This window comes from Chamaea fasciata, unplaced genomic scaffold (assembly GCF_029207755.1).
Source record: "Chamaea fasciata isolate MVZ Bird 193981 ecotype frontalis unplaced genomic scaffold, bChaFas1.0.hap1 SCAF_2, whole genome shotgun sequence".
Taxonomy (NCBI): domain Eukaryota; kingdom Metazoa; phylum Chordata; class Aves; order Passeriformes; family Sylviidae; genus Chamaea; species Chamaea fasciata.
The window spans coordinates 66,334,961-66,580,368 of NW_027094087.1; the positions used below are offsets into that span (position 1 = coordinate 66,334,961).

The 245,408-nt window shown below is 39.4% G+C and overlaps 3 protein-coding genes across 8 annotated transcripts; 1 reads left to right on the forward strand and 2 right to left on the reverse strand.

Moving 5' to 3' along the window:
- Positions 1-78,452: 78,452 nt before the first annotated feature.
- Positions 78,453-176,361, reverse strand: TBC1D4 (TBC1 domain family member 4). 5 transcript variants are annotated; one of them, XM_066176290.1, is made up of 20 exons: positions 175,882-176,361; positions 120,410-121,012; positions 118,976-119,065; positions 115,635-115,739; positions 113,002-113,134; positions 111,109-111,200; positions 110,217-110,327; positions 109,445-109,564; positions 105,851-105,925; positions 104,645-104,871; positions 102,627-102,776; positions 96,499-96,659; positions 95,368-95,577; positions 91,624-91,782; positions 90,110-90,268; positions 89,426-89,670; positions 86,522-86,681; positions 84,166-84,335; positions 82,307-82,483; positions 78,453-80,709 (listed from the first exon to the last, which is right to left on the reverse strand). In XM_066176290.1, the coding sequence occupies exons 1-20, from the start codon at positions 176,359-176,361 to the stop codon at positions 80,482-80,484; spliced, it is 3,855 nt and encodes a 1,284-aa protein (XP_066032387.1). In that variant the 3' UTR covers positions 78,453-80,481. The 5 variants fall into 5 exon arrangements, with proteins under 5 accessions (XP_066032387.1, XP_066032389.1, XP_066032388.1 ...); XM_066176292.1 differs by lacking the exon at positions 175,882-176,361 and adding an exon at positions 127,291-127,301; XM_066176291.1 differs by lacking the exon at positions 102,627-102,776 and having other exon boundaries at positions 175,882-176,280.
- A 9,174-nt stretch (positions 176,362-185,535) lies between these two features.
- On the reverse strand, positions 185,536-193,296 carry COMMD6 (COMM domain containing 6). Of its 2 annotated transcripts, XR_010719418.1 has the most exons (8): positions 193,227-193,296; positions 192,968-193,026; positions 192,417-192,482; positions 192,175-192,251; positions 190,787-190,955; positions 189,579-189,731; positions 188,421-188,556; positions 185,536-185,766 (listed from the first exon to the last, which is right to left on the reverse strand). XR_010719418.1 is itself a non-coding variant. In XM_066176296.1 (7 exons), exons 1-7 carry the CDS (start codon positions 193,273-193,275, stop codon positions 188,506-188,508), a joined length of 624 nt encoding a protein of 207 aa, XP_066032393.1. In that variant the 5' UTR covers positions 193,276-193,296; the 3' UTR covers positions 186,906-188,505. The 2 variants fall into 2 exon arrangements, 1 of the variants encoding a protein (XP_066032393.1); XM_066176296.1 differs by lacking the exon at positions 185,536-185,766 and having other exon boundaries at positions 186,906-188,556.
- Positions 193,297-199,142: 5,846 nt separating this feature from the next.
- UCHL3 (ubiquitin C-terminal hydrolase L3) lies at positions 199,143-240,945 on the forward strand. The gene is made up of 9 exons (XM_066176297.1): positions 199,143-199,427; positions 199,665-199,676; positions 209,243-209,371; positions 212,334-212,490; positions 212,852-212,937; positions 213,995-214,042; positions 236,250-236,325; positions 238,911-238,969; positions 240,214-240,945. The coding sequence occupies exons 1-9, from the start codon at positions 199,386-199,388 to the stop codon at positions 240,295-240,297; spliced, it is 693 nt and encodes a 230-aa protein (XP_066032394.1). The 5' UTR covers positions 199,143-199,385; the 3' UTR covers positions 240,298-240,945.
- The last annotated feature ends 4,463 nt before the right edge of the window (positions 240,946-245,408 follow it).

Here is a 245,408-nt window from a genome sequence, read left to right on the forward strand (position 1 = left end):
TTGTTCTAATTCCAATAACTTTTTTTTAAAATTATTTTTCCCTCTTCAAATTTTGTAATATTTGAAGATGGAAAAAGGAACCATATACTATGATTAGCATATATTATGACTGAATTTCACCTGGGGAAAATATGTCAAAGTAGTCTTCCTTTAAAAAAAAAAAAAATAGAAAACTCGCACACAATATTTTTTAAGCCATTATTTCTGTACCAAAAATGGTAGGAGCACAGGAATCACCTAATGACAGCTAACCACTGTGCACCACTACCAGCAACAATCAATCAGCTGGTATAAGTCATAGATAAAAATCAGATCCTCCTAATTAAATGTTCAACATACTTAAAGGGAGATCAGCAAATATAAGGAATAAATGGCAGCACTCCAGAAAAGGCAAGCTGCCAAATAACAATCATAACTACTTTAAAAAATATAAATGAAAAAGAGATCCTTGGAGCAAACCTAGAGGTGGGAAATCCAAAGAATCACAGAATTGTCAGGGTTGGAAAACATCTTTAAGATCATTGAATCCAACTGTTAGCCCAGCACCACCCTGTTCACAACTAAGCCTTGTCCCCAAGGGCCACATCCATAATTTCTTTTAACATTTCCAGGGATGGTGCCTCCACCACTTCCTTGAGTAGCCTGTTCCAATGCCTGACTCCCTTTCAGTAAAAAATTTTTCAAATATGCAACATAAACCTCCCCTGGTCCATCTTGAGGCCATTTTGTTTTGTCCTGCTGCTTGTTACGTGGGAGAAGAGATCAAGCTCCACCTCACTACAATCTCCTTCCAGGCAGTTGCAAAGAGCAATAAGGTCTCCCTGCTTGAGCCTCCTTTTCCCCAGGGTGAACATACCCAGCTTCCTCAGCAGCTTCTCATTGGTCTTGTGCTCCAGACCATTCCCCAGCTCCATTGCCTTTTTCTGGACCCTCTCCAGCACCTCAATGTCTCTCTTGCAGTGAGGGACACAGAACTGGACACAGGATTTGAGGTGTGACCTCACCAGTGCAAATACTGGGGGCTATTCATTGCCCTCATCCTGCTGGCCACGCTATTGCTGACACAGGCCAGAGGCCATTGACCCTCTCAGCCACCTCAGCACTTCTGGCTCATGTTCAGCTGCTGTTGACCAGCACTCCCAAGACCTTTGTTGCTGGGCAGCTTTCCTGTGACTTTTCTCCTACCCTGTAGCATTGCATGGAGTTTTTGTGACTCAAGAGCGGGACCAGAACTTTGCCTGGTAGAACCTCACACAAGTGACCTCAGCCCACCGATCCAGCCTGTCCTGACCCCTCTGCAGAGCCTTCCTGCCCTCCACAGATCAGCACTCCTACCCACCTTGGTTTTGTTTGCAAACTTGCTGAGGATGCACCTGATCCTCTTGTCCATGCCATCAGTAAAGGTCCAAATGCAAATATAGAGAGAGAAAATAAAAATTTCAAGCACCACTTCCTTTCAATGCCCTGCTTCTGAGCAGTAAATTGTCTTTGCTTTAATGCTACCATCCCAAGACATAGTATTTGGCCTCTAAAGGGTCTGAGGAATTTTGCCAACTGCCTTGGGAACTCAGACTGCTTCAAGGAAAGTGAAGGGATAGCAAGGCCTTTGAAGGAGAAATGGTCATTATAATTTTTTTTTTCCCATGATGGGTTTGTGTTTGTGGGAACCCAAAGGGATCTCCCTCCCACCCATGGCCCTACAGGCCCTGTGTGTAATCTCAGAGAAAAGCTCACAAAGCAGATCAGAAGAGGATTGTTATGGATAGAGGAATCCCTGGAGAGAGCACACTCCAGACCCCACAGAGAATTACTAGGCCAGCAGAGAGGCAATCCACAAAAGATTCTTTGAACAAACAGGTCATTTTTCAGCTGATGTGAGTGAAGACCTAGCAAGGTCCCTAATAAGTCCAATAAAGAGAAGACACAAACCTAAGTCCTGTTTCATGTCAGCCAAATGATGCATAGTTCCCAGAGGAGAGGTAACATGGTTTCTATCAATATTTCTGTGGTTTCGACTTAAACAAGAAGTTGTTTTTCTGAGCCAAGCTATTGTTCTTCTCCATTGTTCTTAGTGGCTTTTGAATAATTGTCCTCTTTGTAAAAAAAATTACTTGTCACAAGAGGTGCTATATTCTGTAATTGACAACACACACCCCAACAGGGAAAAGGAAGCAAGGCAACCCTTTTGTGTGAAAAAAAAAAAAAAATGTCTTGCTTCACAATGGTATAGAACACACTCATTCTCCCAACCCATACTCAATGAGGGAGTAACAATGGCAATTTTTTCTAAGATGTAGCGTCTGTTTTTTGCACATAATCCATAAAAGATTTCCAAATACCCTTTAAGGAGTCCTAAATCTTCTACAAATTTGAGTCCTCCATAAATCCTGTTTCTTAATCTATATGGCATCTTATAAAGGGCTGGTCTCAGTAAGCATTTCCATATGTCTTTGGCTTGGGCAGGAGGTGGTAAAAAAAGGCAAGAGGAAAGGGGAAGTTGCAAAACAGAAAGAGAAAAAAAATTTTGTATTTATATGTTTTGAGTTTTTGAATTAAACAAAAATGAAAATTGTAGATGCATTATGACTTTCATCGTATTTATATGGCTTTCCCAAGAGATTTAACCATTGTTTTAGTATTTTATGCAGAAGCTTCCCCCGTGCTAGAAGACATGAACCACAAAGACAATAAGGCTCGTGCCATCTGAAGTAACTGTCACTAGATCCAGCCTCACCCTGCCATTACACCTTGAGGAATGAATCTACTTCATGCAAGGTAAATGCAGACAACTACCTCATCTGAATTGTGGAATTTCCCACCAAACTTTCAAAAGGAAGCCACCATGGTATGAGAGAACATATTTCAAGATCAGAACCTGTTTAATTATTTATCTCAGAATTCTGCATGCCTTCAGGCACTTTTTTTTTTCTCTCTGAATAAGGCTAAACAAGATCCTATCATACAAATAAAGAAATGTTATTAAAGCTCCTGTTACCTGAATTCCTAATTATTAACTTAAATGAGCTTTCAGCTACTGAGTTGTATTTGTGATTTCATAAGTATCCTCCCAAATACAATGCTAATAACAGGTTTTTCTAATATGGAACACTGTTCAGATGAGGAGAGAAGTTCACTTAGGCACAGATCTACTTCTGACAGGTCTGTAATCAGTATTTGGGTAATAAACTGTATCTTTTGGGGGAGAAAGGCAGCTAGTAAAGAAAAATCAGAAACAGCAATACTCTTTCAAGTCATACATTTGCTTACTAATAATATTTTTTAAAAGCGCCCCCACCCCAGCCTTCATATTCCAGGTCTCCTCATCTGCCTACTAATGAAGTAAACTGCATGGTAGACAGGTCTTTGGAGACTAGGAGCTGGAATACATGCGCCAAAAGCTGAGCACTGCCTTGAATTTCAATTTCATCTTGTGGTATTTCCATGGGAGAAACTAATGGGTACACACTGGTGGATGCCTTTAGTCTGCCCCTTTCATTACCTAAGGCATGACCCAGGAGCACAGCCTTGTAGGTAGTGGCAGTACAGTGTGGAAATAGCTTTCCCTAAGGAAATCTCACTCAAAAAAGGCCTCTCTAGATGTGTTGCTAGAGAGATGACAACATATGCCATTATGGAAGAAGCCTAAAATGAGAGCCAATTAGCCTTACACAACAAAAAAAGTGAACCTCAAGTCTTTACCTCGTCTTTGCAGTTTCAGATATCCATTCAGTGATTATGAAATAATAACAGCTAAAAATGTTTCCATTACAATAACCAGATGAAATTTTAGAATATGTCTCTTACTCCTCTGCACTGCAGCTGTAAGGAATAGTTATACTATTGGCAGTGGAGGCATTTCTTGGGTTTTCCTTCAGTATGTTTGCACAAGCAGTATAAAATCATAGCACTTTGGAAAGCTTTTTCTTTCATTCATGAGAAGAGAACATGCTGGTCAGTTTTCTCTAAATGTGTAGCAATTAAAAAAAAAGCTGAATTTCTAGGACTGCATTAAAAAGCATTATTTCTTTACACAAACTTTGGACTGATGACTGGTTATGTCTATTCAGGGACTACATAGCAAGAATATTATGCACCTTGCTTTCACCTTAGTTTTTTTGCCAGTTGGTGAAAAATCCATGGGAAAGCCTTAGTGCCAGAATGAAACATCTCTCACATTGCAGTCTTGCATTTTGATGCAGGATATGTGAAGCTACCCCAATTTTCTATAAATTTTTTAGACTCTGGATGTGTTGAAACCTCCCAGTATTTATGAATTTCAAAGCCTTGAAAAATGAGTAATGCATACATTTTGGAATCACACCCTACTCATTCCTTTCAGACACATACATTTTTGTCTGGTTCGTTTCTGCTCTCCACCCAAAAAGTCTGCTGTTGCTAAGTTCATAGTAATTGCATGTCAGTGACACTATATTTCAACTTAACTGGTCAGAAAACAGGAAAAAATTCTGTGAGTCTGACAAAAAAACATCACTTTGAATCTTTAAAATGAAGCCTTATGGAAGCTTGCAACGAGGGTCATATTGAAGCATTTAAAACTTGCTATTTATATTGAGCTTTTGTTATTAAAGGGCAACTTTTTAATCATTAAAGTTTTCTGTATAAAATTATGCGAAATCAAAAGACTTCTTCATTTTTACCCTTTGAACAAAGAAAATTGAATAATCTAGCATTTTTAAAGGTACCTTGCTTCATTTAAAAGTTAACTTGTTCAAATTTATCTAATTGAAATAATCTGGAGAGTCTTTGTCTTGCAATTGTCAGTGGAAGAGTTCAAAGACTGAGACAGAACTTCCTCTCTGAAAAACTTTTTGATTCAGGCTCTGCTCTAGCCTAACTATACTCCCTAGCTTCAAGCTCAGAGGTGATTTATACTTCTGTCTTCCAGAATGGCCTGAATTTTGCCTTTGCCTAAAAAGCAGGATGCTAATCAGATTTCTTGTGTTTTCTTCAGAAATATTCTATGCTCTAAGAGGATGCACTAAGGTACTACAAAGCTCTCAGAAAACACTAGGTGGGGATGGGGCTGGGGGACCTCAAAGTACAAAATTAAATCAAGGAAGTGGACAAATTCCATTAGGCTCAATTCAGGCAGCATCTCCAATAATAATGTCACTTTGGCTATCCAGTTCTTCCATCCTTTAGCAGTGAGTGCATCAGGATGGCTGTTGTTTACTTCCCAGAACTTCAGCATAGGCTGTTTCCTGCCTCGTCCAGGACTTTTTAGTCTAGAAAAGCCCAAGTCCTGTGACGTGCTTTGCCCGCATCAGGGGCAGTGGAGCCTTTGTCTGTCCAGCAGTGCTTCACTCACACATCAGTAACTCAGGCTGCCATTCAACAAGCAGCTTGTGTGATGCTCCAAGGCTCTGGGGCTCCCACTTACTCCCTTACTTGCAGGAAGGAGTGCCAGAAATAACATTTCAGCTAGCAAAAAGGAATTTTTCAACTCAAAGATTTACAAAATCCAAGCTTTTCAGGACTGTTTGATTTCCTTTCTGTCTCTGTGAAGATATTTTTTTTCCCAAAAGACGTCCCAGTTCATGTCATGCCCATTGGTACAGAGATATTCTTTTCAGCCACTTCATTTTAAGTCAGTTCATCAACCTGCTCAGTTTGAATTAAAAAAAAAAATCTGCAAAGCAACCTGGAAAACAGAAGAAATTCAGTTCAAATTGAGATATTTTTGTGACTTATAATGCGAACCTCTTACTCCTGATCTAAGAAATTTTTCTGTTCCTCCCAGGCAGTCCCAGTGACAGCTGTGATCCTTGGGTCTTGGTAGCTGCAGAGTGCTGCAAAGAGAGATACGCGATTTCAACTTGCTTTTCACTCCACTGCCTTAGAGGAATGGGCAGGCTGCCAGAGAAGTGACTTCTTGTGTCAAAAAAAAAAAAAAGAGCTCCTTATATTAGTTGTATTCTGTGACTTTGTGCTGGACAAAGCAGATTTAGGGAAATATCAGTGGTCCTGATAGCTTTCCCACGAAAGGAAGAAATGAAAGAAGTGTCCTTTCCCTCACATCTATCTGTACACTAAAGCTAATTTTCCATAATTCTTGGAATATTGGTAAAGTTCCAGATGGTTGAAAGGAAAAATTATGCTGTGACAATATCTTAAAAGGATTAATGAAACCTGAGCCCACAATAAGGCTGTCAGCAGGACTGCAGTTCATGGTAAAATGAAACAGGAAAAGAGTGAACATAATTAATACTACATTAAAGGGTCATAATGCAATTAATGCCAATTGCCCTGGATTTATGGAAAATAGACTTTGTCAGAGAAAATTTCTTATCTTTTTTTGATGAGGTTACAAATCTGACTAATTAAAGTAATAGTGATAATGTAATATACTTAGATTTCTGTGAGGCATTTGACTGAGTACTACATAATATTTTGATCAGGGAACTCGAATGATGTAAAATCAATATAGCAGACACAACATTAAATGAATTAAGTGCTGGCTAACTGATAGGTTTCAAAATGTAATTGTAAACAGGCACCCACTGCCATACAGGAGTATAACTGATGGAGTCTTGCACAGATTGCATTTCGGACCTTTCAGGAACCTGGTAGGAGAAAAAAAAGAAAACAAATAGAAATCACTGCTGATCAAATTTGCAGATGACAAGAAGATTGGTTCTCTGAGAAATAATGAAGAGGAAAGGTCAGAGACACAGAGCCAGCTGACTCTTCTTGTAAAATAGATGGAAGCAAAGGATATATGCTCTGGTACTGCACACACATAAAGATTTAGAAACAAAGACAATAATTTTTATAGATTTATGAGATTTTTACTCTTTTGCAAGTGTTAAACTTCACATTTTATTTAGGCCATTAAAATGTGAAAATGGATGGTCTAAGCTGCATCCTAGTTTACACAAGTGATAGGCATGAGTTTTGGAGTTTTCAGGTAACAGTAACACTCTTTGCATGACTTAATGTTGTTTAAATATAATTTATTTTTACATAAACTTGTTTAACTTTTAACTTCCTTGGGAGTAGAGGGGAGAAAAATATCTTCCCATGCAGAGTCCTGTTTTGTCCAGAAGTAGGTATCAACCTTTCTATTAACTTCAAAATGGAGCTGTCAACTCTGAAACTACTTTATAGAAAAAAATTTAATGCTATCAGATGACACAATTCTCAGCCAGATGTGGGTTTTAATGGAAAAAGAAAAGCATTCAGTTAAAAAAGTTACCAAAAAGAAGCTCATTAGAGATGTGCATCAGGATAGAAATAAGGTGCTAAGTATTAAAACATTCAGAAGTTACTTACAAAAAATATTCAGGAAACTGATGGAAAAGGAATAAGCTTAATAAGCTTCAACTCTAAGGAAATTTAAGTAAGATGTGAAATAATAAGAAAGTTATGCTGCTTCCTAGTCCTGTTATACAGGTGACAAAACCAGATCATTAGAAACAGAAAATTACTTTGAGATGCTACAATTATTTTTTAAACTCTTTGCCGCCTAACATGATGCACTAATTAGTGGAAGTGATCAGAAATTCCCTGTAGGGCACCTCCAGGGAGACACTCCCTTTCTGTAGTCTCCAGCAGGGCTAGAGAGAGGCTGCCAGACCTGTCACCTCCTGGTTTGCACCCCATGCTTGCAACACCTTGCCTGGCCAGCTGAGGGACAGTCAAGGTGCTGAAAGTTTGAGCAGACCTGAAATTCATGAATTTGTTTAAACCCAGTTTCAGAATATAATTTAGAAATTATCTGGACAGTCTGGGTCTTTTTCTTTATTTAATTCCCCCTTTCACCCCAATCAAAAGCATTATGTGGTTTAGCTCCACAGAGAAACAGGAAATTGGAGTTTCCACAAAAAATTTAAACTCAAATTTTACAGCTCCAGTGCACTGCCTTCTACCAGAGGTAATTCAGGTACATTTTTCCACAATCATTGTCAGAATGCATAGGAAGACATTTTCAGCTCATACCTAGCATGCCATTCTGTGCCTGCATAATGTGCGACAGGGTGAGGAATGGTAAGATGAAGATCTTGGCAGCTGAGGATGTTCAAACTGAGATTTTCTGGAAGATCTTGAAGTATATATAAAAATATATTTAGGAGACATATATTAACAATGTCTTTTTTAGCAAGAGTCACTGTGTTGGTATTTCAGCAGTTTTCAGGGTTTCTCAGTCAAGCCCTTTATTAAAGAAATTGGCCAAGCCTTGTAATTTCAGGTTGCCAGCTAACTTGGGAAAACAACATGGTATGAGTTTACATTTGGCTTATACTTTTAAAAGCTGTCCACTAGTGTTAGAAACAGAAACCTTTTACTTTTTTTTTTTTTTTTTAAGAGCGAAAGAGGTTCTTCAATGCAGTTTATTCAGATTTAACTCAGTGAATGAAGAAAATGGAGGCTGAATTATAATACTAATACACCTTGGAAATACACCTTCCTAGTCTTGGTGACTTTTGCCTTCTTCTCTTCCAAAAGGGCACTTAGTTAAGAATGAGACAAAGTACCTGAAACACCTGAAACACCAAAATATAAATGTTCACGCAGATCTGCTGCTTTTGTTCTCAAGGCTTTCTTTGGCAAGCTTGGGAAAGTACTGTCCCTTTGAGATCATATGTTGCTGTTTTGATTAATAAATACTTCCATACATAACTTAATACTAACCTCTCCATCTGAAATGAGTATAATCCTTAGAAATACGCAATTGAAATTTTTATGTAATTTCCAGCAGTGTCATTACAAATATTTCATTTGACTGAGGAAATAGTTTAAACTAGCTTTGCTGGTGAAGAAAATATTCACGCAACTACAACTGAATGTTACAGAACAAGATTCTGAAGAACTTAGAAAAATAAGTATTTCAAATACAGATTCCAGAGACTCTCAGGCTCTCAAAGTCAAGTTAATAAGAACGACCTTATATTCCTCTTCTCTGTATAAAAGGAAAAAAATCAATCAAGCCTAAAAGATTATATATACTGAATATGCATGAAGAAAATGGAGACTGTCTTTATCCTAAGGGACAAAACCTAATCACACACCCTCTGTTGAAAGCTCAGATGGTCTACTGGGAATCCAGTCTTCTCATGTGTAACACTTGCAAGCCTCTGGAGCTAAGCTGTGTCTAGAAGCCCTTAAATCCCTATGGCATATTCCCAAAGAGTACATTCTCTGTCTTGCATATCTCCTGAGATCAAGGACTTAAAATGCAGTTGCATGTCCCACAGCAAAATCCCAACTTGTCAGATCTTTCTCACATGCCAGAAATAGGAGCCTTGGGTGTTAGCTGTTTTGTAGATATATACGCATAGTATACAGAAGTTTTGGTAGAAATTGAGACATTGCTCCTTTTAAAGACAAATCATAAGTTGTTACTGATGATTATAAATCCACCAAATCTACCAAGTTAGGATCCCATCCATCTAATGTGAAGTACTTCACACAGATGTGATCCATCTCTGGAAATCTTCACAAGCCGCAGCCTTCCCCAGTGACTGGACAGGGATTCAAACCATCCCAATCAGGGGCTTCAACAGACACCAGAAAGCTGTCTAGCACCAAGGTCAGGTGGGCTGAATGCACCCATAATGCCTGAAAACTGTCTGTCACTTTATCTCGTTCCTCCCTTCAGGGCATGTTTGTATTCAGTTTCCCTTCCACACTGCTGAGCTCCTGAAGCAGAGATTTCTTCCTCTGCCTAAGCTGCTAGAAATGGTTCATTATTCTTTTTTATAACCTTCTGGTTCCTCTGCCAGGTGACATCTTCTTCTGTGCTGATCTGGAAAAAACAGATCTAGGTAGGTGACTGTGGCTTCGGTGACGTGCTGCCTGTTGTACTGAACCTGAGTAACAGCAGCTGGCTCCTTGCTTGAAGCAATTATGCTTCAGTGATCCTGGAGTCACGTCCATTCCTCTTCTCAGGTCGACATGCTAGAAGACAACAGAAAGGATAAAAAACCAACTTCACCAAAACAGAGACGGCAGCTTTCCAGAGACACAGCCATGACACTCACAAGTCACCTCTCACTCTCTACATCCTCCTTCTAAAAAAATTATGAGTCCCATAGGCATTACTCATTTAGATTTATTTAGATATGGAAAATTTAGGTCGTGGTACTCCTTCTCTCTTCTCCAAGCTCTGTAGATATTTTATTGACTTAGTAAAGGCTAACTGGGCTTTCATCTTCGCAGTGACCGAGTGCTGGCACAGCTCTGTTTAAGCCCCATCGCTCCTGCCAACATTCCTCTGGCATAAGAAAGGAATGGCTAAAGGGCCTTTAGGACCTCACAACTTCTTCACGGCTTCTGCAGACTCTTATGAATGCAACTGGTAAGGTAGAGAAGAATTGAAAACACCTCCAGCTATCGACTAAAGACTAAGCTACCAGCTTTCATGGTCATGGGGGCATCACCCACCATTCACCTACTGCCACATCTGTAGCAACACACCCCTTTCAGATAAAGAGGGCTGGATGCACATCAAGGTATTTAAAACAAACAAACAAACAAATGACAAAAATAAAAACAAAAAAAAAAAACAGAAAATCTAGGAATACAACAGATAGGTAGAACAAATATGCATAGAGCTGGTAAAAGAGTTTAATAAATGTACAAGCAAAATCTTGTTGTGAGTATGCTTCACTAGGGAAGTCACAGTGCATGGAGGGTGACTAGAGTCCTGTTACATAAGTTAGTTGCATTTACTTTTTTCCGAATACAGTGTGCTATTTTAATTACATCTTTTAATACAATGCCTGTGCAGAAGTCTTCTAACCCAAACCCTGTCCAGAGTCTTATAGTCAAGATAGAAACTTCTAAAAATAGAGCATTTCTAATACAAATCCACAGGCTAAACTTCAATAACTGTTAAAGTATGCTGGTGTGGTCAGGGTAAATGATATACCATGATGACTTAAAAATGGAAAAAAAACAAAGAGAAGAAGCAGAGGCCCAATCGACTGAAGCATGACACAGCTAGGGGTCTCAGCTTGAAATTCTCCAGGATTGTTTGTGCACAGTTCCAAAATTCCATTTATCACATGCTCCAAAGTTCAATTTATCACATCTTTCTGCAACATCAGCTGTTTTTCTACAATACTAATCTGTGCTATTCAAGAAAAAGTTTGGCCTTAGCTACTTAAATCTTTATAAAAATCCCTTGCTTTTCTTCACTGCAGCCAGTCTTTCAGGAACATAACTAACAAATAAGAACATCTCTAACAGCTAATGGATCAAAGCTGAGATCGTACTGCTGCTCTTCAGAGAAACTGGAAGTTTGATAAACTGAATCAAGTACTATTTTCAAGGCTTCTCTTCAAGGTAAATACTTAAAAAAATAAGAAGCTGTTGTAATTTTTTTTCCTTTTACAGGACAGTAACTGAATGTTTTATGACTTACACAGATTCCATCAGCATTTCTGATGACAACAGAAATATTTCTGGAACAAAATAGGTTTCCCAAGAGGTTTGCACTGTGAGATGAGTAACCTTTCTGGATAAAAAACAAGTATGTAAATAAATATGTATTTAAAAAAAAAAAAAAGAACTGTTACAGAATAAATTTGAGGCCAACACTTGAAAAAAACTGAATACTAGGTGAACTTCCAAGACCATGTAATTCACATGAGCACAAAATGCTTACAAAACATGTGCACAGAATGAACAAGACAAGGACTGTGTGTGAATGAGTCGTTCATATTTCCTGTATCAATCCTAAGAAATGAATCAGCATAATATGTTGAAAAATAGAAACTAAAGCTTCACAGATTATTAGAAGGATAAATAATGCCCCATTTCTAGCAATCTGCTATGATTTTCTGCCTCAAACCATGGATCTGAATTATACAACTGAAAGCATCCCATGGGGCTATAGTAAAAAGCAAAATCCTCTCAGTTCTTTTTTAATCACTGTTAAATATCAGCTCTTTAGATGATACAGTGTGAAAACAAAACTCATATAAGTGATTATCCTATGAAGTCTCCAAGATGTTTCAAATCAGGTTTTTTAATACTTGGACTGCTGTAACACTGAAGAACATTGAGCCAAGCCAGAGAGAACAGTTATGTGACTTTTCAGCCCAAGGAGAAAGAAAATTACATCTGTAAATTATGTTGTGATCTGTGAAGCAACACAGAGAGAGTAAGAGTGAGAAGGGTTTATGAACTTAAGCAGATTTCTACTTACATCATGGAAAAGTTCAATACCTCAATATGGTTAAGGTACAAAGTGAAATTAGTAATTATTTCTACAAAAAAAAAATATAAAGTCTTTTTTCCTCGAATACAATAACTGTTGAGGGTTTTTAAATTATTTTAAGTGGCACAACACATATCACCACCTAATTAAGTGCTTCCAGTTCATGTCTTCATGAATAAGACTTCTACATATTCAGAAGTGATATCAAAAGGAGAGGAGAGCAAGGTGACAGAATTCACTACATTCTGCTCCTAACTTAGACCGATGCTGTTACATACAAACATATTGTCAGGTTTGTCCTCCAATATTTTCTAGGGTGCTTTCTTTTGGGAACAATACAATGAGAAATTTAGCCGTAGATATGAAGGCCAACAAAAATCTCTCTCCAACACTAGCACTCAGTATCTGTTCAGGCTAGAGTGGTAAGGGATCAGAAAATATCAAATATAACAAATCAGTAGGAGCTCCATAGGTGGTAAGGGAAAGTGTGGGCAAGTGAAAAGAGGATGAGAGGATAGGCTGCACACATAATACACCCAAATATTCATGGACATGACACATCATACACTCAGCAAAAAGGAGCTGGTGGAACCAACACTAGAACTAAAAGAGTAACTCACAGAAAAGGCAGACAAGGGACTGTGCCATGGTATCTCTTTTTGATCTGAGGTGCAGAGAGCATCTAATCTGCATCTGCAGTTTGCGCGCATCTTTCCTACCTTAAGCACGCTTCAACTCTCAAGCCGAAATAAATTTCATCTTTACATAAGGAGTTTTTGCTTCTGCCAAGAATGAAAAGATCAGTTTAAGCATAAAGCTGTAAGTTAAAGTTCCTCCACACTACCTACTGCAGCCTGGTCTCAATTCCAAGCTTGACAGCATGTCCGTAATTACACATACCATTTCAGAAAAGCTGTATTTCACAGGGAAACTAATGTAGGCAGCTAGGTAATCAAGCTTTTCAGCAGACCAGGCAATGCTCTCAACTGCTATAAATACTCTTTCAACAGCACAGGCATATAACATGTACATTTAGGTTTAAATCAAGTTTGAAACTGTAGATATCAAAGCTTTACGTTTACTATTTGCAAATATCTCAGTAGAGTTGGACTCAGTTTGAATCTCTTTCATCTGCTGATAGAAACTTAATGATACTAACCTATAACTAATATTTAATTTTGTGATTGTCTTTGAGCCTGTTCCAGCCAACAATGCTGAGGTTGTTCAGTGTTTCAGGAGTCAGTGATCAGATCCTTTACCATAATCGACCAAGGATGAATGAGTATTCTGACGATCTTATTCCTTCAGGGGTTTTCAGTAAGCCTTTTATTTTATTTCAGTAAGCCTCAGGGGTTTTCAAAGCCTTTTATTTATTGAATAGCAAAATTCTTCTAAGAACCAGCATGGCACACAATTTGAATTTTTCCCAGATCTACTCTGAGAAGAATACTAACTTGACTGTAGAATTATATCTAGATCAAATCATTTAGCTTTACAGATGTGCTTAGGAAGACAAGACTATATACATATAAAACAAATACCTGTAAGATTCATTTGCAGCTGCACTCTCAGCATGATAGACCAGAAGGAGGCAACATCCATTCATCTGTAAGTAGAATCATGTTAATGCTACTGATTTCCACTTATAGAACTGTATTTCCTATGCCCCTTTTGGTGCTTATTTTGATAGCGACAAATCTTCCCCAGATGCAATAACTTGAGTTGATTACACTGAGAAAACTAAAACTGTTTCCAAACATTTTCATGAGAAATAATTGTGTCTGAACAGCAGCAGCTGCTGAAACTTCTTATACATGTAAATGAGTAAACATTCTCTTCTCAGTCTTATCTTGAGATATTTTTCAGGTAAGCTTTATACCACTATGTGCTTCACACAATCACAGAATTACAAGGTTGGAAGAGACCTTCGAGTCCAACCCATGCCCTATCACCTCAACTAAACCATGGCACTGAGTGCCACATCCAGTCTTTAAACACATCCCGGGATGGTGACTCCATCACCTCCCCAGGCAGACTATTCCAGTACGTTATCACTCTTTCAGTAAAAACCTTTTTCCTGATATCCAACCTATATTTCCCTTGGTGCAGCTTAAGACTGTGTCCTCTCATTCTGTCAGTTGCTGCCTTGAGAAAGAGAACAGCCCCCACCTGACTACAGCCACCTTTCAGGAAGTTGTAGAGAGTTGTAGAGAGTGATAAGGTCACTATACTAATGAAGAACTGCCTTATGTGTATCCTACTCAGAAGAAAATCCTGTAACAGGCACATTTCAAAGGAAGAGGAGTAGCAGGGTTTTGAAACTTCGACAGCAAATGTTTAGTGCCTTGGGGAAAAAGTTTGCTATATACCCTTATATAATTTAAAATGTGCTGATCTCCGAGGACAAGAAAAAGAGAGCATATTATCTGGAAGATATTGCCCACAACTGCAAAAATTAAAGAGGAAGTTCTGCCTCTGTATGCTATATACAAAACTATAGAACTCTGTTTTCAAAAATCCCACTGTTCTACGAATTCTGATTTTTTTCACATTTATGCTGTAGGGATGAGCTGTAGTTCACTGCACTACAACAGCTGGGATATTCCTGTATATAAGGGGTTTGCCTATCTTGGGATGACAGAAGCCACATAAAGAGTGTATTTCAAGAATAGAATTTGTGATTGAAGATGTGTTTTGATTGACCTAATTGGACAATGGACCAGACCCACAAGCATGATTAATCCCAGAAAGAAAGTTAATCAGTTAATGACATTCAAGGCTTTTTCAGAATTGTTATTTCTTTTCCCACTGCCTTCAGACCTTCTCTGTTTCAAATTCGTTCACATTAAGGGAGTATGGTTACTTATTATCCCTAGAGAAGATTTCTAGCAAGCATGGATTTCCAGTGGAAAATTTTGAGGACACCTGTCTTCCTCACTTGCCTTTGATAGTTTTTGTAGGACCCTGTAGCTGTGAAGCTGTCCCAGAGAGACTGTTGCTGCATTCACCCTTATGTGAATTTGGTACGCTTTTTGATCTGAAACAAATCCTGGTCATTTATTTCATACCTTCTCTCATGTAAATACTGGAGATGTTTCAGATTACATCCAAATAACATGGTCCCAGGTGTTTTGCAACTCAACTTTCCTCTGTCGTCCAGAGATTTCTGGGTATCCTGTGTCCAAACAATACACCTCACAAAGTCTTGTTCCATCAGCCAAAGACATCCTTCCTCTAGGCAACGCTGCTCTCCCTTCACAGGGGTAAGCACATTAGAAACTCACTCACCCCTGCTTCCCACATCCTTCACTGCTAATATTGTATCTGGGAGCCTCCATATCAGGCTGTATAAACACATTTTGCACAAGACTTGAAAAACACAACAGTTGTTCAGAATTATACCTTCATATAGATCAGATGAAAAATTCTTTCCTGGACAGCTATTAAAAAGCTACAAGTAATCACTGCAAATAATCCTCGAAATTCAGTGTTATAAACTTCCAAGCAAGTTACTACAACCAAGAGGGACTTCAAAATATATTTAAAAGGCAAACCTTTACCCATGTCACTAGAATTTTAAAGCAAGAATAATGTGGGAGTTCTAGGCATTTAATAGGAATCCTGTAATATTGGCCAATAATACCATATAATGCAGCCTATAGCTATAACTGAGCAAGGGTTCTCCTCTCTCTGCTCATATGCACTATTTTTAGGACAGGATTTTTGTACACTAACTGTGATAATTGTGAGTTGCCAGAATCCCTGTTTGGCAGCTCAGAAATTCCCATACAATGTCCTGCCCATTCCCTCTGTATCATTTCCCTGTCATAATTTAAGTTGAAGCTTCTCAGTGTCTGATAATTTCTTTTGCACATGGCCAAAAGCTAAAAAACTCCAGATAATGCACAAGATTACCTGAAGAAGCAGTTCTAACAGTTTGTCTTTCAAAAATGGCATATAATTTCTTTTCCAATCTACAAAGAAGCGAAATAATTAAGTAATTCTTTTCAGAAGGGCACTTGGTACAAGCTCCAATGTCTATGTTATTAAGGTATATAGATTTAAGGAGCCACTCAAGAGTCAGGAGACTAGTCTACTGAGATTCAAAAAGTTGAAGAGATTTCCTATTGAAATATTGACCGAATGGATCTGGTATGAATTAGAACCATCCCACTTCATTTAATTCATTTTCTAGGAGAAAAACATGGTAAAATTTCAACCTCGACCATTAAAGAAAAGCACCCCAAATCCTTTGTTCATTATCTGAAAGTCTATCCACACACAGAAAATACTGTAGAACAGTTAAATTGCCTCAATAACATCAGTGATGGACAGAAATCTTTGTCTAAGTAAAAAGTAACTGATTCCTTCGTGGAGCAAGTCATTACAGCAGTATAAACTCCAAAATTCAGTCAGAAAACAGACAATGCTTTTTTTCCTATTCCATCCTTTTCTTACTTGTAATTTCTTTTCTAGAGGCATTCTGTTCTGATTCCAATAATAGTTTCTTACCCTGTTTTCACCATGGTTTTATCCATAGAATTAAAATATCCAGGAGTACCCAGAACATCAGTTATCTTATTTGTGAATAATAAAAGGAGTTGATGTGAAAGCCCATTGAAAAGAAAAAGACAAGGTGAAAAAACCCACAATCCTCTGAAAGCAGTGCTTATCCTGTGTGTGCACATTCACTATGAGATATAAATATTCATTTGATTTTTCTTATTAGACTGACAAGGACAAACCTTCTTCAGAGGTAGGTGGCTTTTTTTCATAAAATCATAGAATGGTTTGGGTTGGAAGGGACCTGAAAGATTATGCAATTCCAAACCCCCTGCCATGGGCTGGGACACCTCTCACTAGACCACATTAATCAAAGTCCCACCCAGGCTGGCCTTGAGCACTTCCACAGATGGTACATTCACAACATCTCTGGGCAACATCTTTCAGTGCCTCACTACCCTCACAGTAAAGAATTTCTTCTTAATATCTAATCTAAACCTACTCTCCTTCAGTTTAAAGCTACTTCTTGTTCCACCACTATATGCAAAAAATCTTCCTTTGAGGCTGAAGGGGAAGCAACAAATAGATGTGCCAGTTCCCTAAAAATGTAAAAGAAGTTAACATGTTTTTAGACACAACGATCACAAAAAATCATTAGGAAATTAACTGCAACTGCCCTAGGATAGTTGGACTTGATGGAGCTATTCTGGTGTTGAGAGATTGTTCATCACCTCCACACTGATCCTTCTCAATGATGCTCATATCTTGGTTTAGCAAGATGAAGCTTCTGTCGCACCAGGGAAAGTGGTAGTGATCACCTAGTGCTGAAAATAACTCAGGCATATGCACACCCACAATTAAGATGGACAAAGTAGGCAAAAGAAAGCCCTGCAATTATAAGTGGAAGTATCCAGATATTGTTCTCTTCTCAGTCAAAAATTAAAATATTGGGATAGACACAGATGTGCTTATCAGACTTCAGTGGCTGGAGAGACTGTACTTGCTTAAAACTAGCCTTAAAGATAGCATAAGAAATTAACTCTGGCTGTATTTTTAAAATGTTTTAGATGCATGTCAGCAACAAAACTCACAGTTTTAGGGTTCTACATTTCAACACTTTCTTGGTCTCCTGCTGGAGTCATATCAGTCAACAAATTCACTGTGATGCTAATTTGTTCTTTTCCAATTCACATAAGTGCTTCTTGTCACTTCCATTGGACACAAGCAGTATTTAAGTATACACAAAGAAAATGACATAAAAATGGTGAGACAAGAAACAGGGAAGGGTGAGTGTGCTTTTTATTGTAGCACACAGATGTACGTTTTATTCCAGGTTCTACTGCTTTCTGTCAGCTCTCCTGGGACTTCACGCTCCGCTGCACAGAATGCCAGCTTCCCATTGTTACTAGACAGCAGTTGTGGCATACTGTGAGTTTAGAAATTCATGAATCTGTGATGCAAGACAGGGACAGCTTTTCCTTACTGTATAACTCCAGCACTGCACAAAGGACCCAACACCAAAAACCTGCTGGAATTAAATAGTGTGGTTTTGTTTCGTTTTAAAGCACTGAAGGGATAATATGATATAAAATATTAAGGGATATTAAGGAACAATTAAAGCTGTTTGATTTTTTGTTTTTGTTTTTGTTTTTGTTTTTGTTTTTGTTTTTGTTTTTGTTTTTGTTTGGTTTTTTTCCACAAAGCCAGAAGTCCAAGACATCTAAGAGTGACTGGTGTAAAAGATGGGTCTATTTATAAGATGTTCAGCTCTGCCCAGGAGGAACTGCCCACACAGAGAAAATCAGAGTCATGTGTATCTGTGACTTTCTGCCCTTGCACCTAAGGCTTTCATCTCTCCTTTATTCTTAATTCCCAAAACTCCTTACTACACTGTTTTCCTTACCTGATGTAAACTGGACAGGATTTTGTTCATACTGTTTAAGAAGAGACTAGAATGAGTTTTCATACAGAGCAGTGCCTCTCTCACATCCTGCATTGCACAGAGCAACCTATCTGTATTTTGCTGTTTGGGGTTTGCCAAGCTTTCAGAAAACAACAATGAAAAGTACATGTTTAGGATAACATAACAATAGGATAATATAACAAATGGACTATCTATAAGAACAAATTAAAAATACACATATAGTCCTTTATCACAGAAACCAAGTGTAATGCTTCCATCTACATCACGCCATATAATCCTGACCATATTTACATAACACTTTGCTATGCTTGAGTGACTTTTTATCACTGGACATTTGAGTGGTCTAAAATGGACAATATTCTCAATTTAAGGACACTTTGCCACAGTACTAGGTATGTGAGACCACACATACCTAGAAGACTAATTCAAGCCTGGAAAGCCAGAATACAATTTCTTATGCAACTTTACCACAGAGACTGTCCCAACGGCTCTGGTGCCCCAGGCAACCAGAAGGAGACAGGATACTGTTTAAGTGTGTTATTTCCTTCACCTTGGCTAATCCTATGCTGGGTACACAAGGCCACATGAAGACTTGGCTGTGTCAGTGACCCCTTTTGCATCGGGGATCTCAGGGACTCATTTGCTGCTGCAGTTCAGCTTCACCACCTTCCGCTTCTGGCTGAACCTTGAGTTCCTACAGCCTTTTCTAAAATTCAAAGTGAGTGACTTTGCCAAGGTCACACGGGAAGCACATGGCAGAGAATAAAGCAGAGCTCTTTGCACATGTAACATCAGATGTCTTAGCACTCAGATGTTTTAAGACAAGTCCTGGACTCTAGCCTCAACACTGTGCTTATTAGCTAGAAAGCAGCAGAGTGGAAAGCCCAAGGAGCCTCACACGGACCTGGTGGGAGATATCAAGTAGGTCAGGTGGGCTATTTCACTGCTGTTCTTTGTGTTCTACAAAAGATAGTACATGTGGATGATTAAAAGAAAGACCATACTTATCATAAAAGTGCACTTGTGATTGTAAAAACCTTGGAATTATGGCATGAAACAAACAAAGAAAGTGATGACAGAGAAAAAGGATAGTTTAGAGTCATAAAACTCTAAACAAAAGCTTATTCTTTATTAACACATATTTAATTTCAATGTCTACTAAAACAGATGAAAAAAATCTATGTCAAAAATTCAGCACTTTTGCCCTTTGGGCAATCCCTCAAGATTCTTTTCACTTACTGAGAAGAAAAAAAAAAACCCGAAACCAAAACCAATAGAGAAATATGCATTGCAAGAAATAAAACTAGCTAAAAACTTATAGATCAAATAGGAGAAATTTTATAAAGCCCCTCCAGATCTGCAGCTGTCTGGGTAGCAGGACTCCCTTGAACATCTTAAAGCATAAGACACTAAAGTAACTGAATCCTTCTAATTAGGAGGAAAGTTGATAATAAATCCTTTTTCTGAGCAAAATTCTGTGAGGAATGTCTAGCTTCTGCTACACAATCAAGTAAAAGTTAGTATTCTTCTGCTGCCTATGAATTTTTTCACAGTTTTGGATTTTCTTTCATTTTATAAATTTTATCTAAGTTAGAAATGTCAGAAAAAATTAGAAAAGTGTAGTAGCAATTTTTGCACAACTTTGTGGAAGATACAGAAAAAAGAAAACATCACCATAGAAGGCAGAATAGCTTGTTCTCACGTCACATTTGGGGAATATCCAAAAGCTAAGTAATAGGATATGGAAAAATTATCCCCTTTTTGTAAAATACCCAACAAAGTGTGGAAAAAAGTATGTTCAGATTCACTGTGAGACAGCCAAAATCAAAGAGGAAAACAAAGCTAATGTCCCTCTTGGAGTCTGAAAAGGAATTTAGTTGTTTATATCACTAATTTGTACAGTGTCTATCACCATTGCCACTAGATGTTCTAATTACAGAAAAGTAATGATGCAGAAGTTGCTAAGCAAATGTTAAACACAGCTAGTGCATATTCTGTAAGCTCTAAGGGGCTGTTAGATTTAAGTACTGGAAGACAGAAAGAGGAATTAACTCTTCAGAAGGGAAGGAAATTCTGGGGAGAGAGAGCCTTGCTCCAGAACACAGTGTACAAATTAGGGATGCCATTATTAATATGAGGCCTACATAGCAGCTCCAGGAATCTATGCTATTATTTATATTATTAATAACACCATTTAAATCAAAATAGTTTTTCTGAAGACTCTAATTAGTAACTATTATTATCTCTGCCACATTTGGCCTTGAATAATCATGAGGGCTTAGGGCTTCTCTGACACAGAATGTGCCAAGTGTGGGAAAATATGTTGATAAGTGCATTAAATAGATTTTCTTTCTTCTTTCTTTCTAGCTCTTCCTCTTTCTTTCTTTCTTTCTTTCTTTCTTTCTTTCTTTCTTTCTTTCTTTCTTTCTTTCTTTCTTTCTTTCTTTCTTTCTTTCTTTCTTTCTTTCTTTTCCTTCCCTCCCTCCTTCCTTCCTTCCTTCCTTCCTTCCTTCCTTCCTTCCTTCCTTCCTTCCTTCCTTCCTTCCTTCCTTCCTTCCTTCCTTCCTTCCTTCCTTCCTTCCTTCCTTCCTTCCTTCCTTCCTTCCTTCCTTCCTTCCTTCCTTCCTTCCTTCCTTCCTTCCTTCCTTCTCTGTTGTTTTTTCTCTTGGCTAACAGCTACCAAGACCAAGCACTTCTCCGCCAAGCAATGGAGGAAAAGGAATGAAATGAAATTTCTCAAACAACCAAATGATCCATAGAGCACTCAAAGGCAGGCAGATGTGTTCTACATTAAGCTGAGCCTCTAAGAAAACAATAGGGCAACATATCAAAATTCTTATGTAAATTTCTCTGACTCAGCTCTTTCTCTGAGGCCTGGGGACAATTAAAAAAACCTGAAAGATAATTCACAGGCTTATCCCAATATGGTACTCATCAAGAAAAGCTCATCACCATCATCCATAAGGATTTTTCAAGGCTGATTTAGTCTTCAGTAAATCTTTTTAAGCCTGAAGAAGTTTAAAAAGGCATTTAATCTGATACTTCAAAATAGCGGAGGTATCTTAGCTATTTCTAGATGATGGCCACATTTGATGTTTGTGCCACACTTAAAGAGCTCAAATATTTCCTTTTCCCTCTGTTTACTTTGTGGCAGTCTTCACAAAGTCTTCACAGTACTCTCAGGCTGGGATCTGGCTGCTCTACACAGAGAATCCCTCTTTTGTTTTACCAGGTGAATCCAAGGAGTTTCAAGTGTCTTCGTTTCTTCATTCTGAGAATTTGCAGCCAGAGAAAATACAGGCCAATGGTATTTCAAGTCCCAGGTGTGGTTTACTTTGTGTTCACAAGAAAGCACTGAGATTTAAGTGGTGAAAGAGGCAAATTAAAGCAACAAACCAGCCTACTTTCATGGTTAGCTTGTTTAGACCAGTCTGGTACAGGTACAATAAAAGGCTTTCATTTGCGACATCAGAGATTTTTCAGTGTTACCTTTTCATTATTCTGAAAGACTCAGAGCCCTTGAATTATGCCTTATGTTATTCCTCAAGTCTCTTTAGTATCTTCAACAGGAAATGTTCCACCATTTGAAGTTTCTTTTCTTTTTCTTTCTCAAAAGTTGCCACAACTTGCATGTCTTAAATAATACTCCAGTTTACTAATCTCCAGTTTAATCTCTATAGAATTATTTCTTCTGTCTTTGAGATTTAATTTTTCTTGGGACTTGTTTCTGGGGTTTGTGTGTTTGTTTTGGGATGCTTTTTGAGGATTATTACCATTTCTGAAAAGTTAGACCTACGAGATGCATCAGCCCTGTTGCTAGAGAGAAACCACGTGCATGACTTTGACACACCACTTTGCCTGTACATGAGGCTTCAGGTATCTCTGAGCCAGCCCAGGTCCCTTGGCTTTCAGGGAGTAGAATTTGGCTTTGTTTAACCCATTAGAGCACACCTTGCAATGGCGCCGGGCACCTTCATCTGTCCCACCAGCAAAAGCTGGTGACATGACAGGCAGCCCTCCTTTGGGCTCTTTTGAGAAGGTCTGATGCTGTTGAAAGAAGTATGAGATGGAAGCCAAGGTTCCTGCAAAGGAAGCATCATGCTGTGGGAGGAATTTTCACATGTGCTTTTCCTAGGACACCATGCCTCAGTCAAATGCCCATTGCAGTGACTAGATATGAGAAATAATTTGCATCAAGTCACACTTACATGTGGCCAAGGGGATTCTCCTCAACAGTCTCACACTTCCTTTAAAAGAGACTGTTAGGGTTTCTCATGGAGTGACCTGTCACCATTCCACAGGAATCTGCTGTAGGAATCTCTAGTGGAAATACTGATGGATATAATGACAGGCCCACTCTACTTTTCCTCGACAGACAAACACAGAGTTCGTTCCATGCCTTCAGCCACATTTGGCAAAAACACAGAAAAAAGGCAAAAAGATAAGCTGTAAAAATTATAGAGGCACAGAATCCAGTTAGTTTTTCTACAAAATCAATTCCACATCCCCAGCTTAAGACACTGTCAGATCTGTATCTTTACAAGACACAAATTTCAATTAGTTCTTTTGTTTCTCTAATTACTGGGACTTAAAAATACTGTAAATCTAAGACCCATTCATGCCAAAGATAAATCCCAGAGTGAACTCTCATTTCCAAACCTCATATGCAAAAAATATGTCTTTGGAGGAAAGAAGGAAATGTTTTTGTGGTAGTTCTTTCTGTTCTACCAGGAGAAGAAGAAGCTGCTTGACATTTTGGCAGAGGTTTGGAATATTGGAAGTAATTCCAGTAGACATTAGTAGGCAAAGTGAAACTGAAGATTGTGTTCAAGGAGGCAAATGCACATAATTTATTTCATGGTTCCATGGTTTACAGAGAGAGAGAATGCAAAGATATAGTATACTGCTTTGCTTACAAAGTTCCACCATTAATGAGAAATAAAATACATGGCTTATTTTATAATAAGGAATCATTTTCCTCCCACTTTTTTTCTCCATTAAAAATCTTATTTTTATGTGAGTAATATTCATCAAATGGAAATTCTTACTCTCTTGCTGGCTTGGACTATTTTAATCCATTGATTTTTCTAAAGGTGTTCTTCCAGTGGGAAGTGTATGGAACTTGTTTAGGTTGGGGAATTTGAAGGGGGGAGAAAAGTAGCTTTCAAAAAGGTTGAGCTTTTCAGCAACCCCATTCAGACAGGAAAATTGATTTAGTTCTTGGAGAAATAAAGGTAGCAAGAAATTAGTTGCCAACTGGACTCTTTCCTCTTCCTGAATTACACAGCTCACTCCAGTCCACAGGTTTTTTTCAGCATTGAAATCAATGTTTCTGTGCATGCGTCATAGCAGAAACTGGCACATCTGTCCTACCTCGATTTTGCTAGCACAGATAAAAATCAGCAGCAAGACGCAGAATTATGTACTTTTACAGCTACAGCACAGTGCAAACTTGACAACATTGTCACTTGTATTGGTTGTTACTGAAGCTGTTGGAATTGCATTAGCACAGTGCTCCAGCTAAAACCAGGATCCTGTCTTAATTCTGCTGTGTAGATGCAGCCTTATCCAAACCATGACAGGGCTATGAGAGGTATTTGGGTGCTCAGACCCATGACAGATCTCTTATTATGCCTATCTGCTAATGGCTTTTGCTAACAGACAGCTTCAAAACATGCACTACACTTCAGGGCATAGACTGACTAATTTTCAGCAGGAAATAGCTGAGATATATATCCAAATTTCTTAATTAATGAATAGGGAGTTTAATACTGCATAGAACTTAATTGCACATCTGGTGCATCATCTAGGTAATGCCCAGTGATACAGCCTCTGTTTTCCAATCTGTCATGATGTTTTTCTTAGGCAAAATCTGACCACAAACAGGGATGGCAGATGTCTCCAGCCACTGCTATCTTAGAATGTGTCAAGTCCTGAATTTTAGGTAACAGTTAAAAGAGTAGCAGAATTTAGGCCCTACTATCTAGTGCATAAATGTGGAACCAGAGGTTAGGTTATGAGCTCAGATATGCAAAACAAAACATACCTGAGAGAATTATTTATTTGCCCTGTGTTGAACTGAACACACAGGACTGGTGTGTTGAACACTAGTTTTGAGAGGACCTTGATGCATTCCCATGTACTCTTCACTACCAGGAAGCAGCTGAGTTTAAGATCTCTGGTGGCAGAAGGAAAGGTGCCTGCAAAACTTCAGCTCCAGATGTGAGATCAGCCAGGAGAGACAGTGGTGTTCTGAGTGCATCAAGCAAAGCATCACTGGCCAGTTGAGGTGGGAGTTTGTTCTGCTCTGCTCTGTGTTGCTGTGGCCTCGCCTCAAGAGCTGTGTGCAGTTTTGGGCACCACACTATAAGAAAAATATAAAGCTATTAGACAGTGGCCAAGAGAGAGCTATGAAGGTCGTGAAGAGCCTTGAGGGGAAGCCTTATGAGGAGTGGATGGGGTTGCTTGGCTTGTTCAGCCTGGAGAAGAGGAGACTGAGGGGAGACCTCATTGTGCTCTACAACTTCCTTGTGAGGGGAAACAGAGGGGCAGGCATTCTGCAGGGCCAGGAATTGGACTTCAGTGTTCTTTGTGGGTCCCTTCCAACTCAGGATATTCTATGTTTCTGTGGGCATGCCAGGGAGAGTCTACACTGAGAATAACAGAGCACTGGAATGAGACTGTCAAGCCAACAGAGGTAGGGGGGGGAATCTCCATCACGGGAATGCTGTGATAACAAGTTATGCAAAATTCAGTCAAGATGTCAGCAAAGTGATAACTAATCCTGTAACTTTTCCAGCTTCAGGGCAGGAGGATGAGGAGAGATTTTACAGAGTCCGTCAGAGGTATTTCCTTTTCTGTGACTGTAGGAACCGATCTGTAGCTGACATCATCAAATCCTTCTTGTGTACACAGTCCAGTGTGCATACCCTGCTGATTAGAGGTCTTATTGTTACTGAGCTTTTGCTTTTCATCTGTTGATTATGAAAGACAGCTCAACTGTGGAGCATTAATAATTCTTATAGGTGGTAGAAGCCATGGCTATCGTTGCCATAGCTTCAAAAGGAAAGAAATCTAAAGGAAGTATTTTGTGGAAAAGAAGCAGCTCCCCAGAAATAAGAAATTAGTTCTTATTTTGAAATTTTAAAAGGAAATTTTGCATCCCTTGATGCAAAAATAAATGTATTATTCAGGATTAACATCACACAGAGCAGTGCCCTGACTTCCAGGAAGACAACAAGGTTCTATACTTCATATTCACCCTCTCTTTGACAAAAAGGGTGCCATTTTATTTTGTCTAGTATAGCCACAGATGATACCATAGTATTCTCTGCAACCTCACAGCTTTAGTATCTGCAAATGTGACTCCCAGGGAAAGTTTTTACTGGCAAAAAATCTATGGTCTGGAGGAAAGTACAATATTATATAAAGTATTATGTGATTAGTTGCAAGCAAACCTTTACTGAAAGCATTCATAGGAGCCCTGTGTACAGTGCAGACGAATCTCAAGAGATACCCTTAAACATCACTGGAGAAAACATGGAGGTTTTTGGTGGGTTTTTTTTTGCACACTGACTGATTTAGCTGAGTAGATGTCCTGCTAGAAGAGGAAAATACAACAATGATTCCTGGCGACTTGCTGCACTTCTGACTTTTCAAATCCCAGCTGTCCAACAGAAAGACTCTCTCTGCTATCACAAAAAAAATGCACACCAACAACACTATCTGATTTGCCTTCCCTCCAAGTAGACATCGTGGTTGGAAATTCTGAAGAAAAGGAGAAAGAAAATATCCTGCTTGGGGTGGAACAGAAGACAGAACTTGGAAGCACTAGTTTCTCTGCATAATTTTTTTCTCTGTGGTTTGTCCAACACTTCATCCAGGGAAATCTAATCCCACAGTGCCTTACACGAAGATTGACTAGCTGATAGCAGAATCTGTGGGTGTGTGAAAAGCCTGACAAAAACGGTAAAAATTTATTTATGGCTGCAAATCTTACATCCATATGGGAAAGTTCATTTGTCTTTAACTTTTTTCAGACACATTAGAGACTGTTATTGATTTAATAGTCTAGTGGAACATAGAAAGAAAAAAGCGTAACAGGAGAAAACTAATTATTATAATAAGAGCAATACATGTATAATTCCATTTTAAAAATTAGTTACTTCTCTTTCTCTATCATTATTTTTCCCTAGATGCAATTTTCTGTTCATTAGGAGATAATTACCGTCACTGCCAAGCAGTTTATAAATGCACTGTTTATACCAGGAGAGGATTTGAGAGTTACATTTCTTGTCCAAAATGTTATTGCTGTTGAGGCAGTCCTACTGTGTTATATCCATTAGGTCACTAGACATGCAAAGAGATCCATGTGCATTTGGTAATAGTTCAAAATTATTTTATTCTCAAAGGACATATTTTAAAAAGATGGGTTTGCTGATTAGTCTTTTCATTCCACACCACCAATACTATCAACACGCTGAAAGACATGCCAGTGGGACTGAAAGAGCTCTCTTACTTCACTCTCCTCTGCCTCTTCTTCTCAGATACAAGCAGCTTCTGAGTAATGTGTTGTTTCCTACACAACATTAAAAAGTGGCACTACAGAAATACAGCACTAAGCTATCTTGCATTTGAGGAGTGCATGCAATAATTAAATTTCACATAACCTTTGTAAGTTAATTATCATCATCCCTATTTCAACAGATGAGAAAGTGAGAAACATGGGAAAGTGAGACCATGCAGCAAGCCTGATCACAAGACCCCCTCTTGCTCATGTTCATCATTATTCCTCCCTTTTGAGTTGTGGCTCTGCATCACAATTGCTGGCTGGCAGGTAGCTGGAGAGAGTGTGCACAGCTGCATGGAAAACTCTACTTCAGTCACTGGACTCCTGCATCTTAGTCCACTGAGAAGGAACACCATGGCAAGAAGGAGGTCCCAAAAGGGCAGGAAGCCTTCTTCAGCCTTCTCCAACAAGCATGCAAATAACCAGCAACAGGCAATGTGGTCCAGATTTAGCCAACAAAGTACCCAAGTTGCTCTTTTGCCTCCCTTGATAGTCAGCAAAGAGTTTGGTACATCCAGAAGAAGATTCTACATTCTCGATATCTGAGTTGCCATAAATTAATAAAAAATATATATCTTTCAGGAAATAGCCTGTCTCCCCATTAAAAAATTTAGTGTCTCCAATTTTTCCTCTCTATTATGTCTCCCCTACTACTTGCTGAAAGTGCTGATCTGGCACTGGCATCTGAATTTGCACATTGTAATAGTCATTAAGCAACAGTAATGTGTAGTAATCCCTTTACCATAGACTTTCTAAATCCTTCATTCCCACAAGCTCCTAAAAGACCAATGCTGTAAAGCTAGGATATGCTTCTTAGTTAAAGATTTTGAGACATTAAAAAGATGCACAACACTATGCAAAACAGCCCAGAAATTATTGCAGAACTATTTTTTTTTTCTGTCTTGTACAATAAAGCATGACAGAAAGAAAAAGTTCCCAGAAAAATGGAATAATGGAGAGTAATATAATCTGTGGGGTTTGTGTCCTTCAGGAGCTATTTTAATGGGCCAGACAATGAGGTCATTATTTCTGATATTGAAATTATGATTTTACACAACCAGAAGAGTGCTATTAAACAAGCACCTAAATAAAGGGACTTGGTAATTCACTCTGTGGAGAAAAGAAAATTTAATATATTTGTTTGTCCCTTATAAATTTTCACTGGATTGGAAATTCAGTGGGAAGCCAAATGTATGCCACAGAAATGACTTTTTCTTTTGTTCAACAAACAAACTAAAAAGTTGAGGAAGTAAAATGAGAATTTGAGGGGAGAACACCATCACAAACTGAATAAAATGGGGTTTGGATGAAAAAAAAAACCCATGAAAATTTTCATTCGGTTGGAATTTATAGGTTTCTTTTTATTTCCAGATACAGAAGAATTAAAAATAAATATAACAAAATAAAGAAAAGGGAAAAAAAAGCATTAAAAACTCATTCTTAGAGCCATTAAAAACGCCACAAAAAGCATGTAGCAGCATTTGTCACCTCTCTCCAGAATAAGCTGATTAAAGGCTCATCTGGGGCCAATTTCCCCTTGTCATGAAACTTGGAAGAAAGACTTGAGATCAGGTTTCCCTCCTCTAGACTCTCAGCCTAAGGAGTCCCCTGCTTCACAGTGAATATTTTTGTCTAATAATAGTAAATAACTAAAGAGGCAGGATTTGATTGTTCAGTGGAAAAAGTCTCTTTAGAAGAAAGATATTCAAACTCCCTCTCAAAATCAGGTAGGGTTTTGGGGTCTTCAACATGTTGGGCCACTATCCTAATCACCAGGATTACAAGAGCTGGAATTACTTCAGCATATGCTCCTTTTGAATCCAACTCAAAAAAAATTGAAACATTGTGCTTGGAGAATCCTGAAACTAATCTTTTTGACATTGCCAACACTTTTTTTTTCTTCTTCTTCTTCTTTTTTTTCTTTTTTTTTTTTTTTTCTTTCTTTGCTTGCCTTTCTTCAGTCAGAGCTGTTCTTTCAATTTGACCTAAATTTGCCATTGGTTTCGAGTAGAATTGTGAATGTTTAATTCAGAAACAGAAAGCGGCTAAGAAAGCGTCAGGGTTGGTCTCAGAGTACCCTCTGCCTCTCAGCCCAAACATCCTTTGCTCCTTTACTCTCCATACCAATCTTCTGCTAGAGCTACAGATCTCTGTCAGCTTTCAGACATAAGCCTCTATCAGAAACTTGATTTTATCTCTCACTTAGGAGGTCGAGGAAAAACAGTCTAAAGCTAACCTTTAGGCAAATTTCCCATGAAATTCTGTAAAAGCTTGTACATGTATTCTTGAGTCCCTTGTGCATGAACTTCCTTAACTGTCTACCTGAAGCCACCCCATGAAGTGAGCAAATAAAGTTGCTTTGCTGGCTCTCTAATATCAGAAGAATCAGAATCAGAAGGACCCCTGAGTCTGAAACAACACAGAGAGTCAGGGTCTGCTGTGAGGGAAAGCGGCTGTACAGAATCCAGCCCACCTGAGAAGACCTGCATGAAACACCCAACCCTCTCAAATGAATGTAGCAAGAGTGATTTCAGCTTGCTTCATTTTGGTTCTTTGTTCTGATCTTTTTCAGCACTGTTCTTTCCCTGTGCTCTCTGGTTTGTTCCTGCTTTTTGAATATCCTGGGACATGAATATGTGTGTGCATTATGTGGTGAACATCAAAGGCATGGAAGAGGCCTCACTCTCTGTATCTACAGCTGACAATTGTAGTTGCACTAGCTGATTTCAAGTCTGTAAACTATCTGGGCAAAAACATTTAACACCTGCAACAGTTTAATGGTAAACACAGTTTAAAGGCTTTGACTTCCCCTGACTTTGCTTCAGCTCAGCTCTAACAAAGGAATAACAACACATGAGTTCTAGAAAGGGAATTATTCATTGTTATGGATAGGGCTGGACCTCCTGGAAACTGGTGGGTTTAACAATCACCCCTCATTGGAGGGAACTTTAAAAACTGTTATGGTATTCTATGGAATAGAGTAGAACTGTTTACTCAAACATCAGAGACCTTCTCATTAACTCTGCACTGACAAATTATTCAGCTATTTGTCCAGGGATCGAGGCTTTTAGACTTGTTTTAGTGGAGGTATCTATCTTTGAGAAACAGGAAAAGTACAGGAGAACACAAATGCATGGCATAAATTACATGAAAATGGTTACCCACAAATGGGAGCATGAGCATGATAACAAACCAGAAAAAGCAGTGTGATACACAGACAGACAGTGCTGGGGAGCAGGTTTACTATGCTGGAGAACACACACTATAAATTGGCCAAAAAGAATGAGTTGAAGTGACCTTGAGTATGAAAGAAACTAGCCTTGAGGTAAAGCAATGCGAGATAACAAAGATATCCGAGAGCCAGATAATAGAGAAGAATGTGAACTGATGTGCAGGCAATTCAGCACTGAAACAAAAGATAGGAGATGTGCATCCAAAAGGCAGAGAGGAAGAGAAAGGACAAGACATGCATATCAGTATCAGAACAAAAAGAAAAAAATTGGAGGCCAGTCATGGTTGTAGGCTCTTTGATAGGAAATCCATCAAGTGTGACAGTCAGGCCCATCCGGGGCACAGAGGGATGTGCAGTCTTCCCAGAAGACAGGTACACAATGTGGACCCCAAGTAATAAAGGAACTGGGAGGGAGCAGCAAAGATCTGCTGATCATTCTTCATGCTGGAAAAGGTAATACTGACAAAAATAAAACCAAATAAAAGTGATATTTTAGACCAGCCTTCCAAAAGAAGGAGCATGCTGCAGGAATGTGGAGATACAGAGCCTGGGTTTAAGAAAGTGTCTGCAGACATGTTTTTGTCATTGCTGTTTGTAACACAGGAGGTGGTCAGTGATGTTGGTAGTGTCACTGCTCTCAAAATCCTGGAGAAGATGCTGTGGAGGCAGGAGTAGCACTGGTGATCCTGGGGCCTTTTGAAACTGTTGGCAATGATTTTGCAAGGAGATCATGACAAATGAGACACTTGTCTGCAGTTTGGGCATGTAAATATCCCCTAGACTAAACCATGTTCTCCCAGTAGTCAGTAGCGAAAAGATGCACTTACAAAGGATTTATCTCATCTGTCTGGGGTGCCCATTTTAATATGGAATGACATGCCTTTTCAGAGAGACCTCTGTGTCAGATATAGAGGAAACTAAATAGTTTAAATTAATGGTTTAAATTTAGACAACAAATGCCTACACAAAATTTTATTTATATATGTATATATATGGATTTAGATTAGATTTAGATATAGATTTTACTTCTGTTTGAGACTGTAAATAATAGTGTCAGAGAAGCTACTTTCTAATAGACTTGATATTTCTAGAAGAAAACATCATCATCTGCATGCAGTGTTACTTGGCCTGCATAGATGTAGCACATAAACATTCTTGTTTCCATTGACTAAAGTCGGAGGGGAAAAGGAATGAGAAAAACACTTTGAAATATTGAGATTTCAATGGTATAGTTGTTATAAAATCAGACCTTTCAAGTTCTAAAAATCTGAAATTTTAGGTTATTTTTGCTGCTAATAATATGTTTGTTTACATGTCACATTTGAAGCTCTCAACACACTTAGAGAGAATGTTAAGTACTGCAAATAAATATTTTCAGTATTTTCAATATTTCATAACGAGCCAATTTAGGTTAGAGTCATCTGCTGTAATTCAAATGCCTACCATTTGGACATTTGAATCCAATGTACTTACACTATATTCCTTTTATGTTTGCTAATAGATCCCTTCTCCCAAGGGCAATTCATCTTTGCTAAGACAGGTATTTATAACAGGTCAGAAGAATGGCTTTTCTCCTGTTTTCCTTCATTCAGTGTCAATCCAGCCTTACGTAATTGTCTCAGACAATTATATGTATTAGGTGTATAACTTTTCAATACTCAAAATGAAGGAAGAAAGTACTACTCTAAATATCCCAGAAAGTGTCAGATCGCTCAAGAACATGGTCTCCCCATCCCCATGAGGTCAGAAAGTGATGTTGAAGCAGAACTGCAAATCGAGTCCAGCATAACATTTTCTGTGCTGTGCTGCCTCCTGTTTCCAACCATTCCTCTGTTTACAACCACAAGCAAGATCAAGTCCAATTTATGTAGCTATTTGTATGCAAATTAGAGGATATTTTCAGATACATTCAGCTCCATGTAGGAGGCAGGCAGCATTTAAAAATGTGGATTTTTTCCCAGGATGATAGTGGAGTTTTCAGTTTCTATTTTGTTCATCCTGTATTTGTTGGCAGGATGTTGTTCCTGACTCTGATTTATAAGCATTTTAAAGCCCAGTGTGTCATATACTTCCTTGCATCCAACAGAGACTCTGTAAGTTTCCTCTCTTTCTCTGAGCTCTGCATCTTAGCCTCTCCATTCTCCTTGCTGGGTCCAGATGTCTCCTGTGTTTCCCCAGTCACAAGTCTCAAGAGCCTGCTCCAAACTGGGCACACATCCAATTCCTTTGCACCCCTTCTCCTATCACTGCCTTATAGGCTCACTTACTTTATCTCCCTGTCTGTTATCATTTCTGTATTTCCAGATCTCCTATCTGCCACCTATGACAATGCCTATGCTATATCAATCTTAGCTTTATTTCTGCTCCATTTTGACTCTTTCTATGTGTATTTCTATTTCCAGTATCACTATTTCCTGCCCCACGCATCTTTGCTCTTTCCTATCCTTCCCCACATACCTCCCTCACAAGATAATTGTTCTCTTGGTTCTTCTGATGTTTCCTCTCTCATATTCATCCATGCATTGAATTTTAGAAGACGTAGTTATAAGCAGGAGAAAGAGGATGTTTCTTTTCCAAAATCCAAATGTAAGAAACCTTTTCATCTTGATCACACCAGAGTGAATCTGAAGTAACCTCAGTGGAGGTTACTGAAGTCAGTGGAGCTACACTAGCAGGAAATAAAAGTATGATGGTTGTACAGATCCCTGATGCTTGCCTCAGCCCTCTAAAGCCCTAAAACTCCATGCATAAAATAAATCAGTTTGTGTCAGGAAATGGTTCAGGGCAATGGAATTCATCATCTCCCAGTATTGTTGGAGCAGATCCTGGCATGATTCCAGTACAGAATAGCACTCTCCCAAAATAGTTCTCTCCTGAGCACAAGTCAGAAACCATGCTCAGCTTGAATGCTGACACCTGGTTTGGAAGCTAGAAGGTTTAATTGCATGGTCAAAGGCCATTACATGCCAGCTGGCCACTGTGTCAGAAAACTGTCACACGTCTGATATTCTTAAAGCTGTATCCTTACAGATACTTCACTGTTTCACACTAAGGTCCTATCTCTATTGGAGAGACCTTAGTAATCCATTCCACTCTGGAGCAAACAAGTAGTTGTCTTAGTAAGCACATCTCAATGCAGAATAATCTACCCTGAGGTCTAGATCTAGCCTGGACTATGGCTAGCCCACACCTCTTCAGCCAAAGAACATTTGAGGCACTCCATGATCAGTGACAAAGACAGGCTAGATATGAGTGAAGAGATGCTCTCCAGCTGGGAAGGGCAAAAATCAGGGACTGGCTCCTCCTGACCATGCAGAGGAAAGTACAGGACCCTTGGATGGCAACTACAAGGTCTCTGCCCCCTGCTCCCACAATCATGACCTCCTTTCACAGAGATTTCAAGTTCTTCTCACTTTTGACATAGCCATCCTCTACCCTCCTGCAACATGCCTCTAGTCGTACAATCAGAAGCAGGAGTCCCATGACAGGTTTCAACTGGCCAAAGGCAGTGTCTGTCAGGGTTTTGCCAGTCATACTGACTTCCTAATTACTGCAGGTAAAACAAAAATTATCTCCCAAAGGTGAAATTTTTATTCATCAGTTGCTATAGGCTATTATTGACTCATTGTATTTACTTTCACACATTTGCATGTTGTCTTTGATACCATAATGACTGAAAATAGACAAATTATTTGTGTTTTGTTTTGCACTACAGACTTTAATTTTCTGGTAAGCTGAAGGACCAATCTTACACCAGCCAATAACATACAGGCTCTTATTTAAGTATTTCCACAAGAAACAGTTTATTTCAGTAGTTAACAAGCACTCAGCAAACTGTCCTAAGACAAAGCTAAGGACAAGTTAATGGTGTAATAAATCAGTCATTACATTAAATGATCAGTTTCCACTGTACAGTATTATTGCTTTATTGACCCCTACTTAAAGATTTATCACAGTAGTATTTTATTGTGGTTATAGGACACATGGTTGCAATACTATAGGGTGTAGTTTAGCTTATGCTTCTGTTTCACTTTTAATTTCATTTAGCGCTTGCTGTGGACAAAGAGCCAAAAAGTGTTGGAAGTGCAACATATGAGGACAGAGAAGGTCACTTTTGCTAAATGGAAGCAGGACAGTAGGCACTGGGGGAGTGAAAGAACCAGAGGGATGCTTCTTGTTTGACTCTGGGCTGTAAAGCAAATACAGGACTAATGAGGTTGTAGACAAGCACTGCTTCTACAGTTTTCCCTGTGCAAGAAGTACTAGCCCCAGCTCTGCAACCAGGCTATTTCCTCTTCCTCTCTCCACCAATCAAGGGTTACAGTTTCCTCCTATCTGACTGCAGATCTACTTTGATTATTATTTCCTTAAGTGTTTCCATCAAACTGATGCCAGGTTCCAAGAAAAGTACTGTGCCAGTTCTTCTGGAAACAAATTGGCTTGCTTTGGCTGTCACTACAAAGATGTCACATGCATCTGTACTGTAAAATATGAGACAGATCATAAACTAAAGCAAGAGTGGCAAAGAAGAGAATAAAGCCAGGCACCATCTTGGCAAAAATGAGGATGTCCTCACCTGCAGTAGGAGAGAATTTATTTCTTTATTACCCTTTTTAGGGCCCTTTTCTATGTCAGATGGCCACCCCACCTTAGAATAGCAAAGGCCATATGTAATTTAATTTGCAGATGTGGACAAAGTACTTGAATCCTCCTCTACCTCGAAAAGAAGTTTTAAAAATATTAAAAAACTAAGTTAACCCATAGGAGAAATTAGGAACTCACAGATAACATCATAGTTGGGTACTCTGGGAAGTGGTCAGTATACTGGGAGGCAGGACTTCCTCTCAGGAATCTTAGCCAGCTGGGAAAGCAGTCAGGCAGGAACCTTATGAAAGTCAAATGCAAAGCTGTTTTGGGGAGGAATAAGCCCATGCAACAAAACACACTGGTGATACCCCAGCTGGAAAACAGTTTGCAACGAAGGACAAGGAGATCTTTTTGGACACCATGTTGACCACTAATGTTTCCTTGTGTAAAGGAAAGCCAACATCTTGGGCTACATTACTGGGAGGTTGGCCAGTACATCTCAGGAGGAGTTCTTTTTCCTCTGGTCAGCCCAGGCAAGACACATTTGGAGTTTCTGGGCCCCTCAGTGCAAGGGAGACATGGGCACACTAAAGTGAGCACAGCAGAGGTGACCAACCTGGTTGAGAGCTGGAGCACATGGCATACAGCGAGAAACTCTGAGACTGGGAATGTTTGCCTTCAGGAAAAAGAGGTTGCTGCTGCCTACAATTACCTCATGGGAGAGCACCGACATCTTTGAAGCTGGTCCTTGGAACTGGTCCTGCTTTGAGCAGGAGGTTGAGCTAGGGGCAGATGTCTCTTCAACCTGAGTTATACTTTTTTTCATGTGACCCTGCTGTATGAAGGCAAAGACAGAGAGAAGACTTGTGTGTGCAGAGACATCCCTATCCACATGATGGAAGGAGAAGTAATCTTCCCCTTAAGCTTATTTCTTCTCTACAATGCTGAACCTGTGGGCAGGAAGATGAGTTGATAAGAGCTGATGAACAAGTTCATAAACTCAGTTTCTGTGAAGAGCATTGAGAGGGCAGAGAGATGGAAGTTTCCCCTTTGTTTTCCCTCAAAAACAATGAGGAAAAGTTAGGAGCCCATTCTGAAACAACCAGTTTTAGAGGAAGTGCTGTAAGTGGCTAAAGAAACATGGCCTCAAAGCCTGTAGAAAGGCATGAAGCTTCCCTGACTTCTCAGCAAAAATTTTTGGTCAAAGATCATTCTAGAGACTAAAACAAAACCAGGCATAGAGGGAGAGTGAGGAAGAAGAGAAACAAAATGTTATTTTCCAACTGGTGAAAATACGTGGGGCAAATTTGTCAACAAAAGTTGCTCGGTTCCTTCACATTTATTTTGCTTTCTTGTGGCATTAGTTGGAAAAGACCATTTAGAAAATGATGACATCCTGGGCCATCCTCTGTAGCCACATGCCAGAAGTGCTGATGCCAGTTTCTTATCTGCTGCAAACGAAAATATATAATGAGCAACTCCACTAAGTGGTACAAAGGAATGAAGAATCAGTTCTTAAAGATATTGATGGGAGGCAGGCAGTAAAAGTGGCATATCAACATAGTTACATAGTATCTCTATAAGAACATATATAAAGACAATTTTCAATTTCTATTTACAGAGTCTTTTAATTAATTTTTGTGTGTTTCAGGATCATCAATTGCAGTGGTCAAAAACATAACTGAAATACATGCAGACATTATTTTAAACATGCAAAATTCTTTTAAACTGGCTCTGTCTGGTAGCAATATGTACCCAACCACTGAGAAAAACATTCTGGTGGTTCAGCCTGTGCTGAACACCAAATTTCTTGTGTTTTGCTGATAGCTCTACCCAGATGAGACGTTTAAAGTTAGCTTGAGGTATGTCTACATGATCAGCAATCACAGCAAGAGATGTCGTGAAATACAGCTCCATGCATAAGGCATTATCCTTTAAAAGACACATTGGTGGCAAACAGATGTTATCTCCACATGCACTCCACCTCTGGATTTTACTAATCTATGAGTTCAGAGCTTCAGATCACAGCCAGAGCCAAAATATAGAGAGACGTCAAATCAAGTTATCACAGCAAGACTTTTGGCATTATTAACATTTCATGGTACTCGGGAAGAGAGACATAAACATTCAGTAAATAAAATGGCAAAATGAAATTAATTTTCTTTCTTAATCAATACTTCATCCATTACTGTCATCTCTACAACTTTTTGTCTGCCATGCTTTAGCCCAGCCTAGAGGTATGGGAAACAGAGAGAAACAGAACAGCCAAAATATTAGATACTTTCTGCGAAATATCAAAGTCTTACAAAGAGGATGGAGTACTTTTAGTATGTAGATCCAATGTGCACAAAATCTATTAAATTGTTCCTTTTTCTAGCCATTCTATATTTCCAAGCACATTATCTTTAAAAATGGTCTCTGCCTTAATTAGTTTCAAGGATACATAAAGAAATGGCAGCTACTACAGGGAAAGAGTTCACACATTGTCAGACAAAATATTCCTAATCCTACATAGAAGCAAACAGGAGAAATATGTGGGGTGTTCTCAAAGGACCCTCCAGCACCCTCCAAATTCATGGAGTAGTATTGGTCAGAAAATTGGACCAGTTGTTGGATTGTTTCCAACTTCCTTTGAAAGACTCTTTTAAAATGACCTTTATCTTAAGTAAAACCTCCAGGAATTTCAAGCACAGAGAATTCTTTAAAAGAAAATACCATGTTTTCCATGCAGAAGCATATTTTCCATTAAAATAATTTAAAATTACTAAAATAAGCAATCACAATTGGAAGTGCTAATTATTTCCACAGAAAAAAAATAAGGCAGGATTTTTGAAAATTAGTCTGAATTGCTGTTACATTGCATCCAAATTTCAAATCCTGTATATTTTCCAACTGTCTAGATTTGTGGCTGGTGTCCTATCTCTGGATCTCAAAAGCAGACAACCCAGGTGCAGACCTGCTGCCTTTCCAAGCAGCAAGAGCCCAGAATCCAGCCATCTGAAACAGCTGGATTACATATAGTCAGCAAGACTTCTCCTTAATAATTGAGGGCACGGAAAAGGAAGTAAACACATATTTTGTGAATGTGATCTTTGTCGGTGCACAGGCACACACCTTATTATTCACAGGCACAAAGATTATGGTCCCTGGCACCTGGTCCCCACACCAGCCTGCAGGCAGCAGTGTCCTGTGACTTTGCTCCTGACAATGAACAATGAAAAGTAAAACCATGTTCTGCCGGACTGACAGACAGAGCAGAGCATGATGTCACTGGCAGTGGTTGCTGGCTCAGCTCTCGTGCTCACGGGCCCAGTCAGGGTCGATGGCTGTTGCATTAATATTTTGCATATTGGCTATAAATACTACACTACAAATTGTCCGTGACACTTGGAGCTGCGCCGTGCTGTATGGATGTACTCAGCTGGACAAAACATGTCACATTCATTCTGCCTATAAGACAGATACAAAAAGTAAAGGAAAATGTCTGGAAACTATACCTCACATATATAGTTTTATATTGTAGTGTGTAAGGGCCCATGTGAAAAAACACAGAACCTTGAACAAATGCAATTTATTATCCACATCTGACTGCTTTTCTTGAATTCTGGTCACTAATCCATCTTCTTTGGGAGCACCTCTTAATGTTTCAAACTCTACTCAGCTTTCAACAAACTGTTTAAGAACAAGTTTTCCATCTCCCCGTTCAAATGCGGGTTTTATTCCATATAATTATACTTTCCTGGGGTCTGGAATGAGTCATATTTAGTTCTGGAACAGTGGAAGATATTCAACACAGTACAACTCATTCAGGCTGCAGATTCAAGCTCCATCACATCAGAAAACTAAGAACCACAATTAGAACATACCTAAGCATTTTTATTTCTTTCCTTTCTCAGTGCTATGCTAAAGAACCAAAAAAAAAAAAAAAAAAAAATAAAAAATCAGTTTCTATTCTGTATGGAAAAGCTAGCATCATTTAAATAGTTACTAGAAAACTTAAGTCACTCTTCAGTGACTTATGTGACAAACAGAGGCTTCCTTTTTGGCTCAATGTCTGGTACTAGGCAAGTCTGCTCAGATTCATACTTTGCATTGTAACATTCCACAGTAGCCAAAAAAAAAAAAACCAAAAACAAAACCCACCGTCATTATGTCGCTGTGTAATTTTAAAGTGCAATCACTCCTGTCACCCCATTTCCAAGCAGTCCAACAGAGTCATGAAAGGTGGGGAGAGGGGCAATATGGACCATCAGAGAATGAAACAGCTCCCATATAAAGGTTAATCCCAGTAGACTATGTGAAGCATATGACAAAGGTTTGCAAAATCCTAAGTACTATGGAACAGATTAAATAAGCCATGGGACTTATTATTTCTCATAAAATAAGAACTAAAGAGTTCCCAGTGAATTTATCCAGAGCAATTTTAAAAGAAAGCAGAAGGAAGGAAACGCTTTCTTATAACAGCACAGAGTAGCATCCTGGCATTCAATGACAGCCTGTGGAAAGAGACACCACAGGAAAAAGGGTTTAGAAAGTGTTTGATTGAGTGTACATCAGATAGGTGGCACGTCTGTATAATCATCTGCATGCAACTCTCATCTCCAAAGCCCCAAAGCAGCTGATTTCTCTGAGCTGAGGAGTATAGAAAATTCAAGGTCACTCTGTTCACATCCTTATCCTGTCACCCTTTCCCCCAGCATCCGTCACAGGTCGTGATTAGAGGCAGGAGGAGAGACTTCTAGGCTGACCCAAACAGCAGCATTTAAGACTCAGAATGTATATTTGGTTGATCATTGATAAAATTATTTTGATGTCAAGTGTCTGAACGCAGAGGGAAGGATAACCCAGGAACTACTCTGGAAGGGAATGGAAAAGGGAAAGTGAGCTTTTAAGCTCCTTTCTGTCAATTCACCCGGGGACAGTTTGACTTCATAAGGCATTTAGGAAGGTACTGGAGGTTTATATTTGTGCACTTGCATCCCTTTCGGAGAACACAGGATACATATATGCACAGAGTATACATTTGAAGCATTCTTTCGGGATGAGCTGAACAGCAGATACTGGCTTAGACAACCTAAAAAATTATCATATATTTTCTCTCACCATCCTATAAAAGCATATAAAATGAAGCAGGTACAGGAGAGGTGGGAGAGGAAGGGTAGGGTTTTACTGCCAATTTACAATCCAGACAGCCACCAGCAGAAAATATAGCAAGTTGCAGATTTGAAAATGGCTAGCTCTGCTGGCTGAGCTTCCAGGAGGACTCCTGCCTCCTCCACTCAAATGACAAAGTTATTCCATGCTTTTCCCTGCTCCTACCTCCCAAAATAATTTTATGGGGTCCATGTGTGCTGTAAAGTCAATAAAGCAGGTGGACTGGTGAGGTCAGGTACCAGACAGAGGTATACACAAAATGAGTTGGTTGATGGCTACAATTGCTCCTCGTTTTCCCAAAAGTCAGTGGAGGCCAGTTAAAAAAAGGCTGACATGATGGTGAAAGAGTGATTACCCTGTTTTCTGCCAGCATCCCTGCAAATGCAGCTCATAGAACATACTGAATCATATGAAAGTCTTCAAGGATTCAACAAGAGATGGGAAAATTAATCCTTTCTCCATTGGCATCTTCTTTTTTCCTAAAATGATTAAACCATACTCCTTGAGTTCTTCTGAAAGTTAAAGACTTTTATTCAAAGAAGATCTGACTCTGCAGTCCAGTCAGGTTGAGTAACACTTCAAGGGGATTTTGCTGTGACAGCTTGAACAAAAATATATTGTTTTCCTATGAATCAGGCCAGCAGAATGGGTCTTTCAGCTTTTGTCGCTGCTGTTGCAATTCTCAAGCTGGCAATGAGGGGCAATATGAAGTGTCAAGTGAAATATTTTGTATCCCTTATTCAACAGTATTCTAGAAACTACATGCCATGCCAGCTTAGGGGACCCATTTCTTAGAGTAAGAAAAGGGTTACAATAATAAACTTTACTTCCACCCTAGAAAAAAAAGCAAATGCATGGCACTCCGCTGCTAGAATGTAGAAGCAAAAAGCTGTGAGGTTGCACAGCATAAAACTGCCAAAATTATTCCTTTCAAAATCTATCTATACTGTTATCACCTCCACAGTTCTGCACCTCCAAAACCCAGAAAAAATAAAAGCAGCTTCATAAAGGGTTTTTCCTTGCAGGTCAGGTAGAGACGTAATCTGATGTTCCCTTATAGACTGTTTAAGAAATGTTGTCTCAAGTAGGAAAGCTTTCCCCTTAGCTCTTTTTAAAGACTAAAAACCATTACACTCTAAAAGCAGAAATAACCTTAACATAGGTGATCTGAATGTAGGTCATTTCTTCTAAAAGCATCCCATAAACCCTTTTCCCGTAGCACTCCAAGGAGGCATCTCAGGGCCCACCTCACGTGGAAGGGAATCAGGAAGATTTGGGTTGGTTTTAACCAGAGCAGTGGTGGTGGCAGTAGGGGCATCATGCTTGGGTTGCCATGGGACAAATTGCAGGGATCAGAGAGAGAAAGGGTCACTCCTGCACTGTGGGGGAGAGAGCTGCTGCTCTGCTTAATCCTCCTGGGAAGGCCAAGTCTATGTCTGCTCACCTCAGCCCCACAGGGAGAAAATAGGAAGTCCAAAGCACAACACAGTAATAAGAACATTTTTTCAGACAACATATTTCTTTATAGGCTCTGCAGCCTCTGTCTATGTCTTCTTCAATATCCTTGGTGTTTGTGGCTATAAAATTCGTCATCATGAGGTTTTTAATGCAAGACAGACTTTCCTACAAAATGTAGAAAAGCCACTGTTCACCTCATAAATACTTGAAGCAACTGATATGTTGTGGGGCAATCCATGCCTCATCAAGCATTAATGTATTCCTTGTAAACACATATTCTTTATTTAGTTAGGACAGTAACAGTGCCACATGCCAGACTCACCATTAAATCCTGGTTCTTCTATTTGTAATGGGCTGTAGCAGATGTTTTATCCTCAAAGAATATACTTCATTCCACTTTCTGTGCTAAACATCCCCAAAATCCTACATTATTGATCTGAACCAGTTTTCCCTCACTGCCTTTCAAATTACCACACAGAAAGCACTTTGCTGAAGACACGTGAATAGCTGTTGGTAGGTGAGTGATTTATATCCTGACACAAGAACGACTGAGAATCACATCAATGATTTAAAATGTAGCCAGTGACGGAAGGTGGGAGGCTGGGAGAGGGGGAGAGAGGGAGAGGAAAAGAAAGGAAAAAACCTCATAAATTACAAACACATCATCATAAATCTCCCTAAGACTATAAACATCTCGCACTTCAGCAGACTGAACCAGGGTTGTTACAACAGCCAACTTTGCTCAGGGCAGCCATGTGCCCTCAAGTCAAGGGTGGGCTGCAGCCAAGGCGAGGCTTGAAGAAGTACAAGTGCAGGGATGGTTTTAAGGGCCACACCAACCTTCATGGAAATGCCACCTTAGCCACAGGAGTTCTTCATTAAGGCATCAGGAAACACAATTTCTACCCATTAGTGCCGTGAACATGTTAGGGTGGTTGCCAGAGCTGAGGGTGGGCCATGGGTGCTCTGCATCTGCCTCCTTTTTACCTTGTTTTGCACATTGTGAAGTGAGACCAGGAGAAACCAAATAAACTGCAGTTCAGTTAGTTTCATTTTATTTGGCTCTTTTAAAAATGATGGCATCATATCTTCCAGACTACTGTGTGTAGCTCAGCCACAGGGGGGTCTAATAAACATATGTCCTCTCATAAGAGCCTACCAAAAAGACAGATAAACAAACCTGCAACTTTAGATCTGGCACAGCCTTCTAACTTGTCTGCATGAAACGCTGTGCAGCTTGGCTTAGAGCACAGTGTGTCCAGCCTGCTTTCTAGAAAGCTGGTCTGCAGTTGAAAGCACAAGTTTGTAAAACCTTGTCTCCAATATCCATAAGCCACCAAATCCATCAGCACATGCCACCCTGTCTGTACGTGCCTGTGTTGTACATCACTCTGTGGGTGAGACAGAGCCAGAATGTGCCATCAGGCAGGGAAGAGGTCTTTTTCTGTGCTTTTAATAGGTTTCATTGAATAAAGCTTCATCTGCAATTGGGAAGCTGAAATGTGACTAAAAATAACTCCTCTCACAAATCAAGCAAATACATATTTCCCTGAATATTATAAGTGGGATTCAGCTCAGAAGAACAAACCTACAATAAATATAATCAGAGATACACAGAGAATGTCTGTTGATAAACTGCACTGTAATTTTATTTGATGTTTTCTTATAAAATTGTGGGTTTCTACCTGCTGTAGTTTGATTAAGGGGTGTATATATATTTAGTAGCAGCAGCATTGCATTTCATGTCTAGATAGCTTTGTGGACACCAGGTGAGATGTTTCTCCTTCATGTGCTTTTATGATTCAGAAAAAAAAAAAGTGTGTTTTCTATTAGTGCTTTCAGACAAGATGCTAATTGATTTTCAGTTTACTCCTTTCATTTTCTGATTCTTTCTTTGACTGTACAGAGTTAAACAACATTATTTGTTTTACTCTGGGTGATTTACAGGTAAAAAATTTATTGACCTTGTTTTTCAAACCTATTTTCTGCTGAATGTGCCATGCTGATTTTACTACTAATTCGTATAGGCTTAATCACATATCCTTGACACATATATAAATTATATACTACACAGGATAACTGCATCCTATGTAATATGTAGTATCACATATGGCAATGTGTAATGTTGCATGTTGTGATATATAATTATTCAGTAAAATGCTAAATATATTGCATTATGAGACCGCTAAAAAAAGGCAGTGTTACTGGATAACAAGTCCTCAGTTCTCAACTAAGGGGCAGGACCCATAGGGTCACAGCTGTAGTTTGGAAATTCATATAGGCACAGCTTAGTCTCAGTCACCTCATATATGTACCTCACACCACTGCCAAGCCAGTTTTGCCTCATGTTGCTTGTCAGCCTGTGCCATCCTTCCCACTTGCTTCATGCAAAAATGGCCCCATTTACTCTTATTCTAAAGAAGTTTTAATTTTCTCTGTCCTCCCTCTAACCATAAATCAGCTTCCTACCTTCCCACTAATCACAGCATCTCCAGCTTTGAGGTGCTGCTGACAAAATAACTTGAAATGAGATATCTATCTCATTTTCATGGAGTAAGACATACTACCAAAAGATTCTGAGTTCTGATTTGGGGGCAGTTGAACTTGTCCTGATTCCATTCCAGTTCAATGAAGCTTCAAAATAACAGCACGGTTTCAGGATTCGTCCTGATTTATGGAGCAGTTGGTAAGGATTTTTAGCTTTGTTTTGACTTAACTGCTTGAGTCTAAAACATATTTCTACTGAAAAAGACAGTTCTGTGTCCTGCTTTTGGGGCATGAGGGGATTTATGATTGTGAAATTACATCTGATAATGCATGGAGAATCCTATGGAACTCTACTAGTAGTGATTTTGAGCCATTGTGAGCTTAGAAAAATTATCGTATCTTTTATTAAGGTAAACCCTTAAATTAATTTGTTAAATTGCCACAATAAAATGCGTTGTTACAGAGGAAAGAGGAAAGAAAAAAGAAGCCAGAAGTCACTGTGGGTATTTTCTGAACACAAACCACTGAGAAACCTTAGACTAAACCATATATTCAGCAAATGAAATTCAGGAAATCAGTTTTACCGAAGTCTGCTTTATGGCGCTAGGTGCTGAAATTATGGCCCTATGAAGTCCATGATTGTTTTCCCATTAACTTCAAGTGAGCCAGGATTTCATCTTCTTGGCTTTCCTACTGGAGAAAGAGGCTTGCTGGAGGAATTAAGGCCAAAGAAATGCCACCAAAAAGCAGTACAGGAAAGCAATACGTAAGCAGAGCTGCTTCAGGTGATAACTCAAACTACCAGTCTACATTTGGGTGCTGACAAGCAAGTGCACAAATGTCAGGGAAAACAAAAGCTCAGTTTTGCTCTGAAATTTTCATCAGATCTCAACAGCACCTCAATATGGAAAATGAGGCTAATATTTTCTTAATAGAGGCTCTAATATTCCTTACTAGAGGCTCTCACTTTCTGCTAAAGTAGAAGAGAATGGGAATTTCCATCTTGTTGGCCTATTGAGTCTTACAGGGATATTTGTGCTTTGTGATGTGGACCAGCTGTTGGAGAAAAACCACTGGTGTAAGTGTGGCATGAGCTCTCTTTGGCCAACACAGACAAAAGGCTGTGTTTCATTTCTTTCAGTTGATCTAACTGGGGACCAGTCCAAAAAATGATGTGAGCACCAGTGTCTTCTACCCATCTGAATGCTGGAAGATATGATAATCATTAGCAGGATACTATAAACATTAGGAAGTTCTGTTAGGACAAAATATGCCTATAAATCATTACAGGCAGGGATGGGAAAAGTTTAGCAACTCATACTTCCAGTTCTGTGCTCAGTTCCCCTGTCCAGACTTCCTCTAGTCAACATAAATGGTCTCCGAGTGCTGGTGTTTACAGCCCAGATGTGTTCAGAAGCATTTCAAATCTGAAAAGAAAAAGTTCTGTGGTATAAAGTGCCACAGGCATATTTTATTGCAAGGAAACCTTTGTCATTTACAGTTTTTTTCTCCAGTTTGGAGAAAGGAGGGAGAGAGGAATAGTCATCATAAACTGGGAAATAAATTGAGAGAGCAACACCCAAGTTAAGTCACTAGGGCAAGTCAAGTGTGTCTGAGAGAGGAAAACCCTGGGCCAAAGGAAGACACAGTCTTGCAGAGCTCAACCTTGAAAAAAGTGTCTGGAGAGATCAGCATAGTAACAAAAACAAACACGCATGCTGTATAAGGAATGTTGGGTATGAGGGCATCTCAAATATGTGTCTAAAGAGCACAGAAAGTGCAAAAAATGAAGAAAAAAATGTTCTGTTAGCTGTGGTTTTCCTTTAAACATTAATGCATCTCAAACCCAACATTTCTTACAGTTTCTTCCAGTTGTTAGCAATGGATGCCAGGAATGCAAATGAGCAGCTGCCCTTCCCAGCCCCGATGTTGTATTTTACATAGTTGAGAGAATCTTTAGACCTTAAAGCATATTTATTCTTTGATTTCTTTTGCTAAAACAGACTGCAGCCTGGGTAAACACTGAGGAGGGCACAGAGCCAAATGGTTTAGTCTACATAGGCAGCTTTTTGTTTCTCCAGTCTTCATTCAGACTTACAGCTGAGCAGTTAGAAGAAGTGGATGCACCCTGGAGAATCGCTTTCAACCCACGCAAACAAAGCTGAAATCTGTGAAGTTCCCTTCCCACATCCACATTCAACTAGTTCAATTGTCAATATATATCTCAGATGATTTGGGCAACACATTAAATAATCTGTCAAAAGCACTTGCCAGCACTCCAGTCCCACAAGGTCCAGGTCTGATCTCAGTGCGCTTTATGCTAGCATGGGTTTTTTGGCACTAGCAAAGTTTCTTCTGATTTAAATCAATATAAAGTTGAACCAGAATGACCAAGAGCCACAGTACCAGCTTTGGCTGTCTCAAATAAATAACTTGCTATTCCGTTCCTCACCTGTAACATTAGCTTGAGCTCATACAACCCCAAATCACACTAATAATTCTTGTCTATTAATAACCCCCTGCCCAAAGTCTGGAGCAAGCTGAGAGAAACCATAAATACTGAAGTACACCTAAGTACATAGCCCACATTTTATGGATAGCCCCTACTTGTACTGCAGACAACATTGTAATGGAAAGGAATCAAATATAAACAAGATAACTAACATCCAGATTCTTAATTTCAGTAATTTAAATCATTTTAGTGACATTTTACTGTTTGATTTTCTGCAAAACAGTTCTGTATTTGCAGAGCTTTCTTTTAGGCAGCACTGCTGTAGCTTTCTACAGTCCATGGGAGGTCTGAATAATTACATTTTCCATTGGGATGAACCTCCTATTTTAGCTTTATTGAGAGTGTAAATAAAAATCAACCACTGATCACAAGCTGAATTTTGCCCAGCCTGAGACAATATCTGCCTATATTTAGATGGATGAATGAAACATACTTGCAGAGAATCCACTTGTTTTGTTTTAGTTGTATGGCACATTACAGACTGAAGCTACTCAGAAGTTTTGAGGAAGAGCCTGTGGTGAGGAATTCATGAATAAAGCTGAGACTGGCAAACTTGGAAGTGTATTCTAACTCTCCCTGAATGACACACAGCACTAGTCAGTCTTAAAATACTAAAGACAAATATATTGGCACTGTCTAAAGGGAGGTGAAGCAGTGAAGAGTCCTACAGCACAGATATCTTTAGGTTCTCAATTTGTATGTCAATATGTGTGCCTAAATATATAACTCTCCTATTTCAGTTCTGGAGGCCTCGGCTTTAATATTATTACACGCAAGTTTGGAGATAACAAAGAAAAAAGAGAATAGGCAATTTACATATTATTTAATTGATTCATATGTATCATATCTACATGCACACTTCATACATTAAAATATGGGTTTAGAACTTCTTTCAATCCAAGCTAGCTTGAAATAATAAAAAGGCCTGCATTTTAAATGCTTTATGCAGAAATTTTTTTTTGTATAATTCTATCCATTCACTTTATGCAGGTATATCAGGTTATCTTTTTATCTTACACAGTAGGTTGATAAAGTTTTAAACTTGGTGTAATATTATAACAGAAAGCCTAATATTGGAAACACTGTAGGAATAGGGAAGGAAAAGAAGGCCATATTTCAAAAGGCCTTTGAATATTGTGTAATAGATTTGCAGTTGAAGTAAACTAATCCTTATTATCACCACTATAATGACTGTGTTTTCCTAAAGCTTTGTTTCCAAAAGCCTCAAAACAAAAGTCTACATTGTCATTTTCCTCTGTTTGCCATGAATAATCTTAAAGCCACAAACAGATGATCACAGGATCTTATAGAGCAGAATGGCTGTGGCAGATGTGTCTAACCTGGAATATGTGTCCATATGAGGGACAGTCCTCCTATTCTAAGCTTGAATCTATATTAAGGCAAAAAATCAAAACCTTTTCATCAGATTCTTCCTAGTAGATTATGCCTTTTGATAGACCACTATTATCTCCTTTTACACCACAATGGATCTGCACTACATTAGGAGATACCTAATGTTTAGCATAGGTTGCAAGCTTGCACTTTTTAGCACAGGTTGTAAGCTTGCACTCTTTAGCACAACTTTCTAGTAACCATTTTTGCCAATTTTCCTCCAGGGCAACTAGGTTTAGGTCACAGTGACTGACTTTCATTATGTCTCAGTAGGTACATCTGCAGTGTATTTAAAGCAGGGGTCCAAGGCCACTGTAGATTTTCCATAATACCCTGTGCTCATGCGGGAAAATGAAGAATTGGGATTTACCTTTGTACCTGCTTGAACAGGACCAACAGGACCTACCAAGTGGCAAAGTGACACAGGGAATAAAAAAGGAAACAAAAAACCAAAACCAGGCCTTAGCTCTCTGCAAGGCCCTGACCTTTAGGAAAGCAGCATAGGTAGAGCCAGTCTCAGTATCTCCTTTTCTTCAGTGTATTAATAAACTGAATTGTACAGCTGTACTGTTGCAGTGCAGCATGGACACACAGGAAGCACTGGCTGGCATCCCAAAGCACTGCAGGTGGCTGGGAGCATTCAGCAGGGCGCTTTGCACCAGGGCACTCACAGCTCCTGGGCTGGAGCAGGGGCTCTGCTTAAGCCTGGACAGAACAAGCCAGTACCTGTCTGCTCTGACATAGACACAGCCCAGAGTGGCAGCTGCTCTGACTCCTTGCTCCGTCACTGACTGGGAGGCAGAGAAGCCTTTGAAATTGTAAGTTAATGCCAGAACTGCTAGCAACAGCTTTTAAAATTCTTGCCAAAAGGATGCTTTTTGATATGCTTGCACATTTAACAGAAGGAAGGGGAACAAAGAGGAAATGAAAGAAGATGGGTCATTTTTTACCTTCAAGAAACAGTGAAAGTGATTATTCTCAGGTTGTTCAGCAGCCCAGGATTGCATCACTTAAACAAAACTGTTTCAAAATCAATATAATTTGTGGAAAACTCTTATATGAACACTGTTAGTTTGGTTTTTTTATTAGATGAACAGGGCAGACAGATACCAACTAGAACATGAAGAGAGCAAGAACTACTGAATGCATCTTCTAGTGTTTAATTTTTTATTTTATTTTTGCTCTGATAAAGTTGGGCTCCATTTTGAAAAGGTGTTATAGTAAAAAAAAGTTGTTAGTAAATCTGTCAGCGTTATAGTAACAGTTTTTTTCCTTCTGTTGAAAACTTTTGTGGTTTTTTTTCTCTGTAGAATTTATCAACAGAAGAAAGATACAAGCCTGCATTCTATTTGCTATTTTTAAAAAAAATCCAAAGATAACATTTGATAATATTGTCTAGTTGAGACAGTACCAATTTAGGACACAAGTTAAGGCCTCTTCTGCTTATCTGCTGTTTTCCTGTGAAACAAGTTGTATCACCTCTTCATTCTTTAGCTTCATCTGTAGCCAAATTTACAAAGTGTTTGGAAAGGTATTGATGTAATACATGCATTTTGTCTTTGCCTAAGAGAATCAGGTTGGACAAATGTCACTGGTGCAAAAATTAGTCTGTCATACATTTGAAGGAAAAAGATCAGCACTGATATGCAAATAAGTGCAGTTATCTTTTGAACCTTAGCTGAGATCCTGACAGCTGGGAAAACCAAACAAACATTTGTTTTGAAATGAAACTTGAAAACTAATGCAAAAAAATCCTGGATCACTCCAATGCTATTTATACTATTGCTTCTCACAGTAAAAGCATATCTTGGGCCACAGGAAATGGTGAATTACACTTACCTCATGTTATAATAGGAAGAGAACCCCCAAATATTACATGAATGCACAGAGCAGTACAATATGCTCTCACATATCTTTGTTGAGGAAACCAAAAATGTACTGTTATTCTCCACTGTGTCCTTTATTTTGCCTATATTTAGCATCAGCTCTGATTTCTCACTACTGCAAAGGTGAGTAAAAACACATTTCTAGCTGGACCTTAGTTCTCGAAGACTTCAAAAAAAGCTTCTGCACCCTGATCCAGACTAAATTCACAGTGTGATTCTGGGATACAGCAGAGCTAGCCCAAGTGGCTGCTGCACAGCCATTCCTGACTCTCCCCATCCAAGGTGCCCAGTCCATCCTGCTTCCCTGGGCTGGCCCACCTCTACGCAAGTGGACTTAAACCAGCAGGAAAATATTCCTCTTGCTGTTTTAGTAGTTGCTCTGCAGCCAGGCGAACTCCCTGAACTGGCATGACACAAGATCATCAGTTTTCTGTGGTGGGATGGAAAGGTGAGAAAAAAATAAGCTCTCTCTCCATGGCAGCAGCTGCCAGTACAGTTCATCAGCACACCAGTAACTGCACCCTGTGTCCAGCCACCACACATACTCCTTAACCCTGCTCTGGGGCAGCCTCCTCCTCGGCTACAGCACACAGCCCCAGAGGGAAGGACGTGAGCAGCCCAGAGGGAGCAGGTGGGGATGGGGAAAAGGGAGGGAGGGAGGGAGGCAGGGAGGAATTTCGTCTCCCAGGGGCTCTCTTCATTGCACCAGCAGATGGGGTTTTGAAATGATGGGGTCAGAAACCTTTGTGCAGCACGGCTGAGTATTCATAATTGAGGTTTTTCCTTTGATTTTCCTTTTATTTTCCTTTGTTGTTTTGCTGAGTACTAGATTGTCCTCTATGACTTGAAATCATTAACATGTGCAGGTCTTTAAGATATATAACTGCTTTTTGCTGTTGAAAAGAACTGTTCTATGAATTAGTTTGTTTATACTCACAAAGCCTAAACATCAGTAACAAAAAATTTCCAAATCATTCAACCCATTTTTTAATTTTTTTTTTTCTTTCAAGCTGTTCCCCCTTCCCACAAATTTTCACCTGCTCATCCTGATTAAGGCTCAGAAAAGCCTCACAGATTCTCTTTCAGACATGCTTCCTTGTGCATCTTTGGCTCTGAATCAACATTAGCAGTAGGCAGTGTCTCCTTGTTCTCCTATCCCTCGAACCAGTTGCTGGAAGCAACTGCCCATGAAGGGTCAGGAGGAGCATGTGCTACAGTTTGGATGCACCAGAGCCCCTGCAGAGCTGTCTACAACCTTCCCCACATCTCAGAGAATACAAGTGTTCTGGGACCTGAATCCCCAGACAATTTTTTAGCAGGAGTCACTCCCCACTGGGAGAAATCTGCAAAGAAAAATCCAGGAGCAAGGACTTAAAGAAATGCATTCCTCCCTTGTTTAAAAAAGATGGAGTGCTGCAGGGAAACATTGGTCTCTAGTGGGCACTTCCAAGCTGTGGCAAGTTTTCTCTGTACTTAGGTAGTTGGCAATAGATCATCTACTGCTGTAATAATGTGATTCTGAAGTATGATCCCTGATGCTGACTTGGAGTTCCTGGAAGAAAACCCTTGCTTAGTTATTATTAACACTCTCCATAAGTCTTATAGACAGATGAAAGCTACCTTTACGGGTGCAGGTCTCCCTGATAAGACAGTGATACTTGCTCTTTGTTGTGCTGCTGCTGCTGCTGAGACTGTTTGTATTAAAGCTGGTCACCGTCAAATTCAGGGAGAGAATTATTTTCATACAGTTGGGGCTAGTTGTTCCAAAATCAGTGGCACATTTTAACCATATTTGAAGTCCCTACTGCTTACAATTAGACTGGAAATTCATTGGGCAAACACTTAGCTAGCATGACAGACCAGATGAGGTACGAAGCATTCTTTTATCTCTGATGTGAATTATTTTACATTTCCTTACATGGGTGTCATCTTCCTGGTGATGGAGTGAAGGAAAATGGTCCTCTTTGTAACAGCTGAAGAACAGGAAGTTGGGACAAATAGAAATTTTGCCCAAGTCCCAGTCAAGGACACAGATACATGCAGTGGAGGGAAGCTTAACACACCATTGTATAAAGGAGTGAAAGGCTATAAATACTAGGTAATCAGGTTTTCATTTTTATGGCTCTACACATATATCCATTCCTTGGACACAGGACTTCATTCTTTAATGAAAAATGCTGGACAAAACCATAAAGCTCCAAGTGCTTTTCAGTTGCCTCAAAATTCCCTGACTGATAGTAAAACCAAAACCATATAAAAACAAAATCTAAAACCAAACCAAAACAGAAATGAGACGCAGGAAAAAAAAGTGTTGCTAGAAATGAAGTGTAGCCTTAGATGAGCCCATGAGTGCTGAATTATGATGTTTGATAGGCTAGACTTGTGTTAGAGTGTTAATAAATACAAATAGTCTAAGTCACGAGAAAATGAGGGTGGACATCTCTCCTGACCAACCTCAGAACTGCTTTAACGTAACATTGAGAAGGAAACTGTGAAAAGGGAGGCACATCTGGCCAAAATACTTCTGGCCAGCTTTCAGGGCTCATCCTCTGAATATCAGCATTGATACAGCTCACTGTCAGCAGTTGGTGTGCTGCATTGGCAGGCAAAGAGAAGGGAATAAGGAATCCAGCAATATCTTGATCCACAATAAAGCTGATGCTAATCCACGAGAAATAAATTTTTAGATTCAGAAGGGTGAATGCCTGTGCTGTTGGTTATTATTCTCCTTGAAAGCTAAAGCACATCTTTGCCTACCTCTTCATACAAGTTTCTGAGCAAGTGAAAATTAGGATTCACGTGGGTAAAAGTTCCTCATTCCATTCATTTTTTCTCCTGAGCGCTGCTGGTTGGTTCAAACTGCACCATCTGTGTCTGGGCACACACAAGACATTTCCAGACAAATTTCCCTCAGCTTTCCATCCTTCAGGTTTTCTGAGATTATAGTGTGGCCTGAGCAGAGGGGAGCGAGGGGGTGTGGTTGCACCACCAGAGAGATGCCTTGGCTCAATCTACTGGTATTTCTTTCTCTCTTTATCCATCTCTTCTGTCATTTCAGTGACACAAGCAATATTCTATACCACTTGACATGTCATTCTTCACCAGTTTAAAGCCTATCATGGGCCATTCCTACTGTGGGTCAGATATTTAACAGTGCTCACTAGTGACAGTAAGTCCTGAAAACGTATCCCATCACAAATTGCAAGTTTGACTTGGTAAGTAGAGTCCTGGTTTATTGCTTATTACAAAGCTTGTCCTAAAGCTGGACAAGGAATGATTTTTGGTTTGGTGTATTTCACTGGAGAATGTCTCAGAGTACTGAGTACACTTGGATATAAGGGATTTTCTTAGGTTCTTTCTCCTCACATCAGCTTTCTCACTGTTTGTAATTTCTCTGGCAGATAAGCTGAAAATCAAAATCTTACTGCTGGAGATAATATACAGTATATCTGTTTTCAAGTTCAGAAATTATTGAAATCATATTGCTTGTGGATCTACAAAGACATTCCCTTGTCCTAATAAAGAGTAATGTCAGTCCTGTCCTATTCCTGCTATACATAGTTATATATTGCTGTTTACATTTCCCTTATTACTTTTGAAAATCATTGCACTTCATCTTGATCATCAAATTGGTGTGACACACAACACCATCTAGCTGCTTAATTATGCATGTGAGTGTTCATTTTATTAAAACTACAGCTTTCATGAGCAATTCTCTAATAAAGAAATGACTCCTGTGTAGTTCTTTTTGAGACACATCACTGCATGGCTTTGCAGACAGACACACCACAGAGTTAGAACTTTTACATCATAGCATGTTGCAACCTGTCACAACACACAAAGACAAAATAGAAAAATACTGCTGTTATGTCATGCTGACATTGTCTACTGTAAAATTTTTAGCAGCCATATTTCCCCAACAAAGCACAAGACTTTCTCAAAACCAGCCTCGTCATAGAGACTGGAACAGAGGAAAACCCTTGGAAGAACTTCCAGCCATTACGGAGCTACTGTTGATTGTCTGCAGCTTTCTTGCCTTCAATGTCACACCTATGCAAAGGCACCGGGAGAGAGGCAATAGCTTCCTCTTTACCAAGGTTAAGAGGAATTACTTCTCCAGTGCAGTGACCCAGTACCTAATGATCCAGACTGAAGTCAACTGACCTTCATACCAAAAATCACCCAGATGACACTACTGGTGGTTTCAGCATGCAACTAATGGTTGAGTACTCCCTTTGTTCCAGAAGTTGGCTCTATGATATGGCAGAACACTGCACTGCCAGAGTCTGTACTTTTGGCACTGTGAGAAGAGAGTGAGTCATTCTGTCCAAGTGCTCTCTACAGCTTTCAAGATTATCTGATCAAAATATAAAGAAAAACCTACGTGATTGTCCTATAACTTTCATAGACTGAAAGATTACTTGTCAGCTACCTCTGTCTCCCTTGATTTCTGCATTAGATAAGCCGATTCTCTTGGACAAGGAATGTTATGCTTCTTAAACTATGCTTCTGCAAAGAAGACCTAAATGATTTGCTTCTTTGGCTCATTAGCTTGTCCTTGCACTTGAGAAAGGACAGTGCTGCTTATGAGTTAAATGTTCACTTCAGCTGATGAAGAATGGCAAAGAGATTAACATGGCTTTATCTCCATTCTGTCCACACTTCATATTAAATTTCCTTGCAGATTAAGAATTATGTAAAATGCTTAAATCACTGCAGAACATTTTTTTGTGTTGTCCTGTGGGTAGTAAGAAATAATACTGCAAAAGGCAGATGGACAGAACAAAGAGATAGAATATGGTAAAGATAGGTAGGACACTGACACAGTGATGAGCAAAGCAGCAGGACAAGACCCTGTAGATCAGCTTGGGAAGTAAGTTACAGAGAAGTAAAAAGTCATGATGAATATGTCATTTTCCTACAGACAAGTGTCTGAGAACCAGATTAAGGACATTTTCCAAAGCAATGATAAACTTATTTTAGTAAATTATGACATAAATCTGTTTTCTCATATCTTTTATCTGTTTTTCCATGCACAATAACAGTACATGAAAAAATTGCTCATATGAAGTGAGTCCCAGTGTTCAGCATGTCCTAGCTGTGGACCTCCATTTTTTCTCAAAACCAGGCCCCCTCCCATGTGGGACTTTGCCTGCCAAGGACTCACATTTTACCTTTAAATCCCTGTAATTTTATGTGTTACCCCAAATGCCTTAATGCCTTTTTTTTCTTTCTTTCTTTCTTTTTTTTTTTTTTTTTTAGTAATTAGACTGGCTGTGCATTCATTCCCATTTGGATAGAATTTAATTACCTAAGTTCTGTACATCAATATATATGTCACTCTTTCAAAAAATGCATCTTCCCCCTCCTAACATTCAGTTAAATCTGGATTTAGTTAGTTCTGGGTTTGAATTTTTGATAGCTTTGGTGTCCATAGTTCTAGGAAATTAACACATCAGATGGATTATCTCCTTTTTTCTTGGCCTTTGTGTAGAATCCTTTCCTATTAAATACAGAAAATCAGGATTCAGTACTATCCTTATTACTTAGACTATGACAGATGATTAGAAACATGATTGCTGTTTCCTTTTTTTCCTCTAAACAAGAAAATCTGCCCAATTGCTAGAAAGGATTTAGAATGATTCATAATGGACTAATCATTCACAACGCATTCAACCCTACCAATTAACAATATTACACCAGGGATTAATTTGTCTTGTGACATTTAGGGCACTTGGTGTACTTACCAAAGGTGTATGCAGGTACACATTAACTCCATAATCATTCTGTTATTAGGTCAAAGTCTTTCTCAAAGTGAAAATACACCAGTAGCCATAATCACCTGTGTAGAAAGCCATCATAAAAAAATATTCTCTGGGAAGGTGCTGCCTTCAGTATTTTACATAATAGCTATGTGGTATTAGCTGCCATCATAAAATATCCTTAGCCATAAAATATTGCCATTTTCAAATACTTCTGTGCATCAAATCAGAATGTGTGGAGTGTTTCTACAAGACTGCACCCTTAAAGCTTTGATCCTGAAAATGCTTGACTTTGATGACACTTGAATGTGTCTATTACTCATGTTTCTAAGGCTGAGCGTATTCATGTCCACTGGATCACTCCTTAGCTCCCGAGCATCTTGAATCAGAAACATTGCCTAGAGAAGAGCATACCCCTAGGAATAAATTTTCATTGATGTGCTTCCATGCACAGTGTATAAAGAACAAATGATGTATGTATTTCTTTTCATTTAATGAAAATAAATCCATCCTGTGTCCTCAGCGAGACTAGTTTAACACCAGTACATCATAGCTAAATTAGTCACAAGTCAGCCAAGGCCAGTACTGCCTCCTCAGGCCTCACCTCTGTGTTCCATGCTGGTTTCTACCCACAGGAAGCACAGCCTTTAACAGCCCTTCAGGAGGACTGACTTGGAGGAGGACGTGATTACAAGTTCAGATCTATGTGTTTCATATATTTCAGGAAAATTCCGTCCTATTTTTATAGGTTCATGCTGGGTTGGAGCTCAAACAGGGAGGTTTGAATTAAACTACTGTGGCAGCAGCCAACCCAATGAGTACAAGGCTTGAAAGGACTGGGGCTGTAAAAAAATATTAGTCACATATCATTATTAAATAGTGTTTCAGAGGAGCATACCTTGAGTTCATTCTTGCTAATTCAGCAAAACAGAAGAATAACTGTAGTTTGTTATTCTTCACATGGGCATTTACCATTTCTGAGCAACAGTAGAAGAAGAGAGGATTGGGATTGCAGCATGTGAGCAGCAGAGCAAGAAATAAACAGGTTCAGACAATCACAGCATTTTCATTCACACAAGAAATATTTCTGTCTACCCAAAACCACCATTGAAATCAACAGCCAGGGTCACAAAAATAAAGTTGTGCAACTGAGTTCTTTGTTTAAGAGAGAAAAAAGCCACACACCATAACCTCCAGAATGGCACTGCACATACACACACACACACATGCAGACAGTCCTGCAATGCCAATTTTATGGACAACGCCAGCTCTGCACCTGCCTTGCAGCTAGAGAGCGGGACCGGGGGCTTCAAAGACAAATTTTGCATGCACTCACATACACACACAGAAATAACAAAAGGTATGGCTCAGAAATAACCCTCTGAGCTCTCGGGCCACAGCAAATTCATCCCAAGGCTCAGGAGCCAGAGAGTCCTGCCGTGCGGGGGCTGGGGGGAGGAGAGGGGGCGGCGTGCCATACTCTTACACTCTTGGGAAGGCCTCACCCCATTCCAAAATCACTTCGGCTTCCCTGCCACTGGAAACATCCCTGCGGCTGCCCCCCACACCCACGAGCATCCTGCACTTCATTCCTCACCCCAGACAGCTCCCCCAGCCGCGGCCCTCCCATCAGCAGATATCCATGGCAACCGCTCTCCGGCACCAGGAGGAGACAGCTGAGTTGGATTGAAAATCTCCCTTCTGCTCCTGCCTCCATCACGTGCGACGAATGGGCAGGCGAGCGGTTTCCCTGCTCCGCTGGAGTAGGAAATGCGTCCCTGCCTCCCTTTGTTTCCCTCTCCCAGGCCATCACACCCGCACCGCGCTCACCGTGGCACCCTCGCCTCGCCGCTGATGCTCACTTAACCAAGACGGTGTCGGCTGGCACTTCTCTCCCACCCTCCCAAAATTAGCACTCGGTGGGCGGGCCCCGCAAATCGCTGACAAATACAGAGCCTCTGGCCATGCCAAAGCTTTTGTTGCACTGCCCTCGGAAACCAGGCAGCCGCGTAATGAATATGTTCTTGTAACACAATTAAATTGGGGGAATCAAATAACTGTTATCGTTATAAAGCCTTTGTTGACGCCACAGATATTTAGGCAAGATAACAGACTGAACATGGCTTTGCCTCGCCTTGCCAGTGGATCCCAGGAATTGATTTGCATGCCGTGGCTCCGGAGCCGAGTCTTCTGAGGATTTGCAGCAAATCTGTGGGCTGTGGACTGCCCAGCAAGCACACGCAGACACAACCTTTCCCACTGATTTCTGTTGATCCGAGGTATCGACAGCCCTGGGCCAAGCCAGGCTGCCAAAAATTTTGAACTGTGTTTGGGGAGTGTTCCCATTCTCGTTTGTAAACTAATATTTTTGGATATCCAGCTAAATCTGACTTGCAGTTTGGCTTTGTGGTCCTTGAATGAAACTTTTTTTCACCCTGTTGCACTTGTGCCAGATCCTTGGAAAGAAAAAAGACAAATGAATGTGATGGGCACAGCACCAGCACAATCCTGTCCCACCTCCGCTGCAGCAGTTCAGAGGCTGATGCTAAACCTCTGTGCTGTGTCCAGGTTATCTCTGAGTGTTGTATTACCTGAAAAGGAGGCTGAGAGACAGATGTCTTACCTCATTTTTATCACAGAGAGACCAGTGCCAAATGTCTCTGGATCTACATTCACATGAATCTGCCTTCCTTTTGGTTGATGCTGACACATCCTGTACAGCTCTGCAGTCTTACAAAGGTCTTTCAGGATAAGTCACTGAATACACAGTCCATTAAAATACCTTAGAATATAACCAATATTAAAAATTCGGGTTTTCCCCCAAACACATGGAAAATTAAGAGAATCTGCAACATGAAGAATCTCTTTATATCCTCTTTTTGAAATCCAAATTCAAGTGATTGTAGACGGTGTGTTCCTGTTAGCTGGGATGCCTAAATGGTTTGGGGCACAGACATGTTTCAGGTGACTGATTGACCTAACTGGCTAAGACGGCACCAACACGTTCTTCAGCTGCACTGTGAAAATAGCAGCCTACAGCAACATCAGAAACCTGTGTTTTCCCTAGACAGATGCAGTGGATTTGCCACATATGTAGCATATTAATACATAGAGATGATATATACAGGCTCTTTGTGTCATCCTTCTAAAAAGGTTAGTAACTGTCTTTCTTACATCTAAGGGGAGCGATTGGCCAGAGCTGTCATATGTTCCTGTCAGATTTTTCATACCAGCACTGCAAATTAGGGCTTTGGGGAATTAGCAAAAAATAAAGATAGGTGGTACAGAGCCAGGTGGAGAGAAATGTTGGATGTTGTATTTGCATAGGTTTTAACACAAGCACGATCAGAGTGAATTCATTCCTGTTACAAAGGGCTGGCTTGAGACCCATGAAATACCCCATTAACCCCTGATGGCTCCAAAGCTAAGGTGGAGATATGTCCTTTGTATAGACAAAATACCCCCCTTAAAGAATAGCAGTCTGGCTTGGATGTCCACAGTGTTTCCAACTGACTCCAAAAAGATGCGATGCAGTGTTGGAAAATACCATCCCACAAAAGCCATAAGACACAGCTATCACTAGAACCTGGAAGGGGAGATAAATATATCATAGCAATTTTCTCCAAGGCAGGAACAGCTATTATTGGCCAGGAATACAAGGGCTATAGAAGTGATGAATTTCTGCAGTAGAAGTCCAGTTACAAGAATCCTCTGCTTTGGTGTGATTTGTTCACTGCGTATGTTTACAAAAACAATACTATCAGGTCTTGTCCTTGCCAGTTGGCTATTTATTTATGATATTGTACAGGCCATATCTTGTCATAAGCCTGGGTATCTCACAGGCTGCCCCAATGTACAATGCCTTCATGAAAGAGAGGGGGAGAAGGACCACACCTGTTCCAGCCTGTTCCCACACATGTGAGGCATGCTGTGCTGTGGTCAAAAGAAGGAGAAACTGGATAAAAAACCTGAGCAAATAGTAAATATCATCAACTGCCTGCATTTGAAGTCCAAGGCACAGAACTATCACAGGACAGTTTATTTTCAGCCTCATCCAAGCTTCATTTTCTTTGTTTAGATGGTTCAGGGCAGCCGGAGGTAAAACCTAATTATTTCATTGCTCCAAAAACTCCCATGGACACCTCTTGCCCCATACATACAATAGAACACTAATAGTTATAATAGCAGCAATGGAAAACACATGCAAAAGACTTCAAGACCCATCCCTGCCCAGTTTAAAAAAAAAAAAGTCCAAATACATAAGTGCAAGCTACAAATAAGCAGTATGAGAGTTTACAGGATTTGAATGCTTCTCCAAAATCTACTGTGCATTAGTAGAAGGCTTTGCTCACTAGGAAAGAGAGAACAAGGTTTGCTCATACAGCTAGCAAGTTGACTTAAACTATTTTACTTCTATTGTTTTGAAGACATTCCTGTTTTCTTAAAAAAGAACTTTCTCTACCCACAACTGGGCTGCTTCTGCTTGATTATGCAGCAAAGTCACCATAATTATTCTTTATGATGCCAGTCTGTCACCATCTAAATAATTGCCGTGTCACAAATTCAGCATCATACTTTACAGTGAGATGAAGCAAGAGGAACCCACCTGAAAGGTAAGCAGATGTAGGCAATGACACAAGTCAAAGTGGCCCCCAGTGTGAAAAATCTCCTACACAAGACAAATGAGAGCATTTAGGTCACAGAACAGTCAAGTCTGTGTGAAGGGTGGAACATATGGAAATTTTTGCTGTTAATTAGGGTGTGCCTATGGCAAGGCCACTGCAGTTGGACTTGCTTCAATTCAGAAATATTCAGCTCAGCCTAATGGTCTGGTTGGAATTCAGATGGGAAAACCCAGGGTTGTGGAGTTGTTCTCTTTTTTTTTTTTTTTTTTTTTTTTTTTTTTTTTTTTTTTTTTTTTTCCCCTCCTCTTTTTTTTCTTTTTCACAAATGCCAGAACACACTATATAGAAATCAGGACAGGAGGAATAACAGTACAAGGAATAGAAGAATTCCCAGAGTCTGAGCTGGGAAGGTGATGCCCCAGATGAGACATCCTGTTTTGGGATGTCAGCTAGGACAGAGGTCCCATGCCTTTCCATTCTGCTTATGGTCATTTTCTGCCCTTCGCAAAATGAGGATAGTGATGTTTAATGGCCTCTGTAAAGTTCACTGGGTTGGGATGAAGGGGATCTGGACTTTGTTCTTGTCACTTCCATCACTGGTTGAGTGATGCTGGGCCAGTTCCTTTGCTCTATCCTGGGTTCCTCAGCTTAATCAGGGCCAATAATACCGACCTCCTCTATAAAGAGCTTTCCAGTCCACAAAAATCTGGATGTTATTATGATGGTTGGCAATCACATTATGAGAGTGGGATTAATTTTTTCAAATTCAGATGTTTAAAATATTTTAACTCTCTCCTAACAACCCCAAGATAATTCTACAGTCACTTTAGAAATTAATATTGTCTATGGTGTTTGTACACAATATTTATGAGACTTGATCCAATCACAAAACATAAATGCAGTCCAGAATATGAACTACATTTAGACTCACCTTTTGAAGGAACTGTTGGATACTTAGGAATTGAAATCTTAACAAATGAACAGAAACATAAAGAAATGTGTAATGGATTGTCTTGGGTTTTGTAACCAAAAACCCCCATTTATTCTATTCCATCTGTTGAACCCCTGTTGGGAAGATTTTTCTTTATCTGTTGTAACTCCAGAAGGGGGGCGGGGGGGGGGGGGGGGGGGAGGTTAACTGCCTTCTCTGATAACAAGCCAGCTGTTTAAAACCGGATGGGGCATTTTTTCTTATCTCTGCTCACCCTCCCATTCCCTCCATGGGGATATCTTTTGTTAATGGGCCATTAAAGCTCACCAGTGACATGACACATTACATCGTCCCATTGTGAGATGCTCTACCCAGGGAGGAGGAGCCAAACTATTTCCATCTAGATAAAAGGAGCCACAAGTGTCACCAGACATCCAGTGTTCCAACGGGACTCCCAAAGGAAGACTGAACCCTTGGCTCCACAGCACCATCCCTTTTTCCAACAGGACCACATCTGCCACTCCAGGAGGGCTTATTTTTGGACTGTTTCCAACATCCTGACCAACAGGTTGTCAGGTTGTATTTCTGACTCTTTCAGGGTTTTCTAGGATTTCTTGTTTGTTTGTTTGCTTGCTTATTCTTCTGTACTACAGCTTTTGTATTTTTTATATCCCTAGTAAAGAACTGCTGTACCTATTCCCAAAATCGTTACAGACAGCCTTTTAATCACAAATTTTTAATAATTTGTAAAGGGGGGGGGGGGGAGGGGGGTTGGAGGGGCTTACATTCCAAGGAAGACTCCAGTCTTCCCTGGCAGATACCTGTTTATCTAAACCAAGACACGGATCCAGCTTTTCCAGGCTTATTTTCATTGCCAATGATTTAGTAATAAAGAGGAGTCTTACTTGTGATTCCTAAATAAAATCAAAGCCATCCATATATCTGTTAAGGTGATGGCTGTTTCTCCAGTGAAATGGGGTAGAGTTTTTTGTCATTTTGCTCTTCTTTGAGCTGAACTTCAACAAAAATTCAAATTCAGGACTAATGATGACATAGAGTTCTTTGGATATCCAAAAACATGGACTTTGGATGAGGTCAGTGGTGAACTATAGCCTTGTGTTCTCACTGGGCCTCATACAAGTATGAACCTGTGTTCCAGATGACCATCCTTGTCCCAGCACCCATGATGTATCTTATGAGCCTGACACAGCATGACACTGATGCTCAGGGGAAAACCTCATGTTTATTTAAAATAATCTCTCAATGCTAATAAAGAACTTAGGAGCTGATAGAGGATTTTAAATAAGCCTTTAAAATGATACTCTCTCACCTGGGCATGAATTGGTCCAAATTAGCATTTTGAATGAGATAAATTGCTGTAGATCCAAACAGGTAATCAATCACACTTTATCTAGGCCTTTCCAGGGGTAGATAGGGTGAATGAAACTGCAGTATTGAAAAGTAAAAGGATACAATACACCAGCCATGCTCCCTACCCACTCCAGAATAAAGACAAGGCGATTTTAGAGTCTCCACTACAAGGACATGCCCCTTTTTGTGAGTAAGCTTTATGAAAAAAAAGCTCACACCTTTCATTTCTTCTGCTCAATCTGAGAAATGGAGCAAGCAAGACCAGCCAGTTGTGCTCCACACACCATTCTTATGGTCTGTTTCCCTTTGACATTTTCTGCTACCCGTTTTCTGTTTCAACAGCATGTACTCACTAGTTCATTTGACAGCATCTGCTGCCTTATACATAGACCTGCTGATTACATCAGCTTCATTGAGGTTCAAGAGCAACTCAAATGTGAAAGAGAGCCCTCATTTAGTTCCACAGTAATCTTGTAAATGCTCCACAAAGGCCCCTCTAATTTCCCAAAGGACACATTGACCCACAGACACTGGGAGACATCATGATTCTCCATCACTATTTCAGAGGTTGAGAACTTGGGTTTTTTCTGGTTGTTTTTGTTGTGTTGTTTTTTGGTTTGTTTTTTTTTTTTTTTTTAGAATGATTAAACAGTGGAAATCTACATCACATGAGATCTTCCAAATATAGCCTGTACTGATGAGAAGAGATATATTTATCTCCCTTTGTACTTTTCTGAGACCACCAAATATACAAAGAGTAGAGGTTATTAAGTCTGATGTCCCAGCTGTACTAGCCTTTCTATACTGCAGCTGAATACACAAAGTTGAATTTATTGACTAGGCTTACATCGCTGAACACAGGTATCCAGAAAAAGATTCCTTCAGTGAACTGGGTAAGAGGCGAGGTTGAGGAAAAACATATTTTGATTTTTCTTCAATTAAGAAAATGAAAAAAATTGAAAATATACAGCAGCAATGAGATGTTCTCCACTGTATATGTATTTGCAGTCCAGTGTGTCAGGAGGTTGTGAAATTATTCATGGGCTTTTTCACTGAGATAAGTCAGTGGAGAAAGATAATATCTCCTCTCAGCTACTTTCTCCTACGCCTGAGATAACCTCTGATGTTGACTGGCTTACTTCATCTGGCTAGAAAGATCAAATAGAAGACAAAAGTTGGATGCTTTATTCAGATAACCATCCATTTCTTTGACTTATTTGAAATACACAGATAATAGCTGAAAATTTCCCAAAATATACAAAAAACGCCTCAATAATTTCAAGAGTCATTTTTGTCATATGTGGAAAGACTGCCTATAATGAGACAACATTATTCCTTATTTATGTTAATTGCTACTCTTGCAGAGGACTCTATTTATTTATTTATTTGTTTCCACAGAAATTTAATGATGGTCATCCACTCTTGGCTCTTTTCACCTCTGTTTTTCCATACAGTAGGTGAAGGACAGCAGTCTTTCCAGAGCTGCTTCTGTTGAAATCACAGTTGTTATGTTGCAAGCAACAAATTTAATATTTTCTGCTACTCTCCCTTCAGGGTAGGTCATATTTGAAGCAGTACTTAGGATTCTATTTCACTGATAGCCATATCCAAGAAGAATATAGCGTATCTGAAAACACTGTGTACACTTGTTCAGTCAAGGAGTACAAAACTCTGCATTTTTAGATTCAACTGAGCTGCACATTGGTTAAGGTGCAAAGTCTTTACCTTCTAGTATGGCTAATACTAGAATTTGGCTTTCCTTGGCCAGATTCTGGAGGGATTTCTTTAAAAATCTAGACATGACCACTTAATTGACTTAAGCCAGAAGGAAGATTACTTATTAAATAAAATAGAGTTTGGCTAACTCACATTTCAGAACTGACTTCGATGGTTTGGAAAATCTAGGAGGCAGTGTAAACACCTGCATCCTGAACCAGTGTGAGCAGTAGCTATACCACCCCTTAAACTGTGCTCCTTGAACAGTTTTGCAGCTAGAGTAAAACAAGGTAGCATTTATAAAACTTCAGCTGTTTTTCTACTTTGTGGCTTAAAGACAATTCTTGGAACTTCAGTGGCAAAGAATCCCCAACACAAGTTAATTCAGAGGATGGATGAAGAAATACAGATGAGTTATCTGAAAATGCAGTTCAGAATCTATTGTTGTCACTATCTGCACTTAATATGTGTGACAGACACTACAAGGAGTGCAAATACATTATTCAGACAGGCCATCCTACTGAGAAATAGGCAGCTGTGGTAAAGGGATGCTTGGACAAGCACACTACATTGGACAGAATTCAAAGCAAAAAGACCTCCCGCAGTCACACAGGAGTCACTCTACAGAGGCTTTGTTTTTAAGTGAGATGCAAACAGCTGCAAACAGTGGGCCTGGATAGCAGGTGTGATCCACAAATGACACCTCTGACCATCTCTTTTCCTTTCCCACACCAGACCAAACAACATACGAAGGCAGCCTTGCAGTAACTCATGGCAGACTTCTCCACCTCACTCTGCCATTTGGAGCATGTTGCCATTCTCTCTCCGCAGGCTGCCCACACAGTCTGGTCTCAGTCCCAGGCCCACAGATACTCATCTCTGGGCTGTGAAAGCAGCTGCAGACTGCTTGGATATATGGAGCAGGTGGCAAATCCTTGATCCATGCCAGGGCTGAAGGGATTCTGTTGTGAAGGTGTTTTAGACCTTACCTGCATTCGTAGACACAGAAATGGTTATACATCTTGCAGGATATAATCAAACCTGCTGTGCTAAATCCAGAGATGCAAAATGCAGACTTTGGAACCATGGCAGAGATCTCCTCAGTGACCAGAACAGGAAAATGTGAATGTGTATGTATGATGGAGGATGAAAATGGGTGCAGGCAGCTGCCCATCACATAGCACAGGAATACACAGTGTATTGGGCAATGGTCACAGCAGGGGGTTATTCTGCTCTCACCCTGTTTTCTAGACAATCCCTGCTAGGTGGCTATATTCCAATTACCGGGTTTCCCCAAAATAACTGGAAGAACCAAGGATCTTAGCGTATAAAGTAAAATCTACTACTTTTCTGAGAAGAAAAAAAAAAAATCTAATGAAAGACACCATTCCCCACATAAAAGAACAGTGACATCAAAAGTGCTACACATCTACCGATTTGAAAGGCAAAACTGAGAAGCCCTGCCAGGTTCCCTTGCCTATGGAAGAAAAATTCACCTCTGCCCCAAAACAGGAGCCAGTGCTGATAATTTCTAACTAATAGGTCAAAACAGAAAAACATGGTTGCAAACTGGTTGGTTTACCAGAATAATTTATGTTGTTCAGTTAATTCCTGAGCAACAGCAACAATATTCACTGCTCACTGAGAGACTAAGTCTATCAAGGGAGTAATTTTCCCCATGAAATATGTAAGCAGTTGAAGAAGCAGAGATGGGAAGGGTCGATTTTTACATATCAGATAGATTTTTGCTTTGCTATAGTGATGGAACTTCAAAGGAGAGTTAAAATGTCAGGTGTGACTCAGTTTACACATCCAAATGTGTCAAAGGCCCAGCTCAGTATCTGTTTGAAATGAGTTGCTTCCCGCCACAAAGGGCTGTGTTCTCTGTGCCAGGGGATGGAGTCAGTACTGTAGTCACCTTATTTCCCCCTCTTTCACTTTTATCAGCTCATAAATTCTAAGCATACGTGAACACATTGTCTTCTCAGACAACAGGCTTCAAAAACAAGGGGGACAGATGTGTTTTCCCAGGGCTAGGTGGCTCAAAAGGTTATCCAGCTATAAAGGTCTACTCACAAGAGGATTCGCATGAGAATATACACAGGATATGATGATGGGGATTAAAAAAAAAAAAAAAATCAAGGCTGTTCACAAGACTAAGAAAAAGAGAAAACATTCAAAAATGTAAAAATCCCCAAACCTGATGCATTTCAGGATCCTAACTAGTAACTGCTGAAGCTGTGAGAAGACAAAGATCATTGAGCTGAAATATTGGTAGTAGTTCTTTCACAAGGGAATGACAGGTCACAGTGACGTCTTCTCTCCAAGATGTAGTTTCCTAATTTTCTCCCCAGTATCAGGAACGAATTCACTGAGAAAGCTGTGCCCTTGTCGAAGGCATGAAATCTTCTGCTTAATATTTACATCTTTACTGAGTGGTAATATGGAAAACAGGTTCAGGGAGTGTAGAAGCAGGCAGCTTGGGGAATACTCTGGCTTGTTCTGAGGCTCTGCAGCGGCAGAGAGCCATCTACCGCCAACAAATGAAATAGAAAACAGCCCCACAGGCTTCCTGAGAGCCGCATTTACAGAAAACCATGGCTCACAGGAAACAGCTTTGCTTGGCACATCAGGCTATTCATGCTAGCCAGCATCAGGACAAACCTGTCTCAGGAAATGTAATATTTTCTTCTCCCACTGACATGTTCGTGCTGCATCTAGGGGAAAAAAATCAGGAGCAGATGATGGAATGGAAGCCTTTTTCATACAGATATGCTGCAGGTTTTTGGATTCCATTTGTGGAAAATCCCTTCTCCCCCTCTCTCCACCCAGCTCCACATGCACAGTCAGATTCACAATGAATCCTCACAGACTGAAACGCTCTGAGCTCTGACAAGGAAGGGCAGTGAATGGAGGCCAGCAGTGCAAATTGGAGCGCTGGGAGCGCACCGCAGGTAGCTGAGTATCAGATTATCCAGGCACCACAGACTACAGCTTCCACCTGGAAGGCAGAGAAACAAAAGCCTCCCTTTGTGTCCCAGGGTTTTGCAGGAATTAAACACAGCTCCTCTTTGTGGTAGACCCAGACTCTCACAGGGAGCAGCCAGTGAACTCCCAGGCTGTCCTCAGGGAACGGACTATTTTAAGCCTGCTTGCAAACATCTCCCTGCATATGTGCTGTATTTTCACGGAAGAATAATTTAATCTTCATTGCCATCATTAATTTTTGACAGAGAGCACCATATGACATCCTGTTTACAGCCCACTAAATCTCCATTATGAAGTCATGCTTACAGAAAGAAGAACAATCTGAAGAGCTGTGTTAACTTTTATGATTATATTCCAGCCCTGAAGTACAGAAACATGACTGAAGTTACACACACACATACAAAAAAAAAAAAAAAAAAAAAATTAAAAATCTTGTTTAAATAACGTGTGCTGATACCACAGATACCTTTAAAAGACCTACATAACACATTGGCATTCATCCTTATGCGATATTTACCCTGTTGTTTCCAGCTGTGTTGTACAGCGCAGGTAAGTTCTGCTATTCGGAGCAATTCTATGACAGCAGCAGAGATTTAACCCTGGTGAGCAGGATTTTGTTAATACTTCTTATACTTACATCCTTTCATTTGAAAATCTGGGGTTTGGTGAGATCTGCTACTTTTCCCTGGGGCAAAAAACCACTCAGAACTAAAAACCACCACCAGCAAGGAGAATTGAGGAGAGCCAAGAGTTCCAGAAGACTTCTGACACAGAGGCGTCACAACCACCAAGGTTCTGAGACAGACTTGTAAAACCAGGAACAGCTCAGCAGTCACAACACAGCATGGGCACAATTGCACCAGTTCAACAACAGGGGAAACTCATACCTTAGCCTCAGACTTACCCAACTAAATAAGGCACACCCAATTAATTTAACATTTTTCAGAAGTCAGTGAAACAAGAGAGGTCCCTCCAGGGAGTAATTCTAGCCTTAGACTAAACTATTTGAAAGATAAGATAGAGCCAGGATTATTCTCTGGAGTTCTCCCACTCTTCCCCTCCTGCAGAGAGTGCATAGAAATACTCAAATAAGTGTCCAAAGAGTGTGAGGTAAATTTGGACAATCATTGTCCTCTAACCCACCTCCTTTGAGATGAGACTTTCTCTTTGCAGCAGTTTGAAGGACATCCAAGACACAGCCAAGATTTCTAGTCCTACCTACCTACTTCAGGTGAAATTATTCTCTTCCACTATCTACTTTAATAAGTACATATTCTATTAAGCATTTTATGAGGCATTTAAGTATATATATTTAATACAGTACTTGCCTTTCAATCCTGCTCCTAGCAGCAATCATTCTTCACATACACCCAGCCTCCTTTGGATTTAAGAAAGTTGAGCCATGGCTTAATACTCTAAAATGATTTCCATTAACATTAGCTCCCAGTCATCAGTTTCTAAGAAAACCTCAGTGGCAGTACTGAAGCATCAGCTCATGACTACACAGGGCAAACCCTGGGTTGTGTGGGTAACTCCAGTCAGTGGGAGTCCCTGGAAAGTATTTATCTGGAAATCAAGGTGATAAAAATTAGACACTACAGCCAACAGCCCTGTGGTTAATTTAATCTTCATAACCAAAAATTAACCAAAAATTTCTACAAAATTTTATTATTGTGTGTATTGTACAAATTTACACAAAGCCTGGGTTTTGGATTCATTAGTCTTTTCAGTCTCCAAATACCTAGCAGCAGACACATGTAACTCTCTTTGTTAGAGGAATTAATAAAATTCTGGAGATTTGTTTTGGTTTTGCTTTTGTTTGTTTTGGATTTTTTCCATTTTTTATTATTATTTGTTTGCTTTTTTGGTTTTGGCATTATTTTTCTATTTGGGTGATAGAGACAAAACTAAGAGTAACAGTTTTAACTGTTTCCTACCAAGTTTTCTCACAGCCAAGGGTTTTACAAAAAGAGCAGGAAATGTTTTTATCACCATCATCAAGTACTCCATAGCATGAGATTACTGATGGCTATCAGATATGACCATATTTTTTCTTTCTTTTTTTTTCCTCCTATTTATTTATTTTTATTAGTAGTACAGCCTGTTGAACTTCACACTCCAGTGAGGGCATTGCACAGCCTTCATCTGGGAAACACTGATGTCCTGTTTGACACTCTTCCACAACACCCATGTATGCTCCCTCAATTCAATTTTTTGCCTCTCCCATCCATTTTCTTAAAGAAAAGTTGTTGTCCTCTCTCAAAGCTTAATGTTCCCAGCTGCTTCTGCCTATTTCCCATGTCAATGCTAAGTGCCCTCCCCAAGACTTCTCCCTAAGCCCTCAGTAACTATGCTCCTTTTCCTTAGAGACACATTCCTGCTTCACAGCCCTATCTCAGCCATCATCAGAGGGCTGCAAAGTGCTGGCGAAAGAGCAGAGGAAAGCTGAGGAGTGTTCCTCAACCCCTAAAGAGCCCACTTTGCCTTTGCTGCCCACACTCCTCTGTGGAGCTCTCTCTGCTGCTGCTCCACCACCATCTGCACCTGCCCCTTCACCTCAGGTTTCAGGGCTGCAGCATAAGAAGAACGGGATAGGAGGCAGACAGGGAGGGCATATCGACATGGTCTTGCTTTCTTTGAAGTTTACCCCACATCTCAATTGCCTGGGTCATCTCTGTTTCAGCCTGATGCCCTGCTCCTCTATCCCTCCCTGACGCAGCTGTGGTGAACCTTGCCCTCTGTGAGCTACCTGGGTTCCTTCTGTCTTTCCTTCCAGCATGCAGAACACAGAGAAAATAAAGCTTTGCGTGCAGACTGTGGTCAGGAAAGAATTGAGTGAAATCGTTACTTTTACTGACACTTCTTTATTTCCATGGCTATTAGGGGCAAAATTGAATAAAGGGATAGGATTGGTGATCACATCTGCTCTGCACTGTGGTTAAAGGGAACCCTGCTGAGAAACTGGTGATCTTCTTTTTCCTCCCATCTATATCTAATGCGTTTCTATCTAATTGCTCTGACATTTACCTAGTGGAGATCAGATGTAGGATTTGGAAGAGAGAATAGGTTTCAGTGAATGTAACAATTAGATTATGTAAATGAGAAGAGTGCTTAAATACTTAGGTAGCAGACTTTGCAGAAAGCTCAACATCCCAAACCTTTGCAAGCTCATTTAATCCTACATGGTATAATAGCCATGACTATGTGTGGCCTTTCATGGGAAGGCAAAGGAAGTAATAAAAGCTTCTGTAAAAGGATGACTAAAGGAAGCCACTCTCAGTACACAAGTTGATTGGCCCCACACAATCAAAAAAAATATGCTGCATATCCTTCATTCCTCTGTAATGAAATTATATTTATCATTTACATGCACAGACCAATGTATATTCTGACATTAAAGAAAAAATAAAAGTTCAACAATCAGACCATATGGGTGCTGTTACATTTGGAGGGTTAAAAAAGCTAATGCCAAGGAGGTTGTGTGCTCTAACTGCCTGACTTAGCATTTGGATTTTTCTGAAAACAAGAGTTCTTCTTCACCTGCAGGTCAGAGGCCAAGCCAAAGAGATGCAGGGATTTTGTGCACTGGATCTTTGTTTGGAAGCTCGCCTCTTCCTTTTCATGACTTCAGAAATTTTAAGTGAACTCGCTGAACTTGCTCTTTGGGAAGAGGAAAATGTTTTACCCAGTTCAGTGTTAAAGTGACTTTGTGTTTGTGGCAAAACTTAATGTGTGACTTGTTTCCTGTGGGAAAAGGAACCCTGTTTGTGATGAGCAGTGATTGAGGGTGCCATCAGTGTGCTTTAGGGCTAGAAAGGATTTTGTTGGTAGGTGCTTTCTCCTCCCTATATCGTTACTGTGAAAGGGCAGTAAGCATTATATCTTGAAATGTTTACAGCTTGGAGAGGGTTGCTGGCAGAGCTCTAGAGAGATATCCCAACCTGATTTGAGCTTCCAGGCCTTATGGGGACAAGCACCTCCAGCAGGCACAGAAAAGTGGCATGGGTTTCTCCTCACATGTCTAATGCAATCCTAGCCCTTGTCTTCTCCTGCAGTATATGTTCCCTTCTTCTCTTCTGTTTCTCCTTTTCCTTCCCTGCCTCTGGGCCATTAAACTTTTAGTTGTGTTTGAAGTGGTTTGCTGCCGTGCACACACTACAGATGGTGATAGAGCCCACATTTATTTTATGACAGATATTTGGAACCAGGCCCTAAACTCCAGCATGCTCTATCTACTTGAGGCAGCAGCAGGAGCAAATCCTTCTCCTTCACCTTTCCCTGCAGCCCCAGGCAGCAGCAAATCCTTCTTCACCTTTCACTCCAGCTCCAGGCAAAGTTTTATTGCTATTCATTTTCCTGTTTCACACAGGATGGACTACAGTTTATTTCTGTGTTCAGAGGTTTACACTGTGGTGCTCTTCAGACTCAGACTCCCATGAGATGGGGGGCAAGAAAAGTAAGAAAATAAAAATAATAATAAATGGCCCTGAAACCACCAGTTCGGATGACTCTGCAGTTGACGAACAGGAGTTTCGGCATGTGTGGAGAGACAGTGACAGCATCACGCTTCCCTCTTCTCCTCTTCCTGCCCTCCCCAGCATGGTGACTAGAGACCCCAACGTTGGAGTCTGGGAGCAAGACTGGGCTGGAGAGTCCTGTCAGGATTGAAGTTCACAGAAGGGAGGGAGCACACCCAAAGGAACAGAGGATCTGCCACAGCCTAGATAGCCTGAGGGTTTGTGTTTTGTTTAACAGCATATGTTCATTATAATTTCCCTCAAACATGCCATGGGGGGGGGGGGGGGGGGGGCGGGGGGGGGGAGGTTGGAGTGGGGGAGGGTCAGTAATTGAGATCCTTTGAGGGTTCAGTCCTGCTCATTATTTGAATCTCCTAAGTAAAAGAATAAACAAAGACACTGTGGAAGCTGTCCATGCTACGTTTCCACTGTTGGAATTTTTTCCAAGATGCATTTTTGACCAGAAATCATGCTTTTTGTTTCCTTAACAATTGTGTCAACCATTAGGCTATTATGTAGAGGGTGTGAGAGGAGGTGCTACACCTATACTTTTCTTGCTGGTATTTGGATGGGAGAGAAGGAAGAAGTAAATATTTTAGGACTCATCACAGCCAGAATAAGGTGGACATCAAAATTAGATGAATTAAATTTACTCTTTGGAGGTGTCTCTACAAAGTTAGTGTTGACCCCAAAAGCTTGATTAAGGTTAAATCAAAGCAGCCCACAATACAGTTGTACATCTGCCTAACCTGAATATAACTGCCTTGGGCTGATGCTGCTCTTCCCACCTCTTTGATTTAATGGTAAATTTTTGGGACAGCGCACATCTTTTGCCGTCTTACAAGATTTATGTTGTATCATATCTCTAGGCTCTGTTACATCACAAATAAATATAGTTTCCTAAATGAAGGGTTCTTCTTTTAGCAGCTTTGCACCATTTGAGTGCTTTGGCTCTCTAGGATGCTATGATCATTTCAGGTGGTGCTGGAAAAATATATACTTTTTGTAAGGGGTAAGTAGGACAAATGTCAAGAAGCCAGAATTTCTCAAAAACTGACATGGTATCATGAGCTTTGGAATAAATAAGCTGCTATAAAAGAAGAAGTGTTTGTCACATCTATTTTATTATTTCCTACCTTAATTCCATTTCTTTCTGCCCTCCCACACAGCCACTTCACACAACTCCAGCCCCCTCAGCTGAAGTTTCCTCCAGGGCTGTTTAACTGCATCAGGCTGCTTCCACTGAGAGACAGTTTAAAATAAAAACCCAACACCATCAGGTACTAGGGGTGTAACCAAGATCCAAACCCTGGACCTTTTAATGACTGGCCAGCTGTGACCAGGCATATGAAATATCCTCTGGCATTGCTTGTACACAATTTCTGTAGAAGCATGCAAACTAACCCCAAGGAACAGCCAGACAAGGCTCTCTGCCTTTCCACAAAAGATGGAAAGCAATATTGCTGTCCATTGAGCTGAAATAATCTTTTGTAGGAAAACACAAGAGCTTAGATGCTAAGTTTCTCCAGCAGGCTGAGGTTGGTAAGAACATCACCCACAACCCAAGGAAATGGTCAGAAATATCACCTTTTGTGAAGAATGCGAACAGGACTACAGTGGCTACACATGTGGGGGCCAGCTGGCCTAAAGGGAAGAAAAAGATCCTGTCCTCCTGCCAAGGATATAAAGTACTAAAAGCAGTCATGACACTGTGAGCAGTTTACTGGCTCAGCATTCCTCATTTCACTTCCCATTTAGAGTAGGAAGGATATAGCTTTTACTTGTATAGGGCATGATAAAAAAAATGATAAAATTATGTTCTTCCAAAAGAACTGCTGCCTTTCTTCCTTCCACAACATGCAATATCAAAAGTCATTTGGTATGAAGTTTTTAGGATCACTGCAATGGCAGAGGACACAAAGGTCACAAATTTTGGTCAGGGTGATGGCCTGACAATGCATCTAGCCTCAATAGCTGTGACTGCTCAGCAGGCGAAGGGCTGCAGGGAATCACTTCTCCCAGAACTGTGTAACCCCATCCCTGCTAGCAGGACCCCAGGCTATGCAGTATGGAGGCATATCGGTCACTGAATCTTTAAGATACTCTCTCCCTCTTCAAAGCCTCAAGCACTGCTGAAGTCAATGTTGTTCCTAATTATATCTTAAATAAACATGTGACATCAAAAAATTACTCTGTAGATTCTCCCTCATCTATATTTACTCAGGCATAATAGCAGCTGCCTACACGATTTTTGTCTTGCTAATGCACAGCAATAATCATAGAACCACCCACAGCCCATCTATTTTGGTAGAGTGCAGAAATAGACATTAAACCTATAAATGTCAGAACATGCCTTCGTTTCAGATGTTAGTATTATTTAAATTAGCACTTGAATGATGTTTCCACAACGTGATAGCTTTTCAAATGATGGTATATTGCACATGAAGTGCACTGGCCCTGCTTTAAGCACCTTCAACCCATTAGGCTCGTCTATAATTTGGTGCTTTTAGAAAAGCAAACGCATTGTAGAAGAGCTGTGGTCTTTTTTGCTTATGCCCAGAGATCCTCAGGGAATTGCAGATGCCATAATTACCTGAGTATGGCTTGAACATGGGATTCTGGTCAGGAGGTGCTTGTTGTCCACATGCATTTGGGAACAGCTGTGTCTGGGTGGTTGGAACATCACGCTATCTGAACATGTCCTCACATTTCACAGTGAGCACAGTGCTCACTATGAAAGCAATGCCGTTGGAGGGAAAATGTGTTAACTGGAAAATTGAAGCAGCAAATCATATTTTCTCTCTAAGTCTAGGAGACACAGGAGCAAATACTCCACCTTCCTTTTGACCACTAAAGCACAGTAAGATTAATTAAAAGAAAACCAGGAAAAAAGAACTGATTATATGAGATTTAGTGGACATTGGGAAGCTTATTGAAAGGAAGCCTTGCTTTAAAAAGACAAAAACAGGGTAAGTGTGAAATCAGACATCAGTTAGACCAGATCAACTTGATGCTGCTTTCAAGAAACACAATTTTTGCTCAAACAGAACAGTACAAAAGGAGACACCTGGGATCAGATTGCTGGGAACAATATATGCCTGTTTTAGGGTGAAGTGCTTCCACAATTCTCTTACACAAGAGCAAAAATGAAATACTATTAGACATCCATTTCTGAGAAGGCCCTATATGTCATTTAGTAAGTCTTCTCATTATAATAAAATCTTTGACTACAAACATCACATTTTACTACAGACATGCAAATAGAACATCCTGCTTCATCAGACAGGAGACTACGTTCATATTCTTCTCTAAAGAGCCACAGCAAACACCAAACCACCACACACACACACACACACACACACACACACACACACGAGCCGCATGAACAAAACCAACAGTGACACCTCGTGGCCAATATTTAAGCACAAATCTAATAACTATGATTTCTTCCAGAACATCAATTTTAGGAGATTGATCATTTAAAAAAATGAAGGCATATGTTCTTTTGTAGCACTGGGGGGGGGGAATCACCCTTTACAGAGTGCTGCAGAGGATAACACAGACAGCTCAGCAGCTCCACACAGAACTAGTCTTGTATCCTGCAGGAGCAGTACCAATGGAGTCCTGACTGGCACTAGGGGCCTGCCCACAGCAGTGGTTTGAATTAGAATCAGGTGTGCACTTCAAAGGACAATTCCCCCTCATCTCTACTTTCTCCAGTTTGGTTTGCATTCTAGTGCTGTCCCAGCACATAACACTAAACTGGAAGACAACATTCAGGAGCACAAACTGCACAGGACAAATGGGCACGCAGTGCATGGGCCAGGCTTGGTCTCACCTGCCGCAAGGAGCCTCAACATGCAGCATGGAGGTGATGGCCAGCCTGCCCAGAGCCTTCCACAGGCTGGTTCTGGGTGTTTAGCAAGCCAGGCTTTGCATGGTGTCACTGTGGCTGCTTCTGGGCTCCAGCTAACCTGGATCTGCACCTCACACTGTCCCTCAAGGTATCTCTAGTCCCCATGTGTGCTGCTGATATCAAACTAGGAGGAGCTGGGTGCTTTCTCAAGGGTAAACGGACATCTGGATAGACTACAGAGCTTGGCAATCACCAATTGCATGAAACTGAAGGAGAGCAAGCGCTGTATTCCCTACCTAGGATGGGGCAATTCTGGTCATATGTACAAACTGGGGGATGAGAGGCTGCAGAGCAGTCCTGCAGAAAGTGACCTAGGGGTTTGGGTTGATAGCAAGTTAAATTTGAACCAGCAGTAGCCATGACAGCAAAACAGTCAACCACACTCTAGGGTGAATCACGCACAGAATACTTTCTCCCATGTAAGTTCCAGCAAGAAATGATGTACGGCACCGCTGTCATCTCTCAGCACACGCTCTCATCAAAAATAAAACATGTATAATAAAACCTTCTTACCTGCCTTTATCAGAGTGAAAACTTGAGTAACCTGCAATTTGAGCACAGAAACAGTCTGGGTAAGCTGCAGGAGAGGTTTTTTTAATGATAAGACTACAAACAATAATTCCCAAATCTCTTGTTAAAAGTGGCTGCTGAGCAAGAGTTCTGAAGAGAACAGTTAAGGACTGGAAGACTTCTGAACTCAAAGGAAACACCAACAGAACATTTTGGTAAAGGACCACTGCCAGCTCCTTTCTTTGGTCCACAGTTAAGGTCAACATTAAAGTAAAACCAAACAGACCAAGTGCCAATCTGTCCAGATTCTACCACACTGCAAGCCAGCCAGCACACAAGCCGTCAGCTGCTCAAGGCACACTGTAATCTTTGCTTCACTGCCCAGCTTTTTACTGTCACTGCAGAGCTCAATACATTTTCAGACAGTGAACTAGCATGTTAAACTTCAGGCATATGAACTCTCTCCTGCACACTGAAGCAAGGATATACCTAAATATTGGATACGTCCTTTTTGAAAAGAGCATTAAATTTTGTTTTTTCTAGTCACTAGAAAGACTGATGAAGGAAAAGCATACATTAAATGCATTCAAGAGCTAACACTGACAGTAAAAGATGAAGCACAGAATCACAGAATCAATTACAATTCTTCTAAGGGATCGTGTAGCCTGGCATAAGTCTTGACATGTTACAGCCTGCACATGCTTGTCAACACCCATCTATGGCTACAAAGACTGACTGGATAATCACTATTAACACTGCCTGGGGTTATTCACCTCAGCACAGTAAAGGCTATTCACACTAATACCTATGTGGTTTCAGGTTTAGATTAAGTGTCCAGATGCAGACCCTCTGGATCACAGTAGTAATAAATTCTTGGATAAACTGCCTAAATTCTTTTGTATGTTACAAATTGTTCAGCTTTCTTGCACTGATACTGAGCTAAGAAGTGTCATGTTGAAGAGGGCTCAATCAAACCACTTAAGATTAACTAGATTTGTGACTTCAAGTAAGGCAAATTTTCTGTAAAATCTAATGCTCTTTTTAGACAGAAGTAAACAAATGCAACTTTCAGGCACCATAAATAAACACTCCTCTTTTAAGGAGAAAAATAAATACTCTACTTTGTAGGAGAAGAAAAAAACCTCAACGAACAACTTTCTATCCAGGTTTTTCATCCATAAAAGAAGCAAATACCACAGTCTCTTATACATTAGCCCTTCTTATCAGACTGACTTATTTCAGCTCTATTCTTGCCAAGAACTCTTGGAGTGGTACTCTTCACTTACCAGCCAGTTTGCAAGCTAGAAGGACATATGTCTTCCCAGACTTTGGAAAAAAACCTCTATCAGCAGAAAGCAGTCACCTGTTTCTGAAAACAGCAGATACTTTTCCCTCAAAAGATAGTTCTCCAGAAGCTGAGAGCAAAAACTGAGAGCTCTGTTGTGCTTAGCTCAGATAGAACATTAGCTTTGTTCTGAAAGCTTTTTTCGCATCAGAAAAACATAATACAGAAATAGAAGAGCAATTTCTCTGATCCCAGGAAATGCCCCTTCTCCCAAGCAATTACCCTTGCAGCTCTGCCTCTGGCCCACTGCTTCCTAAGACCTCCCTCCTCACAGCTGCACAAGTGCAACTGCACAGAACAAATGTAAAGCTGTCTGTATGTTCCAGGTGGACACAAACACACATCCAGTTCAGTCTTCTAGATAATCTTGGTAGTTATTAATCTGAAGATGGTCTGGAGGATACCTGCTTGAGTGCAGACTTCAAACTACACAGCCTAGAGATACCCAGTTATGAGGCACTCTTGGGTTCAGCATAAAAACATTATCAGAAGCGTCCTGACACCATGAGGCACTTACCCCACACTGTGGTTTCACTTCTGTAGTTATTCCCATGTGCTGTTGCACCCTCCTCCCCCTTCAAAGCTAGACACACAAAGTTCATCAAATTACTATTCTCAACATGCATATGTACTAACTGAACTGCTACAGAACAAAAATACCTTCAAAAATGTCATCTTCAGTTAAGAACAATGTAAGATTATTCTCCCTGAGAATAATATCTATCCTTGTACTCTGTGTACTTTTACAAATCCCGCAGGTTTTCTTCCCTACAATTAGAAACTAAAGCCAGATCCTTTTCATATTTCATGTGAATGGTACTATTGAGAACGAGATTGGTATTTGAGGTGTAGAAAAATAAAATTGGCCAGAGGCTATGGGAAATGCAGCAATGACATTTATTGGAATTTCTCCAGGCATTACATGAAAAAACTTTTAAGTTGAAACAGAGGATAAAGCTCATTCAGTGCATCTTTAAAAAAAAAAGATGTATCTGAATAATCTTGGTTCTTTGTAATAGATGCCGCTGCAGTTCCTGGGATTAGTTTATGTACACATCAGCTAAAACTCACACTAAACAAAACAGCAAAGAACTCCTTTTTCACTTGGCATTTCCCCATCTAGTACAATACGACATTCTTGAAATATCTAGACAGATTCCACGTAATTTTATACACAGTTAAGATCTTTCACCCCAAACGTAAAAAGAGAGACTGTTAAGTAAATCAGTATCTTTAATCAAATAAAACATCATGGAAGTAAAAAACAACAGCAAAAAACCCAGGAGAGCTGAAGCCCCTGTATTCCACAGCAGTGTGCAGCAAATAAGATTTGTTGTTCCTCACTTTTATGGTAACATAAAGCATAATAATTAGAAAGCAGTGATATTCAGTCCTTGCTTTCTAAATTGGACAATCTTATGTGAAAAGACACTGCTGAATTTGGCACTTTGCTTAATTGGTTTTCTTACTAAAAAGAATAAGTGCTTCCTGAAATACAGTATAAACGGAAAGAGATAACATGAGCCACTGTAACACGCAATTAAGGGTTCAGACATGCACTCCAAAATACTCATCTATTACACATTTGTCTAAGCCTTCTCAAAAATTCCACTCAAAAACATTTTCAAATCTATATGCAACTTTTTATACCTCTATAAACATAATTTCTCCCTTGAAATGATCAGTTTATCCCACCTTCTGTCCAAAACACACTAATTCATTACTTTGCTTTAAAAAGAAAGACCACAAAGCAGTATTAAAACAGGAATAGCCTGGAAAGTGTTATTAAACCTGTGCCTGTACTTCAGGATCCCCTTTGAAATGTATAGCCACTGTATATGAGAAAAGTGAAAGGTACATAGTATCTGAGACTTGCTTGGTCCTCTCTTGTGCACTGACACTTAACTTCCTGCAACCTACCTCAATTTTCTTTTCATATAAATTTTAAAACAGCTTTCTGCATCCCAGTACAATTAGACAAGGTTTCTTGCAGCATTTCTTTGGTTAAATGAGAACCCGTGACACACCCAACCCTTACAACAGGCAAGTCTCCTGTGGAAAATTAGCATCAGGATAAATACCATCCCACTGCTGCGCTTCCTTCCCCTCCTCATCACGATCAAGCCCAGGACAGGTGGAAGCAAACAGGCCAGGAAGGAAGTGGCAGTCACTGCCAGCTCTTGCCTTTGCAAGCTCTTCGAGTGCGTGCAGACACCTATTCCTTAGCTCTGGGTTATGGAGGCGGAGCTATGATGCGATGCGGTTTTGTTTCCAGTTCCAACATGCATGTGGAATTACACTGCTGACTGGTACAGCCCAGGCAGCAGATGGCACTACAGCTCTGTCTGTGCAAACCATGTCATGACACTTTTTCTGCTTATTGGTCTGTGCTCACAATGTCAGTAGAATTAAAAGAGAGGCACGCATGAGTTCACAAAGATTTTCCACAAAAGATGTGAAACATGCTGCTCTTTGGAGGGAAAATTACATTCTCCTTTTTCTTTTTCTTCAAGTATTATTCAACATATTCAATTTACATATATATATATAAAGACACACTATCCTCATTTCACTACAAGACAAGCACATCCAGAGTGAATTTGCAGATCACCATTATCTTTGTCTACTCCAATTTCTCCTTTCCTTTAGGTCAACTCTAAATATACATCTCCTCATCATAATTACATGTGAGAATCCTTTATTTCCCCCTTGTGATTTATTTACATAATCATAAAAAAATTAATAGCCTGAATTTGCATACTGACACTTGAAGGCCTGTCTGTAGCTGTGAGTGTCCCAGCACTATTTTTGGGTAATACCGTTGCCTATTGCTAAGTAGCTATTGAAAGCAGCATAATCATTTTTTCAATCCCTTTTTGTTTTTGAAGAAATGCTGCCTAGAAAACCCTGGTTTATGGCTTACTCCATATTTTATTATTTGGGTTGTAGTTTACTTCCTTCAGGAGCTGTTCACAGTCAGACAACACTTCTGCTGGCAAATACTTCACTATCTGCTCAAGAGTCTTTTGATATGTTGTCTTCTCCTGTTCCAGGGATTGAATTAGAGTCTTCATTTTGCTCTCTCGTGTCAAAACAGTCTCCAGGCTGGCTTCCAGACTCTGAATTTTAGCGTGAGCAACCTGTAAACAATAATATTATTTTAAATTGATAAAGTCTGAATAGTTTTATTTTAATATTATGATATAGTATCTGTTAAGCAAAAAATTACATAGCTACTTCTAAAAGACATCTGTGTAGGCACACAGTACAAGGAAGGCATACTGTATATCATACACAAAATCTCCTCATAGTGACCAGATCAATCTGAAGAATTTCTCAAAGCTTTACAGAGGGAAGGAGATACACAAGTGTCAGCAAGCAAGGGACAGCAGAGAGTAACAAAGAACTGGAGCCGGAAGGAGAAAAAGGAAATCAGCAGCTGGAGTAGCACTGGAAGACACAACCTGTCTGACAATGATGGAACACGGGGAACCCTCAGTGATAAAGTTAGAAGGATGGAGAGTTTGGAGGGATGGAGAACCTCAACATTTAAGTCTAGAAGCAGATGGCATTCTCTATTCTCCAGTTAAAAACCTACAGCTTCCTTTGACTAGTCAAAGAAACCCTGCACTACAGCAGCAGCAGTTCCCTCTGAGGGAACTGGAAGAATTCTGATTCTTCCTAGGAAAGGGTACAAGCAAAAGAATGAAGAAGTTTTGCAAATGAAAAGGTGAAGAGGTTAAGCACTGAGAAAGATGCATTATTGTAAGGCACTCTGAAAAAACAGAAAAGCTTTGATAGAGCCTTTTGAATCAGCCACTCAATTATTCTAGATCTTTTGTGCATTTTCAGAACAGAGGTAAAAGCCACAGTTGCAGTAAATAAAGAAAAATAGAAAAGAAAAATTAATAATAGTAAAAAGTTGAAGTGATTCCTGTTTTCAGTATCAAAAGAATACAGCACCCTTAGCCCATAAACTCAAAAATAATGAGGACTTGATCTTTCCTTTCTTCCTTCCATTTTCACATTTCAGAAGCTGAAAGTGCTTTCTGAGCTCTTTGCAATGCTTGCTCAAATTAACAAATATAACAAGAAATAGCCTGATGATGAAAAAACCAAGAACTTATCTTTCAAGAAAATGCAAGACAATATAACATACTTCAACTGATATAAGTCTTGGCCAAGCTATGAGACAAAGGGTAAATAGTGAAGGAGGAAAGGAGGAAGGGCTTCTTTGAAGCACAACTTCACCAGGCAAAGTCTGGGGGACTTTCAGATGTAATGAGGTTTGCTAGGAGAGACCACTTTTCAAAAGTAGGACTATGAGTTTCAGCAGAAGGAAACAAACAACACTGACTACAAAGGCTTGGACAAAACAAGTCTGCTGCACTACGGATTATTTCTTTAACATTTCCAACCAGGAAACAGAGAGAGAAGGGACAGAGAACTCACTTTTCAGTAAAATACACAAATTTTGCCAACAGATTTTATGGCAGGTAAGGGTAGAGGGATTTTGGGAAAAAAGAAATCTAAATCAAGATGGAAAAATCCAAGGAATGACAAAGGAGTTAGAAGTATGCCTACCAGAAGTGAATCACTGCAATTAAGAGAACTGTTCAATTGCACAAGGTCTTGCAGTAAGCAGACTTCTCACATACACTTAAAACAATACTTTCTCCTCTATTGGCTGAATCAGAGAAATTATTTCACCATGAATTTATTGCCTAAGTCACCTACCTGTAACTTCTCCAACAAATCCATGTTTTGCCTCTTCAGATGATTGTTTGCCCTCTCCAGCTTCTCCAGAGGTTCACCTTCATCACAGGGACTCACATTTTCCTGTAGTTCATCCTGAAGAACATGGTACTCTACTTCATAGGCATGGAGCTGTTTCGAAATATCCATCTCAAACACCTGCCATGAGAGAAAAGACCATTTTTACCTGCAATAGAGAGGACTTATTCCACGTGAATATTTGACTAAGAGTCAACTCTTCTTGATTAATGCTTTTCCTGTTCTCTTCAAAAAAGTATATTAAGGGGGTGTCTACAGTAAGAGCATTTTAACAGAATTGTAGCCATAATAAATCATAGACTTCAAAACAAATTAGATCATGCCTTTCACAATTACCAAATACCATCTCCTACTACAAGATGTATCAGCAGAAAAGTCTTATTCAATACAAGAATTTTACTCTTGCTCAGGAATATTAAGAAGTTCAAGACAAATTTTTTAAATCTGGGATTCATCAGATCTCTGCCTTCAAAACTGGATCCCTTGACTCCAAGAGCTCATTTACAGACTTCTGTACAAACATTCTTCATGGCTACAGTTTCCACGTGCTCTATCCCTGCGTGACGACACACTGATTTCTTATTGGGATACTTTAGGGACAAAGCATTGTGAAGACTACAGAACTGAGCCTCTAACAGTGATGGGACATACAACCCTTATCTGTTTACACATCTAGTCACAGCTTTGGAAAATTACCAAAGATTTTAGACCAGGATTGGAAGGATGTCTACAGTGACATCAATTTTCTGTTCCTTATCCTAGAGATAACAAACATTCCACCAACACAAGACACACACACAGATTCCCTTAAAAACCAAGTTCTGTATTACTTTCACTGTTCCATTCTATTCAAATGAGATAAAACTTTAAATTATGTAGCGTTCAAGCTGGGTAAGAACCATTTTCCTCTACATAGCTACCTGATCAATCATCTGGGTATTACAGATCTGCACAGTGTCTACATTTTACTTTCATTACTCATTCCAAGGGGTTGATCCTGGGAACTACAAGACTGAGATGGACAAACAAGTGTCCCTGCAGCCAGGCTAGGTAGCAGCAACAGGATACAGGCAGTCTACACATGAATGGAGATCTGGAAGGCTGCTCAGCACGAGACCACACCACAGGCAACGAGAGCAGAGCTGAGCTGCTCTGCATGTAAACACATTCAGCTCTGCAGGCAATATAACCCATTCTTTATCAGACCTGGCTTTGCACAAAGCCATCTCTACCCTGCCCAAAAAGCACAGCTACTCTGCAGCCCATGCAGAGCACAGAACAGATTTAATGTCTAAGAGTATCAAAAGTGTTAAACTACCACCTCTGTAATTCCCAGAATCAATGAATTGTGAGAGACACAAAAGTGCCTGACAGGTTTAACATGGCAATGACAGTCAATGTAATGAGGAAATGAAGAGTCACATTGTCTAAAAATGAATTCTTATCTAACAGCACCTGAAAGAGTCAAACCTTAACAAGTCACAGGAATGCACAAGTGCTTACTCCACTCCTGCCCATGGACATGGTTTTCTAGAGCTTTTCTGTTACCTCTGAACTACCACCTGAAGGGGGAGAGCTGCGTGCAGTTTCACAACTAAGGTACTAGACTGAGGCTCACTCTTGATATGCAGCTTCAGCGCAGAGGAAGCTAAGTCATAGATATGAAGATTCCAGACACTGACAGTATTTATCAAGAAGTTTTACATATCTTCTTCTGAGAAGACTTTGCATATAGTGTAGGCATGATTATTTTAAAGCAAACTAAATGGGGGGGAAAAAAGTAAAGAGAAAAACATCCTTACCTGAGTAATAATTTTTTCCATTTGAGGTTTAGTCATATCAGGAATAGTGGTTTTAAGAAAATCAACAATGTTCTCAAAACTCTCACATCCCATTATAGATGTCTCATGACTGCTAAGTAGGCTTAGTGCTACTTTAAATATGACTTCTGTTCCTTGAAGAAAAATTATGTCTAAAAGAGAAAATAATTAAAGTATCTTGAAAATGGGAGCTAGAGTCAGTGGATTAATACATATATTTACTGGGATGTTCTTTGCAATCAACCACAATGCAGATGTATTCAGTTCAAAAGTGCAATCTGTTTTATCTCAATATGAGGATAAAGCATGAATTTTCTTTCACCTTACAGATGTGAGAGAGCATTAAAAAAAATACTGCATGCTTATTATGCCTGTAGCAGTTATCTGCAATGAGCATTTCATCACTGTCTGCCAGAGATGATAACAGGTTTTAAGTGCTCCTGTGACTGAAAAGCAATTGGGGAGCAGATCACAACACAACTGTTTTCTACAGGCAGAAGCTAGTCCTTAAAAAAAAAAAATCATGTAGATTCCATAACCACTTATATTATTTTCGAAATTCATATCAGTGATCTTACTGGATCTAATCAAAGCCTGAAACTCTTACTGTGAGGTATTAAATGGATAAGAGAGGAAAGTCTGGGTTCTGCAGGTCAGGAGACACAGACTGTACAGAAATGAGAATCTTGAGACCAGTAAATAGAAATTCTGCCTCAGAATCAATGGTAGACTTGAAGTTACTGAGATGAAGGCAGCACATAGGCATTTCAAATAAACCTCCTGAGCTGGCAATTCTGTCACACAACAGGGTGTTTGGGGCTACACAACTGAAGAAATTAAATTCCTGATCCTGATACTCAAGAGGTCATCCCTGGCCTAATCCAGTATCACACAGCAGCACAAGGACACCAATGAGGCAGCCATCTCCCTCAAATGCAGTTCCTGAAATTCTCCCTTCTCAAGCCTATGATAGACATTAAACAGCATAAATATGTAATTTGTAAAGGGTAAACAAGAACCATTTGTTCCTGGTATATGAAAATGTCTTTAATAAGACGTTAAAAATTCAGGAATTCAAAGCATTAAGAAGTAAAACAACACAATAATTTTCAGTTTTAAAATGGGAACCTGCCTTGCACAGCTTATTACAGAGAAATGAACATCGAACCTCCTTCCCACCTCCCCTAAAATTCATTTAGGAAAGAAAAAACCAAACAACAAAAAAGAAAGAAACACAAAATGCTGAAGTGTCCCAAAATTCAGAAATCCCACTGGGAAACAGATATTCACATGACTGGTACACCACTGAGAAAGAGATACACCAGTTTTTTTGCTTACTCAGACAGCAGACAAAAAACGTTAGCTGTAAATGGAAAAAACCCTCTGCAACTGAGAAAGCACTGGGAAAAAAAAATAAAAACGTAAAATCAAACCCAACCAAACAAAACCCTCTTCCTGACCCCAAGCCAAACACCACACAAATTGAGAACCTAACACACTCCAGTATTAAAATATGAGACAAAGTCAGACTGAATTTCTTATGAAAAGACAGAAGGTAGTATATGAAAACAGAAATATCAAAGGGAAAAAAAGTATCTGATTTATGAGGAAGTACCTTACGCATGCATTTAGATTCTTGGTGCATATACAAGCACAGTGAGCTTTACATTAATAAATAAATTTAATTTTTTAAAAAGGTGCATTACTAGAGATTTGACTAAGCTGGAAGTTCTTATGGATAAGAGAAGAACCCCAAAATAATTACTTGACATCTTGATACAGTAAACACTATCAGGCATAATCAGTATTTAGGCTTCTGTACTAGATGTTACCCACAGAGGAGTTTTTAATGAAAAACTATCTAAATTAAATCAGAGGCGTATTAGAAATTGTTCAATATATATACATGAATACCTAAACCAGCCTTTAAGTTCAAATTTGCCTAAATTTTTTAGAAAGCACTTTAGAATCAGACTTCAGAAATGTATTTTCTTTTTTCAGTTTGAAAGTTCGACAACATGAACTTTTCTATTGATATAAACCAAATACATTTGCATAAAATATATTTGCAACAATACACTTTCTGCCGTTTACACTTCAGAAGTCTCTTAGGTAGTAAGAGAAGATATAATTATTATCTCAAGTCTGATATTTCAAGAAATACTTGTTCAATTTTCCTCTTAGGAAGGAGCTGATATCCCATCAAGAAAAGTGTTGCTACTTGCCGCCTACAACAGTCACCCCAAATGTCCCAGCATGTACTAAACTACTCCTGGAGTGTTTCAAAACACAATGGACATTGTTCTGTTTGTTATTTCAATAGAATAAATTTTCTTACCAAACACTCTGGCTACAAATCCTAATGAAAACTGAGATGCGAACAGTGTAAGAAACCACGGCGCAGCATAAAGACTGGGACTGATTTCATTCTCTTCAAGATGATTATACAGGTCTCTGTGATAATCATGTAGAAGCCTTGAAAGCTGATACATCTGAATCTACAGTGCATGAGGGGGTTGGGGGGGAGAAAGAAAGAAAAGTTCAGTTTTACTCAGTTTTCCAAATCATTCATATTTCATTCAAGGGAAATTAACTGCAGTACAGATGGCACAGTAAAATGAAGCTTAATTGCCTCCTGGGGCCTCATGCAGTATCTACTCATGTATAAACAACCTGCCACTAATGAATTAAAACCAACAGGGCAGTCAATAACAAAGAACTGTTTGAACCTGATTACTAACAAAGTATCATTTCAGATTCATAGGCTTAAGGTAAAAAGGCAATATATTGCTCCAACTTTGTCAACAAACCAGAACTTTTAGTCTTGCAGCAATGAAAGTAGTTATACCTCTTCCAGGATGTCAAAACCATGACTTGTGACTAAATTTACACATTTCAGCTTTCATTCCTTGAATTTTGGCCTTACTTTTGCTGCATTTAAAACTCCAATGCTACAGTCATCACTTTAGACAACTTCAGTACCCACAGAATACATTTCACACAGAGGTGTACCACATACGTATTTCCCAGCCCATCTCCCAGTGGTCCTGTGGAATTTAAGATACCGATGCAAAAAAGTGTTGCTGTACAACCTATAATGGTTGCATAGGAAAATGGTTAAAAGGTGCTATTCATGGCCAAAAATATCACTCTGTGGTAAATTATTCCCTTGCAACACTTCTCTCAGAAAGCAGAAAATGAGAAGCAGACATATACTGAGGTCCAACATCATTGTCAACAGTGCTTTGTGCTTAAGGTGAATCTGTTCCTCAATAAGAAAATGACTCTTTAGATCCAGCTATTTTCCTACTTCTAGAATTCGTGCTTGTTTCCTACCAAAAGTTGAGTGCACTTGAAGTTACCTGTTAGTCAGTACTGTGCACAAGCAGAGGGATCACTTTCATTTAGGCAAATCAGCTAAATTTGTGCATGCATTTGAGATCTTGCTTTAATTGTGTAAGATAACAATTAAGCCCAGTTTGGACAGTGTCAATACAAAACACACGTGTGAAGTCAGAATTGCATCACAGAGCAGTAAACCAATTGGGATAGCTCTTTATGAACTAAGGATCTAGATTACTACTTTTTCCAGACAACAACTAAAAAATCTAAATCAAATAAGTTTTCTTTATCCTGAAGAATCATCCAACATTTTTCTGCTACAGGACTGAAGCCAATTCTGCCTATAAGCTTTCTGTTGTTTCACTACTGTAAAAGCAAAAGAATTTGCAGTTCTCTACTCCTGTTAGAAAACAACCCAAATAAAGTAAAATCCTCTAAGTCTTCTTGCCTAGTTTGACTTGAGCAGACAAAACTTTAACGGAAGAACTGCCTAGAAGCAAACTGTGGGGAAAGATAGGTCATTTAATTCAAAAGGCAAACAGTACTACATGTGGTAAACTTTCTCAAAGTCCTCTTACTAAGAGGTTCTGACAATGAAAGAGATTTGATTGAACTCATTTGAACTAAAATGTCAAGTCCTGGACATGTGAATGCTCTCAAATCATCAGATACTGGAAGTCTACAACTGCAGTATTACACACACACACTTAGAGCATCTACTAGGGAAAAAAAAAACCCACAAACATGCACTTATCACACTTTGAGTCTCACTGGTTTAAAACATATCTGGGCGGGAGATGGAACAGCAGGAGGTAAACCAATGTTTTTTATGGCTGTTCATTCTTAATTCATCAACAACAAATTTGTAATAGCATACTTACATCCACAGTCCTCTATCGTTTTTAGAATTAGCACACATAGTTTCTTTAACTACAATCTATTCCATTGCTCTGGACATCTGCCAAATAAAACTCCTAAAGTGACTGGTCATGAAAAGTGGGCTGAAACTCTCCCTTCAGTTTTACTCAATTATAAGTGTTTGCCATGCAGGGAGCATGGAGGGAAAAAAAAAAAAAAAGACACTTTTGTATCTGCTGCTGTTTTCCTCCACTGTGGATTATAAAAGCTTTAACTAATCAGTGGTTTATTCCTTTATAATGTAAGGGGTTTATGGCATATTATAATTATTCAAATCAGTGGACAGTTGCAGGGTGAAAAATTTCTCAAACTTGAAACCCTGAAATTTATACAGATCTGTAAACTTTTCTGTTTCCTTCCTAAACAGTCTTGAGTATCTATTGCTACCTATTAAATATTTCAGAGCATGCATCATTGCATAAGATAATTAAATGATTAAAAATTCATGTTTTCTCTCTCTGTTGAAGGTGGTGGAGTAGAAGGCAATGAGAGAAAGAGGTGAAATGATGAGTCGAGGCAGAGCAGCCTCAAGTACAAATGCCTGCAGAATGCAATGACTGGCCACTGTGTGTCACTATTGACTTGACTTGGCCTTACAAGAGAGAAATCTACATTCAAGTGCTCATGGACTGAAGAAAAACAAAATCTAATTGATTTTTAAACTCCATCCATACATGACAAAGTGTATCAGCTTTTTTCTGGCATAAGGAAGAAAGAGCAGTGAGGAAGAGAAAATGAAGGGAAAACAGCAGAAAGCAGAATTTCTGAAGAGATGACTGGGCTATGTGACAGGAAAAACAGAAATTTTAAACTTCTCTGTTTGCAAATTGAGAGGCAGAGAGGGGCTTGACAGTAAAATATACATGTACTTCAAAACCTCCAAAACAGTATAAGAAGCCTCATAAGGCCCTAGAGAACCTAAGCAACTCCTAAGAGCTCAAAAGTAATTTAGAACTGGTTTGCTCCAGAAGGACTGACTTACCTGTAGTGACATCATGTCTGGCCTGTACTGTTTACGGAAGCCAAGGTCATACATGAGGAATTTCAGCATTTCAAAGGCCTGTTCTTCACTCATATGTAGAAGCAGCACCCCAGCTACAAAGCTTATACCTTGGCAATAACCCACTTCTTTGTCTAGCAAAGAATACGCTTTCAAGAGATTAAACAGTGATAGCTGTCCTGCTCCCAGGTGCGTGGAAAAGTAAGGATGTGTAGGGAATGTCCGTCCTGATGTAAAAAGAGAAGAGTAGTTGGTATTCAATTCTTCTGAAGAAAAACCCCAATCCATCTGACAAACAGCACTTCTCCTCCCTCAGACCATTTATCTTTGCTTTCACATGCAGTTTGCCTTTAATCAGATCAATCTGTATCCACTGACTTTGGACTGTACCTTTTGAACTCATTTAATATTCTCATCTGTACAGAACCTGCAGAAGCAACTGCCTGACTTCTCTTTTCAGACAGATGCAGAAGGGCATAAATATGAATGGCATAGCCTAAGGAACCATTTGCTTACAGAACTCTAAGTGGCATACACAGAATGTATCCTGATGACATAGAAAATGGAGCTCATAGAGCAGCATCTATCTTCAGCAACAGCTTCTGTTATGAGTGGTGTGTTTTCCACTCAAAGATCCACAAAACCAGTTGGAAAGAACAGACTTACCTAGATCTACGAGGATGGCATGCTGCTGAGCAGTCAGTTGTTTCAGAAGTTCTTTGTAAGAGATGTCAGGAGGCTGCTGCTTGTTTGGCAGCCTGTGCCTGACTCGGTGTTGCACAGCCAAAAACTGCCAAATTTCTCCCCGACGACTTTTTGGTACACCTGCAGGTCAGTCAAAAAACAAGAGGCCTAAGCAGGGGGACACTTTTAGTGCTACAACATAGAATTTGCTTTGTCATAATTTTGGCTGAACCACTCTGGAGGATTCCTTACAAAGTGAGTTCCACTCTGCAGTGCGTTCCCTCAGTAGCCACGGCTCAGTCCCACAGACTACACATGAACTACAAACTTAAGGGCAATTACACTGAGGAGTACCCTGGGGAACTGAGGTATAGATATCCTTTGCTTTGCCACTTCTGAGCTGTTAAGCCTCCAGCAGGAAAAGATGCACAACTATATTCAGAATGCAGAACGACCCGCTTAGAAAAGCTGAACTAAATTCACAAGTGTAAAATATAGGGAAGTCCAACTCCTCTTTCCCTTTGCAAAGGGCTGTTCATTTCACTCCACAGATGTGGAGAGATACATCCCCCTTTGATACGTGACTTGGTAAACCAGCCTTTGAAAGTCAAAATGTCAACTCTGCTAATACCTTCTAAGTAAACAATTATTTAACAAGAAGACAAGTTAAAAAACCATATCCTTGTTCCCAACTCAGAACTGCAACCCAACAGCAGAAGATAGGGTATCAAGGTAAATAATTTGTTAGCAGACTTCTGCAGGTCACTAACAGGAACTGCTTTATGTCTTTGCTACAATTTACTTTGGTAGCAATTTAAACTTCCCATCTGTACCACAGCTAGATTACACAGAATTATTTTTCAGCATCTGTAACACAGACATGAGATTCTATGGAAGAGGGCAGAGCAGTGCAATCAGGCCCTACATCTGCATTATACTAACAAAGCCCTCTGGATAGCCCCTTGGCCTATACCTAGTCCACAGGAATATCTACTTCAAGACAAAATCCCTAGCCTTTCACTCCAGGAAATGAAATACAAAGTGATGTATTCCAGACTCTCCAGAACTTGGCTCTGATTCCTCTAGGTTTTGGGCATAGTCCACAGTAGACATTATGGTCCTGCCTTCTCAGTAAGCAAATAAAATCAGAACATCCGAAACTCAGAGTCAATTGGATCCACTGATCAGGAACCAAAAGGTCACAATGTCAGCTGCAGAGGCTCCAAGTTCAATCTCGAATGTAATGATACATGGAAACAAGATGCTACTTTCAGGGGTATGACTATACTATACATGTTTCTGCATTGCTGACATTGCAAGCTGCAGACACAGCAGAACCTATTATCTGTTCTGCAGGAGAAGGCAGCACCTTTGTGAAGAGAAGGCAGATTTTTGCTACTGAAAAAAGTGTATTGCTGATTCCTGTTGGTATCAGAAGGGAACAAAAAAAATCATCTTTAGACCTCAGAGCTAAAAGGCCTCTGCTACATAAATACCTTCTTTTAAAGTGGAATGAATATCTTCCATATCACATCGGATTTTGGCTCTGCAGTTTAGTAACTTCTTATCCCAAATATTTATGGCATCTTTCTGACATGTGCCAATTTCATCATAGTCCAGTTTTACTTTTCTTGATTGGAGCTCATCTCTGCTTGCTAGAACACAGAACAAAAAGGAAGAGCACATGGAAAACCAGAGTATCAGAAAATTACAACAGGTAACAACAAATACAGAAACCCCATTGAAGTTAGATATTTCCACCCAATAATCTGACTGAGGATAAATACATCTACAATTCATTAGTTTATAGCTTAGATGGGGCCAGTTGTCCTAAGATGTTGCATGTAACAACTAAACTTCTCTTACTGGGTCATGAATATTAGCAATTCCGGAAGTATTAGCAATATTTTTTAAAGCTTGGGGCAAAAAAACACCACTCCACAACACCTGCTCTGCAGAAACACTTTTGATCATTTTATTCTTGTTTATATTGAACATTACAATTGTTTGTGTATGGAAAGTCCCAAACATATGAATGTTTGTATTAGAGATTTAGCAAGTAAGCAAGGCAAGTCTTCTGAAGTTAGTCACACTTGTTCCAGTTCTTACAGGTCCCCTTAAGAGAGAGAGAAGTGCTCTTGGCACTGCTACCTGACATCATCAGCTGAGCAGTGCAAACAGAACGAACCAGCATGAACCATGTCCAGAAAGATACGTTTGTGCTGAGGCACAGAACTGCTGCTGTTATAAACTTAAAAGCTTTCCTGCATAGGACAACCTGGTATAAAGTATTTATTACACTACTTCTGAAATAAAGCTGCATTGTCACCCTGGCATTTCATGGAGAAGCAGCCTTCATTTCCATCACTAAGAAATTAACTCTGGGTGTTGTATTATTCATGAGGCACATGCAGAAAAACACTCCAGTTCCTCTAACTACTGGTACAAAAAACTGAAACCAAGACTTAAATGTCTCTTAATTTAGAGAGATTTGTTTAACTATCATTGGAGTGAACTGTACATTTCCCAACATCACCTCTGAGCTGCAATTGAGTTTATACCAAATTTGCCTTGATCTGTGCACACTGCTTCTTGCAGAAGCTCCCTTCTCTTACAAATGTATCCCCTTTCCCACCATCACCTCTAGGTGAAAGCAAACTCTCGCTCACGTTTTTATACATCCTGCAAATCAGGAGCATCTGTTCCTTCGCCTACTCATCTCACTTCGGATAGAGTCAATATTGGATCAATCCACAGGATCGTTGCCAAGTCCACTTCAAAAATGACAAATTATTTCTAAAAGCTCAATGTTACACCACTGAGATCTTACCCATTCAAGACTACTGGGGCCCCTGCAGAAGCAGGTATTATGCACAGTGCAGTGCACTGCCATAAAAATGGGAGTGTGATTTTACCACAGGAATTAGCAGTTCAGCTGGGGCAATTTCAAATGCTACCCTACTGCTGTATGATTTCACCCAAGAATTCACCCTCTTGTAAGCAGCATGCAACAGATTCAAGACAAGAGTAACATATTTCAGTGTGACAACAAACTCCCACATTAACTGTGCAGTTAATCCTAGCAAAAGTCAGCAAGTTTGCCTCTTGATCATACATGCCCTACCTAATACCCCATCCTTGGTTGTTTTCAACCATCCTTGTTAACATTTTTCCTAATCATTGTTAGGTGGCCTGCTACTTTTTGCAGCTCTTATATTTCTAGGTGACCTACTGGAAAAAGGAGCTTCTAGCTTCTCGGAAAAAAAGAAAGGAATAGGAAAGCAAGTTTGTGCAAGTGACAGAACTTACCTTCTGTAAAATAAAGAACTAATAGCATTCAAGTCTCCTCGACAGCAAAAGGAAGAGGAAAAGAGGTTCTATTTATATTTCGTACATAAAAGTCAATAAATGATTAACAGAAATCCACTAGAAACAGTTTCACAGCAATTCCAGTCTTAAACCAGTCTAACATATACAGGTAATAAATTTACAGCTAGGAACCTGGTTTCAAGTAAACAAACTTCTGCATTTCTGTTACTAAATTTCCCTGTCCTGAGATGTACATTTAATTGTAGGCTAGGATGCAAAGAACCACCTGAACCTATGCTTGTTTGGAATGTATCAGCTCTGCACACATCCTGTCCATAAAATGGCCCATGTTATAATAGCCCACAGGAAGGAAACCTAGAGATAGGTGTCAGAACAGTTTACTTTTCACTCTTCGAAAATAAGATGATGAATTCTAGCTAGCAAGAACACCAGTTTCACCAGGGGTACTCATGAACCTGAATACAAGAATGGAGACATGCTCCTCAGAGCACAAACCAAGAATGTGGGCTGGCAAATGTGTGCCAGTTTGGCATCTCCACTGCCAACACTCCTGTTTTCACCACAAATGATCAGGAAGGAAGGATCTGATTTCTACATATCTGTTAAAGAATGGAAGAAACTTGTACCTGAGTCGTAAGGAACTGGACTGAATAAACAGTTTTCAGTACCCTCAGTCACACAGGGTAAGTATAGCAAAGAGTTTATCCCTCAGCAGCTGGAAGTATCAGAGGGAATATAACATGAAATTAGTCACCACAGCAGATCTCCAGCTTCCTCACCCCACAAAAATAGACTTTTTGCTAAAATGGTTTATGAAATGAAGATTTTGACTGAAGTTCTCTCTAGATGTTCCCTATAAATCTAAGAGTTTCCACAGAACTGTGTGTCAACAGGGAGACAAACTACAGAGAGAAACAGCACCGAGAAATACACTATGTATGTTTAGGAAATACATTCAAGGATGTACGCTTGTAGGGACATGGAAAGACTTCTGTCCTGATTTTTTTCTTTCCTCTCCCTGCCTTCCCAGTAAGCTAGTCTAAAGAAAGAAAAAGAGTTAACTGACCTTAACAAGATCATTATGTTTGAAGTAGTATGGCAGTATGAAGAATCAGAGTACATATAGGTTATAGAGCATAAAGGAGAAGATGAAGGCAGCAATTGTAGAGAGAACACTTGGAATTTTCAACTTGCACTAAAAGTTTGTTAAGTCTATTATACTGAAGAACTTCTATATGCTAGGATAGACATTGCAGCCTGTCTTTTATTTGTGTGAGTCTTGACCAGTCTTAATAAAACATCCTAGTCAGAAGCTCAGGCAGTTGACAGTCACAATGGACAACTTTAGATCCCTCACTAACAGCACTCAATTTTCAGTGTACAGTGCTCATGTTCCAGAAACCAGAACTTTCTGATATACCTCAAGAGCCAGTTGCTCAAAAATCATATTTGGATTCAAGCATTAATAAACTACCACTGTGATGTGGTTAATGAAGAACAAAAAGCCTGGAGAGAAAGGCCATGAGCTCCAAAGGACTGAAATGAGATAGAGAGGGCAAGGTTTACCATACCTAAATGTTCACACAGCACCTGTTCTCCTCACTCCATAATACAACTCCTAGACTCAGACAGATACAACACAGACTGCAGCATTCTTTGTCTAACATGCACTCAAAAAGGAAAATTTATTACCTTCTTCTGCCACTAAGATTACTCATTTAAAGTGACGTAGACACAGAACCTAGTAGACTGTGAGACAGGACTAGGAAAACACAGGGTTTTTTCTAGTACTGTTAACTAAAAAATTACAGAACCACATCTCTGTTTGAGATGCCCAACACCAGAACAATTTTCATCTTCAGGCAGCAGAAGCTGCAATAGCTTTTAGGGGTATTTTCTAAATAGCTAACCTTCCAGCTTCTGGTTTTCTTTTTCCATTCGAAGTAACAGAATTTGTTGATGGATGGCTTTTCTCCACAGACTTTGTAGTTCTTCTGAGTTTTTCCTCTCTCCAGTTTTATCTGGACCATCCTCATTTTGCAATACTAGAACAAGAGGGTCCTCCTCGAGGGGTGGAGCAAGAGGGGATAAGGGTAACAATTCACTTCCATCATGACCATCTGCAAAGAATCAGAAAGCTATTACAGAAAACTCAGATTGTTTGACATATCATGAACATCTCTGTCATAGCAGAACAAAAAAAAGCTGTCTTTCAGATTCAGCGACTTGGTGATTCCAAAGACAGATAAAATGCAGTGCAACAGTCAGAAATATTTTTTAAAAAGTGTTTTGTTTACATTAATAAAGTTATATTTAAATTAAGTAGAGTTAGATAAAGGGTCACCCAGTATTTCAAACCTTTCCCCTGCCAGCTCCTTCTACAGTTACCACAAGATATTTATCCATAAAGCCTCCTTTACAGTTGAGCTTGTTTACTGCTATAATTTACCACAAGTTCTATATTAAAGCTACTTTTTCCATCTGCTAACCTGCACTACAGAGAGTGCTACAGTACTTTGTGGTCACTAAATATGGAGTTTGTCATTTGCCTATGGTTTTGAATTCTGCCAAATGGGACCTTATGAATAGCACAATTTCAGCTATTTCAGAGGTTTCTACCTTAAATGGCTTAAAAGCTGTAAGAACTATTGACAAACTCAACAGAGTGTGCCACTACAAGAACAAGATATAAAATTTACCATTTTCTGCAAACACTCCTATTATGTATACAGGTGAGGGTAAAAATTTCCTAACTGTTAAAGAGGATATCTTTGTCAGCGAGAGACCTGTCTTAATTTCCGTGCTACAGCAGCTATGGCAGATTGCAATTCTTTTGATTTTGATGCCAACATAGTCTCTTCAAAGCAACAAAAACCTACACAGTCTAAAGCCAAATGAGCACAATTGATCTCTGGCGAGGTTCTAGCATGAATATTGTACCACTCTGACTCCCTTCTCCCTTTAATACTATCACGCCTTGCAGTTCACTACAGTATTAATTAACAACTGCTTGTTTATTTTCTTTAAAAGCACACACAGACCTGGATGCTGCATCTTGGAAGGAGACTTATTCATAGGTGAAGCTACCTGCAGGAATATTCTCCGCCGCCAGGAGATGCGGCGAGGTGTGAGCGTGGCCCCCGCAGCATTTAGAGATTCACTGCTGCAGAAGGTTGATGTTCTTTTCTTTCCCTCCCCATCGCTGAAGGAAAGAAAAAGCAGATGGGGTATTTAAAGTCAGTATTCCTTTCAGGGGGAAAAAAACCTTTATTAACCCTGTCTAATGTACAACCAAGCCTGCAGGAGCATTTGTGGGGAAGCTTAAGAAGGCAAAGCGTGTTGTGTGTGAGCTTCACCTTTAATACTGAAGTGCCCAACTGTTTTCTTGTAGCACAGTGATGTGAAGTTTGCACTATATACCACCAGGAAGCATCCACAGCATTCATACAGGGCTCAGCTGTAAGCTCAGAATAACAGCTTAACTTTTTGAGAAGCTAAGAGAGAAACATGGTAATACTTAGCCTCTAACTTTGACAGCAATGGGTTTTGTTTTGCCATACATCAGTCTTCTGGGAGCAATCTGATTTAACAGCCCTAAAAGCAGAGATGGTGCTCCAGTGGAGCACAACACTCCATTTAGTGCCATTTACAATGTCATGCTGAACTCAGAGGTGAGTATTTCATTGGAGACAATGTTCTGCCATCTCATACAGTCTCTTTCCTAAGCTTCAAGAAGTTGATACTTCATTTGGATAAATAGGGACACATGTCCTCATGTTTCATCATCTATAGAAACAGAGACCCTGCAGAGGGGAGATCTTCTCCCCAGCTGCCATGTAGGAATATAATTACACATTAATTTTAATAGTATCTTATGCTGCTGGAAGAAATAAGGAGAGGATACAGGAAAGCTTTACTGGGAGGACACACCAAGTACACCTTTTTACTGACTGACTGCCAGAGGAAGATATTCAGCTTTCATAAGTACTTGATCTACTTTCAGAAATATTTCAGAATTTTGCATTTGTGGTAGTAAATTAGGTGCACAGATATTGTATAGCAATGGGCACATTGATTATCTGCCATAAATCCTTCCATGTAGTGTCAACAGCACATGGCACAATTGCAATCTTTTAGGAAGAGGGCATCAAACTGTGAGCTCTTTCTGCAGCTTCACCTTCATGATAGGGAAAACTGCCATATCAAAACAGTAGCTACACTTAAACCTTCATAACAAATTTCCATGCTGTAGTGCAAGGATCCTAAAAAGTTAGATGAAAGGAAAGCCCAGCATGTTCAGTATGTTTTTAGTGGAAAGGCAGTTGCAGGCGTTTGCAGTTTGCCACATCTGCCACATCCCCCCACCATCTGGCTTCCACAGGTGAGATCTGCAAGGGAGGACTATGAAGTTTCAGCTACCCCAGTCTACCAGCAACACTACATAATCAGCACTTCATAACTAAAAATCTGTGCTGAGTGAGCATGCTGAATTCACCAAGCTAGGACCAGCCTTTTTTCCCTGATATTTGTAAGCCTGAGTGACCAGCTGGACTCACTATCATACCAAGGTATCAGACCCTCCTTCTGTATCCTGGCAGAGAAATAACCACAACTTCAAATTCACCTACCCAGCACAAGGCACCAGCCCTTGTTCTCCTCTAAGAACAGCACTACCAGCTGAGAGCCCTGAATGACACATAGCCTGAATTGTTCTCCACTCCTGATTCAGCTTTCATAGTGACTCAGTTCCCTATAGCATCACACTATTGGTAGGTGGTCTCAGTAGATCCCCATGTTGCATTAACCTAAACAGCAACTGCACCAATCTTCTTTGTCTGTCTATCTTTGATGATGGGTAAGCACTGCTCCTGGTAGCCAAACACAGACTACTTGGACAATAACACTAATTCTGAACCTATAGGTCTTGCTTTTCAAAGGTATTTCAGTCCAAAAGCTCTTGGAAATGGGATACTGACTTTGGATGGATATAAATCTAAAAACCTATGTTTCTATAAATAATTTTAACAGAACTATTTCTTACTATTTCAAGTCTTACCAATCATCACATGTTATGACACAAAAACTGAGTCATTCCAGGGCTTACTAAACAGATGCTACGCAACAAGGGAATGAAAAGTTCTTTTCTCTTGCTATGTACAAAAATCTGTATTCAGCTACTGTGCCTCTAGACAGTCCTAGGAAGAGTGTTCAATTTACAGTAGCAAAATCCACAGGAAAGTAAGAATAAGAAGGTGGCTATTTTAGGGTACGAAACGAACGTGTTTACACCATTTGAGTCACGGAGTTTACATTGGGATGAACTAATCACTTAAGCGACCTCATGTATGCAAATCATACAGTTCTGAAGACCTGTATTTTTGTTGTTAAATCTTCCCTTCACAAAAATCCCCTGTCATTTTAAGCAACTAATATTAATCACCTTCTCTTTCAAAGAGCTGTCCAATAAGTGATCAGAGGAAAACTTTTGCAAGGCTCAGAAACACAGCTCGTCATATTAACCCAGGAAAACACCAAGACTTAGGAAAGGGAGGCTGGAAAGCGAGCAAAGAGAGTTTCCTCATTTCAAGACGGACAACTCCTATCTCAGTATCATATCTGAAGGTGTGAAACAATACCCTACAGAGCAAAAGCAGGAAGAAGTCAGAGTAAAATGGCAGTGTCTCCTACCCTAACGAAAAGATTCAGGAGGTTGGTGCAAAAACCAGTTTCTCTAAACAGGGTAGGGGTAAAGAAAAAAAGCTAGCTATCAGCTCCCAAAAAATGAAGAGGTTTATTAATACGAGTAGAGAGACTAAGCCAAAGCATCTCCAAAACAAGAAAAACAAGTTCTTAAATAGAGTTCAGTCATTGCTAATGAAAAGCAGAGCAGAGTTTTCACTACCACCTAGGCAGACATCTTAGGTGGACATCTTCCCATCCACATGGGAAACATGCTCCAAGGTCACCTAGTGCAAGAATATCTGGAAAAAGATGACCATGTAATAATCTGTATTTAAGACATATGCATATGCATCACAACTCAGTTTGGAGAATAATGGTTCTCTGTACTACTTACCCTATGCTTCTGACCCAGTACAGAAACCAAAATGCATTTATCAGCTTGTATACAATAAAAAATGGAGAGCTGCAAATTCAATATAATGCCTCAAACATTTCAGTCTCTACTTTCATCCTTAAGCTGTTCCAAGCAATAACCCAAGTACTCAAGAGTACAGAGTACTGATCATGTAAGGTTTTATCTCAGGTAACTGCAACTCAGTTTCACCCATTCACTATTCTATCAGATAATGTGTAGCATGAAGATGAGACAGCTACTTCAGGGAAAGGAAATAAAAAGGAAAGAAAGAAGAAATCTCAAAAAATTGGTCAGATTACAAAAATGCTTATTGCTTGTTTTCAATTATCTAAATGTCTTTTCAGAACTATTCTTTAAAATGCTCCCAAAGACTGGTATTTAAAAAACCACAATGCTACCCCATTTCTTGCGAACTCTTTACATAATACTTACCTGAATTATTCTGCACTTGAGTTCATGAAAGCCAAATGACTTGTGAATAAATACTGTTGTTGCTCATGCCAAGACTTGTATTTTTCCCCATTTTGCTTTCATTTCAACTTCTCTTCTTGATTGCTCTAAATAGCAATTGAATCAATGCAACCTATTTTGCAATTTGGAGGTTAAGATGCTACAAAATTCCCCAGATCAAGTATAGATTTCAACTTCCCAGCACTTAAAGCTGGCAGAAACCTATACGTCAGACTAATACATGAAGCATTCCTCCCATCTGGGAAGAAGAAAAACCAGTTTCTATCAGTTTACACCCTTCTATTGGTTCACTCCTGTCATATATATTTTTATTCGAAATAATTACTTTCTGCTATTTTGTTTAAAGAATATTCTCAAGTATTTCACTTCCTTCATGAGACACGAAGCTGTTTAAAAAAAAGCAATCTGTTCAAATTCAAATTCATCTTAAATTATCCTTGCACAGCAACACAATGAACAGAGAAATTGTGGCTTAGTCAAACCTACACTGGAGGTTGTTCCATTTTCAAAAGTGCTGCTTTTGTGTTTTTATTAAAAAGCCTTGTTTACCTCTATGTTCACCACATATTTTTTAAATTCTTATCTGCAATTCTGTTGAATGCTGCACAACACATTTGTCAAAAGTCAAGATTATGTGGAGATCATTTCCATCCCAGCCTTCTCTCAGAGTATTAACAATGCCATTAGAATATTCTGAACCTATAAATACTATGTTGATGCTACATTTTATATACTGTTACTTCCTCAAAGAAAGAAAATATATGGGGGGCTGTAACTAAATAAACTTTATGGTCCCTTGCAACCCAAACTATTCTGTGATTCAATTAAAAAAACCCTAAAAAACAAACAACCAAAAAAAACCCAACAAAAAAAATCTCAGGCCATTCTATAACATTCTCTCTGCATAAGCCCATCTGACTGCCACAATTCAAAAATCTTTCTAAAACGAATTCCAACTGAAACTGTCTCCGCTCTTGTACACTGAAGTTTTCCAGAACACCAAGAAAAGCTGCCTGCTGCATCATGTGTAATCTCAAAGCTATATGATAAAGAAGTGAGACTTTACAGAATTTTTCTCCAGTGCAAGCGGAATTCCAAACCTTATGAATGCATAGCAACCAGGATTATTCTGAAAATGCACTGAAGTTTTAATTAGGGCTCCTAACAGTCAGCTTGTAGTCTGGAGATTGCAAAGCACTGACACACTGTGCCTAATTGCAACCTATCATACACCCACTCACATGAGAATGCAAAGAACACCTCACACTGATCCTACTGGGGTAGAAGGTGGTCCCCTCTGAAAAAAAGAACCAAAGGATAAAAACCCCAACAAAGCAAAGAAGAAACCCACAAGAAAAAACACACTGTAAAAAATGAGAACTTCCTCTCATTCCTAAACCTGATGGCATAACATACATTTGCAAGTTTTGGCCACTGTCAGTTGGACAACATATTTCATTTTCCATTAGCCAGTTGAAGTGACGGATTACCACAGTGACACCTATCATATCAGCATCATTCACTCAGCACCTCTTTCTGACGATATCTGCTGTATTCCCTTCACAAACCCAACTAGATGCTAACAGTGCACTCTTGCTCTTGAAATTTCCTCACCATGATAGTTCAGGCCCAGTTGCTCCCAGCAAGATCTATAGCTACTGAGATCCCATTTTCATACAAATTAAAGATCAAATTATATCAGAAATTTAAAACCTAAGTAGAAACATGGTGATCTTCTAGGAATTACTCCTTGAAGATCTCCTCACTCAAAGAGTTCAAAACTCTACTACGATGAAACACACTACCTCGATCTGCTGGCATAACCAATTCCAAAAACAGTATCTCAGAAATTTCAGTTTGGAATTATCTGGCATTAAAATATAGTTTTCGTACAATACTCAATCCTTCATTCCCCAAACCCAGACAGCTGGGTTTAATGGTGTCCATTGCCTGTACAAACTGAGCTGGGCATTGGTTCAGCTTGGACCTACTTTGCTATCTAAAGGGAACACAGAAACAAAGCTGGACTGCAACCCAAATTAGAGGTACTCTATAAGAGACAAGAGAGGTTTGGGGGGGTTTTTTGCCACTTTTCATACCTTTGCTTCTTCCCAAATCCTCTTCAACTGGAAGTTATATGTTAATTCTCTCTAAACATCTCACAGTTAGTATCACCCAGGTGTTTTCCATTCCTCATGCACAGGCATCCCACATTAGTACTGTACACTCTTCACATTGCTCTTTTTGTATTTTCACATGCCGATGATCATGGCAACGCATGCTGGTTTGCATTCAGCAGAGAAAGCATTAAATTGGCATAACACTCCTAAAATCCATTGCATTACATGTGGAAAACCAACGCAGCAGGTTTGCAACACTGCAACAGAAATAGGTGACAGCTACTTGACGTCAGCATAGAAGCCTCTAGTTTTAACAGGCTTTTTTATCCAAAAGCCTGTTTGCCCACTTGCATCACGGAAGTCTGTTAGAAATGCGGGAGCACAAGGCAGAGTGGGAGAGATGCCATGTGCTGCATTCCACTGGGAATCCTACTGTTAAGCTAGTGGCACTGGAGAACTAGGCAGGAGACAATGCTCTCACCTCTTGGAGAGGTCATTTTCTGAGTGCTGCTGCAACCTTCCTGAGCCCTGGTAAAAAGTTTTCAGGAAAGAAGGGGCAGAGAGAGAGGAGGGGAGACCAGGTGACGCAGATTCACTCTCACTGAGAGCGCGCCGAACCCCGACCACAGGACTGTGCAGGCAACAAGAGAACACAGCAGATGGGTCAGCACGGATTTGGATACAACAACAAAACTACCACATTAGAGACACTGGCCAAATACCTCATCTTGGCTTACATTAACTTTGTTTCCCAGAAGATAAAAATCTACCACGTGCACTCCTGGGCAGCTTCCCTAGGGATACTGATTTTGCTGTTACAGCTGCAACTGTATTAAAAAACTTTTCAATGACACTGCAGAACAGGGAGACCACCTTATCTCTTTAGCTTTACTTATTCCCAAAGCAAATTCAGAAAAAAACACTCTTAAAAATTTAGAAAATATCCTTAGAAACCTTCTTCCAATAATATGAACCACATTGTTTCTTCCCCTTCAGTCTTCTTTTGCTTTTGTAAAAAATATGTTAGGAAATAGAGATTATTTAAATGCAGTCTTTCTGGATAAATTTTTGCGAAGTAATTAAATTAAGAAAGGTAGTCCTACTCCATAGTTAAACATTACTTAGTAGTAGTGACAAGTATTGGAGGGGACATAAAAATTAATTCAGTTTCTTTTGCTTAACATTTATGACGAATCCTCAGAAGGAAAGAATGAAAAATCCTAGCCTAGAACCACGCTGCTACAAACTGTTTTGACTAAAAATCTGCTGATGCCACTTAATCAGTGACTTCTTACAAGTTATTACAAAGTAATGTAGTCAGCAAGTCCTTCACTTTGAACTGTCAGGGTTTCCTGTTTGCATACAACAGGGTCAGTGGGAAAAAAGTTTACCACAGTAAAAAACACACTATTTATCTCTTTAGAAATACAATGTAACAAAGGCCAGTTCCTTACCCTTTACTCTCTTCCACTCTCTCAAAACAGAATAATTTTTTTTGCCTTTCTCTACTAGCTGGTGCAGCACTTACAATGATATTTTAATGTAGACATCAAACAGGTGACAAATTACTATTTAAAGCCATTTTTAGAAAGAGCCCACAAAAAGCAGAATTATAGCCAAGCACTGAAACAGACAATAGGTTGGATAACATGATACTCCAACAGAAAATAATTCAGCTCATCTGGACCTGAGTTTTGTAAAGGGTTTGGAGTTTGTATAGTCACTTACTGCAGGTAGTCAGCATAGAGGAGAAAAAGAAGGCACAACCAAAGAGGCCCACAATGAACTGTGGGGACCACTTCTGCTGAGTGAAGGAACTCCTGAAGGAACAGTGTTTCATATGTTAATAGCTGAAGAGTCTCCAAAAAGGAAGCAGAAAGAAGTTACAGAGGGAAGCTCTGAAGAAAGGCAAATACGGAAATCACATGCCTCAGAGTTCAGTGGATGTGTTTAATCCTCATGTCCTTTTGCAAGACTCCTCACCAGTTTTAATTCTGGACATACTCTCAGTGAGATTTGACTAACACGGCTACAGACACTTGAAGCTGTTAGTACCTTTTTCATCCTGGCATAAAAGTTTCAGGCTGCCATCCCTGCCGCTTAAAGCACTGAGTGCCTCTTTTCCAAAGGGTCTGACTAACAAGGCTGCCAAAAAGGCACAGCACAGAGGTGACAAATAAATAAATAAACAGATTGGTGCTGGAATCTGGCTGAATCATCAATTTGATGGATTGATGCCTCCCTTGAACCCCTAATTCAGGGACTACTGAGTTACTGCAAAGTACAAAACTACTCAAAGGCAGAGAAGACAGACTGAAAGTAAATAAATAAACGAACAAACCAACCCCGGAGAACTGCAGAAACCAACCTGAACGAAGCTCTTACATACTTTGTCAGAAGCAGGGCTGTTGCAGACTCCACCGGGAGGAAGGCCGGTGAGGCTGGTGCGCCGGGAGGGCAGGGGCCCGCGGGCGGGTGGCACAGCATGCCCTGACTCACCTGGCCGCCTCCACGCAGTTCTGCCGCAGCAGCGGGGAGCGGGCGCTCTGGGACCTCCCGTTCTGGAAGGTTATCCTCCGTCGGGCACTGGAGGGCGGGTGGCTGAAGGTGTGCGCGCGCCTCCTGAACTGAGGGGAGTCCGAGCCTTCCTCGGGAAACGTCTGCCAGGCCGAGGACACGGGGGACGCTGGAGGAGTAGCTGGCGGGGAATCGCCCGGAGAAGTGTCCTGAAAGGAAGTGCTGGCGGAGTAAGGCCTGAGGCTCTGTGCCTTACGAGAGCTCTCACTTAACCCACGGGCAGCCAGCACCAGGGCACCAAAGCCTCTCCCTCTTATGGGTCATGGCCTATTGTATGCTAATTATCACCCCAACCAGACATCCTCTGATAGCTCACTCCAAACCAGCAGCGTCCTTCCTCCAAAAAGGGAAAGCGGAGGGAGGAATTAAACTGTATACGCAACACAAACAACACACTAATTACTCCAGGCATCCTCTCACAGGGATTTGCATTCCAGCTACCAGACTTCTGTCTCTTTCAGGAAAACACAGGAATGGAAAAGGCTAGGGAAACTGCTTTAAGCTAGTTTCCTCGACATATCGCGAGCATACTTCCTGTACCGTCACAGCAACATCCTGGAAGAGAGACTGTTATTACACAGCCAGTTTATGAGTAACTGTAGCAGGAAAACCATAGCAGAATCTTCACCTCCTGGGAAAACCAGTAACCAACCCTCATGTGAGGTAAAACTTTAAAAACAGGAAATAAAAAGAAAGTGAACAGAGTTCCGCCCTCTTGCTGCCATACAGCATCCCCAACAGCTGGCGTAGGTCAAAAATTCTTACTTCCCTAAAGCCACTATTACTTACAGAAAGGATTCTTCACCTTCAGAGCACTTCCTTTCATTGAGACATGACCTTACTTAATTACTTCAGTAAAACAAGGCAGAAACCAGAAATTCCTTGCTTTTTTGTAAAAGCGAGGGAAGTGTAGGATAAAAGGACTGGCAATCAGATTAAAGCTGAAGCTTCAAGTCAACATAAACCCCAGCTTTCTTACACCCTCTGCCTCCCAGTGGAAACATCTTTGAGTTTTGTAAGTTGATGTGCTTTGTTCTACTTCCTTCAAATTAAAGCAGAGTGCCGTATTCACGCTCCATTGACAGCCGTGTACGAAAACGCCAGTTTTAAGCTAAGCTCCTTACGTACTCTGTCAGAAGCCAGGCTGCTGCAGCGCTCAAAGCTGTCCACACTTCCCAGGCGGCCTCGCATTCTGTTGGCTCCCTGCAGCAAAAGAAAAGCAAGAAATTTCATCTGGTCTTTTTCCTCTTTTTCTGAAGGTTAGGCAAAGATGGCAACACCTGCGCAGGTGAACACAGGGCAGTTCAGGAATGTGATATGTCTGACATAAGACCACAGGTCATGGGTCAAGCACTGGACTTTACAAAAAGTGACATCTTTAGCTGGCCAAACTGCATCTTCTCCCACATTGCTCCCAGGAGTTTTACACCTGCAGCTCTATTGTTTGAGGCAAGTGAGTATTTCCTGACACTTCTGAGGCAAAGTAGCTAAGTTGGCTTAAACAGTTGAGTTCAAAACACTCCAGACCACAGTACTGTGCGTGCACTGCTCCTGGTGGATGCCTCTGACACACTACAGTCCCATGAGACACAGTTTATCAATATCTAAACATTTCAGACAAATTAAGTCCACCTGGGCAAAAGGACTAAAAGTACTAAAACTGGGGACAAATGCTCCCTTGGCAGTAAATCCAGCCAAACAGCCCCAGACAAGACTTTCCATTTATAATGCAGATAAAACCTGATGCAAATTTGCTAGAAATTTATGCTAAAGGATCTTTGCTGAATTTGTAATAGTCCATTAGTTTCATAAGAAAAGGCAATAGATCCACAACACTTTTGACTACCTTTCATTCCTAATGTTAACTCCCTGGTGGTGTTTGCTGTTGGGCACTTCTGACTGCTGAAGCAAATTGCTTTCAGTACTTTATCAGGCGAAAAATAGCCTACATTTCAGGAAAACCATAGAGAGAGCTCCTCTTGGTATGCTTGCAACTCCAGGGGAAATTTTGTCAACATCATCAGAATTTATTTAGCCTACTTTTTCCTGATGAGTTATTTTCAAGACTTAGAGTGCCCTTTAAGCACATTATCCCACTTAAGTGCAATACCAATAAATATTCCGCCTGAAGCATCTCTTCACTGACTCTCCCAAAAAACCAAGAGCAAAATGTAAGTTGTAAGTCTCTCACTACCTTTGAAAAAACACACTTTTGACACTGTAAGAAGGACTTTTTGGTTAAGAAAGAACAACAACAGAAGAGGTTGGGGCAGCATGGAGTGGATGAAATCTGTTCAAGGGGTCAAACAAAGGTTATATTTATTTCTCAGAGGCACCTCATTAGGAAGCCTGTTTTTGGTTCAAACCTCACAAAAATAAGATCAACCAGAAAAACAAACAAGTGATGAAGTGACATTCCTCTGGGACTATGTGAAGCCAGGGCACAGAAAGCAACATGTTTCCTAAGGCAAGCAGTGAATGGCTTAAAATATCCCTTGATGCTATTCACCTAGCTAAGAAGCCATCCACATAAGGTGTTCCTAGACACTGGTTACCATATACTTCTTTCTTTCGAACTTTCCTAAGATTGAGGCTGTCTAAGACTCTCCCCAACTTATACTGACTTCCAACTTTAATTTAAAAATTTTTATCTACAAAAAGATGCTGAATGCCACTTTCAAAAAATAAAACAAAACAAATTTAAGTTCTTTCTTGGTCTTTCTGTTACTAAATGTACTTTTAAATAAAGATGGCAACTTATGCATAATTAGCTCGATTGCATGAATACTATCTGTACCTGGTTTAAGGAGGCAGAAACCCACTACATCAACAGGTATTTAGTGCTCAAATACCTTTAAGAATTAACTGTCAGGCTTGTTGTAATAGCCTGATGAAGAATAAGAACCAGTGAAACAGTCATTGTGTATCACATGTATGCACATAACACACAGCACACCTGCACAGAGACACTTGTATGTACCTGCTTTAAACAAATTATTAGTGGTTGAGCTGCACTCCAAGTAATTTTTCTTGGTCTTGCACTGTGTAACCTTTAGGTGGATCTGCAAGGATGAGCCCCTATGTGTATCATGACTCACTGCAACATACTGCTGTTCCTGAACTATTGTACTGTCAAGGTAAAGATGAGATGACCTTTTACAGAATTGCAAACCCACTTCATAAACAGCAAACTTGAAACGGCCCTAATTCAGATTCAGGGTGCCCTTCTCTTGAACTCAATCATGGGCTGTGGTAGAGCCTTACATTATAATATGCAGCATGTCTCAGTGGCCCCGGTGAGAAGAAACATACTATACCAAAAAAATCATAATATCTATTTATAAAAAATTTCCCTTCAGAGATTTTTCAATTTAAGCAGTGTGTTTCATCCAAAAAACTTTTCCTTGACATGACTGGAGTGCCAGCATGGCTGTAAAAGCTTTATTTCAGTGATGACTTCCTTCACAGCCTCCACAGGGTTAGTGACCCATCACTAGAGCTAGATCACTTGCTAGTCACATGTCCCTTAGATGTGGAAAAGAAACCAGACACATCAAAGGCACAATTGTAGCTATCACTATTTGATGATACTCCAAACTGCTGAAATTACCCAGATCTTCTGACAGCCATCACTCTTTTGCTCTCTTTCACATACAGTCACTCCCTCTTTCTCTCTCTCCATATTCAGACCAAGTCCCTAGTTTGTAAAATCTGCTACACAAGAGAGGTCAAATTTGACAAGGAGAGTTTAATGCTAGTTTCAGCCCTAGATCAAATTGACACCTATCAGTAAGTTCTAAGCATTCTCTCTGGCTAAGAGTATTCAGTTTCCTTTATAGGGAACATCCATGGCATCCTACATTTGTAGGTTACTTTATGACATGTCCATGTAAGCTGCAGGACAAGTGCAACTTAGTGCTTTTGAAGTTACATTAAGCAGAAGGAGCTTACTGTCACTAGTCCAAATTATCCCATACTCTGCTCATCACATTTCCTCTGTAATGACATACTGGATCCTAGGCACACAGTCTTCTTTGGATACTCCTTTATATGCCTCTTCTCTGACTCACCCTTCTGAGCAGAGGACACTAAACAAAATTTGCCATTCAGACTTCTTTACCAGAAGATTACTTAATGTAAAAGAGTTGCAGTGATTATCCCCAATTTCACATCATATCTGGCTAGGAACATTAAAATGAAGATCAACTCACATTTTAAGACTTATTATTGCTTTTTATTCCCCTGCAAAAGGAACTTTGTTACTAGTTGCTAAAGATTCTTAGTGCCTAATATGGGCAATTGCAGCTGTGATCTGGAAGATACTACTTCTCAGAATAGAGAGACTTCCCATATATGCAGGCACATTTATTCACACTTTCCAAAACCAATAACATCTCTCTTTATGGGATTATGCAACCATCCTGACTGAATTTTGTTCTGCAGCAACACACCCAACAATACTCAACCAGCTCACTTGCCACCTACAATGAATGTTCATTATTCAGAAATTCATCTTTTTACCCCTCAATATGTGTGGCCTTACAGTAAACTTTCTAGTACAGGTAAGTCACAATCAAACCAGCTGTAACTCTCAGATTTCACAATAGGGATATTGCTTCATTAAGGATTTATCAGACTAAGGACAAAACAAAGAAAAATCTGATAGGTCTTTACTGTCAAGGATATCTGGGACAGCTGATGATAATGAGTTGTTAAACTTACCCTTGAGAAGATGTTTTCCAGAGAGCTAGTCAAGGATTTCTTTGCCTTATTTTTCAGAATGTCAAGTTTAAACCGGCCACCACTGGCGGTGTTTTCTGGAATCGCACTGTTAGAAATGACCTGTTGAAATGAGCAAGGACAATATTCAGCTTCAGCAACTCTTTTTTTTGAATTGTGAAGACTGTTTTCAAAGACTAGAGCTGAACCAGGTTATTAAACAAAATACCCTTGGCCTTATTAAAAAAAAATCAACACAAACACACTACCCTCCTCCCAGAAAAAAAAATCCAAACAAAAAACCAAAACAATGTCTCAAACAAACAAACAAACAAACCCACAGTTAAAGACACATCCCAAAGACTATATTGTAAAAGTATACCAATTTAACAATACTGTTGCCTATTTCCTTTGCAAGGTAAGTTCACAGTTTAAACTAAAACTGATGCCCTGATCATTCCTATTCTTCCTAGATATTATTGCTTGGGCATGGGGATCTAAGAGGAAGGAAAAAGAAGTTATCCTCACGCTAAAAGGAAATACAGACATAAAATTAATTGGTTGTCTTTCTTCCTGTCATGTCCCCTCAAGCTATAAAACCCAGGCAAGTCACTATAAATTAAATCAGATTTCTTTTCCTATACAGTCCTTTCTTAATTATAATACTCAGCTTCAGGTAGTCCTGAAGAAATCTGGCAGTGATCCTACAAGTAATTAAGACAGCATTTGAATAGGCTGGGGAAAGCGAGAGGAGTAATACAGAACCAAGCTTTACCGACGGTGCTTCACCAATGTGGATGTGTGTTTTCTGCTTAGTCTCACAGAGCTGACGGAGATGTAAGATCACAAGTTCGTTTTCTTCCTGGTCATTGTCAGGCTTCATTTTCTGTCAGTAACAGCAAACAAAGGAGTTTATCTTTCAAGTCATGACTTGCTTATTTTTCCTTCTTTTGTAGGTTTTCCTTGAAATTAATATACTAATACACCAAATGCCAGAGTGCACTGCTATTATGTCAAATTGCAATTCTCTCTGTGCACCTTCACACTCCAGAGCAAGACTGAGCAAAAACTGAAAAAATGTTGCAGGCTGTAGAGAAAAGGGAGCCTTACGCTCATACATGTTGTTTTCTAAGATTGTCTGTTACTGTACAGCATTCTAAGTGGCATAAGGAAACCAAACCACTCTATTCTTCAGGAATCCAGAGAGGAGCACGGCCTTTGGAAGCCTAAATCACTGTACACTTCATCCACTAGAGTACATCAGCCTACACCAGAACATTGTGCCAAACTAAGTCAAAAAAGACAAATTCTGAAAATGCCAGAGATGTTCCTGATACCTGCATGTCCCTCCTACTCTCAACCTACTCCCATGTCACTATCAAGCAGAGAAATGTGTTTACAGATGAAAAACTAAGCTCTGAACAAAAATATACTCTACATTAAGAACACAGAGTATCTCAGCAAATTTGGGAAACAAAACTTTTCCAACAGCAGTGTATCACACATGATGTTAAGTTGGAACATGCTATTTCAGTAGGATTTTTGGTGGAAAAATAGTAAATTCTAGATCAACTACACAACAAACCAAACAAATCAAAAGCAAAAATATCTAGTCCATTTTATCATGGTCTTTTTCAAATTAGGAAGAACAGCTTCTAAGGTATTACCTGAACACGTTCAAAAATGTCTGCTTGCTCATTGTCAGTTAGTGATGACAGATGTCTCTGAATTACAAGTTTGGCTCTTGGTGGATAGAGTCCTAGGGAAAGAATGGACCATTAAAGACTCTCAAAACACTTTTGAGCAAAATGACAGTAGAAGACATAAAGCTGTATTCGAGTTTATACAAGTTAAATGTATGACAGTTGCATATCCAATGTATACATGATACAAAATAATTGAGGTTTTGTTAAACCACATGGCATTTTCTCCTTTCTTTAGCAGCAAAAATATAACCAGCAGCAGCTAAGTGGCTGGCTCCTGTGTAAAAGGTTGTGCTCCCTACCCCACCAATGGTTTCTGTCCTAATGCCAAGAGATCACTGACAGCTGGAAGTCTGACAACCGTACGGGAGAGGAAAAGGAAAGGAGCAGATCAGGGTTATAATGGGAGAAATGATCAATACAGAGGATACTTGGAAGTTTTCAGACGCTTTTAACTGAAAAATTTAGATGCCTTTCTGCCCAAATAAAGGATAGGGCAGAGGTCATACCAGAGAACTGAAGACACTTTTAAAAGCAGAAACAGCATAAAAGCTGTAAGAATAAAGGAAAGAATTTCTGATACTCAATAAAGTGTACATTTTGTCACAGAGGTAATTCTAGGAAGCCACAAAAAATGTGAGTGAAAACAAACCCCTCAAACCAGATGAAATTTTTTTTTCCATCTAAGGTAGATATCATTCATAGAAAATTGCAATCAGAACAAAGAAAAGATTTTTTTCAAAATCATGCAGCTTTAGGTTTGATTTTGCTAAATTTCTAGACTCAAAGCAGAAGGGTAAAAAAAAGGGAACACTAAAAACAGTTTTTTAGTCACTAAGAAGAAAGTTTATGAAACTACTACTACTACTACAGTACTCTAGTGGTTGCCCCAAGAGAGATTTTATTTTTATGCTAGGTACTTTTCAAATTACTTACACTGCCTTATACGGCAGCCTCTAGAGTTTATTATTTACAGAAAACTTTCCCAGCTTGACCACTTCTGAATACTTGTTGTTAAACCCGGAAACTGTAAGTCACAGCCTAGCATAATTTCACCACTAGGATTTTACACTTGGCCTTTCATCCACCAGGGGGAACCAAGTGACAACAGTGACTTTCAATGAATGGGAGAACTGTAAATAAAGAGCAGCACCATAACCACACCAGAAAATACAAGACTATTTGCTTTCTGTAACATACTTGCCTTTTTTTTTTGCATGCATGCATGCAATACTTTACAAGGGCACATAGAAGAGTGACTATAAAAACAGGAACCTAACCTTTTTTAAAAACTTCCATCTTGTATGACTTTTTGCATATGTTCTGGCATACTTCATTTCCAGTGATACTACAAAAGTTTGTCTATTCATGTCTGAAGTCAGGCAGTTGCCTTAAATTTCTTTATTGGATATTAATCTCTTAATTTAATAATTTATTTTCCCATAATATAACTAGATTTTGAAGTGTGTGAGGGAACAAACACAAAGAAGGAAAAAAATAACCCCACACAGGAAAGAAGGAACACACAGGAAAGAAAGATCCTTTTTGATCACAACTGTCTTTTTATGAGTCATTTTGAAAGCATGCAACTTGAGAAAAAAAAAAACAAACAACCAAACAAATGGAAGGTCAACCGGTGAGTTTTGCTGCTCTGATTAAGAAAGGTATGATGGCGAAAGAATATGTATTTATAACAGAAGCTACACTATATTCTGTTGCAGTATCATTACTGCTAACACGCCACCTAAAAACAGAGAATGCAAAGTGACAATACTCTTCCGTCTGCTCTTACACTGTCTAAATCATTCCTCTAGAAAAATCAGCAAATCACAATCATAAGATAAACTTAGCTGCTACCTTCAATTCTTTCACAGAGTTTGTGCAATGAATGCATAGGGCAGGCCTCACACAGTTTAATCTGCGTCTTGGCATTTTGCAGGGCTGCAGCAGTGCTGAAGGCTTGCTTCAGGGTCAGCATTACCTCATCAACCTATATGGGAAGGAGGGAAAAGAACATATAAACAAAAATACATGCCATATACACAATTATATTTATAAATCACATCTCAGACAGGTGCTTTACAATTAAAGAAAAAGACAAAACCATATAAACTCATTTGCTGCTTTCTAAAGAGATCTAAGTTGAATTCCCAGTTTTCTGCCTTTTCTGTAGATGATTGCCATCTTTAAGTTCTGCCAAACAGTATAATTTTGATGTGTAACAGCAGTTACTCAAGCTTACTGGGAAAGCACCCACTATTTCAAGAAGCTGCAAGCGAGAATTTTTTGGCTTGAATACACGCTGGCTAAATAAAAAGCACTAATTTCTTTAGCTTCAAGTCTCTCCTGTAAACTGCACATGTTCCCTCTTAACCTCTGTCCTCCCACCACTAAAGCATTTTAGCACCAGCTCCCACAGACCCATCCCTGCTGCCAGACAGGAGCTTCCCACAGCAGTTCACTTTTCTCCTGGATACCAGACTGCCCACCAGCTTCATTACAATCACTACATATCCTTAAGTGCTACTGGCCTGCTCTGCAGTTTGCCCTGATCCTTTCTCTGTTGCTACCACAAACACAGCAGTGCCGTGTTCCCACACACCAGCACTAGAAAAGCTCAGCTTGTATCTAAGGAAGGTTGAGTTCACAGCATTTATCCACATTCATTCAAAAATGCTCCCAGACTTGGAGTTCTCCTCTCTGTATTTCAGGGAAATGCAATGCTTATTAAAAGCTGTTTGCTCAATCTCAGCATTAGCAATGATAAGAGGGAGACAGCAGCTTGAAAACAATTTTGGGAACAAAATCAGTATTCTTCTTCAGAATCATGTCCTCACTCTGCTTGTTACTTTGTTTTGTAAGCAGGAAGAAGAAATCTGAAATATTTGAGACCAAAATCATGCAGTTTAACATTAAAAACATTCAGACCTTTTGGAGGGTCTGTCACTTGAGGGGAAAAAAGTAGAAAAGGAACCTGAACGTAGAAATTTGAACTAGCTTATGTCCCAGTATGTCTACGTTGTTTTGTTTGCTTTAAACCTCACCGTTTTAAGCACTACCAGTAATTTCTGTGTGCTTTCTCTTCTTAGAAATAAAATAGAACACTGAACAGTGAATGTCAATCTTGCAGCACGGACTGGTAAGTTTTTTAAGTTGGCTGCAATCCCTCTCCAACGCAAGATACACAGAACAGTGCTAAGCATACGGATTATGACTACCCTAAAATCATAAGAACTATAGCACAAACTGTAACTAGGCTTGGAACAAATACACACAAGCCTCCCAACAGAGCCTGCTTGGCAGTGGAGAATCTGGAAAGCTCTGCTCTGCCACAGTCAAAGTGCCACCAGGATCTGAGTGATTGCATCTGAAAGTAGCTCAGGAACGTGTATTTCATATTGCAGTGTGGGCATACCCACATGTATCAGTAAAGAGGTTCATAAAAACATGGGGGTTTTAGATACCACTTAAGCCGTTGAATTATGCACAGATTTATCAATATGTCAGATATAACATTTACTGTTAGTACAATGATAGAGCTGATTTCATAGCAAGCTTCCATTTCGACAAAAAATGCAGCCTCAGTTGCCATTGTACATCTAGAGCTGTTAGCTTTTGAAGTTTCATTGATGTAAATCTATTCACTCTCAAGCTAGTCAATGGATTAACAAATTATATTTTTAGATAGCTAGAAAAGTGATTTTTAAGTTTATCTGAGAAAGAGCAGCTGTTACCAGTGCTAACAAACAAACAGAAACAAACATGTTTCAGAACAGGAAGATGTCACAGTTTTAAAATAAAAATGGAATAGTCAAAATTATTTCCTGTATTCATCTCACACTATTAAGCCACCTGTTATCAGTAAAATCAGTGGCATCTGGAAGTTCAGTTAATTGATACATACTACATACAGTGTTCAAGGTACTTTTTTATAGTTATATACATCCACAAATACTACGCTTTTCTTCTTCTGTGATCAGATGCTGCTATTTTCTTTTCCTGAGGAACAAAACAGACCACAGGGAAAAAGCTAAAGCCAGATGCAGGCTTAAGATAGATGTAGGATCAGCCAGTAGTTTAAACCCTACCCTGAAAGGTGTGTTTGGGTTTTATTATCAGGTTTGTTACTGATTTAACATACGTCTTTACATGTTTAATGGGGAACTAAGTCTCTCAGCAGCTAGAATTGGAAGAGTTACAACCAAATACAGATCCCAAATATGCTCACAGTCCATGTGCACGAACACACCCATATTCATCTTTTTGTTATTGATATATCCATCAGCAGGGTAGCAAGATGTGGCTGAGTATGAACAGAACGCACACATTTCCTATTGCAAATTTGCATATGCACAGCTGACGCCTTGTGCCACAGCAGATGTGAACACTGAGGCTCAGCTGACACATCAGAACAACAGAGACTCCTATAGTTCAGGAAATGCCTTGGAAATGCTCTGATGAAATGGTTAGGATCACTAATAAATACTCACCAGAGACTCACTTGCACACTGGAACACATAGCAAACATACTGGCTTAACCCAGATTCCACAGATTCCCGGCAAATAAAACCAAAGTGATCAACATGTTTTATACCCTAAAAGAGTTTAAAAACAGCATTAGTGGAATATTTTATAAACAGATTTAGTTTCCAAAAATTTGAATTTTAAAATTTGAACTATAAATGCATACCCCTAATGATCTATTTTACAAGTAGTATAATTACTTTTTAAATTGCTTTTTGCATTTAAGTTATATAAAGATCTTTATACAATCAAAACCAAAGTCATACAGCAATAAACTTGGACCAGGATTTATTCCATTAGTAAAACTGGATTTTCAGGGAAGCAAACTAAAGACTGCTGTGTTATATTTGGAATTGCATCCACAGTGAAAATTTGCTGTTATAAGCCCATGCTAAAACACAGAAGTGGAGAAGTATCAAGATAGCAGCAGACTCTTGCTTTCCTGTAATACAGGTTAGGACTACACAAAAAAAACAAAACAAACAAACAAACAAACAAAAAAAAAAAAAAAGGGGGGGAATGAGTGGCAACATATAGAATTCGAACTAAATTCTGAAATAAATTCTTCGAGACTGAGTTACATAGCAGAACTTTCAAGAGTTACTACACATTACTACTGACACTTTTTTCAAGATGTTAGTACAACAGCTTGACAGGGAACGCTGCCTTGCTAAAAACAGCACTGAGAAGATCAAAGACAGCTGCTTCCTAAGAAGCACTATATTCCCAGTCTCAATTCATGGAACATGACTCACTATTGTTAAAGCTTTTGCCAATGCTTTTATCATCTGAGTATGGTAATAGTAGATTTTCTCCAAATGAAAGCCTAATCCCTCAAGTTCAAATACAACAAAAGTCAGAACACGGCTGCTTGGATCCATCTCCAAAGAAAACACCTATATCATAAAAGAGAGGAGGAGGCAAAGCAACTTGCTTATCACTACAGAAAACACTCTAGACAAGATTGGAAATGCGGTACGTGACAGACTGAACATATTGTCACTACACACTGTTGTTTTTAAAAACAAAATTCCAAGAGTCACATTTGTGCCACATAAGAGGTGCACAAGGTTGCTAAGATGACACAAATGGCATTAGTTGAACCACAGCCCAACTAACCTTGACTTTATTTTCTCGGGACATATGAAGTCTTCAAAAGCACAAAATGAAAAAGGTCAGATGTATACACATGTCGAACAGTGAAGTGTTGACCTCTGTTTTGCAAGAAAACATTTATTAAAGGTGGTTTGGTGAGATGCCAGTTCCCTCCTTACTGACAATGCCTGAACAAGTCTACTGCTGTCTTGACTTCTCAGTCTCCACAGGAGAACATTTGAGGGGGGAAGACAGATGTGACACTTGCCCTACTGAAGCACAAATAGGACAGTATGTTCCTAAATCAACAGTACTTCCAAAACATTTCCTTAAGATGGTGGCTTTAAGAGGTCATGACAAGAGAGTCAAGTTCTGTGTTGTTCTGGGTTCCCTCAAGGGGAAGGGTGCAACAAGAAAACTTCTACAGCTATTTGATATCTGAGTTTAGACTGCACACACAGAGGTTTATCATCAATTATGTCTGCTGCTTGACAATTATAAGGAGTGCAGATAATTATTTGAATGCAGCACCTCAACCATGCTTAAGCTATGGAATAAAAAACACCTTTATTAGACCAGACAAAGAGAATCCAGAATACAAACTGGCAATAACATCTCCTTTTCATTGCTTGTAAAGCTTGGAAGGACAAATATTCCTAAGTCATAGTCCCACAATACATGGTAAATCACTGTCCTATAAATCCATAACAGAGGAGCCCGGGGGCTAGCACCAAGTTCTTAAAGGAAGTACTGATGAGGTTTATGCAACCAATGCTTAGTCTTGAACAAATTAATGTTTCATTTTGTTTGAACACAGAAAACCCTGACTTCACTAAAGTAACTGTTTCACATAAAAAACCCAAACAAACAAAAAACAAGCAAAACTCCCAAAGTATTGTGACTGCCTCTTTGAGTTATTCAAGAATGCAACTTAACAGAAGCTTTGCTCCAAACAAAAGTGAAGAGGCAAAGCAGAAAACAACTCCAAAGCCCAACACACAGAATTACCTGACACTATTTACTGTAAAAAGTTATTTTCCTGAAGGAAAGCTGGGCCTTGAAGGTTTTCCATGGTCTTATTGGTCACCATACTTTAAAGTCAGCAGAAAGAAGGTTTTCCCCACTTAGGACTGTTTTGTTTGACTGCTGTAAGTATGCATATACAACCGAGGAGCCCAGTACCTAAAGCTGAAATGTAACTTCAGTACACTCAAAAAGCGGGAGAAGACCCAAGTCATCTGCAAATTCTGCTTTCCATACCTCTTCTTTAAGAATCATTTTGATCTGTATTTATTATAAAGCTGCTACTACATTGCTTGATTATACCGTCCAATTTTGTTTTGCGTTAGTTTTTTTTTTTTTCCCCTACCAAAAGCAATACAAATTGTAGTTAAAATGTAGAATCAATTTAAGGACCTGGACCTTTAGTTGGTAGCTCAACACTCCACTTGAGTTACAAGTATTGCCTAATTCTTAATTTGTCTAAGCATTGGTAGCCCAGTCATGCAAGAGCAGACTTGTTATTAGCATTAAAATGAATGCACTTGGGGGTAAAATACAGGTTTAGAGAATGCCAAAAGTGTACTTTAAACTAGAATAATCATGTTTAAGGAGGCCTGAAGTGATGATGTGGCATGGCAAATGAAGAGAGATAATAAAGTAAGACCTCAAACCAAAAAGTGTCTGTAGTAACTTGTGCTGAACAAAAGCAAGATGGAAAGGTGAACATCTTAGCCTTGACAATTAATTTTACAAGAAATAATTATTATTACTGAACATAGCTAGGTACACCTATCACCATATTCTCCAGAAGAAATAATGCAGGTGAACCGCTGTTTTCCTGAGGGTTTGATTTGATGCTCTCCTCCTTTCATTCTGAAGGCTTTCAGGAACTTATCTGCTCAGAGACAGTACACTCAGAGCATCCTAAATGGAGATTAATCTGCTTCCAAAAACATATCTAATACTCTCCCACAGCAGAACAGTTTATACTTTGTTTGCTGATGAGTGATTGAAGTTGCTGCTATTACACAGCCCAGACTGGTTACTTTGCATTCATATTTTCTGGACTTTTCTGGAAAACAAATTCTACGTTGTTTTTTTTGTTTTTTTTTTTCCCTCCTGCCTATAGACCAGCAAGGCAACACAGCTGAAGAACAAATAAAATCTTTTTCTCCTGATGATATACATACTGCTTCTTATTAATGCTTACCTGAGAACATGAGGAGATATCTTTAAAATTCTTTTCAAACACAACAGATTTGGTATCTGGACTGATGAGGTTAACTTCAAACCTTCCAACCTAAGCGGGAGAAAAATAAATCTAATTTATTACTGTCTTGGGGGCATAGCATTTACAGCAACAAAAATGTCAGAATCTCGCCCTTTCTTGTTCACATAGAGTACCTTTTGGCACAACAGCTTACTCAGCAGGAACAAGGGTGCCAGGATGCTGTAATTCTGCCTATGTTGAGTAAGAATATTTCAGCAAGAACAATACACTCAGCTGAATAACAAAAACGACTGGGGAAAAAACACAGCTTTTCTTCCCCTCTCCCATCTTTTTTCTCCAAGTTATTATAGTCCAAAGATCTCATGTTTGACAGACAATACTAAAACCTTTAGGAAACAATGTGGCTAAACTAAAAGCTGAAAAAAAAAATATTTTGGATTCTTGGTTTTTAAATTATACCATAGATTAGCTGAGAAACTAAGATGATACTTTTTGCTTTGTACTAATTCCAAATGAGAAAGAGTAGGCTCTGTAGCAAACTACCTTTGAGCTTTCCTAAACTGCATCTCAAGCCCATGGAATTTATTCCACAGACCTCAGAGATTTTGTCAGCTAAATCCTTTCATTACTAGTGATAAGCTGTGGCTTTCTGAAGAGCAATGCATTCTCACTTCAGATATCATTTCCCCAAGAGAATAAAAAACAAGAATGATCCTTAAAACAAACAGAAAGACAAAATCCAGGCATTTAGCCGACTGTTATTTTAAGGTCCAAAGATTTTTCCTTTTATGGGTCACCTCCTCTATGTGTCCTTCTGTCTTCTCAAAACAAATTCCAAAGATGTTAAACGCACTTTGGGCAAGAGAAGAAATAACCATTGGAGTCTGAAGGAAGAAGCCTTCAGTGCAGAGATGTCTGAGTACTCATCTCGTAAAGAGGAAACATTAATACAAATTATCAAAAAGAGGCTGGCTCAAACACAAGGCTGTGGAAGTCTTATGTGCAGTTTTTTCTTTTTAAGTGCACAAAAAAAGAGGTTTTGTTTGCATGGTAGTCTTCATTAATTCTCTTTTTGAAAGAATATTCATGGTTTTCAGCTAGGTTCTAAATATCACCAACACAGACAATCCAGAACTGCATATAAAATAATTATTTCCCTAAAAATTCTACTCCTTTAAGTGACTACTCCATAAATAATTACTTTTTCTTAAAATTTGCCTGGGCTCATGACTTGAGGTGAAAAGTTCAGCTACTTGTGTTCCAACCATTTATGAACAAATACAGAAATATTTATGACAAATCATGAAGCCATACTAGATCCGTATTACTTATCTTGCAAAACTTGTCTCAAACTGTACAGTGGAAGAAAATAGAGTACAAAACAAACAGGAAATTGCTTGTCCTAGAACACACCTGGAACAACATTGTCCTGTTCTTCTCAGAGTCAGAGGGCTGAACGTGACTGGGTGCACTTGCGTGTCTCCTGCGGGACTGTATTTTCAGGTTTGTGTCATGAACCCTTCTCTGCATCACTGCAGTGACACTGCTGCACCGGGAGCGAAACTCCTGCTGCTCATCAAAGCCAGAGTCCTCTAAAATCCTCTCTGGAAAGCAGCCACGAGTGCTGGCCAGATTGGTCAAGTTAGTCTGGCTCCCAATTGTAAACATTGCTGCATGCCCTGAAGAGCTGTTTGGGCTGTCCAGCTCCTCAAAGGGGCTGTCCAAAGGAGAAGCTGGCACATTTTCTTCACACAGAGGCAAGTCCAAACTCGACTCATTATTCCGCTGCTCGTTTAACAGTTTCAGGCGCTGGCGCTCATGAAGGCTGAATTTCTCTATGCAGTCATCAATCAGTGTGGAGGGAGCTTTCTTGTGAGCCACTGTCACCTTTCCACAGTACAAGACCTCAAATTTTTGAGAGTCATAGAAGGCATCTTCACTATCCTTACTTGGTTTGGCATCTTCTTTCAGTGCTGCTTTAGAGACTTGTCTTATGCTGCTGATGACATCAGGAACCTAAGGGGACAGTGTGAAAGGCCTTTTTAGTAACCACAAATGAGTCAGCAGAGACAGTGATGCATCAAGCATTTGTTAAGGTAAGTATTTACACAAGCTATTTCTCCACCAGAGTGCCACAAGCTTCTTGGCAAAGAATATAAAACCAGTAAAAGTCTAAATTCTGTATGGACAGTTCATGCAGTGGAAGTAGAGCAAATAATTTCTAATTTTTTTCCTGGAATGTCTTCCAGTACATAAAGTTTTAAATTACCAGAAGGTCAACTGGCAAATGTTCACAGCTTTTTTGTTTGTTTGCCTTTACTGAGACTACCTTCTCTTTTCCACTGTCCTCTGCCCACACTGGCATGTTTTACTGCTGTATTCTGTAAACAACCATCACTGTTCCTTTGTTTTTATTCTGCAGAGCCACTTACTATTCTTAAGACTCTTTTGGGAACAGTTTTGTGGAAAAGAGACCAGCAATCTCCATCAGTTTCAACTGACAGTTTTGGAGCAGACCTAGCAAGAATATGGATTTTTTACTGAAGTACCATGTACAAACTGCATTAGGTCTGACTTATTATCAACGACAAAAACCTTGCCCCATCCATCCTATGACACAGTTCACCTTAAGGTCACACTCAGTCATTGTGCAATTAAGCGGCACACACAAATCTCTCTTCTCCTCTCCACAGACCCCTACTACACCTTGTACGGCCAAACTGCACATTTCCAGAAGAACGTCACAATTTCAGCCCTGTATCACACAGTCTTTCAAAGACACTTGGTTCTTCCTCCATTTTATCCCAATCACCCTGGGAGAAGTCTGCTTTCAGTACCAACATTTTTAATATGCGAGCTCGTTTTTCATTTTGGCTTCACAAAAGAAAACAAGGACTTGCCCAACTCTACTAACTGCAGATCAGAGTGGTGATAGTTGCTCTTTTGACAGTACCTACTCCTCTGAACCATACATCTTTCCCACATGTCCCCTTTTCCCTAGAAGTACAATGACTGGCATTGCATTACATTCATTGGGGAAGTTACTAGTGACAATGAAATAAAGAGAGAATATCAATCCAATTTCCTTTGCAAGAGAAAACAGTCCTCAACATTCAACTAATCCAATATAATCAATCAACAGCTTTGGTATTCTGTACAGCTTCCCACTATAATATTTGATATTTTTCAAAGAATTTTTCTATTCAAAGAAGGTAACTTTAAAGTCACACCTTAGTAAATAATCCATGCCCCTACAGTATCTCTTTCTTTGAGTCACATGATACCAGCTGAAGCTTGCTACTGAGGCAGCAATCTCACATACCAACACTTTTGCAAGTCACAGTGGAAAATTACCTCATCTTAATCCCCATCTCCCATTACACACTCCTCATCGCTTGGGCATTCAACTCAAATCTGCTTCCAGTTCATTTATTGCAAAATGAAGTTCAATTACCCTAAGGTCTGCTGACTGTTTGGCTTCTATCCCTTTAGATGTCACCATCATCTCAGTTTTCAGTGAGGCTAAAAGCTAAGTCTAGATCTGACACAGATATGAGAGTGTAACTCTTCTTCCCCCATTCTCACTACCGGGCTGCTTTACCATCACTCCAGTCACTTCCTCCCAGCCATGGCAGTTCAGCTGAACATGCACAATCCTCACTTCGCACTTGCCTGTTTGTATTCCAAGAGGCAGCTCTTTTTCCACTGATTGGTCTCTTGGTCTTTCTATGGCCTGTGCTTAAACAAGCTCTAGAGGTTTAAATTCCTTACTTCTCTATTTAGGCAAAATTCACAAACTAGCTATTTTTTAATTAAAATTTCCCTTTTTAGAATCCAGAAGCTGTTACAGGGCAATTCACGTATATTTCTATTCAAATGAACAAGTGACAAATGATAATTCTATTCAAAATGCATACACTTTACACACAATCAACTAGAGTAACCACTATCAGCTGTTTAATCTGCAATTTATTTTTTTTAAAAAGTGTACCATCACTTCCACTCCAATAACTGGGTTTTGCCTCCTGCTCATCACCTCTAAGACAAAAAAACCTGAATATTCCTCAGACTTTCTAAAAATACTCGATAGCCTCCTAACACATTCTCTCCCCTCTCTCCCACAGAAGCAAATGTCCAAACAGGCCGGGGGTAAGACACTACCAATTCTACCCTAACAGTAATACTCATCATTCCCTCTTCTGTCAGAGATCTCCTTCACAAATGCAGATATAAGTAATTGCAATTCTACTTTGAAAAAACCTCCTAAGTATCCTGCTGCTTAACACTTTTATTTCCATTCTTTCCAGACTGTGGATGCTCTTCAGACACTAGTATTTAAGCCACAAGTGTTATTTCAGTATCTCTGCTCCTTAGAAAGCTTTTGCAATACCTAAATTGCTGCAGTATTTTCACTTGTGCATGGGGGGACCCTAGCATTAGAACAGAGGTTTCAGCTCATACAGCCCAAACAATCTTTATTCCCTGCTTTGTTTAGGTAAACTTTTTTACAGGTTATGTTATTTTTTTGGGTGCTCCCTCATCAGCCTTCTTCTTTTTTTTTTCCAACCTAGAGACAGAACTAAAATAAAATATCAAAATAAACATTTTGAGACCTGCTTAATCTCTGTAGTTATGAATAGTTTTCTTATACACAGATGAAGAGAAAAACAATGTAATGCAATCCAGGGATGTCACAACTGATAACTAATATCTGTCAGACAGCCCAGACATAGTTCTGGATGCTTGTAAGTTGTTTCATGGGTACTCTCAGTAGCATGGTGTAAAAAACAGCTTCAAGCATAACATTCAAGACAGTTAGTAACACTGCCAGGCTATCAGTTGTGCACATGAATTTTACCGGTCTTTAGTGGATAGGAGTAACTGTGCGCTGCTGCTGAGGTACTCAATGACTGAGAGTACGCCACCTGTGCTGTTAGACCTGAGCCTCTTCACTCCCAGAGTGACACTTTCTTATCAACAACCAAGAGCTACTTCTGAAATATACCTGATCAGATTACAGTATTTTCATGTAAAGATTTGACTTCGAGCAAAAGCCCTGAGTGGGATCAAGTGGAGTCTGAACAGCACTTTGCATCTGTGTTTTCCTGAAATGCAAGATACAGGAAAAGTTACATAGTTATCAAGCATACATCCCGGTATGGCTTTTTACACATTTCTTTGACATATATCATTGGGTTTAGACATCTTGCTCCTCTGTGTATCAATAAAGCTCAGTCACAGAAGTTTCACCATCAAAGTTGTGTAACGTTTTTGGATTTGGATATTTGCTTATTATCTCTTATTGTCAAAACTGCAGGGCAAAGTTAGACAAGATATTAAGCAGAACGGAGCTTTTAAAATACTGAATTAGGTGGATGAAAATTCTTAACTACTTTTAGAAATCAGTTTAGGAGTATTAAGATGACAGACTCCTGAAACAGGCAAAACTTACTAATGTGTTTCCAAGTTTCCATGCAGAAATCTCATTAAATTAAGCAGCCAGAGGGGAGAAATGCAATTCTTACTCCTGAAACCCACTGGGCCATTGACAATCTTCTACCAGCTGTCACAGTAGAGCAAAATTAAAAGTTAAAATTAAATGAGTTATTGTATAGGTTCTCAATATTCACCTGAATATAAAGAAATTAAATTCCTAAAATGTTTAAGAAATTGATCTATTTAACACACTCAGATTTTTTTTTTGTCAAGTCTTGAAGACAGTTACATGAAGAAGAAAGACTGGATTAGACAGGGCTACACCGTGTATTCTCAGGGTGAGAGAGGCACACTTCCAGTCCAAACAAACCCTGTGGTGGGACAATTCAAGAAGACTTAATTCTCCCAGACTCAGCCTCTCACAAATCCCACGGTCTAGGGGCCCAGCATCTTTTTCCAAATATTGTTGGACAGAGAAGGAAATTATTATGTTCCAAAGGGAGTTGCACAGGGCTTCTCAGTCCACAAAGGTAGGAGGTGATGCTGCAGTGCTGGAACAGCAGTTCTCAAAGGCAGAACCATAATATAGGGCATATTTATAGGTTTTATTCATGAAGTTTCCCTATACTGCTGAGTAGCAGCAGACTACTTCACGAATCAGAACAAGGAAATTACCCCCCACTCCAATACACTTACTCAAATATGCTGCAGCAGCACACAAAGCTTTCTCTAATGCAGCAGTGAACTCATGCTTAAGCAGTGACAGGCACACTGAACCTTCTCAGGTGTTAATAACCTGAAACCAAACAAAAGGGCTCTGAGAGCTTCAGGCAAACTTTCTTCCCCTCCAGGATATCAAGAGCATCCATGCCTGTCAAGAAAGAGCAGCAGCATGTGTTCTTTAAGATCCTTGAAACAGTGCTCATAGTAACTCCTCGATCTCTAAACAGAGCCAAGAGAACTCAAGAGTAGTGATCCTTCTTCAGGGCCTGTTCCAAAAAACGCTCCCAAATGCAAGAGGCCAATAAGACAAGGATAGAGAATGGCTGCTGTAAGTACAAAACTAAACCTGTGATACTAGTTTGGCTCTTCAGTGTGAGCAACACTACAAAACTTGGTTGAGAAAAAAGAAACCAAAAAACCAAACCCCAGTACCAAAACCGACCAAACAGGACTGCAGTTTCAGAGCAAATAATAAATGCTCTATAATGTCATTGAAGAGGCAATATTTCTCTCCAGGGAAATATATTTGATCTAACAAGAGTAATTAAAGAAAAAGAAAAAAAGAAATAACCCCACACTTGGGAACCCAAATCAAATTTGTTATTCACATCTGAGAAGCCTGAGATTGTATGAACCAGTCTTCACCCAAACAAATCTGATTCAATATGTGGTTACTCAATAAGGAAAAGTTAGCTTTATTCAAATCGGAACAGATGGCACTGGCCAAGCTCTGCATCACCTACAATTAGATTCTGCTCTGAAAAAAACAACATAATAACTAAAGCCTGACATTGACACAAAATTTGTTTACCACAGGCAGTAGAGTTTTGATAGCTGAAACTAATGACACACCAGTTTTAGCCAACTAATCCCCAATCTCCTCTATTTGTACCACACACCTATGATGATCTTGGTAAGAGACCTTTTGAGCTACTGCAGCACACCATCCATTTGCCCAGATAGTGTAGAATAAGGTGGCAGCACTTGGCTAATTACTGCTCTGCAATTCAAGGACTGGATCTAGTTCTGTCCCTTGTGACTAGATGCGTAACAGTGTGAATTCATAAAGGAGAGCAAACACCTTCCTCATGCGTTAGTAGCACACTGCACAAAGGGCATGTGATTAGTACTGTCAATAAATATCCCACTATACCTCAAGACACTTCACTGTGCTCTACACAGAATAGTATCTTCATGTTGGAAAGAAACATCACTTTAACTGATATAAGTAATGCAAGGACTTCCATTTGACCAAAGTGCAGATTAAAACCAAAGGGAGGACTGCAGAAAAGTAATCACCACCAAATTCGTCCCACGTCATGTAACTGAGGTTTTGTTAAAATTAATTCCAACTGCCACAACCATCAAAACCTCAAAAACAGAATTTCAGTTATGAGTATTTATCATCAATATCTTTATGTTGCAAAATAGAGACTGTTGAGCCTACTAAATCATGCCTGATGCAGCATAATAGTAGAACATTTTGTCACAAGTCTAGAAAGAGCAGAGCATCTCCATTGTAACACTACATGGTTTCTTGAACAGCAGTGACAGAAGTGGAAGCATTAAAAAAAAAAAAAAAAATCCCTTTGAATTTACAAGACCCTCCAGTGAACCAAGGTGGATTCCCCCTTTCTGCTGGAGTGATAACTTTTAAATGTATCCCTCAGTAATTACTGAGCAGTGCTTTCAATTTTAATCCAAAATTAGAACTTGAATGCTATGAATATCGCAAAGAAGAACAAAGTTCACTGGCTGGATTCCATTATTTCCACAGATGAACAGAATTTCACTGTGCAGAGAAGCTGCAGCTCTTCCTAATTTGTGTCTAGCTTCCACATGGAAAATTTCAGTCTGGAATTTATTAACAAAGCAAAACCTCTCCTCATAACATAAGGCTTATAAACGTAAGTGTGACTGTGAAGTACTAATCTAACAAACATGCCTAAAAACTGTGGCTACTTAATGACAGCATTTCTAGCAAGGCAATTATTTTCAAAACAAGGAAACAGCTCAACCCCTCTCACTCCGTCACCAGGCAAAGTGCAGTGGCAGATCCCTTGCACCGTACAAAGAGACGGGAGATGAATGAACTTCACACACACACACACACAACAGGAGCAGTCAGTCAGTACCTTCTGGCGTGAGATCCAGCTCAGAAGCAGAGGCATGTCCAAGCAGAACTGTCACCGAACCTTAGTATCACGAACACCAAGACTCAGGAAAAGGTTCCTGGGATAAGGGAGTGCAGAAAGGATCCCCCTCTCACAAAGGGCTGGCAGTGCTGTCACGGCATTTCCTCAGGCTCGTTTCATGATATCCCAGCAGAGCCAGAGAACCGTGCAGCAGCCATTGTTCTTCAAAAGTCAAGTATTTCCTGACTTGGGGCTGGAAGCATCCGCACTGCCTAGGATTTGAATAATGCATCCCACTCACGATCAAGCTTTGTACACTCAAAAGCAAACAAAAGAGAAACAGGATACTGTTCAGAAATCAACACCCTGCACTTTGCTAATTACTGGGAGTTTGACATCTATCAATTAGAAAGCAATGGAATGTGAGAAAAAATTAGGAGCAATTGGAATGACTCTCCTTTCAGTTGGTGTTAACTTGCATATCGACAAGATAGGAGAACCCAGCCACAGCAGTGAAACATGAACAGAGACAAAATAAGCTGCATGTTGTATCCTGCTATTTGCCAAGAATTTGACGGGAGGAGGCAAAGTTCTTACCTTAAAAAAAAACACAACCAAATGCCAGCCAAAGTGCAGATATCCATAACTATTCTCAACTAGAAAGAAGGGTGGGAGAGACAAAAAATTGCTTTCCTTTAACAGCTATAAATGTTTTTATTGCCATCCAGTTAGTCCAGCACTGATCATTCAGACCTGTTGTAGTTGTAAAACTGCTACATTCTGCTGCTTTCCACTCTGGTGACAGTGATCCACTTAACAGCTTTCACCATTAAAAATGCATCTTTCCAATAAACAGATAAAAGACCAGGTCACCGTGATTCAACTTATGCAGTCACACAAGCAATTTTCTGACTTTGTTTATGCTAGAGGTATTTAGAAACTAGAACAGAAGAATCTGCCTCCATCAGCTGACTTAGTGTTGAAAGGAATACTGACTATCTTCTTTTTTACAGAAATAAGGAGGATAAGCAGGCAAGAGAAATGATATCACAGAGAGAAAGGAGTAACAGCCTAATTACTAAGCATTTCTATAACCCATCTGCACTTACTGTACAGTCTAAAAATAACAGTTTAGAAAACTCCAAGTCAGGTTCTCAGCAAGCAGCAATAAGCATCTGCCGTCAACTCCAATTCATTCTGCTGCATGTCTGGGCTAACACAACACAAGCCCAGTAACAGAAATCTGGAACACAGAGGTTGAAAAAGAAAGTTTCAGTGAAAGCAGTTTTTGGGGCTTCAAACTAACTGCCATCCCTGGCAGCTAGTGCTTTCAGATTTCTTCTCTACAGGCTCATGAATTTAGCCAAATCTTAAAGCATCAGAAAACACATTAAAGGATTGTATAGAGGAGCATTAAAAGATTGCACAGAATAAAGTTTTGCTTAAAGGAGACAGTCTTCCTCCTATTTGCCTGGCCTATATTATTCCCAGGTGACTGGTCAAGACCCAGCTAGGTTTGCTTCTAAAGAACTGCTACAGAGCAATGCATGTATTTTACTGTGACATTCAGTCTCATGCCACATCTTGGGGAGATCACATACTCCTGCTGAAGGCAAAGCTGAAGACTACTCCTACACCAGCGTAAAGAGAGATCTTTTTTTAGATAGGTGAGCTAAAACAAAATAAAATTCAGTTTTCAAAAGAATTCTTAACCAAGACCGACCCAGGAATTACTTACACTGTTGAGTTTTGATACAGTCAACAAGCAGAAAAAAGTACCAGAGTTGCACAGTACGCATTTAGCAAACCATCACAGTATCTAATTTGCAGCTGGAAACTTGTGGACCACTTAACACATTCTGTGTGCTACACACACATACAAGATGCTTCTATGCCAAATATCCAAATTTAAGTAAGTGGTATAATGACAGAAGGTCGATCAAGTTACTTAACAGGAAAGAATGTCTAAGAATGACAATACAGTTTAGATGCCTGAGCAGACAATAGGTGCGGTGCCTCTTAACACTTCTATGCAAGCACTACAGTGTATCAAAGAACTTCAGTGATGGCAGTGACAGCAGAGCACAAGAGGAGCAGTGCTTAAGCCAGGAAGGTTCTTGCACTCAGTACTTTGCTCCTATGCTTAGGCCAGTAAGGCTCGATGCTTTTCCACCTTTCAGATACAGCTCGCATTTGCTCAGCCTGAGTACTCTGCAAGTCACAGAAGTGTCAGTACAGAGGTCTCATGATGATCCTTATGCTCTTGAATATGTAGATTATTAAAACAATTCAACTACCAGTTTTATACTTTGAGCATATGCAAGTTTGTTTCCAAGTTTAGGACACAGTTCCCAGGGAAAGACTTAGCAAAGTACAGCTTGCTTGGAACAGCAGTTCTTAAACTTCTTTAACCCAAGTTATTACTATAAACTATAAAAGCACAGATTCAGATACTAGCTAGGATTTTTTTCCAGAAAACTGTGTTTTAGCTTAACGTCGCAGCTCTAGTAAGAGGTTTATTAAATATGTTGTTTTTAAAACTCCATCATGTTTAACACATACCCTATTTTTAAAAGGGCTTGCCTGAGAAGATAAGGCTGTCACGTGGACAGTCCCAAACAATTAATGCATTCTCTGCATTCATTTCCTTTTGGGGGGGGTGGTGGGGGGGAAAGTTGGAGAGCTCATTGAAGTATTTTGTCCATTTATGGTCATTAATTCTCCAATACAGATCATGAGCTTCCTTTTAGCAGATTTATAGTGGCAATACTGAAACAAATGCTCTATGCATCATGTTCAAGAAAGTGGCAACTTTTTAATTCTGTAATTTCAGATAGAAGTTCTCAAGATTTTAAATTTAAAATGTTAACCAACATGTTGATTCACTGTGAAATGAACACACTTTGGTCTGGTTTTCCCTAGTCAAGAGATCAAGATTTCAGGACTCCTACAAGGCAGATCATGAAGACTCCTCAACTGAGTCTCATCTCAGATTTAGTTAAAATCTACCATCATACCCACAGATGACACTACCTTTATAACTAATTTGCTACAAAAACCACCTTCTTCTACTTCTACTATCACTGAAGAAGAAGATGGTAAGTGGTTTAATTCAGTGCTGACTCTGGGAGATGGGAAAAGTTAGATTCTATTCAGTCTAGCAGATGCGGGTATACTTGGTCCAAAAAAATCAGGCACTACAATAGCTTCTGGGTCCCTTAATGAGGCTAGAATTCCCCAGTGACTTGAAACCAAGAAGTCAGTTCTTTTCCTATTTGATGCTTTTCCACAAACTCTCAACTGCAGTGGGAGGTTTCAGACTACAAACTTTGCTTTAAAAAGACTCTGCTTACAGGAAGTTGGACACCAAAAGCAGTATCATGCAGCACGTGATACTGTGGCAGAGACAAAAAGTGTTCCTACCGGATTCAAGACTTTTGTTGTGACAAGAACATTTCCAAAAAACTGTGAAAGACAAATGCACATGATATATCAGACAATATGGACAGAGTAAAAAGAAAATAGATTGCAACCTAGTAGCATTTCAACAGCTTTACTAGCTTCACCATACCTGCCAAGTAATGTTCAATAGTTTTCTAGTACTTTGGAAATACACACCTGTACACCTTCCAGCTTGTCTGCTAATCTCACAGTCCACAAGAGCAACTGCATTGTCTTGTGACAGTATCAAATGCCTGAGCAACCAGTAGTACAATTAACTCTTCCCAGATAACAACCAGCAAAGAACCCAAGCATAAACACAGCAAGGCAGGATTTCAAAGCCATACTCATCCAGATGCTGAAATAGGGACTGCTTTGAAATGAGGTCCTGTGAACTTCCACCTAACTAGTTTTCCTTGAGCACTGAAGTCCTGAACCACCACTTCACCTGGGAGTCAGGGGAATAATGAATACCACACATGAAGGGAAAGTCAGCACAGCACAAAACACTAAATACTGCTCTCCCTGGGAGTCACATTAGTCTAATCTTGTCAATCACTAACTGTCTAAAATACTAAGATTTCATCAGCTGGTTATGGTAGCCGTGAAGAGAATGAAATCGTTAAATAGTTATAGTGTTCAAATGTAAATCCATACAGACACAGCTGGATGGGTAAATATTTCAAATTTAATAGATGAAAGTAATTAAATGCATGGTCCTTTTACCTTTTGACACAGAAATTCTAAAAGAGCTACAGACTTACTGTTACTAATACTACTAGTAAAACAAACAAAAAACCATACCAAAACAAAAACAACTCACAAGACCCAGGGCCAACAGAAAAGAAAATGCTTTCCCAGAAAGCTTTGATATAAAGGAATCAATAAAGTAAACACACAGTAAGGACCTTTCAGAGAAACAGCTTTATAAGGCAAGACTCTTGCACCAATGGTGGCATCCATGAAGAGTAAGCTAAGGATGTGATAGAGACCCATGACACCATTTACATGTATTTCCAAAAAGTCAGTGAAAGCAATTGGTTTTGGCTATGAATATGAGTGCTACAAAACTGAAGGGAAAAAGGGAGCATAGAAGCTCTTAATCACTCTATAAGTAAGAAAGCACAACAGGTATATAGAGTCAAGATGGGTGGGAAAGAGTTGTTTCTGAGCTCATCAGGGAGGTTCCACTCATTATTTTAGGCAACACTTTCATATACATCAGGTAAAGTAACTTCTGCACTGCTTCACTAATTGTTACTGGTAGATGCTACTTATTTCAGTACTGCTAAACTTTATTTTCTGAATTTATTGTGCCTAGTACGTGCTCGGTATTTCTGCACCAGCACTGCCTGACAGCATAAACAGTAGAATTTTTGGAATTTGCTTGAGATCACATAGGTAAGAAGAACAGCTAGGCTGTATTAAGTAATTGCAGTTAACTTTTTGATAACAATATTCACAGGACGAGTAGCATGGGCTTAATGAAGTCCTAGCAACACAGTGACAAATTAACCCAGGATTTCTGGAATTTCAGTTCATTATTAATGCAGAGCAAAGCCCACACTGCTTCACCTTCCCGAGCAGCATCTTCATCTTAGTAGTTCTACTGCATTTGCATGGCAAGGTTTTGGCAGCAAAGGGGACTGCAGGGGTGACTTCCATGAGAAGCCACCAGAGTTTCCCCAATGTCCAACAAAGTCAATGACAGCCAACTCCAGGACAGACCCACCATGGTGGTGATGGTGGCAGCCCCTCCAGGATAATGTATTTGAGAAGAGGAAAAAACCTGTGCAATGGCAGCTAGGACAGAAAAATGAGAACACATGAGGGGACAGCCTTGCAGACACCAAGGCCAGTGAAGAAAAGAGGGGCAGGAGTCGACCCAGGCGCTAGCACTGAGATTCCTCTGCAGCTGGTGGTGCAGCCCATGGTGAGGCAGCTGTGTCCCTGCAGCCCAAGTAGATCCATTTTGGAGCAGGGATCCACCTGCAGCCCTTGGAGAACGCTACACTGGAGCAATGGAAGATCAAAGGAGACTGTGACTCCATGGAAGCCCAATGCTGGAGCAGGCTCCTGGCAGGGACCTGTGGACCCATAGAGAAAGGAGCCAACAGTGGAGACAATTTGCTGGCAGGACTTCAGCAGGAGACCCATGCTAGAACAGCCTGTTCCTGAAGGACAACACCCCGTGGGAGGGGCCCACGCTGGAGCAGTCTGTTCCTAAAGAACTGCACCCGTGGGAAAGACCCAGATTGGAGAAGCTGGTGGAGAACTGTCTCCTGTGGGAGGGGCCTCACACTGGAGCAGAAGAGCGTGAGGAGTCCTGCTCCTGAGGAGGAAGGAGTGGCAGTGTGTGATGAATCCCCATTCCCTGTCCCCCTGAGCTGCTGAGGGGGAAGAAGGTAGAGAAAATGAGAAGTAAAGTTAAGTTCAAGAAAAAGGAAGGGGTGGAGGGAAGGTGTTTTCAAGATTTGGTTTTCTTTCTCATTACCCAACTCTGATTTGACTGGTAATAAACTGAGTCTGCTTTGCCCATGACAGTAATTGGTGAGCGATCTCTCCTTGTCCTTACCTCAACCTACCAGCCTTTTGTTCTATTTTTTCACTTCTGCCCAGCTGAAAATGATTGAGAGGGAGATTTAAGTGGATATCCAGTGTCCAGCTAGGGCATTCCCCAACACCAGAACTATTAGCACATCTTAGCTGGATACTTATATAAGATATATTCCCTGCTTGTAAAGGACCTTAAGTTTAGGGCTTGGTTAAAGTATACTTAGATGTAACATGGCAAATCCCATCAGGTAGCTCTGTCTGGCCTGGAGATAGAAACTCTTATTTCTGGTCTGATGGCCGAGGGATGAGTGATTTTGTCACCGACACAGCAGTGTTCTCATGACATTTAAATAAGCCATTTGGAAGGATAATGCAAATCCCATTCACTTCAGCTTACAACAGGAGTTTCTTTATAATTTCACCAAGGTATTACTTGTCAAGCTCAGCTGCCACTAAAGCAAGATACACCTTCAAATAACCTAAAGTTTCAGAAATAAGTATGTGAATTGTTTTTTCATAGAAGTCAACAGTCCTCTCTGGACTGAGGAAATTAAAATTCAGTATACCCACAACTTTGTCCTTCTACAGTTTATTTTTTACTTCCAACAGCACAAATTGTGAAAGATTTCTCTCTGCAACTGGAAGCTGGTTTGCTGATGAGAGCTAGCAGTGAACATACAAACTATTAACAGAAACCAGTGAAAAGGTCCCCTAAGCAGTGAACTTCATTCCTCCTGCTCACCAACTCTCTCTCCCCTGGGGCAGCTTAGTTGATCTGGGAATTATCTATGTTAGGAATCTATTCTTGGTCATGTCTGAATGTCCTGTTCTCACTGAAGTCAAGGCTGAAACTTGTTTTGCAAAGCCAGCAAAGAAACATTGTATCATAAAAGTTAAGCGTATTTCTTAACTACCTCTTCTGTGATTCCCAGCACCCAAACTTGGAAGACAAGGTATGGCTTTCTCTGGTGGGATTCACAAGTATCCCTTCCAGTTTCACCTATGACACCCACAAGGACTTTCAAAACAATTCCATACATTTCTGTATGGTTGATACTGGTAAACTTCAAGGTGCAACAACAAAAATCTCAAATGTGACAGAAATATACAACACTAGTTAAGATTTATTTATTCTCTAGGGATTTTTTTAAACCATCTGGCATAGTCCCAAGTGCTGTAGTTTCTGTTTGTTCAAGAGCTCTCAGGGAGCTGAAGCTAGCATAGGACGCAAATTGGATCATTTCTGTGTTTTTGCTCTTGTAAAAACTTAGCATCTTGCATAAATTAGGTAGCTTCAAAAGAGAGTTATACAATGAAGCAGGTTTAGCAGATTCACACCCTATCAAGAGAATTTTATCAGAACTTATAAGAGTTCAGAAATTAATATGGACTTCAGCTAGGAGAAATATCTGAAAAATAAATAATCCATTCGAGAAGCCACAACTCATAGACCAAGATGTAGTTCAAAGGGATTTATATAAACAGAAATAAACCTGAATATATTAACATCTCCATCCATAATTTTCATAAACAGAAGTCAAGTCCACCAGGGCGTAAATTTTTTTGTTTGGGTTTTGTGTATTTTTTTAAGTGGGGGAGACCTTTATGAGAGGGTTATGAACAATTGGAACAAACAATCATAAGTGAAAGTAATAGGAAAATGTAAGTTTGCTCCCAAATCCAGTACTGGGTATGTACACAGTTTCAAAGTGCCAATTGAGAGCAGCTTCCTGCAATGTTACAACCTGCCCAGCTGAGGCTGCTCCCCACGAGCTCGAACCCACAACCCATAAAGAGATTTTAACATCCTATTTTCCCTCATGGGAACACTGGAAATAGCTATCTCAAACTTGGATATTTAATTTAATATCACACTAAAACTACTACGCCTCCTCTACCTAAGCAGAGGAAGTATGAAAGGAACCATGTTATGCCATTTATGCTTATCACAATCCTTGTTCAATCTGTTGGACTCCTTCAAAGATCCACCATATGTAAACACCAGTCTTGGAATTAAACAATTTAGAATTGCTACCAGCACCTAACACTTAAAAAACCATGTTACTTTCAGTTAGTAGCAGATTCATGATTGTTGTTAGCCCAATTTATTTAGATGATGCCAGCTCTGAGGCTGACTATAGCAGACAGCGGTTCTAGAAGGATGCAATAGAGATGCTGCAAGGAATTTGTAAGCCCCAATAGCATATGGTAAAAAACAGCCACTGAACAGCAAATTTAAAACTTGTGCCCTCTTTTCATATTAAGAACACGAGAGGAAAACAATCCATGAAATAAGAGCTAATCAAAGGAAAAGGAAAGAAAAGAAAAAAAAAAAGGACTGTTACACATTATCTCAGTTAATTACAGGGACACAGAAAAATGCCAGTTACAAGTTACTGGATTGACAGGTCTGAATTTTTTATGTACAACCAAGGAATAACAGTCTTTTGAGTTTAAAAAAATAAAACTATCTAAAGTGTCAGAAGTTGTCACTTCTGAAAATCAGTCACTGGTTTAAGTGGATAAATTGGTATGTAGGAGGATGATTTTAAGGCAGCACTTCAAAGAAACAGATTAGGTAACAACAGACGCACGTCATGTAGTAACATCCTGGTATTATACCATGTTCCTAAGTGGCCAAAGGTGAAATATAGGGTTTAAGACACCAAGAGTTTCTTGCCAATAGCAAATATACAAACAGTGTAAGATTAGGACACTGGTGAAGAACAACTGGCAATCCTAGAATATTATTAGGGGTTTTTTTTCTGTATCTATGAGCAGACGCAGGAAATTAAAATCAAACTGAGCTCATGGGGCTATAATAGATGTTGACTGTAAAAACTATTCTACCAGAAATACAGGTGGAGTCATCTTTGCAAGAAGCTTTTGTCAACAATCCTGTATTGTTTATAAGCTACACTGACTGCTTGTTGTGAATTCCCAAGCAGATAAGAACGGTTCATGATGCAGACTTCACAAATAGCCCCACCTCAATAAAGCTTGGGGTTACACACCTGCTACTCAGAAATCAGGATTCCCCTCAAACTTTAAGTTATGCCTTATTTCATGGTCTATAAATTTACAGTAAAATAGTTGTCATTTATTCTTCAAGAAAAAAAAAATGCATTATTTTGCCCAGTTTATTATTACGGAATATCCTACAATTTCATTCTGGGGAAAAAAAAAAAAAACCCAAACAGATATTTGGAAAAATATTTATGCAATTAGAAGGATTTAAAAAGAGGAATTTAAAAAGAGTAAGCTGCTAAAAACACACTTGATGTCACCACAACACCGAAACTCCCTAGCATTTATCAAAACTCCAGTGCACAGCCTAAATGTTTTTTAACCTATAATTATATGCAGCATAATTGGAAAGCCTCAAATTTACAAGAAGAACTACCCAAGTGGTGACAAGATGACAGAAGAAACTCCTACTGGAAAGGGAAACTCCCCATGCCCCAGCAGCTGGTCCTTAGAAGGGTTTGTACGTGCAGCTGGAAAGGAAGAGATTCATCTCAGAGTTGAGACGTTGAAGAGGTTCCCTGCTACCACCTCCCCAGTATTCTCTCAAGATATCAAACCAAAATTGTGGTGAACCTGGCAGTATTAGGTTAATAGTTGGCCTTAATGATCTTACAGGCATTTTCCAGCTTTAACTAATCTATGATTTAGTCTGATAGCTACATAGAAATAGGATTGCAGACATTGTATTTCTATTAAGCTCGGTTGGATGCTCACACCCACAGAAGGTAAGAATGTACTTTCAAACATTCATTTACAAAGGACATTCCATCTTGCCACCCCAGCACTTCCACAGGCTTTATGAGCAGACTTTCCTTGAATACAAAGAACTGAGGCTGCGACTCTACCCAGCAGGTGTTGCTCATAAACTGACTAAACTGAAGCTTCAGAGCTTTTAAGTTCCCAGATAATTAAAAAATATTTAATAGACTGAGTAGGGGAGGGGGAGCTGCTTTTTACAACACACAAAGTCCCTTCATCACGTTAAGAACAAAGCTGCATTTATATCATTTCACTGCTTATCTGAACACCACCCTGCGCTATCTAACAGAACACACACTGCACTTTCCTGACAAAACACCCTGTGCTGAGGTAGCTGTACCCACTAGGATGTGAACATGTGTCCTGAGCCCCATTACAAGCAGCAGAGAAACAGATGATTTCAGGTTTTATGTACTCAGCTTGCATTTAATCAGCAGCTGCACAGTGAAGCCCCTGCACACCCGCAAGTCTAAAAGAACACTGGCTGCCCTTGCTTTATTTTTATTCTAACTTGAGATCTTGTCATCTTAACCTTTACCTTCTAACATCATCAGCCACATTAAGCTGAGCATCTTAGCCAAGAGCTTCTCATTTAGACAGCCATAAAACTGACTGCAAGCCTTTTTTTTTTTTTTTCTCCTTTCAATGAGGTCTTGAGGTCATCAAGGAAGCGGCCAAGCAACACCCATATCCAAAGGTGTAGTAAATTAGCCTTGCAACGATGCATAGAGTGCCTGTCTCTTGCAACGCAAGCACGGCCAAGAGGCTGCAATGCTCACCCTCATTCATATTGTTTTGCCATATTCTTAGGCTCTGTGAGGACACTCTGCAACTGCTTTTAATTTTAAAAGCAGAAGCTACTAAATTATTCTTTATTTTACTCCGGAGGGAAAAATAAGAAAATAATTTCTTTACTACAGTATTCAATATACTTACAAATGCATTTTCATTTCTTTGGTAGATCTCACAAGTTTATCACTAAAAGGATAAGGTTACAATATTTAATTTTCTACAGTAAAGTGCTTGGGGAGAAAAAAAGAACTTGCTTTTCTGAAACACTCAAGAATTAGATGAGAAATTGAGACCCCTGGCAGTAAACTCTCCCCTGCACCAGCACAGTTTCTCCATTACTGTGAAAGTGCAGAGTTTAATCTCTTTCCTTCCACAGCCATGCCCAGAAGAGTCCAGACACGCTGATTGACCATTTCTAATCAGCAGGGCTCTGTGAAAGGACAGAAGGTATTCCCCTCAAACCAACCTGCGAGATCAGTTTTAAACACCTACAAAGGTTCATGACCTGAGGTATGTGGTAAGTTTTCTATTAAGTAATTGCAAGGGCTGTGCAGTAAAAAAAGAAAAAAAAATATTTTTGTATGAAAATTAGTACCACTTTTGTAAAAGCTTTTTCTGTATCAGAATGTTTAAACAAGAGCACTTTATCTACGAAGAAAAAAATTGAGTTTTTATTCTGTCTTGTAGCAAATAATGAACAAGTTAAGCCTGCACAGGGAGGAGGAGGAAGGGAGAGCCTCTCTTCTCAAAACTTGAACCAAATAATGAAGTCCAACTTTCCCAAGAAGAAAATAACTGCAAAGCTTTCCCTCCATGTCACCTGTGTCATTTGTACATTCAACTGTACAGTGGCACTTCCCAAAGCAGCCAGGTTCTAGCAGACAATACAATAGCTCACACAGTGTGAAACAGCAGTGTCCACTTAGCATCTCTGTTAAGTGTTTCTAAAGTCACTCCTGCTAGCATCAGTTTTCTACATATTCAAGGAATCTGATGGAAGATTGGAAGATGCCAGCCCCTCAAATTTCAGCAACAGCAAACAGCCACCATCAGTAGTTGTTTTTGTTTTTTCTAATATAGCACTGAGTCTTTCTGCACCAAGCAATCAAAAACATAGCAACAATGCAAGTTGAAGGTGAACTTGGACACATAAGATGTATAGGTGCTTTACAGTGAATTCTGACTGGAAACACTTCCATGCACTGCCAAGCACTATCACAAATTTGGTAAGAACTGGATAAAAAAAATAAAAAGCTCTGATTTTCTGAAGTCATACTCAATTTATATCCAAGTTTATTTTTAGGCATCAAGTTCTATTTTTTTCATACTTCAAAAAATGAGATTTCAGATACTTCATTCCCTAGTAAAGCTGATTTACATTACACAGCACATAAGTAGCATGAAGAGCATAATCTGATTTGTGGTGGCTCATGAATGACAGGCAGGACATTTATACATGCTGCTTAAAACTTCATCTCTTAGGAAGGAAGTTATTTGCCTACCTATGGTTCTTCAGTTCAACTCAATAGGGCTGGGAAGAAACTCAACTGTTCTCAAAAGCTTGTTTTCAGGATTCAGAAACCAGGCAACACAGTAGGCTGCATCTGTACATCTTAACTTTTGCTGAAAGCATAGGCAGCTTAACCATTCCTACAAGCAAACAAGTGCTTGTAGCAACAACCAGAACTTGAGAGATTTATTTTTTCATAAACCCTTTAGTTGATATTAAATTCCAACACTGGAAGCAGGGCTGATTTCTGCTTATAAAACATTATGATTTATCATTTTACAGACTGAAACTATCAAAGGTACAGCATTTTCTTCGTATTGACCATAACAACGTGCTTTTTCTTTCCTTTTTACATGAAACTAGATCTTGGAAACAGACTGGAATTCCACATTGCCTGTCTTAGTTCTGTTCTTAGATGAGCCTAGTCTATCACAGAGATAAGTGTAGTCATTTTCTGGGGGACAGCCAGGGATATAAGAACACTGCTCATGCACTGGCAGTTGTATTTCATCCTCAGCATCATGAGGCATGGCAGGATAATGCTGAGAAATTGCATCCTCAAGCACACACAGAGCAAACATACATTTAATGGCTTTCTTTTGCTGCATCCAATGTGCAGCACCTAAACTTCATTACTTGCTTCAGATATTTGAACCTCTCAGGGAAAAGCAGAGCTTCCCAGTATCTAGACAGCAAAAGGAAAGAGTGTTTGGAATGAAATACCTACTATTTAGAAAATCTGAATGAAAGATCTTATTGGGATCTCCACAGCTAACCTAGAGGTGCCCAATCTGCCTTTGTAGGGGATCACAGTGTGCTAGCAGGTTTCTCACAATGAAAGAGTTCCATGTCCAGCCATGAGACTGGAAGAAATAATCACAGGTCCCTTGTGAAATACCAAGGACCATCAACAAGAACCTTGTACGCCTCCTTTCCTGGCTAAAAAAAAAAAAAAAGCTTCTGAAGTTGCATCATCAATTCCTTCTTGTTTTCTCCATTATCATAAGCACCTAGGGCTCATGTCTTCCACCGGGTTTGACTGCTATGTCTACCTTTAGAGTAACCTTTGCTGGGGAAGGCCAACTGGGATGCAGAGAAGAGAAAGTGACCAAGGGGCTGTGGAAAGCACAGAGGCCCACACAGAGCAGAACCGACAAGCTTGTACTGAGGGCATCTGTTCTGCTTGGCTGGCCAATGCACACAAGGGTGTGTGCACAGTAAACATCAGCTACAGCTGGCATAACACAGCATTTCTTGCCCAGAACTACCCGAGGACATAGAATTAGCTGGAAAATGAAAGACTGTGTAAAACAAAGAACTTCATAAACTGCTTTATATTAAATAAATTCTTATTGTGCATTTTATTTGTGTGTTTTTACATTCCCTCTTACTTCTGGCTCCACCTCACTGGACAATTTCACATTCATTTTCAAGGAAATGCTGAAGGCCTAGCAGAATCTTCTGAGGTACCCAGCATACTATAATACATCCCTCTTATCTCTTTTAAACAGAAGGAAATGGATCAAAACAAGAAAGTCTGTAACTCATGAAGTGGCAGGAGTGTTTGTTCTGCAGCAATCTGGATTTTCCCGATTTGTGAATGAGAAGCTGTAATACAGTTTTACATGAACACTAGCACAGTGTTATTTCAGGCATGGTGGATATCACAAATTGAATCCCTCCTTCCTACTCCATCTTAGACCTACACACATTGCAGCATTTCATCAGTTACAGTAGAGCATTAAGATAAATGTTGCACATTAAGACTATGCTATTCATTATCTCCAATGCTACACCAATTTCGTGTGTTTAAGCTCAACCTATTCCTATTTACACTTCACAGCATGTCACTGAACACCACCCACCATTTAAGAACACGGAAAACATTGAACAACGTTTCCCTAGCTTTGATACTGCCTCTGAAGCCAAACTGCTGACTTAACAGCTGAACTTTACAAGAGCAACAAGATGGAGCTGTACCCCCAGTAGGACAGCAGAGAGCCTAACACACATCCAATCAGCCTGTCTCACAGGGCACATCCAGAGCTTCTGGATGTTAAGACTTCAGGTTTTTCAAATGCGCAAGAGCTATCCCCTATCCCCTCACCTCTTTCCATGAAGTATTTTTCAAGGGCATTATACAACCAAGCTGGAGTATCTGTTATATGCCTTCAAGGACTGAAATGATTAAGTGTTTGAACTCAAGGGGTGTTACACAACTCTCACGCACAGAAACAAATCTTCAACCTTGGAAGAGACAGCAAGGACTTTGCCATCCCGTAAGATAATGCCACAGCTACCTAAGCTAGAATCAAATTCAGTATTAAAAAATTACTAAAGTCAACTTTTTAGCATACTTGTTTTCAACAGAAAAATGAACTCTAAACAGGACATAAAACACTAGTGTAGAAGTACTGTGTTTGACTAGTCAGGAATCTCCAAATCCTAGGTAGCTACGTAATATTCAACTACTTAGAATGAGTCTTTTATGCTGATTGTCTTTTCTAAACTGAGCTAAAGCAATTCCTGCCTAAAATATTTCTGTTACTGTCAATCAAAACACAATTTTCTCATGCTTTAGGCAAGAGTATTTATTGTGAGTGAACAGACTAGATTAATAATTTAGTGAGTGGTTAATAAAAGATTAGAGAAAGGAGTTTTACTACTCCATGTGAATGAGGTACAATAGCTATCTCATGTAGGAGATGGAACTTAAACCTGTAGCTGTATACCCTCCTGCCCTGTCCCACCCCCAAAGCTTTCTGTTTTCCTGCCCTGAAATGAGTTGGACTGAAGAACCTGAATTCTCACAGCAGAAACACAGCTGGTCAGCAGAGTGCCCTGCATCTCGCTGACATCTGGTCAGGCACCTCAGACTCCACAGACTGAATTTGGTAGACTATTGCCAACTATAATGTGCCAGGTGTACGTGCCTAAGAAAAAACTCAAAAGCATGAAATAGCAATAGAGTGAGAATCTACTTACAAGCAGCTCCAATTTTTATCATCTCTTCATATACAACCTCCAAGGTTAATGTCTAAGTATCCCAAACTGGCAAGAGTTACTTCTGAAGACAAATAAACACAGCCTTTCACTTTCCAGTTGTCCTGGTTTCATTCAGGACAGGGATAAGTTTTGCAGTAGCTGGGAGGGGCCATGGCCAGGACACAGAGGTTACTCTATATCACTTTGTGCCATTGCTGGGGCCAGGTGAAAAGAGTCTCCTCCAGGGAGGAGGAGTTCCCTCTTGTTGAGAAAACAAGGTAGACAGAGCCATCCACTATTATCTATTATCAGGTGGGGTTTTTTGCCATATGAATCGTTTCTTCTGCCCTCTGTCATTAGTATCGTTGCTGTTACGGTTAGTTTTCTTATCTCATTGCTGTTTCCAATAAACTTTTCTTACCTCAACCCATAATATTTGCGTTCTGTGCCTCCAATTCTCCTCTCCAGCCACCTGCATGAAGGCAGGGATGGCAGTGCAAGCTGCAGCGTGGGAGCACTCAATTGGAGAATATCATTCCTAAACCATGACACCATTTTATTCAAATACCTAACAACAAAGAAAAAATAATCCAGTTTGGCTTCCACCAAAGTAATTGGAAATAGTTGTTTTTAATGAGAACCAAGTTTACTGAACCTGATCTGGAATTTCAAATTATACCGAGCAGATTAAAACCTTTTATTTACTTACCATTCTCTTCCTAGTTATTTCCTATTACCTTTCTCTTCTCACTGCCCTGTAAAAGTCAAAAATTAATGCTTACTCTTAAGAAATTTATTCTTCCTAGAGCAAATCCTTCATAAATTCCTCAGTGATACCATTTAAAAAATGGATTGAGGCAACAGGGGTATTTCCTAATATCCAACTACCTAATTATGACAACTTACATACTTTAATTTTGCCTTTATCCAGAATTTAACTTTATTTTCCAGGGAAGAGAATAACTGCATTAAAGGGGGAAAAAAAAAAAAATCCATCATATCTTCTTCGTGTCTTCCTAAAGAACCCTTTCCAAAAGGTTCTTTAACCCTCAAGCCTGGCTAAATGAGCAACTGCCATTTGAGCTTATTGACCAGGGGTGCTACTTGTTATCATCTAAAGCATCAACAGCCAGGAAGGCAGGACATTTCCTATGACATTTAGCATTATCTGAGACATGCATTTCAAAGGCTTCCACTTTCAGTCTCGGGTAATAAGTACACTCTAATAGAAAGATCACACATCCAGACTCCAGTCAGAATAACAACTTTCTGCCCTACCACCTCCACCACACCCTCATGTGGCCATTAAGAGCTTGTTCCTTTCTTAATCCATAAGCCTGAAAAGAGGCACTGATTTCACAGGGAGCAGGCTCCCTGCTTCAAGCTCTGGATCCTTTCTGGGCAGAGTTTATGGTTAGCAGGATGAATCCTAAGGAGGCTTATGCTGATTTGTGTCTAGCAAGCCTGTAACCATCAGGGAGTTGCATCACAGAGCTGCAGTGAGTTGCTACAGGATCAGCTCATGTGCATTTACTGAACAATTTATCACACACGCTTTGACAGCTCTGGCAGCTGCAGAAAGCCCTTCCAGCCCTTCCCTTATAGCAGGGATTCTCTAGCTTCCATAAACTCCTTGCTCAAGTTTTAGACATTAATCAATGTTTTCCTGATGACCTTAGCTCACAGAAAGCAACTACACATTTTTAAATCAGTCTGAGATACTCTCTTCTGTACAGAAAGTGGCCCTGCTATGTCCAGATGTTTAACTTTGGTCTATATTATTAATTAAGAAGTAAGAAATTTAAGGAGTCTACCCAAGGTTCTTTATGACAGACCCTAATTCAGGGACAGGCTTTACCAAAATGTGTCTTGCACTGACAGTTTTCTACAAAAGCATATGACCTTTCAGAAAACAGTAGAGTCTACTTATAGAAGTAATTAGCAAGTTGGAGAAAAAATAAATCTGTCTAGCAAGTTGTACAAAGAAATCCTCCTTTATCATTCTACCATCCTAAAATTTTGTAGAAAGACAACTTTACAATTTGGTTCATAGTTATGATGAAGGTGATGAAGTTATGCACATAAAGAAAAAATTTTTGCACCCCAAAGCCAACTTCTCTGCTTGAAGAAGACAAAGAAATTTAATTTTTTGGGTTGTTGTGGGTTTTTATTACTTAAGACAAAACAAAGTGTACCAGATCTGGAAACAGAAGCTCAAATACTGAGACACAGAGGCCTGTGAAAGAAAAATCCTTGCCAATTGCATGTAACCTCTCTTCCAACTGATTTTGTTTGAACTACTAGAGTAAGAAAAGCTGATTTTTCACCTGAATTTGCAGGAAAAAATAAGGAAAAAACTTTAAAAATCTGTGTCAAGGTTCAAATCATCCAAAGGCCTTACAGTTACCATACAGGAGAGAACATCTTTGACAATTTGACTTCAGACAGCTGGAAAATTGTTTGTGGGGTGAAATGATGCAAACAAGGTCAGAGAGCATAGTCTAAAAATGATGACAACAAAGTAAACTGTAGGAAACAATCTGTTTGCTGGAAGTTGCATGGCATTGTGAGGGCAACCTGAGCACCTTCCAATGCCATCATCTGCGAATCAAGGTATTGTTAAAAACCAAGCTACATCATATCCGTTAATTCCTGGCTTGTAAGAGCCATTATCAAAGTATTTCATCAAGTGTAACACCACCTGTACTAACTTAGATTCTCCCTGCTCTTTTTTCTCCTGCCCCCAGCTATGACCTAAGGGATACTATCCAAGAAATTACTATATCTATAGAGACAGTTGCATAAGAGTGGAGAACTTTAGCTTTAAATATGAAGAATGCTGTTGGAGTTAAATCTTATACAGATGTAGATCTTTCACGTGACAGCTTTTCATCAGACAGTTGTGACAGGAATCAAAAGACATTCCCAGGAAGCCTGAAAGAATTAGTAAGGGATTCTGTTTATGGTGACAGAGGGTCGAAGAGCAGCAGCCAGCATTTTCCCAGTGCTTTGGGGAAGGCAGCCCAGGCAGTAGTGAGATCTCTTCTTTACTGAGAGCCCAATCCAAGGCTAAGTGGGCAGAAGTTGCTCTTTACAGCTCCTACTTAAAAGGACCAATAAAACAAACTATGAATATACCTTGTCAGCCTGTACATCCTACAGTGGAAAATCCCTTTATTTTGGTCACAATTGCCAATTATCACACCATGAAATATTCCAAAAGATGTCATGATTTTTTTTCCCAAACTAAAGTTCTAATGGAAGAACAGCATTGCTGCTTCTGATACATAGGCAGATACTACATGACAGACAGCACATAACTCCCCATCTAGACTTTTTTTCTGAAAATGGCGTGAAGTCAAGGGAACTATCTTGCAGCATTATAAAATACTAGCACTACATTCAGTCTGGCAGTTTCTCCAAAACCATCAACATAAACAGAAGAGGCTTTGTGCACCAAGTACACACACAGATAAAGGTAGTGAACACAGTGGTTCCCACTATAAAATGTAAACTAGATGAAGACACCAAGAACAAAACTTGTTTTCAGATGGCCTGAGACAGGGCAAGTTTATATTTGTGTGTATAATATTAATTCTCAGGCATAAGACTCAGCAACTTACCCAGATCCTAGTATCTGGAACGATAAAGGCAGAGCAATATGTCACCAGCCAGTGGATATTTTTAAAATCCTTTGAAACCACTAACTGAAAGGAACCATGCACTTTAGAGGAATGAATTACTAACTTGAAATAAATGCTTAAAACACTCAAGAGATCACATTAGAAAACTTATGCATGTATTGGGTGATAAGTTCTACTCTGGATTAATTCCTAAAAAAGAAATCCCTCTCTAAACCCAACTCCAGTCCCTTTGAATCCAACTGTACTACCACAGAGCCTCAAAATCTTAATGGAAGGGAGACTTAAAAATGCAAAGTGTCTCAATGACCAGTCAGAAGTCAAAGTATACACCTAACACTGCACAGTTATCAGGCAAATGCCACCTTTGCAGCTAATGAGTGACCACATCACCCTACCCAAGCAGAGCTCCACAATACGCTCACCAGCTTTCTGCACAGCATCTCCCATGCTGGCTGTGCTGACACCTGGCTGAGGTGGGAGGGAAGTGCTGTAAGCCTGTTGTGTTATCACTCCAAGTAAAAGACAGCTATGGCAGAGCTACTGTGGAGCTGTCAGCGCTTGAGCTCTTTTTCCTGCACCTTTGCTGTGAAGCAGACAGGTCTTAACAAGAGCTGGAACACATCCTGTGCTCTCACCTGCACCTCTAACAGTCCCAGAGCGGGTCTGAAGACTTTCCACACCAGTGCCACAGCCTAAAGAAAGAGAGTTTGGGTTTAGTGGAAATGTATTCAAAGGACCACTGAACCAATTTATGAGATATGAAAGTCTCATCCTCCTCCACTTCATAAAGCACCAAGGTTACAATGTACCTAAGCATCAAATAGTCTCAAATTCCCAAATGTAAAGAAATAGATTCTTTTAACTGGGAGCATGGGAGACATCATCTTTTGCCTTCCTCAGAAAGATCTTTGTTTCTCAAATGATCTTCATCTGAAGTTTAATTAAAACCATTTGTCTTAAGAAGTGATGTTGCTCTCTCTGAGCACGGTTTGTGGTAAAAACAACATGAAGAGAGGTACAGGAGGGAAGAGAATATTCTGGACTTCTAGTTACTCTTACTGGGAAGAAACTGAAGGGAAATAACCTGTATCTTCTTTTCTCTTGAAATGTACACGCTCTAAAGCACAAGCTAGCACCACTGAATACTATAAAAGCTTGACCTACACAGTACAAATGTATCACCCATAAAATGTACACTGACAGTCGTTCAGTAAGGAAATTCAAATTCACACTGTCACAATTTGCCAGTCATACATTCCCTACAAGTTCCCCTCTTTGGAACAGTAAGCAGAAAAAAAACATCCTTTAAGAGTTACATTTTTTCATGGGCAGTGTAACTCAATACCACAAAGAGAGAAAACGATGATGCACTTCAGTCTGAATCCACTGCTAGCATTCACCAACAAGAAACCCCTTCCAGGTCCAGAATGTTGCCAACATTCAGGAGTTTTGTTACACAACTGCAAGAACTGCTTCAGCTCTCACTGTGTAATTTTCCCCAGTAGCAACTGTTAAAGACTGTTTTTCCCGCTGTGTTATGGAACAATGGGAATGATTAATGTACCCAAGAGCAATACTTGAGTCCACGACTATTGATATCAAGTGTTGCTGTTTGGCATGAGATGAACTAAGTTCTGTTACATTAGAGACAGCTCTCCTCTGCCAAAATCCTAACCTCATTTTCCCAGAGGGGAAAAAAAACCCTCCATACAAGTAAAAACATTTTTAGGAAGGTTACCCACTTAAAAAGATATAGCTAGTCCCTTTATTTATTTAGTATTGGCAGTACAATATATAAAACTAAACCCTGACACATTTGATCTGACATTTAGACAAATTCAGAAGCACTAAGATTCGAGCTTTACCCATAACTTGTCTCTTCCAGTACAGGGCAGTAACAACAGTCACTACTGTGTTTCAGTCCACTTTCTTTTTAATCAAGGTTGTTTGTTTGTTTATTCAGCCCTTATAAGCTGGGTGAAAGTACAGTTTTGCTTAGGTACACTTTGGTCACCATCAGCTCTCCCCTAGGAATTATTGTTCATGACCACAAAATTTGCTTATCTTAGTATTTCAGTATATGCTATTTGTACTGAACATCCTTTTAATCAAAAGGTACAGATACCGCTGGGTTCTTTGAAGCACTTCAAAGGTTCCCTTTTTGAAAGCAGCTACAGAAGCACAGAGGCAGCCACAGCTCACCCCTGTGAGCAGCAGCTTAGGGAGCCTCTTTCATCCACATGAGAAATGCCTTGTGAGGCCAGGCCTCGCACATTCAGCTCTGGACATGGATAGAAAGGTGGGGAAGAGTGGGGGAGGCAGGAAAGAACTAATATTTTTCTACATAAGTGATATACTGCTATGCAAGTGTTTGTATTGAATTGATGATGAATGTGAGTGCTTGAGTAGTGAAATACTAAACACATGTAGCTTGTAAAAAGTGGATACAGAGTGAGGTGCACAAGCGTAGAATGCCTTCCAACTAAGGTCTTAAGACTTTTGATAAATGAAACAACTTAACTGGGGGCCAAAACCCTTCCATTTTTACCATTTTGTAAAAGGTAAGCATTACAGTAGCCAAGTTAGATCCAAATCATGTGTTTGTACATGACTACATGCAATTTCACCGGGTTTTAGTGCTCAAGTTTAAAAATTGAGAACATGTGGAACATTGGCACCCATTCCATAAGCACATTGTTTAAGGAACTCCAAAAACTACAAAGGAATGGACATAAAACTTTTTTTAAAAAGGTAATCTCCCACCTTAATGGAGATATGATGTCAATGGAAAAACACAATAGATTAATACAGGGTTACAAGGAGGGAATAAGATTTGGGGGTTTTTTAAAAAGTTTTATAACAGAGCTCCAAGATCACAGAAATTACATAGAAGAACACAAAGACACACTGATGCAGATTATTTTTTCTCCCCAGACTATTTCTCTTCCTGCAACAACAATTCTTCTGTCCCTCTCATCTCCTCTAGCATTGTTCAAATGTGTGTAGCAGAAGCATCTTATCATGATTTTCACTGCCGGACCTCTTAAATGCTAAGCTTATGAATGGAATACTTCTATTTACATTCCCTTAAACAGAAACTGCTGGAAGAGTGAAAAGAGTTCATCATACAGCTGGGTCAATGAAACAATGCCCTTAGGTTAAAATACACACTCCTTAGGAAGCTGGTGGCTGCAGTTGTGGTGTACCAGATTATGGATAGCAGAGGCCTGTGTCCAGGAAGTTGATGTTTGTGCAAATGTTATGGGCACCCTTAACCACCAAAGCAGCATGAAACACCTTGGCTGAGTGCAATCAAGTGGAGGAATAAACAGCAGGGACAGGACATGTAATTTCTAACTGTAACAAAACAAAGGAGACAAAAAGTCCCTATATATGTTGCAAGAAATAATGCATGTTATATCTGATTCTTTCCCCCCTTCCCATTACTAATCCCTTTTCTTAATCTATGTCTGTAGCTCATAACTAAGTGCAATTTACATCATTGTTTGCATACTAGATTCTTTAGCTATATCTTGGTTTCAATAGCTGACCTTGTAATTCCTATAGAACATTTGAGCCTTACTTACCTACCTGCTTTAATAAGTCAGAGAAATCATAGTATCAAGACGGCACAGCAGAAAATACTTTACAAACATTTTAAGTACCACTTAGGTTCTACAACTACTAGAGTACAATTTCGTTCTACAGACCTGAAGATTTTAAATTAGTATTTTGCATTTGCTGTAATTTCATAATCAGTGATGCATACATTCCTTCTTGCAAGCTGTGAGAAACACACAACAAGAAACCCAGAATATAAGTGCCTGGCAGAACCACAGCATATGGCTATGATTGCTACTGTTGGACAATGACATTTTTTAATGTCAGATACTAGTATTAAAAAAAAAAAAAGGCTTTACTCCATACTCACACAGTAGCCATAACAGAGCGAGAGAACATCAGCACTGTCAGCAACCAAATCCCATAATCATACCCAAGCATAAGCTGGGTCTCTATGGTTTGACACTTCTTTTAAGTCTGGCATGAAACTGATTTCATTAGTGATATTAAAACTGCAATGCGAAATTTCACAAATCCTGGCAGAAAAGATTACTATGGGTTTTTTTCATCATGACACTTTTAACCTATAGGCAATTTGACAACCCTATTGTGGAAACATTAGGGAAATACTTCTGGTTCTGCATTTCGAAGTCTAGGTTTTTCTCATTAATTAAATACAAACACAGTGGAATCCAACTGTCATATAAGCAATCATTCATTAAGAGAAGCATTGGCAAACTCTTTTTTAGACACAAATAATAATCCAAGGATTTTACAGCATTTTTTCATATTCCTGCATAATATTAGAAATAACTTACAATTTTTAAATACAAAGATAAATTTTCTTTAGGAATAGCTAATTCATTTACTTAAAGATACAATCTGTTAAAGATAAACAATGATTCACAAACATTCTATTTTGTGCCAACAAAAATTACAATTTTTTAATGACCTACTTCATGCATAAATGGAAAGGAAATGAGTCATAAAAATGGATGCCGAGCTGCCACATTCATTAGAATGAAGAAGATGGTCCAACCCAGTTGTTCACTGCAGGAGCTCCCTCTTTCTAGAGAAACTGCCTCTTCATCAGTTAAGCCTACTTCATGTACAAAAGTAAGAAAAGACAGTTCCTGTTAGATGTGACCAGCTTCCCAACAACTAACTCTCCCTACACACCCAGAAGCTTTTCCAGGATCAGTTCAGTCATTTGCTTCTCGTACTACCAGTCTGAGTGGCTACAGCTGCCTGTAAGCTCCTCTTGAGAAATGCAGCAGTCAAAAAAGGTCTTCTCACACCTGCTTTCCTTTAAAAAAATCAGATCCTCAGCAGTTTATCAAGTCATTCAGCAGCTTTCTCTTGTTCACTGTTGTCTTGGTTTGGGATACCAAACCAAGACAACTGTGGATAAGCTGCTGGCCAAGTATTTTTACTGGTGCTCTTAAGACCCTCAAAATAAAATCCCTTGACAAAGCTGTTTGATGCCTTTCAGCCTGCCACTTACTTTCAATTTCAGTCCAAAGTCTCATCCCTGCTCACCCACACCATGCATACAAACTCACTCCCAAGCACCCTCTTGGCTTTCACCCTCTCACACCTTTGTCTTGCTCAGACATTAAGGATGAAGCCTAGCAACATTTGCTTACAGGGCAATACAGAAATACAGTGAGACTGCATAAGATCTGACCCTTTCCCCCCTTATACCGCCAACGTTTACATGCAAGTGTTGCTTCCCACCCTCAGTACCCCCTACTACTCTTTGTGTAAGGAAAAGTTTATTCATCCAGTGGGTGAGTGGGCACTGGAACAGGTTCCCCAGGGACATGGTCACAGCACCAAGCGTGACAGAGTTCAAGAAGCATTGGAAAAATGCTCTCAGGCACATGGTGTGATTCTGTTCAGGGCTGGAAGTGGAACTGATGATCTTTGTGGGTCCCTTCCAACCCGGGATATTCGGTGATTCCACAATTCAGCCAATGCCCAGGACATGATATAATCACTTCAACACTGTGCCATTGTGTCACTCCTACGACTGCCAACTCCAACCTCATGTTTCTAGCTCCCTGAACCATGCAAAGTGCCTACCTTTCCTTAGAGGCCCTGTGACCACAAGAGACGCGGATCAAAATCCAAGCAGATGCTGGCCAGTGTGGACAGAGCCAGTACCCTCTGGAGGGAGCTAGCTCAGCAAGTTCAAACACAAGATTCCCATCTGTTTGGTGCTGGAGTCAAGAACCACTTCCCAGAGCAGATATCTTTGTCAGGATATACGCCAATTGAAATAGGAAGCTCTTCAAGGACAAGATCATGTCTTTTTTTATACTTGCACAACTCCCTCTGCAATGCAGTGCTGACTCGTAACTGTTCAGCTGTGCAAGAGAGACTGCAACTGTTAATGCTATCAGCTCCATGCTAATTAGATTAAATCTGCCACTCAAAACTGTATTTAAAACACTTTAAACATCCAGCAAGGCGTAAGCTGTTCATTGACATCATTATCCTCCAAGAATGTTACAACTAGTGATGCCTTCCTGTGCTTCTTGGTATCAATATGTTTAACATTTACTGTTTCAGCGGTCTCTTCTCCAAGAATGAACCCCATTGTAACACACTGAATCTAACTGGAGTGGGCTCTTAACACATCTAATACCTGCTCCTAGCTGAACAATGAAATGGTGTTTTGGTAAACAAATGCACCTTGTATGACTGATGGAGATGTAATTTCAAAATGGTAGTGTTTTGTGAAATATGTGCACAGTCATAGGATTTTCACTGTTATCTCCCATTACCTCTCAATATGAAATCCCAGCTACAATGTGAAGGTAGCAGGTGAAGGCTTTTTGGATAGCAGAAGGTAGCAGCCTGATGCAAAACATTGTGCACTAAAGCCCTGTCTGTCTATTACAGTGAATTTTTTTCCCCAGCTTCAGCTTTCTTCTCCCACATTTGAAAGAACATTGTAATTAGGCTCCACCTGAGCCCCCCAAATGTTTGGGGAATAGGACCCATTGCCCAAAGCAAGCTTCCTTTCCTTTACCTCCCTCATTTTCACAGATCTCTGACGTACCAGTTCCATAGCACTGATGTCTCAGTGCTACCAGAAACAGAAACACTATAGACACTAGAGATCTCTGTATTTCAGCAACTTGTAAATCTATAAAGATAAATAGGCTATGATTTTTGCACTCTTCCTTTGTCTATTCCTCATCTCCATTCAAGCTTTTATCCGGTACAAAGTCCACCCCAAAATAATGGATGTCCCAACAATGTAGCTATTCTAATCAGAGTTTCTTATTGAAGGCTAAACCACTTGAAAATTTCTCTCCAAAGGGACTATTCCAGATGACATATTAAGTACAACCCATGTGGCAACCTGCTCTGAAGAGGCAATCATGTCACCATCATCTTAAATAGTTTTACTCTCAAGGCAACACCACAGAACTCTCAACTCTCGTAACAGCATACGTAGAAAAAGAAAGGCAAGTAGATGAAAACAAGGAACAGTAAAACTGACTAGAGTACAGATTTTGCATGGGAAAACAGGAGCTCCAATGCAGCAGATACAGGTCATCTCCACGTGTTTCACGACAGGTGCTTTTATGTAGCTTCAAAAAACAGCAGAGACAGTGTACTTCCTGGTACTCCAACGACAACTTCCCTTTTATAATCCAACCATTTTTTAGCTCCATTGTTCATTCTGGTAACTCAGCTTAATAGTAAAAAATCAAGCACTGTTGTTTGTTGTTTTTGGGGGGAAGGTGTATTTCTTTGCTGAGAAATAAACTGCAACAGTAAACTTTTGCCTTCAGTTGCACTACTTTCTCCTACAGCTGCAAATTTTGCCTGGATTTTCATCAAGATAACCGAGGGCAGAGCCTACAAGTTGAATGCAGCTAACCTTGCTGGGAGGCAGACAGGTCCACGGGACACCTGCTCTGAACTAACATTTCGGTTAGGAACATGTAAACATTCCTGGTTAATGACAAAACATGCAAGGGCTTTGACTGTGCATGAGGAACACAGCAGCTGATTAAGGTGTTGATTTTGTCAGTCACTGGCTCCCAAGGAAAAACCTAGCCAAAGTTTCCATTATCTAAAGTAAATGCTAATTAGCCTTTTCAAATACTCAGCAATGTGAGTTGAAGCCCATAGTTAATTTAAATTACATTGATTTTTTTTTTTTCTAATCTGCCTTTGCACTGGAAGACTTGTCTGATACAAGCTTTTCAACCTGCAGTGAAATAAAGCACTGCTGTAGCTACAACAAAAAAGGTAAGATTACAGACCTGTTGCAAGATGATGTCCCATCCCGAACAATATGCTTGGCTGGAAGATGCTTAACCATTTACAGTTTAAAAAAAAAAAGTACGGGGGACATATTTCATTTAACTGCAACATTACCTGGGCATTCCCACCTAACCTGAGGCTATACTAACCCACTGGGCTTTGTCTTTCATAGACTTTCCCCACCCCCAATCAAGACCGTGACCATGACTTCAACCAACAGACACTGAAATTGCAATGAGGTCCCATCACTGGATCCAAAGGTGGTCACTATATACCTCTCTATTGCTATCCTTTCCTTCCTTTCCCTTATACCTTTTCTTAAGTGTTATGTGTTTTTAAGTTGTTGCACCTCTAACCAAAACACATACATTTTAAAATTTGCCAAGCCCCTTATCCTACCTTAGTGTTTTAAAGTTTGCAAGTGAAAGTTTGTTATTGAACCTCCTGTGAATTTTGTTGTTTCTCCCATGCATCACCTAGAGTAAAATCAAATAACCTTCCCCTAAACCTCCTCAGCAGACTGGGGCACAACACACATCCTACAAAATACAAGAACATGCAAAATAATACACTAAAATACAACAAACTATAACCACCCTAAAAGCTTATGGTTAATGTCAGGGAATGACAGGATCTCTGGTAAATAGAGGTCTGGATTTCTCTCAGTCTTTCTTGTGGAAAGCCACAGCAACTTAATCAATGGATACCCAAACTCAGATATGAACAGCCCTTGAACTCTTTTCCCTTTAGCTGTTCCCAAGTTGTTTCTAGCAGCTCCTGTCTGAGTTTGCCCAGCTCTTCTGCAAGATGTGCTTCCATCCCCCAAAGAAACATTCAGGTTTATTTTAAAATAAAAGCATTTTAACAGACATATTGAAAAATAAAGTATGGTAACAGAAATCATAAAAATGTACAGTTTTCTTCCTTTCTTAAAGAAATGTTTTCTTGGATGTTTTTTATAATGGTAACTAGCAAAATTCATGCTTTTGTAAATTGCTGTTAGTCAGTTATCCTACTGAACTTTAAGGAACAATTAGCGAAAAAGCTGAGAGTTACTCTTTAGCACTTTCTAATTTAGGAGGAGAAAAACTTCTCAGAATATGGAGTCTAAGAACAGTTGCAGGCATAGAAGGTGGAGAAGCTTTCAAGTAGCCTTAATTTTTAATTCATACCACATATAATAATCTGCAAATCCAGACACTTCAGCAAATATCCACATCTGTTAAGTTTTTTTTCCAACCACATATCAGTTCAAAGCTTACTGCCAAAATTAATCCTTCCTGTCACTTATGACATTTTATCTCATATATTAATTTTTTTCAGGAAAGAACAGCACAATGTTATTGTTTAAAAGTATCATATTTTAACTCCTATATTTCTAAGCTACTGGAACTTAAATTGCAACACAATTAAATATAGACGCAGATGAAGTATAAATAACTCCATCTGAATGACTGTAGCAGAAACATCTTCCCTGTTTACCTGTATTTTACAGGATTTGGGGTTTAAAAATTTAAGCTGCCTCCCAATGTATGTGGCTAATATGACAACTTCAGCCAGTTTGGTAACCTTTCTGACAGCCCTTGAACAAGTGAAATTAAAGTTAAGCAGCTGAGACAAACAGTTCAAGAAATATATCCAAGAGAGCCAGAAAAAGCTTTTCCTGAGATGCAAGTGTTTTATTGGTGCAATTAACATCATCGCTACAGCAGATTTAATTTGTGAAAACCTTTGGAGGAAGCTTTAAATAACTGACATCCTTCCCCTTCAATTAAAATGTGACAGCTTAAACTATACACAAACTAAAACCCTGGCTAGCAGCCTGCTAGAAATATTAGAAACTGAACCAGGACAGCTTTACAGACTGCTTTTGCACTGGAAGACGGCCTGAAGGGAAGTAAGTCCAAGGATACCACATTCGCAGCCTCTTCCTCCAGGTGATATAGTGCCTTTCTAAAGGCACTTTTGTCCTAACATCCTTACCAATACTTCATACTCCTCTAAAGGAGAAGCAGCACATGGCTTCAGACACGAAAAAGTTTAAAACTAGGTAGAAGTAGGATGCAAGGTAACACATGCTTGCTGTGCTTTGCTCTTCTCCTGTCAGGGCAGGACAAGGAAAATATCCCTAAGGCCATGGCTTCCAAGTTACCTACTACTCTCATCTGCTTCTGCAAACTTGCTCTTGTTCTGTTATTTTACCCTAAATGGGTAGGGAAAAAGTGGTCCTGGAAGCAGCCAGATTGTGTGTCCAGGAGAATGAAAAAATTGCAGAAGCAATAAAAACTTTCTGGCATTTAAGGGAGGCTGCATGAGAGAGAATGCAAGTCCTACCATTCTGGGCCAATGCTAAAGCCTCTCTGACGTAGGCCAAGGAGCATTTCTCTTCCAAGAAACCTCTTGAGTGCAAGTCACGATCTCCTATTCCACTTCTGAGAGTTAAAAGCTTATTTGGACTACAAGAGAACGTGTAGTAGCTGATCATAAAGCATAATTACTGAGAGTTTAAGCAAACTCCAGAAACAAGCATAACCATGGGTTCTGACTGATGAGAAATGCAGCCAAAAAAAGGTTCAGCAGAATCGTGCAGTCTTGCACCATGTTCTCCCCAGCTACTTGAGAGCTTTTTATTTTGGTTACAAACCACATGAAATACCTGAGCTTTAACATTCGCAAAATTGCTGAAAAGTATTTGGAATGTTATGACTTTGGACTTTGCTTTCAAGTTGTGCATCAAGAAAAGCCTTCAGAATGCACCACTGGGATTCCCACTGCTCATCATTTCCTTATTGGTCCATGTGCTTTTATGGTACTTTTTGTGTCGAATTTAGATTGGGAACCACAAAGTGGAAAACTGAATGAACAGATTTACCTTTTCTATTTAATAATGAAGATGAAAATTCAAAGGAAAAAAGGTCAGTCACTGTAAACAACACATTTCTTTTAAAAAGTTACATTCCTGACTGACTATTCCATGTACCAATTTCTGGCTATAAAAAAATCCAAGATTTAGATCTAATTTGGGATCTCTTAAAAATAGTGGTATTAACAAACCGGGAATGATTTTTACCTTATCAACGCAGGATGTTTATTCCTGATTATACATCAATGTTAATCTTTAATACAGTAAAAATAGCTCTTGCAAAACACAATACTTGTCCATGGTGACTGAAGGTTATGTTCCTCAGAACTATTCTGGTGTTTCCAATAAAGGCTTAAAGGACTGTATTTAAATTAGGAATTAATCCTAAACTAGAAGGTTCTACATGGTTGACCTTGAACTCCCGTAAAGTGAGAATATATGTAACTTTTTAATTTATTTTTTTAATAAACTGTATCATCTGAGTGATGGCCTGGATGTCAGGAACTGTCACATTCTGGTTCACTGCTCAGAGGACAGGACCAGTGCTTTGGGGACTAGCCTCAGCTCCAGCTAATCAACAGAGCTAGGCTGCAGCTTGGATCCTTCTACATTGGCGATCAATAAGCAGTCAGAAGCCAAACATCTGCTTTCAAAAAGGCAGAAAGCAGCATAAAAGTAAAAATTTCTTGCAAGAAATCAGATCCAGTTTCTGAGGAAAAGGGATTTTTTTGGTACGCCTGGTTTCCAGAGGCAGATTCTGACCCTCTTCTGTAACACATGCCATCAACTCTGATGTGACAGAGGTGAGGCCATTCTGTGATGCCCTCTGAAAAATAAGGTAGGCTTGCTCTTCAGACTGAGGTGTCTTCTGGGGTGCAGCATAGCTCTGCTCCTGTTCTGGGGACTCCCTGTCTAATGAAAAACAGTATGTAGGAGGTAGAGTGAACCTGGACCTTATGTCATGGACACAGTAAAGCAGAATCATGAGCTGAAAACCATTCCTGGTTTCTCTCAAGTACTACTACAAGTACCAACTAAGGACCTAGTTTATTTCCTGAGATCAAGGAACAATCCCAATGGATTTCACCTTGTAAAGACATATCTGTCAATGACCTTTGATCTGAAAACTAGAACAGTGCAATTTGTGCAGCTTACTTGTGCAAAACAGCAATTTTGCTGAACTCATGTTAAGAGCTAAATAAAGCTTGCACTGAACAACTAAAATAGGCTGGTATTCTGGTGGGTACGTGAGGCAATCTCCCATGGAAATTTCCTTCCCGTTGCAATCCTAATTGAAACAACATGCTAGTAAATAACTGCTGAGCATTCAACTGCTCCCATCACATAGTTTGTTTCAAAGCTTTCTGAACCTCACTGGCTCACTGACAGTCTTGGGAAAAAAAAAAAAAAAGTGAAAGAGTCTTAATGAATAGAATTTCGCCTCTCTTTAAATACCACAGTTGGGGCATGTGTATACACATGTATATAAATGTAACAATGAGACTCAGGACAATTTTTGTTCCCAGTCAATGTCTTACTCAAAAGGTGAGGATACAGTGCTCCACATCACCAGTTCCAACCTTCCTGAAAAGTTAAGACAACTGAATGACTTGGTCTTCCATCAAGTCTGTATTCTTTTGTGGTGTTTTCGGTTTTTTTTATATAGTAGTCGCTCTTTGCAGCACTATGTCAAAAAGAAGCCAGAATCCATGATCCTCTCTCTGCAAGACAGTTGTATTTCAGCTTCGTTTTGAATTTTTTATGTTCGCATCTAATTAGGTTGATTCTTAAAATTCTTTTGAAATGCATTTAAGCTGGACCTATAAAGTCACATAATAAACTCCATTTGATAAAAACAGCTGACAACCAAAATCAAGTAATTGATTGTTTTTTTGGCTTGATTTTGGTTTTTTGGAAAATTGGCTGTTTTGGTGAAGTACAATTGCTAAATAAAGCATATGAGCCACCCAGCATATGCTGACCCTTTAAAGTGTTATGTATTTTAAGAGATCTCTGTGCCTGTTAGACCCATTTGTCTCTGCCCACAGCTGGCAAAGAATTTTGATCTTCACATGTCAGCTCATACTTAAAAAAAAGATCTGTTTATTTTAAAACTAATAAACAAGTTTGTAATACTGAATGGGTACAGGGCACCAAATCTGCTTCTGTCTCAAATGCAGTCTGTCCAAGCTGACCGTTACAAATTCAGAAATATCTAAAAGTGACTAAAAACTGCTGCAGTTTCTCTACTCTATAAAAAAATTAATAGAACAAGCGTCCATTTCCAACAGACAGAGCTGGTAACTTCAAAGGGAAATGAAAGTGTGTGTGGACAGATTAACCTGTCTTTACAGGTAATCCAGGTGTTAATCAATGAAAACCCCAGGAAATCTGAAGAAATGCCCAAATTATTTTTTTTTTCTAAATACTCAATATGTGTCTCAAAGGGTAGCAGTGAATTTCACATTTACATTTAAGATAAATGGTGAATTTTTAAGAGGTGACAGACTTTTCCTCTCAAAGAGAGTCATATCTGCCCTTAATATATGCTAACATTCTAAAAAGCAGTTGTTGTAATTTCAGAGCAGTTACTAAAATTTAGTACCCTTTAAACTATCCTTTAAATTCAGTAAATGAATAATCATTTCCCTTCTGAAACTCTATCTGATAAACAGATGCATTTATCAGGAAATACCTTCTCAAAAACGAGATCAGTCACTTTCAACTATGCATAGCCCAGTCTAACCATCGTGTCTCGAATTCAAATGCAGCTGGAAGCATTTTTCACAGATGGCAATAAAAAGGGTAATGCACTCTTTACTACAGAGGCGTGACTGAATTTATTTAAGCTGTGAAATTATTCTAATGCTATTGGAAGGCCTTTCTCTTGAAAATGAAATTACTGTAACTGAACCATGCAGGGAATTAACAAACTAGTATTTCTTAACATCTCTGAATTTACAGAAATAGCTAGATTTTCGTTGACCTTTTCCATAATAGCAGGGGAACATCAATCACACACCTGGATCTAGATGCTTATGGCTAAGATATGCAATTCCCTCCTAGTTTTACTCTGACCTGAGAAGCATCTCCTTAGGGCTCTCTTCTTGCAGAAGCAGGCTTAGCATGGGACTGCGTACGTATGGGTTTCACCAGGTCTCCAGACTGCACTCATATAGTCCATGTGTCCTGTCTTTACTGTCTGCTCGTAAGGTACAAGGGAGGACAAACAGGTCTGCTGAGGTTCACCACTTCATAACCCTAAAACTGCTGTGCCAGGAAGATGCTCTGTCTCCTGGTGTTTGTTCAGAAGTAAGAATATGAGACCATGAGCAAAGGATCAGCTAACTGCATCAACATCTTCCATCCTTCTTGAAGATGACCTTAAAAAGAAATCTCTATTCTTAGAGCTACCCCTACCCCCAAAGGCTAGGGTTCCTCTCTAGTTCCTCTTGTTGGTCTGTCAGTCCATCTGGAGGGAAACAGTGCTCCAGTGCTTAAAATACAACATACCTCAGCCACTGCTAAGGAAGAAATACACTTTTGCTTAGGTTTTGGACTCTGTTAAAAAATAAAATCATCAAAAGCAACTCTTTCAAGGCATCTAGAAACACCTTGTGCAAATTCTTCAGTTTGGACTCACTCTTAATGTCTTTGCCACATTTCTAATAAAACTGCTTTTTCCAAAACATCCCAGAGTTATCAGAAGGTGAAATAAAACTGTAATCTACTCTAAGAAGTAGATGGAAGAAAAGATCCAATAGCAGGTTCTCCAGTCCCTAAGTTTGTGGGAAAACAAGTAACAGCTTAGTCTTAGAATGTCTTGCAATTATTTGAAGTTGCTGCTTCATAGTAAAGTATGCTGCTGGAAGAGGATAGGTGACATCTTACACACTTTTCTATTAAAGCACATTTCAAACCAGCTAATGAACAAATGAAAGAACACATGCCTGTCAAAAATCCAAATTTACAAAAAGCTTTCATCTCGAAACAACACCTAACCATAGTGCTCTTCAGATTAACTTTCCCAGTCAAATATTGGGCTTGCAGCTAATTTCAAGAATATTCACATACAAGCCAAGTCCCTGAAGTCAACTAGAGTTGTCCAAGAACACCTGAAAGGCCTGTGCCTTTAGAAATCAGCTTGGAAAGAATCACCACTTGTAAGTATTTAAGCATGCAAACTCAGCAGAATAATGTAGTTCTGTGTGATAAGTGGCATTTCTGCGCCAGCCCAGCTGTAACACTGGCCGATTGTGCTCAACCAGGAACTGCAGCTCACAAGGCAGCAGCAGCATGACTGCAAGGTCACAGACAAAGATTGTTTACAAGCTGAGAAATGACCTGAAGTAAGGTACTTTATTAGAAATTATAGATATTATATATAGATATTATAGATATGAGCCCACGTTCTCAGCAGGGGATCTGGAAGGAAGGGCTTAAAGGAAAGGAACTTATCTATGCAATACAGAGAGAGCTGAACATTTAGAGATGATCAGTCCCACAGACAGGAGGTTGATGTTTGCTAAAACAGGACTCATGTTGTTCAAAGCAGCCTTTAGCACAACAGTTGCAGAATCCTTTATGTGAAACTGCAGAACCAGCTGCAAAAAATTCACTTCTGCCTCATCACAAGCAAATTATTTCACAAGGTCTAAGTGTTCCCATGGATCATTTTTGGTGAGGTACGGATGTTTTTGCTTTATATCACTCTGTGTGGGAATTCTTGGGATGCACAGTGAAAGATGTAACACATAAACAGTAGATACTTTTATGCTTTTATACTTTTAATGCTTTTATGAATGGAATTTACATGCTTCAGCTATTCAAAAATATTTTCATGCAACAGCATCTTTTAATGAGTAATTTTGACGTAGTTAATGTCCCCTCTTTTCTTAGCCAACACCATCTGCTAGTTTATACTATGGAGGCTCAAGCAAGAGGTATGAACTGATGTACTCTGTCATCAATGCTGCTGCTACAGGCTGAGACCATCCAGGTTGACAGAAAAGCTACTGGGTAACAAAGAACTATCAGAGCACTCTGAGCTACCTGGTCAAAAGATACGGGGCATGGTTCTCTGTGGGACTTCAATCTGTGAGTGGCTAGATACAATATGCTTGAAAAAATTACTGCTGTCTTTGAGGGCTTTTCCTTTATGTTATTCAAACAATGCAGACAAGTGGTCACATGGATAACAGGGGGTATGGTATTCAGGTAGTTACTTATACTGTAAACTTGTAGCTGTAGTGCTACATCTCTGTCAGCAAACCGACAACTGTGTCTGGTGTTAGAAATAACATGATTTGAGAAATAGGAGTGTATTTGTCAGAGTCACTGGTTAATTATTCAGGAGCCTGCTTAACATACAGGACACTAAAAGCTTCTCTCTCCTATGGCTGGCCACTAATCATTTCTCCAGAAGACTCCCATGGAAGCATTAGTATTCCCTCATGGAGCAAGGAAATTGCCATACTTTTGCCTTTAGCTTTAACCTATGTTGCTGTCCTCTCCAAAATGGCACTCGAAACAATACATCACAAAATTTCAGAGTCTCATCAATTTGTCAGCTTCTTTAATGGCAGTGAGAGAACTGAAGGATTGTTAAAAACCATACCTACTCACCCTTTGCCACAGTGCACCAGGGCAGGGGCTTGCAATTATTCTTGATGCTCAGTTTTGAGATTGCCTGCTTAAAAAAAGTAGCTGGGAGGCAAAGACAATATTAAGGAAGGTAGAAGCCCTCTTTGGTTTACAATTAATTAACTAATCTGTCAAAACAATCTTCCAATGGACATGATGTTCAGCAACAACAAACTGAATATAAATTTTTGAGAGGATTAATTTTACATAGTTGCATACTCTGAGGCTCACATTAAACACATTCAAACCTCATAAGATAGACATGACCATCAGCATAGGGATCTACAATAGCAGCCTTCTCTGCATTAAAAAGCAGAGAAGTAATAGTCAGGAGACTTTCATGGACAGATATTAACTTCATAATTTGATATATGAACCCTATCTACATTAACAGTAAAAAAAGAATGTGTTCTCTGCTACTATTACTAATGGATTGACAGAGAAGAACAAATTAGAAATTGATAATTATGTCAATGTCATAAATATGTTTGTACATTTGAAAACATGAGGCACTAGAAAATGCTGTTGAACCAATTAAATGTTCCAGAGATTAAAGTATGCTTATCTGGAGTGTACTTTTCACCGCAGTTTTTACCAGCTTCAAGTTTACTTTGCTCTTAACCAGGCAATCCACCAGCTGCAGCAGCAGCCATTCAATAACAAATATCCTTCAGCAGCAATTTGTCTCACTACCAGCTATAAATGACTCAGCTGCTCATATTAGGCTCCAGGAGTTATTCTGCTAATACTACAGACTGTTACCATACAGCACACCAGCTCTCCCCTCTATAGTAGAGGCTGGGGTTTTCTTATCTGAGGGTCTTTTTGTTACTCATACCTTCCTTCTGATACAGAATACTTTTGTGTTGGTCACTGAGGAGACCAGCTTTCTCTTCTCATCAGCCACTGCCAGTACAACTTAAAAATAAATTTGTGCCGGGTCATGTGTTTTAAAAAAAGGGTGTGAAGGTGAAACTAAACTTCAAATGCAAAGGAAGTTTGAGCAAGTAAAAACATTAGAACGGCTCTATTAAAATTGAAATTAACACCATGCATTAGTATTTTCACATAAAATTTTCTGTTCAAGTTCCTATTCAATAAACAAATAAACAGCTGCTACCAGTACATTAAAAAAAAAAATCTAGTCTTGGTGATACTTCCAAAACGTGAATCTTGAAACAAGCAATATGAACAGGAATAAAGTCAAAATTTTTATAATCCTGACAGCTGTATCTAAAAAGCTCAGCTCCTGGCAGCAAGCAATCAAAAGAATGAATGACTTTTCTTTCCTTTCAAGTTTTAATTTGGGGCCAGTGGCTTGTGGGAAGCAGTAGGCTTAAAGGGATTATTACCTTTTTTCCTCTATGGTCAGAATCATGACTCTTCATGACTGATAGTACTGCATGCAATACCAACAACTCCTTCAAAACCCAAAGACTATAATCCTGGACTGGGACAATTTCAAGGAGCTGAGAGAAACAGAAGAGCAAGAGATATGACATAAGAAAATAATAAACAGTACTCTTCTATACACATAGAGCAAAAAGACTGGAAAAGGCCAAAAATTCAAAAAGTAATGCATCTGTTGACAACCAGTACAAGATTTCACAGGGATCTGTGTTCTTTACTGTTCTGTGAGCAGCTCTGATTTCTGTACCAGATTCCCCATTACCTTCATGGTGCACTTCCCAATCCTACTTACACTGTAACCACTCACAGGTGTCAACTAGAGAAAACATCCCTTGAAGAAGTGTGCTCCCCTGAAAGAACACTCTGGGTGCATACCACAAAGTCATGCAAACCGCTATTGGCATGTAGATTTGGTGCTTTCTTAGGTCTCAACAATGTTCCAAATAACAATAGCAACCCACGCTGAAACTGAATTAGAAACCTATCACATCCTTTCTCACCTGTTTATTCAATTGAGCTGAAAGATATTTTGACATTTTAACAGGAACAATACAGGCAGAAACAAAAAACTTCCAGAGTATTACTTTTATGACATAGTAAGAGACTGCTGTATTTGTTAGTAGGAGACACTTAAAGCAGCAACAGAGTAATGAAGCAGTACAATCTTCTAGCAGCCGGTGATCCTACAGGAAAACACTGCAATTCAGACAATGATTTGTGTGCCTTGGATCCTATTTCAGAGCAGGGCTCTCTAGACAGGGTCTTAAGCTGTTCACTCAATAGTCCCCTGAAACCAACCCAAAGCAATTAAACAGGGCATGAAAGCGTGAAGCAGACCCTGCATAGTTTCATGCAGGGCTCTTATGGGTGCACAACAAGAGCCCTTCCAAGAGCAGTGATCCATTACAATACACGTACACTGCTCCCTGTAACACAGCTGGGGAGCCCACGTGGCAGCAGTACACTCAAGTGAATGAACTGACCTGTGTGACAGGACACTATAAAACCTACTCTTTATTTCTAACAAACCAGCCCAGGACAGAACTGGGTGCTATGCTTCCACAAGGACAGCAACAACCCGTGGGACTGTACAGAATATCCTGAGCTTTCCACAGAGCTACAATAAGAATTTTAAAATCCACAAAATGAGTGTCACAGCTAGTGGAACTCTGTCAAAGTTTTTCAGGTGATGGTAAACTGTGCATAAAGTCTAACAGTAGAATTGCAAAACATAAGAGCAGGACTAAATAGTTATAGAAATCTCCAGTATGAGAGGCTGGGCTGGCAAACAGTGAAACAGCACTGCAACATTTCATTTTGATACTTCAAGCTTAGCATAATAGGAAAGCCTACGATAATCCAGATAATAATGTGAGTCTTGCAGATTTGCTACTTGATAGGTAATGAGCAGCAGCATATACATATACAGCCTTGCCTTGTTGAGTATGACACTTCTAGAACTAACATCCTAAAGCATCCAGACTGTTGTCCTGCAGAAATACAAGAATTAATTATCCTCTCAAAATCTAACCTTTTTATGGTGGTCATGTGAGAAGAAGCATATCAAATAGGTTGTCAAATCTTAAAAAGTTAAACTCAGATAAGAAATAAAATGGCACCAAAACTAAGCTCCTGTTCAGCTCACTACTGATGGTATTGTTAAAAATGGGGGTTGACCTCTGATTTTCACTAAACATGAAGTTCCCTTTCAAACACCCATACAACTACAACCAGCAAAACAGATGAAATGCAGGACAGTGAGCAATAATATAGAAACAAATACTTGGTTACATAAAGAAACACAAAACTCAAGCAAACCTAGCAGTCTGGGCTGGCCTCTATGTTTCTCACACTACCAACCGTAACGCTGTATATTTTAAGGGCAACATACATATTCAACAAAATTCCCTAAAAAACTCCACAGCAGTTACACAGATCGATTGATAGCTCTATTTTTTTTTTTTAATATCACCTGCCTCCATGGTTATTTCTGCAGACAGAAGGTCACTATGGAAGAAACTTATTCATTTTGTAAACTTCACACTATCCCACTAAACTGCAGATATTATTTTTAGTTCTCCCTAGCACTAAGCAGACAGGGAATCCAAGGCAAAGTGCCAGGATGTAAACCCACTCCTTCTGAGCTGGCTTTAATCATGTTGCCTTGCTCCTACTCAGCTCCCATGTTTAGGTCAGGAAATTTTCTCAAGGCTAAATCTGAATACACACACACACACACTGTGGATAATCTGGGTGTGTTTCTTCATGAATAATTTAAATGAAAGTATGGTGTGTTGCTCCTACTGAAAAGCTCACTTGATTTTCTTTTGGCAAGATTCACCCAAAAAACTGCTGCTGAAGAAAAGCCAACATCTTGAGTCTATTTATAACACAGTTGGTTTGCAAAAAAAGCGTATCCTCTTTACAAGTTATTCTTCGTACTGCTAGTTTGCAGTCGTGCTGCACAGAAAATTGAGGCCCTCAGTGAGTATGACCATAAAGTCAGGCCAGAATTACTGTCTACAAAAGGAATACTTGTTCTCCATTAAAAAAAAAAACCAAACAACCCCCCCCCCAAAAAAAAAACAAAAAAAACCCCCAAACAAACAAACAAAACAAAAAAACCAAGTCTTGTACAAAAGCCTAAACTAAATTTTACAGAAAGCAATATTTTCCATACAAAGCTCTCTTATCAGTTGCAATGGAATTTGCATATCAGAGCAGCATTTCAGGATTTAAATTACGTTCTTGGTTTTTCTTTTTTGTAGGGTATAGTTACAGTAGCTTGTTTGGCAATTTGTGACCTAATTGCTTGATTGCCACAGAAGTACCATAACACTGAGGGCAGTCTGGTATTTATTTTCATTGCCAAGTATGGCAGCAGGTCATACACACAATCCCTCCACCTTCTAATCTGCACACAAGCAGGAATGAATTTTTTCACCTTAGACTACCAAAGCTATAATTTTGCTTGCTGTGCCAGAGCTGGGGCAGGCAGGAATTGCAGACCTTAGAATTTGTACGGCATCTGAAGGTCAAACATCAGCTTTCAGCACAAGCTTTAGCTGGAGCTGGTGTGATGCTTCATTTCTGCCCTTCAGCCAAGCAGCAAGCAAGCAACTGGTTCCTCCCTGGCAAATACAGCACTGTTAAATATACATTAGCCTACTCTATTTTTATTTAGAAATCTTACCGTAACTTGAGATGGAGTTGGTAGGAATAATCAAGCCAAAGCAAGAAACAAACTATGAACAGGCACATAAAAATACGCTTCAACAAGTTAGCACTGCACGTCCTGGTCTTTCACTGCTCTGTTACTGAGTATTTATGCTATTTCAGAAATACTTAGGAACCCACAGACCACTGACTATTCCCAAAGTCCTGGGACATTGTTGCTTTTTGCCCTTTTTCTGAATTAACATAACAGGAAACCCATATCCATGTCACATAATACATGAAATATATTTAACATCAGCATTCTAAAAAATAAATATTTATTTATCTTGGTAGGAAAGACAAAATCACGAACAGTCTGGAAGGCAGTCACTGCTATGCCCTGGAGGATAATATTCTGACTTCCCTCAGCATGTTTTTCAATGCATCAAGGATGTCTAAACAGCACTGTGAAGACCTACATGCTCCTGCCAGGAAGAGTAATGAAGTAAAACACAACCCCAGTTACTTTAACAGAGCAAGCTCTTTGTTAAGGTTTATCAACACACAAAAAAGAACTCCATGACCAAAACATACCTTTAAAGTCAGCTGTAATGGGAGAGGGAAAACCGCAGAGCTATGGATGGTAGAGCTGGAAAAAAGCCACACTTCTATGGTATTGGTTTTATCTTACCCAACAGCTTCTGCAAGTCTTTCACGCTGGCTTTGAACAACACTGTCTTTCATGTTTGCATTTTAAATTTATTTAATCCTTCAAAAAAGTGCCACGTGCCAAATACTGTAGAATCCTACCTATCTTCGGTAGTTCCAGAGATGGCAAAGAAAATCCTCACCAAATTACCCTTCCACATTTCTAGAAAATATTAATTTTAAAAGCCTACCTAATTCTGAATACATAAAATTATTTTAAAAAGGAAAATTATGGATTCCAAGAGAAAGCAACCAGATTTGAACACAGATGAAGACAACTCACTACTACAAGTAGCTTATAAGGTCAGGAAATGTGGTTGAATAGATACAACTCCTCCGAAGCATCAAGCAGACTTTCTGAATAGCATTAGGAGTCCAATTAAAATTTTAAAAGTGTTTCTTTTTTGCAGTGGTTCAACTGAAGTATTTTGCCACTCTTACAAATGATCCAAACTGAAAGGAGTTGCAACACAACTATGTAATTATTAGCTCATGACATCCTTTGGAGGCTGTGTACAGAAAATTTAAGACACATCATATATGTATTTACTATATGCCATCAACCTTATCTGAACTTCATACTGTGACAGCCTTTGAAGTACATATTGAAAGTTTTTGTTCAGTTGACTCAACTAAAACCACACAAAAGGACATAAAAACCATGCTTAGGCACTGTAGCTGAAGCCAAGACACGAGGTTTGATTTTGGGAAGGTAAAACGATACCTAATAGTATTGCCGGTGCCAAGCTTTTCCTTTTTTTTCATCCAGAAAGAGTCTGCTAAGGGAGCAGTGGAAATCCTGGCAGCACCACTCTATCCAAAAGAGGACCAAGTAATTAACTTCTCACTCTAAGTCCTAATTCCCTGCAGCAGGGAGAGGGGCAGAGGGCTAAGCAGCCCATTTCACTTAAGAGGGATGGCTTTAAGCAGGCTTTGCCTCAAACAGCAAGGCACAGTTGCTGCTCATTTCAAGCAGGGTGGCTGCTAGAGAGAGGCAGAGGCAAGGAAGGGAGAGCAGCTTGAGATGATCACAGGCTTTGTGCTGGTAGAGTGTGACTGCATTCAGAATAAAAACCAACTGGATTTCTCAAGATACACAGTGAATTTTATAAAATATATAGCTTAAGACTCTAATATGGGCTGCCACAAGCCCTTTCAGTCAAATGCATATGGTTTTGTTTGTGTGAGTTTTTATGTTTTCTCTGCAGTCTTAAATACACTATCAGAATTAAACCCACCCAGTACAAACAGGTTTACCTCTGACCAATGCTAAGAGGAAAACTGAAATACCAGACTGATTGCAGATCTTAAGACCATCAAGAGTATTTCTTTGCCCACCTCACTAATCTACCAGACGTCACCTGATTAATATACCCGAAAAGGAGTAAAAAACACTCAAGATGTTCATGGATGAAAACAGGCATATCCAAAACTTATGCATCTTCTCTGGTACCCAAAAGAAATCACAAAATAGGAAGTCACATAGTTCATTCATCCCTGGTGTAAACACTTCCATATTTTTATCCTGCCCTGTGACATTCAGTATTGTCTTTTTATACTTTGACCTCCCCAGGGACAATATAGTTGTTTGTCAAATGATCACATGCTATCTTACATTGGTGATGCTTTACTTAATTTTGGAACCCATGTAACTGCATATGGTCTAGATGTATGTATTTGTGTCAGAACGTTGCTACAGTGACGGATACTGTATTACAGGTGATACAGAACAGAAAACCACAGAGGCTCCACTTTGCTGCCTTAAATTTGATTTTCAGCAGGCCTGGAAACACCACATTATTTAATGACCCCTACAAGCAGATTTTTACCCTTGAAGGTCTTTTTATCACCTTATGGTCTCTAAAGGTGTCTCAGAACAGCACATAACACAAGGTGGAAGATGCCACAGTTCACATACGTGACAAGTGACAAAAGCCACACTGGAAATAAACTCTTCCTCATTTTTCTTGTCCCCGCACTTGAAATAATATCTGAAACCACAAAGGAAACAAAACCAGGTGGCAGAGGACAGCTGGTACCATGAGGAGTCCATGCCAATGCTGCTGAAAATCTGCATGACCTACAGACAGCAATCTGAATTGGTCCCAACTCACTGCAGTATTCATTCGCCACTTTACCTCAGAGAAACTCATGATGTTCAGGGAACTCCAAATGGGGAAGAGCGATAGAAGAGATCCAAGGAACAGTGAGCTGTGCACATTGAATGTTGTACCAAACTTTAGCAAAGAGCAGAGATTGACAGGCATCAGGAACACCACGATTTCATGGTGTTTAGAAATTAAATATTTTCTAGAATTCACTTTTATAAATAACCACCTTCAAGCATTTTGGTCAGAGATTTTCATCACCCCTAAAAATCAGACTCTCCTTGTTGCCAGGACATACATATGCTAGCTGAATCTTTTTAAAGTCAGATTTCTATTTAATTGTTTTTAAAAGAAGCTGCCTCTACGTTGACAGACAGGAAAACAAAAAAAAACCAAACAAACAAAATTAAAAAAAAAAAAAAAAAAAAACCTTAGAAACAAATAATCAGAAGAGACTTGATTTGGTATTCTGAGATACACACAAGCTTCTTTCTTTAAGACAGCCCTATTATCTGGTCACTGTTTACCTACATACAGCCACTCTCAGTGAAATACATAATTTCATGTATTTTATTTTGCCTTTTTGAAAATATGGTCCTCCAAGACACTGCTTCTACTCCTCAAATAATGGGTGGTTTTCATGAACTGCAAAAGGAAAAATGAATTCATTCTTTCTACAAGCATGACAAACAAGGGCATTTAAAACCATTCCCTTTCCTCTCCTAAACATTAGCCAGGAATAAAAAGGCTACATATCACCATTTAGAAACACTTAACAATTTTAATATTTTTATTATTTATTCTTTTTGTGGCATAGGAAAAAAATATTATGGACAGGATGTTCAAAACAAAAATTTAAAGATAGCTTTACAATCCTAAAATGAAAAGTACACTCGGGGGGGCGGGGGGAGAAGTGCCAAATCTATTAAGGAAATAAGAAATGAAACCTTAAGCTCTCAACTTTCAGTTCCAAAAGAAGGGAGTGCAAAACTTTTCATCTGAGGCGGTATAGCCCATGTAAGCTAGAGATAATAAGGCTGGTCACCAAACAATTCTGCATTCATTGCAGGCCCTTAAGACACATGCTTTGTTCTGAGTCATTGCTTTTCAGTTTCTCAACCCATGAATGAAATTCTGACCCACACGAACTTAGAAAACGTTTATTTTTTTGGTCCCTCCAAGACTTGTTTTCTTGGTAAAAACTGGGACAACCTACCTTTCTCACGGAAAATCTTTCCTCCGCAACCAAATTGTGCTATCAACCAAATGTCATCTCTCCCATTTGCTACAGAGCCCTTCAAAACCTAGAGTATATCTATTTTGTCATGTCTTGTTACACCTATTCAAAACACATCTTATCAGACAACTCAACCAGTGCAATACTTTATATGAATTCCAACAATGCTGTATATATGTACTTCCTACACCTTGACTTTACTGTCATTCAGCTCATGCTCCTATACCACATAAAAATCAAAGGACAACAGAAATATGCATGTAAACTCGACAAACTTTGTTCTTCAAACATTTCTAACTTACACTCTTCAGTAAGAAACTTTATATAACATGATATTCATACAGCACAAAAGCCTCCTTTGACTAGACTTAATACTGATGCCTTGCTTTTTCAGAACAATTGTCCTACGTCCTTGCTTTACTGAAAAACATTATCTAACAGAAGAGAAACACATTCTTGGAATAGACAAGTGTTTCTTACAAGTGGGCTGTCTCCAGCTCTTGTCTCTGAGCTTCTACCTCTCCAGTTCTTATCACAGCTTTACACCATCACCAAAAAGCTCCATGACTTCTGCTTCACCTTGAGAAAGCCTAGACCCTTAACATGTGGGTGTAGCACAAAGACATAGCTATAGATTATACCCGCAAGAGCTAAATTCAACTGAGGTCTGCCCACCCAAACATTCTTTTTTCCACAGCCAGCTCAGATTACTTTTGAAACCTTATAACAATACATTTTCACCATGCTTATAAGTGTGAGAAAACAAAACCAAAAGGTATGAAATGAGTTCTTACTTAACTGGAGGACACAACTATTTTCACTAATAAAAATCAAGTATAGTATAATTTGATTTAGAATGCCAGTTCAGGTTAAAAAAAAAATCTCTCACAACGTGCTTATTCATGTTTCAAGCAGGAAACACACAATCTAGATCAGCATGATAATAATAATAAAAAAAAACTGCAGAAAGAGATCATGCCATAAGCTTCTCCCCCAGAGAACAGGGATCTCAATGCAATTGTCAAACTGCGTTGATTGTTCTATACAATTAAAATCTGGTTTACAGAATAAAATTAGTATTCAATGGTAAAAAAATGTGTTAAAGTTGAGTTTGAAATTACTAATTAAACAGCCTTTTCTCAGTGGCTGCAAGAGGGGTATGCCTGTCATATTTATAAACTCTAACTTTTGGGATTAAAAAAAAAAATCAGTTCCCAGAATTGTAAAGAAAATTTGTCAAATATAAATGAGACAATGCTGTCATCTGATGTCTACATACAGTTTGTGCATACTTGATAATTCTCAAATGACAGTAACATAAAACAACAAATCTCTGGCTGCTACTCAGAAGCTACCAGGCAACACTCAATAGACAACTACCCTTGTCCACTCCAGCTGGCTACTGCTTTGAACAGTTACAAGAAGCAGCAAACACTGTAGTAAGTTCTGAGGGAGAAAAAAAAAAAGACAAACATTTCTGTTCCCATCTCCACCAGTGAGATGGCTTCACATGTCTCCCCTTGTAATTAAACGGCAAAAGAAAGAGACACACACCCACACTGCCCCTCCAATAAAAGCATGTTAGCATCCACTGTCATGCTGACAAGCTCTGAGCTTGACACTCTGCCGAATTACTACTCCAGAACTGTAGTCACCCCATTGACTCCTACTTTTCAGCTGGGCCTAAAATTTGTAGGCTTTCAAATAAAATATGAAGTTGTTTCACACTACTAGCTCACTCCCTCATTTTTCTCCAGTCACAGCAAATATTATTAAAAGATGTCATCTTCCCACCTGATGTCATCAGAGCACATATTACATTGGCTTTTCATCGGTCATCTGGTAAAGGAATTTGCAAAGAATAGCAAGAAGGAGTGCTTTTTTCTATGCATACCAGTCCTTTTTGTGATCACAGTGAATGCACGTGCATCCTAAACATTGTGCAAGTAGAGCTGGTGGACAAAGCTACAGGCTTGAAGTCAAAACTTTCATTCTCACCTACACTGTTTTTTGAATTATCATGGTAGAACTAGGCCCTCAAAAGTCAATCATTAACCTCTCACTTCTATAATTAACCTCCACCATTCAAAATGATGGCTAGCTGTCTTCTAACTCAGAGACCACAAGACATCTCCTGTACCTTTCCTTCATTCCAGAGTTACTCAGCTATACTCAATACTGCCAGAATGGACAATACCATGACTTTAAAGTCATCTCTGGTGAATCTGAAGTCAGCATAACTTTCACAGAATCATAGAATGGTTTGGCTTGGAAGGGGTCTTAAAGACCTCCAATTCCACCCCCACTGCCAGGGAACACCTTCGACTAGACCAGGTTGCTCAAAGCCCCATCCAACCTTGAACAATTCCAGGGATGGAGCATCCACAACTTCTCTGGAAATGGGAACAACCTTCTCCTGGAAACGCTATCTGACCCTTCCCCTTCTTGGCCACTTATTGATACCATGTGCCTCCAACCCACCTGCCTTGATGTAAACAGTTATTAAGGTTGCATAGTAAAGCAAATGAGTGAAACAGTTTGGAAATGCTTCAGAGAAGGTAAGAGAAAAGCAAGCTAAACACTAGTCAGTTCCTGGATCCTGTTTGCTGTATGGCTGCACAAACAGTTGCGCTGCCACGAGGACAAAGCTGAGAGGAAGAAACAAGGGGTTGAGGTTTGAGAAGACAGGATCACTTCCCTCAGTAGCAGTGTCAACTTAGGCTGGCTGAACCTCACTATAGCCTAAGATGGAAAATGAGGTTGTCTTAAAATAACAGCTGTGAAAAATACTTTCTAGGCTAATACACAACACGAGGCTCATATAACCACTATGAAACAGAAGTGTGTATAGATCTTGAAAGCATGCAAGGGCAGCATCAATTCTGTAACAATTAAGAGCTTAGAAAGAAGACTTTTAGAGCTAGTAACCTGCACCCACTCATACCTGCACAGGCCTAGCCAACCAAGCCTCAACAAATTGATAACAAAATTCTGAGGGGGGGAGTACACCTTCTTTTCCTTTTGGTACCTTAAAAAACCTGCCTGTCAGACAGACACTTGTGAATCACATCACTAGCTCTGCATTTACTACCCTCACTGTAGTTCAAAATCGTGTGCTGAGTAATGCTCCTGGGAGAGATACATTCTTTATTAATGATTGTGGAATCCTTTGAACCCCATCCTATGTTGCTACAAATGATAACAAAGTATAAAAAATCTTAACAGGTGTAATAACTAAAGACTGAACAAGATACTTTCAAACTAATAACTTTTTTCAATATGAAGACATTACCTACATCAGTTCGATTTAGTTCAATGCACATTAAGGGCATTTTCCCCATGAGGAAAGAAGGGAAAACATATGGATAGAGCTTTAGCCAGAAACAGCCTTCCAAACGAAAATGTTTGTAGCACTTTGCACGTTCACTGGAGTACTAGGGATTCGCTATCTTTACGCAAGATTGTTTTACACACATTTACGGTACCAGTACAGACCTACCCCAGAAATAAATTTGATTCAGCATCTTCTGCCAACAGCAGAAACCTTAGTTTGCCTCAGTCCACACTGCCAAACTCCTAAAAGGACATTCGTGCTCCTCCCCTGGCAGTTAATGATCCCCTCCATGCTCTTGCTGCGTGCTCTCCTGGAAGAGCACAACCCACAGCAGTTGCCAACAAGTTAAGCACAGTTACCTCCACTTGGGATACTGCCTGCACTAAGCCTGTCCTTAAGCCACAGCCATGAATGCAACCTAAATGCCTCCATGTTCTCTGGAAGTATACTGTCTCAAATAAAAGTTAATATACTGAGAACTTTTCACTAGTTTTCTTAACACTTCCTACCCTCCACACTTGAAAAAAAAAAAACAAACAACAAACCCAAACAAACAAAGAAACCCTAGCAGCTGTTCAGTACATGCAGTAAGTCAGCTATCTTCTAACTGCAGGAGTTTTTTTCTCCAGTTTGTGAAAACTGAGGAAAAGATATTCTGACTTACTCAAGCAAAGGACTGTTATTGAAAGGCCTTTTTCTTGCTGTCACCTTGCTAAATTGATTATCCAACCTACACGTCCACCTGCTATTGCTCACATACTCCAAATGGGAGAGAAAAAAAGTCTGCTGCATATTTGTTGTGTTAGCCAAAGCCAGCTAGATAGTCAGGAAAGTACAATCTTACTGTTAGGTCTTTTTTTCCAGTTGGCACTTTATCAAAAATGTCCCCACCCAAACCTAGCCTTCTTTGTAGCACTACTGCATATGCCTGAGCACAGCCAGGTGTCCTTAGCGTGACCCGTGAGCACAACAGGACCTGATGGTCATCGAACCGTCGTTTCTGCACCGCGGGGGTCTGAGGAAGAGCACCATCCTCCACTATTCCGTTCCCGTCCAACACTGACAGCACCGAGGGAACGCTTTAACACAAAGCCTGCCTCCTGCTCGCAGAGAAAACCGTGCCCTTGCCACTGAGCTGCTGCAGGATGCGAGGCCTCCCCACGGAGGGTGGACCGGGAAGAAAGGGGCTCCATGACGCCGGACACTGTGTTCCGCAGAGGTTGGTACTCCCGGCCTGGCAGGGGCTGGCAAGGCACCCCATGGCCACGCGGGGCTCTGTGCCCCACTGCCCCCCCTTCCCGCGGAGCCCAAGGGCGCTGCAGCCGCCTGAGCTGGAGCGGCAGACCGGGACGAGCCCGGCGGGCACGGCCGGCCACGGGCGGGCTCCCGCACGCCGTGGGTGGGCGTGCGGGGTTGCGGTCCCGCAGCGCCCCGCAGGCACCACTCTGCCCCGCCCGGGCACATCGGCCCCTCCGCGGCTGCGGAGCGCAGCGCCCAGGGTCCCGCCAGGCGAGGAGAGGAGCCAAGCGGGGAGATCCCGGGTAGCGCCCCCACCCCCTGCCCCACTCGCCTGGTTGGGGTCGGTGGCCCGGAAGACGTGGCAGGCCATGGGGGAGTCAGGGTTGTCGGGCTGCGCCTTGATCAGGTAGGCGAAGTAGGTGAGGTCGTGGCTGTTGTGGATGAAGCGGGCGATGTGCTGCGCCTTGTGCTCGAAGATGAAGACGGCGGGCGTGGGGCTGGCGGGGCGGCCGGGGCCGGCGGCGGGCCCGGGGCTGGCGGGCACGCAGCGCAGCGTGGGCGAGCCCAGCAGCAGCAGCACCTCTCGGGCCGGCACCCCGCTGCCCGGGGCGCCGCCGGGCTCCTGCCGCTGGCCGCGGCGGCGAATCTCGGCCACCAGCCAGGGCAGCATGGGCAGCGTGGTCCGCCTGTCCAGGCACGACGAACCCACGTACCACAGCCTGAAGCGCTTCTCCCCCGGGGGCGGCGGCTGCGGCTCGGGCTCGGGCTCCAGGGGGTGGGAGAGCGGCTCGCCCTCCTCTCGCTTCTCCATGGCGGGTGTCGGGGCGCAGGACGCCGAGCTCCGCAGCCGCTTCCCCCGGCGCCAGGTGCAGCCGGCGGGGCCTGTGCTCGGCCGGGGCCGCCGCTAAACGCGCATCCCGCCGGGCACGTCCCCGCCGCCGCGCCGCCTCCTGCCTGCCCGCGCGGGGTCAGCCCGCGGGGCGGGGAAGGACGGCAGATACCCCACTCCTCCTCCTTCTCCTCCTCCTCAACGCCCCGGGGCGGAGCGGCGGGGCTACGCCCCGGGTGGGCTCCGGGTCCTGATCACCCCCGGCTCAGGGGCAGGACAGCCCCGCCGACCCGGGCCCCAAAGGGAAACACAACGCGCGCTCCGCTCCCGGTTCTGCTGAGCGCTGCCGGCCTCCGTGCGGCCGCGGCTGCTGGGCTTTGCCTGCGGCTCGCAGCGTGGCTGGCTGTGAAGGGAAAGGCAGGAGGAGGAGATCCGCAAAGGGAGGAAGGTCGCGGAACGGCGGTGAGAAGGAGGTGGGGAGGCTGCCGGGCCCGCCCCCCCGCCCCGTTTGCAGAAGCTCCCAAGCGCTGTCTTGAGTTGGTTTTGATTCTGACGAGTCGGAGAGTCGCTGCGGAGAAGGCTCCTGGCAAGGAGCGGGGGCCCGGGGCACCTCCCGCCCGCTGCGGCTTCGCTTCCCCGGTTGGTTCTCTCCCCCGCGAGGAGGGCCAGCCATACAGCCAGTGCTACGGCAGCCTCCCCCTGCGCGCTGCCCAGTCAAGAGTTTCATCACGGCTGATTTTAATTTTTCTTTTCCCCTAAGCTTGTGTTTCCTGAATGAGCTTTTAATCGGGGGGGTTTTCCTCGTCGCTATCGCGATAACATCTCCTGTCAGCAACAAATTCGCCACATATTGTAGATGTTAGTAACTAGCATCCTCCACCTGAGAAAGTAGCTGGACAAAGCTCTGCCAGCCATACAGCATCCGTATCCTTTTGGTAATTGGCAGTTGTAGCGACTGTCCCCCTGTTTAAATCTTAGCAGCAGCGGCGGTAGCTCCCAGCACACGTTGTTATGCCCACCGTCTTAACCCTGCCTACAAATAAAAAATCTGTAGCTTGAGCTGAAGAGCTGCTCTGTGTAATTTGAGACTGCATGATTATTTGTGCAGAGAAGGGTCATGTAGCACTCAGGTCACAGCCCACAGTAGTCTGAACTGACAAAAACTGTCACATCTGTGGTATTTTCATACTGTTACAAACCACTCTGCTCATTTCCTGAGCGAACAATTTTGCTCTTCTTTTTTTTTTTTTTTTTTTCTTTCCAGTTTAACCATCTAGTTTATGCATTCTGGTTTATCGGTTGTAATTTTCAATTTAATATTGTTGTTTGGTAAGACCTCGAATATATATTCTCTCATGGCATCCTACAAGCCTTAAGAGACATCTTACAACGTCTCTTAGGACAGGGGAGCTAATGCAAAAAGTCTTATGCAGGCTGAATATGTTCACATGAATATGAACCCGCTTTAATACGTGCTACAGCAGTACAAGTTAAAAGCCGGACTGGACTTGCTTTCCCAAACTGACTGTTTTCACACTTGATCATCTGAACTACATTGCTGAACAGCAGATTTTACAACTGGGGTAATTAGAAGAATAGTGGCCAAATTTTGTGGATCACACACCTAAAAAATTTCTTCTCCCTCACTTTGCACAGTTAGTATTAACCCTTCGGCCGAGAATGGTGTTTAAGATTTTGTGCAACAGCACTGTGAAACGACAGTTTGTGAGCCCCTTGCATCTGCAAGAAGAGCTATTTGGTTTCTGGCAGCAGCTCTGGCAATGGTTTAATGCTGCAACGAGCTGCTCCTTTTCTGCCAGTTCAGTTCCGTGAGCCGCCTCTAATTTAAGTGACAGCGCTTATAGAGAGAGCGCCGTTGGCACAAAGGGAGCGGGAATGACTGCTCGGGGGTGAAGAGAGCAGCAAGGCTACTCGCCCCTTTTGGGTACGCTTGGTTAGACGATTCATCTAGAGCGTGAAGCTGCAATTCAATCATTTGAGCGCAAAGACCAATTTAACCTACCTGGGAAGTGAACTAAACACTGGGCTTGCCCTAGAACAGCGGCAAAACCTCCTCATACATTCTTCTGCAATTGTTTCAGATGGGATAATCATTAAATGACTCCAGTGAAGCAGCCTAGTGGGGAGGCTGCTGCAACATACTGAATAGGTGCGGCTGCTTACTAATACCATCTCTGGGACTACTAGATCCCTTTTGGTTTATGTTTGTATATGAACTACCAAAACCAGTTTGTGGACAGGCACCTAGGCTTTTAGGTGCTATGGCGATACAAGTATTTAATAATAATCAGGAAACTTGAAGACAATCATGCAAACACATTGAAATAGCAAAAAAAAAAAAATCTTTTAAGCAATTACAGATGCCTTGATGTTCTCACATCATACAAACAGAACAAGAAATCTTCACTTGAAGATGTTACAGAGCTGTGTTTTCAGCTGATAAGGATGCAGTTCAATTACTGAAAATTATCAGGTAGAAATGAAATTCTAAAATGTGAAAAATGAATGTGAAATCCTTCAACTGTCACCATTGTAAAGCTATTTGGTTTTTCCTTCTGTTGGGTGCTTTGCAGAATATGGTATGAGATCTGGTTATTTTGACCTAATTTATTTTTATTACTGAATTCTTATACAAATCCCTTAGAAGATGAAATTTATATAAATGCTCCCACTAATATTTTAACTACCTTCAAATTCTCAGATGTTAATCCAAAGTTTTCATGCTTTCTTCTTGCTTCAGCTTTTTATGTCTCTATGAATTGATTCTTTGCAGTAATCCCTTTTAGCTGTCCCTTACTTTCATCCATTTACTTCATCATTTCTTATCCTTTAATCTGCCTAACACTTTTTATCCCATCTCATTAACAGTGTTTCAGTAGGAAGTCAGTCCTTTTGTTACATAACTTTTCTTCCTGAAGTTGGTCCCCTTTTCTCATTTCTTTTCAGTTGTAAGATTTCATGCACCTTTAAGTTAAAAATTCCAATTTCTCTCATATTGAGCATAGTACTCCTTTGCCCATGACATCTGACATACCCCTCATGTAATTTCTAGTGTTTAAACTATAATGATAAGGAAAGTATCTTTCCCTAATTCTTTGCACAAGTAGTAGTTGGGAATTAGCATAAAATATATAATCCTTATAGCTCAGTTAATGGGAATCAAAAACTTTGGGACAGAGAAGAAAGCAACTTTCCACAGTCCTCATCCACAGAGCTTTGAAAATACATGTCTGTTCTTGATGAAAGAACAGTTTCTCTCCAGATCATCCCAAACAGAAGTGTAAATGCATTACCCATGCCAGAAACATGACAAACAAAGTCACTGATGAGAAGCCACAGTTTTTTAACAATTCTTTTTTTTTTATTATGATCATTAGCACTAGCATTGGCCAAGCTTCTTGAAACAAATTTTAAAATCTGAAGGGAGCACTCTACTGGAAGTTCTGAAGTACATAAAGTACTATGGGCAATAATTGCCATAGCATGTGCTGCAAGTGAAACCAACCACAGACCCAATCGAACATTTTTGAATTGTTGATAATCTGCCATTGTTTTTGTTTCAAACATTGATATTAGTTGCAAAACATCTTAAAGTAAGGGATATTATTGAAGTGACCAAATATAGATAAAGTTAACTTTTAGGTGAACTAAATTTACTCATAGGCAAAGTAAATTTTATGTATTTAGTAAAGTTAACTAAATGTAAGTGCCTCTGAACATTTTGCATTTGATATATTTGTCAATGGAGTACTACATGTAAAGGTTATTTTCCAAATAAAACAGAGAATATATTTTCTTTCTGTTTATTAGAAGAAGTATGTTTAGTTCTCTAAGACCATACCTTGATAATATATGCTGTTTCTGTACATGGTGCCACAGTAGCCATTCCATATATCATATCTGGCTCTTCAGTTCATACTCAGTGTTAAAAGGATTAAGACCTCCAAAATGGTAAGCAACCACAGCTTTCAGTAACTTCTTAAGCAGCAAAGAGACCTCAGCATCTCATGTGATTAGACTGTTAATTGCTAGTAATTATCCATCCCTTTAAGCTTTCTAGCCACAATTTTAATTGCAGAAAAAATATTAAGTTATTGGAGGAGCTGTAGGCTTGACTTTACAATCCCATAATTTATGCATAACTTCAGTCACCTTGGACTATTATTTCAATAATATGCCCTGAAGCTGGAATTGCTTCTGATTCAATTGCTTTTCTAAGAATGATCTCACTTAGCTGTTTGGGAATTCAAGGTCCATTTCCATATTTGCATTAGTTTTAACTAGTCATATTTTATTTTACTTTCAGATCACCTTTTTCTTCAGATCTGAGATATAGGCATTTTTACTTTAAAACCCATTTAATTAATTTAAACTACCCAGTCTTATTTGAAGACTGTAATGAAATAACTTCTGGAAATACAACTGAAGTGCTAGAAAGTTCACTAGACAGGACATATTACCAGAACTTTAAGCTTTAGCTTCTAGAGAAACTCTGGTGCCTCTTCTTTTAAAGTACGTAAAAAACCTCACTAAAAACAATGAAATTTGTATATTTTTGAAGGATGTATAAAGATTAGAATAGTTTAAAATGCAATGCCAAAGCTTTGAGTAAGACAAATTGGTCTTTCAGAGATAGGTCAATAGCAGAGGACAATTGTTGCAATTTGTAAACAATAAAAAGGATGAAAAATTAATCTGATAAGAGCTGGGTTGGGTTTAGTGTTTTCTTCTTAAATGGCACTAATCTTTTTTGATCAAAATGACAGACTGAATTTGTTCTGCCAATAAGACCCACTCCAAAACAGATTTAGGGGAACTGGAATGAGCAAAGTTCATAAGAGAATAATCCCTAGCTAGAAATTTTACAAACATCTCTAGAACTTAAAGGAACTGGCACATTTTATGTCTCTGTTCAGTGTATTGTTATTCAATTTAATGTAGCACTGGTTAAGAGAGACAATTCATTAAATTATTATATTTCTCTTCAAAGAGAAATTTGATTGGGGAAAGATTCTTACTTAAGTCATTTTTTCATACCACAGTCATCCCATGAAACATTCCAGCACAGCACAGCAGACTTTGAATCCAGTGAAGAACCACAACACATTTTATTTTAAACTAAGTTTTAACCTGGAGTCCTGTGTGATCACACCACCTTTCCATGTGGAAGCATTTGAAATTTGTTGGGGTTTTTGGTTTTGGATTTTTTTAATAGGGCCCCGACCTCCCCCAAACTGCATCACATCAGCTTACAAGAATCTCTGTTGTTGAGGTAATACAGACTTTGGTGGCTGTCAGCAGCTCAGATCAGCTGCAAAGCTAGTTACTGCAGGAGATAGAGAAACTTCTGCAACAAGAACTTCCATATTCCCAATTATTTCTTTTATACAAAGGAGCTATTTACTTCTCTACTATTCCCCAGCCATGCAATAACAGTAACATACAAATAAGAGAAAAAAATGAGGAAGAAGAGATGAAGTACTGTGACTGCTGCAGTCTACTTCTCTCCCTAACAGTGCCTACTACATCTACCTCATTTGTGATTTGGAAGGGATCCTGGTCTGCTCCAATTCTCTAGCAATTTCTCGTCATTGCCAAAGCTAAAAGGAACATATTATTTCACAAATATATTATTACAAAGGATGAACCACAGGCTAGAAAGGTTAGCAAATCTGGAGCAGAGTGCAGAAGTAACACAGAAGAGAGATGCTTTGGAAGGCAAGAGTACTTCAAAGGGCACAAATTATGTCTCTTCAAGAGGAAAATGCAAATACCATTATGACTTCAAGTGTACCACTACTTAAGTGTGACTGCAGCTTCTCCACTTTGTACTGTATTTGTGGTAAAAGAAGGTACAGCTTAGCATGAACAACAGGGCATTAGTAGGCCCAACACAATACCAAGAATGGTGCCAGTGTAGATGCTAACATTAAATAAAAAAGAACAGATGGGAACTCCTTAATCCTCTTTCTCATCATCCTTGACTCTCTCTTAGGGAAATTGACATCTGTTGTCTTGACTCTGTTGATTGCTGAGTATCTCTCATCTCCCCACATTCCCAACTGTGAGAAGCAGCGTGGCACTGCACACCAGTGATTCATGCCAAACATGCACTTACCTTCCTCATTTTAAATGTAAACTTCAGTAGCATTCTCAAGCTTCATATCTGGTTGCAGCATCTAGGACTTCCCAGAAGCAGAAGCATCACAGGGAAGGAAGCCTGTCTTACTTTAATTTGGGCAAGCTCTCAGATGAGTATTATTTTTTACAAACCTGTAAACTGCCAAAAACTCAGCAACAATGACATTCATGGGGAACAGAAAAATTCTTCTCAGCTTCAATACCAAGAACATCTGACTATGACTTCTCAGATTCAGAGGTAATTCACAGGGGAATTAAGCACCCTGGCCACTTTCAGTGGCAGAGAAGCATATTCCTGAATGTGGCATAAAGACACTGATAACTAGACTGCATAACAGAATACGGAAGAAGAATTCTAGAGTGGTCAAATGGCATGAAAACCTTGGATAAAGGAATGCAAATGCTTTTTCTATGATCAAGATCCAGATCTAGAAAAATCTCCTTGACAGATGCATAAACAGGGAAAAGAGTAAAATGAGAATAGGCCCCAAATGCAATATACTATTTGAAGAGCGAGTCATAATGCAGAAACATTAGTATAATTAAGTTACTGATTTAAACTGCTGCAAACATGCAATGTATGGTATGTATTCTGTTATCATTAAAATGCTGAATGTTGTTTATGTAACTGGAAATCTTTGTGCTCATCTTGATAATAATTAAAAGAGAAGTTAATTTGTTTCCCTACAATGTAAGAAGTGGGATGGCAGTCATGGTGACATGAATTCGTAGTTCCAGATCCAAGCTACTGAGGGGAAGAAACCAGAGGTCCTTATTCCACAGCCAGACATGCTGTCAAAGGACTGCTGTGAGGCAAGGCTGTATGTGGTAGTGCCACCTGGTGACCGATGCTGGGACAAAGTCCTCTGGAATTATCTAGCACAGAGATTTATTGTATGAAATAATAAATTTTCCTTACTTTTCCAAAGCTCATTATGTGAAGTGCAAAACTGACATTGAAACTTCCAATTTATATAAATGTAACAATATTTGTAATGCAAACACTGACAGAGTATTTTGAAACTGTAGTTACACATATCAAACAGAAAGGGTTCTCAAAGTAGGGCAGCTTTGCAATTAGCCATAGCAGGTAAATGCAGTTTAGGGAAGAGAAAGCCCAAAAATAGTAAAATTAGACTTCCTTCATGGAAAAGATCAGCAATCTCAGCTCCCTTACTTCCTCAATGACACAAAGTCATACATAATTAAGAGACACATCCCGGTAACTTAACTAAATGCCAGGTCATTTCTTCACCTTCTCTCAGAAAAGCCTTGGAAACAAGAATCATGGAGTCTTTCCAACCACCCAAGACTGGCTATGAGGAATGCTGAGCATCATTCTTCTGACTCGTGTGCTGTTTTGGCTGGGGAATAATTCCTTTTCTTTACAGGAGCTGGTAGGAGTCTGGTTTGAATTTATGCTGGAAACATTGTTAATAATAGTAGAGATTTTTTTGTTGTTGCTGAACAGTTCTTACACAGAGACAAGGCCTTTTCTGCTTCTCACACAACCCCACCAGTGAGGAGGCTGGGGGGCGCATGAGTAGTTAGGAGGGGACAGTAGGGACAGCTGATCCCAACTGACCCAAGGGATATCCAACACCATATGACATCATGTTCAGTATATAAAGTAGGGGGGAAAGGGGGGGAGCAGTTTGAGTGATGGTGTTTATCTTCCCAAGTAACCATTACACAGGATGAGGACCAGCCTCCCTGGGGATGAACACCTGCCTGTCCTTGGCAAGTGGGGAATGAATTCCTTGGTTTGCTTTGCTTGCCCATGCAGCTTCTACTTTACCTGTTGAACTGTCTCTATCTCCACCCGAGTTTTCTCCCCCTTGTCCCACAGAAGGGGGGCTGAGTGAGCAGCTGTGTGGTACTTGGTTGTCAGGTGGGGTTAAATAACAGCACCTCATACACTAAAGGGCCAAGAGCAGATCAGTGTGAGCATGAACACTGCTGTACCATAAAAGTAAAAGTAAAGGAAGTATTTGGCCAAAATTTCACAGTGACAAGCAAATCCAGTCATGAGCTGGCTGAGCCTTAGGAAGGAAGCACTGCAACAGCACGCCATGCAAGCTGAGGTCAAGGCACTCAGGTCAGGTACTGACCCACAACAATCCAGCTTCCTAATGAAGGAAATGCCTGGCAAGTTATCAGCCCAAGCAATGGGTATGTAACTGTACTAAAAATCTGTCTGGGAAAGGAGGTCTACCATGATCAAACACAGAATCTTGGACAGGATAGAGGCTGTTCAGTTTTGTTTCCTCCCCCCACAGTGCCCAGCCATTGGCAGAGGTTCTTCAGAGATTTGGCATTTTTTTTTCTCTGCAGGTAGATCAAATGACTCAAGACATGTTTTTGTGTTATTCTAGTACCCACGAGGTCTTAACAGAACCACCCTGCATGCCTCTGCAAAGGAGTGGAAATTACCCTCTCATTATACCTACAGCCAAGAAGGTAATAAAACATTCAAATAAGGCAAACAGGAAAAAAAAGAAAAAAAATTCTTCCCCCAGTTTATCACCACTCTACCTTTGTTTTTAATTCATACAAGGCAACGTATCTTCAGGTGTTCAAACACAGTGCACAGGCTTAAAAAGGGGGAGGTAAAAAATAAAGGGGGTGGGCTCACAATGAACAAGAAGGTCACATACCTTCCAAATGTGATTAAAGAAGAGAGTACAATTTTATGGAAGCAGAAAGAGAGATATGCTTTTACTTGGCCAAAGTGTACAGAAGCTAAATATTAAAAAAACTAGGGCATAGATACACTCCAGCCATTTGTGCACTCCTCCTGTGGAGCTTTCTACAAAACAGCTTTCTGCAAGTGGGCTGGTGTGTTTGAAATTTATAGGGAAAAAAAAAAGTCATGTGATGAAGACAGTCATGGCTAGGACATTCCTTCATTATTCCCTCCCCTGAATTTGTTAACTGTGCAAGACCCCACCCCCCTTCCTTCCTCCTGTCCTGTTCTAGGCGAATGTTGAAAAAAATAAAATGTTTATTTGTCTCCTAAATACGGTTAAGGAAAGAAAATCACTTGAATGCAATTGCCTGCAAAATTTCATTTATTTCATATGTCCTCTCTGTCTTTTCCTGGTTCAATACAACATTTTGTCTAGCTTTAAGTAATTGATACAAAGAGTCCTTGCAGCCTGCAGTTACCCATCACCTCCTTGGTACCCCATCACAGAGAAAGACTGCGTATGTCTGAACTTCATCCTAATTTAGTAAGGAAAGAAATTTAGTCATTGTCTAGTCCTGAACTTTACTCATTGCTGTATTTACATGCAGTAGGCTTAAAACAAAACACAGACCAGCTTTGTCTTTACTACCTACATGTTTAATGACTGTCTGTGGACTTACAAAAATATTCATGTTATACAATTTCTATTAATCAACAACTAGAATTAGGAACACACAAGGACTCCTGATTCTCTTTGAAAAGATCTCGTTTCTGCACATACAGACAAACAAATCACCAGCTTGTTTGGACATATTAGTATTGCTACCCTTAAAACCGTTAAGTTTTCTGTTTGGTTTCCTTTTAATAAAATACTTAATTATTCCATTACTCAGTGGAGAAATTCCTGTTGATATTTATCAGGACACATTTCAAAAGTTTGAGTACATAGCCAACTTTAAATCATAACTCCTCTGAAAAATTCTCAAGACAGTAAATTAGCACAGTATTCATGTCCAAGCATCTTCCAGCCAGAATTACAACATGCTGGAGTTCAGGGACATTTAAAAAAAATATTCATCAATACTTCTAGAATATATGACTTGACAAAAATAAAAGCCTTTAGAAATGCTGACAACTTTCTCCTCTTGCTGACAGAACAAGCAAAAATGCTAACTGGGAGTTTCCTTGTTACCTTCAAGCATCTACTGAATTGTTAAGACATGATTAATTAAATCTTTTCCATGCAGTTCCAATGCAGGCACAAGTATTTCCAGCTCTCTGAAGAATTTATGTGCATCAGAACACATAAGTTATTTGTAAGGCTCCAGCTTTACTAAAAAAAAAGACACCCTTATTTTTTTTCTGGAACTCTTGCATTGATATAAAACAATTCATTCACTAGGCCAAAGCATGACAGTGTTTTCCAGTTATAGCAGCCTTACACTCCCAACTTCTGCAAATTAAAAAAACAACAACAAAAAAAATCAGCTGCTCACATCACTTTTCCATACATTTGTTTGTTCTGTGTTCAGCCCTGAGCCCTTGCAGGCAGACAAGGGAAGAGGCAAATGGGAAGTGTGTTCCTAAAAGCATTTTGTGACACTACCCCAGGAGGGTCCCCAGAAAAGATCAATCTGCTCTCCCAAGCCACAAAGCAAACACCTCAGACTTCAACTAGCACAAAGAAAGTGTTATTCAGATCCATGGTCATGGTCAAAAACTTTTGTCAAAGCTAACACTGCTTCACTTATTTAGGCTTCTAATGTATTCAAAGTACTGTTTTTATGCATCATGCATAACGCCTAAAATAGGGGCATTCCTGAAAGGATTGTAGCATATGCAGCACACACAATGTGCTGCAGTTTATTTTCACAGCAAAAAAAGGCAGGCATAACCTGCATCAATGACTTTCAGCCAGCTCTTAAAAATGTTAAAGAACAGATTTGAGTTCAAAAGGTAGAGCAGATGTTCACCTGAAATCATTTGAGGATCTGTACTAGTGAAGCTGGTACTCAGTCTCTACCCACGTGAAGTTGAAGCAGAAACTTCAATCCGCTTATCGGTGTGAATTATCTTTCTTCAGATTTACTTGTTCTACTACACCACCAGCACATCTGGAGATGCAACAGTACTGCTTTTATTACATACCACAGTATTTGCAGTGTGTTTTATGGAAAATTCAAGGGAAAAAAAAATAAAGAGGAGAGCATGCAAGCACATTGGATTTATCACTCCCCTTTAGAAATGCCCCCATTCTTCAACATCAAAGTCAAAATTTTGCTGGTTAGGACACCTTCTTAGGGCAAGCATGCAGAACACAGTGCAGTGGCTGCCTGTTACAGTGCAACATACAAAGCAATCTTTTAGTGTGGTCCTTTCTCTGATGTGCTTGGCTACCTCGCCAGCCTGAATTTTCAAGTTTCCTCTTGACTTTTCTAGTTCAGAGGTTGAAGTGGGGTAACTACATCCATATTTTAATTTAATTAGAAAGAAGACTTCTGACCAAAACATCAAGCAGAATGCTACAGATTAACAGTGGATGAAATGAAAAAGCAGAAACCCATTAAAATACTTTTGAATTAATTTGCTTGTCTACCTTTATGTAAAATTAGCTTCTGGGCTTCTTCTGAGAGAATTTTGCATCTCTGGAAACACCTAATGCATTAATTCAGTCTTTATAAGCCTGAAAATGAGTGGGAAATATATATTTGAAATAAATGAGCTATAAGGACAAGTACATTCTCCAGTTATTGAAAGACTGGAAGCCAGATTTGCAATTAGCTGCAACCAATTACCTGACAATGCTATTCTTCAAGTGTAGCTGTATGCCTGTTATACATAACTTCATATTCTCCTTATATGCAAATACTACTGTTGAGTCCAAGCCCATCCTAATTTTACAGACAAAAATATTAACATGGGATTTACACTTCTCTCAGTATCTTCCCAGTAAACAATTTCAGGTGTCTTTCTGAGTTTAGTGTGTAGTTTCTTACTCCTGAGTATTAGGAAGTCTACAGAGATGCTTCTCCATACATATCCTGATCTTTTGTCAACCAGGATAAGCACAGCTGGACACGTCTGCACAAACACTGCAGAGTTGACTTCAAGTAATCAAAAGCGAAGAAATCTTCACAGCAATGCAAGGGTGATGCTGACCAGTTCCTGTCAAGAGGACAAGGATACATACCTTGCTGAACAATGGCACTTTATTCCCTGTGCAGGAAAGTTTACTTGATCTTCCTCCAACGTGTCACTGGAAATAAAAGTTCCCTTTAAACTGTTTCAAGAACAGATGCCATTTCCTTGAACTGTCTGAAGAAGTTCTAAAAAGCAAGAATTGAGACAGATTTCAGTTGCTTGAAGAAAAGCTCAAACTGCAGTTCAAACTAGCATGTTTAGACAAAAAATGCCGTCCATATTTCTCACTTCCAATGTACAGCTTGAACTGAAAGTTTCTGCTTTTCTTTCTGTGAGTTGGTTGGGATTTGAACACAGTAACTATGAAATCTACAAAAGTGATGCCTTAATAGCATGGGCTTGCCTATTAATAGGAAAAGATGCTACAAAAGAAAAATAAAAAGTAGCTCTTGTGCAATAAGAAATAAAAAAACCCTTTCTCACATGAATGTTTCTACTGCCAGCTGAAATAATCCAGACTTCTCAAATGTAACATTCATTTCCTAAAGTAGCTGAAAAACAAATTTTTAAATAGGCTTCAACCAGAATAAATACATTTCACAACACCCAAGGATTCAGAATATCCTTCTCAAATTTCTGCCAAATTCCAAGGATCTATTTAAGTTTGTATGATATTCTAGGTGATGTACTGACCCTTTAAACAGGAATGACAATACAAGGGTCATGCTTATGCAAAATTAAAATTACATAAATTCATAGATGGAAACATAGCAATTAAGAGTCAGTGGTGATAAAGCTCCATTCCTGATCATTAGCAATTGTCAGGCTTAAGCCAAGTTTTAGATTTTGAGGCTGGGGAGCAGTTCTGTAGATCAAAACATTCTATGAATTTTTAATACGACAGAACGATAGCTGGCAAGCTCTGAAAGATTTTATGTCTGTGGTTGTTAGTTTATTTGTAAGAGAAATTATCAATTACTGTTAAATTAAACTAATTAAATTTTCAGCTAAGTGATGTAGAACTAAATACTATGAAGTAAGTATTTAGCTTCTCTGTTTTAAATAGTTATTTAATGCTTCACGTTTGCATGACTGTATGTGTAAACAAGCAGCACAAACATATGCATCAGGGTAAACAGCTGACCCTCACAACAATGGCACTGTTGTTTTTAGGAGACTGAACACTCAAGTAACTCTCACGACAGACCTTGAACTGTGGGATGGTCATTTCAAAAGATTTGTCTGTTATTTGTCCTGAAGGGTCTGCCACTGTGAGTGTCACTGTGACATAGGGGTACTTCAGAGACCTGCAGGTGTCAGAGCTCATGGCAACTCCCAGCTTCCACTTCATATCTACAAACTGCAAAGACGAAAATCATTGGAAATAGTGTCAAAGAGAGAGATCTACACCCCCCACCCCCCACTGCTATTCACTTGAAGGGACAGTTCACAGAATACAGAGTATCTAGAGATCTTATCCGAAAGGAAAACAAACAAACATTCAGGTATAATAGTGAATACAAATCATCTGCCCTTCCCTTTAATGGTGAGTGAATAAGTAAGTAATTTAATAAGCTATTTCACTTCATCTGTTTTCCTTATTCAAGTAAAATCAACAGTCAAGTACACTCTTCTTAAAATTCTAGTAAGAGGAGCTTAAGCCACAGAGTTCACCAAACTTGTGTATCATGCATGGGATTTTTTGTCAATTTTTTTTTCTTCAGAAGTTTCTAAATCAAAACCAAAGTTTCTAAGTCTAAACCAAATAATTTATAATAGCAGTAACAGAGAAAAATTATGGCCTTTCATAACTGCATTTTACATAAATCAACGTACGTATCAGATACGTACAAGGGATTTCAGATAAGCAAGTCATAACTTTTAGCCCTTTGTGAAGAAGGGTCTTTAGAAGTTTATATCAAGTCTCAGAAAGATTCTCCCTTCCTAATTCCATACTCATTTAAACTGCTGTCAGAAAAAAAAATCCTAAAATGTAACCAGATTGCTACTTTTTCAAGTAAAAAGGGAATGCTGGAAATTGACAGAAAGTATATTTAAAAACAATGTTTAAATTTAAATTTACACTTAAAACAGATTTACATAATGAGCCAATACAACGGTCTGCCAGACTGACTGCCATTCATCTTACCTAAGAGTACAAACATGAATTTTTAAAAATATACAAAATGTGACTTTATCATCCAAACAATAATGTAAGAAACCTGTTCAGGATGTAGACAACTTCTGTTGTATATGCTGCTTTATCTGGGTAGGTATTTGGCAACGTGTAAATGTGCACACAGGTAGGAAAGCTTTCAGCAGCCTGCCTGACAACACAATACAACACACACACACAGACACTGAGATTTCTGAAAGGTTCATCATTAGCTCAGCTGCACTTTGTCCTTTAGTTACCTGTCCCACTGTGGCCATATCTCCTGCATCTTCTGCCACAGCAATGGCTTTGCCCTGCTCGTTCCACACGTGACGAATGACTTGGAGCGCATGTTTAGGCAGTGTGCTGATGCCACTGCCCAGGGTGGTGACCAGCTCTTCTGTAGAGAGGTTGTTTCTGGCTGCTGTGCTGTAACAGATACATCCAGAGATCACTGCATCCATTTCATTCTCCACCAGTTTAATACAATTCCTCATTTCACCCCAAAGGGACAGCTTTTATTTCTACTTTAGGTGTACTTTAAAACAATTCAGCAGCCCGTGATTACTTTTTTCCCAGACTGTTACTGATCTTTTGTACCCATGTATGAAAAACAACATGACCTTAATATGCAGGTGCCCAGACATCCAACATACAAACCAAAAATAACCACAGCCTTCAAGTGCTGTAGCAACTGGAAGAAGGCACAAGTCAGTGTGTGCACAGAGCATTAAACACTCAGGAGGTGGAACTGAAGCGCCACCAAAAGTAAGCAAGGACTTCTAGGTCATGGTATAATGGGTACTAACAGGAATCAAATGATGCCATAAACCCTTCAACTGAAAAAGCAGCAAGTCTGAAGGAAAATTGCCACTTGATTTTCTCTACAAACACCAGCAAACAAAAAAATCCTACTCTATGTCTGTTCACGCAGGTTCACTCCTTAAAGAGGCATTAATACAGGAGATAGTGAGTTGGTCCTCCAAGTAGCATGGCTGAGAGATAGTGAGTTGGTCCTCCAAGTAGCATGGCTGAATATAACTTCAGGCATTCTACTTTATACATGGAAAAGCAGTACTTTAAATTTCTTGAATTGCATTGATGTTACATAAAATGCTTAGATACTAGGAATTAAGAGAACAAGCAAGATCTTGAAAATTTTATCTTTCTAAAAATAGAAAAATTTGCCAACTAAAAATACTACCTAAAAACTCAACTCATGGCAGAATGCAATATTATAAGCTCTGTATCCTTCAAAAAGGCACCAATGCTGATTTCTGATCTCCAAGAAACAGTAAGTTTTTAAAACATGCTTTTTCCATGCAAAGGCCCAGCTGACTTAGCTTTAAAAGTGAGCTTAACTTCCTCTTGCCACTAGTTCTAGAGCTAGCAGACAGCATCTTGGAACAATTTACTCCTCATATTTTTTAATTACAAAAAGTGATACTATATATTAAGTAACTACACTTATTAATGGCACAAACTAAGCCCAAGTGTTCTTTTCTGAGTACTGAGACTAACAAACTTTTGCCCTTCATCCAAATCAGTTCATTTTATACCCACATTTGATATAACTTTTCAATACCACCATCAAGTTGTGATGGAAGGAAAAAAAGACATGGTGTAAAGTAAATTATTTTGTGCTTACCTAAATAGAAATGAAAGAGTGTTAGCTATTTTTGCCAGGTCACCAATATTAATGTCAGCCCCCGATGTCTGAATTCTCTAAAAACAGAATGTTCATACAATTACAAAGAATCAGTTACACATTCGTAAAAGCATCTTTGTATATACACACAGACAAGAAACCCCACACCAAGGTGGGAATTCTATCATTAAGAGCAGATACAGCTACTATTCTTGCTTACAAGGGCTGGTGTGACAACGTACCTGACACAATTCAGCTGTATTTATACCTGGGATCTTATGGTTCAGATGTTGAATTATTTGTTCACACTGTCAAAACAAAAAAAAAGTTTGAAGACACTGTTTATACAAAAATGGACAAAAGGAGTGAAGAGTGCGTTGTAAAGCATCAAATAATTGAAATTACTGATTTTAAAATTCTATCAAATCCAAAGAAAGAAAATGAATCACATCAAGACTTTAGTTTCTACCTCGTTATTGCTAATTACCACACCAGTTTCATATTAACTGCTCAAGCGCACACTACAGTAAACAAGCCAAATGTTTTTTAGACAAGTTACCTTGATATATCATTTAAATTACAGGCAAAAATAGATTTTTAGAAATCTGTGATGAAAACATAAATTTTAATCTAACCCACTGCACTTAGCAGGACTGATCTGTTTTATGAGTCAAATCAAGCTACCACATACCGAAGGCTCCCTCTGTATCACAGAAAACCCGAAAGAGCTTAAATAAAAAGGTATCCTGGAGTGTCAGAAGCCCTTCCCCATCCCATTTATGGCCCTACTTACCAGCTCTGCTAAAAAGTCTTGAGGTATTAAACGAATCTTATCTGCTGCACCACCACCATCTGAAAAACAGCAGCGATCAGAAGCTAATACCTAAATAAAGTGTTACAGCAATAAATCTAATCTTTCTTGAAAAACGCCTAGGCCATCATGCGCGCATCTACCTTCACTTAGCGCAAGTAATTTTAACCCACAGGTACCCAGAGAGAGCCCCGGCTGCCCGAGCCCCCCGCTCCCTCACCCCGGGACTCCCCGCCCTCACCCAGCGATTCCAGTGCCCGCGCCAGCGCGCCCGCCGACCCGCCAGCCATGGCGCCGCGCGCCCGCCGAGCCCCGCCTTCCGCCGCGCGGCGCTCGCCGCGCTGATTGGCTCCGAGCGCGCCCAGAGCGAGGCAGCGGCGCCGCGCTGATTGGCTGCGGCGCGGGGAGCACGCGCTGCTCCCGCCCTCACGGAGCGGGCTGCGGGACGGGCCTCGGGAAGGTGGGGAAGTGCGGAACCGCCCCGGAGGGAGGGAATCACGCTCGCTTGGCGCAACAAGTGCTGTGCTGAGATTGGTTTGCTGACAGGGTGTTCTTGGTGCTCGTTGCCAAAGGCGCAGGTACTCAAATCATAGAACCATAGAATGTTAAGGGGTTGGAAGTGGCCCTAGAGATGATCCAGCCCCAATCCCCTGCCATGGGCAGGGGCACCTCCCACTAGACCAGGTTGTCCCATCCAACCTGATCTCGAACACTTCACGGATGGGACATCCACAGCCTCTCTGGGCAACGCATTCCAGTGCCTCACCACCTTCGCAGTAAAGAATTTCTTCCTAATATCTAACCTAAATTTCCCCACTTTCAGTTTGTACCCACCCATTCCCCCTCGCCCTCTCACTACATTTCCTGACAGAGTCCCTCTCCCGCTTCCATGTAGGTCCCCTTCAGACACTGGAAGGTTGCCGTGAGGTTTCCACACGACGTTTTGTTCTCCGGGCTATACAGCTCCAGCTTCCTCAGCCTGCCTTCTCAGGGCAGCGGATGCCTGTTCTGTGTGCCTGCTCCACATGGGGTAACTTGGTACTTACTGACTGTACCTTGTACAGGTGGACTGTGGAATCAGCCCAAACGCCTTCAAATAAACTGTGCTGTTTGGGAGCGACTTGTGTAGGTAAACTGCGTCTTCAGCTTTATGGGGAAAGAGCCACATTCTGTAAAACTACAAACAGAGCTGTGTTCAATAAGCATTTCACACTGATATTAAGTTTGGACTGTGGCTGGAGCACTAAGGCAACACTGACCCTTCAGCAGCTTCAGCTGTAAAAATAATACTTCTACACTTCTCTAGTATCAGTTTTACATTTGCTTTTAACCTTTTTAATATATATAGAGAGAATCATGTTAAAATCTCAGTAGATCTATTCTAAGGCTGTGACAGTAGTAAAACAACTCATCCCCACAGTAGTGCTGACTAAATCTATGTATTTTCAGTAAGTGTTAATGAAAGAATTGATGCCTATGTAACTTAGATCAAAGTTACAAGGGGCTTATATAGCTTGAGTTCTTATATATCAATATAACCTAAATCATGAATTCTTATATATCAGTATAATCTGATATATCTATATAATCTGATACCAATATAACCTAAATAATGACTTTTTATACAATATAATAGCTAGTATATGGTTAACTAGTAGCTTAATGCTGAATAGACCAAAAAAGAAGAAAACGCTCACCAGGTGGATAGCTGTAGAGATAGTTTAGTACAGTACTAATGAAAAATTGGCAAGTGCAAAGCCAATTAGCCAGAAAACAAAGAATTTAGGACAAGACCTTTAGGTTAAGACCAGACAGACCAAGGAACACTGTAACTGCACATGCTCCAAAGACAAAGTTGAAAAACTCAGCTGTGAAGAAGGCCTTGGAAGCCTTCATCAAAGACCCCTGATGACCCCTGAATTGGAGAGGCACAAGACATTTAGTGCAAAAGACATTTATGACCTGTCTGATCTTGGCCTCTCCCTTCTAAAGTATCTAATTAAGTGTGTAAATAATTTTGAGTACTCTATGTTTTTACAACCTCATGGTTGTCAAAATACTGGCAATGCATGCATTACTGAGATCTGTCTCTGATGCTGAGGACTTAACAATCTCTTTGTTCTTAACTTACCTAACTCTAATACATACTTTGTTATCTAGAGAACTTCACATATAATTTTATATTACAATTTCATTAACTCTCAGTAGGACCCTTAGCACTATGACCAATATTCATTATGGTACTTTTCTTTCTTACTCTCTATCTCCTACATGTGGAGATGGGAGGTAAAGTTTAATATCTTGGTGGTTAGTGTCGTGGGTTTTGTAAAGAACATGTTATTCTATTCCATCTGGGTGGAGCAGAATTGCTTATCTTTGCCCAAATGGGTCAGTTTCACTTATCAGATGGTGGAGTGCTACTTATCTCTCTTCATTATTTCACTACTCCCATGGCGATATCTTCTGCTAATGGACCATTAAGAGCTCACCAATGACATGACACATTACATCGTACTATTGTAAGATGCTCCACACAGGGAGGGGGAGCCAAACCATCTTAACCTAGATAAAAAGGAGCCACAGTCCCACTAGGAATCCAGTTTTTCCACCAGATCCCTGGAGGAAGACCGGACCCATCTCACCATTACTGCACCCTTTTTCTTCAACGGGACCATCTCTACTCCAACAGAACCACATCTGCCACTCCAGGAGGGCTTACTTTGGACTGCTTCCAACACCCTGACCAACAGGGTGTCAGGTTGTATTTCTGACTCTGTCAGGGTTTTCTAGGATTTCTTGTTTGTTTGTTTGTTTGTTTGCTTATTCTTCTGTACTACAACATCTGTATTTTTACATCCCTAGTAAAGAACTGCTATACCTATTCCCAAAATCTTTGCCTGACAGCCTTTTAATTGCAAATTTATAATAATTTGGAAAAGGGGGGAGTGGCTTACATTTCAAGGGAGACTCCAACCCTCCCTGGCAGATACCTATCTATCTAAACCAAGACAGTTAGGTAATTACAAAATCATCTGCTGAATTTTTAAAACATTTTGGGTTTATTTTCATCAGCATATAAATATGCCTTTTTCTTTTTTTTTCATTTGGAATAGAAGGTGGTGAAATATGAATGGATTCTGACTTGTCTGCCTATTCGCAGAGTTAACTGTGCATCTTTAGAAAAGTCTACCTTTGGGAAGTGTTTTCTATGAAATTTTTCATGGCAGAGAATGCAGATGCAGGCTAAGATGGTGATCTGACATTACAGACCCAACTTTTAGCTAGAGAAAGACCAAGAACTCCATATGAGGAGACACTGTATAGAAATTAGAAGAAAAATGTCATGAGCTACAAGTAGATTGGATAGAGATGCTACAGTATAGTTGATAGGCCAAAGCAGTGTACTAGTTTGAAATCAAACCAGTGGGAGATCGTCAGTCAGAATTATAATTTTATAGGGAAAAATTAAAATAAATAAATAAATAAATAAATAAATAAATAAATAAATAAATAAATGCAGTAGTACAAGAACACTGACAAAGACAGAATACAACCTGACACCTTATGGTGGTAGCAGTTCAAGCAGAGTGGTTCTGTTGAAGCGGTGATCCTGTAGAAATAATGGGTCTGAAGATCCAGCAGTAGCTCTTGTCCTCTGGGAGTCCAGTAGGTAGGCACTGCTCTGGTGTTCAGAGTGTGAGCTTATATCCAGGCTGGAATGCTTGGTTCCTCCCTCTGGGCGGAGCATCTCACAATGGGATGGTGAGTCATGTGATGAGGCCTGATGGACCCATTAACAGGAGATAGTCCAGGAGGGGGTTATCTATGAGTCATGTGGCAAAGGTGCTGATGGGCCTGTTAACAGAAGACAATCCAGAGTGGAGGAGGCAGGGAGCAGTGCCTCACCTGGTTTCAACAGTTCATGAAGATGGTGATAGAATATACTTCAACCCAGGACAAGCAGAAGCTTCAGGCATAGGCATGCAGCATTACCATAGTCCTGCTAAGTGATTACAGGGGGTGAAATAAGAGCATCATTAGGAAATTTACTTCATTACACTTAAGATTTACAGAAAAGGACATAATTTGCATCAAAACCCTCTCAAGAACAACAGCAAGTCCTTCAAAAAGCTCTTCCGGTACACAGGAGAAAGCATATCTGTTAACTGGGTTCCTCCAGTGCCTGGCCCTCAGCTGTGGGGTATCCCAAACACTGTGCCCTTTTTAGCCTCCTGGTACTTGGATACTCCTGGGTACCACAGTACTGGGAGACACCATCTGCTCCTCATCCTGCACTCCTTCCTCCTCTCAAGACACTGATTTACCTGTGAGCTGGCAAAGTTCCCAGCTTTTCTGCACCCTCTCTGCTCATCCCAGATGCAGATTCATGCTCAAGCAGCTGTTTCCTATTACCCCAGGTCTTTCTGTCATGTACTGGGCAGCCTGGGAGGCCCAGCTCACAGACTTCTAGAAAAATTCTTGTCTAGATGTTTGCTTCTGAAAGCTCAAGGCCCTGTGCAAATGCTGCAAGGGGCTGCATTAGGTCAGCTGCATCTGTAGAGAGTGGTGAGCAGCAGCAGTTGGGGATGGCTGGGGCTGAGAAATCGTCGAATCAATTAGGTTGGAAAAGACCTCTGAGATCATCAGGTCCACCCTATGATAGAATATCCCAATGTCAAGTACACCATGGCACCATTCAGTGCCATGCACAGTCTCTCCTTAAATGCTTCCAAGGATGGTGACTCCACCACCTTGCTGGACAGTCCGCTCCAATGTCTGATCACTCTTTCTATGAAGAAATTCCTCCTAATGTCCAACCTAAACCTCCCCTGGCACAGCTTATAACTATGCTATCTTGTCCTGTCACTGGTTACTTGGGAGAAGAGGTTGACCCCAACCTGGCTACAATCTCTTTCCAAATAGTTGTAGAGAGTGATAAGGTCTCCCCTGAGCCTCCTTTTTTCCAAGTTAAACAACCCCAGCTCCCTCAGCTGTGCCTCACAGGATGTGCTCTGCAGACTCTTCACCAGCTTTGTTGCTCTTCTCTGAACTCCCTCCAGCATGTCAATGTCTCTCCTGAAGTGCAGATTCCAGAATGGACACAGTACCAGAGGTGTGGCCTCACCAATGCCATGATGTGTTCCTTTATTTTTAGCCTTTCTGGAATAACTTGAAAGAAGGCATAATACTAAATCTGGTATGTGTACATATAAAAAATGTAATCACACTGTATATGCTATGTATGTATTAGCCTGTGCTTCATCTTAGCCAAAAGGCCAAGAAATGCCATTTTTTATGGTCCTGAGATGAGAAGTATGATGGGATTTGCAGCTATAGAAGATAAATGCTGTTTTAATCGTGTTTAACACATCTTGCAGTGATTTTCTGCAGGACATACGGCGACCTCACCACCCAAATCCTTGCTGCTACACTGAGGTCTTCTCAGGCAAGATGAAGCTGGGGAGCAGGCTTCTTCGATTTTTTCTCTCTGGCAATCAGTGTCAGGACCTGAGGGAATGGCCTGAGGTTGTGTCAGGGGAGGTTTAGGTTAGATAACAGAAAGTTTCTTCACCCAGAGGGCACTGGAAGAGGCTCTCCAGGGCCGTGGTCACAGCACCACCCTGGCAGAATTCAAGCATCGTTAGGACAATGCTCTCAGGCACATGGTGTGACTCTGGAGGAGGTCCTGTGCAGGGCCAGGAGCTGGACTCCATGATCCCTGTGGATCCCTTCCAACTCATAATATTCTATGATTCTATAGTATGGGGGCAATTTACTGCCGCTGCTGATCAGCAGTTCCTCTGACTCCCTTTGTCCCGCCTCGCCCCGTGGCCTGCCCCGTCCCCCGCGGGCGTATTTCCCTGAACGCTGCCCACGCCTTCCCGCCGCTTCAGCTTTGCCGGAGGCCGCTCCGGAGGGGCCGGGCTGCCGGAGCGCTTGGCGGGCGCTCCCCACACCTCCCTGTTCCCGCCGGGATCAGCCCCAGCCCCTGCCGTGCCCCGACACCGAGCGGCCACGCCCCCCGGCGGCTGCGGCGCGCCCCGCAGGCCCCGGCGGCGGCGCGGGAGAGGAACCACCCGTTGCCCCGCTGGGAGAGTCCATTGCCGGGGGAGTCAAGAGGGCGGGGACGGGGGGAATCTCCCGGGCATCGCCGCCCGGAGCACTCCGGGGACGGAGGGAGGACACCGCCAGGTGCGCCGCCTCGGCCGCGTGTGCGGAGCGGAGAGGCGGTGCGGCGGACGCCGGGCGGGTGTTTCCTCCTTGGCCCGCCCCCCCTGTGAGGCGCGGCGCGGTGACGCGGCCCCGGGTCACGGCTGAGGCGCGGCGGCACCGTGAGGCGCTGTCAGAGCCGAGCTGAGAGGGTCCGCCCAGCTCCGCACCGGGATCCGCCGCCGCTGCCATGGAGCCCCATCGCTGGCTGCCCCTGGAGGCCAACCCCGACGTGAGTGCCCGGCCTGGGCGGTGGGGCGCTGCCGTGTGCGCGGGGAACTGCCCGACCGACAGCCTGCCTGCTGTGGGCTGGGGGGGGATGGCGGAGGGGAGAGGGCAGAGGGCTCCGGGCCGCGCCGGGCCACAGCGCCTCTTTAGTGGTGGGTGGTAGTGACAGAGGTGGAGGAAGGTCTTGTCCCATGGATCCGACTGGGTCTTAACTCCCTTCTGTTTTCTGCTTTCATTTCAGGTCACGAATCAGGTAAGAAGGTTTTATTTGAGGTAACCTTTAGTCTCTGCAGCTTTGGGCCCGTTTCCTCTCGTTTTCGTGTAGTAAAGGCTCCTTCTTGTCCAAGGAGAGTGCCCCCTTCCTTCCCCACGCGTGTCTGCGCTCAGTCTTCTCATGTCGGACCGTACTGGAACCTCTCCCGTAAAGATGCTATATGAAAGAAAAGCGAACAGTTAAAAGAGAATAATTGTGGCCTGGCTATTACTGTAATGAAATCTCTGATTTTTTTCAAGGTGGGTTTTAATTCATTAGTTAGCCATTAAAACATTAATTTATATATAACGTGTACCATGATGACTTTGGGCACATGTATGGATCTGCTTACATCACTGTGTTGTAGTCTCATTCTTCTTCGGCTGACCATAAAAACTGATGTAATTTTACCATATTTGCACTTTTGCTGCTTATTCATGATTGATTGTTGCTGGTTTTGTCAGCGTGGCAGAACCCACGCTGGAGAAAGCAAGCTTGTTCTGGTACACAAAACAATGCTCCGACTAGATAAGCTCTGGCTGAAAGGAAATCACACAGGCTCTAACCCTGCATCATCTTCTCAGTGACAATTTTGAGCACAGCGTTCATGGTCAGTTGTTGATTTCAGTAGGCCTCTTGATAGTGTTAAAGATGGTGTTTAAGCCAAAGGGCATTCGAACTTCCAGCAGCATTCTTTATAATGTTGAAATATTTTGGAAAGTGGGAGTTTCTCTGTGTGAAGATTGTTTTGTTTGGGTTTTTTGTTGTTGTGGTTGGTGTAATATACAAACTACATCTGCAGGAGAGTGAAGGGTTACTTGATGCTGGGTCATTTTGTGCTTTATAGTTTCATAGGGCAAGTAATTTTACAATACTTACAGTATTGCTGCTGTGGAGTGATTTGAGTAGTCTGTAATCCCAGTCTCCTGAGTTAAAATTGACAGCCTTTCTTGGGAGCCCATCTTGAACATGTGCTACAGTTTCCTTTTTTTTTTTTTTTTTTTTTTTTTTTTTTTAAATTTTGAAGTTCAGAGACTAAATTTCAGTTTGGAAGAAAATAAGTGAATAAATAACTAGCAAAAATTTCAATTTATCTAACTTCTCCTGACTTTGCACATGTTGAGATGAGCTCCTCATGGTACAAATTAAGACCACGTATAAATTGGAAATTGAGGAGGAAAAAATAGTGACTTTTTAAATCTGAAATATCTTGTATCCCTATGTGTTTATGCTACATGGAAAAAATCCTAGAGGAATGTCAAATGAACGATTGTAAATGTGTTTAAAATCCATCTCTTTTGCCCATTGGTTTTGCATTAGTGATGGATGTATCAGTTGTAGCTTATCATGGTTAAGAGGAATTTGTACTCCACAAGGATTTTCTTGTTACTGTTTCTGTGTAGAAAAGCCCACTTGAAGCCAATTAGACTTCCTCCTTCTCTATATTTTCCAATTTTCAGTCTTGACCAAGCAGGGATTGTTATTATCTAGACTGAGAGATGTATATTAAAAAAAAAAAAAAAAGGGTGTTGAATATGAATGCGCCTTGCATTATTAAATCGTTGTTCTTTTAATCTCATCAGTACAGTGGTGAACTGTGTAGCAACAGGGGTGTTAGTCATAAGTTATTCATATCCTGCTTGTGTTTAAGACAACAATAATAGTAATTTGAAATTCTAATGAAGTTGCAAATTAATTCTTAAAAAATCCTGTAGAGTTAATTGCAAGGATGGGCATTTCTTGTAGTATTGTGCTCTGTAAAATACTCTAGAAGTCTTCAGCTTTAGAAAACCCAATGGTGTGCCTCCACAAACTGTAATATTTGTGTCTGGTAGTCATTTAATACATGGATTTGGACAGACATCTAGCCAAGTGTTTCTTCTTGGGGTTGGTTGGTTTGTTTGTTTTTTGTTATTTCGCTTTTTTTAGTTGAGTGTTAGACTATTCCTAATGCATTCTGCTTTTGTTAGTGTTAAAATTATTGCTAGGTGTGGTAGTGAGGTCTTAAACCAAAAAAAAATTCCAGTGACCTGTTAGATGGATAGATTCTTCGTGTTAGATTGTATTTAGAACTATCATTCCAATTCAACAAGTGCTTACATTGTTTTGATTATTGTACTAATAATATTCCCCTTAGTAACTAGTAAGGAAGTGTACTAAATGCAGATTCCTTTGCTTTTAGTATGTTCTCACAATACTGTGCCTTCTCTGATTTTGAAATATAAGCTGTAAATTTGAGACTTTCGATTCTTGTAGTAGAAATTCAGATGTGTCCTGGTTTAGGGCAAATTTTGGGAGGAAACTTCTGAAGGGTCTCCTCTAAAATGCAGATTTAAGCAGCCCCTCCCCTAACTGGTTTGGGAGAAAGAGATGATGGGGATACTGGAGCATACAGTCACCTCAGAACAAGATGATAATGGGAAAAAATGGTATTTCTCTGTTAGAGGTATGTGAAGTCTTTCAAACAAATCTCAGAAGTCTTTATCTGACAGTGTTTATATTATAATACAGGTCCAGGAATTTGTAAATCCTTGTATAAATAGAACCTCTCTTTGTGCATATGTGTCAAAATTATTTGAAGGGTCAGAAATTGGCTGGTGAGGGTAAACAGGAATATTCTTTCTTAGCTTTAAAGATTTCCAATGGCAGTGGAAATGTGCCACGTGTCTGTAGTGATGTTTTCAAGAGAGAAGACAGTTGTTCAGTGCAGAACACAGTGCTGGCTGTAATGAGTGAAGGAGTTAAATGCACCCTACAGTGCTAAGTGATTGTCGCAGTACTTTTTTTTCTTCTTCACATTCTGACAGAATGAATTGTTGTCTACCTCTGATACAGAAAGAGTTGATGATTCAGCATTTACAGAGCTCCATTTTGTGCTCAGTGATGTCAGGGAATGGTTTCTTCTCTTTGACCTTCTGTTGGGGGCCTGACATGAGCAGTGCTACCCTCCTTCCTGGATATCTTATGGGATTTTTCTGAGAGAAAGCAAGAAAATCATGTTTATCAATTACCATATATATGATGTTTGTATATCTTGTTACCAATTTCTTCTGTTAAAAAAAAAAAAAGAGAAAGAAAAAAAAAGAAAAGACTGCATGCAAATCTTTTGGAGTGAAAAGATCAGAACACAAGCTGATTGTTCATCATTATGTTGCTTCAGTCTGGCTTGCAACCCACAATTGATTGCCCAGGAAGTGTAGATAAACAAATCTTTTTTAAATCTGAAATATCTTGTATCCCTATGTGTTTATGCTACATGGAGAAAATCCTAGAGGAATGTCAAGTGGATATTTTTCTTGGTGTCCCACCTTTTTCCATTCTTTCTTCCCTTTCTTCATCTTACACATTCTAAAAAATATCCCTGCTTCCTGGATGAGATAACATTTCAACTCATGCCTTCATTACATCCAGATAAGAAGAGAGTAATTTACTGCATTGAAGCTCAAGCACTGGCTTCAGAGTTCAGCTACTGTGTATTGGCTGTGGCTTGAGTTTCTCTTGCCCCATAGGTCTTAGTTGCTCATTCTTAGTTACCTTCCAGCATTATTTTTAGGCCTTTGGTCCTACTTTTCGGGGGGGTTGAAGTTTGGAGTTTTTTAAGCCATTAAGGTATTGAGAGTCAACTGCATAAAGAAAATTATTTTAGCTCATGAACACCATTGACACTGTGACTTGAAAGTTACAGAGACAATAAAGCTCACAAAGCACAGAACAAATGGCAGAAGCTGAATACAGCCAGGGATACAGCCTCTCTTCAGGGTGTCAGGCAAATACAGAGAAGAATGAAGTACCTTGGAAGCAGGCCTTCATCTTCCTAAAAGATGTCTTTTCATTTCCTGAACTCCAAAACACTATCCCACAAGCTTTCCCAAAGGGAAGCCGTAGTGAGCACAATAATTGACCGCATGGTGCGCATGGTTCCTGAACTGTGTTGGGAGGTAGCACTCAGAGATGAGGTACTGGGCTACTGCCTTGTGTGAAAGGATGTTGAATGTGGAGAAACACAGATGTCCTGCTAAAAATGCCTAAGCTTACTTATTTTTTTTTTCAGGTGAGGGAGTGGAGTTTAACTCTTCTATGGTAAGCAGAGTGAAAAATAGTGGAGATAGTGTACATGCTTGGAAAACTTACTCATGTAGCCTCAGAAGGTGGGAAACCAAGATTCAGTTTGTGTCTTTCTGTAAAGACAATATCCCGGAAAAGGCTTTCACAGAGCCAGCAAAGGAGGAATGTTGAGCTTGTGGTGCTGCATAGCAAAGAATGAGCACAAGGATAAATATGAAGGAATTGTAGGTGACCACTGTGAGAGCCCTTTGTGAATGGCTTCTTCTAGTTTAAAGTATCTCCAACTATGTAGCCCTCTTACTGAGTTTAAATTGGTAAATAAGTTGCACAGGGAAAATTGTAACTTGTTTAGGGTTTAGAGTACTATTTATGTTAATAGTTGAGAGACTGCCATAGGTCAGTCTTTGTATGTTCTTCAGCAGTTGGAAGCTAAGAAAACCATGTTGTTTTATTGCTCAGTTTCTTAGTTCTTGTTTCAAGGAAACCTTTACTGTCTCGAAGACAGAATGGGGCGCTACAAAGTTGAAAACAAGTGACAGTTGTTCGTGCCTTATGCATTATCTTGCTGCACTGAAAATACAGTTTCCCACTTCAACATTTTCCTTACTTAAAGGACCAACAGAGTCAGTAGAATCCAATGGTTATTTCAGTAAACTGTAGAAAAAAGAAGGGTGTATAACAGCTTATACAGAAGAGTGGGTTGATCCGGCTCGTTCCTGTTATGAGTGACTTTTTAGATCATGGAAACAGGTCTGTTAAGTATGTTTCACAGAAAAACACAGTATTGCTCTGTTTTTGAATTAATGGCTCAGTATTAACACCTCAGGACTCTGCTGGAAGCATTTTGAAGCTCTTGCTCACTCGTTTTGGAGGCAGCCTAAGTCAGCTGGTTAATCCAGATTTCTGTGGACTTTTTTTTGCCTTGCTGTTTGTGGGATGCCCTGGTTGAATATATGCAGCAGTGCCTGGGCATACTCAGTGTTAAGTTTCCAAACTGCTTTATGGATATGTGAAAAATACATACCTCTCATTTTGAACAACAGGAACACTAAGTGAGTGAATCAGTGTTGCTCTTTTCGAAACCATAAAGTAATGAACACAAGTAAAAGGATAAGAATTTTGTGGATGTAAGTTTTCTCATGTTTTTGAAAAAAAATTGTGGCTGTATTCTTTGAACTTTATTATGGTGTCCTGAAGTACAGAACGTGAGGATATTAAAGAATTTGTAGTAAGTTTTGATTTTCCCAAGGAGGTCTATTATAATGGATCATCTCTTGTTTGAACAAGATCATACTGTGGCCATTCTAAGTGAGGCCTGGTTGGTAAAGAAGAATAATGCAGCTTATGTAAGCTCCAGCTATCTCTGTTCTCCTGGTGTGCCTTTCGACCTGCTGCACAGAACTAAAGTTTTTACAGCTGCTACATATGACTGAAATGATGCTGTCTCTAAGATGTACTGAAAAATTATTCCTTCATTTTAATTCCATAAATGTCATGATAAAAGAATAAAGAAATATATCCTTATAGTGCTCCAACAATAAAGTAATGTTTGGGTGGTTCCCTTATTTCTAGAAAGGAATTTCACTTCTGAAATAAACTTGGTTTTGTTATATACTTCTAGAAAGGATGTGTAAAGAATTAAAAGCAAAATACTGTGTATTTGTGTTCTTAATGTAGATTAATAAGAATTGGAAACTTTAAGAAAGGAATAATTTTCCCTTTCTTGATGATGATTCAATCAGTTATGTTTTATTCAGTGTCTTACAACTGTTTAGGGAAAAATTACCTTCAATTCAATAAAGTTTAAAAAATTCTTGTGCTTTAATGAAGAAGTTAGAAAATACTGATTGTCTTAATTGGTTTATTTCCATGTTGTCCTTCCAGTTTCCTAAAGCCATAGGAACATTCCTTTTTGCAGAGGAAAGTCTTAACTGTGGTTTTGTTGTGATATGGAGATACTTTAATGCATTCAGCAGAAGTACAATAAAATGTAGATGCTGTGGGTGTTAGGTTTACATTTGTGCTTAGAAGATGATGGCAACAGTCGGTTCTTCCCCCAGAAGCTCTCTTGACTTGTGCATCTGAGAGTCTGGATATGTTTGTGCATTTTGACGGTTTTCATGGTTCCAACTTTTATATAAATACCACAGTAAAATGTGGAAAAATCCAGGTCTTGAGTATAATGCCCTAGTGTTTAAAATGTGACATTCCTGAGCTATTTGCAGATGCTGTCCAACTTCAATTTCAAGTTCCTATTTTGTTTCACTTTTTGTCCTCATTTAGTTTTTACATGCATGGGAGAGTAGAAAAGCACATTGCTGCTTAGACAGTATTTCAATTGTGCATTTACTACATAAGTTTATAATAAATTTCACTCTTTCTTTGTCTTATCCCACTTATCTGCATCTCCAAAAACCTGAAAAATCAAATTTTCCTAGTGGCTCTGTAACTGTGTTGGCAGAAGTAGGAATTTTAAACTCATGTTAAAGATAACTGCTCTGTGCTTTTTTCAATGCCTAACAGTTAGTAGGCTGAAGCAGTTGTACCAGGAATGAAAACAGAATAGCTTATGCCACATGCTGCGTAGGTAAAGTGCATAGAAGTGCCTGTTGGAATGTTTTTGCTATTAACCAACATTTAGACATACAGATTTACAGTTTCTGATCATTTAGAATAGAATGAGTTAGGCTAGAAGGGGCTTTTGAAAAGAAGTTGCTCAGCAACCTGTTAAGTTCTGAATTTCTCAAGACACAAACTCCATAGCCTCCTGGACAGTGTGTGCTAGTGTTTCACTATGTTTGTTATTTTTAAAATTTATTTGCAAATGCCTTCCTTATCAAGTTCAGATTTCCCTGTGTTTCAGCCTCTTGTTTCTCATTGTTTTACTGTGTGCTGCTGAGATGAGTCTGTCTCCGTCTTCTCTGCTCTCTCCCTTAGCTAGTTATAAACAGTAGTAGTCAGGTGAGAAAAAGGGCCTTCTGGAATACTGGGGCAAAAAGGACAAATTCATAGGAAGTGCAGATAAGGATGAGGGGTGTAAAGTAGTTTCTCAAGTGGCTTCCAGTGAAAAACCAGGAAGTGTTTTTCAGCAAGGTCTTTTAAGACAAGAAGCAAAGAGACAACCAAAACTATGTCAACAATCTGTAAAAATAAAGTGAAAAAGTGAATACTAGATACAGACATGGGGGGTTTTGTGCTGCTGTTGTTGCTCTTACTGAGCTTCTCTAAGACTTCTATATAGCCAAGTGTTTTTCTTTTTTTCTTCTCTGAGGTAAAAGCTCAAAGACCTATAAATTAAGAATTGTCAGCAGTGTGATAAGCAATGTCTGAAAAAAAGATTCTGATACTCTTTTACACAGATCTAGAGAAATATGAAGCTGCTATTTTATGTTATCTTGCATACATAGTATCAGGAAGTTAAGAGAAAGTGAACAGCTGAAAATCGGTGAGCGCTCAAAGAACCCAAACTGTACAGGTTATAGCAGGTATTTGTAGAATAAAATTGCTTGAATAATCCCTAAATAATTGGAAAGGAAAACAGCAGAGATCTCTCACATTTTTAGAAAGTGATGCTGTATAAAAAGCGTACTGAACTTCCTGCTGTCCTAAAACAGGAATGACTTTGTCTTTCTATCCTGCCATCTATTATTCATCTGTTACCCATCTGTCACTCTCTCTTACACAGGGACTTAGGCTGCACAGTTTTTAAAATCTACTTGTAATAATTTTCAGAAGGATATTTCTATCTTTCTTTCCAGGCCTGAATGAAACCCTCTTGACACACGGAGAGATATCTGCTTTGCCTGTTTTGGTTTATGACTCTACAGTAGAGCTGTTAGCCTGGTTGGGTGTTAAGATCACTGCTTGTCATACTAAGCCTGTGCTCTTGCTGTTCTCTGTAGTGCTGACCATTATTTTTCATTGACGCACTCATTGTTTACTGGAAGTTAAAATTTCTCAGAGTGTAAAGTTTCTACGTGGTATGGTAATATCAAAAATGAAAGGTGCCCTGTATCCATGGAGTTTTAATTCCCTTAAATTCTTAACTGAGGAGTTTGAGTAAGCCATTTTTGGCTTTAGTTAGCATTTTGTTGACTTGGGGTTTAAAGGGGTTGGTTTTTTTCTTGTTAGTTGGTTGCTTGGTGGGTTTTTTTTCCCCAGTGGTGTAGAAAAGGACAAGAGAATCTAAATCACTTATTTGTCCAGTAACTTAATGGCATCCTTTATAATTTTCTTTTCTGGTTTGTGGGGTCTTTTTGTAGGTGAGTGGGTTTTTGTTTTTTTTTTTTGTTTTTTTTTTTTTTTTTTTTTTTTTGTGATTTTTTTTTTTTGGGGGGGTGTTTGTGCCTTTATTTTATGTAATATAGCAAAGTAACAAATGATATTGGAATGGAAAATGGAATTTTTTCAGTTCTGTTACTTTTCCTGCAATAAAAATGATAGATTAATGTCTGGCTTAATAAGAAAAGTACTATGAGTGCAATTAATATTTTAATGCACCCATACATGTAGTCTCTTCTTTTTTGAATTTTTTTTTTTTTCTATTCACAAAGTGGTAATTATCTTCACAATGTAGAAGGTTATAATAGAAGTTCAAAAGTGATGATGAGTCTTCTGTTTCATCAGTTACTAAATACTTAACACTTCCCCTACTCCCTTTCATTCAAAGATCTGTATATGCCACAGTGTACAATTAGTTTTTTTCATGTAATTGTGAATGGTCACAGTGTCTGTATACTAACAACAGTTCCTGAATTCAGTTAGGTTCTTCCAGACTGATGATGAAAAGATTTCAAATTGTCTTAGATCATCTCTGTAGTTATTAATTCTGCAACTGTTGTTGTGATGCCTGGTTTACTTGAATATAAGAAGAATATCCAATTGAAAAGTGAGCATCCAATCTTCAAAATATATTACTCCATCATAGTTTGAAGGGATTTTTCTTGTAAAAGGTGCACCTACTGAAATGCATATGTTGTGGTTTTGCTCCTAATGCATAGGTTTTGCTCCTAATGCCTTTTTGCTTGTAGGAGCTCCAGTATGAGCACTGATGCCAGGTATTCTGAAGTCATGGAGTCAAATAATACCATATGGAGTCAAATAATACCATAAAAAACAAAGTTTGTTCTTATGTGCTCTGACTAATGGCTCTGATGATTTCTAGTTAACATGAATATTCAGTACTTTTCTGTTTTGTGACAGAGCACTTTTAAGATGGTTGAAATGCTTTAATGCTTCAGTAAATAGTGTTGGGAGTATTTCCACTTCCCTTTCATGAAGATTATTTAAATACATAAAACATGGGGATTTTGTGTATGTTTGTGTGTGATTTATTCAGCCTTATTTATTAAAACTTATCTCTCTTTTATTCACCTTAAATTTTAGAAAGCATGGGTTGTTTTAATGTATTTCACATTGTGGATACTCTGTTATGCTTCTGAAAAGATAGGTGTTTGAATGTACTTGTTTAATGTTATGCTTTTATTTTTTTTCTTTTCCAGTTCCTGAAACAGTTGGGTATACATCCTGACTGGCAATTTGTAGATGTTTATGGTATGGAACCAGAACTGCTTAGCATGGTGCCAAGACCTGTATGTGCAGTACTACTTCTTTTTCCAATAACAGAAAAGGTAAATGTTTATTTAATAATCAGTTAATTGCTTTTGTCATAAGTGCAATGGGAATGAAAGTTTGAATCTTGTACTCTGGTGTCATATTAGAATCAAAATGAGACTCAAGCTTTATTCAAGAGACTTCTTCATTAAAAATAACACAAAAAAATACTTCTTTCAGAACCTTCTTTCGATGACCTTGCATGTATATTTCTGATTTCTTTTCAAATTGGAGTGGGAAAAGCTAATGTAGAAGCACCGAGAAGTATACCTCACACTTTTCTGTGACTGGGAGTTTAAGGTATTTTGTTATAATAAGCACTGTGAAATGGCTCAATTGTCTAATTTTAGCAGAAAGCTCCAATAGATAAGGAAAATAAGAAATAGGGTGTAGGACAATATGCAACTTTTTGAGGTTTTGTCCTGTTACACTGACAATCCTTCAAACTTCAATCCACTTCAGTCCAGTTTCAGTTCAGTCATCACTGTTGACGTGGCTTTCACTTGTTGGACACATGGGACATATTAAGATGAAAGACAATTTCTCCCCTGTCTTTCACTATGTTGGACTTTGAAGAACTTGCTTTGGGTTAAACCTTCAATGTGCTTATTTTGTGTCATCACATGCTTTTTATGTGATTCATATGGATCTTTCAGTTTATAACAGTATTACATGATGGTGATAAGGTCAGCCAAAAAGGTTGAAGTGAATCTGTCCATAATTCATTCTTTTAATGTGTCTCTAAAAGAGAATATGTAGCTTATAAGGACAAATCACTTAGCTATGGAAGCTTAACTTCTACAGCAAAAGGTGTTTAAAAGAGAGGAGTGACAGGTCTTCCTGCACATCTGTTTACACCTGTAAACCTCTGCATTCTCAGCTTCTCCAAAGCAGCTATGCAGGCAGTACTTTTCAAGCTTGATTTCAGCACCTTGATAGTTTTGAGCTTTACCAAACTTTCAACTCACCTGTCTTTAGAAAATGTCCTTTCTTTCACCTTTGAGGCATTATTTTCTGTGTGCTGTCATTTCTGTCTGTCTGTTTGAGCTGCAGGTCTGAGCTCCTTTCATGACTGTCACTTTTCTTTTGGCTTCCTGCTTGTGCAAACCTTTTTTTGGATCATGTTATGGGAGCATTATCCCATGGGAAAGAACAACCTTGCTCTTGTTACAGAAGGTGTGTCTGATTTCATCATAAAGAAATATATGACAAACCAAACCGGAGAAGCAAGGTATTCTCTGTTGCATCAGTCAGTCAAGTCTGAGAACCAGCCAAGTGTTCAGCACTAATCCTTCTGAAACATAAGGACACAAGTGTTTCTATCAACTGTTTGGCCTGGCTGTGTGAAGGGTGAATGTTTCATGGAAGGTCCTGATGTTCTGAAGCTCTTGTTGGTCAGTGTGAACTCCACAAGACCCTTGAGCATTATTTTGTATTTCTAGAGTAGTTTTTCCTTCCTCAGCCTTCCTGTACAATTATACTTTTATTTAATTTATGATTTATTTGTTTCTTGGCTGTGTCTACATTTATGGAAGTGCCTTTTAGTTTAGCTGCCTTTGTAAACACTTTTCTCACATGTGTGTCTGTTCTTCTGTCTGGAAGTTCAGTTGTTTTGTGGTTCCTGTATATTAGTTTCCTTGAACTTGTTTTTAGGGCAAGCTACTCATGTTAGCATGCAGATAATTTTAAGATTGTTGTCCACTTTAAAGGTCAATGGGTTTCTTAGTCCTGCATGGTAGTTTGTAGACCAAGTGAATATTGTGGGTCTTGGCCATTTTGGGCCTAATGAGTGAATAGATCTAAATGAATATAAATTATTAGATATAGCTTAGGTTAGGAGGAACCTCTTGAGGTGATCTCATCTAACCCTTACTCAAAACTGTGGTTTTGGTATTCTCAGCATTTATATATTTATTTTTACTGTGGATTTTATTTTAGTTGGGAGGCAATGAATGGCAGCTGTATTGTTCATCTCTCTAGTCTGAACATTTTGTCCAACCTTGAGACAACCTGCAAATGTGGAGTATGATGCTGGAAAAGTCTTTTGGTTTTGTTTGTCACTGACAGGACAGAGAGCCCAAGGGAAATTTCTCAGGAGTTTGCTAGAAGAGTTCCTTGATAATATTTTGCATTCATACTTTACTTTCATCATACTTGTATAAAAAAACCCATCTACTTCAGAATTTTTTTTTGGTCTGCAAAAGTACCTAGTAAAAGACAGAAAAGAGGAAGAACTGTCTGTAACATTTATGGATTTATTTCTTTCTTTTTCTGTTTGAAATTAAAATTTAAAGAAAGAAAATAAACAAAAACCTCAAACAAATCCAGTCCAAAAAACCCGCAACACCTCTCCAAAAGAACCAACAAATCACAACCAGCAACGAAAGAACCCCAAAAAACCAACACACTATTGCATAGTATAACAGATTTTAGTCAAATACAATCTTTATAAAACAAGTACTTTAGATTGTTCAGTCAAAGCAAATTCTCTTTTTACTACAGAAAATGAAAGCTTACTTTATGAATATGGCTTTGGAAGGGTCTATTCTGGGGCCTTGGGTGTTATATAGATCTTATTTTATACTCCTGGGAAAAAAGAAATGTAACAGTGGAATTTTTAAAGAATGCTTCATGATGATTAATCCCTTGAAGTATTATGGTTTGCTTGATAGCACTTTGACACCTGAGTCTTTAAAAAGCCTTTAGTTGCATTGAAGAGAAATGGTGACATGAGCTCTGATCAAGGAAATACTTTGAAAATTTCTGAAGTTATGTTAGATAACACATATTCAAAATGATGTTTCAAGTGTGAAGGCATTGGGTTAAGAAACAATATAGACCAGTTCAGGTGAGTTCAACTTCATGTGTTAAACATTTCAAATGGCAGTATTAATTAGCTGTTGTGTATTATAAATTATTTTGTCATGAATAATGTAGCTAATTGTACTATTTGTGAAATGTCTTTAACTTTTCTTCTAGTATGAAACCTTCAGAACAGAAGAAGAAGAGAGGATAAAAGCTAAGGGACAAGATGTCAAATCATCAGTGTATTTCATGAAGCAGACCATTAACAATGCTTGTGGAACAATTGGGCTAATTCATGCTATTGCAAACAACAGAGATAAAATGAACTTTGGTAAGATTCTTTTGGTTTAGTTTTTGTTGGCTTTTCCCTTTTTTCCCTCAACTGTGGGAAGCCATGAAGGGAAAGGTGCGTTTTGTACTGTTTTCTCTAAATATAACCATTCATAAAGGCTAAAGGAGTGCATTTTTAGCTATAGTTACAAAATTAATATTTTATACTCATTTATGAACTAAATCACTTGAAACATTGCAAAGTGCAGCATGCAGCAGTTAACTTTGCAGTCAGCCTTCTGCATCTTAAGAAAACAGTGCAGTTCTATCTTCTGATCTTTTGTTGGATTCTGTAAGCTGTGAATGATGTTGGACTTAAAACATGACACTAATGATATATTTTAATTTTTTTTTTTTTTAAGAAACTAATTCTTCATTGAAAAAGTTCCTAGAAGATTCATTATCTATGACTCCTGAAGAGAGGGCCAAGTACCTAGAAACTTATGAAGTTAGTATCATGTGTTTTTACTTTTATTTAAAATGGTGTAAGAATTACTTGCGTGAACAGCTACTGTCCTTGGGGGTTGACTTGGTGAAGCACCTAAACAAATTTGTTTTTACATTGAGCTTGAAACTCTGCTTTGGTATTTTAGAGTATTCCTGCCTGCTCATAGCTCAGTCAGCAGAATGAATTTTGTCAATGTTCTCATCCATATTAATTCCCTGGCTTAGTTTGAAATGACTTTGAAATGCATGAGAAATGTGTGTATAATCTTTTTTTTTGTGTGTTCAGGATGTAGTTTAATGGTCAATTAAAGCTGAACTGGGGCTATTGCTGAAAGGATAGTCCTTTTGCTGCCTCTTAATTTATGCCTTCTGGTCATATCTCCATGTCTTGAGCAGCTGAGGCACACAAAGAGCTGATTTGGCTGAAATATGATCTCCTTCCCCTACCCTGAGATGAGCTAGCTGATAATGTGGTTAGCCACATCATTAGTGGTGTTTGAAAGGATGTGGCAGAAACATCTGGCTAGTGGTGGATGGAGAACAGTGCTGTTGCTCCTGGTGGTAATGATGGTCCTCTCTCAAAATAAAAACCTTGATGATTTTCATGCCAGAGTTCACTTTTAGCATATTTTGAAGCCCTCAAGGAATATGAGTGTTAACATCTGGCTAAAGGAAGTAGTAACAAACAGAAACAGCAGAGATTTTTGACATTTTCCATGGAAATGTTGGACATAAAATGACTGATCAGAGCTTCTAACTAAAATATTTTTTTTGCTCAAAATGATGGATAAAAAAATGCTCGTAGTGTTTTCTGTGCGCAAAAGTGCCATTAAAAACTCTCAGATATAAGACCTGAATCGATGGTTATGAAACTGAAGTAGTGGTCTTCTGAGATCCTTGGAGGTGGAGATTATTTCTTTATTATCTTTCTCATTTATTATAAGCACTGAACAAAAATAGTTACATCTATGCAATTGATAAAATGAAGTGCAAAAATGGTTCTTACAACACTGAAAGTCTCTCATTAAAAGTCTGATTGAAATGTATTTTAATTTTAGGCTATTCGTGTCACTCATGAATCCAGTGCCCATGAAGGTCAGACTGAGGTATCCATTTTTTAAAAAAAGTCTTTGTTTATATCTACTTTGAGTTGCATATAATTGACATGAAAGCAATCATATATTAAAGGTTTACAGTGAAATTGGGATTATTGCTTGGTTTTCAGTATTGTGTCATTAGTCCAAAATTAAGTGGCATTGCTGCGGGGGAAACCAAACTTGAAGCCTGGGGGCTTTTTGTTTGTTTATTTATGGATTTTGGTGGTGGGGGTTGTTTGCATTAGGTTTTTTCAACTCTTATTGAACATGAAAGATCCTTCTAAACTTCATTTCAGAGTAAAACAGACAGTAACAGAAACTTGAGGTTTTGATGTTGCACATTTGTAGGTAAGACTGTAAGATTGATAGTGAACATACAAGTATAATGAACGTTTTATGAGAGTTGGAAAAGTTGTAATTCAGGAAAAGAAATAGTCCAATAGTTGGTTTGCAGTTGTGTGTGTGATGTTTGTATACAATACAAATTCAGATAAATTCTCACTCATATATACATTTATAGGCATTTATACCCCAACAGATTGTGTGATGTGGAAAAAACAACCTGAAATAATCATAAACTTGAACATTCAACATGTTTCTGCTTCAGTCATACTAAGTCAGTTTTCCATCTTTCTGGTTTAGATTTCAGTATCTGTTCCACGAAAAAACTGATTGAATTGTTGCTGGCACTGCTTTTTTGACAAAAAGAGAAACACTTCTATGTTTGGCTGTGGCTCCACTGACTATCCATTCTCTCTTTTTTTAAGTGCAGTAGGTGACGTTTTCTTTTTTTTTTTTGTTCAGTGTCTTCTATACAATGTAGGAGAAAGCAAAGCTGTCCTTTCTGCTCCCCCTTGCCCTGTCTGGAAATGGAAATGATGAGAATTTCTTTAACTATTTCTGTTATAGATACTCAACTTCCTTGGTAGTATTTTCTTTAAAAAACCACACCACTCACTCTTCTTTCCTTGTTCCCTAAATTAGTTGAGGTTCTGTATTTCAATACGATGCATCAGAACAAATTTGTGGTTTTTCCTTTTCTAAGTAAGAGACTCAAAAAATCTGGTCTCTTTGTTTGGTTGGTTTTTTGGGGTTTTGTTGTTGTTGTTGTTGTTGGTTTTTTTCTCCAAATGAGTCCATTTCTAGATATTCTTGGCCAGCTCAGAAAGAGTGATTATTCCAACAAATTGCTGAAGATGGAATCTTTTCCTAAGATCCTTGTGACAGAGAAATTTGGTTAGTTATTTTGATGTACTGTGAGGTTCCTGTAAGGAACGATCTGTCTCTGCATTCTTCTGGCAGATATTATGGAATGATTGGGAAAGAAAACGCAAGGGGCTGAGTGTTTTGAGAGTCTTCATGAAGATTCAGGAAGCACCTAAGTTATGATGGAATCTCCTAATAATGGACAGTTAACTTCTTGAACTTCCACTAATTAATTTGTTTCCTGATCAAGATAACCACAATACAAAAGATTGATAATTGTGTGGAAAGATGAAGACTTTTTTTAATAATAAAAAATTACAAGATGGTCTTAGCAACCATGCCTAAACACAGATATTGAATAGCTAGTTTCCTGGCCAATTATTAATTATTCCATTTTGTATAACTCTATCTGTAAGTAATTCAATATGGATATTTTTTAGACCGGTGAAATAACTTTTTCCTGTCTTTTTGTTTCCAAAGTTGAAATAGTATAAAGACTGAATACATTTCCCAGGATCATTTTTTCAGAATAGTTCTCATCCATCAACCAAGGAGGGAAGAAATAAACAAGTTTTGTTACTGGAACATCAAATTGCCTGGAAATCCTGTCCTACCAGATGGTAGTTAAACAAGGCAGCAAGGCCTCTTCCCCATTCCTTGGTACCTGAGGACTTGCTTTACTTTAAAATAAAATTCTTTTAAAGTGATACAAAATATGAAACATGAATATGCCAAGAAGTGTAACTGAGAGTTGAAGTGAGTTAATCTCTTCTTTCTTCCGTGGATACATTTTAAATGTCACTGTGTACTTTCCATGTAGTGGTTGAAGGAACTGATAAAAGCATGATCTTTCAGATGCTGAAGTTACCATATGCAGGTCATAGGAGGTTGGTTGGGGTAAGTTGAGGATTTCTAGCATCTTTTGGGAAAGAAAGAAGAGAATCCTGTTCCTCCTGCATATCCGTTACTTGTTATGATTATTTTGCTGAGAATTAAAGTTCCTTTAAGAGCACTGGAAAGGAACGTGGTTGCCTTCCCGTGACTGGGATTCTTGACCTCCATGCACTCAACTGTCCAAATAGCCAAGGCATGTTGCATAGAAATCTTTCCTTTGAATAAAGTGGCTTACTTTCTTGCTTGATGATAGTAAGTGCTGTATAATTCGTGCTTTGTGAACACAAAGTCCTTTCTAGGTCTCTTACAGATTTAAAGATTAAGAAAAGATGCAGGCCTACTTTTTCTCAGGATGATTAACTTGGCTTGTGTTCTTCATGAGAAAAGCCTGCTCTGTAGGTAGTTCTGTCCCTTAGATAGGTACTGCATACTACTGTCCACTCACATTCTTAAAAAGTCTTGTTTAAACTAATCTGTCTTGGACAGAATAACTTCCAAAAGTGGGATGGATAGCAGTCAATTCCACTGGTTTGTTTAGGAAAGAAGGATGCTACCTTCCAAAACACACCATCATACGATCGAGATGAAGTTAAATTTTCTGGAATCGTGAGCTGCAGAAAGTTTAAAAATAAAAAAAAAAATAGCACAGAGTACAGACAGGTTCTCTTCTGATAATAGTGTTTGGTGGGTTTGGTTTTATTTTTTTTCTGGATTCTGATATTTCAGATATTCGAGCATTCAGTCTTTAATACTTCTGAGTAAAGTTTTTATTTGTTGATTGCCCTTGACAGTCTTGCTATGTGTTCACAGACTTTTCTTATAATCTCAGTGACTACTCAGCTTTTACAATATGCTAAGGCATTTGCTGCTTTTTTTTCTGTTTCATGTACATAAGTATTTCAAACCTCAAAATAAAGCAAGTCTAGCTAGAAATAAAAATCAGAAGTAATAGCATAAAGCAGTGCTGTCTTCCTGGTGTCTGTGTTCTGTCATCTTGTCTGGTGGGTAGGATTTCTTTCTTAGTATAATCTGTAATCAGATTTTTTTTTCTCCTAAATTTTGTATGTTTTAAAGAGTTCTTCTCGGGGGGGGGGGGGGGGGGGGGGGGGGGGGGAATACCACACTTGGCCAGCTATTACTTGTAGTGGGCTTCTAGGTTCCAGATGGTGACTGCTGGAATTTACAGTGATCAGTTTGCTGCTGGGATGTACCATTACTGTACATATGGTACAATGGGATCTATTTGGCTGAACATGAGGATGAATTGCTAAGCAAGTGGATTGAAGCTGAAAACTGTAGAATGTTCTGCCTTGATCGGTGCTTTAACAGTGTTCCCAAGTTTGATAGCTGTGATTAATTTGTTTAATTTAAAAAATATACTTTTCTTAAAAATAAAAAGAGATTTCTTTCAAGGAGATTAAACTTTTAAGAACTGTTAAGCAGTTTTAATTTTATAATTCATTTCAAGTGTGCTAATTAAAAGGGTTGTAAATTTGCACTTAATCCTTCAGGCCAGGTTTTGGACCAGGTTCTGTTAATACTTCTGGACTGTGTGGCTCCATGTCTCACTTTATTACTATAGTAGAGCAAATGAATGGCTAAAGCAGTCTTATGGGTACTTTTTTATGGATACTTCTGTGTAAAAAATGTGGGTCTGTTTAAAATTACTTTGGTAGCAAGCAGTAAGATCTGGGAATGGTTCCACAGGAGAAGTGTCTTGTTGGCCTCAAGGGCGGTTTGATTCTGGTCGTGTGTTCAAGTGCCATAATGAGGGCAATTAATGTAAGATTCCTGTAGCACTATTTCTGTTGAAGCTTATGATGATGAAGCTTACACCTTCTCAAATGACAGGTATTTCATATCCAAAGTTGCCAAAAAATAAAGGATCAAGGTCTTTACCTTAAAGCTTCCTAGATCCAGTGTACTCTTTTCTGTGTGACAGCTCCTGAACTGCAGATATTCTTGAGGGTAGCATTGGTGCCAGATACTCAAGATCCTCTTTATTCTTCCATGAGTCTTCTATTTATAATATCTAAGATGTCTTAAGATGTGGAAAATAGAACCTGTTTCTTTGCAGAACTGTACACAGTTTTAATCTGATCCTTATTTTATTGCTTTGTGCTTAGCCGCCTTTGAGTTTTCCCTTTTGTTTTGCATTTGGGGTTTTTTCCCTTCTTGTTCTTCAGATGCCTCCTTGAGCAGTTCATAGGCTTTGAAACACTGTACTTCCACACACCTTAATATTCCTGATACCCTCTTACAAGAAACCAAAACCACCCTCTCCCTTTGAAAAACCACAACCCTTCAAAAATATTAAAATGACAGTTTGTGGATCTGCATTAGCTGTCTAATCAACAGTGATCAATAATAACTAATTTATGGCAATATCTGAGGGAGAAAAAGTAACAATTTATAGCAGTGACCAGGATGAGGTTCATATCTACCTTTTTTTTTGTACTGCTATCTTGTATTCCTTACTTTCAAAAACAATTGTAACTGTTTGCAAGTAACAGATCAGAAAATCTGAGGGGAACATTTTTTAAAAACAGGAAAACATGTTATTAAATGAGGGAGACTTCCAGCTCTAGAGTCTTTTGCAGAGTAAATAAATTTTGAAATTGGAGTTGGGGAAGAAACTTATTTTGTATTCTACCCCCTTATTTGCATTAATAATATAAAGTTACTATATAGTTGCCTGGGAGAATAGGAGAGGAGGAAAATGCAAAGGCACACTTTGTGTAGAAATAAGCCAGTAGAACTTGTTTAGCTCAATTAGACAATTTCATGCTTTGGGGAAGTTATTCCAGGTATAAAATACTATCTGTACTGATTCTTGAAATAAATGACCTTTTTAATATGTGAATATAATAATGTGAGTAGATGATACTTTTGTTCTGCTCTCATATTGCTGGGATCTATATCCAGTACTTTCGCAACTGTGCTTCATTATAGCTCAATTTTACAGTAAGAAAAATGGCAAGCTATGCCACAGAAATCCTTTTAAAATATTAATTTGCCTTTAGGCAAGGAATTAGATGTGGAGAATAATTCATATTCAATTTCTGCATTTCTCAAGGCTTTGACATGCTTAACTCCTGTTAAAGTGCTATTTTGGTAATAGTATCTGATGTTTTAGCCAGCTTTGTGTATCTGTAGCTGTTAAAATCGTTCTGGATTGGCAAGTTTCCTACAGTATCTTCATGGGCTTCCCAAACAGCCTGAAACAGCTGATCCTGTAGCCTTGTAGGAGCTAATGCTGGCACAGTCAGGTTACAGGCACACTCCTGAGAAGAGAGAAGAAAGTTTAACAAACTAGGCTTAAATCAGCTTTTGTGAACAGCAAATACTCAAATAATTGTGCTGTTAAGTGATTGGCAGGCTGTTTGTGCAACATCAAGGTATCACTAACTGCTGCCAGTGGCTTTCCGTCTCACTTTTTGATGTAAAGTACAAGTGATAGAGTGAACTTTTTCCTTGTGGCATATGGAACCACTTTTGTGATGGAGGTAGAAGTTATTTTGGACAGGGGAGTTTTAGCAACGTTTATGCATTAACTGCTTAGCAGAATGTGATTTGTGGTCTTTGAGAAGTTTACTTGTTTTAAGTGTTACTAAAGCATGGCTCAAAATGATGTTTCAGTCAAGCAGATAAACACAAGTGATATGGCCACTTGAAATACCTGTGCTGGTTATTGGTTAGAGAGTAGTAAGACCTGTGTTGGATATTGTCTAGAGAGTAATAAGAGCTTTGGATTTTGTTCATGACCTAAATTCTTAGAAGAAAATTAAGAGCTCTTACATTCATGTATTTTCTTTCCTCTTCCTTAGAGGCTGATGAGAATGTCCATCTAAACAAAGTTTAACCTACATCGTTTCAGATTAGTTGTTAAGAAGAGAAAGATGGGAGAAAACAGAACTGCAGAATAAAATATATCAGCTATTAAGGGAGGGCACAGAAGACACTGCCTTTGTTCTGTAAATGCTCCTGTTTGGGTTTTTTTAGTACACTTTGTACATATATTTCCCAAGTGACAGCTTTGGCTTTTAGAACTGTATGTTGAGCAAAACGAGGCTCAGAATTGAGTGGACTGAGGTGCAGCAGCTGAGCTGCTGCTTCAAGTAGAAACAACATTCTTGCGCCTCATTAGACTTTTATCAAAAATATTGATAAAAAAGTCAGCCTTTGAAGAAATCAAAACTGGTGTTTATACTGAGAGAGTCAAAAATCACAAATAAGAACATGTATCAGATGTTCACAAAAAGCTGAGATATACCGACACACATAAGTATGTTTACTTAGATACACTTTCTGTTCACAAGTGTGATCAGGAATATTTTTAACATGGATTGAAGTTGGCAGCCTCTAAAAACACTACCACAGCTTGATTTCTTCTTTAACTAAAAACATAACTGCAAACTGTAGTCTGTAAACTTGTTTCATGTGCCTGGAGAACTATAATCTTGCTTGGAATGCACCAAGTTAGACTTTGATCACAGTAACAGTCGTTAACATTGGCAAGAGCTAAGTACAATCAATGCACTCTGTTCCCAACTGCTATAAAACTTGAACTTTCTAAGATCTCTGGTTCCCTGGGGCATTACAATTTATTGTTAAAGAAGAAACATAAAGAGCTTCCCTTTTGCTCCTGCCAAGAGCATATGGTGGGATTTTTTTCTTAAATCACCCATATTCCTTGATGTCTCTTCTGAATAATCCAAAGTCTTCTAAAGAAACATCTTGAGAGAATATAAAATCAATTATGTAACTATTTAATACATGATTTTTAACTTAGCATTAGAGAACAAGCATATAATCTCTCCTACAAAGGTGGTGAAATTGCCTAAAATTTTAGCTATGGCTTTCTTTTCTTTTACAGTCTACAAAGTAAAAGTGTAAAAAAAAGAGCTTACTAGAATCATGTGAAATGTTTTGGAAATTGTGCTTGGTTAGTCTGACTCTTTGCATTGCCATGTTATCTAATGTGTTAGTGTTTGAGACATGCATTAATCTGATTTCTATACTGAGCAAATTGCTAATAAGGTATTAATACAGTAGAATTGTTATTCTGGATCTTATGCTTAACCATAAAATCTGCATGAAGAGATTTTGATTCCTAGGATGAAACATAACTATAGAGGATATTCGCACCCATAAAGCCACCCATGGATTTAAATAACAAGATGATAAGAAATAACACAAGTGAAAAAATGTTTCTACAGTTTTGCACCCCACATCTCTACCAATCAACTGCCATTAGTTTGTTTGGGTTTTTTTGTTTGTTTGTTTGTTTTGCATCTCTCCAATCCATAATGCTTCCTGTGCTGTTCTTGCACTACCTGTAAGAGACAGCAAGCAGCAGGGTATGCATGTGTGACAGGTGATGGCTGAGTTCACAGTCAGCCTCTTGCCCTTAGGCAGAGGAGAAAATTATTTGGCTCTCTCTTTTTTTTTTTTTCCCTTTTTTCTTTATCAAACCACTAATTTGGAAGGAGAAAATGAAAAGAATTTACAATTCTTAAGACTTGCAACATTTTACCAATATTGCTGAAGCTAGACAGTGGGCTAAAACTACTCAGAGAATTGATGTTGCATCAACTGACTTTGCTCAAGGAAGCACTCCAAAAATACAGTATTTGGTGTGCAACAATGCTATTCAATTTATTTCAGAAAAAAAATCTTGTGAAGGAAAAACTATTTGATAAAAAAAGTAGTTAATTTAGCTTTTGAGTTAAATTCCCAAACTTTTGAAATTTTCTTTTTTTTTGTGATTCTACTTTTTTTTTGATCACAGAAGTCACCATTGTGATAATCTAGCTTGACTTTTGCCTAACATAGACCATAGAACTTAATTTTAAATCTTCAGGGAGAGATGAATTGCCAGTAATTTTGGAAAGATTTTTTGGGGTGCTCTGATCTCACCATTTTTCTGGTCTTTTATCTGTATGTCTAGCAAAGTAATAATCTTGGGATATTGTCCATTCTTAATCATGGGTTAAACTTACATGGCAAACAGTAAATATTTTTTTTTTACCAGCTGCAGAAGGACTAACTAAACTGACTGGTGCAGATGTTGTTCTGCTAGCAGATGTAGCCCAGTTTGGTCTGTAATCTCAGTCTCAGTACATATTTGTGTTGATAATTTTAATGTTGGCAAAATGAGTAGGTCTGTGAGGACTGGAGTTTATGAATCTTAACTTCCTGAGAATTTGCATGTTGTTCAGGCTTTTGTTGCATGTATGGAATATCTACAACAAGCTTTTCTTGCAGTCGAAATACACACAGCGTCTCTAGTTCATGTGAATTCTGTGGTCTATTGTTGGAGATGAGCTCATGAAGCATCTTCTGCCTCTGTGGAATTCTTCCTTTGTCAGACTCCTCTCCTCTGTCTGGCTGCTTATTTTTTTATAAAAACTTGAAGGAACTTAATGTCTCTCAAGATTTCACCACCACCAGCATAGGCTTGAAATGCTGTTGAGAAATTTAAAACACTTGTGAAGGAAAGAGGAGGAAGAGGATTTTTTCAGACAGTGTGATACAAAGATTTAATTTGCATATAAAAAACCCAGTAATGATGACTAAGGAAGAAGAACACTTAGTTTTAACTGCAATACAGACCCTTTAAAATATTGTGTTTAATTCAATAATGAGCAATTATTTAAGAAAAACCAAGCTTCAAAAGGTGGTGGGGAAAAGTGATTGATAGATACTAAGTACACGCTCTCTAAGAATAATCTTAAAGCTGTAATAACCCTAATATTGCCCACTTGGCTGGAAAAGTTGTACATTTTATTGTTGCTTCAACCTTCTCCCATCTCTGCTCCAGGGATTACTGTATGGGAACTATATGATGAACAGCATGTTGAGAGGAGTCCCTGCACACTTATGGAACAATGCAACTGAGCAGATGCAGAATATGGGCCAGGGCCCCTGATCCCAGGCTTGTGCCTATGAGACAATGACCAGGACTGAAAGTATGCTATCTCCTTTTGTTTCCCAAGTTTCCAGACATGTTATTATGCAGTTAAAGCTCATTTTATCTCTGTCCCAGTGCAGCTGGTGTTTCTTTCTACATAGTGACACAACCTCCAAATGGAGGAAAGAAGGAAAGCCCCTCTCCCAGCACAGGAATAGGCAGGGAAGCTTACAAAGGGGAAGGCAGCATGGGCTTGAACTTTCCACTGTGAGGATGCTCTGAACCTGAGTTTCAGATAGATGAATTTTTGTAGCCCCTAGCAAGTTAATCAACAATATGTACTTTTTTTTAGAAATGGTCATGCAATACCAGATGCTCCTTTCTGCTGTCAGGTCTTCAGTGCATTACACATGGACTGAAATAATTTGCTGGATTGAGTTCTACAAACAGGATGAGCAAACAGATCCCTGGTCCTAGAACATGACAGGTTTGGTTGTGAACCAACCCATGAGCTCCTTGGCACTATCAAACTTAGGCACTTTTAGTCATGTGCAAAAGCACATCTCTTGGTGCTTGACAAACTTTGTATGTGATTCATTTTAGATCTTAGATTTTAGTAACGGCTATATATAGGAGTGAGTTTTGGGTTGGGGCAAATGGTTATTGCCTGAATATTTTCTGGACCTACTCAATGAAGCTTATAACTTCTTTGTAATATATTTTCTTGCATTTCAGACAATTAACTTGATGTGCTTGCTGCTTTATATGACAATAACATTCAATTCTATTTCAGGGCTTTTGTTTTACCTCTTCAGATATTTGACGTGTTACAATTTTCAGCACAGGAATATGCTCCTGTGATCTTTTCTTCTTGTGAAGTTAGACTAATTCTCTCTTTTCTGCAGTTTCTAGATGTTAATGAATTTTGTTTGACTAGAGTGTCTCAAGTTAGGATTTGTCTTACATATTTTAAATTAAATGTGAAATGTATTACTCTATTCTTTATTTGGAGATGTGTATTTAACATTAATTTCATAGCAATATTGACATGTAATTCTAATTTAATATATTTTTTAATATTCATTTGAAAACAGCTTCAGTTCACATAGTTAATTTGTGCTTATTATTAAAACAGTGCATAGAATTTTCTGGTTATTACAGCCTCGTTAATTAGTCACAATCCAGTATTAAGTTTGCTTTTCCAGAATTCCTATATACTGTCTGCTGAAATTTCACTCTTACAGATGCAAAAGTATATTTTCAATGGAGAGGAAGTTTCTCGTTCTCTTAGTTGATCTCAGTAGGGGATCCACTGGTACAGGAGATTAAGGATAAAAAGATTCAATGAATGGAAGTAAAAATCAGGACAAATACTAACTAGAAATACTAAAATATTGGTTGCCTTAAATGGCATTCTATGGTATAAATTCAGTTTTGAAAAGCTAAAGTACTTCTTGGTCTTGTTACATTCAGGCAAGGAGTATTTTTTATATTTTCTCATTAGTTTAATAATATTGGCCAGAAGACAAATAACTGCAATAAAGAAGAATGGTAGAAGTATAGACTTGTGGTAAAAATGGTAACAAAACTAAAAAAAGCTCTCAAAAAAATCTTTCAATATTGTGGTCATCCCTGTATTGTTGAACAATTATTAAATTTGGTATTGTTCAAAAATCTTATAAATGGTTTCACAGTAATTATGGAAGAGTCCTAAAAAAATAGAATTTTTTTCAGAGCAAAAGTATACAGTTTAACAGCTTCCAGTCAATGGAATGCATCAGAGTATTGTACTCTCAGCAAGGCTTTTGTTTTCATTTTTTAACTGTTTCTCACAAAAAAGATACTCTAATTCAGATTCTTGGAAGACTTATCAATCCTGTCTGTTATGATGGCAGCAGCTTACAAAATTGTAAAACATACAAGTGTCTCTTGCCTTTTATCGTGAACTGTCTTGTCAGCAAAGCTCTTAAATTTCTGCCTGACAGCAGGTTCTGATCTTATAGGTTCCTCCCTCCATTGGGAGGTCTGTGGACTATGAGGAATTCTAGAAGCAGTCCTCTATCAGTCATCTTTTGAAATTTTCTTAAGCAAGCTAAGAACAATTTGTTTCTAAAGCCATCTGATATGTTGTCTAAATGTAAAACATTTCATTTTAGATCAGTTCTTCAAGTGAAGAATGTGAAAAAACCCCAGTCAGTAGTACAGATAGACTGTAATAGCCATTAGGCTCTCTTGTAAGTCTTTCTGCCTTGTAGAAGTATTGTCATTGCTTAATTCATTTTTATTTATGTAGTTCTGTTTTTGGATTGGAGTTTTTCTAATTTTGTACTCTTTTATGAGGAGCTGCTGAGATGTAGGGGGTGGATCAGAATGCTTGAAATTAAAGGAAAAAACCAAACTGTGACAAACCTGCATTCTCTGGACAGGTTGTGAGACTTGGTAACATTCCCTGATTGTCTTTGAGCTCTGCAGTTTCTACTGTACTTGATGCTTGCTCTTCATGAAGAATTCCTAACCCTATTCTCCTTCTTTAAGGTCAGCAATATGGGAGCAGAAAGTACCAATTCATTGTCCCACTCTTGATAGAAAAAAGAACAAAGAGAGCTAAGATTAGTTGCTTCAAAAATAATACAAAGAAAGTAAATAGTTTTGACTGGCACTACAGTGACTTATTTTGACTAATAAGGGTGAAAATATTTTTTTTCAGAGAAGCTATCTAATGCTTGGTTTTCACAGCCCCTACTGTAGTCATTCCATTGAATGCATAATTTGGTACATACCTTGAGGAACTGCAGTTTCTATTCTGCCTGCCCTAACCTGGCAGGTCTCTGGACAGATAAAGTGGGGTGTCGATGATGAGTTACTGTGTTAGCTTGTGGTCTCTGCAGGGATTGGTTCTAAGACCTGTGCTATTAAACAGTCAGTAACAGTGATATGGAAGACAATAGCAGGGTGATTGGATTGCAGCCTTCCAGGTACCTGAAGGGAGCCTACAGGAGAGCTGGAGAGAGACTATGCAAGGTCATGTGGTGAGGGGACAAAGGGGAATGGCTTCAAACTGAAAGTCAGTGGGCTTAGATTAGGCATTAGGAAGAAATTCCTTACTGTGAGGGTGGTGAGGCAATGGAAAAGGTTGCCTGGAGAAGTTGTGGATGACTCATTCTTGGAAGTTTCCAAGGCCAATTTGGGTGGGACTCTGAGCAACCTGGTGTAATGGAAGGTGTCCCTGCCCATGGTGGGAATTGTAACTACATGATCTTTAAGGTACACCCCAAAACCTACAGGTGGTGGAAAAAGATCAAGAGATAGTAAAGCACGAGACATCAACACAGGACAATCTGGATCACCCTTAAGAGTAGCTTCAAACCAGGAGTGTTTTTCTGAGGCTAAATAAAAGCTGTGTAATTAGCACAAAAGATGAACTTCATTTCTTGACAGAAGGGGAGGGGTTCCCTGAAAGGCTGTAGATAACACTGGGATTTTTTGTATATTCCAAGATAATAGTGGATGAAATGCTGAAGATGAGCTCCCGGTTTGGCATTGTGGCCAGATGAATGATGTAATCGATTGTTCATGTTATGTCATCATTGAACAGGCCTAAAAAAGTTGCATTTTTATTTATTATGAATTTTAGTAAACGGTATGAATATGCTACTTATTGTGTCTGTAGCTATAAACAGGACTGACTGAATTTTTTATTTGTTCTGATTTTTTTCGGTAGTAACAAAATTGTTAAGCTCGAATGTTTGTTTTTGTTTTATGAGTATGCTCTGATCCAAGCAAAACTTGAACTTGTTTGGTCCTGTGGCCTGTGTGGGACAAAAGATCAAAACTAAATCATCACAATGGTCCTTTCTGGTCTTAATATATTTACTATAACTTTGTCAGTTGGAGCTGAGAGTCATTTTTAATACTTCTATGGTCTTTCTTCTAATAGTAACAATTTGAATGGTTTAACATAGTCCTACTGCTTCCACGGATACTAAAGGGATCCTGAGTGTTAATGGCAGTACTGCCACTGGCCTGCTATTTTAGAAGAATAGGTGAAAAACTTAGGAAGTTGCATACCTCACCACGGTAAGCTTCCCTTTTCCTTTGCTTTCCTTTTATGTTAGACATGGAACAGTAAAGAAACTCTGGGTTCTGTTACCATAGTTACTTGATTCATCTTATATCCCAGAGTAGCACAATCTAGCTTTCCCAAATTGCCAAAGAACTGTTGCTCACAGCTTTTGTAGCTGTAGACAAAACAGCTGATTCTTTCTCTGTTCTTAACTATTTCTTCCATTAAATGATGCTTAAATCCCCTCCCTCCTCACTTTCCAACATTCTGTCTCTTGAACGAGTCAGTTAATTTGTGTTCATATTGTGAAGTTCCCTGGGTGTGAATAACCTCTAGTTTATCTGACTATAAACCTCACATTTGAACAATGTCTTTGCAGTGTTCTTTCGTCTTCTCATACGAATTCAACACATTCTTGATTATTATCTGTGTGATTTGAGCAGTTAAAGGACAGTACACTCATTAGTGGACACTTTTGCAGTTGCTATTTGCTGCAGTTGCAGGGATGCTGTTTCCAGTTTAAGTGGGCTAAGTATGTTCTTTTTTAATGTTTATGTAGTCGTCATCGTCCTCGCTGTCTTCACCACCATGCTCATCGCAGCCTCAGGTTAGCCACAGCAGAACGAAGGCCTCACCATTGTGTCCCTCTGCATCCCTCTCCTGGGCCAAACGTAATCATGTAGGTCCTGCAAAGGCTCCCAGTCCGTCAGTCCGTCTGCGCCGGTGGCGGCCCTTGATACGCCTTCCATCTGTCGGGCTTCATTCTGTTGTAAGTGTAGTCCATCTTCAGTCTTTTCTTATTCTGACACCACTGGCCTTCTGCCATGTAGCTTCAGTCTTCAAAACATTGTGTTTTGCTGGGGTCTTTTCTCATCCATTCTTAGGATTTCTTTCTTCCTGGTTTATTTTTTCCCTTTCCACCATGTCAGACAGCAAAAGTACATCATTCCATGCTTTGCTGTCCCGGTATTTTTGATTCCACACATTTGCCAAATCATTCTCAAAGCATAGAAGTTTGCCTTTCATGAACTGGCGCTTTTTTTTGCCATGGGCTCTACATCCAGCCTCTTCTTTTCACCTCATCTTCATGATCTTTCATTTGGATCTGCTAAACCAAGGGGCTTCTATTTTTTTGCCACGTGGTATTATTTCTTCTGTGTTTGAGACCTGGTTTTAAGTTCTTGTATCCTAAACCTAGTCTCCTTTTCTTTCATTAACTCTTGGTTAAGGATCCCTGGGTGTGTCAGTAATGAAAAAATGTTTCCTTTAATCCCAAGGGTCTGGTTACTTTCTCACTTGACATCTTGTTTCTTCATCTAGTTTATAGGCAAAGGTTGTAGTTGAAAGGGAAGATGTTCCTGTAAGGAAAGCTTGTCATCAAATACTTAAACTTTTTTCCTTCTTCACTCACAGACCACAAAGGTGTCTTAAAAATCTGGAAAAAAATTATATGTACAGAGCAGCCAATATTTCTAAATGGCCTGATGGCCACCAGCAGAAACACTGAACTGAAAGAGTCCTTTAGTGCTATTTCATCCTGCTTTTAAGGAGTGATCACACATCAAGTGCATACTTGAATAGAAAAATAAATCTTGGTATGTAGAAGTTAATGGTCTTAAATACAAAACTGGGACATTGATTTTGTTTTTATCATTCTTTGATACTGATCACATTTCACTTGTGTTCCTGGAAATTCTTCTTTGAAATATGTGGGTTTTTTACAGAGGTGAAATAACTACTCTGAATGTGGTCCAGATAATTTTCTTTTTCATTCAGATGTCTTTGCACATGTGGAAATCCTTAATGTTTTACTGCTATTAAAAATTAGTGTCAAATGCTTCCACTTCTTTATAGCTTTTGTATTTTTATCCAGATAAATATCTCAAGATGAGGCCTTTTCCCAGACTCTTTTCTCTTCATGTGAATAGTAATTGCTTTTATTAAGTTTCTAGCTCTCATGTAATATTCAGAACTATGGAACATTCTTGATGTTATCATTTGGAGCTAGTTAAATATTTTGGGATCTGAGAAGGTATGAAGTTAAGCACTACTTAAATTCTTCCCAGCTCATGCTTCTTCCTCCTCATTTGTTTCACTGACATTGACAAACATTTGACATTTTACCTAGGGATTTTATTGCTCAGCAAGCCTTGGAAAATTCTATGTCATATTTCTGTAATTTGAAATTGGGATCTTGTTTGAATTTGATTTATCTGTGCTTGTTGTTGAGAAAATACTTATTGAAGGAGACTTGAGCTTGAGTGTGCCTGTCTAGAACAAAAGCATTAGCTGAGCATGAGTTTACTTCAGCAGTAAATAAATGATGACTTATCTAAAGACGGACATTACAGCATAACCTGTTGTTATTATAGCAGAAAACCAAGCTGAGAATTTTATTAACTTCAGAACATATCTAAAAACAAGTCCTCATCCACTAGTAGTGAGCATTTGCTTTTAAAATGTTCAGAAAATTAGTTTAGCTTTCAATACAGCTCTGTTTGGCAAAACAGAAGCTTGCTGCTAAAAGGTTTTAAAATATTATACCTTAATTCCCCTAATGTCTTCTCTTCATCCAACAGATTAAAATTGCAAGGCCTATACACAAAGATTTATCAGTGAATACTTTATTGTCTGATATGTATTGGTAGCTAAATGTTGTTTTCATCTTTACACTTTTGTATAGCATGCCTTGCAAGAAAATTAAGAACACACAACCTATTTGTACATTAGTTTAATATATATGCAAGAAACCAGACAGCATTTTTGGCATTAGAGCTGTCTCAGTTGGCTTGGTAAAATTTGAATGACAAGATAGTATTTAATGTCCTGTCAACAAGTAGTATTACTACAGCTCTGATATTCTGCTAGGTGTACAAAGAGGCTGAACTGCTCAGCGTTGCATGAGGCCATTGTATGAGAAATGTATGAGCATTTTAGTACTGCTTTTATTAAGAAATCTATGCTCTTGATTTTAAGGAGGGGAAATTCTGTATATTGTGTTTAAAATAGAGTTGAACTTTCTTGTAGTTCTGAGCGTATTTCTACTACTAAAACATTGACAGACAGAAAAAAAGATTGTTTCAAAATTTAGAGCTAAAGTTGTGATGATGGGAGACTTTTTCTAGGCTCCTTAAATAAAAGTAATTTTCCCAGTTGAAAACTTTCCTTGACTTCAATGATCGTTGACCTTGGCTGGACACCAGATGCCCACCAGGCTGCTCTGTCACTCCCCTCCTTTGCAGGCCAGAGCGGAGAGAAAATAAGAGGAAAAAAATTCATATGTCAAGATAAAGGCAGTTCAATAAAGCAAAAGCTTCACATGAAAGCAGGGGAAAACAAAGATTTATTGTGTACTTCCCATCAGCAGGGGATGTCCAGACACTTCTTGGGAAGCCAGTCTTCAGTGTGTGTAGTGGTTGGCCAGGAAGACAAATATCGCAATAACTAATGCCTGCCCCCTTTCCCTTCTCCTTTCTCTTAGCTTTTACTGCCGAGCAGACTTCATGTGGTACAGAATATCCTTTTGGTAGATTTGAGTTAGCTGTCCTGGCTGTGTCCCCTCTTAGGATCTTGCCCATCTCCATCCTACTGCTGGAGGGGATGGAAAGAGGGCACCGATGCAGTGCCAATGCTGCTCAGCAGTGGCCAAAGCACTGGGGTGTTATCAACACCTTTCCAGCTACAAATGCAATACTCAGCACTGTGGGGGCTGCTCTGGGGAAATGAGCTCCATCTCAGCCGGTCCCAATATGTCTTTGTAGAGTAGGTCTCCAGATAAGTTAAGAACATATAATAAGAGGGAGGAAAAAATTGAAAATACTGTCCTGAAACATTCTCTACAAATGTGATAAATTGCAGTAGACGTGGCAAATTTTTAAGATAAGCTAACAGCATGCTTGTTGAGTAATGCTGACTTTCCCTCAATCCTTGTCATTTTCTCTTCCAGCTCATCTATTCTTTTAGTGTCTCTGCTTGCCTTAGGTTTTGCTGCCTTTTATATGTCAAACTCACTGCAGTATATTGGTTATGAATAGAGATATCACTGTTTTGTGAGAAAAAGCCAGGAACAGTCTTGCCAAAAACTTGTGACCATCATTCCAATGGTCTTTGTTTTAGTTGCAGTACTTTAACCGAGACCCAAATGCCTTTCACCGTCCTACACAATATATTTGCCCAAACACATCCCATGCTGTAAAGTTACAGATGTCTGATCTACTCAACAGCAATTGCATCACTTTTCCCCTTTTACTTCAGAATTCACTGAATCTAAACCATACCTAGTATTCTTCTTTTTTGGATAGGTTTTTCTTTGGCTTCTTGTAATTCCTTGTTGCTGAATTTCTATAGATAAACCTCTAAGGTTTTTTCTTCTCTTAAAATTGTAGCTGCTTTTGTCATGATCTTTCAACTGGATGTGTCTGAATTTTTTTATTCCTGAAGGTTCTGCAAAATGGTCTCTTCCCTATCAGTCTTCAGTACTCTTCCATAACTTGACAGACTCTTGATGCCAGTTTCTTGACTTAACACCAAGTGGTGGGTTTTTTTTCCTTTCCCAGTCACTACCTGTATTGTAAAGCATTCTGCTAAACTGGTTTGTGAGGCTTCTTGCTTTGCTTCTTCCTTTCAAAAGCAAGTGTAATGGAATAATAAAAATACAAGATATAGTTGGAAGAAATTGCCTGAAGACTGTCGTGTAAAACTGAATCTGCTTTTATAATGTGGTCTTTCATAAATAAATTTTAAGCAGGGTGTGGTGAGGCTTGTTCAGTAGATCCATGAGAGGAAGACCATTTTTTTTTCCCAGTTGTAAGTTTCTCCCAGAAATGAAGTTTTTTGGAGAAGAAACCAGTTGCACAATAAATTTGACAAACAGTTTTGTCTTGACTTAGCAACATTTGAAGATCAAAGGATTTAAAATACATGAAAACTGAATACCAACTTTTAGATTGGGATAATGGTCTAAGTGCATTGCAAACTAAACTGTGCAGGTGATGAAATGTACTTTATTAGACAGGCTGATATGATGGGGCAAAGAGTGATATGGAGTGTACCACTGAGTTTCTGAAGGTTAGTGCAACAACTGGAAAGACTGGTTTAGTTCATGAGGAGAGGGCAGCAGGTAGTGGTGAAAGGTAAAACGAAAGGAATTGTTTAGTACAAGAAGGCATAAGGAATGGTTACTTGTATTGTAAAAGCTTTGGGAAGTGCCATTTTAATTACAGATTTGAAATCTGATAGTGAATAGAGGAAGAAATGTAGATGTTCTGTTTCAATAGCATGAACTAATTGGTATTGACCTGAGACAAGTCAATTCAAATTGATTTCTCACAAAGGTCAGCTCTTGTTTATTAGTCAATTTCAATGTCCAGGTTAGCAGAGAAGGCAGTCAAATCCTCTGAAAAACTACGACTCTGATATTTAAGTGCTTTTAATGTAGCATCCAAGATTAGAGGACAGACAACCTTGGCTGTCTCTTTTGTGTGTGTGACCAAGTATTCATGAAAATATTCTGATTTATTATCACTGAATGTTACCTTAGTTCCTTGGAAAAAAGTTACATTTGAGATGATGTTCTCAGAACCATCACTTTGAGCACTGAACTTCTTGTATTTTTCTTCTTTAAATCAGTTTTGAGTCTTCTGGTTTTAATTTTTTAGCATGTTTTTAGTTTGGAGAAATAAATTGGAAAAATTATGTCTACTGACCCAAATTACCAAAACTTACTTCTAATACTATGATTGCAGCCAAAACAGAAGCTTTTTAAGCTACTCAAGATGCTGGTATTCATCCTCTTTCTGTCTTTCCTGGATAGAAGTATAAATTTCCTGCACTCAGCATGACAGCTCTTCAGAAAACTTGAAAAATGAGTCTTGAATCCCATAGGTTAGTTCCAAATCCTGATTAGACAATCACGTTATTTAGACTCCCTTGTCTTTCTCCTTGTGGTTCGTGCATACATGTGGTCCTTCAGATGTGCTTTTTCCTTTTGCACACTGGCTGGGCTTTTAAGTGAAAAAAGTCTAGAGGAACAGATCATCTCAACACTTGATTGATGTCTTTGTTACTGTGGTCTTTGACAGGAAGAGTAATCAAGAGAAAATTCTGTGTAAGCGTTCTAAGCAATACTACCTCGTGGTGAACGTGCATGCAGACTTCTGAAAGCTATGCTCCTTGTTCTTTGAAGCATTAACATAGACACTTCATTAGAAACTTGAAAACTTAGCCAAAGGTGTAGCTTTTTGAGGAGGCCACACCTGGAGCTGACATTGCCTCTTTTTTCCATTCCTTTGAAATTTAAAGTCTTCTGGTTCAAGAGTTAGAATTTCTAGGGCTTCCCAGTGAAGTGGAAATTGGCCTGACTAGGCTTTTCAAGTGGTGTCTCTGTGTATGTGAGTGTGCTTGCACACATATGGATGTGTTAGGCGTTTTTTTCCCTAAGGAGGAGAGGGGTGGAGGGATTTTGAATCAGATTCATCACATTGGGAAAGATTAATCCAGTTACTTGTTTGCTTAGGTTATAAGCAACAGGTTTTTATAATCCAAATTTTAGGTCATTGTGACTATTCAGACCCTATTGTTTCTCTGTGCTTATGATTATGCAAATATTTTTCTGTCAAAAATTAGTGAAATCCTAATTTTTCAAGAAATGTAACAGATCAACTTTAGTGCTATCTAGATTAGATGAAAAGAAATCTCAATGGAAGGAGACTGCCTTAGAACATATGGTAGAAAACTTAATAATGGCACGGCACTTTCATTCTCTCTGAGGTTTGGGAATTAAACATGTAAAAACACAACATTTCTCACGGTTTATGGCAATAGCACAATGACAGCATGTTACTTAGATTAGTCATGTACAAAAACTCAGCAGGATTCTATAGGAGTCTGTCTCTAAGTAAACTTTATGAAAAGTCAATCATGCTTTTTTTGATGGTTTCCTTATTCATCTTCTTTCTATATATAGACTCAGCATTCCAAGCATGCCAATGGTGTCTCTCTAGAGAAAGGGTGTTTATTAGAGTTTGGCAAAGAACATAACACCCAAAATAGTCAAAAGGGCAACTATATCTTGTTTCTAAATGTGGTTAAAATCAACTCCTGAACATCTCAAAGTCCTGTGAAATAGTGATGTACTCTCCTACTTCATGCCACCTTGAGCCCACGTAGAGTATGTTCTGATGTAGGCTTTAAATTGTTGAGCCACTTCCTTCCTCAAGTGACACTAACTGGCAGCGGTCTTTTCCCTGAAATTTCTTAAACCCAGATTTCTTAGTTGATATGTTTGATAAGTGAACAGCTATGAAATGATATGTCTATGAAGGGAATTAGGTGATAGTTTGACAAGCATGCTCAGCCTTGCCTGCCTGCACACTTTTGCAGCCCTGCAGTTTAGATGTCTGTAAAAAGTTGAGTGATCAATGTAGCAGTAACAACAAGGTGCCATTGGATGTTACCTACTGTCTTGTGTGGTTTTATGGAAATCCATGGTCCTTTGAAGTTGGCAGCTGGGGTAGTCAAGTTCTTGGGTCTGTTTGGTTTTGCTAAGTCCTGGCTCTGTTTGACCTTTTGTGAAACAAAATTATCAAAGGCCATTTCATGTAGACTGCTTGAATTTCTGGTGGAAATGTCCTCCTGTCTCTTTGACAGATCCCTCATCTGCAGTGGCCACAATGCCTTTTCTCCATTCTAGGCTCTCTGAAACAGTGATGAAACAGGGTATTTGTGCCTTTCACACTTTTAACTGGTCATGGAGATAAATCTTAAGTGAGAGTGAGAGGAAATTGTATGGGCTTTTTATTTTTCTTTTTTTTTTCCTCATTTTTGAGCTTGCTACACAGAATTTCTCTAAGCTGTTGGCAGTTCCTCCACAGTGCTGTGTTCTTTGGCCTTCTTGATGTATCTGAAGGACTTGTGGTGACTTCTTCTCCTTCACTCTGTTGTTCTGGTTATTCAACTTATATCATCTTTTAAAGTCTTTTTTCATGGCTGTCATCAAAAAGGAAATGTTGAACCCAGTCTTTAAAAGATGATATGACTTTGAGGTTCTACAACTTATTTTACACTCTAATCCATTTCTGACAAGCTTTTGCATTTTTGGAAACTTCATGTAAGCCTAGCAGTAATTAAAAGATGAAAGAAAATTACATGAAATACATTTTCACACAAGTCAGATTCTTGATGGTGAAAAATACCTGAAATCCTTTTTCCCATTTGCTCAAAACAGTATGATCTTAAATTGTAGATGAAAGTTCAGATGCAGACTGGACAGACTGATACGGAATTAACGCCATCAGTTGCTATTGAACACAACAGTGGCAATAGAGCTTTTGGCTCAGAAGGGGTGATGGATCTTCTGGCTCACAGGTTCAAACACCACTGCTCAGCAGGTGCTGGGAACGTGTGTTGGTGGAGCACTGTGCTGTGCATGCCCACAAACTTCTGCAAAAGCTTTTCCTACTTGCTGTAGTTGCCAGCACAGTACTGGGCTAGGTAGATCTTTACTGACATTTTTTATGTCATGTCAGTTGGTGCTGTCACTGTACTTCAGTCCTTACTGGGTATGATGAGTATGATGCCACTTTGAAAATTCAGTCTGGGCACCTCTGGTTATTATCTTTCCTGCCCACCTAAGATATGTTTGTTTTGACTGCCTGTGAAGAGGAAACTGGTTAACTGGGGTTGGCTTATGAGGAAAAAATGATTGTGACCAAGTGAATATTTTCAGTTCTAAAATATTACAGGTTCAGAGTTGAGTCCTGCATCACTTTGTTATGGGAGATAGGTTAGTGAGGGATTTTTTATTTATATGAAAGTCTATTTTTATGATGTTTATTTGAGCTGATTTTAGTTCTAATTCAGCATTGAAAAATAGAGCTTTTATGTAGAGCTAGAATCAGAAATACTTCCAGATACTTTTCTGCATGGACTCTTACTGATAAATGCATTGCAGACAGTTTCTTTGTATTGCAAAATGTTCTTCACTTGACTACTGATAGTCTGTATAGATCCAGAATGTGCTTCCCAATTGTGATTTCTTTTGTCCAGGTGTTTTGCATATTATGATGATACATGCTCATTAATCACAAAACGATAAGAGTTTTAGTGAACACGATTTCTTTTTGTCTTGTTTTGTCTTGCAGGCACCAAGTATAGATGAAAAAGTAGATCTTCACTTTATTGCATTAGTTAATGTAGGTGGTCATCTCTATGAATTGGGTAAGAACACTTTTTATCCATTCTCTCCATTTGCTAGAAACAAATGCAAGTAGTGATGCTGTCAACTGTCAAAAGTTTCAGAGCGCTTTCTTGATGCTATGGAGGGCTTAGGTTCTTTCCAGCTGCATCTTAGGGGTCTGGGAATTTCTTTCAAGCAACTGCAGCCTTCTTCCCATTGGTGTTTTGGTTTTTGTGTTTGTTTGTTTGGGGTTTTGTTGGGGTTTTTGTTTATTTTGTTTTGCTTTTTTTTTCGGTTCTCCTTCCCTCAACTCCATCCTATTAAGATAAAATGGAACAGAATACTAGACTGCCTCCAAACTTTTATGGGCATTTATAAGACAGGAAGCAAGAAAAATGAATAAAGACTCAAAATTTCACAGAACATTTGTTATATTTATGTTCCTGAACTGCTTGTGGAAGTATTAAATTAACTCTGTGCCATTTCAGAAATGTTAGCTGTGTTATTAAGTAGCGTGATGCTGTTTAAAGTATGTAGTCAGGATACTAAGAGATATTAATATTCTGCAACACGTTTGTAATAGTCTGGTCATTTTTTCCTCTACTTTTTGTGGTCAATAGACAGTTAACTGTGCAACAGTAGTCCTTATTTTTTGAAATACAGCTGGTTTTTTCCCTTCAGATTGTGTAGCACTTAGTTTTGCTCAGATATTCTCTAATGACTCCGATCTTAAATATGTTGCTGGGCAACTAGGTTTTCCAGCAGGCTCTTCAGAAAACCAGCAGGCAGATCAGCATTTAAAACCTGCATGGCACTGATCTTTCCTAACATAATTTTTACAGTATTTTATGGTGGTAAGATTTTCATATTTTGAAAATCAGCATGTAATTAAGCAATGCCCTTAACAGGTGGTAAGTAATCACAACATGAGGCATAAGCAATATATAAGAAGTGTTTATGTTAATATTAAGTTGATCTAAGGGATATTACCAGGGATAAGTAATAACCAATAGGCACACATATTTTATGATGCTGCGTATCTGTCAGTAGACTAGATCAAAAAGGTAAATGCTGTAGGATGCAATAAACATTTTATGGCTCTAAATTTCAAGGCATAAAGGATGACTTGCACTTTTTTTGGTTGTGTGCTACTATTTCCGTGATACATTTTCATTTTTCATTCATTTATGCTGCTTAAAAAGCAGACTACATACTATGATGAACATGTTTACCTATTTTCTCTTGGTATGATGCAAGAGAAACCCCATTTGAATTTTTCCTTTAAAAAAAAATAATGAGAAGGAGAAGAGGCATTTAGCTCTGCTGTACAGTGGAATGTCAATAGTGCTATTTCTTTTGTTCTCAAAATAACTTCTCTCTGTACCAGCGGAAGGAAGCAAAAAACCCCCTAACTTAAAAGTAGGAAAATGGAAGCTTTTTCAACTCATTAAAAGAAGGTTATTCAATTGATTCACTGGCTTCAGATGGTGTGGGCAGCATGCGGGCTTTGGCATGCAGAAAATGCTAAGGAAGCACATGGGTATTAAATGTGTATGATGTTTTTGTCATAGAAAACATATTTATTTATAGGCACGTGAAATGAAAATGTTGTTCTGCCAATACGTACCTTAAAAAGCCCCCAAATTACGGTAAAGTTAGCTTGCAGCAGTGCAGGGCATTCAGTTCTGCTTCCCTGGCATTTTCTGAGGGTTTTAACTTGAATCTTCAGTCGTGCTAGTTACAATAATGAAAAACATCTCGTTCATATAAATCCAAAAGTTTTCTAACATCAAATCTATTTTTAGTTATGGAAAATGTACTTTGGAAACTACATTTGTTGTCAACTTTGGTGGCATCTTTGGGATGGGAAAAGCCTTTTACAGAGAAGACAGTGCCAAAAGTGATTTTGGTTTAGCAAATACTTAGAATACCCTGACATAAGTTTCCATTCTGTTAACTCTTTGCAAGCAACCTGTAGCATATTTATATGAATGAATTTATTTTTTAAATGCTGAGAATGACAAGCATTATTCTATTGAAAATGCAAAAAAAAAACCCTATAAAAAATAATTATAGCAATCCTGTTTAAATGCTGTGAAAGTACTTAATACTTAGAGCTGTTTGGTTTGTTTGCTAATTTATTTTAAATGACAGAAACATTTTCAGTGATGCCGGACTCTTCAGAATGGTGGGTTTGCTGCTCTGGTCTCTTGTGGAGTCCCTGATCACAGATGTCAAACACCACAGACATACAGCTGTCTGTCTGCACAAATGCATCAAGCATAGCTGAAATTTTTCTTCTCTACTAGAAAAACTGAAGTACCATACCAGCACTAAAACTACAGCAACTTACAGCTTGGAAGTTTTCAAATTAAATATTGAAAATTATTTCATTGTTTTAATTGGAATATTTTTTAAAATCAACAGACTGTATATAATATTACTGGTAGAAGCAATCAGCAGTGAAGAGACCAGGGAAGAGCTAGGTGCATGTGTGAACTTTATGAAAAATAAGATAGCATTTTTGAAAGTGAAGTACAAAAAAATGTGTTTAAATAGTTTTAACTGGAAAAACAATTTATAATTTTATAAATGCATTATTCAATCCCACTTTGTCTTTCAACAGATGGGCGCAAGCCATTTCCAATAAACCATGGTGAAACCAGCGATGATTCCTTTTTAGAGGTACGGATAGAGAACCTTCATAAATGTTATACAAAATTCTTGCTGTATTTCCACAAAATTTATAAAATAGATAAATGAAAGTACCTATACAAGGCTAGCTGTATTTATCATTGGATGAGGAATAGAGTGAGTGCGATGGTGAGGCAAATTAGGTTTGAAAAGAGATACTTTGGGACACTTACATTGTGGCTTTGGATGACAGCATAGTTACATAAATGTCAGAAGGGTTAACTGTAACACAGGATCAGACTGACTTACCTTCTGTGCTTAGATTTTCATATACTCCTGCTCCTTTCAATTAGTACGTCTAACAAGAAGTTAGCAGATTGAAAACTTACAATTTTTCATTCTCTTTCCTTTGGTTAATAGTTTGATAGGTATCACACTAGACAGAAGTTGATTTCCTTTCTTACCCTTGCTAATAGTCATTCTCCACTTCCACAGCTTCTTCTGGGTGCTTCTTTGTGTCATGAGCTGAGAAATGAATTGGAAAGGGATACACTGAGTTGGGAGCATAAACTGTCATTCCCACAGAATGATGCGAAGTTGAAGCTGAGAGAAAACAATGCATAGATCTGAGTTTTATGATATCCAGACTGGATTAGCATTACAAAAGCGAGAAACTAAGACAAACAAAATCCAAAATAATTTTATAGTTTAGAAGCACAGACTAATATCTGTAAAGTTTGCAAACAATTTGTGCTTGCTTGGACAGGGGAAGAAATTGGATAAAGCTTTCCGTATTCCGTATGTGGCTTTTTCCTGGTTTTGCTGATAACATGTGTTCTCCAGATTGCTAGATGAAGGAATTACTTAAAATATTTCAATTACCCCACCCATCTTAGATTCATCTTGAAACAAAGGGCAAATTTCTGAAGGCAGCAGTACTAGTTAAGACAAACTTCAGAGATGCATTCAGAAAGTCAGACAAGCAACACATCTGCTGCACAAAGTAATATTCAGTCACAAAAATCATCATTGCTAAGGTCCTTCATAAAACTTCTGCTCTTTTATGCTGCCCATATGAGCAATGTAAGTAATCTTGAGTAGTGGTAACTCACATCAGAAATACAGTTTAAATAGGTTTTTCACACTATTTAGTAAACCTTTATGCAAAAATCCATTTGAGCATAGTTTGGATAAAGCATATCTTCATATTTCAGTTGAGTTTTGTTTGGTTTTTATAACAAATATGATTTGTACTGTTTTTCATTTAGGGTTTCTTTGTATTTTTTTTCCTCTAGGATGCAATAGAAGTTTGCAAGAAATTCATGGAACGTGACCCAGAAGAATTAAGATTTAATGCAATTGCACTGTCTGCAGCTTAAAAACCTTTTCCAGTGAGGCAGCTCTATTGCAATGTATTGTAAGAATAAAACTGTTGCCATATGTTAATAGTACAAATTTTGATACTTCCCTAACATCTTGACTAATTGTAGCATACGTGGAATAAACTTTGCATTTGTCCTTGCTATACTTTGCTGCTTGTTCCTACAGCAACTTTGGGTATTTCTATACAGGCATGCATTTTGTGCAAGATTTCTATGTGGTGGGTTTTTTCCTTTCCACCCCCCTAAAAGTTTTGGGAATTACCGTGTGTGATATTTCCTCATAATAATGATGCACTACTTCAGAGCAGGATTATCATTTGTATCATGCACGGGTAACATTCTGAGTGGAGTATGTGGTATGCGTAATGGCTGAAAACTTGGAGTATGAGGCTGTCTCCATCTTTCATTTATAATGGTGCAAGAATATAAGAACTTCAGGTGACTCAAGTGACAAAGACATTTTTTTCAGTGCATTATTTATAAATAAATATATGGGAGAAAATAGGCAGAAAAAGGACTATTCTTACTGTTGGTGAGCACTAACATTTTAAAATTATCTTAATGTTTACATTTTGAATAAAAGTTCACTTTGTTTCTCAAGTCTAATAATGTTAATAAATTGTCAAAAAACTTCAGTTAAACCAATGTTTGCTATTTGTGTATGTGGAAAAATGACATGGATTTTTTCCCCTGAAAAGGCATATTAAGTAATTCAAATGGTAGAACTGTGGAGGGCACACACAGGGGAATACAGCAACGTGAAGTACCTCACCTAACTGAAATAAATGATAGAAAAGTGATGATTGTTGTAATGAAGTTTTGTTTAGCAACAACAGAAACAGACTGGAGATTTTAAGGCAGCCATGATAGTCATATACTTTTCTCCCCTGTAGGAATATCTGTTTTAAGTTTGTCAGGTGGCATTACTGAATGCTGTGTGATAGCCTTCCCCTGTGCCATCCCTCCCACTCCACCCTCTGATCTTAAGGTACTGTTGACCAGTTTCTATACCTGAATTAGTAAGACTATGGTTGTTTTGAGTTTGATTTTCTTTTTTGGGTTTGGGTTTGGGTTTTTAGCTAAGCAATCTTAAGTCTTTTGGATTCTTGAGCAGATTGGTTTGGGTTATTGTGCATGTTTTTGACATTCTGGAAAAATATTCCTTATTCACTCCTTCGAAGTGGAATAATTTAGGTTTCCTTCCAATCAAACCTGCTGCCCAAGGAAACTGAACCCTCCATGTCCCAGAGGGTGCTTTCATTCTCTCTCAATTGTCATTGCAGGAAAAATGAGTGGGGTTATGCCAGAAGCACTCTGGCAGAGTTTTCCTTCTTTATAGAAAAGAAAGAGGCCTGGGAGTCTGTTTTATCACTTAAGAACATCTCTTGCACTCTAAAGAAAAAGCTGGGCTGTCTGTCTAAAACATATCACCTGGAGAGTCCAGTAACAGCAAGTCTGTTTTCTGTAAGTGAGTTGGTTGGAAAAGCAAAAGAGAAGAATGACACTAATGAGCTTCTATTTTTGAAGCTTTTGCTTTTTCACCCCAATAAAATGCAGTATCATTAAGGCTTGCTTTATGTTGCCATGCTTATTAGTAAAGCCCTGAAACTTGCTTTTAAATAAAAATCAGAGGCTTTAGTAACCAAACCAGCTGTGTTGTCATCTTGCTAATATCAGCAAAATCAAGTAAAGGTTGTCACCACTGAATTGGGGTATTGCATACTTTAAGCTAATGGTGACTTGGAGGATTGCCTTTCAAGTAAGCCATAGTTAATATAGATAAGACCCTTTTAGGATTGTAAGGAAAGAGAGGAAGTGCAGTTCAAAGCTCTTAAACAAGCTACATCAATTGTCTGCTCTAGGGAAATGGTCTCGTCATATATGATCTTCAGTGTTCAGAAGATTTCAGTGGGTTTAAGTAATAAATGGTGTGTGTCTGTTTTTGTGCAGCTGTTTATTGCAAAATCCCTTCAGAAGTGGAGGTCCTTGTTGGGTACAAGGACTGATTAGACAAATTCGGGACAAAGGATAATAAGGTTAGAATAGTAAATTTGGGGTGGGATTTTCTGTGGTCACGCTGAAAAATACATCTTGAATCTTAAGTAAAAACTTAGAAATAAGAATTCTTAGTATTTGGGCAATATTGTAGTTTTGCTTAGCTTCTACATAGTCTTCAAATCAGTTGTTCTGCGGGGTAAAGTTTCCCTCTTTTATTTTCAATGTTAATTTCTGGTTTATTAATATGTAAGATGGTACATTTTAGTGAACACTGCTTTGAGATGCCAAAAGAAGAGCAATGCACTGGTTTTTATGATGAACTGTATCTGCTCACTGCATGGTCCCTTGTAGAAACTGTGAAAGACTGCCCTGCAGAACTACATCTCATTCAACGTACAGTGTAACAGCCTTCCAGAGCTTGTGAGACCATGCTTTGGCACGGGCTTTGGCACTGTCTCGAGAAGCACAGGAAGCAAAGGGATCTACAAGCTGCTGGAACATCTCTGTCATTGACAGAACTTGAATAACATGAATTTAAAAAGTGAGGTATGAACACTTGGCTCACTTGTGAGGGCAAGCAAGGTCCTGATTAGAGGCTGATAAACCCTGCAGACCCCATGGTGCTTTTGGCTCTTCAACGCCCCAATGTCTGCATCATCGCCTGAGCTGCACCATCTCTGCTTATTAGCTCAAGCTCCGTGGGAAGGAAATAACACTGCATTTTCTAACTTGTGCAGCCCTGCCAGAGCCTTGACACCTTTGTGTGGAGGAGCATGGCTTGGCATGCAGTGCCAGGAAATCCCTCTTCAGCCCCTGCAGTCCGGGCCGGCTCTACACACTGCCTTATGGAAATGGTGTGTGTAGGAGTGAGGAGATGATGTATGCTCCATGCTTACGTTAATTTTAACTGAGTGGAGCTGGTGTGCTATTAAGCAATCAGGATTGTTCAAGCTCTTTTAAGTATATTGGTGCAGGTTTTCCTATGTTATTTACAGACATTTTGTTAAGAAATCATAGTTTAATAACCAGTACAATGTCCTTTCCTTTCAGTCATGGCTGCATGATTCAGTTAAGGGAAGAAGAAGAAAGTTGTTTCTGACATTGAAATGTATATTTTGGAAAATAAAGACACTTAACAGCCCACATTTACAAAATAAATATGGTCTCCCCTTAAAGAAAGAAGCCTGCCTTGGTAGAAAATATTATTGTGTCAAATATTTGTAGAACTCTCCTTGAAAAGAATATGATGTAAACTGTTGCGTGACTTATCCCTAGGAGCACACACATTGAAAGGGTTTATTTTTGTCAAGTAGAACAATATTACTTTTGCTACTTTTGACAGCAACAATTAGCCGTCATATCTGATATATGTAATCTTTCTCTGATCTAGGACTCTGGTGACTTTCATTGTTAGCGCAAAGGAATAATAAAACTATTTTTGTTGCTCAGGCTTACATAGATAATTTATCTGTGACACTTAATTTAAAAGTCACTTTCAGAATGAGATTTACATGTTGGAAGTTTTTTTACGTAGTGATGAACTTCAGTTTGAAAGTTGCTGTGATCGATGCAGTCTACTTAATCAAATTACATGATTACTCAAATGACTTGAATTACTTGATCTAAAATGTTAAACGCTTCATTTGTAAGAAAAGTGATTTGGTTTGTTATGAAGTGAAATAAAGCAACCAGAAATAAGTGAGAAATGTGATTTTTTTTAACATGACCTGTTTTGAAGCCTGTTTTATAGAATTCTTAGTTACTTTCTCCTACTTAGAGACAAGCATTGTATTCTTGGATGAAGTGAAAGACCTTAAAAACTGGAGAAAGGCTGCTGTAATTCTCCAGCAAAACGTTTGGTAACCTCAGGTAATGCAAACTGAAGTCAGTCAGCAGCAGCAGCTGATACATGCTTTATTTAGACATTTTTAACCTTTGTAATCATGGATGTTAAATAGTGAGATGAGAGGGTTGTTTTCTGATGATCGGGCTTCCCACTCAAGAAAAATGCAGATTCTTCATTTGTATTTGGTCTTGTGGCTGATCTGGCTTGGAACAGGAAAAAAGGATAAGGAAAAACCCCTCGAAATTACAGCGTTGTTTATCATACTATTCCTTGCTGGCTGTACAGCATAGATGTCTCAAATCATACCATGGTGAAGACTTGCTAACTACATAACTTCTATACATTCGTAACTTCAACAAATGTCAAATATCTGCCGTGGAACTTACTTCAGCCAGCGTCACTGCATTTTCCCTCCTGTGTGTAACACCAGCCACACTGATTTCTATATACTGCAAAAATGGATGGCTCACAGCTTCTTGGCTTGTTGATCTCCTGAAATGTTTCTTCCCCATTCTAAGAGGGTTTTTTGTAAGACAGATGTGTCCCCAAGTAAGCATCTCAGGAGAAGTGAATTTGTGTGTAGTATGAGTTTTAAGTTATCTTTCCTCAGTAGTCCTTTTAAAATTACATATGTTCTGCCATGGGCTAAAAAGCAAAAGACTTGCAGCAACTCAGTTTCACTTACAGAGAAGACATGGGAAGAAAAAATACTGCAAAAAGTTCAAGTAGGGAAAGATCATAGAAACGTGAAGGTTTGAAAAGACCTCTGAGATCATTGAGCTCAATGTTAAAGTGACATTGCCATATTCACCACTAAACGATGTCCCCTAGTACCACATCCACACATTTTGAACTCTTCCAGGGATGGTGATTTCCCTACATCCCTGGGCAGCTTCTGCCAATGCCTGGCCGTGCTTGCATTGAAGAAATTTATCCTTACATCCAATCTAAACCTCCCCTGATACAACTTGAAGCCATTTCCTCTTGTCCTGTTGCTCATTACCTGGAGAAGAGCTTGAGCTCCACCTCGCCACAGCCTCCTTTCAGGTAGGAGTAGAGAGCTTAAATACAATGTAAAAATGAAATCTAGTACTCCAAAAACCCCAAACGAACCAAAGCCAAAATACAACAACCTAATGCTGTGGATTAGTATTAGAGAAAATGAGACTTCACATTTTAAAATGATTCCCCTGATACTTTTCTGCTTAGCTTTTGTCCACCCCTCTACTGGAAGAAAGGATTTCACTGTGTTCAGCCAGCACAC

What these genes read in the sequence shown, in the direction of transcription:
- TBC1D4 (XM_066176290.1), bottom strand. Translation starts at nt 176,361, where the DNA reads ATGGAGAAGCGAGAGGAGGGCGAGCCGCTCTCCCACCCCCTGGAGCCC. An exon ending in GGGCCACCGACCCCAACCAG is followed by an intron (nt 121,013 to 175,881) that starts GCGAGTGGGGCA and finishes CTGTCCCCTTAG; the next exon opens with GTTCCTGATGTCATCAGCAG. An exon ending in ATATCTCCTCATGTTCTCAG is followed by an intron (nt 115,740 to 118,975) that starts GTAAGCATTAAT and finishes AAACTCTTTTAG; the next exon opens with GGTATAAAACATGTTGATCA.
- COMMD6 (XM_066176296.1), bottom strand. Translation starts at nt 193,275, where the DNA reads ATGGCTGGCGGGTCGGCGGGCGCGCTGGCGCGGGCACTGGAATCGCTG. An exon ending in AAGACTTTTTAGCAGAGCTG is followed by an intron (nt 192,483 to 192,967) that starts GTAAGTAGGGCC and finishes TTGTTTTGACAG; the next exon opens with TGTGAACAAATAATTCAACA. An exon ending in ATACAGCTGAATTGTGTCAG is followed by an intron (nt 192,252 to 192,416) that starts GTACGTTGTCAC and finishes TTCTGTTTTTAG; the next exon opens with AGAATTCAGACATCGGGGGC.
- UCHL3 (XM_066176297.1), top strand. Translation starts at nt 199,386, where the DNA reads ATGGAGCCCCATCGCTGGCTGCCCCTGGAGGCCAACCCCGAC. An exon ending in AGTACCTAGAAACTTATGAA is followed by an intron (nt 212,938 to 213,994) that starts GTTAGTATCATG and finishes TTTTAATTTTAG; the next exon opens with GCTATTCGTGTCACTCATGA. An exon ending in TGGTCATCTCTATGAATTGG is followed by an intron (nt 236,326 to 238,910) that starts GTAAGAACACTT and finishes GTCTTTCAACAG; the next exon opens with ATGGGCGCAAGCCATTTCCA.